The sequence below is a fragment of the Engystomops pustulosus genome, chromosome 2 (assembly GCF_040894005.1).
Source record: "Engystomops pustulosus chromosome 2, aEngPut4.maternal, whole genome shotgun sequence".
In the NCBI taxonomy this organism is placed as follows: Eukaryota; Metazoa; Chordata; class Amphibia; order Anura; family Leptodactylidae; genus Engystomops; species Engystomops pustulosus.
Window position 1 is genome coordinate 237,762 of NC_092412.1, and position 288,358 is coordinate 526,119.

Consider the following 288,358-nt stretch of genomic DNA (forward strand, 5'->3'; position numbering starts at 1 on the left):
TCCGGGATGGAGCAGGGACTAGTAGTATACGCTATAATGACTGGTCCGTACAGTACTGGGATGTATATAGATGATATATGACTCCTATAGGATCCAGTAAGTATACAGCATCATGTGTCCTCCGGGATGGAGCAGGGACTAGTAGTATACGGTATAATGACTGGTCCGTACAGTACTGGGATGTATATAGATGATATATGACTCCTATAGGGTCCAGTAAGTATACAGCATCATGTGTCCCCCGGAATGGAGCAGGGACTAGTAGTATACAGTATAATGACTGGTCCGTACAGTACTGGGAAGTATATAGATGATATATGACTCCTATAGGGTCCAGTAAGTATACAGCATCATGTGTCCTCCGGGATGGAGCAGGGACTAGTAGTATACGCTATAATGACTGGTCCGTACAGTACTGGGATGTATATAGATGATATATGACTCCTATAGGGTCCAGTCTGTATACAGCATCATGTGTCCTCCGGGATAGAGCAGGGACTAGTAGTATACGGTATAATGACTGGTCCGTACAGTACTGGGATGTATATAGATGATATATGACTCCTATAGGGTCCAGTCTGTATACAGCATCATGTGTCCTCCGGGATGGAGCAGGGACTAGTAGTATACGGTATAATGACTGGTCCGTACAGTACTGGGATGTATATAGATGATATATGACTCCTATAGGGTCCAGTAAGTATACAGCATCATGTGTCCTCCGGGATGGAGCAGGGACTAGTAGTATACGGTATAATGACTGGTCCGTACAGTACTGGGATGTATATAGATGATATATGACTCCTATAGAGTCCAGTATGTATACAGCATTATGTGTCCTCCGGGATGGAGCAGGGACTAGTAGTATACGGTATAATGACTGGTCCGTACAGTACTGGGATGTATATAGATGGTATATGACTCCTATAGGGTCCAGTAAGTATACAGCATCATGTGTCCTCCGGTATGGAGCAGGGACTAGTAGTATACGGTATAATGACTGGTCCGTACAGTACTGGGATGTATATAGATGATATATGACTCCTATAGGGTCCAGTAAGTATACAGCATCATGTGTCCTCCGGGATGGAGCAGGGACTAGTAGTATACGGTATAATGACTGGTCCGTACAGTACTGGGATGTATATAGATGATATATGACTCCTATAGGGTCCAGTCTGTATACAGCATCATGTGTCCTCCGGGATGGAGCAGGGACTAGTAGTATACGCTATAATGACTGGTCCGTACAGTACTGGGATGTATATAGATGATATATGACTCCTATAGGGTCCAGTCTGTATACAGCATCATGTGTCCTCCGGGATGGAGCAGGGACTAGTAGTATACGCTATAATGACTGGTCCGTACAGTACTGGGATGTATATAGATGATATATGACTCCTATAGGGTCCAGTAAGTATACAGCATCATGTGTCCCCCGGAATGGAGCAGGGACTAGTAGTATACAGTATAATGACTGGTCCGTACAGTACTGGGAAGTATATAGATGATATATGACTCCTATAGGGTCCAGTAAGTATACAGCATCATGTGTCCTCCGGAATGGAGCAGGGACTAGTAGTATACGCTATAATGACTGGTCCGTACAGTACTGGGATGTATATAGATGATATATGACTCCTATAGGGTCCAGTCTGTATACAGTATCATGTGTCCTCCGGGATGGAGCAGGGACTAGTAGTATACGGTATAATGACTGGTCCGTACAGTACTGGGATGTATATAGATGGTATATGACTCCTATAGGGTCCAGTCTGTATACAGCATCATGTGTCCTCCGGGATGGAGCAGGGACTAGTAGTATACAGTATAATGACTGGTCCGTACAGTACTGGGAAGTATATAGATGATATATGACTCCTATAGGGTCCAGTAAGTATACAGCATCATGTGTCCTCCGGGATGGAGCAGGGACTAGTAGTATACGGTATAATGACTGGTCCGTACAGTACTGGGATGTATATAGATGGTATATGACTCCTATAGGGTGCAGTATGTATACAGCATCATGTGTCCTCCGGGATGGAGCAGGGACTAGTAGTATACGCTATAATGACTGGTCCGTACAGTACTGGGATGTATATAGATGATATATGACTCCTATAGGGTCCAGTCTGTATACAGCATCATGTGTCCTCCGGGATGGAGCAGGGACTAGTAGTATACGGTATAATGACTGGTCCGTACAGTACTGGGATGTATATAGATGATATATGACTCCTATAGGGTCCAGTAAGTATACAGCATCATGTGTCCCCCGGAATGGAGCAGGGACTAGTAGTATACAGTATAATGACTGTTCCGTACAGTACTGGGATGTATATAGATGATATATGACTCCTATAGGGTCCAGTAAGTATACAGCATCATGTGTCCTCCGGGATGGAGCAGGGACTAGTAGTATACGGTATAATGACTGGTCCGTACAGTACTGGGATGTATATAGATGATATATGACTCCTATAGGGTCCAGTCTGTATACAGCATCATGTGTCCTCCGGGATGGAGCAGGGACTAGTAGTATACGCTATAATGACTGGTCCGTACAGTACTGGGATGTATATAGATGATATATGACTCCTATAGGGTCCAGTCTGTATACAGCATCGTGTGTTCTCCGGGATGGAGCAGGGACTAGTAGTATACGGTATAATGACTGGTCCGTACAGTACTGGGATGTATATAGATGATATATGACTCCTATAGGGTCCAGTCTGTATACAGCATCGTGTGTTCTCCGGGATGGAGCAGGGACTAGTAGTATACGCTATAATGACTGGTCCGTACAGTACTGGGATGTATATAGATGATATATGACTCCTATAGGGTCCAGTCTGTATACAGCATCGTGTGTTCTCCGGGATGGAGCAGGGACTAGTAGTATACGCTATAATGACTCGTCCGTACAGTACTGGGATGTATATAGATGATATATGACTCCTATAGGGTCCAGTAAGTATACAGCATCATGTGTCCTCCGGGATGGAGCGGGGACTAGTAGTATACGGTATAAGAACTGGTCCGTACAGTACTAGGATGTATATAGGTGACATGACTCCAATAGGGTCCAGTAAGTATACAGCATCATGTGTCCTCCGGGATGGAGCAGGGACTAGTAGTATACGGTATAATGACTGGTCCGTACAGTACTGGGATGTATATAGATGATATATGACTCCTATAGGGTCCAGTCTGTATACAGCATCATGTGTCCTCCGGGATGGAGCAGGGACTAGTAGTATACGGTATAATGACTGGTCTGTACAGTACTGGGATGTATATAGATGATATATGACTCCTATAGGGTCCAGTATGTATACAGCATCATGTGTCCTCCGGGATGGAGCAGGGACTAGTAGTATACGGTATAATGACTGGTCCGTACAGTACTGGGATGTATATAGATGATATATGACTCCTATAGGGTCCAGTCTGTATACAGCATCATGTGTCCTCCGGGATGGAGGAGGGACTAGTAGTATACGGTATAATGACTGGTCCGTACAGTACTGGGATGTATATAGATGATATATGACTCCTATAGGGTCCAGTATGTATACAGCATCATGTGTCCTCCGGGATGGAGCAGGGACTAGTAGTATACAGTATAATGACTGGTCCGTACAGTACTGGGATGTATATAGATGATATATGACTCCTATAGGGTCCAGTCTGTATACAGTATCATGTGTCCTCCGGGATGGAGCAGGGACTAGTAGTATACGGTATAATGACTGGTCCGTACAGTACTGGGATGTATATAGATGATATATGACTCCTATAGGGTCCAGTAAGTATACAGCATCATGTGTCCTCCGGGATGGAGCAGGGACTAGTAGTATACGGTATAATGACTGGTCCGTACAGTACTGGGATGTATATAGATGATATATGACTCCTATAGGGTCCAGTAAGTATACAGCATCATGTGTCCTCCGGGATGGAGCAGGGACTAGTAGTATACAGTATGACTGGTCCGTACAGTACTGGGATGTATATAGATGATATATGACTCCTATAGGGTCCAGTAAGTATACAGCATCATGTGTCCTCCGGGATGGAGCAGGGACTAGTAGTATACGGTATAAGAACTGGTCCGTACAGTACTAGGATGTATATAGGTGACATGACTCCTATAGGGTCCAGTATGTATACAGCATCATGTGTCCTCCGGGATGGAGCAGGGACTAGTAGTATACGGTATAATGACTGGTCCGTACAGTACTGGGATGTATATAGATGATATATGACTCCTATAGGGTCCAGTCTGTATACAGCATCATGTGTCCTCCGGGATGGAGCAGGGACTAGTAGTGTACGGTATAAGAACTGGTCCGTACAGTACTAGGATGTATATAGGTGACATGACTCCTATATGCAGGGGTTAGTAATTTGCATTGTGGTGCTCGGCCGTCCTCTGTAGGATCTCCTTCTCGTTGGCGTAGAGGGGGATCTTGTGGTCCAGGAGCTGCCAGCGCAGAGACACCTCAAAATCAGATTCTTTTAAGTTCTACAAAGACACAATAATCATGAATTGTAAAAAGATGCGAGAGCAGAACCATCATCGCTACAATCATGGGGCAGAGAACCTCATGTAGGCACCAGGACAATATGGCGGCTCAAGGTGAAGGAGTCAGGATGATCCATCCACAAGACCAAGGGACACGGGGGCTCCAAGGCACCGGGGACAATAATTCTATACAGTTATGTTTGGGGGTCACCTCCTCTGTCCCTCCTCTTAGTGTTCCCACATTTTCTGGATATGTTGTGTCAGTTTGATCCATGATGGTTATTTGGAAGGTTTGGGAAATATTTTCTCCATCGTTTGGAGAATTTCTGGTGCTCTTCATGGTACAGTCTCTCCTGGTCTGTTATGGTGGACAGAAGGCAAAGCTCAGCCCAAATGTCTCCTACACTTATAGATTACCTTACCCTCCACCCAGATTCCGGCAGCATCCTCCTCTGCTATAGACTTACCACTAAGTGTTATTAGGGGACGTCCTAACTCCCACAATATGCCCCCGTGTGCCCCAGAGAGGTAGGTCCTGGTGTGTGACTGTTACCTTAAGAAACAAATCATTGGATTCTTTGGTGTCAAAGTGAATATTGATAGCCAAGGTCTCAATCCAAGCGTTATCTGTGTTTCGTGGATCATCCAGGTATCCGTGGAAAACCTGAAACAAATCCATGTCACATCAATTCCCTGTCTTAGACGCCCCACAATGATAACCCCCATCATACCCACCTCTTTCCCAGCACCAAGTAGAGCCAGGAACTCGCTGAGATATCCGCGCTTCAGGAGGCTCTGGAATTTAAGTGGAAGCTGCTCCCCAGGATCCAGCGTCCCCTGTGATACAAGTCCTACGGTTACCCACAATTCTCTTTGCTTTACATTAATAGAGAAGTGGACTTACCCCTGGCAGTGCCCACAGCTCGTTCCTCCTCAGCTTCACCACCAGAACCTCCAGCATTCTCCGGGACATCTTCTTATTGGCAGCACCAGATTTGTTTGTACTCCATCTGTGGACCAAGGATGGAGACACATTACAGATCTGAAGATCTAGAAAGCACAAACCACGATGAGGAGATGCCAACCACTCATCCAGACGCTACGAGGGGACATCTAAAGCTCAAGCTTTTCGGGTGTTCAACTATGGGTATGACACATTCTTCTTATCACTGAATGGACCCTTTCTACCTAGACCACTCGTACATGTTCCTCTCACCTGGTCAGTACTGGATGAAGAGAATGATTGGGGCCAAACCAGCGCAGACTCCCGACGCCCTGCAGCCCAGTTCTTCCCATTGGGTTACTAAGGGATTGAGAAGAAGTGCATGGTCATCATGAGGTTGAGCGTTGGGAGTTGGGGATGTACAGCCATGGGCAGTGATTGAGTAGACACTTACAGCGGGAGTCCGTTCTCCACCTGATATGTTCCCAGGCAGCTGCGGAAGTCCAGCAGACCATCCAGCCCATTGTATTTCCTCTTCTTCTGCTCCATTCTGTGGAGATATCACATACGTTCATCACTCTCCACCATCTATGTACCAACAAATGCTGAAGGAAGCAGATGTCTTACTCTTGTGCTGGATCGTACATCCCCCGGTCATATCTCTCTGCGTTATAAAGTGGAGGATTGTAGTTTGGGAAGTCCACCTGTAGAGACAACATTGTGTAAGAATTCATGACATAACCCTGAGGTCTTAATACTGTCATGTGTGTATGAAGACCTGCAGGTGATCTCCATACATACAGGCAGAGAAGGCTCCATCGCCAACTACCCTACTCATGGCAATGGTGGTATGGGGGGCTTCAGGAGTTGTTCCATCATATAACTAAAGTTGGGCCTCGAGCAGCCGGTGCAGTGACCTGAATGATTGTAGGTTTATTACACGTAACAGGTTTGGTGATCCATGGAGGGGATCCTTCTAAAAGTACTCGGTAAACAGGTTGAGGTCATCTCGTTGCTGTCAATTGCTGCAGCTTAGCTAAACCATGTTAGGCCTCTGACCAGCTGGTACCATTGACCACTGACCAGCTGGTACCATTGACCACTGACCAGCTGGTACCATTGACCACTGACCAGCTGGTACCATTGACCACTGACCAGCTGGTACCATTGACCACTGACCAACAGGTGCCATTGACCACTGACCAGCTTGTGCCATTGACCACTGACCAGCTGGTACCATTGACCACTGACCAACAGGTGCCATTGACCACTGACCAGCTTCTACCATTGACCACTGACCAGCTGGTACCATTGACCACTGACCAGCTGGTACCATTGACCACTGACCAGCTGGTACCATTGACCACTGACCAGCTGGTGCCATTGACCACTGACCAACTGGTGCCATTGACCACTGACCAACTGGTGCCATTGACCACTGACCAGCTGGTGCCATTGACCACTAACCAACTGGTGCCATTGACCACTAACCAACTGGTGCCATTGACCACTGACCAGCTGGTGCCATTGACCACTGACCAGCTGGTGCCATTGACCACTGACCAGCTGGTGCCATTGACCACTGACCAGCTGGTGCCATTGACCACTGACCAGCTGCTACCATTGACCACTGACCAGCTTGTGCCATTGACCACTGACCAGCTGGTACCATTGACCACTGACCAACTGGTGCCATTGACCACTGACCAACTGGTGCCATTGACCACTGACCAGCTGGTACCATTGACCACTGACCAGGTGGTGCCATTGACCACTGACCAGCTTCTACCATTGACCACTGACCAGCTTCTACCATTGACCACTGACCAGCTTCTACCATTGACCACTGACCAGCTGGTGCCATTGACCACTGACCAGCTGGTGCCATTGACCACTGACCAGCTGGTGCCATTGACCACTGACCAGCTGGTGCCATTGACCACTGACCAGCTGGTGCCATTGACCACTAACCAACTGGTGCCATTGACCACTAACCAACTGGTGCCATTGACCACTAACCAACTGGTGCCATTTACCACTGACCAACTGGTGCCATTGACCACTGACCAGCTGGTGCCATTGACCACTGACCAGCTGGTGCCATTGACCACTGACCAGCTGCTACCATTGACCACTGACCAGCTGCTACCATTGACCACTGACCCGCTGGTGCCATTGACCACTGACCAGCTGCTGCCATTGACCACTGACCCGCTGGTGCCATTGACCACTGACCCGCTGCTGCCATTGACCACTGACCAACTGGTGCCATTGACCACTGACCAGCTGGTGCCATTGACCACTGACCAGCTGGTGCCATTGACCACTGACCAGCTGGTGCCATTGACCACTGACCAACTGGTGCCATTGACCACTGACCAACTGGTGCCATTGACCACTGACCAACTGGTGCCATTGAACACTGAACAGCTGGTGCCATTGACCACTGAACAGCTGGTGCCATTGACCACTGAACAGCTGGTGCCATTGACCACTGAACAGCTGGTGCCATTGACCACTGAACAGCTGGTGCCATTGACCACTGAACAGCTGGTGCCATTGACCACTGAACAGCTGGTGCCATTGACCACTGACCAGCTGGTGCCATTGACCACTGACCAGCTGGTTTTCTTTGGTTACAGTGATAACCAAAGGACAAACTCTTGTTCTATTGGGCCGTGTTCACACGGACAAATGCGCAGCCTGCATGTTCTGTAATAGGAAACTGGAGCCAACGACCCGGGGATCAGACTCCAACGCACAAAAAACCCAAACCAGAGACCACAGCAAAAGATGCAAGACAGAAGATTAATGTACAGAAAGTCTCTCTATACATTATTCCTATAATCTGGTCACTTATGGAGCTTTTATATGCACCGAAACTTAATAGTGAAACGTGAGCCTTTCTATAGTTCATTCCTAGAGTTCAGTGCCCGGATCCAAGACGCCTCGCGATGTTGTCATGTTCTGTAAGGATCACCCCCCGGCTGCACTTGTTCAATGATAGATGTTTCTATAGGGGATCACATGGTCAGTGTATATTCTGTAATATCATATGTGTGTATTGTCTGGCTGGTTTGGCAATGGTACATGTTTTGCATGGGTGAGAACCCTACAGTGTAGCCAGGATCGTTTGTTTTTAGTCTTAGATCCAAAATATACAATTTCCAATAGTGGGAGATTTTGTAGGCACCGCTCAGACCCTCGGACAATATTGTGCCATATTCCTGTAAGACTGGCAGATACTGGAGAATAATTGTCTTGATGTCCTGTTATAAAGGGGGCACTGGTAGGTCCTTTGTCTGTAGTAGTCATGGGGCGTTCGCGAACGAGCAGACACAAAGAGCCGGGTCTTGTTCGTGAGCGACCTGAGCCAGCTCCCGTCAGTGAGCCGGCGGCTCACTAAAACCCGCCCCTAAACGGTTCACCACGCCCCCTTTAACCCAATAAAATCAGGTTAAAAGTAGAGTGTTGCAAGGCTCCTTACTGGCCTGCAGCTCCCTATTATATATTTAATAGGGAGCTGTTCAAGAGCCGGATCGGAACCTAATGAGCCAGATCACGAAGAAGAGCCGTAATTCCCATCACTACTCTGTGGAGCCGGTGTTTCTGCATGTTATTCCGATTCCTGTGGGAAGCTCTAGTGTCGGCTCCAGTTTGGATACTTTCCATTGCACAAGCTCCTTTGTGTTATCAGAAGTGCGGCTACAACTTCTCTTCCTGTGGCTTTTCTAATGTGCTTGGGATATAAACTAGATGCATGAAGAATGGTGTGCCCCGCTGCTGCTTTGTGGAGGGTACCAGTGAGAATAACCCCATGTCCTTCAACCTTTAATTTCTGGTCAAGGAACCCCAAACACCTTTCATCACATGACTCATCACGTGACAAGTGTCCTGCAGACATCCTGAAATCCTCTTATCTAGAGACTGTAACAATGTGTCCAGCCATTGACAATGGCGCTCGTTAGGGACCCTTTGCCTGAGATTATTGGTTTCATGGGTCGGGGCAGGCAGCGAAGAAGCAATATCAGGGACAGAACTGGGGGTCACAATGGGAAATCAGACTAAACGCAGGATATATGGGAAACAGCTTTCTCAAAGGCATCGAAGCACAAAGATCCGGCAGGGGAGACAGGAAGGGGCCGGAAATATAACAGAATGGGCAGCCGGTAAGCACCAATTATTGTTTGCCCTTTAAATCTCTGGAAGCGCACAACCTAGATGGCGGGGAAGTGCGCGTCGAGCTGCCGGCGCCATCGCAGGAACGAGGCAAGGTAAGACAGACAGCTGCAGGGGTCCCGGGGAGCAGAGAGAGGCACGGGTGCGCCCTCCTATGACCTCCTGGAATCTGTCCATTGCATCATCCTCAGCCTGTGAGGGATAAGGTCAGGGTTAGGGGTTTCCAAATTCTGCATGTTGGCTGATTTCAGACAAGGTGACTTTTCTGTGATGCCTACATTATTCTCTCTAGATGGAAATGTTTTGTCACAGTCTCCTGGTGAACTTATTTATGTCTTTTAATGTATGAAAAAGATGAAAATTTGTGGCAATTGAGGAATTAAGTCCCAAAGATAATACTTTAGTGTGTGATTCAGGACATGAACTCCGCTGGATTTGTATCTTATAAAAGAGTCCCAGACTGTGAGCCTAAGGAGCCGGCCAGGCCAGAGCTCCAGACCAGCCTGCTGCCCGCGACTGGTACTGAACTACTCTCTTCCATCGTGGCAAGTTACACCTGTAAGCCTAATGTTTCCCTGTGCCTCCCTGACCGGCCTCCACCAACCGGCATAGCTCTAAGTGAATCCATAAAACCAATTGCTGAGGGAAAAAGTCATCTGGCAGGAGACGGCCACCATGGCCACCCAGCTAGACCTCACCACTGATAGCACTGGCTTCTTGGACTGTAAGTGCACATTCCCTAGTAGTCTCTGGGAGCAAGTCGCACAGGTGATGTAGAGGGTACATTTGTGTGGAGGAGCTTTCGCTGAGATGAGGCGTGTAGTTCTTCCAAAGTCACTTACGCAGGCAGAGAATAATGCTGTCTCTGCCGGCTAGGAGGATCTGACCCATTGTAGAATGGGGGAGTGGAAGGGGTCCGGTCATGTACATACCTCCCATGGTACCAGCTCATCAGGGACTGGCTGGCGGACGACCCTGGCATCTGGATATTGCAAGACCCTGGAGTTCACATGGTAGAGACAGCTCTTATCTGCTGCAGACTCTGATCCCGGAGAAGCTTTATCCTCGGACTCTGTGGAGCTGCTCTGCCCTGATAGAAATGTAATAAGAATAATACGTATACATAAAACTATAGTATAGTAAGAATTATATATATATATACTGCTCAAAACATAAAGGAAACACTAAAATATCACATCCTAGGTCTGTATGAACAAAATATTCTGATTGATTACTTTGCTCTGTACAAAGTTAAATGTTCTGCCAACAAAATCACAAAATATCATCAATGGAAATCTAATTTATTAACCAATGGTGGAAAAACACACCATGGGTGGATCCAACTTTGGTGGGGTTTCCAGCATGTAGATGGGTGGTGGCTGGGGTTTCCAGCATGTAGATGGGTGGTGGCTGGGGCTTCCAGCATGTAGATGGGTGGTGGCTGGGGCTTCCAGCATGTAGATGGGTGGTGGCTGGGGCTTCCAGCATGTAGATGGGTGGTGGCTGGGGCTTCCAGCATGTAGATGGGTGGTGGCTGGGGCTTCCAGCATGTAGATGGGTGGTGGCTGGGGCTTCCAGCATGTAGATGGGTGGTGGCTGGGGCTTCCAGCATGTAGATGGGTGGTGGCTGGGGCTTCCAGCATGTAGATGGGTGGTGGCTGGGGCTTCCAGCATGTAGATGGGTGGTGGCTGGATCTTCCAGCATGTAGATGGGTGGTGGCTGGGTCTTCCAGCATGTAGATGGGTGATGGCTGGGGCTTCCAGCATGTAGATGGGTGGTGGCTGGGTCTTCCAGCATGTAGATGGGTGATGGCTGGGTCTCCCAGCATGTAGATGGGTGGTGGCTGGGTCTTCCAGCATGTAGATGGGCGGTGGCTGGGGCTTCCAGCATGTAGATGGGTGGTGGCTGGGTCTTCCAGCATGTAGATGGGTGATGGCTGGGGCTTCCAGCATGTAGATGGGTGGTGGCTGGGTCTTCCAGCATGTAGATGGGTGATGGCTGGGTCTCCCAGCATGTAGATGGGTGGTGGCTGGGTCTTCCAGCATGTAGATGGGCGGTGGCTGGGGCTTCCAGCATGTAGATGGGTGGTGGCTGAGGCTTTCAGCATGAAGATGGGCAGTGGCTGGGTCTTCCAGCATGAGGATAGGTGGTGCCTGGGGCTTGCAGCCTGTGGATGGGCGGTGGCTGGGTCTTCCAGCATGTAGATGGGTGGTGGCTGGGTCTTCCAGCATGAAGATGGGTGGTGGCTGTTTCCTGTCCCTGTCAGCGCGCCCAGTCGACAGGCGTGTACGCTTATCGGTGATGATGCCACCAGCTGCACTGAAAACCCGCTCAGACAACACGCTAGCGGCAGGGCAAGCAAGAACCTCCAAGGTGTACAGCACCAGTTCGTGCCACATGTCCAGCTTTGAAACCCAGTAGTTGTAGGGAGCTGTGTGATCATTTAGGACGATGGTATGGTCAGCTACGTGCTCCCTCACCATCTTTCTGTAAAGATCAGCCCTACTCTGCCGAGACTGGGGACAGGTGACAGTGTCTTGCTGGGGTGACATAAAACTGGCAAAGGCCTTGTAAAGCGTACCCTTGCCAGTGCTGGACAAGCTGCCTGGTCGCCTACTCTCCCTCGCTACTTGTCCCGCAGAAGTACGCCCTCTGCCGCTTGCGCTGTCAGAAGGGAAATACTGTTTCAGCTTGTGCACCAGGGCCTGCTGGTATTCATGCATTCTCACACTCCTTTCCTCTCCAGGGATGAGAGTGGAAAGATTTTGCTTGTACCGTGGGTCCAGGAGAGTGAATACCCAGTAATCGGTGCTGGAATAAATTCTTTGAACGCAAAGGTCACGGGATAGCCAGCCTAGCATGAAATCTGCCATATGCGCCAGAGTCCCAACGCGCAAGAATTCACTCCCCTCACTGGCCTGACTCTCCATTTCCTCCTCCTCCAATTCCTCCAACTCCTCTTCTTCTGCCCATACACGCTGAACAGTGAAGAACTGAACAATGGTCCCCTCTTCTGTCTCGCCAACATTCTCCTCTTCTTCCTCCTCATCCTCCTCCACCTCCTCCGATATGCGCTGAGAAACAGACCTAAGGGTGCTTTGGCTATCAACAAGGGAATCTTCTTCCCCCGTGTCTTGTGACGAGCGCAAAGCTTCCGACTTCATGCTGATCAGAGAGTTTTTCAACAGGCCAAGCAGCGGGATGGTGAGGCTGATGATGGCGGCATCGCCACTGACCATCTGTGTTGACTCCTCAAAGTTACTCAGCACCTGACAGATATCAGACATCCACGTCCACTCCTCATTGTAGACTTGAGGAAGCTGACTGACCTGACTACCAGTTCTGGTAGAAGTTGACATCTGGCAGTCTACAATCGCTCGGCGCTGCTGGTAAACTCTGGATAACATGGTTAATGTTGAATTCCACTTCGTGGGCACGTCGCACAACAGTCGGTGAGCGGGCAGTTGGAGGCGGCGCTGCGCTGCCCTGAGAGTGGCAGCATCTGTGCTGGACTTTCTGAAATGCGCACAGATGCGGCGCACCTTCGTGAGCAAATCAGACAGATTGGGGTATGTCTTGAGGAACCAGGCATGGCATATGTGTCAGTCTGCCGAGTTGCAGAGCCGCCACCAGGTTATGGCCATGGTCACACACAACCATGCTGGCTTCAGGTTCAGCGGTGCCAGCCACAGATCGGTCTGCGACATGATGCCCTGTAATAGCTCTTGGGCGGTGTGCCATTTATCGCCTAGGCTCAGCACGGATGGTAATTTGGAGGAGGAGCTGGAGGAGGGATGGGAGGAGGAGGTGGTAGGCCCCGCGATCCTCGACGTCGGCAGTATATGAGTGGCCACAGGGTCAGACTCTGTCCCAGCCTCCACCAAGTTAACCCAATGTGCCGTCAGTGATATATAGTGGCCCTACCTGGCAGCACTTGTCCACGTGTCCGTGGTTAGGTGGACCTTGTCAGAAACGGCATTGGTCAGGGCACGGGTGATGTTGTCTGACACGTGCTGGTGCAGGGCTGGGATGGCACAACAGGAAAAGTAGTGGCGACTGGGGATCAAATACCGAGGGGCGGCCACCGCCATGAGGTTGTGTGAGGCCTCGGTCTCTACTAGCCTATAGGGCAGCATCTCCAGGCTCAGTCATTTGGAGATGTGGACGTTGAGGGCTTGGGCGTGTGGGTGGAACTGTATTTCCTCTTGCACTCCAGCGTCTGGGGTATAGACAGCTGAACGCTGCGCATGGAGACATTGGTGGACGCTGTGGAGGATTGAGTAGGTGAAGGTGTGGTTTTCGCGCAGGAGGTGTTTATGCTGGGGTCCTGGGCACAGTGGAGTCCCTAATACCTATAACGACGTGGTAAGAGCTGATACTTATCTTTCAATAAGTTACTGGTTATGCAGCCCCTACATAGGGTAGTGCTGTTACTATTTATAACGGGCACTACATAGGTTACTATTCTATGTCAGGGTCGCTCGGGAGAATGCTGGGACTTCTGGTTCTTCAGCTGGTGCCAGCAGCGTTCTCCGACCCCCGGTGCATATCCGCGCAAACTCCACCTCTCGTCCCGGGCAGCGGCTGCTAAGATCTCGCGCTGTATAGGAGTTGTGTTCGGAACTGCTGGGACTTGTGGTACCTCTGCATGATGCCTGGTTGTTCTGTACCATGAGGGGTTAATTCCCAGAAGCTGTCCAGCTCCTATCAGGTTCTGGAGGTGGGGTTCTGGCTGCATAAATTGCAGCTTCACTAGTCACCTGTGCCAGTGTTTGAAATCCCTTCTCCACTCGCTCTCAGCATTAGGTCTGACTTGCTCTGTATCTGTATCGTTGTGACCTCGGCTCGTTTTTGACATTGACTCTTTGCCTTCTGATTTTGCTCTTGACGTTCCCTCTCGTTGTGAATCCGGCTTGTTTACCATTCTTTTGTGTTTTATGTTTGTCAGTCTGTTTGTGTTTCCCTTCCCACACTTATCCAGTGTATTTCGAGTCTTCCAGTAGTCGCCCCACGGTTTAGCGTGGGGGGGGGGCTATAGGAAGGGACAGAGGTTGTGGCAAGCTCAGGGCACACTATCCCCTGTCTTTTGTGTTACCCAATCCTAACATTCTACTTGCCTGTCTCTCCTTTTTGTCTGGGTTGGTCCGCTTCTTTTTCTGTGTTCCACCACTCGAGATTTTATTGCATTTTATCGATGTTTACAGGACGGCGCCATCTCATGTTGGCACCGTGTATGTCATTTCGGTTATGTGATATTAATAAAGATCCATTTTTTTATGTGCATTTTCCTAGTTTGTCCTTCTTTCCCCTCTGATTGAGGGATATGTTTGTTTTCAATTTGGTTATTATGGAACAAGAGACTAGGTGCGTTACTGTATGGGGTGACCGAATAGTGGGCTATACATTTGGCCTTGGTTTATACTTAGGGATGATCTCACTCTTCCCAAAAACCCTTTTACCTGTATCCAGCTTTTTGTTTGAAATCTCCCAGGTCATACAGACCTCCGCGTATCCTGTAACACCAGGGCAATGATGCAGATACAACAATAGACAATCATACATAGATACAGAATATGTAACTGTGTTACCAATAACATAAATGTATAAATGTAATAGAATAACAATAATAATATAACTACAATATAAAACCTTTACCTAAAATCCGTGTTTTACTGCTGAAGCCTTTGTCCGAGAGGGCGGAGATGATCCAGGTGAGGAACCGCGAGGACTGCGCCACCTGTCACAGAAAGGGGAGTCACACATTAGTCAGTCAGTGAGCCGGGCTCATTTGCATACTATTCCCAGGGGTCATTGCCTGCATCAGATCTTCGCTTATCTTTATAACTCCAGCACTAGTCATGGGGGGAGGGGACGACTTACCTGCTCCTCCAGCATGGACAGCCTTGTCTCCAGCTGATGGCCCACACTTCCCTTCTCCACTTTAAATAGTCGCAGCATAGTAGAGACGCTTCATGATGGACACAAGATAATAACACATAAAATATAATAATGTGCAGTATATATAAACCTGCAAGCTACACAAACACCATAAATTGTATAACATATAATAGAGAATAACACTACACAAACACCATAAACTGTATAACATATAATAGAGAATAACACTACACAAACACCATAAACTGTATAACATATAATAGAGAATAACACTACACAACACCATAAACTGTATAACATGTAATAGAGAATAACACTACACAACACCATAAACTGTATAACATATAATAGAGAATAACAGTACACAACACCATACACTGTATAACATATAATAGAGAATAACACTACAAAACACCATAAACTGTATAACATATAATAGAGAATAACACTACACAAACACCATAAACTGTATAACATATAATAGAGAATAACACTACAAAACACCATAAACTGTAAAACATATAATAGAGAATAACACTACACAAACACCATAAACTGTATAACATATAATAGAGAATAACACTACACAAACACCATAAACTGTATAACATATAATAGAGAATAACACTACACAACACCATACACTGTATAACATATAATAGAGAATAACACTACACAAACACCAAAAACTGTATAACATGTAATAGAGAATAACACTACACAAACACCAAAAACTGTATAACATATAATAGAGGATAACACTACAAAACACCATAAACTGTATAACATATAATAGAGAATAACACTACACAAACACCATAAACTGTATAACACATAATAGAGAATAACACTACACAAACACCATAAACTGTATAACATATAATAGAGAATAACACTACACAAACACCATAAACTGTATAACATATAATAGAGAATAACACTACACAACACCATAAACTGTATAACATATAATAGAGAATAACACTACACAAACACCATAAACTGTATAACATATAATAGAGAATAACACTAGACAAACACCATAAACTGTATAACATGTAATAGAGAATAACACTACACAACACCATAAACTGTATAACATATAATAGAGAATAACACTACACAAACACCATAAACTGTATAACATATAATAGAGAATAACACTACACAACACCATAAACTGTATAATATAATAGAGAATAACACTACACAACACCATAAACTGTATAACATATAATAGAGAATAACACTACACAACACCATAAACTGTATAACATATAATAGAGAATAACACTACACAAACACCATAAACTGTATAACATATAATAGAGAATAACACTACACAACACCATAAACTGTATAATATAACAGAGAATAACACTACACAAACACCATAAACTGTATAACATATAATAGAGAATAACACTACACAACACCATAAACTGTATAACATATAATAGAGAATAACACTACACAACACCATAAACTGTATAACATATAATAGAGAATAACACTACACAACACCATAAACTGTATAACATATAATAGAGAATAACACTACACAAACACCATAAACTGTATAACATATAATAGAGAATAACACTACACAAACACCATAAACTGTATAACATATAATAGAGAATAACACTACACAACACCATAAACTGTATAACATATAATAGAGAATAACACTACACAACACCATAAACTGGTGCCGCACATAGTACAGACCACCCTAATTTGGCCAATATACTGTATATGGAGTATATATCCACGTCCAGTCTAGATACGCAACATCCACAGCCTCCTCCAGGTCCAGTCTAGATACACAACATCCACAGCCTCCTCCAGGTCCAGTCTAGATACACAACATCCACAGCCTCCTCCAGGTCCAGTCTAGATACACAACATCCACAGCCTCCTCCAGGTCCAGTCTAGATACACAACATCCACAGCCTCCTCCAGGTCCAGTCTAGATACACAACATCCACAGCCTCCTCCAGGTCCAGTCTAGATACACAACATCCACAGCCTCCTCCAGGTCCAGTCTAGATACACAACATCCACAGCCTCCTCCAGGTCCAGTCTAGATACACAACATCCACAGCCTCCTCCAGGTCCAGTCTAGATACACAACATCCACAGCCTCCTCCAGGTCCAGTCTAGATACACAACATCCACAGCCTCCTCCAGGTCCAGTCTAGATACACAACATCCACAGCCTCCTCCAGGTCCAGTCTAGATACACAACATCCACAGCCTCCTCCAGGTCCAGTCTAGATACACAACATCCACAGCCTCCTCCAGGTCCAGTCTAGATACACAACATCCACAGCCTCCTCCAGGTCCAGTCTAGATACACAACATCCACAGCCTCCTCCAGGTCCAGTCTAGATACACAACATCCACAGCCTCCTCCAGGTCCAGTCTAGATACACAACATCCACAGCCTCCTCCAGGTCCAGTCTAGATACACAACATCCACAGCCTCCTCCAGGTCCAATCTAGATACACAACATCCACAGCCTCCTCCAGGTCCAATCTAGATACACAACATCCACAGCCTCCTCCAGGTCCAATCTAGATACACAACATCCACAGCCTCCTCCAGGTCCAGTCTAGATAAACAACATCCACAGCCTCCTCCAGGTCCAGTCTAGATACACAACATCCACAGCCTCCTCCAGGTCCAGTCTAGATACACAACATCCAAAGCCTCCTCCAGGTCCAGTCTAGATACACAACATCCAAAGCCTCCTCCAGCTCCAGTCTAGATACACAACATCCAAAGCCTCCTCCAGCTCCAGTCTAGATACACAACATCCACAGCCTGCTCCAGGTCCAGTCTAGATACACAACATCCACAGCCTCCTCCAGGTCCAGTCTAGATACACAACATCCACAGCCTCCTCCAGGTCCAGTCTAGATACACAACATCCACAGCCTCCTCCAGGTCCAGTCTAGATACACAACATCCACAGCCTCCTCCAGGTCCAGTCTAGATACACAACATCCACAGCCTCCTCCAGGTCCAGTCTAGATACACAACATCCACAGCCTCCTCCAGGTCCAGTCTAGATACACAACATCCACAGCCTCCTCCAGGTCCAGTCTAGATACACAACATCCACAGCCTCCTCCAGGTCCAGTCTAGATACACAACATCCACAGCCTCCTCCAGGTCCAGTCTAGATACACAACATCCACAGCCTCCTCCAGGTCCAGTCTAGATACACAACATCCACAGCCTCCTCCAGGTCCAGTCTAGATACACAACATCCACAGCCTCCTCCAGGTCCATCCTAGATACACAACATCCACAGCCTCCTCCAGGTCCAGTCTAGATACACAACATCCACAGCCTCCTCCAGGTCCAGTCTAGATACACAACATCCACAGCCTCCTCCCGGTCCAGTCTAGATACACAACATCCACAGCCTCCTCCAGGTCCAGTCTAGATACACAACATCCACAGCCTCCTCCAGGTCCAGTCTAGATACACAACATCCACAGCCTCCTCCAGGTCCAGTCTAGATACACAACATCCACAGCCTCCTCCCGGTCCAGTCTAGATACACAACATCCACAGCCTCCTCCAGGTCCAGTCTAGATACACAACATCCACAGCCTCCTCCAGGTCCAGTCTAGATACACAACATCCACAGCATCCTCCAGGTCCAGTCTAGATACACAACATCCACAGCCTCCTCCAGGTCCATTCTAGATACACAACATCCACCGCCTCCTCCAGGTCCTGTCTAGATATACAACATCCACAAACAGAGTTAAAGAAGAACATTTTCCTTTAGCTTTTTGGCAGTGATGCGGTTGGTCTCCTTTTGGTCTATGCTTTGCTCCTGACCACAGTGATTGGTGCAGTTCTCGGTGTGGACAGTGTAAGAGCCTCCTTACCTCTGAGCAGTCTCCTTTACAAGATGTTCTTGACTTTGTCCATCTTGCTGTTGCTGCGTTTGCTGATAATTGTCCTTCATGTAGGTTTCCCAGGAGAGCAATGATGAATCCAGGTCTTCATCCAGCTGACGTCCTGCAATGATTCAATAATCGTTTTCTCTGATTAATACACAATGAACCTCTGCATCGTGCACTTACACCTTGCAGATCGTTTAATTCTATGTATGAGTGAAAGACATACGGTTTACAAGACATTAAACAGGCGCCAATTCTGATGATAATATATTCGGTCTGCACTCTCAAGTATCTTGGTGCGTCTGATCCAGGGATCCAACCCCATGTACAGTAAAGTAAAATTGGGAGCACGCACTCCAATGGGTTTTATCATGCATTTAATGTCTTCAAAGTGATAGATTACAGCAGTGATACTTGTGTGACGTTTCAGCCTTTCTCAAACCCTGTAAATGGAACATCTATACAACATGAATATTGACATGAAATATACAAGTGGATATAAGGTACATCAATACATAAAGGTGGAAAAATCCAAGGAACATCAATATAATCTCCGTGTAGTAGTCTAAGATTCTCAGAGCCCGGATTCATCAACAAATGTAGTTGACATCATGACATGCTACTAGTCAGACAGCAAAGCTGTGCAGACATCTACCAGTAGTATCTAAACTCAAAGAAAAGCGGTTAATGCTCAGCAAAGGCTGTGTACCAAAGAGTATCCGGGTGCTGGCGCTTAGTTTGGTGTTTGCTGCACGCAGGAGGATGCGCTAGGGGCTCTGTGTGTGAGCCAACTATTTAAACAGGAAGTCCCTCCCCCAGAGGGCGGGGTCGGATGATGCGAACAATGGGGCAGATTTTCTTACCTGGTCCATTCACGATCCATCGGTGCGCTCTCTGCACTGCATTCGGGTCCGGCCTATTCCTGGTGAAGGTAAGCACGAGTCCCGCGACCCTTTTTTTTTTAAAAATGCGGTGTTTTTTCTGGATCCGTTGGGTTTTAGTTTGGCCGCCCCCCCCCCCCCCCCCCGATTTCCGTCGCTTGCATGCCAGCGCTGATGTGGCAAAATTTGATTGCGTGCACCAAAATCCTGGGGCAATACACGGAAAATTGGCGCAAATCTGAAATATTCGGGTAACACGTCGGGAAAACGTGAATCAGGCCCTTAGTAAATGACCCCCATTGGGGCACATTTACTTACCTGGTCCAGTCGCGATCCAGCGGCGGGTTCTCTGGCGCTGATTCGGGTTCTGCTGGGATTCACTAAGCTCCGTGTGCCGATATTCACCAGGTGTCGCTGCTGCGCCGAGGTCCGCCGCAGTTCACCTGCTTTTTTTCTGGTGTATGTGAGTGCTTGATCTTGCGACACAAATGGCTTTTTAAATTCCGCGTTTTTTCCGAATCCTTAGGGTTGTCCACGCCCCCGATTTCTGTCGCATGAAAGTCGGCGCAATTGTGCCAAAAATCGCGTGCGCCACAATCCCATGAAATACAGCGCAGAGTGGAAATATTCGGGAAAAACCCGACGGATTCGTGGCTGCGGACCCTTAGTAAATGTGCCCCAGTGTGTCAGGTCTGATCCTATTGCCTCCTATGTAAGGAGAATCTACACCAAAGTGAGATTTTAACTAAACGTTTTAGAGCAGAGAAATATCCTCCTTCTCTTATCCAAACGGCCGCCAAGAAGGAAACATGTCAGCTTCCAAGAAATAAAAGCACAGACAAAAATCTCTATAGCGTTAATTTTATTACGACTTTTTCAAGTGACGGTCAAAGAATTCTTATCATTCTAAATAAACATTGGGAAATACTGATGCACGATCCCTATCTGAGAGAATCCATCCCCAAATAACCACAGCTGACCTTCAGAAGGTCTGAAACCCTAAAGAACATCTTAGCACCCAGCCGTCTCCGGCCAGAGGAAGCGACGAAAAATGATAAGTCTTCTTTCTTTCTAGGAAGTTTCAAATGTGGACACAACCGATGCAAATGTTGTGAATCGATAACACATAGACAGAGTATGCTTACGTCCACTGTCACCAGAGAAGTGTTCCCAATAAAAAGTTTCTTAAACTGTAGCTCCAAATATATCATATGTTTGATTGAATGCAAGTGCAAACTCCAGTATATAGGACGCACCATCCAACCATTGAGAGAGAGGCTCAATAAGCACAGTGTCTCACGTCATGCAGCAAGTCATCATGATTGTAATCTGAGTGCTTTTAGTATAACTCCTATCGAGCACATAAAACCCAACACACCACAGAGATTCGATTATTTAAAAAGAAGAGAAATGTATTGGATTCTTAAATTACAGTGTTTGACACCCACCGGGCTGAATGAAAGCCTCTATTCTTATGCAGCTACAGCTTTAAGTGTTTTGTGGATCCCCCCCCCCCTTTTTTTCTCTTATTCATTTATTTATATATATATATTTATAGTAAGATTTACACTCGCTAGTACATGTCCTGCAGCTGCCTGGGCAGGTCATGTGATCACCACTAGGTTTGGCTGTAGTCGGTTGACGTCTGCTGCTGTCGTGCCGGTGATCGCATTGCGCGCCTCTTTCTATCCACTTACCTTCAATTGTAAGTAAAGACTCATAATATATTTAAAGACCACTATATTGCCATGTATGTATTTACTTGTGTCCTGAATTTGATAAAGGGTCTGCGACCCGAAACGCGTTATTTGGACCATTTTATAGGTATCCTTTACTTTGAGCTTTAATAAGTTATTCTTATGACCTAAATATTTGGCTTAATAACTGGTATATTTTACATTTTGGGTAAATATTACTATTAGCGCTCCACGTTTTTTTTTCGTATTACGTTTTTATTGGAAGTTTTCATTTCTAAACAAAACAAAACATAGATAAAAATAGAACATTTTTCTCTACAAACAGCGCTCTTAAGGAGCGGTAGCGCTCCACGTTAACTGGTTTTGTGAAAACTTTTTGTCTTCTTTCCCGTGTACTTCCGGACCCCTTTGGGTCAGCTCTGAGTTGTGAGAGCTGCATATATAGTATATAAACCCTAGAAGTATACCATACAGATCTATATATATATTTATAAGCTAGAAACTGGCCATTGCAACTTGATATCTCATCGACAGGAACATGGGATTCTATCCTATTCTATATGTCTATGAACCAAGAATCTACCAGGTGAGCACCCACTATTCTCCATTGAATCGTCATCCATCACCAAACGTTATGACCCAAGGCACCGTCCTCTGTGTTTCCCATTTTTTGTGTTTCTTGGCCTGTAGTCTAGTTTGTCTTCTTCTGACCTTCCTGACCTATAGCTTCTCCGACTACGATTCCTGCCTGCTCCTCTGTACTGCTGAGCCTCTCCTGTGTACTGACCTCTAGCTTCACCGACTAAGATTCCTGCCTGCTCCTCTGTACTGCTGAGCCTCTCCTGTGTGCTGACCTCTAGCTTCTCCGACTACGATTCCTGCCTGCTCCTCTGTACTGCTGAGCCTCTCCAGTGTGCTGACCTCTAGCTTCACCGACTACGATTCCTGCGTGCTCCTCTGTACTGCTGAGCCTCTCCTGTGTGCTGACCTCTAGCTTCACCGACTACGATTCCTGCCTGCTCCTCTATACTGCTGAGCCTCTCCTGTGTGCTGACCTCTAGCTTCACCGACTACGATTCCTGCCTGCTCCTCTGTACTGCTGAGCCTCTCCTGTGTGCTGACCTCTAGCTTCTCCGACTACGATTCCTGCCTGCTCCTCTGTACTGCTGAGCCTCTCCTGTGTGCTGACCTCTAGCTTCACCGACTACGATTCCTGCCTGCTCCTCTGTACTGCTGAGCCTCTCCTGTGTGCTGACCTATAGCTTCTCCGACTACGATTCCTGCCTGCTCCTCTGTACTGCTGAGCCTCTACTGTGTGCTGACCTCTAGCTTCTCCGACTACGATTACTGCCTGCTCCTCTGTACTGCTGAGCCTCTCCTGTGTGCTGACCTGTAGCTTCTCCGACTACGATTCCTGCCTGCTCCTCTGTACTGCTGAGCCTCTCCTGTGTGCTGACCTCTAGCTTCACCGACTACGATTCCTGCAAACTCCTCTGTACTGCTGAGCCTCTCCTGTGTGCTGACCTCTGGCTTCACCGACTACGATTCCTGCCTGCTCCTCTGTACTGCTGAGCCTCTCCTGTGTGCTGACCTCTAGCTTCTCTGACTACGATTCCTGCCTGCTCCTCTGTACTGCTGAGCCTCTCCTGTGTGCTGACCTCTAGCTTCTCCGACTACGATTCCTGCCTGCTCCTCTGTACTGCTGAGCCTCTCCTGTGTGCTGACCTCTAGCTTCACCGACTACGATTCCTGCCTGTTCCTCTATACTGCTGAGCCTCTCCTGTGTGCTGACCTCTAGCTTCACCGACTACGATTCCTGCCTGTTCCTCTATACTGCTGAGCCTCTCCTGTGTGCTGACCTCTAGCTTCTCCGACTACGATTCCTGCCTGCTCCTCTGTACTGCTGAGCCTCTCCTGTGTGCTGACCTCTAGCTTCACCGACTACGATTCCTGCCTGTTCCTCTATACTGCTGAGCCTCTCCTGTGTGCTGACCTCTAGCTTCTCCGACTACGATTCCTGCCTGCTCCTCTATACTGCTGAGCCTCTCCTGTGTGCTGACCTCTAGCTTCACCGACTACGATTCCTGCCTGTTCCTCTATACTACTGAGCCTCTCCTGTGTGCTGACCTCTAGCTTCACCGACTACGATTCCTGCCTGCTCCTCTATACTGCTGAGCCTCTCCTGTGTGCTGACCTCTACCTTCTCCGACTACGATTCCTGCCTGCTCCTCTGTACTGCTGAGCCTCTCCTGTGTGCTGACCTCTAGCTTCACCGACTACGATTCCTGCCTGCTCTTCTGTACTGCTGAGCCTCTCCTGTGTGCTGACCTCTAGCTTCACCGACTACGATTCCTGCCTGCTCCTCTGTACTGCTGAGCCTCTCCTGTGTGCTGACCTCTAGCTTCACCGACTACGATTCCTGCCTGTTCCTCTGTACTGCTGAGCCTCTCCTGTGTGCTGACCTCTAGCTTCTCCGACTACGATACCTGCCTGTTCCTCTGTACTGCTGAGCCTCTCCTGTGTGCTGACCTCTAGCTTCACCGACTACGATTCCTGCCTGCTCCTCTGTACTGCTGAGCCTCTCCTGTGTGCTGACCTATAGCTTCACTGACTACGATTCCTGCATGCTCCTCTGTACTGCTGAGCCTCTCCTGTGTGCTGACCTCTAGCTTCTCCGACTACGATTCCTGCCTGCTCCTCCGTACTGCTGAGCCTCTCCTGTGTGCTGACCTATAGCTTCACCGACTACGATTCCTGCCTGCTCCTCTGTACTGCAGAGCCTCTCCTGTGTGCTGACCTCTAGCTTCTCCGACTACGATTCCTGCCTGCTCCTCTATACTGCTGAGCCTCTCCTGTGTGCTGACCTATAGCTTCACCGACTACGATTCCTGCCTGCTCCTCTGTACTGCTGAGCCTCTCCTGTGTGCTGACCTCTAGCTTCACCGACTACGATTCCTGCCTGCTCCTCTGTACTGCTGAGCCTCTCCTGTGTGCTGACCTCTAGCTTCACCGACTACGATTCCTGCCTGCTCCTCTGTACTGCTGAGCCTCTCCTGTGTGCTGACCTCTAGCTTCACCGACTACGATTCCTGCCTGCTCCTCTGTACTGCTGAGCCTCTCCTGTGTGCTGACCTCTAGCTTCACCGACTATGATTCCTGCCTGCTCCTCTGTACTGCTGAGCCTCTCCTGTGTGCTGACCTCTAGCTTCACCGACTACGATTCCTGCCTGCTCCTCTGTACTGCTGAGCCACTCCTGTGTGCTGACCTCTAGCTTCACCGACTACGATTCCTGCATGCTCCTCTATACTGCTGAGCCTCTCCTGTGTGCTGACCTCTAGCTTCACCGACTACGATTCCTGCCTGCTCCTCTGTACTGCTGAGCCTCTCCTGTGTGCTGACCTATAGCTTCACTGACTACGATTCCTGCATGCTCCTCTGTACTGCTGAGCCTCTCCTGTGTGCTGACCTCTAGCTTCTCCGACTACGATTCCTGCCTGCTCCTCCGTACTGCTGAGCCTCTCCTGTGTGCTGACCTCTAGTTTCACCGACTACGATTCCTGCCTGCTCCTCTGTACTGCTGAGCCTCTCCTGTGTGCTGACCTATAGCTTCACTGACTACGATTCCTGCATGCTCCTCTGTACTGCTGAGCCTCTCCTGTGTGCTGACCTCTAGCTTCTCCGACTACGATTCCTGCCTGCTCCTCTGTACTGCTGAGCCTCTCCTGTGTGCTGACCTCTAGCTTCACCGACTACGATTCCTGCCTGCTCCTCTGTACTGCTGAGCCTCTCCTGTGTGCTGACCTCTAGCTTCACCGACTACGATTCCTGCCTGCTCCTCTGTACTGCTGAGCCTCTCCTGTGTGCTGACCTCTAGCTTCACCGACTACGATTCCTGCCTGCTCCTCTGTACTGCTGAGCCTCTCCTGTGTGCTGACCTATAGCTTCACCGACTACGATTCCTGCCTGCTCCTCTGTACTGCTGAGCCTCTCCTGTGTGCTAACCTATAGCTTCACCGACTACGATTCCTGCCTGCTCCTCTGTACTGCTGAGCGTCTCCTGTGTGCTGACCTCTAGCTTCACCGACTACGATTCCTGCCTGCTCCTCTGTACTGCTGAGCCTCTCCAGTGTGCTGACCTCTAGCTTCACTGACTACGATTCCTGCCTGCTCCTCTGTACTACTGAGCCTCTCCTGTGTGCTGACCTCTAGCTTCTCCGACTACGATTCCTGCCTGCTCCTCCGTACTGCTGAGCCTCTCCAGTGTGCTGACCTCTAGCTTCACCGACTACGATTCCTGCCTGCTCCTCTGTACTGCTGAGCCTCTCCTGTGTGCTGACCTATAGCTTCTCCGACTACGATTCCTGCCTGCTCCTCTATACTACTGAGCCTCTCCTGTGTGCTGACCTGTAGCTTCTCCGACTACGATTCCTGCCTGCTCCTCTGTACTGCTGAGCCTCTCCTGTGTGCTGACCTCTAGCTTTACCAACTACGATTCCTGCCTGCTCCTCTGTACTGCTGAGCCTCTCCTGTGTGCTGACCTCTAGCTTCACCGACTACGATTCCTGCCTGCTCCTCTGTACTGCTGAGCCTCTCCTGTGTGCTGACCTGTAGCTTCTCCGACTACGATTCCTGCCTGCTCCTCTGTACTGCTGAGCCTCTCCTGTGTGCTGACCTCTAGCTTTACCAACTACGATTCCTGCCTGCTCCTCTGTACTGCTGAGCCTCTCCTGTGTGCTGACCTCTAGCTTCACCGACTACGATTCCTGCCTGCTCCTCTGTACTGCTGAGCCTCTCCTGTGTTCTGACCTCTAGCTTCACCGACTACGATTCCTGCCTGCTCCTCTGTACTGGTGAGCCTCTCCTGTGTGCTGACCTCTAGCTTCTCCGACTACGATTCCTGCCTGCTCCTCTATACTGCTGAGCCTCTCCTGTGTGCTGACCTCTAGCTTCTCCGACTACGATTCCTGCCTGCTCCTCTATACTGCTGAGCCTCTCCTGTGTGCTGACCTATAGCTTCACCGACTACGATTCCTGCCTGTTCCTCTATACTGCTGAGACTCTCCTGTGTGCTGACCTCTAGCTTCTCCGACTACGATTCCTGCCTGCTCCTCTGTACTGCTGAGCCTCTCCTGTGTGCTGACCTCTAGCTTCTCCGACTACGATTCCTGCCTGCTCCTCTGTACTGCTGAGCCTCTCCTGTGTGCTGACCTCTAGCTTCACCGACTACGCCACCTGCCTGCTCCTCTGTACTGCTGAGCCTCTCCTGTGTGCTGACCTCTAGCTTCACCGACTACGATTCCTGCCTGTTCCTCTATACTACTGAGCCTCGCCTGTGTGCTGACCTCTAGCTTCTCCGACTACGATTCCTGCATGCTCCTCTGTACTGCTGAGCCTCTCCTGTGTGCTGACCTCTAGCTTCACCGACTACGATTCCTGCCTGCTCCTCTGTACTGCTGAGCCTCTCCTGTGTGCTGACCTCTAGCTTCTCCGACTACGATTCCTGCCTGCTCCTCTGTACTGCTGAGCCTCTCCTGTGTGCTGACCTCTAGCTTCTCCGACTATGATTCCTGCCTGCTCCTCTATACTGCTGAGCCTCTCCAGTGTGCTGACCTCTAGCTTCACCGACTACGATTCCTGCCTGCTCCTCTGTACTGCTGAGCCTCTCCTGTGTGCTGACCTCTAGCTTCTCCGACTACGATTCCTGCCTGCTCCTCTGTACTGCTGAGCCTCTCCTGTGTGCTGACCTCTAGCTTCACCGACTACGATTCCTGCCTGCTCCTCTGTACTGCTGAGCCTCTCCTGTGTGCTAACCTCTAGCTTCACCGACTACGATTCCTGCCTGTTCCTCTGTACTGCTGAGCCTCTCCTGTGTGCTGACCTCTAGCTTCACCGACTACGATTCCTGCCTGCTCCTCTGTACTGCTGAGCCTCTCCTGTGTGCTGACCTATAGCTTCACTGACTACGATTCCTGCCTGCTCCTCTGCACTGCTGAGCCTCTCCTGTGTGCTGACCTCTAGCTTCACCGACTACGATTCCTGCCTGCTCCTCTGTACTGCTGAGCCTCTCCTGTGTGCTGACCTATAGCTTCACTGACTACGATTCCTACCTGCTCCTCTGTACTGCTGAGCCTCTCCTGTGTGCTGACCTCTAGCTTCACCGACTACGATTCCTGCCTGCTCCTCTGTACTGCTGAGTCTCTCCTGTGTGCTGACCTCTAGCTTCACCGACTACGATTCCTACCTGCTCCTCTGTACTGCTGAGCCTCTCCTGTGTGCTAACCTCTAGCTTCACCGACTACGATTCCTGCCTGTTCCTCTATACTGCTGAGCCTCTCCTGTGTGCTGACCTCTAGCTTCACCGACTACGATTCCTGCCTGCTCCTCTGTACTGCTGAGCCTCTCCTGTGTGCTGACCTCCTCCTTCTGCTACTACGATTCCTGCCTGCTCCTCTGTACTGCTGAGCCTCTCCTGTGTGCTGACCTCTAGCTTCACCGACTACGATTCCTGCCTGCTCCTCTGTACTGCTGAGCCTCTCCTGTGTGCTGACCTCTAGCTTCTCCGACTACGATTCCTGCCTGCTCCTCTGTACTGCTGAGCCTCTCCTGTGTGCTGACCTCTAGCTTCTCCGACTACGATTCCTGCCTGCTCCTCTGTACTGCTGAGCCTCTCCTGTGTGCTGACCTATAGCTTCACCGACTACGATTCCTGCCTGCTCCTCTGTACTGCTGAGCCTCTCCTGTGTGCTGACCTATAGCTTCACTGACTTTGATTCCTGCATGCTCCTCTGTACTGCTGAGCCTCTCCTGTGTGCTGACCTCTAGCTTCTCCGACTACGATTCCTGCCTGCTCCTCTGTACTGCTGAGCCTCTCCTGTGTGCTGACCTCTAGCTTCTCCGACTACGATTCCTGCCTGCTCCTCTGTACTGCTGAGCCTCTCCTGTGTGCTGACCTCTAGCTTCACCGACTACGATTCCTGTCTGCTCCTCTGTACTGCTGAGCCTCTCCTGTGTGCTGACCTCTAGCTTCACCGACTACGATTCCTGCCTGCTCCTCTGTACTGCTGAGCCTCTCCTGTGTGCTGACCTCTAGCTTTACCAACTACGATTCCTGCCTGCTCCTCTGTACTGCTGAGCCTCTCCTGTGTACTGACCTCTAGCTTCACCGACTACGATTCCTGCCTGCTCCTCTGTACTGCTGAGCCTCTCCTGTGTGCTGACCTATAGCTTCACCGACTACGATTCCTGCCTGCTCCTCTATACTGCTGAGCCTCTCCTGTGTGCTGACCTCTAGCTTCACCGACTACGATTCCTGCCTGTTCCTCTATACTGCTGAGCCTCTCCTGTGTGCTGACCTCTAGCTTCACCGACTACGATTCCTGCCTGCTCCTCTGTACTGCTGAGCCTCTCCTGTGTGCTGACCTCTAGCTTCACCGACTACGATTCCTGCCTGCTCCTCTATACTGCTGAGCCTCTCCTGTGTGCTGACCTCTAGCTTCACCGACTACGATTCCTGCCTGCTCCTCTGTACTGCTGAGCCTCTCCTGTGTGCTGACCTCTAGCTTCACCGACTACGATTCCTGCCTGCTCCTCTGTACTGCTGAGTCTCTCCTGTGTGCTGACCTCTAGCTTCTCCGACTACGATTCCTGCCTGCTCCTCTGTACTGCTGAGCCTCTCCTGTGTGCTGACCTCTAGCTTCTCCGACTACGATTCCTGCCTGCTCCTCTGTACTGCTGAGCCTCTCCTGTGTGCTGACCTCTAGCTTCACCGACTACGATTCCTGCCTGCTCCTCTGTACTGCTGAGCCTCTCCAGTGTGCTGACCTCTAGCTTCACCGACTACGATTCCTGCCTGCTCCTCTGTACTGCTGAGCCTCTCCTGTGTGCTGACCTCTAGCTTCACCGACTACAATTACTGCCTGCTCCTCTGTACTGCTGAGCCTCTCCTGTGTGCTGACCTCTAGCTTCACCGACTACGATTCCTGCCTGCTCCTCTGTACTGCTGAGCCTCTCCTGTGTGCTGACCTATAGCTTCACTGACTACGATTCCTACCTGCTCCTCTGTACTGCTGAGCCTCTCCTGTGTGCTGACCTCTAGCTTCACCGACTACGATTCCTGCCTGCTCCTCTGTACTGCTGAGTCTCTCCTGTGTGCTGACCTCTAGCTTCACCGACTACGATTCCTACCTGCTCCTCTGTACTGCTGAGCCTCTCCTGTGTGCTAACCTCTAGCTTCACCGACTACGATTCCTGCCTGTTCCTCTATACTGCTGAGCCTCTCCTGTGTGCTGACCTCTAGCTTCACCGACTACGATTCCTACCTGCTCCTCTGTACTGCCGAGCCTCTCCTGTGTGCTAACCTCTAGCTTCACCGACTACGATTCCTGCCTGTTCCTCTATACTGCTGAGCCTCTCCTGTGTGCTGACCTCTAGCTTCACCGACTACGATTCCTGCCTGCTCCTCTGTACTGCTGAGCCTCTCCTGTGTGCTGACCTCCTGCTTCTGCTACTACGATTCCTGCCTGCTCCTCTGTACTGCTGAGCCTCTCCTGTGTGCTGACCTCTAGCTTCTCCGACTACGATTCCTGCATGCTCCTCTGTACTGCTGAGCCTCTCCTGTGTGCTGACCTCTAGCTTCTCCGACTACGATTCCTGCCTGCTCCTCTGTACTGCTGAGCCTCTTCTGTGTGCTAACCTCTAACTTCACCAACTACGATTCCTGCCTGCTCTTCTGTACTGCTGAGCCTCTCCTGTGTGCTGACCTCTAACTTCTCTGACTACGATTCCTGCCTGCTCCTCTGTACTTCTGAGCCTCTCCTGTGTGCTGACCTCTAGCTTCACCGACTACGATTCCTGCCTGCTCCTCTGTACTGCTGAGCCTCTACTGTGTGCTGACCTCTAGCTTCACCGACTACGATTCCTGCCTGCTCCTCTGTACTGCTGAGCCTCTACTGTGTGCTGACCTCTAGCTTCACTGACTACGATTCCGGCCTGCTCCTCTGTACTGCTGAGTCTCTCCTGTGTGCTAACCTCTAGCTTCACCAACTACGATTCCTGCCTGCTCCTCTGTACTGCTGAGCCTCTCCTGTGTGCTGACCTCTAGCTTCTCCGACTACGATTCCTGCCTGCTCCTCTGTACTGCTGAGCCTCTCCTGTGTGCTGACCTCTAGCTTCTCCGACTACGATTCCTGCCTGCTCCTCTGTACTGCTGAGCCTCTCCTGTGTGCTGACCTCTAGCTTCACCGACTACGATTCCTGTCTGCTCCTCTGTACTGCTGAGCCTCTCCTGTGTGCTGACCTCTAGCTTCACCGACTACGATTCCTGCCTGCTCCTCTGTACTGCTGAGCCTCTCCTGTGTGCTGACCTCTAGCTTTACCAACTACGATTCCTGCCTGCTCCTCTGTACTGCTGAGCCTCTCCTGTGTACTGACCTCTAGCTTCACCGACTACGATTCCTGCCTGCTCCTCTGTACTGCTGAGCCTCTCCTGTGTGCTGACCTATAGCTTCACCGACTACGATTCCTGCCTGCTCCTCTATACTGCTGAGCCTCTCCTGTGTGCTGACCTATAGCTTCACCGACTACGATTCCTGCCTGCTCCTCTATACTGCTGAGCCTCTCCTGTGTGCTGACCTCTAGCTTCACCGACTACGATTCCTGCCTGCTCCTCTGTACTGCTGAGCCTCTCCTGTGTGCTGACCTCTAGCTTCTCCGACTACGATTCCTGCCTGCTCCTCTGTACTGCTGAGCCTCTCCTGTGTGCTGACCTATAGCTTCACCGACTACGATTCCTGCCTGCTCCTCTGTACTGCTGAGCCTCTCCAGTGTGCTGACCTCTAGCTTCACCGACTACGATTCCTGCCTGCTCCTCTGTACTGCTGAGCCTCTCCAGTGTGCTGACCTCTAGCTTCACCGACTACGATTCCTGCCTGCTCCTCTGTACTGCTGAACCTCTCCTGTGTGCTGACCTCTAGCTTCACCGACTACGATTCCTGCCTGCTCCTCTGTACTGCTGAGCCTCTCCTGTGTGCTGACCTCTAGCTTCACCGACTACGATTCCTGCCTGCTCCTCTGTACTGCTGAGCCTCTCCAGTGTGCTGACCTCTAGCTTCACCGACTACGATTCCTGCCTGCTCCTCTGTACTGCTGAACCTCTCCTGTGTGCTGACCTCTAGCTTCACCGACTACGATTCCTGCCTGCTCCTCTGTACTGCTGAGCCTCTCCTGTGTGCTGACCTCTAGCTTCACCGACTACGATTCCTGCCTGCTCCTCTGTACTGCTGAGCCTCTCCTGTGTGCTGACCTCTAGCTTCACCGACTACGATTCCTGCCTGCTCCTCTGTACTGCTGAGCCTCTCCTGTGTGCTGACCTATAGCTTCACTGACTACGATTCCTACCTGCTCCTCTGTACTGCTGAGCCTCTCCTGTGTGCTGACCTCTAGCTTCACCGACTACGATTCCTGCCTGCTCCTCTGTACTGCTGAGTCTCTCCTGTGTGCTGACCTCTAGCTTCACCGACTACGATTCCTACCTGCTCCTCTGTACTGCTGAGCCTCTCCTGTGTGCTAACCTCTAGCTTCACCGACTACGATTCCTGCCTGTTCCTCTATACTGCTGAGCCTGTCCTGTGTGCTGACCTCTAGCTTCACCGACTACGATTCCTGCCTGCTCCTCTGTACTGCTGAGCCTCTCCTGTGTGCTGACCTCCTGCTTCTGCTACTACGATTCCTGCCTGCTCCTCTGTACTGCTGAGCCTCTCCTGTGTGCTGACCTCTAGCTTCTCCGACTACGATTCCTGCCTGCTCCTCTGTACTGCTGAGCCTCTCCTGTGTGCTAACCTCTAACTTCACCAACTACGATTCCTGCCTGCTCTTCTGTACTGCTGAGCCTCTCCTGTGTGCTGACCTCTAGCTTCTCTGACTACAATTCCTGCCTGCTCCTCTGTACTTCTGAGCCTCTCCTGTGTGCTGACCTCTAGCTTCACCGACTACGATTCCTGCCTGCTCCTCTGTACTGCTGAGCCTCTACTGTGTGCTGACCTCTAGCTTCACTGACTACGATTCCTGCCTGCTCCTCTGTACTGCTGAGTCTCTCCTGTGTGCTAACCTCTAGCTTCACCAACTACGATTCCTGCCTGCTCCTCTGTACTGCTGAGCCTCTCCTGTGTGCTGACCTCTAGCTTCTCCGACTACGATTCCTGCCTGCTCCTCTGTACTGCTGAGCCTCTCCTGTGTGCTGACCTCTAGCTTCTCCGACTACGATTCCTGCCTGCTCCTCTGTACTGCTGAGCCTCTCCTGTGTGCTGACCTCTAGCTTCACCGACTACGATTCCTGTCTGCTCCTCTGTACTGCTGAGCCTCTCCTGTGTGCTGACCTCTAGCTTCTCCGACTACGATTCCTGCCTGCTCCTCTGTACTGCTGAGCCTCTCCTGTGTGCTGACCTCTAGCTTCACCAACTACGATTCCTGCCTGCTCCTCTGTACTGCTGAGCCTCTCCTGTGTGCTGAACTCTAGCTTTACCAACTACGATTCCTGCCTGCTCCTCTGTACTGCTGAGCCTCTCCTGTGTACTGACCTCTAGCTTCTCCGACTACGATTCCTGCCTGCTCCTCTGTACTGCTGAGCCTCTCCTGTGTGCTGACCTATAGCTTCACCGACTACGATTCCTGCCTGCTCCTCTGTACTGCTGAGCCTCTCCTGTGTGCTGACCTATAGCTTCACCGACTACGATTCCTGCCTGCTCCTCTGTACTGCTGAGCCTCTCCTGTGTGCTGACCTCTAGCTTCACCGACTACGATTCCTGCAAACTCCTCTGTACTGCTGAGCCTCTCCTGTGTGCTGACCTCTAGCTTCACCGACTACGATTCCTGCCTGCTCCTCTGTACTGCTGAGCCTCTCCTGTGTGCTGACCTCTAGCTTCACCGACTACGATTCCTGCATGCTCCTCTGTACTGCTGAGCCTCTCCTGTGTGCTAACTTCTAGCTTCACCAACTACGATTCCTGCCTGCTCCTCTGTACTGCTGAGCCTCTCCTGTGTGATGACCTCTAGCTTCACCGACTACGATTCCTGCCTGCTCCTCTGTACTGCTGAGCCTCTCCTGTGTGCTGACCTATAGCTTTACCGACTACGATTCCTGCCTGCTCCTCTGTACTGCTGAGCCTCTCCTGTGTGCTGACCTCTAGCTTCTCCGACTACGATTCCTGCCTGCTCCTCTGTACTGCTGAGCCTCTCCTGCGTGCTGACCTCTAGCTTCTCCGACTACGATTCCTGCCTGCTCCTCTGTACTGCTGAGCCTCTCCTGTGTGCTGACCTATAGCTTCACCGACTACGATTACTGCCTGCTCCTCTGTACTGCTGAGCCTCTCCTGTGTGCTGACCTCTAGCTTCACCGACTACGATTCCTGCCTGCTCCTCTGTACTGCTGAGTCTCTCCTGTGTGCTGACCTCTAGCTTCACCGACTACGATTCCTGCCTGCTCCTCTGTACTGCTGAGCCTCTCCTGTGTGCTGACCTGTAGCTTCACCGACTACGATTCCTGCCTGCTCCTCTGTACTGCTGAGCCTCTCCTGTGTGCTGACCTCTAGCTTCTCCGACTACGATTCCTGCCTGCTCCTCTATACTGCTGAGCCTCTCCTGTGTGCTGACCTCTAGCTTCTCCGACTACGATTCCTGCCTGCTCCTCTATACTGCTGAGCCTCTCCTGTGTGCTGACCTCTAGCTTCACCGACTTCGATTCCTGCCTGCTCCTCTGTACTGCTGAGCCTCTCCTGTGTGCTGACCTCTAGCTTCTCCGACTACGATTCCTGCCTGCTCCTCTGTACTGCTGAGCCTCTCCTGTGTGCTGACCTATAGCTTCACCGACTACGATTCCTGCCTGCTCCTCTGTACTGCTGAGCCTCTCCTGTGTGCTGACCTCTAGCTTCACCGACTACGATTCCTGCAAACTCCTCTGTACTGCTGAGCCTCTCCTGTGTGCTAACCTCTAGCTTCACCGACTACGATTCCTGCCTGCTCCTCTGTACTGCTGAGCCTCTCCTGTGTGCTGACCTCTAGCTTCACCGACTACGATTCCTGCATGCTCCTCTGTACTGCTGAGCCTCTCCTGTGTGCTAACTTCTAGCTTCACCAACTACGATTCCTGCCTGCTCCTCTGTACTGCTGAGCCTCTCCTGCGTGCTGACCTCTAGCTTCACTGACTACGATTCCTGCCTGCTCCTCTGTACTGCTGAGCCTCTCCTGTGTGCTGACCTCTAGCTTCACTGACTACGATTCCTGCCTGCTCCTCTGTACTGCTGAGCCTCTCCTGTGTGCTGACCTCTAGCTTCTCCGACTACGATTCCTGCCTGCTCCTCTGTACTGCTGAGCCTCTCCTGTGTGCTGACCTATAGCTTCACCGACTACGATTCCTGCCTGCTCCTCTGTACTGCTGAGCCTCTCCTGTGTGCTGACCTCTAGCTTCACCGACTACGATTCCTGCCTGCTCCTCTGTACTGCTGAGCCTCTCCTGTGTGCTGACCTCTAGCTTCTCCGACTACGATTCCTGCCTGCTCCTCTGTACTGCTGAGCCTCTCCTGTGTGCTGACCTATAGCTTCACCGACTACGATTCCTGCCTGCTCCTCTGTACTGCTGAGCCTCTCCTGTGTGCTGACCTCTAGCTTCACCGACTACGATTCCTGCCTGCTCCTCTGTACTGCTGAGCCTCTCCTGTGTGCTGACCTCTAGCTTCACCGACTACGATTCCTGCCTGCTCCTCTGTACTGCTGAGCCTCTCCTGTGTGCTGACCTGTAGCTTCACCGACTACGATTCCTGCCTGCTCCTCTGTACTGCTGAGCCTCTCCTGTGTGCTGACCTGTAGCTTCACCGACTACGATTCCTGCCTGCTCCTCTGTACTGCTGAGCCTCTCCTGTGTGCTGACCTCGAGCTTCTCCGACTACGATTCCTGCCTGCTCCTCTATACTGCTGAGCCTCTCCTGTGTGCTGACCTCTAGCTTCACCGACTACGATTCCTGCCTGCTCCTCTGTACTGCTGAGCCTCTCCTGTGTGCTGACCTCTAGCTTCTCCGACTACGATTCCTGCCTGCTCCTCTATACTGCTGAGCCTCTCCTGTGTGCTGACCTCTAGCTTCTCCGACTACGATTCCTGCCTGCTCCTCTATACTGCTGAGCCTCTCCTGTGTGCTGACCTCTAGCTTCACCGACTTCGATTCCTGCCTGCTTCTCTGTACTGCTGAGCCTCTCCTGTGTGCTGACCTCTAGCTTCTCCGACTACGATTCCTGCCTGCTCCTCTGTACTGCTGAGCCTCTCCTGTGTGCTGACCTCTAGCTTCACCGACTACGATTCCTGCCTGCTCCTCTGTACTGCTGAGCCTCTCCTGTGTGCTGACCTATAGCTTCACTGACTACGATTCCTACCTGCTCCTCTATACTGCTGAGCCTCTCCTGTGTGCTGACCTCTAGCTTCTCCGACTACGATTCCTGCCTGTTCCTCTATACTACTGAGCCTCTCCTGTGTGCTGACCTCTAGCTTCACCGACTACGATTCCTACCTGCTCCTCTGTACTGCTGAGCCTCTCCAGTGTGCTAACCTCTAGCTTCACCGACTACGATTCCTGCCTGTTCCTCTGTACTGCTGAGCCTCTCCTGTGTGCTGACCTCTAGCTTCACCGACTACGATTCCTGACTGCTCCTCTGTACTGCTGAGCCTCTCCTGTGTGCTGACCTATAGCTTCACTGACTACGATTCCTGCCTGCTCCTCTGTACTGCTGAGCCTCTCCTGTGTGCTGACCTCTAGCTTCACCGACTACGATTCCTGCCTGCTCCTCTGTACTGCTGAGCCTCTCCAGTGTGCTGACCTCTAGCTTCTCCGACTACGATTCCTGCCTGCTCCTCTGTACTGCTGAGCCTCTCCTGTGTGCTGACCTCTAGCTTCACCGACTACGATTCCTGCCTGCTCCTCTGTACTGCTGAGCCTCTCCTGTGTGCTGACCTCTAGCTTCACCGACTACGATTCCTGCCTGCTCCTCTGTACTGCTGAGCCTCTCCTGTGTGCTGACCTCTAGCTTCACCGACTACGATTCCTGCCTGCTCCTCTGTACTGCTGAGCCTCTCCTGTGTGCTGACCTCTAGCTTCTCCGACTACGATTCCTGCCTGCTCCTCTGTACTGCTGAGCCTCTCCTGTGTGCTGACCTCTAGCTTCACCGACTACGATTCCTGCCTGCTCCTCTGTACTGCTGAGCCTCTCCAGTGTGCTGACCTCTAGCTTCACCGACTACGATTCCTGCCTGCTCCTCTGTACTGCTGAGCCTCTCCTGTGTGCTGACCTCTAGCTTCACTGACTACGATTCCTTCCTGCTCCTCTGTACTGCTGAGCCTCTCCTGTGTGCTGACCTCTAGCTTCTCCGACTACGATTCCTGCCTGCTCCTCTGTACTGCTGAGCCTCTCCTGTGTGCTGACCTATAGCTTCACCGACTACGATCCCTGCCTGCTCCTCTATACTGCTGAGCCTCTCCTGTGTGCTGACCTATAGCTTCACCGACTACGATTCCTGCCTGCTCCTCTGTACTGCTGAGCCTCTCCTGTGTGCTGACCTCTAGCTTCACCGACTACGATTCCTGCAAACTCCTCTGTACTGCTGAGCCTCTCCTGTGTGCTAACCTCTAGCTTCACCGACTACGATTCCTGCCTGCTCCTCTGTACTGCTGAGCCTCTCCTGTGTGCTGACCTCTAGCTTCACCGACTACGATTCCTGCATGCTCCTCTGTACTGCTGAGCCTCTCCTGTGTGCTAACTTCTAGCTTCACCAACTACGATTCCTGCCTGCTCCTCTGTACTGCTGAGCCTCTCCTGCGTGCTGACCTCTAGCTTCACTGACTACGATTCCTGCCTGCTCCTCTGTACTGCTGAGCCTCTCCTGTGTGCTGACCTCTAGCTTCACCGACTACGATTCCTGCCTGCTCCTCTGTACTGCTGAGCCTCTCCTGTGTGCTGACCTCTAGCTTCTCCGACTACGATTCCTGCCTGCTCCTCTGTACTGCTGAGCCTCTCCTGTGTGCTGACCTATAGCTTCACCGACTACGATTCCTGCCTGCTCCTCTGTACTGCTGAGCCTCTCCTGTGTGCTGACCTCTAGCTTCACCGACTACGATTCCTGCCTGCTCCTCTGTACTGCTGAGCCTCTCCTGTGTGCTGACCTCTAGCTTCTCCGACTACGATTCCTGCCTGCTCCTCTGTACTGCTGAGCCTCTCCTGTGTGCTGACCTATAGCTTCACCGACTACGATTCCTGCCTGCTCCTCTGTACTGCTGAGCCTCTCCTGTGTGCTGACCTCTAGCTTCACCGACTACGATTCCTGCCTGCTCCTCTGTACTGCTGAGCCTCTCCTGTGTGCTGACCTCTAGCTTCACCGACTACGATTCCTGCCTGCTCCTCTGTACTGCTGAGCCTCTCCTGTGTGCTGACCTGTAGCTTCACCGACTACGATTCCTGCCTGCTCCTCTGTACTGCTGAGCCTCTCCTGTGTGCTGACCTCTAGCTTCACCGACTACGATTCCTGCCTGCTCCTCTGTACTGCTGAGCCTCTCCTGTGTGCTGACCTCTAGCTTCACCGACTACGATTCCTGCCTGCTCCTCTGTACTGCTGAGCCTCTCCTGTGTGCTGACCTGTAGCTTCACCGACTACGATTCCTGCCTGCTCCTCTGTACTGCTGAGCCTCTCCTGTGTGCTGACCTCGAGCTTCTCCGACTACGATTCCTGCCTGCTCCTCTATACTGCTGAGCCTCTCCTGTGTGCTGACCTCTAGCTTCACCGACTACGATTCCTGCCTGCTCCTCTGTACTGCTGAGCCTCTCCTGTGTGCTGACCTCTAGCTTCTCCGACTACGATTCCTGCCTGCTCCTCTATACTGCTGAGCCTCTCCTGTGTGCTGACCTCTAGCTTCTCCGACTACGATTCCTGCCTGCTCCTCTATACTGCTGAGCCTCTCCTGTGTGCTGACCTCTAGCTTCTCCGACTACGATTCCTGCCTGCTCCTCTATACTGCTGAGCCTCTCCTGTGTGCTGACCTCTAGCTTCACCGACTTCGATTCCTGCCTGCTTCTCTGTACTGCTGAGCCTCTCCTGTGTGCTGACCTCTAGCTTCTCCGACTACGATTCCTGCCTGCTCCTCTGTACTGCTGAGCCTCTCCTGTGTGCTGACCTGTAGCTTCACCGACTACGATTCCTGCCTGCTCCTCTGTACTGCTGAGCCTCTCCTGTGTGCTGACCTGTAGCTTCACCGACTACGATTCCTGCCTGCTCCTCTGTACTGCTGAGCCTCTCCTGTGTGCTGACCTCGAGCTTCTCCGACTACGATTCCTGCCTGCTCCTCTATACTGCTGAGCCTCTCCTGTGTGCTGACCTCTAGCTTCACCGACTACGATTCCTGCCTGCTCCTCTGTACTGCTGAGCCTCTCCTGTGTGCTGACCTCTAGCTTCTCCGACTACGATTCCTGCCTGCTCCTCTATACTGCTGAGCCTCTCCTGTGTGCTGACCTCTAGCTTCTCCGACTACGATTCCTGCCTGCTCCTCTATACTGCTGAGCCTCTCCTGTGTGCTGACCTCTAGCTTCACCGACTTCGATTCCTGCCTGCTTCTCTGTACTGCTGAGCCTCTCCTGTGTGCTGACCTCTAGCTTCTCCGACTACGATTCCTGCCTGCTCCTCTGTACTGCTGAGCCTCTCCTGTGTGCTGACCTCTAGCTTCACCGACTACGATTCCTGCCTGCTCCTCTGTACTGCTGAGCCTCTCCTGTGTGCTGACCTATAGCTTCACTGACTACGATTCCTACCTGCTCCTCTATACTGCTGAGCCTCTCCTGTGTGCTGACCTCTAGCTTCTCCGACTACGATTCCTGCCTGTTCCTCTATACTACTGAGCCTCTCCTGTGTGCTGACCTCTAGCTTCACCGACTACGATTCCTACCTGCTCCTCTGTACTGCTGAGCCTCTCCTGTGTGCTAACCTCTAGCTTCACCGACTACGATTCCTGCCTGTTCCTCTGTACTGCTGAGCCTCTCCTGTGTGCTGACCTCTAGCTTCACCGACTACGATTCCTGACTGCTCCTCTGTACTGCTGAGCCTCTCCTGTGTGCTGACCTATAGCTTCACTGACTACGATTCCTGCCTGCTCCTCTGTACTGCTGAGCCTCTCCTGTGTGCTGACCTCTAGCTTCACCGACTACGATTCCTGCCTGCTCCTCTGTACTGCTGAGCCTCTCCAGTGTGCTGACCTCTAGCTTCTCCGACTACGATTCCTGCCTGCTCCTCTGTACTGCTGAGCCTCTCCTGTGTGCTGACCTCTAGCTTCTCCGACTACGATTCCTGCCTGCTCCTCTGTACTGCTAAGCCTCTCCTGTGTGCTGACCTCTAGCTTCACCGACTACGATTCCTGCCTGCTCCTCTGTACTGCTGAGCCTCTCCAGTGTGCTGACCTCTAGCTTCACCGACTACGATTCCTGCCTGCTCCTCTGTACTGCTGAGCCTCTCCTGTGTGCTGACCTCTAGCTTCACTGACTACGATTCCTTCCTGCTCCTCTGTACTGCTGAGCCTCTCCTGTGTGCTGACCTCTAGCTTCTCCGACTACGATTCCTGCCTGCTCCTCTGTACTGCTGAGCCTCTCCTGTGTGCTGACCTATAGCTTCACCGACTACGATTCCTGCCTGCTCCTCTATACTGCTGAGCCTCTCCTGTGTGCTGACCTATAGCTTCACCGACTACGATTCCTGCCTGCTCCTCTGTACTGCTGAGCCTCTCCTGTGTGCTGACCTCTAGCTTCACCGACTACGATTCCTGCAAACTCCTCTGTACTGCTGAGCCTCTCCTGTGTGCTAACCTCTAGCTTCACCGACTACGATTCCTGCCTGCTCCTCTGTACTGCTGAGCCTCTCCTGCGTGCTGACCTCTAGCTTCACTGACTACGATTCCTGCCTGCTCCTCTGTACTGCTGAGCCTCTCCTGTGTGCTGACCTCTAGCTTCACCGACTACGATTCCTGCCTGCTCCTCTGTACTGCTGAGCCTCTCCTGTGTGCTGACCTCTAGCTTCTCCGACTACGATTCCTGCCTGCTCCTCTGTACTGCTGAGCCTCTCCTGTGTGCTGACCTATAGCTTCACCGACTACGATTCCTGCCTGCTCCTCTGTACTGCTGAGCCTCTCCTGCGTGCTGACCTCTAGCTTCACTGACTACGATTCCTGCCTGCTCCTCTGTACTGCTGAGCCTCTCCTGTGTGCTGACCTCTAGCTTCACCGACTACGATTCCTGCCTGCTCCTCTGTACTGCTGAGCCTCTCCTGTGTGCTGACCTCTAGCTTCTCCGACTACGATTCCTGCCTGCTCCTCTGTACTGCTGAGCCTCTCCTGTGTGCTGACCTATAGCTTCACCGACTACGATTCCTGCCTGCTCCTCTGTACTGCTGAGCCTCTCCTGTGTGCTGACCTCTAGCTTCACCGACTACGATTCCTGCCTGCTCCTCTGTACTGCTGAGCCTCTCCTGTGTGCTGACCTCTAGCTTCTCCGACTACGATTCCTGCCTGCTCCTCTGTACTGCTGAGCCTCTCCTGTGTGCTGACCTATAGCTTCACCGACTACGATTCCTGCCTGCTCCTCTGTACTGCTGAGCCTCTCCTGTGTGCTGACCTCTAGCTTCACCGACTACGATTCCTGCCTGCTCCTCTGTACTGCTGAGCCTCTCCTGTGTGCTGACCTCTAGCTTCACCGACTACGATTCCTGCCTGCTCCTCTGTACTGCTGAGCCTCTCCTGTGTGCTGACCTGTAGCTTCACCGACTACGATTCCTGCCTGCTCCTCTGTACTGCTGAGCCTCTCCTGTGTGCTGACCTGTAGCTTCACCGACTACGATTCCTGCCTGCTCCTCTGTACTGCTGAGCCTCTCCTGTGTGCTGACCTCGAGCTTCTCCGACTACGATTCCTGCCTGCTCCTCTATACTGCTGAGCCTCTCCTGTGTGCTGACCTCTAGCTTCACCGACTACGATTCCTGCCTGCTCCTCTGTACTGCTGAGCCTCTCCTGTGTGCTGACCTCTAGCTTCTCCGACTACGATTCCTGCCTGCTCCTCTATACTGCTGAGCCTCTCCTGTGTGCTGACCTCTAGCTTCTCCGACTACGATTCCTGCCTGCTCCTCTATACTGCTGAGCCTCTCCTGTGTGCTGACCTCTAGCTTCACCGACTTCGATTCCTGCCTGCTTCTCTGTACTGCTGAGCCTCTCCTGTGTGCTGACCTCTAGCTTCTCCGACTACGATTCCTGCCTGCTCCTCTGTACTGCTGAGCCTCTCCTGTGTGCTGACCTCTAGCTTCACCGACTACGATTCCTGCCTGCTCCTCTGTACTGCTGAGCCTCTCCTGTGTGCTGACCTATAGCTTCACTGACTACGATTCCTACCTGCTCCTCTATACTGCTGAGCCTCTCCTGTGTGCTGACCTCTAGCTTCTCCGACTACGATTCCTGCCTGTTCCTCTATACTACTGAGCCTCTCCTGTGTGCTGACCTCTAGCTTCACCGACTACGATTCCTACCTGCTCCTCTGTACTGCTGAGCCTCTCCTGTGTGCTAACCTCTAGCTTCACCGACTACGATTCCTGCCTGTTCCTCTGTACTGCTGAGCCTCTCCTGTGTGCTGACCTCTAGCTTCACCGACTACGATTCCTGACTGCTCCTCTGTACTGCTGAGCCTCTCCTGTGTGCTGACCTCTAGCTTCACCGACTACGATTCCTGCCTGCTCCTCTGTACTGCTGAGCCTCTCCTGTGTGCTGACCTGTAGCTTCACCGACTACGATTCCTGCCTGCTCCTCTGTACTGCTGAGCCTCTCCTGTGTGCTGACCTCGAGCTTCTCCGACTACGATTCCTGCCTGCTCCTCTATACTGCTGAGCCTCTCCTGTGTGCTGACCTCTAGCTTCACCGACTACGATTCCTGCCTGCTCCTCTGTACTGCTGAGCCTCTCCTGTGTGCTGACCTCTAGCTTCTCCGACTACGATTCCTGCCTGCTCCTCTATACTGCTGAGCCTCTCCTGTGTGCTGACCTCTAGCTTCTCCGACTACGATTCCTGCCTGCTCCTCTATACTGCTGAGCCTCTCCTGTGTGCTGACCTCTAGCTTCACCGACTTCGATTCCTGCCTGCTTCTCTGTACTGCTGAGCCTCTCCTGTGTGCTGACCTCTAGCTTCTCCGACTACGATTCCTGCCTGCTCCTCTATACTGCTGAGCCTCTCCTGTGTGCTGACCTCTAGCTTCACCGACTACGATTCCTGCCTGCTCCTCTGTACTGCTGAGCCTCTCCTGTGTGCTGACCTCTAGCTTCACCGACTACGATTCCTGCCTGCTCCTCTGTACTGCTGAGCCTCTCCTGTGTGCTGACCTATAGCTTCACTGACTACGATTCCTACCTGCTCCTCTATACTGCTGAGCCTCTCCTGTGTGCTGACCTCTAGCTTCTCCGACTACGATTCCTGCCTGTTCCTCTATACTACTGAGCCTCTCCTGTGTGCTGACCTCTAGCTTCACCGACTACGATTCCTACCTGCTCCTCTGTACTGCTGAGCCTCTCCTGTGTGCTAACCTCTAGCTTCACCGACTACGATTCCTGCCTGTTCCTCTGTACTGCTGAGCCTCTCCTGTGTGCTGACCTCTAGCTTCACCGACTACGATTCCTGACTGCTCCTCTGTACTGCTGAGCCTCTCCTGTGTGCTGACCTATAGCTTCACTGACTACGATTCCTGCCTGCTCCTCTGTACTGCTGAGCCTCTCCTGTGTGCTGACCTCTAGCTTCACCGACTACGATTCCTGCCTGCTCCTCTGTACTGCTGAGCCTCTCCAGTGTGCTGACCTCTAGCTTCTCCGACTACGATTCCTGCCTGCTCCTCTGTACTGCTGAGCCTCTCCTGTGTGCTGACCTCTAGCTTCTCCGACTACGATTCCTGCCTGCTCCTCTGTACTGCTAAGCCTCTCCTGTGTGCTGACCTCTAGCTTCTCCGACTACGATTCCTGCCTGCTCCTCTGTACTGCTGAGCCTCTCCTGTGTGCTGACCTCTAGCTTCACTGACTACGATTCCTTCCTGCTCCTCTGTACTGCTGAGCCTCTCCTGTGTGCTGACCTCTAGCTTCACCGACTACGATTCCTGCCTGCAGGTGCATGGAGAGGGCTGAGCCCTCTCCACAGCCGGTAAGTCTTTGCTGCATATTTCTAGCACTGATCGCGGGTGCTTTGCCGGCTGCTTCAAAAGGGGCGCCGCCATCTTGTCGAGGATCGCCGCTCCCCGTGACGTCACGGGGGAGCGGCGATCCGTCGCCATGGTAGTGTCGGGTCTCACGAAGACCCGAAGCTACTTCGACTTAACCCATGCATTACAATGTGCTATCAGCTATCAGAACATTGTAATGAATGAGGAGGAAAATCCCCATATACTGCCATAATAACGGTTCAATCGCACCCAAAGTCGAAAATGGCACTTTTTTTACCATTTAAAAAAAAATAATTTTATAAAAAGTGATCACAAGGTCAAACAGTCCTAAAATTGATAACATTGTAAACGTCATCAAAATCCGCAAAAAAGGACACCACCCACGGCTCCGTACAGCAAAGTATAAAAACGTTATTAGCGCCAGAAGATGGCAAAATCCCCCCCAAAATTTTTGTACAGGAGGTTTTAATTTTTGTAAACGTATGAAAACATTATAAAACCTATATAAATTTGTTATCCCTGTGATCGCACCGACCCTAAGAATAAAGTAGACCTGTCATTTGGGGCGCTCAGTGAAAGCCGTAAGATCCAAGCCCACAAGAATACGGCACAAATGTATTTTTATACCAATTTCACTGCATTTGGAATTTTTTTCCCGCTTCCTAGTACACGGCATGGAATATTCAATACCGTCTCTATGAAGTGCAATTTGTTCCGCAGAAAATAAGCCGTCACACAGCTCTGTACATGGAAAAATAAAAAAGTTATGGATTTTTGATCATGGGGAGTGAAAAATGAAAATGAAAAAACAAAAAAATTTTCATTTAATTGGAAATTGGTTTGTGTAATTATGTAAGACAATTAGTATGAAACCAAACCTGGAGGAAAGGCTGGAAATGACTCCAGAGAGGAGGACAGGGGATTCTGTGCCATTTCTGACATTATAAGTCATGGAGCTCCCTGACTCTCAGACAATGGTCTTCTGTGAGGTCCCTGCATCCCCGAATAAGTAGATAATGCAGGCTCCCCATCACCTCCAGAATCCCACCCTCAGCCTCCCTGAGGAGGAGAGCTTATCAAAGGTGAGGTCCTCCAGGCCCCTCTTTCAACTCGTCATCGCTCAGTAGCAAAATCAGCTGCCAAAGAAGGACCAAGGGTCACCACAGGAACCTGAGGCTTCCCCAATTCTCTGCCTCTTTGCTGTGCTCTAAAAAACCTTTTCCACACAGGACCCTTAGGTCTCCCACCGCTGCTTGTCACCTCCACAGCAGGTGAACCTCATGGCTCTCTTCCCCCTAAGGTCCTGTCCACAGGTGGTCCTGAGAAGGTCCTGTCTGAAAGTGTGACCGAGATCACTACACAGGTACCATACAATGTTAACGTTAGTTTAAGACAATGTGGCTCTGACTTACTCAGCACTTTGTGGCCCCGATTCATACGCGTGCAGAAGATGAACTTCATCAGGATGTAGACATGGGTGAAGAAGATGAATGGTGGAGGAGCCGCTGGACGCTCATTGTATTCTTTTATCAAACCAAGGCGCTGGAACTTCCAGACCTGATCCGCATGACTCTCAATTTCTGCAAAAGTGTAACTAGACAAGAGGCAAAGCCAATGAGAAGATCTGATCCACAACCAAGCCTGGAGGAAAGGCTAGAGATAACTCCAGAGAGGAGGACAGTAGGGCAGATGAATATGATGCACCTACCTAAACATGGCAATGAGAAGGTTGAGCAGAAGAATGTTTGCTAGGAGGAGATACAAGCACATCAGTATGATGGTCAGCCACTCGGGGAAGAGGGCAGTGCCATTTTCATTATTGTAGACACATTTCGGCATGGTGGGGTCCGTCCCATTCTGGGAACATTTTGTTGGGTCAAAGTTCAAACCTGAAAACAATTAAATGAAGTTTACTGCCTCTGCTAAGCCGATAGATCTATCTCCTTCTTTCCATCAGTCATGTCACTTACTGTCCACATCAGATGGAATCTGTCCAAAGAGGGTCAGGTATGGACCATAAACTACATTCCGAAAGATCCAGTACAACCGCTCCTCATTTGTCACAAGAATTGCCTGCTTAGCCACGCCATAGGATACAATCCAAATGGCGAGAAGGAACAGGAAGAAGAAGATGTCCATGACCTGTGGAAAAGAGAGCGACTCATTAAAACGTAGGACGTCATTGTCCATCGGGGATATCGGTCACCTTTGGAGATTACTCACCATTCGGCGGAGAATAATGATCTTTGGTCCAAGGACTTTGCTCACAATAAAAATATGCATGAAACGAATGCAGAATATCATGTAGTCCAGAGACAGGAAGACACGACCCAAGTAAACAGTATTTGTGCTGACCAGCCTAGAAGATGAATGAGGTTCATTTTACCATCCTGAGACCACAGGGTCCTATTTTGCCCAAAATAAGTGGAATACCCCTATTTTTCTTTACTTCAGTTACTCTCTTCCTGACACCATCACTAGTGACTCTTTTCTTAGATTATATCACTGTCGATAATTTCATTCCTATAATCCCTGATACTTGATGCTCCCATTGGCTTTAACACCCAGGAACCAGACTGAGGTGCAGAACACCAAAGATAGCATAACATTGTAAGGTAACCCAACGATGGCATGGGTCATTACAGGCAGAAAGATCTATGCTGAAAGGTCAAAATGGTGAATGAGGGACATAAGAGACTCTCCAATGAATTCTCCAGTCTCAGTATTTGAGCATCTGTCGTGGGGGAAGTGCTCCCTCACACTAGGCTTTGAGTTTGGAGCTTAGATCTTTTTATCTGCAGATGTTCCGCTTGCTTCCATGTACTAAGGGGAAACCAAGGAAACTTTTGAGCTGGACATAAACATTGACTAAGCAACTCGGGACCAGAGAAACACCAGAGACTGGACCAGAGAGACAGCAGAGACTGGACCAGAGAGACAGCAGAGACTGGACCAGAGAGACACCAGAGACTGGACCAGAGAGACAGCAGAGACTGGACCAGAGAGACACCAGAGACTGGACCAGAGAGACACCAGAGACTGAACCAGAAAGACACCAGAGACTGGACCAGAGAGACACCAGAGATTGGACCAGAGAGACACCCAAGACCGGACCAGAAAGACACCAGAGACTGGACCAGAGAGACACCAGAGACTGAACCAGAGAGACACCAGAGACTGGACAAGAGAGACACCCAAGACCGGACCAGAGAGACACCAGAGACTGGACCAGAGAGACACCAGAGACTGGACCAGAGAGACACCAGAGACTGGACCAGAGAGACACCCGAGACTGGACCAGAGAGACACCAGAGACTGGACCAGAGAGACACCAGAGACCGAACCAGAGAGACACCAGAGACTGGACCAGAGAGACACCAGAGACTGGACCAGAGAGACACCAGAGACTGGACCAGAGAGACACCCGAGACTGGACCAGAGAGACACCAGAGACTGGACCAGAGAGACACCAGAGACTGGACCAGAGAGACACCAGAGACCGGACCAGAGAGACACCAGAGACTGGACCAGAGAGACACCAGAGACTGGACCAGAGAGACACCAGGGGGCTCTAGTGCCCACACCTTGTATGTCCGATGGCATTAACTACCCGCAATCTTCATGGATCTAATGTGTCACATGGGCCTGTAGTCCTCACCTGCAGACCAGCCCCACAATGAATAGCAGCAGGGCCACAGTGTCCACCTGGTTCCAAAACTCTGTGATATATTGGACAGATTTCAAGACAAATCCACGCTGGTCTGGATCGTAAAATAACTGCAAAACAGATAGTAGAGAGAAACTACTATAAGGAGAGAAACAAGAAATTACACGTTTTGAGGAAGAAGAACCAAGATTCAGATGTGACCACATTGATGTCAAAGCTCCGTAGCAGAGGAACCATACCTGCCGCAGCTCCTCACACAAGATGGTGAAGACCCAAGCATACAAGAGATATTCTCTCCAGGACGGATATGTCTGGAAATCCATCATCAAGACATAAGCGAAGATCCAGAGGAAGCCGATATATGATACCACATTGTAATAGAACTTGACTATTGGAGCGTTATAGAAAGCCATGAATTTCCACAGGCAGCTGTAGGGTTCAGGCCTAGAGACAAGACATCAGCATCAGAAATAACCCCACACACGGTCCTACGAGAGCTCATCCACAGGCTTTGTATTGGCAGCTGAATAAAAACTTGTGAAGAAAGCTTGGGATGGCGGGTCACTAAGGGTCTGCTAGCACCAGGTATCTGCTCATTCCTAAAATAACAATACATGTCCTATCCTCTGGATATGATCCATTCAACCTTCTTAGTGTGAGGGGGCTCGGATCTATATTGTGTTTTTATGTTATTTTTTTGATTGTCTTCCTAGTTTTTAAACCCCTGTAACAATCCCCCATAGTGACAGACTTCAGGTCTACCTCTCTCTTGATCTTCAGGGCCGTAACTACAGCGGTAGCACCCATAGCGGCTGCTATGGGGCCCATAGTGTCAGGGGGCCCTGGCATCCGAGCTGACACTAAAGAATGGGGAATGAGTCGGGAACACAGATAAGAAATGGTTGGGGGGAGGGGATGGCAGGACCAGGAATCTCTTATCTCTGGCTTCCCGCCATATGTGCCTCCTGGGAAAAGAAGACTACCTGGTGAAGGGATAAGGGGGCCCCATTCAGAAGTCTGCTATGGGGCCCAGCCTCTTCTAGTTACACCCCTGATGATCTTGTACATATGGGCAACACCCATAGATTTGGCCACATTGTAATTAGAAGCTTCTCAGCCTGGGCTACCTAGATGTGATATAATCTGGGCATTAGACTCTATCATCTGTATTATCATCTGTTAGGGGATCGGTAAAGACCCCCCCATAGCCCCCACCCCAGCTCTATAGCTCTGGCTGATTAGTGTAATGGACACTATGGAAGGTAAAACAAAGGACAGGTCCTATATCTTCTGACCACCACTGATAGGATCCTGCACCCTCACCCCCGGTGCCGCAGTTTCCTGGTGTTCCTCTGTTCCGGTCGGTTTCTTATGCTCCGTCGCTCATTTGTGATTCCTTCAATCCCATCCTGGTTGGTCACATATCCTTTCCTATAATATATCAGGGCGCTCCGTTACAACGTCATCCAATTAATGGGGAGAGAAGTAATGTGGTTATGTGGGGTCAGACCTACCTGAATGTGATGAGACCACTGTAGATGAGCGGGAAAAGTAACATACACAGAATAATCTGGAAGAAACCGTTGTCCACAGACAGCCTCCCCCACCAGGTCTTCGTGAGGAACGTCTGGAGAGAAGAAGATAAAAACCTTGTATGTGCCCTTCAGAACCTAAAGACACTGCATGACCCCATCATGGCACCCGTCATGGGTATCAGCACCTAAGGCACCGCAATGGCCCACATTCATCAAAACCAGTTCAGTGACTCTGGCGCCCCCTGAACTGCTCCAGCAGAGGGCACCATCTTGTTTTGGAGGCCCTAACATAGAGCGTGCAACACAATTGAGGCGGACATTGAGGCAGTGAAGTCTTAGAAGTACTTGGGTGTCCTCTAAAACAATAAACTGGAGTGGGCAGAGAACATAAAAGCACAAAGGGTCAAAGCAGGTATACCTGCTGAGGAGGTTGAGGGCATTCGGAGTGCAGTGTAACGCTGTGAATTTCCCCCCTGTGAGACTAAGGGTACATTCACACGCGGTATGCCCATCGTGCGGGCATACCGCCGTGTGCTGGAGAGGAGAAGGAGGCAGCCCCTCCTCCCTCCATAGAGAATAGCGGCACACGGCCGCACACACGCCAAAAGATAGAGCATGCTATATCTTTTTGCGGTGTGCGGGCCGGATCGGTGCTACACAATGGTGGCACCGTATCTGCGCCGCGCCGCTATTGCCGTCTATGGGGACGTACATGCAGACGGCCATGTGAATGTGCCCTAATAAAGGATTATCTTATCTTATAACAGATTCCGCTGGATCATTATTTATAAGTAGCAGTAATTAGCAGCCAGTTGCTAACAATCAAGTGTCCTTTGTGATTGATGATCAGTCAGTGTGACCACCTATGTAACAGCAGAAGCTCTGAATATTGCTGATCTGGAGCATGAGGTGTGTAACTACAATGTGAGGAGATTCAGCAGCAATGTTCTTTGAGAGGACCCTGTTGCTGCCATCAATCTGAGAAGGTGATATGGATGTTTTTTTCATTTCGTTCATCATTCTACAGGAGATTATTCACAAGTAAAGAACATTCAGGGCAGCGGACAATCTCCTCAGAAGTGGGGGTCCCAGCAGAGTCACTCCTTGGTCTTACCATCCACTGCTCAAAACCCCAAGAGCCATATCTGGGACACAACTGGTTATTTACCGGTTTATGAGCATGCAACAAGACGGAACTGAATATGGCGGGACGGCTGAAGATCTAAGTAAACAAGTAGACTTCTGGAACAATACCCAGTGGGGTGACCATTATGCACAGCGCCACATCTGGTGGAGACCACACACAGCACACAGTGGGGGAGAGAGTGATTGGAGCCTGTACCATAGCCACAGGCCTCGGGAACCGTGCAGCCATTGACCACGACCTCCTCTCTATCCTGTATTATTGTCATCTGATGCCATCTATCCAACAGCTAAAGTCTGGCAGCCAGTTTGTCCAATCTTATAACCTCGTTATCTTGGCAATTGGTTTAGTCGCAGGATGAGCCTCAAAGATACAACCCCAAAACCATCACATCGTGTTGGGTATCAATGTGGGGTTTGGGATATTGTATAACACAAAAGAAACAGGTAATTCTAGAGGTCGCCATAGACAGGAGAGCAATGAAGGAGTCTGGCCGGTGACAGTGGAACTCCAGGGTATAGAGGCACATACAAAGGGACATCCTGGAGAAGTATACGATGCTGTTCTAAGCTCTGTAGGCAGTTTAGTATTCATAAGGGAAGTGAAAGACTCCCTTTCAGGAGTTCATCAAGTTAAGGAGGGCCAATAAGAAGGGGCTTTGTCCATAGATCCAGAAATTGGCCTTACTGAGGCTGGAGATGTTCAGGCCTCAAAGGGTCATAGAAATAAACCAAATCTTGTCACCGAAGAGTTTACTGCTAATGGTCAAGAGCAGAGGAGGAGGAGGAGCTTCATGAAGAAAATGGAGTTCTCCGGTGTGAAGGGAACTGTGGGACACATGGATGGAGTCCATTGCACAATCTCCAGAAGACCTGAGACACGTTCAGAAGTCAAAGATGGCAGCCAGCCAACCTATGGCCTGTCCACAGTAGGGACTGCTGGGATTGTCCATGGAGCTGTACAATATTGTGTCCATATGTACAGAAGAAGACAACACACAGTTGTGATTATGTGGAACCACCGCCCCTCCCCAATTCCTCCCTTGTTACTCTCTGCACACGTTATGTAAGATGTTTGGGCGGCTTGTAAAGTCACTCACCTGCACTCCTCCTTGAGACATAAAGTTTTGGGCTTGGGATTCCTGAGCGAGTTCTAGGGTGGTCGTCTTACCCCATTTAGGCGAAACTCGGATAAGGAGAATTTCTGCTCGTTTTTCATCATATCGATAACATTCAGAGAAGACTCCTGTTCAGAGACACAAAGACAAACAGTAGATAACACATGGCGGAGGAGACCTCACCAGACCAGGGGTGGTCATCAGTCTCACCCACTGCCCGATCCTCATAGACATCTGCCAGGGCCTTCATTTCACTTCTGTTCTCACTATCCTCCTCTTCTTTAGAGAGGGCCTTCAGGATTTTGGTGCAAACTAAAGCTCCTGCGATACAGTCATGACCCTGTGGAAAAGTAGAAGATAATCCAATACATTAATCTGAATCCAGATATTTCTGCAGTTTGTCCATCAGAATAAAGAGAAGAGAATATTCCTACAGGTTTGTAAACTTTGTTTTGGAGGTCATACACAATACTGAGCCTGATCAGGAGCATGCCGAGGTGTTGTAGAGAGGTCATACAGGCACATGGAGGCCACACACAATACTGAGCCTGATCAGGAGCATGCCGAGGTGTTGTAGAGAGGTCATACAGGCACATGGAGGCCAGACACAATACTGAGCCTCATCAGGAGCATGCCGAGGCATTGTAGAAGGGTCATGAAGGCACATGGAGGCCACACACACTACTGAGCCTCATCAGGAGCATGCCCAGGTGTTGTAGGGAGGTCATACAGGCACATGGAGGCCACACACAATACTGAGCCTCATCAGGAGCATGCCGAGGTGTTGTAGGGAGGTCATACAGGCACATGAAGGACAAACACAATACTGAGCTTCAGCAGGAGCATGCCGAGGTGTTGTAGCGAGGTCTTACATGCACATGGAGGTCACACACAATACTGAGCCTCATCAGGAGCATGCCGAGTTGTTGTAGGGAGGTCATACAGGCACATGGTGGCCACACACAATACTGAGCCTCATCAGGAGCATTCCGAGGTGTTGTAGGGGGGTCATAGAGGCCCATGGTGGCCACACACAATACTGAGCCTCACCAGGAGCATGCCGAGGTGTTGTAGGGAGGTCATACAGGTACATGGAGGCCACACACAATACTGAGCCTCATCAGGAGCATGCTGAGGTGTTGTAGGGAGGTCATAGAGGCACATGGAGGACAAACACAATACTGAGCCTCATCAGGAGCATTCCGAGGTGTTGTAGGGGGGTCATACATGTACATGGAGGCCACACACAATACTGAGCCTCATCAGGAGTGTGCCCAGGTGTTGTAGGGAGGTCATACAGGCACATGGAGGACAAACACAATACTGAGCCTAATCAGGAGCATGCTGAGGTGTTGTAGGGAGGTCATACAGGCACGTGGAGGCCACACACAATACTAAGACTCATCAGGAGCATGCCGAGGTGTTGTAGGGAGGTCATACACAATACTGAGCCTCATCAGGAGCATGCCCAGGCATTGTAGAAGGGTCTTACAGGCACATGGAGGCCACACACAATACTGAGCCTCATCAGGAGCATGCCGAGGTGTTGTAGGGAGGTCATACAGGCACATGGAGGCCACACACAATACTGAGCCTCATCAGGAGCATGCCGAGGTGTTGTAGGGAGGTCATACAGGCACATGGAGGCCACACACAATACTGAGCCCCATCAGGAGCATGCCGAGGTGTTGTAGGGAGGTCATACAGACACATGGTGGCCACACAAAACTATGCAAGTGGCAGCACAATCAGGACATGATAAACTCATCAACATAGGGAGAAATTACCAAAGTCCAGATTATATCTGCAAGCTCTGCCCGATTCTGGACGATGCACCATATAAGAAGATCCCTCTTAGGATGCTCCAGATGCTGAGTTGACTTTTTCATGGCCGCCACTTTGCCATTCATCTGAAACGTAAGAAAGACGCTGCATGTGACTTCAGTAATGCAGGAGCTTGATGGGTCAGTTAGAACTTCTTCTAGAGAACTGGCCAAACATAATCAACACTCATCATCTCCTGGGTACAGAATTACCATCTACTGTACATAGTATGAAGTGGTGGATGCAGTTACCAATAATAAAGGTGGGAACATCATCCTACATTCTGTCACCAAGCTCAGAGCATTTACCTTGATGTTGACTTGACTGCGGACTTTGCGAGTCTTCCCTTCTGGGTATAACTGTTCAGATAGATCTCCCAGTAGCTCTTTCAGGACACGGGACACATGATGTAGCTCAATGGTGGATTCTACTTTTGCTCTTGACCCTTCCCCAGTTACCATTCTCTCCAACTTGCTATGAATTAGACTGGTAGAGTCTGTGTTATTGTACAGGTACGTGAGCGTCTCCCAAGTGACATATTCTGACAGACTCACTCCGTGTTCCAGGAAGAGGCGGACAAACAACGGCTTATCCTCAATCAATGAGAGCGTCAGGCAAGGGTACAGATCCGAGGGCTGGAAGACAGAAAGCTCATCCTCAGGCACATAACTGAGATGGCTCTGAGATCCCCTGAGATGGCTCTGGGTGGACCTCTGAGGGTAACTAAAAGTTTTCATCTTGAAGTGTTTCCATATGGAACATAACTCTTTTTTCATTTTTGCATGTAAAGTTATTGGACCCCTGAAAGTTACGATCGTTAGGTAATCAGTCTGCTAACTCTGATTGATGAACAATGTAGCATATGAGGCAACAAGAGAAGAAGAAGTAGAAAGCCCCTGGTGCAGCAGAAGTCCCAGTGGACATTGTGGGTGGGAGATTCAGCTTGACTAAGATCTTACCTTCCAAGTCCAATCTTCAGTGAAGATCTGTGTCTCAGCAATATCCGGCCTGTTCCAGGACACGGACAGTTTTAGCTGGTGATCCCAGTTTTCTTGTCCATAATTGTCAGCGCTGTGAGATGCTGAAAGACATGGACACTTGTCATCATTACCAAGCTGGGAGTTAGATCTTTCATGGATATGACCCATGCCTCATACCCACTGGCTTCAGATATCATATTATTTGGTTTAGTGGGACGCTACTCCAGGACATAACTTGTCCAACTCCTTACTAAACGTATTTAAGATGAGGTCGGGCAGTGGGGACTTGTAGGAAGCTTCTATGTAAACTTCAGAAAAATACAAGATAGTATGTGGAGTATTTCAATGACTTTGGATATAGTGGTCTAGGACGGGGGAACCTCCATTTCTCCCATTTTAACGCATTCCATGAACAATGTCCAATATAATGACCACACATGCAATTAAGCAAAAATAGATTTCTTTACTTCAAATATTTCAACGTATACACTCTTAATTCAAAGTGTTAATCTGTCCCATAGTAAAAGACACCATAGTAAATACAATTTCTCAAGTTCAGCTTGTAAAAATAGTAACTAGGATCCGAGGAGTCTATTCCATGTTCTTGGTATCTTATAAACCATGATTTCATCCCTCCGGATATATTCAATTATACAGAATTTAGACTCACGGTTAGTTGGATCCCAGGGCAGAGACGCTAACTCCTTTAGACGCCGAGCAGCGGTCTCGTGAGCGCCATGTTTAGCTGTGACGTTTCGAGGGACACGCCCCCTTCCTCAGACATGACGCGCTCTCCACCGTTCACGTAAGTTATAGTCACCGAAACCGGAACCTCTTAAACATACACCTTGATATATATAAATAATTAAAAACATTACATCTGTTGTATCTAATACACAGCTTGGCTTACCTTACACATTAACTTTTTAGTATTTCTCTTATAAGAAGATATTAAAGATACAATCTTCATTTAACCCTTTCGGGCTCTTTGTCTCCAATTTACAGATCCAATAAACCTCTCTTTGTAAAAGGCGTTTCCTTATTTGTTCTCTATCATTTCCAAATACCTCTTCTAACACCATCCATCTCAATTCTGATAATTGATGTCTACATTCTTTAAAATGTTGCGCAACTGTAGTTTCCCCATATTTTTTCTTTTCTAATGTTCCTTTAGCTGTTTCTATTTCTTGTTTCCCATACATTCTGATAGCTGACCGATGCTCATTTACTCGAATTTTAATTTGCCTTGAAGTTTGCCCTACGTACATTTTGCCACATGGGCATTTTAGTGCATAGATTACGTTTTTGCTATTACATGAATGCCAGCCTTTAATTTCTATGTTTGTGCCATACAACGGGTGTGATAGTTTTTCACCTTTAATGATAGAGTTACAATTTTGGCATGACAAGCAAGCATGAGTTCCATTTCTCCTGGCTTGTAAGAACTGTTGTTTATTCTGTTTATTTTTACAAATATCTGCCCGTATTAAGCGGTTAGCAAGTGATTTATCTTTCTTGTAAACAAATCTAGGTTTACACTTAAACAAATGCCCATATTGTGGATCGTATTTTAACATACTCCAATGTTTTAAAATAACTTTTTTGATCAACGAAGAGTGATTATCATATGTGGATATGAATAGATGGTCTTTATCTTTTTTCTGATTGACATTAGTTTGTCTGAGTTTTTTCCAGTCTTCCTGTGCTACTTGTTCCCTTACTTTAATAAGTTCTTTCCTACTGTATCCCTTTTCCACAAATTTTTCCATCATTTTTTTACTATGTATATCATATTCTATGTCATCGTTACAGATGCGACGTGTTCTTAAAAATTGACCCTTAGGGATCCCTCTAAAGGTTCCTGGATGGTGAAAACTCGATCTGTTTAAAAGGTTATTTTTATCTGTTGGTTTAGAATACAGTGTAGTAACAAGTTTACCTTCTTTCAATATTACATTGACATCAAGATATTGTATATTGGTGGAACTATATTCAGCCGATAATTCTATCAATGGATGGCATTGATTAAGATATTGTACCCATTCCTTTAGTTCAGACTCCGTACCTCCCCACGCCACAAACACATCGTCCACATAGCGTAGCCAGAGGACGATGTGTCTGCCGAGCGGGTGTGTGAACAGGGTCCTATCCTCAAAAGTAGACATAAAAATATTAGCGAAACTAGGAGCAACAGGGGACCCCATCGAGGTCCCCTGTAATTGTAAATAATATTCTGTTCCAAATCTGAAATAGTTCTTTTTGAGTATCATTTCCAGTAATGTCATAAGGAAACCTATCATAGAATTAGACAACGCAGGATTATCACATAATTTTTCTCTGACGGCGTGTATACCCTCATCAGTTGGAATATTTGTGTACAGACTCTTGACATCCATAGTGCACAGAATTTGTACACCACTGAGGTCAAGGGTCTGTACATTCCTCAAAAATTCACTTGTGTCTTTAAGACATCTTGGTAGTTTTTGTACTATTGGTTGTAGGAAGCTGTCTACATAGATAGCCAAGGGGTATAAAAGGGACTCAATCCCCGAGACTATAGGACGTCCCGGGGGCGTTTCTAATTTTTTATGTATTTTAGGAAGTAGATACAGTATTGGTACCCTTGGATAGCTACTTGTCAGACTCCCTTTCACCGATTCAGTTATTATTGCAGAAGTGACAGCGTCATCAAGCACTTGGTCAATTTCTTTTTTAAAAATACTAGTAGGGTCTCCATTTAATTTTCTATAAACGTTAATGTCAGCTAGTTGGTTCAATGCCTCATTAGTGTAAGCTGTTTTGTCCCAGACAACTGTCGCCCCTCCTTTGTCCGCCCTTTTAAGGACTATACTATCATCGTTTGCTAAATCCCTAAGTGCTTGGTGTTCTGCTCTAGATAAATTATGTTTTTTCTTTTGTACATTATCCCATTTTTCATATATTTCCCGTATCACTATCTGTTGGAAACTATAATGTAAATTGGAGATAAAGAGCCCGAAAGGGTTAAATGAAGATTGTAACTTTAATATCTTCTTATAAGAGAAATACTAAAAAGTTAATGTGTAAGGTAAGCCAAGCTGTGTATAAGATACAACAGATGTAATGTTTTTAATTATTTGTATATATCAAGGTGTATGTTTAAGAGGTTCCGGTTTCGGTGACTATAACTTACGTGAACGGTGGAGAGCGCGTCATGTCTGAGGAAGGGGGCGTGTCCCTTGAAACGTCACAGCTAAACATGGCGCTCACGAGACCGCTGCTCGGCGTCTAAAGGAGTTAGCGTCTCTGCCCTGGGATCCAACTAACCGTGAGTCTAAATTCTGTATAATTGAATATATCCGGAGGGATGAAATCATGGTTTATAAGATACCAAGAACATGGAATAGACTCCTCGGATCCTAGTTACTATTTTTACAAGCTGAACTTGAGAAATTGTATTTACTATGGTGTCTTTTACTATGGGACAGATTAACACTTTGAATTAAGAGTGTATACGTTGAAATATTTGAAGTAAAGGAATCTATTTTTGCTTAATTGCATGTGTGGTCATTATATTGGACATTGTTCATGGAAGCTTCTATGTACCCTTCTCTGAAGAACACTGACCCTTAAGAAGAGCTTGTAGGATAGCCACATCCATTCCTTGATCCCCTACTTTCTCTTCCCGTAAGATCGTCAACAGGGATCCCATTCGCACAATGTCTTGAATCTGTTGAAGAGAAATCAGGAAAATTGGAGAAAATCTATAGGAAGTGAGCCAATGTCCAGGTATATCCCACAGTTGGTGGGCTCAGCTTGTTACTCACCTTCTTGGTCCACATGATGATCTGAGGTTCAGTGAAAGTGTCATAAGTGTCCTGAAATAGGTTCCGTAGCTTGTCCTTAATAAGAGAGATGGTTATCTTCGAAGAACTAAGATTCACCACTTGTGCGATGATGTCAGCAACACGACCAGAGCCCTCCACTATGACACACGGCGTGTTATTGCACATGGAGTTGTAGATTGTCTGGAGACAGATCAAATATTGACTTGACATGGTGGAAAGGACCAATCCAGAAATGACCATTGGTCTGTTATGTTAGGAATCTTATCTACTACCATGATGAAAAGACACAGTAGCCCAGATCTATCATTGTGTCTGCGCCAGTTTTCTGTGGATCTTGTATTTATAAAGTGTCTGCGCCAGTTATGTGTCGCGGCTGCTCTGGGTCCGACAAGACAGAAACGTGTGCGGCTGAAGGGGCGTCAGGTGCAGAGTCGGACCTGTACTCTGTATAGTAAAGGTGCATCAAGAATAAGATGGTGCACACTTCCCCAGCGATGCCGGGACGGCCAGATAATGGAAGACATTATGGAGGAACAGATTACACTACTCTTGATAAATCTGAGCCAGTAACTGAGAAACAAACCAGATTCGGATAACTGAATGCTGCTTCTAGGAGCCAAACCTAATCTACAACATATCCATGGATGTGTAAGACCTGGAGACACGTAACATGTACGTTATCGCGTTGACAGTAAAGATTCTGCACTTGTAGTCAGACAGGAAATATAACTTCAGAATACAAGGCACCAGTTAAGCCAAAGTCCTAGTTATAGCTACTGTTCATCTAGATCTAAGAGGGAATGATGCAGCCAGTAGTGGATTAATAAAGGTGGTTTGGGCGGTAACCCGGGGCCCAAACCTGCTAGGGGCCCATGGCCACCAAAACTACCCACCAAGTGTTCTTCCTCGCTAAAACCTAAGTCTTTCTTTGCAGGTCACAAGCTTCTACCTGGAAGTCAAGTGTGGACAGGACAAGAGGCCAATCATCCTTATCTGGTGTGGGGTCCTCACCTTCATTGTTAGGGTTACTTAGAGGAACACTAACTCTGTTTACAGTAGGAAAAACTAAAATAGAAACTAGTCCCGAGCTTCAGAGGGATCTGAGGTAAAGGAAATGTCAAGTAAAATTCACAACAACAAGAGATGTTTTCGCATGGAATTACTGGGATACGAGAAGATACGAGGAGATGTTCCTGGTACTTACATCCAGGGTTCCTGGGCCTCCTTCCAGCACCACACACACAATAGGAATCTTCAATGCAGTCCCTTAAAAAAGACAGAGAGACACTTTGGTGACAGAGGCTGAAGAGGAACCCTAACATAAGGGCATTTCCATATCTCATCATGTGATACGTAGGTTTCCAGGGAGGTCAGAGGTAACCATTACAGCACGAGAATCGTAATACACTGCCCTCCAGTCATTATTTCCCCACTACAATATTCATTATAATAGAACACAAGGACTTCAGATGTGGAGAAACAAACTGTCCTCGTACTTGTAAGAACATGGAGCAAGTGACCTGCTCCACCTCAGGACAAAGGACGGAAAGTTCTGATGACTTCCATTGGAAATCACCAATTCGGAGAACGGCCTCAAGGACTTGTGGACCATGGGGGTGTATAGCTCATCTATATGCTCACACAGCTATACATTAGACATATACAGTAATTCATGGCAGAAGGGGCATTATTGGAGCCCAATGTTCCCATCCAAATCAATCCCATTAGAGTCGCCATGGGGGCTCCACTGACCAGGAATGAGGGGTCTTGTATTGGTCCCATCCTCTATGTCCATATGCATGGAGGTCGAGTCATTACGTTTCTAGGCTGTGGGTCTACTCACCTCCTTTCTGCATTGTTTGTTGGGAGATGTATCTTTCTAGTCGAGTTCTCAGAGGGATTTCCACTCCATACTTCTGATTTGTTCCATCATCCACGAGAATAAAGTGTGTGTGGTTGTTATCCAGACAGCACAATGATCCTTGAGAGCCTTCATCCATTGGGTACAGTGCTGGGGCCCCACCCTGTGCAAGGAGGGTGCAGGTATACATAAGTACACGGGGACGTCTTGGATTCCTTGCCCTGTACCTCTGGATCACTACGTGAAGGAGATCCATTCTACATTCTCCCATTTTCAGCTGTATCACTGTACCCTAAGGGGTCACTAGTACTAAGATGAGGTCAAAATTGGGGGAATTACAAATACAATTAAGGAACAAAGTATTGGACTCAGAAATAAGAGCCAATGGAGCCGTGGATTATAGGCCACGCTACGGATTTATTAGTACAAAGTTACTAGTGACGAAACCCTGGGGTCAGGGATGGGAGGGTTAATATTGAAGGACATTACAGTTATTATCGGAACCCATAGTCGTCACTTCCTTCTGTTCTCCTGTTGGGTAAGTCATGGTCTGCATTGTGGCCTCACCTACCTCTGGATGACTGGTAGATTAAGGGACTCCTGAGGTCACAGAGTACTTACCGCTTCACTCAGCAGGTATTCTCTGTTGTGGACAATTCCCCAGGTGGCAATGCCAATGAGGACAATCTCTGACCCCTCCTGGTCTCCACTGAAGTCTCGTATGGCCTCTCCCACGTGCTTCATGACCCCAGCGTGGGTCCCTCCTGTGATGATCCAGGCTCCTGTATAGGGGAGCACATATTATTATAGAGCAGCAGTAATTCCCACAAGGAATCAGGGGGTCACATACATTACATTAAGACAAGAACAAATACAAGAGCAAAATACAAGATCAGGGATAAAACAAGTGGAAGGGGGACCCTGAGGGATGGAAGGTTTGGTGAGTGGGGGACAGTCTGGCACATTTAGGTAGAGAGTTCAAGAGTGTGGGGGAAGCACGGGAGACGTCCTGGAGACATGAGAAGAGCAGATGGTAATAAACAGAAGCTGAAGGTCCTGTGAGGAGATTACGTGTGGATGGTATTGGCTGATCAGATCTATGGAGGAGACATGGTGTGGGCGGCTTTTATCCTGAATTTATTATATAATGGGAGATAAGGAGGGATTGGAGGGTGTTGGAGAGTTTCCTGGGAGACCACAGAGAAGAACATTGCAGTAGTCCAAGCAAGAGATGATGAGGGCATGAACTAGTAACTAGGATGAGAGAGGTGCGAGAGATCTTATTGAGATGGAAGCGGCAGGTTGTAGTAAGGTGAAGAGGCGAGGCCTGAGGTCCGGAGAGGCGTTTGGTGTTTTAAGGATTTATATGCACATTTTTCTCTATTTTTGTAAATACTTAATAAAACTCCTTTTATCTTTATACTTGAGTGATCTGCGCAATCTATTCGTTCTATTATATGAACCATGACAGATTCCACAAAAAGAAGCGACCTCCAATGAGTGACTACAAGGATAATATACAGGGCCTTATGCACCAGGCAACACATGAATTTGTTCTTTTACTTTTTGTTGTATTTTATTGTGTCTATGGGCACAGGTGAGAACATGCCCCATCTCTTTTCCTTAATTCTGTCAGAAGCCCATGACCTGAGGCATATGGATGTGAGACACCATCTCCCCTGTACTATGTCCTGTCAGGAGCCCATGACCTGAGGCATATGAATGAGAGACACCATCTCACCTGTACTATGTCCTGTCAGAAGCCCATGACCTGAGGCATATGGATGAGAGACACCATCTCCCCTGTACTATGTCCTGTCAGGAGCCCATGACCTGAGGCATATGGATGAGAGACACCATCTCCCCTGTACTATGTCCTTCCAGGAGCCCATGACCTGAGCCATATGGATGAGAATCACAATGTCCCCTGTACTATGTCCTTCCAGGAGCCCATGACCTGAGGCATATGGATGAGAGACACCATCTCCCCTGTACTATGTCCTGTCAGGAGCCCATGACCTGAGCCATATGGATGAGAATCACCATCTCCCCTGTACTGTGTCCTGTCAGGAGCCTATGACCTGAGCCATATGGATGAGAGACACCATCTCCCCTGTACTATGTCCTGCCAGGAGCCCATGTCCTAAGCCATATGGATGAGAGACACCATCTCCCCTGTACTATGTCCTGCCAGGAGCCCATGACCTGAGCAATATGGATGAGAGACACCATCTCCCCTGTACTATGTCCTGTCAGGAGCCCATGACCTGAGGCATATGGATGAGAGACACCATCTCCCCTGTACAATGTCTTACCAGGAGCCCATGACCTGAGCCATATGGATGAGAATCACCATCTCCCCTGTATAATGTCCTTCCAGGATACCATGACCTGAGGCATATGGATGAGAGACACCATCTCCCCTGTACTATGTCCTGTCAGGAGCCCATGACCTGAGGCATATGGATGAGAGACACCATCTCCCCTGTACTATGTCCCGCCAGGAGCCCATGACCTGAGCCATATGGATGAGAGACACCATCTCCCCTGTACTATGTCCCGCCAGCAGCCCATAACCTGAGGCATATGGATGAGAATCACCATCTCCCCTGTATAATGTCCTTCCAGGATACCATGACCTGAGGCATATGGATGAGAGACACCATCTCACCTGTACTATGTCCTTCCAGGAGCCCATGACCTGAGGCATATGGATGAGAGACACCATCTCCCCTGTACTATGTCCTTCCAGGAGCCCATGACCTGAGCCATATGGATGAGAATCACAATGTCCCCTGTACTATGTCCTTCCAGGAGCCCATGACCTGAGGCATATGGATGAGAGACACCATCTCCCCTGTACTATGTCCTGTCAGGAGCCCATGACCTGAGCCATATGGATGAGAATCACCATCTCCCCTGTACTGTGTCCTGTCAGGAGCCTATGACCTGAGCCATATGGATGAGAGACACCATCTCCCCTGTACTATGTCCTGCCAGGAGCCCATGTCCTAAGCCATATGGATGAGAGACACCATCTCCCCTGTACTATGTCCTGCCAGGAGCCCATGACCTGAGCAATATGGATGAGAGACACCATCTCCCCTGTACTATGTCCTGTCAGGAGCCCATGACCTGAGGCATATGGATGAGAGACACCATCTCCCCTGTACAATGTCTTACCAGGAGCCCATGACCTGAGCCATATGGATGAGAATCACCATCTCCCCTGTATAATGTCCTTCCAGGATACCATGACCTGAGGCATATGGATGAGAGACACCATCTCCCCTGTACTATGTCCTGTCAGGAGCCCATGACCTGAGGCATATGGATGAGAGACACCATCTCCCCTGTACTATGTCCCGCCAGGAGCCCATGACCTGAGCCATATGGATGAGAGACACCATCTCCCCTGTACTATGTCCCGCCAGCAGCCCATAACCTGAGGCATATGGATGAGAATCACCATCTCCCCTGTACTATGTCCTGCCAGGAGCCCATGACCTGAGCCATATGAATGAGAGACACCATCTCACCTGTACTATGTCCTTCCAGGATACCATGACCTGAGGCAAATGGATGAGAGACACCATCTCCCCTGTACTATGTCCCGCCAAGAGCCCATAACCTGAGCCATATGGATGAGAATCACCATCTCCCCTGTACTATGTCCTTCCAGGAGCCCATGACCTGAGGCATATGGATGAGAACCACCATCTCACCTGTACTATGTCCTGCCAGGATACCATGACCTGAGGCATATGGATGAAAGACAGCATCTCCCCAGTACTATGTCCTTCCAGGATACCATGACCTGAGGCATATAGATGAGAGACACCATCTCCCCTGTACTATGTCCCGCCAGGAGCCCATGACCTGAGCCATATGGATGAGAATCACCATCTCCCCTGTACTATGTCCTTCCAGGAGCCCATGACCTGAGGCATATGGATGAGAGACACCATCTCCCCTGTACTATGTCCTGTCAGGAGCCCATGACCTGAGCCATATGGATGAGAGACACCATCTCCCCTGTACTATGTCCTGCCAGGAGCCCATGACCTGAAGCATATGGATGAGAGACACCATCTCACCTGTACTATGTCCTGTCAGGAGCCCATGACCTGAGGCATATGGATGAGAGACACCATCTCCCCTGTACTATGTCCTGTCCGGAGCCCATGACCTGAGGCATATGGATGAAAGCCACCATCTCCCCTGTACTATGTCCTGTCAGGAGCCCATGACTTGAGGCATATGAATGAGAGACACCATCTCCCCTGTACTATGTCCTGTCAGGAGCCCATGACTTGAGGCATATGAATGAGAGACACCATCTCCCCTGTACTATGTCCTGTCAGGAGCCCATGACCTGAGGCATATGGATGAGAATCACCATCTCCCCTGTACTATGTCCTGCCAGGAGCCCATGACCTGAGGCATATGGATGAGAGACACCATCTCACCTGTACTATGTCCTTCCAGGAGCCCATGACCTGAGCCATATGGATGAGAATAACCATCTCCCCTGTCCTATGTCCTTCCAGGAGCCCATGACCTGAGCCATATGGATGAGAGACAACATCTCCCCTGTACTATGTCCTTCCAGGAGCCCATGACCTGAGGCATATGGATGAGAATCACCATCTCACCTGTACTATGTCCTGTCAGGAGCCCATGTCCTGAGCCATATGGATGAGAGACACCATCTCACCTGTACTATGTCCTGCCAGGAGCCCATGACCTGAGGCATATGGATGAGAGACACCATCTCCCCTGTACTATGTCCTGTCAGGAGCCCATGACCTGAGCCATATGGATGAGAACCACTATCTCACCTGTACTATGTCCTGTCAGGAGCCCATGACCTGAGGCATATGGATGAGAGACACCATCTCCCCTGTACTATGTCCTGTCAGGAGCCCATGACCTGAGGCATATGGATGAGAACCACCATCTCACATGTACTATGTCCTTCCAGGAGCCCATGACCTGAGGCATATGGATGAGAGACACCATCTCCCCTGTACTTTGTCCTTCCAGGAGCCCATGACCTGAGGCATATGAATGAGAGACACCATCTCCCCTGTACTATGTCCTGCCCGGAGCCCATAACCTGAGGCATATGGATGAGAGACACCATCTCACCTGTACTATGACCTGCCAAAAGGCCATGACCTGAGGCATATGGATGAGAGACACCATCACCCCTGTACTATGACCTGACAAAAGGCCATGACCTGAGGCATATGGATGAGAATCACCATCTCCCCTGTACTATGTCCTTCCAGGAGCCCATGACCTGAGGCATATGGATGAGAGACACCATCTACCCTGTACTATGTCCTGCCAGGAGCCCATGACCTGAGCCATATGGATGAGAGACACCATCTCCCCTGTACTATGACCTGCCAAAAGGCCATGACCTGAGGCATATGGATGAGAGACACCATCACCCCTGTACTATGTCCTGCCAGGAGCCCATGACCTGAGCCATATGGATGAGAGACACCATCTCCCCTGTACTATGTCCTGTCAGGAGCCCATGACCTGAGGCATATAGATGAGAGACACCATCTCCCCTGCACTATGTCCTTCCAGGAGCCCATGACCTGAGGCATATGGATGAGAACCACCATCTCCCCTGTACTATGTCCTTCCAGGAGCCCATGACCTGAGCCATATGGATGAGAATAACCATCTCCCCTGTACTATGTCCTTCCCGGAGCCCATGACCTGAGCCATATGGATGAGAGACAACATCTCCCCTGTACTATGTCCTTCCACGAGCCCATGACCTGAGGCATATGGATGAGAATCACCATCTCACCTGTACTATGTCCTTCCAGGAGCCCATGACCTGAGCCATATGGATGAAAGACACCATATCCCCTGTACTGTGTCCTGACTGTGTCCTGTCAGGAGCCCATGACCTGAGTCATATGGATGAGAGACACCATCTCACCTGTACTATGTCCTATCAGGAGCCCATGACCTGAGTCATATGGATTAGAGACACCATCTCTCCTGTACTATGTCCTGTCAGGAGCCCATGACCTGAGGCATATGGATGAGAGACACCATCTCCCCTGTACTATGTCCTGTCAGGAGCCCATTACCTGAGGCATTTGGATGAGAATCACCATCTCCCCTGTACTATGTCCTGCCAAAAGGCCATAACCTTAGCCATATGGATGAGAGACACCATCTCCCCTGTACTATGTCAAGTCAGGAGCCCATGACCTGTGGAATATGGATGAGAACCACCACCTCACCTGTACTATGTCCTACCAGGAGACCATGACCTGAGGCATATGGATGAGAGACACCATCTCCCCTGTACTATGTCCTGTCAGGAGCCCATGACCTGTGCCATGTGGATGAGAACCATCATCTCCCCTGTACTATGTCCTGCCAGGAGCCCATGACCTGAGCCATATGGATGAGAGACACCATCTCCCCTGTACTATGTCCTGCCAGAAGCCCATGACCTGAGCCATATGAATGAGAGACACCATCTCACCTGTACTATGTCCTGTCAGGAGCCCATGACCTGAGGCATATGGATGAGAGACACCATCTCCCCTGTACTATGTCCTTCCAGGAGCCCATGACCTGAGGCATATGGATGAGAGACACCATCTCCCCTGTACTATGTCCTGTCAGGAGCCCATGACCTGAGGCATATGAATGAGAGACACCATCTCACCTGTACTATGTCCTGTCAGAAGCCCATGACCTGAGGCATATGGATGAGAGACACCATCTCCCCTGTACTATGTCCTGTCAGGAGCCCATGACCTGAGGCATATGGATGAGAGATACCATCTCCCCTGTACTATGTCCTGTCAGGAGCCCATGACCTGAGGCATATGGATGAGAATCACCATCTCACCTGTACTATGTCCTTCCAGGAGCCCATGACCTGAGCCATATGGATGAGAATCACAATGTCCCCTGTACTATGTCCTTCCAGGAGCCCATGACCTGAGGCATATGGATGAGAGACACCATCTCCCCTGTACTATGTCCTGTCAGGAGCCCATGACCTGAGCCATATGGATGAGAATCACCATCTCCCCTGTACTGTGTCCTGTCAGGAGCCTATGACCTGAGCCATATGGATGAGAGACACCATCTCCCCTGTACTATGTCCTGCCAGGAGCCCATGTCCTAAGCCATATGGATGAGAGACACCATCTCCCCTGTACTATGTCCTGCCAGGAGCCCATGACCTGAGCAATATGGATGAGAGACACCATCTCCCCTGTACTATGTCCTGTCAGGAGCCCATGACCTGAGGCATATGGATGAGAGACACCATCTCCCCTGTACAATGTCTTACCAGGAGCCCATGACCTGAGCCATATGGATGAGAATCACCATCTCCCCTGTATAATGTCCTTCCAGGATACCATGACCTGAGGCATATGGATGAGAGACACCATCTCCCCTGTACTATGTCCTGTCAGGAGCCCATGACCTGAGGCATATGGATGAGAGACACCATCTCCCCTGTACTATGTCCCGCCAGGAGCCCATGACCTGAGCCATATGGATGAGAGACACCATCTCCCCTGTACTATGTCCCGCCAGCAGCCCATAACCTGAGGCATATGGATGAGAATCACCATCTCCCCTGTACTATGTCCTGCCAGGAGCCCATGACCTGAGCCATATGAATGAGAGACACCATCTCACCTGTACTATGTCCTTCCAGGATACCATGACCTGAGGCAAATGGATGAGAGACACCATCTCCCCTGTACTATGTCCCGCCAAGAGCCCATGACCTGAGCCATATGGATGAGAATCACCATCTCCCCTGTACTATGTCCTTCCAGGAGCCCATGACCTGAGGCATATGGATGAGAACCACCATCTCACCTGTACTATGTCCTGTCAGAAGCCCATGACCTGAGGCATATGGATGAGAGACACCATCTCCCCTGTACTATGTCCTGTCAGGAGCCCATGACCTGAGGCATATGGATGAGAGATACCATCTCCCCTGTACTATGTCCTGTCAGGAGCCCATGACCTGAGGCATATGGATGAGAATCACCATCTCACCTGTACTATGTCCTTCCAGGAGCCCATGACCTGAGCCATATGGATGAGAATCACAATGTCCCCTGTACTATGTCCTTCCAGGAGCCCATGACCTGAGGCATATGGATGAGAGACACCATCTCCCCTGTACTATGTCCTGTCAGGAGCCCATGACCTGAGCCATATGGATGAGAATCACCATCTCCCCTGTACTGTGTCCTGTCAGGAGCCTATGACCTGAGCCATATGGATGAGAGACACCATCTCCCCTGTACTATGTCCTGCCAGGAGCCCATGTCCTAAGCCATATGGATGAGAGACACCATCTCCCCTGTACTATGTCCTGCCAGGAGCCCATGACCTGAGCAATATGGATGAGAGACACCATCTCCCCTGTACTATGTCCTGTCAGGAGCCCATGACCTGAGGCATATGGATGAGAGACACCATCTCCCCTGTACAATGTCTTACCAGGAGCCCATGACCTGAGCCATATGGATGAGAATCACCATCTCCCCTGTATAATGTCCTTCCAGGATACCATGACCTGAGGCATATGGATGAGAGACACCATCTCCCCTGTACTATGTCCTGTCAGGAGCCCATGACCTGAGGCATATGGATGAGAGACACCATCTCCCCTGTACTATGTCCCGCCAGGAGCCCATGACCTGAGCCATATGGATGAGAGACACCATCTCCCCTGTACTATGTCCCGCCAAGAGCCCATGACCTGAGCCATATGGATGAGAATCACCATCTCCCCTGTACTATGTCCTTCCAGGAGCCCATGACCTGAGGCATATGGATTAGAACCACCATCTCACCTGTACTATGTCCTGCCAGGATACCATGACCTGAGGCATATGGATGAAAGACAGCATCTCCCCAGTACTATGTCCTTCCAGGATACCATGACCTGAGGCATATAGATGAGAGACACCATCTCCCCTGTACTATGTCCCGCCAGGAGCCCATGACCTGAGCCATATGGATGAGAATCACCATCTCCCCTGTACTATGTCCTTCCAGGAGCCCATGACCTGAGGCATATGGATGAGAGACACCATCTCCCCTGTACTATGTCCTGTCAGGAGCCCATGACCTGAGCCATATGGATGAGAGACACCATCTCCCCTGTACTATGTCCTGCCAGGAGCCCATGACCTGAAGCATATGGATGAGAGACACCATCTCACCTGTACTATGTCCTGTCAGGAGCCCATGACCTGAGGCATATGGATGAGAGACACCATCTCCCCTGTACTATGTCCTGTCCGGAGCCCATGACCTGAGGCATATGGATGAAAGCCACCATCTCCCCTGTACTATGTCCTGTCAGGAGCCCATGACTTGAGGCATATGAATGAGAGACACCATCTCCCCTGTACTATGTCCTGTCAGGAGCCCATGACCTGAGGCATATGGATGAGAATCACCATCTCCCCTGTACTATGTCCTGCCAGGAGCCCATGACCTGAGGCATATGGATGAGAGACACCATCTCCCCTGTACTATGTCCTTCCAGGAGCCCATGACCTGAGCCATATGGATGAGAATAACCATCTCCCCTGTCCTATGTCCTTCCAGGAGCCCATGACCTGAGCCATATGGATGAGAGACAACATCTCCCCTGTACTATGTCCTTCCAGGAGCCCATGACCTGAGGCATATGGATGAGAATCACCATCTCACCTGTACTATGTCCTGTCAGGAGCCCATGTCCTGAGCCATATGGATGAGAGACACCATCTCACCTGTACTATGTCCTGCCAGGAGCCCATGACCTGAGGCATATGGATGAGAGACACCATCTCCCCTGTACTATGTCCTGTCAGGAGCCCATGACCTGAGCCATATGGATGAGAACCACCATCTCACCTGTACTATGTCCTGTCAGGAGCCCATGACCTGAGGCATATGGATGAGAGACACCATCTCCCCTGTACTATGTCCTGTCAGGAGCCCATGACCTGAGGCATATGGATGAGAACCACCATCTCACATGTACTATGTCCTTCCAGGAGCCCATGACCTGAGGCATATGGATGAGAGACACCATCTCCCCTGTACTTTGTCCTTCCAGGAGCCCATGACCTGAGGCATATGAATGAGAGACACCATCTCCCCTGTACTATGTCCTGCCAGGAGCCCATAACCTGAGGCATATGGATGAGAGACACCATCTCACCTGTACTATGACCTGCCAAAAGGCCATGACCTGAGGCATATGGATGAGAGACACCATCACCCCTGTACTATGACCTGACAAAAGGCCATGACCTGAGGCATATGGATGAGAGACACCATCACCCCTGTACTATGACCTGCCAAAAGGCCATGACCTGAGGCATATGGATGAGAATCACCATCTCCCCTGTACTATGTCCTTCCAGGAGCCCATGACCTGAGGCATATGGATGAGAGACACCATCACCCCTGTACTATGTCCTGCCAGGAGCCCATGACCTGAGGCATATAGATGAGAGACACCATCTCCCCTGCACTATGTCCTTCCAGGAGCCCATGACCTGAGGCATATGGATGAGAACCACCATCTCCCCTGTACTATGTCCTTCCAGGAGCCCATGACCTGAGCCATATGGATGAGAATAACCATCTCCCCTGTACTATGTCCTTCCAGGAGCCCATGACCTGAGCCATATGGATGAGAGACAACATCTCCCCTGTACTATGTCCTTCCACGAGCCCATGACCTGAGGCATATGGATGAGAATCACCATCTCACCTGTACTATGTCCTTCCAGGAGCCCATGACCTGAGCCATATGGATGAAAGACACCATATCCCCTGTACTGTGTCCTGACTGTGTCCTATCAGGAGCCCATGACCTGAGTCATATGGATTAGAGACACCATCTCTCCTGTACTATGTCCTGTCAGGAGCCCATGACCTGAGGCATATGGATGAGAGACACCATCTCCCCTGTACTATGTCCTGTCAGGAGCCCATTACCTGAGGCATTTGGATGAGAATCACCATCTCCCCTGTACTATGTCCTGCCAAAAGGCCATAACCTTAGCCATATGGATGAGAGACACCATCTCCCCTGTACTATGTCAAGTCAGGAGCCCATGACCTGTGGAATATGGATGAGAACCACCACCTCACCTGTACTATGTCCTACCAGGAGACCATGACCTGAGGCATATGGATGAGAGACACCATCTCCCCTGTACTATGTCCTGTCAGGAGCCCATGACCTGTGCCATGTGGATGAGAACCATCATCTCCCCTGTACTATGTCCTGCCAGGAGCCCATGACCTGAGCCATATGGATGAGAGACACCCTCTCCCCTGTACTATGTCCTGCCAGAAGCCCATGACCTGAGCCATATGAATGAGAGACACCATCTCACCTGTACTATGTCCTGTCAGGAGCCCATGACCTGAGGCATATGGATGAGAGACACCATCTCCCCTGTACTATGTCCTTCCAGGAGCCCATGACCTGAGGCATATGGATGAGAGACACCATCTCCCCTGTACTATGTCCTGTCAGGAGCCCATGACCTGAGGCATATGGATGAAAGCCAACATCTCCCCTGTACTATGTCCTGCCAGGAGCCCATGTCCTGAGCCATGTGGATGAGAACCACCCTCTCACCTGTACTATGTCCTGCCAGGAGCCCATGTCCTGAGCCATGTGGGTGAGAACCACCATCTTCCCTGTACTATGTCCTACCGGAAGCCCATGACCTGAGCCATATAAATAAGAACCATCATCTACCCTGTACTATGTCCTGTCAGGAGCCCATGACCTGAGACATATGGATGAGAGCGACCATCTCCCCTGTACTATGACCTGCCAGGAGCCCATGGCCTGAGGCATATGGATGAGAGACACCATCTCCCCTGTACAATGTCCTTCCAGGAGCCCATGACCTGAGCCATATGAATGAGAGACACCATCTCCCCTGTACTATGTCCTGTCAGGAGCCCATGACCTGAGGCATATGGATGAAAGCCAACATCTCCCCTGTACTATGTCCTGTCAGGAGCCCATGACCTGAGGCATATGGATGAGAACCACCATCTCACCTGTACTATGTCCTGCCAGGAGCCCATGACCTTAGGCATATGGATGAGAATCACCATCTCCCCTGTACTATGTCCTGTCAGGAGCCCATGACCTGAGGCATTTGGATGAGAACCACCATCTCACCTGTACTATGTCCTGCCAGGAGCCCATGACCTGAGCCATATGGATGAGAGACACCATCTCACCTGTACTATGTCCTGTCAGGAGCCCATGACCTTAGCCATATGGATGAGAACCACCTTCTCCCCTGTACTGCATCCTTCCAGGAGCCCATGACCTGTGGCATATGGATGAGAACCCCCATCTCCCCTGTACTATGCCCTTCCAGGAGCCCATGACCTGAGGCATATGGATGAGAACCCCCATCTCCCCTTTACTATGTCCTGTCAGGAGCCCATGTCCTAAGGCATGTGGATGAGAACCACCACCTCACCTGTACTATGTCCATCCAGAAGCCCACGACCTGAACCCTGTGGATGAGAACCACCATCTCCCCTGTACTATGTCCTGCCAGGAGCCCATGTCCTGAGCCATGTGGATGAGAACCACCCTCTCACCTGTACTATGTCCTGCCAGGAGCCCATGTCCTGAGCCATATGAATGAGAACCATCATCTCCCCTGTACTATGTCCTGCCAGGAGCCCATGTCCTGAGCAATGTGGGTGAGAACCACCATCTTCCCTGTAATATGTCCTACCGGAAGCCTATGACCTGAGCCATATGAATAAGAACCATCATCTACCCTGTACTATGTCCTGTCAGGAGCCCATGACCTGAGACATATGGATGAGAGCGACCATCTCCCCTGTACTATATCCTGCCAGGAGACCATGACCTGAGGCATATGGATGAGAGACACCATCTCCCCTGTACTATGTCCTGTCAGGAGCCCATGACCTGTGCCATGTGGATGAGAACCATCATCTCCCCTGTACTATGCCCTGTCAGGAGCCAATGACCTGAGGCATATGGATGAGAGACACCATCTCACCTGTACTGTGTCCTGCCAGGAGCCCATGACCTGAGCCATATGGATGAGAGACACCATCTCCCCTGTACTATGTCCTGCCAGGAGCACATGACCTGAGCCATATGGATGAGAGACACCATCTCCCCTGTACTATGTCCTGTCAGGAGCCCATGACCTGAGCCATATGAATGAGAGACACCATCTCACCTGTACTATGTCCTGTCAGGAGCCCATGACCTGAGGCATAAGGATGAGAGACACCATCTCACCTTTACTATGTCCATCCAGAAGCCCACGACCTGAACCATGTGGATGAGAATCACCATTTCCCATGTACTACTTCCTGCCAGGAGCCCATGTCCTGAGGCATGTGGATGAGAACCACCACCTCACCTGTACTATGTCCATCCAGAAGCCCACGACCTGAACCCTGTGGATGAGAACCACCATCTCCCCTGTACTATGTCCTGCCAGGAGCCCATGTCCTGAGCCATGTGGATGAGAACCACCCTCTCACCTGTACTATGTCCTGCCAGGAGCCCATGTCCTGAGCCATGTGGGTGAGAACCACCATCTTCCCTGTACTATGTCCTACCGGAAGCCCATGACCTGAGCCATATAAATAAGAACCATCATCTACCCTGTACTATGTCCTGTCAGGAGCCCATGACCTGAGACATATGGATGAGAGCGACCATCTCCCCTGTACTATGACCTGCCAGGAGCCCATGGCCTGAGGCATATGGATGAGAGACACCATCTCCCCTGTACAATGTCCTTCCAGGAGCCCATGACCTGAGCCATATGAATGAGAGACACCATCTCCCCTGTACTATGTCCTGTCAGGAGCCCATGACCTGAGGCATATGGATGAAAGCCAACATCTCCCCTGTACTATGTCCTGTCAGGAGCCCATGACCTGAGGCATATGGATGAGAACCACCATCTCACCTGTACTATGTCCTGCCAGGAGCCCATGACCTTAGGCATATGGATGAGAATCACCATCTCCCCTGTACTATGTCCTGTCAGGAGCCCATGACCTGAGGCATATGGATGAGAGACACCATCTCCCCTGTACTATGTCCTGTCAGGAGCCCATGACCTGAGCCATATGGATGAGAGACACCATCTCACCTGTACTATGTCCTGTCAGGAGCCCATGACCTGAAGTATATGGATGAGAGACACCATCTCACCTGTACTATGTCCTGTCAGGAGCCCATGACCTGATCCATATGGATGAGAGACACCACCTCCCCTGTACTATGTCCTTCCAGGAGCCCATGACCTGAGGCATATGGATGAGAGACACCATCTCCCCTGTACTATGTCCTGTCAGGAGCCCATGTCCTGAGCCATATGGATGAGAGACACCATCTCCCCTGTACTATGTCCTGTCAGGAGCCCATGACCTGATCCATATGGATGAGAGACACCACCTCCCCTGTACTATGTCCTTCCAGGAGCCCATGACCTGAGGCATATGGATGAGAGACACCATCTCCCCTGTACTATGTCCTGTCAGGAGCCCATGTCCTGAGCCATATGGATGAGAGACACCATCTCCCCTGTACAATGTCCTGTCAGGAGCCCATGACCTGAGGCATATGGATGAAAGACACCATCTCCCCTGTACAATGTCCTTCCTGGAGCCCATGACCTGAGCCATATGGATGAGAGACACCATCTCACCTGTACTATGTCCTGTCCGGAGCCCATGACCTGAGGCATATGGATGAGAGACACCATCTCCCCTGTACTATGTCCTTCCAGGAGCCCATGACCTGAGTCATATGGATGAGAGACACCATCTCACCTGTACTATGTCCTTCCAGGAGCCCATGACCTGAGGCATATGGATGAGAGACACCATCTCCCCTGTACTATGTCCTTCCAGGAGCCCATGACCTGAGTCATATGGATGAGAGACTCCATCTCACCTGTACTATGTCCTTCCAGGAGCCCATGACCTGAGGCATATGGATGAGAGACACCATCTCACCTGTACTATGTCCTTCCAGGAGCCCATGACCTGAGGCATATGGATGAGAGACACCATCTCCCCTGTACTATGTCCTTCCAGGAGCCCATGACCTGAGGCATATGGATGAGAGCCACCATCTCACCTGTACTATGTCCTGTCAGGAGCCCATGACCTGAGCCATATGGATGAGAACCACCATCTCCCCTGTACTATGTCCTGTCAGCAGCCCATGACCTGAGCCATATGGATGAGAGACACCATCTCCCCTGTACTATGTCCTGTCAGGAGCCCATGACCTGAGGCATATGGATGAGAACCACCATCTCCCCTGTACTATGTCCTGTCAGGAGCCCATCACCTGAGGCATATGGATGAGAGACACCATCTCCCCTTTACTATGTCCTGTCAGGAGCCCATGACCTGAGGCATATAGATGAGAGACACCATCTCCCCTGTACTATGTCCTGTCAGGAGCCCATGTCCTGAGGCATGTGGATGAGAACCCCCACCTCCCCTGTACTATGTCCATCCAGAAGCCCACGACCTGAGCCATATGGATGAGAGACACCATCTCCCCTGTACAATGTCCTTCAAGGAGCCCATGACCTGAGGCATATGGATGAGAACCACCATCTCCCCTGTACTATGTCGTGCCAGGAGCCCATGTCCTGAGCCATGTGGATGAGAACCACCATCTCACCTGTACTATGTCCTGCCAGGAGCCCATGTCCTGAGCCATATGAATGAGAACCATCATCTCCCCTGTACTATGTCCTGCCAGGGGCCCATGTCCTGTGCCATGTGGGTGAGAACCACCATCTTCCCTGTACTATGTCCTACCGGAAGCCCATGACCTGAGCCATATGGATGAGAACCATCATCTCCCCTGTACTATGTCCTGTCAGGAGCCCATGACCTGAGACATATGGATGAGAGCCACCATCTCCCCTGTACTATGACCTGCCAGGAGCCCATGACCTGAGGCATATGGATGAGAGACACCATCTCCCCTGTACAATGTCCTTCCAGGAGCCCATGACCTGAGCCATATGGATGAGAGACAACATCTCCCCTGTACTATGTCCTTCCAGGAGCCCATGACCTGAGGCATATGGATGAGAATCACCATCTCACCTGTACTATGTCCTTCCATGAGCCCATGACCTAAGCCATATGGATGAGAGACACCATCTCACCTGTACTATGTCCTGCCAAAAGGCCATGACCTGAGGCATATGGATGAGAGACACCATCTCCCCTGTACTATGTCCTGTCAGGAGCCCATGACCTGAGCCATATGGATGAGAGACACCATCTCCCCTGTACTATGTCCTTCCAGGAGCCCATGACCTGAGGCATATGGATGAGAACCACTATCTCCCCTGTACTATGTCCTGTCAGGAGCCCATGACCTGAGGCATATGGATGAGAGACACCATCTCCCTTGTACTATGTCCTGTCAGGAGCCCATGACCTGAGGCATATGGATGAGAACCACCATCTCCCCTGTACTATGTCCTGTCAGGAGCCCATGACCTGAGGCATATGGATGAGAGACACCATCTCCCCTGTACTATGTCCTGTCAGGAGCCCATGACCTGAGCCATATAGATGAGAACCACCATCTCCCCTGTACTATGTCCTGCCAGGAGCCCATGACCTGAGCCATATGGATGAGAGACACCATCTCCCCTGTACTATGTCCTTCCAGGAGCCCATGACCTGTGCCATATGGATGAGAATCACCATCTCCCCTGTACAATGTCCTTCCAGGAGCCCATGACCTGTGCCATATGGATGAGAATCACCATCTCCCCTGTACTATGCCCTTCCTGGAGCCCATGACCTGAGGCATATGGATGAGAGACACCATCTCCCCTGTACTATGTCCTGCCAGGAGCCCATGACCTGAGCCATATGGATGAGAACCACCATCTCACCTGTACTCTGTGCTGCTTTGACCAGACCACGGCTGAATTGATTTTTCAGTCTTGGACTAATGTTGAAGTTCTTGGCTCCCCCGGTGACTGATATCAGAAGACTCGGCACACTGAGCCCCCATTGCTGTGTCATCAGCTCAAACAAAACACTGGAATTTGTGTCACATGAGGCTCGCACATACTGCAAAGAGGTAAGAAATATGTCAATTCTGGAACATGAGCTGGAACATGAAATCTCTCATTAATAGGGAACACACATCCCAAAATAAATCCTACCATGGTTCAGCCACAAACCCCCAATGTATTACTTTTATATCTACTTTGGTGTCACCTTTGCCCAATTTCTTATGGTTCCTGTGAAAGTCATGTCCCCATGGGCATCGCTAGGAAACTCTCTGACATGTTTCTGAGGGTCCCACAAGATTTCCGGTGGTACGTTGGCTTCCACATCATGGGCGTGCAGTTCTCTGGTATAACCACAGCCACAGGTTTCTCTAAGGAAGAAAGAGAAGACAAAATAGATAGATGCTCAAGTGTCAACAAGTCCTGACTGCTCATATGCATCTCTGTGGGATGAAGGTTTAGGCCATCTTTGATTCTCAAACATCTTTTCATCATAAACAGAAGCTGCCCTCAGAATTGGACCCAATAAACCACCACCAGTCAAACAGCTGAACACTTTGCAGATCATGTTTCCTTCATAGCCCAGTGCGGTGGCATCATCCAGAAGATGAACATTAAAATGAGATGTAAATTGGTTGTATAAAGTCACAGAGGTGGAGAGCTCAGTCAAGTTCACCCACCTCAGTCCTCTTTGCTGTATTGATGCTTATATGTGTAGGACCATCACTAACTGGCTCTGCTGAAGCCTTGTGCATGATGTTCCTCACAGCCGAGGGGATGTTCTGAGGCAGAGAGAGTTCAGTGACTTCAGTGTTGAGCTCTCTGCCTTTATACAACTGATTTACATTTCACTTCAAAGCTGATTTTCTGGATGATGCCACCACGCTGGGCTATGAAAAAAAACCTCATCTGAAAGGTGTTTTGTTGATTGACAACATACTGGTGGTGGCTTATTAGATACATTTCCGCTGAAAGGCTTTGTGGTGGAGGACACCCCGATGTACGTTGGATGATGGCATTATCTAATGTGCATGGCCTTCCTTAAGGTCTTCTTATTGAAACAGAAGAAAAAGAGCAGCTCGTAAATTAAGCTAATGGTGATCTCTTTACTTACTCCTCCCCCGATGATCTGGAGATAAAGGCCACACATTCTTTTTTCTTAATATGGTTTGATACCCAGGAGTTGAGAAGATCGACCTGCAAATGGGAAGACAATAAAGAAGAGCACAAGAGTTGGAAGTGAAGATAAGGCCAAGGAACCAAGTCCTGGGAATCCACCATTTGTGGAAGCTCTTCCCCAATCAACCCCTGGAGAAGTTCCTGTAGACACGCAAACCATTCGGCACACCACTGTATGTTGTCTAAGGAGATCTTTCATCTTGACCAGAGATGTTACAGAAAATTGACTCAGATAAACAGAAGATGTCGGAACAGGAATTTGTGATAATCACAATGTCCCTCTACACAAGTGCTGATCACTTCTTAAAGGTGCGAGACATAACTTCCAGGCAGTGGAATTTGTCACTTCACATGACCGGTCAAAAGAACAACCTGATTCAATGAGCAATGAGAAGGTCAAGGAGGAAACCAAACATGATCAGTAGTATTTATAGAATGGTCACTGGGATGGAAATCTATCGAGCGACTGGACTGAATGAAAAGGGGCCAAAGCAACATAATCCGTCATCAAACTATGGAAGGTGTAAACATTTCTACATAAACCAAAAATATCCAACAACCTGAACACAGGTAATAGAGAGACCTGATTAAGAGTAAATGTGGCTGTAATGTGGGAACCAGATACAGGAACACAGAAGACAGTGAGCAAAGTGTGATGGAAAGAACTCAACAAGAAAACCTCATGCTCACGCTACAGGAGTTCAAGAAGACGCAGAGATAAAATCAGCGCCTCCTCAGTTACCCACCACGAACAGAGGATGATGCTGAAGCAGATGTAGAGGTGGCTCTATAGTCACATGGAGCATGATAACCTACCGGCTGAGTCCTTCCTCACCTCTCCTCTAGGCCTGTCCCCAGATCAGAGATGGAAGGTGACATCACTCTGTCTTCCACATAGATCATTGAGTAACTCAGGCCAAGAGGAATAGGAACGAAGGAACAATACGATGAAATAAGGAGAGTAAGTCAGGGGCCACCACAATGGGGTCTGAGGTCCACAAACACATTGGGGGTCATTTACTAAGGGCCCGATTCGCGTTTTCCCAACGTGTTACCCGAATATTTCCGATTTGCACCGATTTTCCCGAATTGCCCTCGGATTTTGGCGCAGGCGATCGGATTGTGGCACATCTGCGCTGGCATGCACTCGATGGAAATCGGGGGGGCGTGGCCAAACGAAAACCTGACGTATTTGGAAAAACTGCCGCATTTAAAAAAAAAAGTGTCGTGGGACACGCACTTACCTTCACTCAGCCCGGCTTGGTGAAGATCAGTGCATTCCGGGGAACTTCAGCTCAGCAGCGACACCTGGTGGACGTCGGAGGAACTACCTTAGTGAATCCTGGCCGGACCCGAATCCACCGCAGGTAAGTAAATCTGCCCCATTGTACATGTAGATGGGTCCTGGTGGTAATTTAGAGGATTGATCAATGACCTGTTTGGCCTTCATTATTATCTACTACAGATCGTCACCAAGAGTCTGGAGCAGAGGGTGGGAGATACTGAGGTCAGTAGAAACCATTGGGGCTCATTTACTAAAGGCTTTGCGCTGCACTTTTGTCGGGCTTTGCACGTTCTTCTAGGTTCTGCTGTATAAGAAGTGTCTGCACTGCTATTGTTTCGCTGGGGATCCTCTAATGGCGCAGTTGTGCCAGTGCAGGAAAGCACCAGATTCATGATTTCTGCCGCACAAACTTAAGGAATGTGTTGCACCGAGCGTTATACACGGCAAGAGCCTTATACACGGGCAGAGCCTTATACACGGGCAGAGCCTTATACACGGGTAGAGCCTTATACACGGGCGGTGTTATGCACGGACAGAGCAGTATACACGGGCGGTGTTGTACAGGGGCAGAGCCTTATACACGGGCAGTGTTATACATGGGCAGAACCATATATACGGGCAGTGTTATACACGGGCGGAGCACTATACACGGGCAGAGCGTTATACACAGGCGGAGCACTATACATAGGTGGAACGTTATATACAGGCGGAGCGTTATACACAGGCGGAGCGTTATACACGGGCAGAGCATTATACACGGGCAGAGCGTTATACATGGGCGGAGCACTATACACGGGAGGAGCGTTATACACGGGCAGAGTGTTATACATGGGCGGAGCACTATACACGGGAGGAGCGTTATACACGGGCGGCGTTATACACGGGCAGAGCAGTATACACGGGCAGAGCGTTATACACGGGCAGAGCATTATACACAGGCAGAGCATTATACACAGGCAGAGCGCTATAAACGGGCAGAGCGTTATACACGGGCAGAGCGCTATACACAGGCAAAGCTTTATACACGGGCAGAGCGCTATACACGGGCAGAGCACTATACACAGGCAGAGCTTTATACACGGGCAGAGCTTTATACACAGGCAGAGCTTTATACACGGGCAGAGCTTTATACACGGCAGAGCATTATACACGAGCAGAGCGTTATACACGGGCAGAGCACTATACACAGGCAGAGCTTTATACACGGGCAGAGCTTTATACACGGCAGAGCATTATACACGAGCAGAGCGTTATACACGGGCAGAGCGCTATACACAGGCAAAGCTTTATACACGGGCAGAGCGTTATACACAGGCAGAGCACTATACACAGGCAGAGCTTTATACACGGGCAGAGCTTTATACACGGCAGAGCATTATACACGAGCAGAGCGTTATACACGGGCACAGCGTTATACACGGGCAGAGCGTTATACACAAACAGTGGGGCAGATTTACTTACCCGGTCCATTCGCGATCCAGCGGCGCGTTCTCTGCGCTGGATTTGGGTCCGGTCGGGATTTATTAAGGCAGTTCCTCCGACGTCCACCAGGTGGCGCTGCTGCGCTGAAAAGCATCGGAACGCGCTCAAGTTTACCGGCCTATTCCTATTGAAGGTAAGTGCAAGCTCTGCGACACATTTTTTGTTTTAAATGCGGCGTTTTTTCCGATTCAGTCGGGTTTTTCCGAATCAGCCACGCCCCCCGATTTCCATCGCGTGCATGCCAGCGCCGATGCGCCACAATCCGATCGCGTGCGCCAAAATCCCGGCGCAATTCAGGGGAAATTGGCGCAAATCGGAAATATTTGGGTAACCCGTCGGGAAAGCGCGAATCAGTGCATTATACACGGGCAGAGCGTTATACACGGGCAGAGTGTTATACATGGGCAAAGCATTATAAACAGGCAGAGCGTTATACACGGGCAGAGTGTTATACACGGGCAGAGCATTATACATGGGCAGAGCCTTATACACGGGCAGAGCATTATACCCGGGCAGAGTGTTATACACGGGCAGAGCGTTATACACGGGCAGAGCATTATACACGGGCAGAGCGCTATACACGGGCAGAGTGTTATACATGGGCAGAGCATTATACACGGGCAGAGCGTTATACACGGGCAGAGTGTTATACATGGGCAGAGCATTATACACGGGCAGAGCGTTATACACGGGCAGAGCTCTATACATGGGCAGAGCATTATACACGGGTAGAGCATTATACACGGGCGGAGCATTATACACAGCCAAGAAACTTTTAGTGAAGTTTCCGTCTTTCTCAGTAAATGTTCCCCATTGGGTCTATACCTTTGATCCATCCAGGAACTGTGGTGAAGTCTTCTTCTTCTTCTTGGGATCAGCTGTGGCAGGACGGTAGGGAGACTGTAAATTATTCCGGTGGTGCAGCTCCACCCCATCCACCTGGTCACGGCCTTTGATTTTAGTCTTTGTGTTCCCCATGATAACGAAGGTCCATAGGACAATGAAACTACAGTATAAGAGGGAGACAGAATAGAAAATAAGAGACGACACGGCACAAAGAGGCGAGTGAAAGGCAGGAGGCATTGCTATAACCAAGTAAGATAAGACAACCATAAGCCTGGTGATAGGGCCATGTCCCTCATGTTCCTCATGTCCCTCATGTCCCTCATGTTCCTCATGTCCCTCATGTTCCTCATGTCCCTCATGTTCCTCATGTCCCTCATGTTCCTCATGTTCCTCATGTCCCTCATGTCCCTCATGTCCCTCATGTTCCTCATGTTCCTCATGTCCCTCATGTTCCTCATGTTCCTCATGTTCCTCATGTTCCTCATGTCCCTCATGTCCCTCATGTTCCTCATGTCCCTCTTGTCCCTCTTGTCCCTCATGTCCCTCGTGTTCCTCGTCTCCCTCATGTTCCTCATGTTCCTCATGTCCCTCATGTTCCTCATGTCCCTCTTGTCCCTCATGTCCCTCATGTTCCTCATGTTCCTCATGTCCCTCATGTTCCTCGTGTTCCTCGTGTTCCTCGTGTCCCTCATGTCCCTCATGTCCCTCATGTTCCTCGTGTTCCTCATGTCCCTCATGTCCCTCATGTTCCTCTTGTCCCTCATGTCCCTTATGTCCCTCATGTCCCTCGTGTTCCTCGTCTCCCTCATGTTCCTCATGTTCCTCATGTCCCTCATGTTCCTCATGTCCCTCTTGTCCCTCATGTCCCTCATGTTACTCATGTTCCTCATGTCCCTCATGTTCCTCGTGTTCCTCGTGTTCCTCGTGCCCCTCGTGTTCCTCATGTCCCTCATGTCCCTCATGTTCCTCTTGTCCCTCATGTCCCTCATGTTACTCATGTTCCTCATGTCCCTCATGTTCCTCGTGTTCCTCGTGTCCCTCGTGTCCCTCGTGTCCCTCGTGTTCCTCGTGTCTCTCGTGTCCCTCATGTTCCTCATGTCCCTCATGTCCCTCATGTCCCTCATGTTCCTCATGTCCCTCATGATCCTCATGTTCCTCATGTTCCTCATGTTCCTCATGTCCCTCATGTCCCTCATGTTCCTCATGTCCCTCATGTTCCTTATGTCCCTCATGTTCCTCATGTTCCTCTTGTCCCTCATGTTTCTCATGTCCCTCATGTCCCTCATGTTCCTCATGTCCCTCATGTCCCTCATGTTCCTCATGTCCCTCTTGTCCCTCTTGTCCCTCATGTCCCTCGTGTTCCTCGTCTCCCTCATGTTCCTCATGTTCCTCATGTCCCTCATGTTCCTCATGTCCCTCTTGTCCCTCATGTCCCTCATGTTACTCATGTTCCTCATGTCCCTCGTGTTCCTCGTGTTCCTCGTGTTCCTCGTGTCCCTCATGTCCCTCATGTTCCTCATGTCCCTCATGTCCCTCATGTCCCTCATGTTCCTCATGTCCCTCATGTCCCTCATGTCCCTCATGTCCCTCATGTTCCTCATGTCCCTCATGATCCTCATGTTCCTCATGTTCCTCGTGTCTCTCGTGTCTCTCGTGTCCCTCATGTCCCTCATGTCCCTCATGTCCCTCATGTCCCTCATGTTCCTCATGTCCCTCATGTTCCTCATGTCCCTCATGTCCCTCATGTCCCTCATGTCCCTCATGTTCCTCATGTCCCTCATGTTCCTCATGTCCCTCATGTCCCTCATGTTCCTCATGTTCCTCATGTTCCTCATGTCCCTCATGTCCCTCATGTCCCTCATGTCCCTCTTGTCCCTCTTGTCCCTCATGTCCCTCATGTTACTCGTGTTCCTCGTGTCCCTCGTGTTCCTCGTGTTCCTCGTGTCCCTCGTGTCCCTCGTGTCCCTCGTGTTCCTCGTGTCTCTCGTGTCCCTCATGTCCCTCATGTTCCTCATATCCCTCATGATCCTCATGTTCCTCATGTTCCTCATGTTCCTCGTGTCCCTCATGTTCCTCATGTCCCTCATGATCCTCATGTTCCTCATGTTCCTCATGTCCCTCATGTCCCTCATGTTCCTCATGTCCCTCATGTTCCTTATGTCCCTCATGTTCCTCATGTTCCTCTTGTCCCTCATGTTTCTCATGTCCCTCATGTCCCTCATGTTCCTCATGTCCCTCATGTCCCTCATGTCCCTCATGTTCCTCATGTCCCTCTTGTCCCTCTTGTCCCTCATGTCCCTCGTGTTCCTCGTCTCCCTCATGTTCCTCATGTTCCTCATGTCCCTCATGTTCCTCATGTCCCTCTTGTCCCTCATGTCCCTCATGTTACTCATGTTCCTCATGTCCCTCATGTTCCTCGTGTTCCTCGTGTTCCTCGTGTCCCTCATGTTCCTCATGTCCCTCATGTTCCTCATGTCCCTCATGTTACTCATGTTCCTCATGTTCCTCATGTCCCTCATGTTCCTCGTGTTCCTCGTGTTCCTCGTGTCCCTCATGTCCCTCATGTCCCTCGTGTTCCTCGTGTTCCTCATGTCCCTCATGTCCCTCATGTTCCTCTTGTCCCTCTTGTCCCTCTTGTCCCTCATGTCCCTCGTGTTCCTCGTCTCCCTCATGTTCCTCATGTTCCTCATGTCCCTCATGTTCCTCATGTCCCTCTTGTCCCTCATGTCCCTCATGTTACTCATGTTCCTCATGTCCCTCATGTTCCTCGTGTTCCTCGTGTTCCTCGTGTCCCTCATGTTCCTCATGTCCCTCATGTTCCTCATGTCCCTCATGTTACTCATGTTCCTCATGTTCCTCATGTCCCTCATGTTCCTCGTGTTCCTCGTGTTCCTCGTGTCCCTCATGTCCCTCATGTCCCTCATGTTCCTCGTGTTCCTCATGTCCCTCATGTCCCTCATGTTCCTCTTGTCCCTCATGTCCCTCATGTCCCTCATGTCCCTCGTGTCCCTCATGTTCCTCGTGTCCCTCGTGTCCCTCGTGTCCCTCTTGTTCCTCGTGTCTCTCGTGTCCCTCATGTTCCTCATGTCCCTCATGTCCCTCATGTCCCTCATGTTCCTCATGTCCCTCATGTCCCTCATGTCCCTCATGTTCCTCATGTCCCTCTTGTCCCTCATGTTCCTCGTGTTCCTCGTCTCCCTCATGTTCCTCATGTTCCTCATGTCCCTCATGTTCCTCATGTCCCTCTTGTCCCTCATGTCCCTCATGTTACTCATGTTCCTCATGTCCCTCATGTTCCTCGTGTTCCTCGTCTCCCTCATGTTCCTCATGTTCCTCATGTCCCTCATGTTCCTCATGTCCCTCTTGTCCCTCATGTCCCTCATGTTCCTCATGTCCCTCATGTCCCTCATGTTCCTCATGTCCCTCATGATCCTCATGTTCCTCATGTTCCTCGTGTCTCTCGTGTCTCTCGAGTCCCTCATGTTCCTCATGTCCCTCATGTCCCTCATGTCCCTCATGTTCCTCATGTCCCTCATGTCCCTCATGTTTCTCATGTCCCTCATGTCCCTCGTGTCCCTCATGTTCCTCATGTCCCTCATGTCCCTCATGTCCCTCATGTTCCTCATGTCCCTCATGTCCCTCATGTCCCTCATGTCCCTCATGTCCCTCATGTCCCTCATGTTCCTCATGTCCCTCTTGTCCCTCATGTCCCTCGTGTTCCTCGTCTCCCTCATGTTCCTCATGTTCCTCATGTCCCTCATGTTCCTCATGTCCCTCTTGTCCCTCATGTCCCTCATGTTACTCATGTTCCTCATGTCCCTCATGTTCCTCGTGTTCCTCGTGTTCCTCGTGTCCCTCATGTCCCTCATGTCCCTCATGTTCCTCGTGTTCCTCATGTCCCTCATGTCCCTCATGTTCCTCATGTCCCTCATGATCCTCATGTTCCTCATGTTCCTCGTGTCTCTCGTGTCTCTCGTGTCCCTCATGTTCCTCATGTCCCTCATGTCCCTCATGTCCCTCATGTTCCTCATGTCCCTCATGTCCCTCATGTTCCTCATGTCCCTCATGTTACTCATGTTCCTCATGTCCCTCATGTTCCTCGTGTTCCTCGTGTTCCTCGTGTTCCTCATGTCCCTCATGTCCCTCATGTCCCTCATGTCCCTCATGTTCCTCATGTCCCTCATGATCCTCATGTTCCTCATGTTCCTCGTGTCTCTCGTGTCTCTCGTGTCCCTCATGTTCCTCATGTCCCTCATGTCCCTCATGTCCCTCATGTTCCTCATGTCCCTCATGTCCCTCATGTTCCTCATGTCCCTCATGTTACTCATGTTCCTCATGTCCCTCGTGTTCCTCGTGTTCCTCGTGTCCCTCATGTCCCTCATGTCCCTCGTGTTCCTCGTGTTCCTCGTGTTCCTCATGTCCCTCATGTCCCTCATGTCCCTCATGTCCCTCATGTCCCTCATGTTCCTCATGCCCCTCATGATCCTCATGTTCCTCATGTTCCTCGTGTCTCTCGTGTCTCTCGTGTCCCTCATGTCCCTCATGTCCCTCATGTCCCTCGTGTTCCTCGTGTTCCTCGTGTCTCTCGCGTCCCTCATGTCCCTCATGTCCCTCATGTCCCTCATGTTCCTCATATCCCTCATGATCCTCATGTTCCTCATGTTCCTCATGTCCCTCTTGTCCCTTATGTTCCTCATGTCCCTCATGTTCCTCGTGTTTCTCGTGTTCCTCGTGTCCCTCGTGTCCCTCGTGTTCCTCGTGTCTCTCGTGTCCCTCATGTTCCTCATGTCCCTCATGTCCCTCATGTCCCTCATGTTCCTCATGTCCCTCATGATCCTCATGTTCCTCATGTTCCTCATGTCCCTCTTGTCCCTCCTTTTCCTCATGTCCCTCATGTTCCTCATGTTCCTCATTTCCCTCATGTCCCTCATGTCCCTCTTGTTCCTCATGTCCCTCCTGTTCCTCATGTCCCTCGTGTCCCTCCTGTTCCTCATGTCCCTCATGTCCCTCCTGTTCCTCGTGTCCCTCATAGACTGTAAGCACTTGTGTCCTCCCTTAATCCTCATAGACTGTAAGCTCTTATGTCACTCCCTCATCCTCATAGACTGTAAGCTCTTGTGTCACCCCCTCATCCTCATAGACTGTAAGCTCTTGTGTCACCCCCTCATCCTCATAGACTGTAAGCTCTTGTGTCACCCCCTCATCCTCATAGACTGTAAGCTCTTGTGTCCTCCCCCCCTCATCCTCATAGACTGTAAACTCTTGTGCCCCCCCCCCCTCATCCTCATAGACTGTAAGCTCTTGTGTCCCCCCTCATCCTCATAGACTGTAAGCTCTTGTGTCCTTACTCATCCTCATAGACTGTAAGCTTTTATGTCACTCCCTCATCCCCATAGACTGCAAGCTCTTGTGCTCCCCCCTCATCCTCATAGACTGTAAGCTCTTGTGTCTTCCCTCATCTTCATAAACTGTAAGCTCTTGTGTCTCCCCTCATCCTCATAGACTGTAAGCTCTTGAGCCCCCCCTCATCCTCATAGACTGTAAGCTCTTGTGTCCCCCCCCTCTCATCCTCATAGACTGTAAACTCTTGTGTCCCCCCCTCATCCTCATAGACTGTAAGCACTTGTGTCCTCCCTTCATCCTCATAGACTGTAAGCTCTTGCGTCCCCCCCCCCTCATCCTCATAGACTGTAAGCTCTTGTGTCCCCCCTCATCCTCATAGACTGTAAGCTCTTGTGTCACCCCCTCATCCTCATAGACTGTAAGCTCTTGTGTCACCCCCTCATTCTCATAGACTGTAAGCTCTTGTGTCACCCCCTTATTCTCATAGAATGTAAGCTGTTATGTCACCCCTCATCCTCATAGACTGTAAGCTCTTGTGTCCCCCTCATCCTCATAGACTGTAAGCTCTTGTGTCACCCCCTCATCCTCATAGACTGTAAGCTCTTGTGTCACCCCCTCATCCTCATAGACTGTAAGCTCTTGTGTCACCCCCTCATCCTCATAGACTGTAAGCTCTTGTGTCCCCCCCTCATCCTCATAGACTGTAAGCTCTTGTGTCCCCCCCTCATCCTCATAGAATGTAAGCTCTTGTGTCACCCCCTCATCCTCATAGACTGTAAGCTCTTGTGTCACCCCCTCATCCTCATAGACTGTAAGCTCTTGTGTCCCCCCCTCATCCTCATAGACTGTAAGCTCTTGTGTCACCCCCTCATCCTCATAGACTGTAAGCTCTTGTGTCCCCCCCTCATCCTCATAGACTGTAAGCTCTTGTGTCCCCCCCCTCATCCTCATAGACTGTAAGATCTTGTGTCCCCTCCTCATCCTCATAGACTGTACGTTCTTGTGTCACCCCCTCATCCTCATAGACTGTAAGTTCTTGTGTCCTCCCTCATCCTCATAGACTGTAAGCTCTTGTGTCACCCCCTCATCCTCATAGACTGTAAGCTCTTATGTCATTCCCTCATCCTCATAGACTGTTAGCTCTTGTGTCCTCCCTCATCCTCATAGACTGTAAGCTCTTGTGTCCCCCCTCATCCTCATAGTCAGTAAGCTCTTGTGTCACCCCATCATCCTCATAGACTGTAAGCTCTTGTGTGTCCTCATCCTCATAGACTGTAAGCTCTTGAGTCACCCCCTCATCCTCATAGACTGTCAGCTCTTGTGTTTAACTCCCTCATCCTCATAGACTGTAAGCTCATGGGTGTCCTTATCCGCATAGACTGTAAACTCTTGTGTCCCCCCTCATCCTCATAGACTGTAAGCTCTTGCGTCGTCCCCCTCATCCTCATAAACTGTAAGCTCTTGTGTCACCCCCTCATCCTCATAGACTGTAAGCTCTTGTGTCCCCCCTCATCCTCATAGACTGTAAGCTCTTGTGTCCTTACTCATCCTCATAGACTGTAAGCTTTTATGTCACTCCCTCATCCCCATAGACTGTAAGCTCTTGTGTCACCCCCTCATCCTCAAAGACTGTAAGATCTTGTGTCATCCCTCATCCTCATAGACTGTAAGCTCTTGTGCTCCCCCCTCATCCTCATAGACTGTAAGCTCTTGTGTCCCCCCTCATCCTCATAGACTGTAAGCTCTTGTGTCCCCCCTCATCCTCATAGACTGTAAGCTCTTGTGTCCCCCCTCATCCTCATAGACTGTAAGCTCTTGTGTCCCCCCTCATCCTCATAGACTGTAAGCTCTTGTGTCTTCCCTCATCTTCATAAACTGTAAGCTCTTGTGTCCCCCCTCATCCTCATATACTGTAAGCTCTTGTGTCTCCCCTCATCTTCATAGACTGTAAGCTCTTGAGCCCCCCTCATCCTCATAGACTGTAAGCACTTGTGTCCCCCCCTCTCATCCTCATAGACTGTAAACTCTTGTGTCCCCCCCTCATCCTCATAGACTGTAAGCACTTGTGTCCTCCCTTCATCCTCATAGACTGTAAGCTCTTGCGCCCCCCCCCCCTCATCCTCATAGACTGTAAGCTCTTGTGTCCCCCCTCATCCTCATAGACTGTATGCTCTTGTGTCACCTCCTCATCCTTATAGACTGTAAGATCTTGTGTCACCCCCTCATCCTCATAGACTGTAAGCTCTTGTGTCACCCCCTCATCCTCCTAGACTGTAAGCTCTTGTGTCACCCCCTTATCCTCATAGAATGTAAGCTGATATGTCACCCCTCATCCTCATAGACTGTAAGCTCTTGTGTCCCCCTCATCCTCATAGACTGTAAGCTCTTGTGTCACCCCCTCATCCTCATAGACTGTAAGCTCTTGTGTCACCCCCTCATCCTCATAGACTGTAAGCTCTTGTGTCACCCCCTCATCCTCATAGACTGTAAGCTCTTGTGTCCCCCCCTCATCCTCATAGACTGTAAACTCTTGTGTCCCCTCCTCATCCTCATAGACTGTACGTTCTTGTGTCACCCCCTCATCCTCATAGACTGTAAGTTCTTGTGTCCTCCCTCATCCTCATAGACTGTAAGCTCTTGTGTCACCCCCTCATCCTCATAGACTGTAAGCTCTAATGTCACTCCCTCATCCTCATAGACTGTAAGCTCTTGTGTCCCCCCTCATCCTCATAGTCAGTAAGCTCTTGTGTCACCCCATCATCCTCATAGACTGTAAGCTCTTGTGTCCCTCCTCATCCTCATAGACTGTAAGCTCTTGTGTCACCCCATCATCCTCATAGACTGTAAGCTCTTGTGTCACCTCCTCATCCTCATAGACTGTAAGCTCTTGTGGGTTTGGATGTTGCAGGGTTTGGATGTTGCAGGGTGTAGATGTTGCAGGGTGTAGATGTTGCATGGTGTAGATGTTGCAGGGTGTAGATGTTGCAGGGTGTAGATGTTGCAGGGTGTAGATGTTGCAGGGTGTAGATGTTGTAGGGTTTGGATGTTGCAGGGTGTAGATGTTGAACAGTATGGATGTTGTAGGGTTTGGATGTTGCAGGGTGTAGATGTTGCAGGGTGTAGATGTTGCAGGGTTTGGATGTTGCAGGGTGTAGATGTTGCAGGGTGTAGATGTTGCAGGATGTAGATGTTGAACAGTATGGATGTTGTAGGATTTGGATGTTGCAGGGTTTGGATGTTGCAGGGTTTGGATGTTGCAGGGTTTGGATGTTGCAGGGTGTAGGTGTTGCAGGGTGTAGATGTTGCAGGGTGTAGATGTTGCAGGGTTTGGATGTTGCAGGGTTTGGATGTTGCAGGGTTTGGATGTTGCAGGGTGTAGATGTTGCAGGGTGTAGATGTTGCAGGGTTTGGATGTTGCAGGGTTTGGATGTTGCAGGGTGTAGATGTTGCAGGGTGTAGATGTTGCAGTGTGTAGATGTTTCAGGTGTAGATGTTGCAGGGTGTAGATGTTGCAGGGTTTGAATGTTGCAGGGTTTGGATGTTGCAGGGTGTAGATGTTGCAGGGTTTGGATGTTGCAGGGTGTAGATGTTGCAGGGTTTAGATGTTGCAGGGTTTGGATGGTGCATGGTGTAGATGTTGCAGGGTTTGGATGTTGCAGGGTGTAGATGTTGCAGGGTGTAGATGTTGCAGGGTTTGGATGTTGCAGGGTTTGGATGTTGCAGGGTGTAGATGTTGCAGGGTTTGGATGTTGCAGGGTGTAGATGTTGCAGGGTTTAGATGTTGCAGGGTTTGGATGGTGCATGGTGTAGATGTTGCAGGGTTTGGATGTTACAGGGTGTAGATGTTGCAGGGTGTAGATGTTGCAGGGTTTGGATGTTGGAGGGTGTACATGTTGCAGGGTGTACATGTTGCAGGGTGTACATGTTGCAGGGTGTACATGTTGCAGGGTGTAGATGTTGCAGGGTGTGGATGTTGCAGGGTTTGGATGTTGCAGGGTTTGGATGTTGCAGGGTTTGGATGTTGCAGGGTGTAGATGTTGCAGGGTGTGGATGTTGCAGGGTGTGGATGTTGCAGGGTGTAGATGTTGCAGGGTGTAGATGTTGCAGGGTGTAGATGTTGCAGGGTTTGGATGTTGCAGGGTTTGGATCTTGCAGGGTGTAGATGTTGCAGGGTGTAGATGTTGCAGGGTGTAGATGTTGCAGGATGTAGATGTTGCAGGATGTAGATGTTGCAGGGTGTAGATGTTGCAGGGTGTAGATGTTGCAGGGTGTAGATGTTGCAGGGTTTGGATGTTGCAGGGTGTAGATGTTGCAGGGTGTAGATGTTGCAGGGTGTAGATGTTGCAGGGTTTGGATGTTGCTGGGTGTAGATGTTGCAGGGTGTAGATGTTTCAGGTGTAGATGTTTCAGGTGTAGATGTTGCAGGCTGTAGATGTTGCAGGGTTTGAATGTTGCAGGGTTTGGATGTTGCAGGGTGTAGATGTTGCAGGGTTTGGATGTTGCAGGGTGTAGATGTTGCAGGGTGTAGATGTTGCAGGGTGTAGATGTTGCAGGGTGTAGATGTTGCAGGGTGTAGATGTTGCAGGGTTTGGATGTTGCAGGGTGTAGATGTTGCAAGGTTTGGATGTTGCAGGGTTTGGATGTTGCAGCGTTTTGATGTTGCAAGGTTTGGATGTTGCAGGGTTTGGATGTTGCAGGGTGTAGATGTTGCAGGGTGTAGATGTTGCAGGGTGTAGATGTTTCAGGTGTAGATGTTGCATGCTGTAGATGTTGCAGGGTTTGAATGTTGCAGGGTTTGGATGTTGCAGGGTGTAGATGTTGCAGGGTGTAGATGTTGCAGGGTTTGGATGTTGCAGGGTGTAGATGTTGCAGGGTGTAGGTGTTGCAGGGTGTAGATGTTGGCGGGTGTAGATGTTGCAGGGTTTGCATGTTGCAGGGTTTGGATGTTGCAAGGTTTGGATGTTGCAGGGTTTGGATGTTGCAGCGTTTGTATGTTGCAGGGTTTGTATGTTGCAGGGTGTAGATGTTGCAGGGTGTAGATGTTGCAGGGTGTAGATATTGCAGGGTGTAGATGTTGCAGGGTGTAGATGTTTCAGGTGTAGATGTTGCAGGCTGTAGATGTTGCAGGGTTTGAATGTTGCAGGGTTTGGATGTTGCAGGGTTTGGATGTTGCAGGGTGTGGATGTTCCAGGGTGTAGATGTTGCATGGTGTAGATGTTGCAGGGTTTGGATGTTGCAGGGTTTGGATGTTGCAGGATGTAGATGTTGCAGGGTGTGGATGTTGCAGGGTGTAGATGTTGCAGGGTTTTGATGTTGCAGGGTGTAGATGTTGCATGGTGTAGATGTTGCAGGGTTTGAATGTTGCAGGGTTTGGATGTTGCAGGGTGTAGATGTTGCAGGGTGTAGATGTTGCAGGGTGTAGATGTTGCAGGGTGTAGATGTTGGAGGGTGTAGATGTTGCAGGGTTTGGATGTTGCAGGGTGTAGATGTTGCAAGGTTTGGATGTTGCAGGGTCTGGATGTTGCAGCGTTTGGATGTTGCAGGGTTTGGATGTTGCAGGGTTTGGATGTTGCAGGGTTTGGATGTTGCAGGGTTTGGATGTTGCAGGGTGTAGATGTTGCAGGGTGCAGATGTTTTAGGGTTTGGATGTTGCAGGGTGTAGATGTTGCAGGGTTTGAATGTTGCAGGGTGTACATGTTGCAGGGTTTAGATGTTGCAGGGTTTGGATGGTGCATGGTGTAGATGTTGCAGGGTGTAGATGTTGCAGGGTGTAGATGTTGCAGGGTGTGGATGTTGCAGGGTGTTGATGTTGCAGGGTGTGGATGTTGCAGGGTGTAGATGTTGCAGGGTGTAGATGTTGGAGGGTGTAGATGTTGCAGGGTTTGGATGTTGTAGGGTGTAGATGTTGCAGGGTGTAGATGTTGCAGGGTGTAGATGTTGTAGGGTTTGGATGTTGCAGGGTGTAGATGTTGCAGGGTGTAGATGTTGCAGGGTGTAGATGTTGCAGGGTTTGGATGTTGCGGGGTGTAGATGTTGTAGGGTTTGGATGTTGCAGGGTGTAGATGTTGCAGGGTGTAGATGTTACAGGGTTTGGATGTTGCAGGGTGTAGATGTTCCAGGGTGTAGATGTTGCAGGGTGTAGATGTTGGAGGGTGTAGATGTTGCAGGGTTTGGATGTTTCAGGGTGTAGATGTTGCAGGGTGTAGATGTTGCAGGGTGTAGATGTTGCAGGGTGTAGATGTTGTAGGGTTTGGATGTTGCAGGGTGTAGATGTTGCGGGGTGTAGATGTTGCAGGGTTTGGATGTTGCAGGGTGTGGATGTTGCAGGGTGTAGATGTTGCGGGGTGTAGATGTTGCAGGGTTTGGATGTTGCAGGGTGTAGATGTTGCAGGGTGTAGATGTTGCAGGGTTTGGATGTTGCAGGGTGTAGATGTTGCAGGGTGTAGATGTTGCAGGGTTTGGATATTGCAGGGTGTAGATGTTGCAGGGTGTGGATGTTGTAGGGTTTGAATGTTGTAGGGTTTGGATGTTGCAGGGTGTAGATGTTGCAGGGTGTAGATGTTGCGGGGTGTAGATGTTGCAGGGTTTGGATGTTGCAGGGTGTAGATGTTGCAGGGTTTGGATGTTGCAGGGTGTAGATGTTGCAGGGTGTAGATGTTGCAGGGTTTGGATGTTGCAGGGTGTAGATGTTGCAGGGTTTGGATGTTGCAGGGTGTAGATGTTGCAGGGTGTAGATGTTGCAGGGTTTGGATGTTGCAGGGTGTAGATGTTGCAGGTTGTAGATGTTGCAGGGTGTAGATGTTGTAGGGTTTGGATGTTGCAGGGTTTGGATGTTGCAGGGTGTAGATGTTGTAGGGTGTAGATGTTGCAGGGTGTAGATGTTGCAGGGTGTAGATGTTGCAGGGTGTAGATGTTGTAGGGTTTGGATGTTGCAGGGTGTAGATGTTGCAAGGTTTGGATGTTGCAGGGTCTGGATGTTGCAGCGTTTGGATGTTGCAGGGTTTGGATGTTGCAGGGTTTGGATGTTGCAGGGTTTGGATGTTGCAGGGTGTAGATGTTGCAGGGTGCAGATGTTTTAGGGTTTGGATGTTGCAGGGTGTAGATGTTGCAGGGTTTGAATGTTGCAGGGTGTACATGTTGCAGGGTTTAGATGTTGCAGGGTTTGGATGGTGCATGGTGTAGATGTTGCAGGGTGTAGATGTTGCAGGGTGTAGATGTTGCAGGGTGTGGATGTTGCAGGGTGTTGATGTTGCAGGGTGTGGATGTTGCAGGGTGTAGATGTTGCAGGGTGTAGATGTTGGAGGGTGTAGATGTTGCAGGGTTTGGATGTTGTAGGGTGTAGATGTTGCAGGGTGTAGATGTTGCAGGGTGTAGATGTTGTAGGGTTTGGATGTTGCAGGGTGTAGATGTTGCAGGGTGTAGATGTTGCAGGGTTTGGATGTTGCGGGGTGTAGATGTTGTAGGGTTTGGATGTTGCAGGGTGTAGATGTTGCAGGGTGTAGATGTTACAGGGTTTGGATGTTGCAGGGTGTAGATGTTCCAGGGTGTAGATGTTGCAGGGTGTAGATGTTGGAGGGTGTAGATGTTGCAGGGTTTGGATGTTTCAGGGTGTAGATGTTGCAGGGTGTAGATGTTGCAGGGTGTAGATGTTGCAGGGTGTAGATGTTGTAGGGTTTGGATGTTGCAGGGTGTAGATGTTGCGGGGTGTAGATGTTGCAGGGTTTGGATGTTGCAGGGTGTGGATGTTGCAGGGTGTAGATGTTGCGGGGTGTAGATGTTGCAGGGTTTGGATGTTGCAGGGTGTAGATGTTGCAGGGTGTAGATGTTGCAGGGTTTGGATGTTGCAGGGTGTAGATGTTACAGGGTGTAGATGTTGCAGGGTTTGGATATTGCAGGGTGTAGATGTTGCAGGGTGTGGATGTTGCAGGGTTTGAATGTTGTAGGGTTTGGATGTTGCAGGGTGTAGATGTTGCAGGGTGTAGATGTTGCGGGGTGTAGATGTTGCAGGGTTTGGATGTTGCAGGGTGTAGATGTTGCAGGGTTTGGATGTTGCAGGGTGTAGATGTTGCATGGTGTAGATGTTGCAGGGTTTGGATGTTGCAGGGTGTAGATGTTGCAGGGTTTGGATGTTGCAGGGTGTAGATGTTGCAGGGTGTAGATGTTGCAGGGTTTGGATGTTGCAGGGTGTAGATGTTGCAGGTTGTAGATGTTGCAGGGTGTAGATGTTGTAGGGTTTGGATGTTGCAGGGTTTGGATGTTGCAGGGTGTAGATGTTGTAGGGTGTAGATGTTGCAGGGTGTAGATGTTGCAGGGTGTAGATGTTGCAGGGTGTAGATGTTGCAGGGTTTGGATGTTGCAGGGTGTAGATGTTGTAGGGTTTGGATGTTGCAGGGTGTAGATGTTGCAAGGTTTGGATGTTGCAGGGTTTGGATGTTGCAGGGTTTGGATGTTGCAGGGTTTGGATGTTGCAGGGTTCCTGCCTTGATTGCTCCTCTCCAGACTCCATGATCTGTTATATATCTGACCCTTTAGCTTCAGGTGTGGGTGTTCAGACTACACAGCGGGAGCAGAAGCTAGAAAAGCTGGGTGAGCCTGAAAAGCTGGGTGAGAGCCATTGCTGGACTATTCCTTATGTACTGTTACCCTGAGTCTAAGGACTTTATATCTAAGTTTTATACTGAAGAAGCTTCCTGGGTTCCTGTTGGACGATGTTAGATAAATCTTTGGACAATCCTGCCCGGAAGTGAATTTGTGCCGGAGAACAAGTCCATCTGAAGGTTCCCACAATATATATATATATATATACACACCTACATATGTGCCCAGCGCTTCCCTTACACCTGATGTCAGGACATGAGGAGGAACTTATGTTCCAAGAGGATTGAAGAGGTGGATTTAGAAATTGATGGATTATTAATACTAATATTTGGATGAAAAGACCTACTAATACTACTACTTCTAATACTACAACTACTGCTTATACTACTAATACTACAACTACTGCTTATACTACATATACTACTGCTTATACTACTAATACTACAACTACTGCTTATACTACTAATACTACAACTACTGCTTATACTACATATACTACTGCTTATACTACTAATACTACAACTACTGCTTATACTACTAATACTACAACTACTGCTTATACTACATATACTACTGCTTATACTACTAATACTACAACTACTGCTTATACTACATATACTACTGCTTATACTACTAATACTACAACTACTGCTTATACTACATATACTACTGCTTATACTACTAATACTACAACTACTGCTTATACTACTAATACTATAACTACTGCTTATACTACTAATACTACAACTAATACTACTGCTTATACTACAACTACTGCTTATACTACTAATACTACAACTACTGCTTATACTACTAATACTACAACTACTGCTTATACTACTAATACTACAACTACTGCTTATACTACATATACTACTGCTTATACTACTAATACTACAACTACTGCTTATACTACATATACTACTGCTTATACTACTAATACTACAACTACTGCTTATACTACTAATACTACAACTACTGCTTATACTACATATACTACTGCTTATACTACTAATACTACAACTACTGCTTATACTACATATACTACTGCTTATACTACTAATACTACAACTACTGCTTATACTACATATACTACTGCTTATACTACTAATACTACAACTACTGCTTATACTACTAATACTATAACTACTGCTTATACTACATATACTACTGCTTATACTACAACTACTGCTTATACTACTAATACTACAACTACTGCTTATACTACTAATACTACAACTACTGCTTATACTACTAATACTACAACTACTGCTTATACTACTAATACTACAACTACTGCTTATACTACATATACTACTGCTTATACTACTAATACTACAACTACTGCTTATACTACATATACTACTGCTTATACTACTAATACTACAACTACTGCTTATACTACTAATACTACAACTACTGCTTATACTACATATACTACTGCTTATACTACTAATACTACAACTACTGCTTATACTACATATACTACTGCTTATACTACTAATACTACAACTACTGCTTATACTACATATACTACTGCTTATACTACTAATACTACAACTACTGCTTATACTACATATACTACTGCTTATACTACTAATACTACAACTACTGCTTATACTACTAATACTATAACTACTGCTTATACTACTAATACTACAACTACTGCTTATACTACTAATACTACAACTACTGCTTATACTACTAATACTACAACTACTGCTTATACTACATATACTACTGCTTATACTACTAATACTACAACTACTGCTTATACTACAACTACTGCTTATACTACTAATACTACAACTACTGCTTATACTACTAATACTACAACTACTGATTATACTACTTCTAGTAATGCTATTAATACCACTGCTTATACTACTACTACTTATACTAATAATACTACTACTAATATTGCCTATACTGCTACTACTGCTGCTTATACTACTACTTATACTACTGCTAATAATGCTACTACTTATACTACTGCTACTTCAACTGCTTATACTACTTCTAATGCTACTAATACTACTACTACTTCTGCTTATATTACTAAGGCTACTACTAATACTACTGTGTATACTACTGCTCCTAATTCTACTACTGCTTATATTACTACTAATGCTACTAATACTACTGCTTACACTACTTCTAATGCTACTAATACTACTACTGCTTATACTACTACTACTAATACTACTGCTTATACTACGGCTCCTAATACTACTGCTTATATTACTAATAATGCTACTAATACTACTGCTTATACTACTAATACTACTGCTACTAATACTACTGCTTATACTACTGCTACTACTACTGCTTATACTACTACAACTGTTTATACTGCTACTAATACTACTAATGCTACTGCTTATACTACTGCTCCTAATTCTACTACTGCTTATATTACTACTAATGCTACTAATACTACTGCTTACACTACTTCTAATGCTACTAATACTACTACTGCTTATACTAATACTACTAATACTACTGCTTATGCTACGGCTCCTAATACTACTACTGCTTATATTACTACTAATACTACTGCTTATACTACTGCTTATACTACTACAACTGTTTATACTGCTACTAATACTACTAATGCTACTAATACTACTACTAATGATACTAATAGTACTGCTTGTACTACAAGTGCTTATACTACTGCCTATACTGCTTCTACTACTGCTTATACTACTACAACTGCTTATACTGCTACTAATACTACTACTGCTTATATTACTACTGCTACTAATACTACTACTGCTGTTTTTTATACTACTACTGCTACTTGTACTACTGATACTACTGCTGCTTATACTGCTAATGCTACTTATTCTACTACTACTGCTATTACAGCTACTTGTACTACAACTACTACTAATACTATTCATACTACTGCTACTAATACTACTACCACTACTAATACTACTACCACTACTAATACTACTGCTACTAATACTACTGCTACTAATACTACTACCACTACTAATACTACTACCACTACTAATACTACTGCTACTAATACTACTACCACTACTAATACTACTACTACTAATACTACAACTGCTACTTATACTACTACTAATACTACTACTAATACTTCAAAGGCTACTAATACTACTACTATGTCACATAACAAAAATAATAAAATATTGGGGGGCATAATTGTTTACAGTCAGCCCCCAAGTAGTGTCCCAGGATCAATGAGATATCCAGTCTCCTAACACCAACTGTGCTGTGTATCTAATCCTCTCCTTTGTGATACAGTCTGCTGAGCCATGTATCTAATCCTCTCCTGTGTGATACTGTGTGCTGAGCTGTGTAACTAATCCTCTCCTTTGTGATACAGTCTGCTGAGCCATGTATCTAATCCACTCCTGTGTGATACAGTCTGCTGAGCTGTGTATCTAATCCTCTCCTTTGTGATACAGTCTGCTGAGCCATGTATCTAATCCACTCCTGTGTGATACAGTCTGCTGAGCTGTGTATCTAATCCTCTCCTGTGTGATACTGTCTGCTGAGCTGTGTATCTAATCCTATCCTGTGTGATACTGTCTGCTGAGATGTGTATCTAATCCTATCCTGTGTGGTACTGTCTGCTGAGCTGTGTATCTAATCCTCTCCTGTGTGATACTGCCTGCTGAGCTGTGTATCTAATCCTCTCCTGTGTTATACAGTCTGCTGAGCTGTGTATCTAATCCTCTCCTGTGTGATACTGTCTGCTGAGCTGTGTATCTAATCCCGTCCTGTGCAATACTGTCTGCTGAGCTGTGTATCTAATCCTCTCCTGTGTGATACTGTCTGCTGAGCTGTGTATCTAATCCTCTCCTGTGTGATACTGCCTGCTGAGCTGTGTATCTAATCCTATCCTGTGTGATACTGTCTCCTGAGCTGTGTATCTAATCCTACACTGTGTGATACAGTCTGCGGAGCTGTGTATCTAATCCTCTCCTGTGTGATACAGTCTGCTGAGTTGTGTATCTAATCCTCTCCTGTGTGATACTGTCTCCTGAGCTGTGTATCTAATCCTACACTGTGTGATACAGTCTGCGGAGCTGTGTATCTAATCCTCTCCTGTGTGATACTGTCTGCTGAGCGGTGTATCTAATCCTCTCCTGTGTGATACCCCCTGATGAGCTGTGTATCTAATCTTATCCTATGTGATACCCCCTGCTGAGCTGTGTATCTAATCCTCTCCTGTGTGATACAGTCTGCAGAGCTGTGTATCTAATCCTCTCCTGTGTGATACAGTCTGCGGAGCTGTGTATCTAATCCTATCCTGTGTGATACAGTCTGCGGAGCTGTGTATCTAATCCTGTGTGATACCCCCTGCTGAGCTGTGTATTTAATCCTCTCTGGTGTGATACAGTCTCCTGAGCTGAGTATCTAATCCTCTCCTGTGTGATACATGATCAATGAGATATCCAGTCTCCTAACACCAACTGTGCTGTGTATCTAATCCTCTCCTTTGTGATACAGTCTGCTGAGCCATGTATCTAATCCTCTCCTGTGTGATACTGTCTGCTGAGCTGTGTAACTAATCCTCTCCTTTGTGATACAGTCTGCTGAGCCATGTATCTAATCCACTCCTGTGTGATACAGTCTGCTGAGCTGTGTATCTAATCCTCTCCTTTGTGATACAGTCTGCTGAGCCATGTATCTAATCCACTCCTGTGTGATACAGTCTGCTGAGCTGTGTATCTAATCCTCTCCTGTGTGATACTGTCTGCTGAGCTGTGTATCTAATCCTATCCTGTGTGATACTGTCTGCTGAGATGTGTATCTAATCCTATCCTGTGTGGTACTGTCTGCTGAGCTGTGTATCTAATCCTCTCCTGTGTGATACTGCCTGCTGAGCTGTGTATCTAATCCTCTCCTGTGTTATACAGTCTGCTGAGCTGTGTATCTAATCCTCTCCTGTGTTATACAGTCTGCTGAGCTGTGTATCTAATCCCGTCCTGTGCAATACTGTCTGCTGAGCTGTGTATCTAATCCTCTCCTGTGTGATACTGTCTGCTGAGCTGTGTATCTAATCCTCTCCTGTGTGATACTGCCTGCTGAGCTGTGTATCTAATCCTATCCTGTGTGATACTGTCTCCTGAGCTGTGTATCTAATCCTACACTGTGTGCTCCTGTCTGCTGAGCTGTGTATCTAATCCTCTCCTGTGTGATACAGTCTGCTGAGCTGTGTATCTAATCCTCTCCTGTGTGATACAGTCTGCTGAGTTGTGTATCTAATCCTCTCCTGTGTGATACTGTCTGCTGAGCTGTGTATCTAATCCTCTCCTGTGTGATACAGTCTGCTGAGCTGTGTATCTAATCCTCTCCTGTGTGATACAGTCTGCTGAGTTGTGTATCTAATCCTCTCCTGTGTGATACTGTCTCCTGAGCTGTGTATCTAATCCTACACTGTGTGATACAGTCTGCGGAGCTGTGTATCTAATCCTCTCCTGTGTGATACTGTCTGCTGAGCGGTGTATCTAATCCTCTCCTGTGTGATACCCCCTGATGAGCTGTGTATCTAATCTTATCCTATGTGATACCCCCTGCTGAGCTGTGTATCTAATCCTCTCCTGTGTGATACAGTCTGCAGAGCTGTGTATCTAATCCTCTCCTGTGTGATACAGTCTGCGGAGCTGTGTATCTAATCCTATCCTGTGTGATACAGTCTGCGGAGCTGTGTATCTAATCCTGTGTGATACCCCCTGCTGAGCTGTGTATTTAATCCTCTCTGGTGTGATACAGTCTCCTGAGCTGAGTATCTAATCCTCTCCTGTGTGATACATGATCAATGAGATATCCAGTCTCCTAACACCAACTGTGCTGTGTATCTAATCCTCTCCTTTGTGATACAGTCTGCTGAGCCATGTATCTAATCCACTCCTGTGTGATACAGTCTGCTGAGCTGTGTATCTAATCCTCTCCTGTGTGGTACTGTCTGCTGAGCTGTGTATTTAATCCTCTCTGGTGTGATACAGTCTCCTGAGCTGAGTATCTAATCCTCTCCTGTGTGATACATGATCAATGAGATATCCAGTCTCCTAACACCAACTGTGCTGTGTATCTAATCCTCTCCTTTGTGATACAGTCTGCTGAGCCATGTATCTAATCCACTCCTGTGTGATACAGTCTGCTGAGCTGTGTATCTAATCCTCTCCTGTGTGGTACTGTCTGCTGAGCTGTGTATCTAATCCTCTCCTGTGTGATACTGCCTGCTGAGCTGAGTATCTAATCCTGTGTGATACATGTAGGGGGCAGTGCTCCCTCCTCACCTGGTGTCAGGGTCTCAGTGCGGCGCCCGGCAGCTCTGCAGGTGTCATTGTGCTGTCATGTTTCTGGATTGTTGTACTTCGTGTCAGTGTAACAGCAGAGCCGCTGCCTTCTATTCATCAGTAACTAAGGAGTCGCGTTACAGCGAGGAACAAAAGCCCCTCCAGGCGACACCTCAACGTCCCCTCATACATCACCCGCCGCCTCCACACCCTGCGCCAGACCTGTACACAGAGCTGACCAGAGGGGGAGCCGCAGTACCCAGAGCTGACCGGAGGGGGCGCCACAGTGCACAGAGCTGACCAGAGGGGGAGCCGTAGTACCCAGAGCTGACCAGAGGGGGCGCCACAGTGCACAGAGCTGACCAGAAGGGGGCCGTACCCAGAGCTGACCAGAAGGGGGAGCCGCAGTACCCAGAGCTGACCGGAGGGGGCACCGCAGTACCCAGAGCTGACCAGAAGGGGGCCATACCCAGAGCTGACCGGAGGGGGCGCCGCAGTGCACAAAGCTGACCGGAGGGGATGCCGCAGATCACAGAGCTGACCAGAGGGGGAGCCGCAGTACCCAGAGCTGACAAGAGGGGGCGCCGCAGTACACGGAGCTGACCGGAGGGGGCGCCGCTGTACCCGGAGCTGACCAGAGGGGGCACCGCAGTACACAGAGCTGACCGGAGGGGGCGCCGCAGATCAGAGCTGACAAGAGGGGGCGCCGCAGTACACGGAGCTGACCGGAGGGGGCGCCGCTGTACACGGAGCTGACCAGAGGGGGCACCGCAGTACACAGAGCTGACCGGAGGGGGCGCCGCAGATCACAGAGCTGACAAGAGGGGGCGCCGCAGTACACGGAGCTGACCAGAGGGGACACCGCAGTACACGGAGCTGACCAGAGGGGGCGCCGCAGTACACGGAGCTGACCAGAGAGGGCGCCGCCGTACACTGAGCTGACCGGAGGGGGTGCCGCCGTGCACAGTGCTGACCGAAGGGGGCGCCTCAGTGCACAGAGCTGACCAGAGGGGGCGCCGCTGTACACAGAGCTGACCGGAGGGGGCGCCGCTGTACACAGAGCTGACCGGAGGGGGCGCCGCTGTACACAGAGCTGACCAGAGGGGGCGCCGCTGTACACAGAGCTGACCGGAAGGGGGCGCCGCTGTACACGGAGCTGACCAGAGGGGGCACCGCAGTACACAGAGCTGACCGGAGGGGGCGCCGCAGTACACGGAGCTGACCAGAGGGGGCGCTGCAGTACACGGAGCTGACCAGAGGGGGCACCGCAGTACACGGAGCTGACCAGAGGGGGCGCCGCAGTACACGGAGCTGACCAGAGAGGGCGCCGCCGTACACTGAGCTGACCGGAGGGGGTGCCGCCGTGCACAGAGCTGACCGAAGGGGGCGCCTCAGTGCACAGAGCTGACCAGAGGAGGTGCCGCTGTACATAGAGCTGACCGGAGGGGGCGCCGCAGTACACGTTGCTGACCAGAGGGGGCGCCGCCGTACCCAGAGCTGACCAGAGGGACCTCCAGTGCACCTCCACTGTGACGTTGTGCCGCCATACTACATGCCAGCCTCTTAGCGCACCTCCACTGTGACGTTGTGCCGCCATACTACATGCCAGCCTCCCAGGGCACCTCCACTATGGCGTTGTGCCGCCATACTACATGCTAGCCTCATAGCGCACATCCACTGCGGTGTTGTGCCGTCATTCTACATGCCAGCCTCCCAGGGCACCTCCACTGTGACGTTGTGCCGCCATACTACATGCCAGCCTCCTAGCGCACCACCAATGTGGCGTTGTGCCACCATACTACACGCCAGCCTCCTAGCGCACCTCCACTGTGGCGTTGTGCTGCCATACTACATGTAAGCCTCCAAGCGCACCTCCACTGTGGCGTTGTGCCGCCATACTACATGCCAGCCTCCTAGCGCACCACCACTGCGGCGTTGTGCCACCATACTACATGCCAGCCTCCAAGTGGACCTCCACTGTTGTGTTGTGCCGCCATACTACATGCCTGCCTCCTAGCACACCTCCACTCCGGCGTTGTGCCACAATACTACATGCCAGCCTCACAGGACACCTCAACGGCGGCGTTGTGCCGGCATACTACATGCCAGCCTCCTAGCGCACCTCCATTGCGGCATTGTTCCGCCATACTACATGCCAGCCTCCTAACGCACATCCACTGCGGCGTTGTGCCGCCATACTACATGGCAGTCTCCCAGCGTACCTCCACTGCAGCGTTGTGCCACCATGCAACATGCCAGTCTCCTAGCGCACTTCCACTGCGGCATTGTGCCACAATACTACATGCCAGCCTCACAGGACACCTCAATGGCGGCGTTGTGCCGCCATACTACATGTCAGCCTCCCAGCGCACCACGCCGTGGCGTTGTGCCGCCATACTACATGCCAGCCTCACAGGACACCTCAACAGCGGCGTTGTGCCATCATACTACATGTCAGCCTCCTAGCGCATCTCCTCTGCGGCATTGTGCCACCATAGTACATGCCAGCCTCCTAGCTCACCTCCACTGCGGTGTTGTGACGCCATACCACATGCCAGCCTCCCATCGCACATCCTCTGCGGTGTTGTGAAGCCATACTACATGCCAGCCTCCTAGCGCACCTCCACTGTGGCGTTGTGCCACCATAGTACATGCCAGCCTCCTAGCGCACCTCCACTGCGGCGTTGTGCCGTCATACTACATGCCAGCCTCCCATCGCACATCCTCTGCGGTGTTGTGAAGCCATACTACATGCCAGCCTCCTAGCGCACCTCCACTGTGGCGTTGTGCCGTCATACTACATGCCAGCCTCCTAGCGCACCTCCACTGCGGCGTTGTGCCGTCATACTACATGCCAGCCTCCTAGCGCATCTCCTCTGCGGCATTGTGCCACCATAGTACATGCCAGCCTCCTAGCTCACCTCCACTGCGGTGTTGTGACGCCATACCACATGCCAGCCTCCCATCGCACATCCTCTGCGGTGTTGTGAAGCCATACTACATGCCAGCCTCCTAGCGCACCTCCACTGTGGCGTTGTGCCGTCATACTACATGCCAGCCTCCTAGCGCACCTCCACTGCGGCGTTGTGCCGTCATACCACATGCCAGCCTCCTAGCGCACCTCCACCGCCGCGTTGTTCTGGCATACAACATACCAGGCTCCCAGGGCACCTCCTCTGCGGCATCGTGCCGCCATAGTACCTTCCAGCCTCCTAGCGCACCTCCACTTTGGCGTTGTGCCGTCATACCGTCATACTCCATGCCAGCCTCCTAGCACATCTCCACTGCGGTGTTGTGCCGCCATAGTACATGCCAGCCTCCTAGCGCACCTCCACTGCGGCGTTGTGCCGTCATACTACATGCCAGCCTCCTAGCGCACCTCCACCGCCGCGTTGTTCTGGCATACAACATACCAGGCTCCCAGGGCACCTCCTCTGCGGCATCGTGCCGCCATAGTACCTTCCAGCCTCCTAGCGCACCTCCACTTTGGCGTTGTGCCGTCATACCGTCATACTCCATGCCAGCCTCCTAGCACATCTCCACTGCGGCGTTGTGCCGCCATAGTACCTGCCAGCCTCCTAGCGCACCTCCACTGCGGCGTTGTGCCGTCATACTACATGCCAGCCTCCTAGCGCACCTCCACCGCCGCGTTGTTCTGGCATACAACATACCAGGCTCCCAGGGCACCTCCTCTGCGGCATCGTGCCGCCATAGTACCTTCCAGCCTCCTAGCGCACCTCCACTTTGGCGTTGTGCTGTCATACCGTCATACTCCATGCCAGCCTCCTAGCACACATCCACTTCGGCGTTGTGCCGCCATAGTACCTTCCAGCCTCCTAGCACACATCCACTGCGGTGTTGTGCCGCCATAGTACATGCCAGCCTCCCAGCTTTGCTTGTGCTGCTTTGCACCTGAATTTCTTCAGTAAATAAGGAAAGGGTTCCCTTCAGCCCCTGAGTCTCTGGACTTATTGCCCATGGGGGACGCTGCGCCATATTGCACCCTCCAGAGAGCAGCAGCATGTGGTGACACAAGACAGAGCCTAGCAAAACCAACACAGCTTTAGGTCATCCAATGACTGCGGCACCCGCACACCTCTACATGGAAAGGAAGGGAACAGTAAACCATTGAGGTTGAAGATCCATCCTGTGTGTATGACCACTGCACCCACCAGTGCCCCCTATATCCATCCTGTGTGTATGACCACTGCACCCACCAGTGCCCCCTATATCCATCCTGTGTGTATGACCACTGCACCCACCAGTGCCCCCTATATCCATCCTGTGTGTATGACCACTGCACCCACCAGTGCCCCCTATATCCATCCTGTGTGTATGACCACTGCACCCACCAGTGCCCCCTATATCCATCCTGTGTGTATGACCCCTAAACCCATTAGTGCCCCCTATATCCATCCTGTGTGTATGACCACTGCACCCACCAGTGCCCCCTATATCCATCCTGTGTGTATGACCAGTGCCCCCACCAGTGCCCCCTATATCCATCCTGTGTGTATGACCACTGCACCCACCAGTGCCCCCTATATCCATCCTGTGTGTATGACCACTGCACCCACCAGTGCCCCCTATATCCATCCTGTGTGTATGACCACTGCACCCACCAGTGCCCCCTATATCCATCCTGTGTGTATGACCACTGCACCCACCAGTGCCCCCTATATCCATCCTGTGTGTATGACCACTGCACCCACCAGTGCCCCCTATATCCATCCTGTGTGTATGACCACTGCACCCACCAGTGCCCCCTATATCCATCCTGTGTGTATGACCCCTAAACCCATTAGTGCCCCCTATATCCATCCTGTGTGTATGACCACTGCACCCACCAGTGCCCCCTATATCCATCCTGTGTGTATGACCAGTGCCCCCACCAGTGCCCCCTATATCCATCCTGTGTGTATGACCACTGCACCCACCAGTGCCCCCTATATCCATCCTGTGTGTATGACCCCTAAACCCATTAGTGCCCCCTATATCCATCCTGTGTGTATGACCACTGCACCCACCAGTGCCCCCTATATCCATCCTGTGTGTATGACCACTGCACCCACCAGTGCCCCCTATATCCATCCTGTGTGTATGACCACTGCACCCACCAGTGCCCCCTATATCCATCCTGTGTGTATGACCAGTGCACCCACCAGTGCCCCCTATATCCATCCTGTGTGTATGACCACTGCACCCACCAGTGCCCCCTATATCCATCCTGTGTGTATGACCACTGCACTCACCAGTGCCCCCTATATCCATCCTGTGTGTATGACCACTGCACCCACCAGTGCCCCCTATATCCATCCTGTGTGTATGACCAGTGCACCCACCAGTGCCCCCTATATCCATCCTGTGTGTATGACCACTGCACCCACCAGTGCCCCCTATATCCATCCTGTGTGTATGACCACTGCACCCACCAGTGCCCCCTATATCCATCCTGTGTGTATGACCAGTGCACCCACCAGTGCCCCCTATATCCATCCTGTGTGTATGACCACTGCACCCACCAGTGCCCCCTATATCCATCCTGTGTGTATGACCACTGCACCCACCAGTGCCCCCTATATTCATCCTGTGTGTATGACCACTGCACCCACCAGTGCCCCCTATATCCATCCTGTGTGTATGACCACTGCACCCACCAGTGCCCCCTATATCCATCCTGTGTGTATGACCACTGCACCCACCAGTGCCCCCTATATCCATCCTGTGTGTATGACCAGTGCACCCACCAGTGCTCCTATATCCATCCTGTGTGTATGACCAGTGCACCCACCAGTGCCCCCTATATCCATCCTGTGTGTATGACCAGTGCACCCACCAGTGCCCCCTATATCCATCCTGTGTGTATGACCACTGCACCCACCAGTGCCCCCTATATCCATCCTGTGTGTATGACCACTGCACCCACCAGTGCCTGCTATATCCATCCTGTGTGTATGACCACTGCACCCACCAGTGCCCCCTATATCCATCCTGTGTGTATGACCAGTGCACCCACCAGTGCCCCCTATATCCATCCTGTGTGTATGACCACTGCACCCACCAGTGCCCCCTATATCCATCCTGTGTGTATGACCAGTGCCCCCTATATCCATCCTGTGTGTATGACCACTGCACCCTCCAGTGCCCCCTATATCCATCCTGTGTGTATGACCACTGCACCCACCAGTGCCCCCTATATCCATCCTGTGTGTATGACCACTGCACCCACCAGTGCCCCCTATATCCATCCTGTGTGTATGACCACTGCACCCACCAGTGCCCCCTATATCCATCCTGTGTGTATGACCCCTAAACCCACCAGTGCCTCCTATATCCATCCTGTGTGTATGACCACTGCACCCACCAGTGCCCCCTATATCCATCCTGTGTGTATGACCACTGCACCCACCAGTGCCCCCTATATCCATCCTGTGTGTATGACCAGTGCCCCCACCAGTGCCCCCTATATCCATCCTGTGTGTATGACCACTGCACCCACCAGTGCCCCCTATATCCATCCTGTGTGTATGACCACTGCACCCACCAGTGCCCCCTATATCCATCCTGTGTGTATGACCCCTAAACCCACCAGTGCCCCCTATATCCATCCTGTGTGTATGACCCCTAAACCCACCAGTGCCCCCTATATCCATCCTGTGTGTATGACCACTGCACCCACCAGTGCCCCCTATATCCATCCTGTGTGTATGACCACTGCACCCACCAGTGCCCCCTATATCCATCCTGTGTGTATGGCCACTGCACCCAACAGTGCCCCCTATATCCATCCTGTGTGTATGACCACTGCACCCACCAGTGCCCCCTATATCCATCCTGTGTGTATGACCAGTGCACCCACCAGTGCCCCCTATATCCATCCTGTGTGTACGACCAGTGCACTCACCAGTGTCCCCTATATCCATCCTGTGTGTATGACCCCTAAACCCACCAGTGCCCCCTATATCCATCCTGTGTGTATGACCACTGCACCCACCAGTGCCCCCTATATCCATCCTGTGTGTATGACCACTGCACCCACCAGTGCCCCCTATATCCATCCTGTGTGTATGACCACTGCACCCACCAGTGCCCCCTATATCCATCCTGTGTGTATGGCCACTGCACCCACCAGTACCCCCTATATCCATCCTGTGTGTATGGCCACTGCACCCACCAGTGCCCCCTATATCCATCCTGTGTGTATGACCACTGCACCCACCAGTGCCCCCTATATCCATCCTGTGTGTATGACCACTGCACCCACCAGTGCCCCCTATATCCATCCTGTGTGTATGACCACTGCACCCACCAGTGCCCCCTATATCCATCCTGTGTGTATGACCAGTGCACCCACCAGTGTCCCCTATATCCATCCTGTGTGTATGACCAGTGCCCCCTATATCCATCCTGTGTGTATGACCACTGCACCCACCAGTGCCCCCTATATCCATCCTGTGTGTATGACCAGTGCACCCACCAGTGCCCCCTATATACATCCTGTGTGTATGACCACTGCACCCACCAGTGCCCCCTATATCCATCCTGTGTGTATGGCCACTGCACCCAACAGTGCCCCCTATATCCATCCTGTGTGTATGGCCACTGCACCCAACAGTGCCCCCTATATCCATCCTGTGTGTACAACCACTGCACCCACCAGTGCCCCCTATATCCATCCTGTGTGTATGACCCCTAAACCCACCAGTGCCCCCTATATCCATCCTGTGTGTATGACCCCTAAACCCACCAGTGCCTGCTATATCCATCCTGTGTGTATGACCACTGCACCCACCAGTACCCCCTATATCCATCCTGTGTGTATGACCACTGCACCCACCAGTGCCCCCTATATCCATCCTGTGTGTATGACCACTGCACCCACCAGTGCCCCCTATATCCATCCTGTGTGTATGACCACTGCACCCACCAGTGCCCCCTATATCCATCCTGTGTGTATGACCACTGCACCCACCAGTGCCCCCTATATCCATCCTGTGTGTATGACCAGTGCACCCACCAGTGCCCCCTATATCCATCCTGTGTGTATGACCACTGCACCCACCAGTGCCCCCTATATCCATCCTGTGTGTATGACCACTGCACCCACCAGTGCCCCCTATATCCATCCTGTGTGTATGACCACTGCACCCACCAGTGCCCCCTATATCCATCCTGTGTGTATGACCACTGCACCCACCAGTGCCCCCTATATCCATCCTGTGTGTATGACCACTGCACCCACAAGTGTCCCCTATATCCATCCTGTGTGTATGACCAGTGCACCCACCAGTGCCCCCTATATCCATCCTGTGTGTATGACCAGTGCACCCACCAGTGCTCCTATATCCATCCTGTGTGTATGACCACTGCACCCACCAGTGCCCCCTATATCCATCCTGTGTGTATGACCACTGCACCCACCAGTGCCCCCTATATCCATCCTGTGTGTATGGCCACTGCACCCAACAGTGCCCCCTATATCCATCCTGTGTGTATGGCCACTGCACCCAACAGTGCCCCCTATATCCATCCTGTGTGTACAACCACTGCACCCACCAGTGCCCCCTATATCCATCCTGTGTGTATGACCAGTGCACCCACCAGTGCCCCCTATATCCATCCTGTGTGTATGACCACTGCACCCACCAGTGCCTGCTATATCCATCCTGTGTGTATGACCACTGCACCCACCAGTGCCCCCTATATCCATCCTGTGTGTATGACCACTGCACCCACCAGTGCCCCCTATATCCATCCTGTGTGTATCACCACTGCACCCACCAGTGCCCCCTATATCCATCCTGTGTGTATGACCACTGCACCCACCAGTACCCCCTATATCCATCCTGTGTGTATGGCCACTGCACCCACCAGTGCCCCCTATATCCATCCTGTGTGTATGACCACTGCACCCACCAGTGCCCCCTATATCCATCCTGTGTGTATGACCACTGCACCCACCAGTGCCCCCTATATCCATCCTGTGTGTATGACCACTGCACCCACCAGTGCCCCCTATATCCATCCTGTGTGTATGACCACTGCACCCACCAGTGCCTCCTATATCCATCCTGTGTGTATCACCACTGCACCCACCAGTGCCCCCTATATCCATCCTGTGTGTATGACCCCTAAACCCACCAGTGCCCCCTATATCCATCCTGTGTGTATGACCACTGCACCCACCAGTGCCCCCTATATCCATCCTGTGTGTATGACCAGTGCCCCCTATATCCATCCTGTGTGTATGACCACTGCACCCACCAGTGCCCCCTATATCCATCCTGTGTGTATGACCACTGCACCCACCAGTGCCCCCTATATCCATCCTGTGTGTATGACCACTGCACCCACCAGTGCCCCCTATATCCATCCTGTGTGTATGACCACTGCACCCACCAGTGCCCCCTATATCCATCCTGTGTGTATGACCACTGCACCCACCAGTGCCCCCTATATCCATCCTGTGTGTATGACCACTGCACTCACCAGTGCCCCCTATATCCATCCTGTGTGTATGACCACTGCACCCACCAGTGCCCCCTATATCCATCCTGTGTGTATGACCCCTAAACCCACCAGTGCCCCCTATATCCATCCTGTGTGTATGACTACTGCACCCACCAGTGCCCCCTATATCCATCCTGTGTGTATGACCACTGCACCCACCAGTACCCCCTATATCCATCCTGTGTGTATGACCACTGCACCCACCAGTGCCCCCTATATCCATCCTGTGTGTATGACCACTGCACCCACCAGTGCCCCCTATATCCATCCTGTGTGTATGACCACTGCACCCAACAGTGCCCCCTATATCCATCCTGTGTGTATGACCAGTGCACCCACCAGTGCCCCCTATATCCATCCTGTGTGTATGACCACTGCACCCACCAGTACCCCCTATATCCATCCTGTGTGTATGACCACTGCACCCACAAGTGCCCCTATATCCATCCTGTGTGTATGGCCACTGCACCCACCAGTGCCCCCTATATCCATCCTGTGTGTATGACCACTGCACCCACCAGTGCCCCCTATATCCATCCTGTGTGTATGACCACTGCACCCACCAGTGCCCCCTATATCCATCCTGTGTGTATGACCTCTGCACTCACCAGTGCCCCCTATATCCATCCTGTGTGTATGACCCCTAAACCCACCAGTGCCCCCTATATCCATCCTGTGTGTATGACCCCTAAACCCACCAGTGCCCCCTATATCCATCCTGTGTGTATGACCACTGCACCCACCAGTGCCCCCTATATCCATCCTGTGTGTATGACTACTGCACCCACCAGTGCCCCCTATATCCATCCTGTGTGTATCACCACTGCACCCACCAGTGCCCCCTATATCCATCCTGTGTGTATGACTACTGCACCCACCAGTGCCCCCTATATCCATCCTGTGTGTATCACCACTGCACCCACCAGTGCCCCCTATATCCATCCTGTGTGTATGACCACTGCACCCACCAGTACCCCCTATATCCATCCTGTGTGTATGACCACTGCACCCACCAGTGCCCCCTATATCCATCCTGTGTGTATGACCACTGCACCCACCAGTGCCCCCTATATCCATCCTGTGTGTATGACCACTGCCCCCTATATCCATCCTGTGTGTATCACCACTGCACCCACCAGTGCCCCCTATATCCATCCTGTGTGTATGACCACTGCACCCACCAGTGCCCCCTATATCCATCCTGTGTGTATGACCACTGCACCCACCAGTGCCCCCTATATCCATCCTGTGTGTATCAGCACTGCACCCACCAGTGCCCCCTATATCCATCCTGTGTGTATGACCCCTAAACCCACCAGTGCCCCCTATATCCATCCTGTGTGTATGACCACTGCACCCACCAGTGCCCCCTATATCCATCCTGTGTGTATGACCACTGCACCCACCAGTGCCCCCTATATCCATCCTGTGTGTATGACCACTGCACTCACCAGTGCCCCCTATATCCATCCTGTGTGTATCACCACTGCACCCACCAGTGCCCCCTATATCCATCCTGTGTGTATGACCCCTAAACCCACCAGTGCCCCCTATATCCATCCTGTGTGTATGACCACTGCACCCACCAGTGCCCCCTATATCCATCCTGTGTGTATGACCACTGCACCCACCAGTACCCCCTATATCCATCCTGTGTGTATGACCACTGCACCCACCAGTGCCCCCTATATCCATCCTGTGTGTATGACCAGTGCACCCACCAGTGCTCCTATATCCATCCTGTGTGTATGACCACTGCACCCACCAGTACCCCCTATATCCATCCTGTGTGTATGACCACTGCACCCACCAGTGCCCCCTATATCCATCCTGTGTGTATGACCACTGCACCCACCAGTGCCCCCTATATCCATCCTGTGTGTATGACCCCTAAACCCACCAGTGCCCCCTATATCCATCCTGTGTGTATGACCAGTGCACCCACCAGTGCCCCCTATATCCATCCTGTGTGTATGACCACTGCACCCTCCAGTGCCCCCTATATCCATCCTGTGTGTATGACCACTGCACCCACCAGTGCCCCCTATATCCATCCTGTGTGTATGACCACTGCACCCACCAGTACCCCCTATATCCATCCTGTGTGTATGACCACTGCACCCACCAGTGCCCCCTATATCCATCCTGTGTGTATGACCACTGCACCCACCAGTGCCCCCTATATCCATCCTGTGTGTATGACCAGTGCACCCACCAGTGCCCCCTATATCCATCCTTTGTGTATGACCACTGCACCCACCAGTGCCCCCTATATCCATCCTGTGTGTATGACCACTGCACCCACCAGTGCCCCCTATATCCATCCTGTGTGTATGACCACTGCACCCACCAGTGCCCCCTATATCCATCCTGTGTGTATGACCAGTGCCCCCTATATCCATCCTGTGTGTATGACCAGTGCCCTGTACATGTGTTTGTCTCCTTTCGGATCAGTCCCAGTTGGTTCTGCTCCCACTATTGGATTAACACGTGGAGAAGTCTCTTTCTGCCCCGTGTCCTCTCTGGTCCATGATGATGTTGTGTCTATAGCAACAAGACACCCGTGCAGCCAACAACCCCCCACGCACAACGCAAGCGGCCGCACCGGTCCTACTGGTTTACAGAAAACACACAATGATCATTCACGTAACGCGCCAAGTCATGCTCATACAGCACTCACACACATGGGGGCACATTTACTAAGAGTCCGCAGCCGCGAATCCGTTGGGTTTTTCCCAAATATTTTTGCTTTGCGCTGTAATTCACAGGATTGTGGCGCACGCGATCGATTTTTGGCGCAATTGCGCCGACTTTCACGCGACAGAAATCGGGGGACGTGGCCACCGGACAACCCGAAGGATTCGGAAAAACCGCGGAATTTAAAAAGCCATTTGTGTCGCAAGATCAAGCACTCACATACACCAGAAAAAAGCAGGTGAACTCCGGCGGACCTCGGCGCAGCAGCGACACCTGGTGAATATTGGCGCACGGACCTTAGTGAATCCTGGCAGAACCCGAATCAGCGTCGGAGAACCTGCCGCTGGATCGCAACTTGACCGGGTAAGTAAATGTGCCCCATGATGTCAGGCGTTCAACTAGAAATCAGTATAGTCTATAGCATAGCTCCCAACCTTCCAGGTTTTGCCGGGAAAGTCCCGTTTTTTGTACCTCTGCCCCGCGTCACGGATTTTCCCCCCAGGTCCCCATAGTAAATAGTTTCAAAGCCTGAACTCACAGTACAGAATGGCTTCTACAGACATCGGGAGGGAATCCTTTTCAGAGAAGTGTCGGGTTAGCAGAGAGAGCAGGGACCACGTCATCAGCTTCAGATCAGTATCTGTCCATATATGGTCACTGCATCTCCTAGGGTTCCCCAGAGCAGACATCGGGAGGGAATCCTTTTCAGAGAAGTGTCGGGCTTAGCGGAGAGCAGGGACCACGTCATCAGGTCAGATCAGCATCTATCCATATATGGTCACTGCATCTCCTAGGCTTCCCCAGAGCAGACATCGGGAGGGAATCCTTTTCAGAGAAGTGTCGGCTTAGCAGAGAGAGCAGGGACCACGTCATCAGGTCAGATCACCATCTGTCCATATATGGTCACTGCATCTCCTAGGGTTCCCCAGAGCAGACATCGGGCAGGGAATCCTTTTCAGAGAAGTGTCGGCTTAGCGGAGAGCAGAGACCACGTCATCAGGTCAGATCACCATCTGTCCATATATGGTCACTGCATCTCCTAGGGTTCCCCAGAGCAGACATCGGGAGGGAATCCTTTTCAGAGAAGTGTCGGCTTAGCGGAGAGCAGGGACCACGTCATCAGCTTCAGATCAGCATCTGTCCATATATGGTCACTGCATCTCCTAGGGTTCCCCAGAGCAGACATCGGGCAGGGAATCCTTTTCAGAGAAGTGTCGGCTTAGCGGAGAGCAGGGACCACGTCATCAGCTTCAGATCAGTATCTGTCCATATATGGTCACGGCATCTCCTAGGCTTCCCCAGAGCAGACATCGGGAGGGAATCCTTTTCAGAGAAGTGTCGGCTTAGCAGAGAGCAGGGACCACGTCATCAGCTTCAGATCAGTATCTGTCCATATATGGTCACTGCATCTCCTAGGGTTCCCCAGAGCAGACATCGGGCAGGGAATCCTTTTCAGAGAAGTGTAGGGCTTAGCAGAGAGCAGGGACCACGTCATCAGCTCAGATCAGCATCTGTCCATATGTGGTCACTGCATCTCCTAGGGTTCCCCAGAGCAGACATCGGGCAGGGAATCCTTTTCAGAGAAGTGTCGGCTTAGCAGAGAGAGCAGGGACCACGTCATCAGCTTCAGATCAGTATCTGTCCATATATGGTCACTACATCTCCTAGGGTTCCCCAGAGCAGACATCGGGAGGGAATCCTTTTCAGAGAAGTGTCAGCTTAGCGGAGAGCAGGGACCACGTCATCAGGCTCAGATCTCTATCCATATATGGTCACTACATCTCCTAGGGTTCCCCAGACCAGACATCGGGCAGGGAATCCTTTTCAGAGAAGTGTCGGCTTAGCAGAGAGCAGGGACCACATCATCAGGCTCAGATCAGCATCTGTCCATATATGGTCACTGCATCTCCTAGGGTTCCCCAGAGCAGACATCGGGGAGGGAATCCTTTTCAGAGAAGTGTCGGGTTAGCAGAGAGCAGGGACCACGTCATCAGGCTCAGATCAGCATCCAGGCTGAGATTCGAACCTGGGACCCTCTGCACCATAGACATCCACTGAGCTATGAGTCCAGTGATACAGATCTAAGGATTTCTGGTAACTAAGAAGTGTTATCTGACACTGTTACACTGTGACACAGACTAATGCACTGATATATAGAGAGGGATCTTCTCAGAGGTTATTATTATAATTATTGAGACTATTATTATTATAAATTTTATTATTTTTATTATTATGGAGATGATTATTAATAATAGTAAAAAATAATAATAATCATCTCCATAATAAGAAGATCCCTCTCTATATACCAAGGCATTAAGTCTGTGTCACAGTGTAACAGTAGCAGTGACAGTGTAACAGTAGCAGTGACAGTTCTTAGTTACCAAAATTCTTAAACTAGAGAATCACTGAGATCATAGCTCAGCAGATAGCGGCGCTGTGTCATTATTTTTCATGGACACTGCAGGTTCTATGTTCAAATCCTGGTTTTTTTTATTATTTTATTTTTTTATTATTGAGATGATTTTTATAATATCATTTATAATATGGTTAAAATTTGGGGCGTGGCAATGGAGTGATTGGGGGTGTGCCGTCAATTTGTCCCTCCTCCCCTTTAACAAATGTTGGGATGTATGTGTATGTAACTGATGTGTGTGTGCAGTATATGTAGCTGATGTGTGTGTAGTGTATGTAACTGATGTGTGTGTGCAGTATATGTAGCTGATGTGTGTGTAGTGTATGTAACTGATGTGTGTGTGCAGTATATGTAGCTGATGTGTGTGTAGTGTATGTAACTGATGTGTGTAGTGTATGTAACTGATGTGCGTGTAGTGTATGTAACTGATGTGTGTATGTAACTGATGTGTGTGTGGGTGCAGTGTATGTAACTGATGTGTGTGTGTGCAGTGTATGTAACTGATGTGTGTGTGTGCAGTGTATGTAACTGATGTGTGTGCGTGCGGTGTATGTAACTGATGTGTGTGCGTGCGGTGTATGTAACTGATGTGTGTGCGTGCAGTGTATGTAACTGATGTGTGCGTGTGCAGTGTATGTAACTGATGTGTGCGCCGTGTATGTAACTGATGTGTGTGTGTGTGCGCCGTGTATGTAACTGATGTGTGTGCGTGCAGTGTATGTAACTGATGTGTGCGTGTGCAGTGTATGTAACTGATGTGTGCGCCGTGTATGTAACTGATGTGTGTGTGTGTGCGCCGTGTATGTAACTGATGTGTGTGTGCGCCGTGTATGTAACTGATGTGTGTGTGTGCCGTGTATGTAACTGATGTGTGTAAATATTATTTTATTTTTTTATTATTGAGATGATTTTTATAATATCATTTATAATATGGTTAAAATTTGGGGCGTGGCAATGGAGTGATTGGGGGTGTGCCGTCAATTTGTCCCTCCTCCCCTTTAACAAATGTTGGGATGTATGTGTATGTAACTGATGTGTGTGTGCAGTATATGTAGCTGATGTGTGTGTAGTGTATGTAACTGATGTGTGTGTGCAGTATATGTAGCTGATGTGTGTGTAGTGTATGTAACTGATGTGTGTGTGCAGTATATGTAGCTGATGTGTGTGTAGTGTATGTAACTGATGTGTGTAGTGTATGTAACTGATGTGCGTGTAGTGTATGTAACTGATGCGTGTATGTAACTGATGTGTGTGTGGGTGCAGTGTATGTAACTGATGTGTGTGTGTGCAGTGTATGTAACTGATGTGTGTGTGTGCAGTGTATGTAACTGATGTGTGTGCGTGCGGTGTATGTAACTGATGTGTGTGCGTGCGGTGTATGTAACTGATGTGTGTGCGTGCAGTGTATGTAACTGATGTGTGCGTGTGCAGTGTATGTAACTGATGTGTGCGCCGTGTATGTAACTGATGTGTGTGTGTGTGCGCCGTGTATGTAACTGATGTGTGTGCGTGCAGTGTATGTAACTGATGTGTGCGTGTGCAGTGTATGTAACTGATGTGTGCGCCGTGTATGTAACTGATGTGTGTGTGTGTGCGCCGTGTATGTAACTGATGTGTGTGTGCGCCGTGTATGTAACTGATGTGTGTGTGTGCCGTGTATGTAACTGATGTGTGTGCGTGTGAAGTGTATGTAACTGATGTGTGTGTGTGTGCAGTGTATGTTACTGATGTGTGTGCGTGCAGTGTATGTAACTGGTGTGTGTGCGTGTGAAGTGTATGTAACTGATGTGTGTGCGTGCAGTGTATGTAACTGGTGTGTGTGCGTGTGAAGTGTATGTAACTGATGTGTGTGCGTGCAGTGTATGTAACTGATGTGTGTGCGTGCAGTGTATGTAACTGGTGTGTGAAGTGTATGTAACTGATGTGTGCGTGTGCAGTGTATGTAACTGATGTGTGTGCGTGTGCAGTGTATGTAACTGATGTGTGTGCGTGTGCAATATATGTAACTGATGTGTGTGTGTGTGCCGTGTATGTAACTGGTGTGTGTGTGCCGTGTATGTAACTGGTGTGTGTGTGCCGTGTATGTAACTGGTGTGTGTGTGCCGTGTATGTAACTGGTGTGTGTGCGTGTGAAGTGTATGTAACTGATGTGTGTGTGTGCCGTGTATGTAACTGGTGTGTGTGCGTGTGCAGTGTATGTAACTGATGTGTGCGTGTGCAGTGTATGTAACTGATGTGTGTGTGTGCCGTGTATGTAACTGGTGTGTGTGTGCCGTGTATGTAACTGATGTGTGTGTGTGCAGTGTATGTAACTGGTGTGTGTGCGTGTGAAGTGTATGTAACTGATGTGTGTGTGTGCCGTGTATGTAACTGGTGTGTGTGCGTGTGCAGTGTATGTAACTGATGTGTGCGTGTGCAGTGTATGTAACTGATGTGTGTGTGTGCCGTGTATGTAACTGATGTGTGTGTGTGCCGTGTATGTAACTGGTGTGTGTGTGCCGTGTATGTAACTGATGTGTGTGTGTGCAGTGTATGTAGCTGATGTGTGTGTGTGCAGTGTATGTAGCTGATGTGTGTGTGTGCAGTGTATGTAACTGATGTGTGTGTGTGCAGTGTATGTAACTGATGTGTGTGTTTGCAGTGTATGTAACTGGTGTGTGTGTGTGCCGTGTATGTAACTGGTGTGTGTGCGTTTGCAGTGTATGTAACTGGTGTGTGTGTGCGTGTGAAGTGTATGGAACTGATGTGTGTGTGTGCAGTGTATGTAACTGATGTGTGTGTGTGTGCAGTGTATGTTACGGATCCTCGTCTCTTCAGTTTGGTTCTTCTATCCACACGCTCTGGAGTTTGGGGCTGGATTGTCCGGTGACTTTTTCTTTTGTACATTTTGAAGAAATTTCAGTAAAATAAAGAAATGCCACTGGTTTGTGAGAACCTCGTGTGACCCTCTGCACAGAAGTCACCCATCCCTGGTGCTGTCCCCCGTGTGTAATGGCGTCTTATGACCCTGACATGTCCAGCCTGGCCTATCACAGCCGTGATAAATGAGGACATGTGACCCTGACATGTCCATCCTGACCAATCACAGCCCTGATAAATGAGGACATGTGACCCTGACATCTTCAGCCTGGCCAATCACAGCCGTGATAAATGAGGACATGTGACCCTGACATCTCCAGCCTGGCCAATCACAGCCCTGATAAATGAGGACATGTGACCCTGACATCTTCAGCCTGGCCAATCACAGCCGTGATAAATGAGGACATGTGACCCTGACATCTCCAGCCTGGCCTATCACAGCCGTGATAAATGAGGACATTTGACCCTGACATCTCCAGCCTGGCCAATCACAGCCCTGATAAATGAGGACATGTGACCCTGACATCTCCAGCCTGGCCAATCACAGCCCTGATAAATGAGGACATGTGACCCTGACATCTTCAGCCTGGCCAATCACAGCCGTGATAAATGAGGACATGTGACCCTGACATCTCCAGCCCGGCCAATCACAGCCATGATAAATGAGGACATGTGACCCTGACATCTCCAGCCTGGCCAATCACAGCCATGATAAATGAGGACATGTGACCCTGACATCTCCAGTCTGGCCTATCACAGCCGTGATAAATGAGGACATGTGACCCTGACATCTCCAGCCTGGCCAATCACAGCCGTGATAAATGAGGACATGTGACCCTGACATCTCCAGCCTGGCCAATCACAGCCGTGATAAATGAGGACATGTGACCCTGACATTTCCAGCCTGGCCTATCACAGCCGTGATAAATGAGGACATGTGACCCTGACATCTCCAGCCTGGCCAATCACAGCCGTGATAAATGAGGACATGTGACCCTGACATCTCCAGCCTGGCCAATCACAGCCATGATAAATGAGGACATGTGACCCTGACATCTCCAGCCTGGCCAATCACAGCCGTGATAAATGAGGACATGTGACCCTGACATCTCCAGCCTGGCCTATCACAGCCGTGATAAATGAGGACATGTGACCCTGACATGTCCAGCCTGGCCAATCACAGCCGTGATAAATGAGGACATGTGACCCTGACATCTCCAGCCTGGCCAATCACAGCCGTGATAAATGAGGACATGTGACCCTGACATGTCCAGCCTGGCCAATCACAGCTGTGATAAATGAGGACATGTGACCCTGACATGTCCAGCCTGGCCAATCACAGCCGTGATAAATGAGGACATGTGACCCTGACATCTCCAGCCTGGCCAATCACAGCCATGATAAATGAGGACATGTGACCCTGACATCTCCAGCCTGGCCAATCACAGCCGTGATAAATGAGGACATGTGACCCTGACATCTCCAGCCTGACCAATCACAGCCATGATAAATGAGGACATGGGGGCTCATCATGTTTTCCCAAACAGGAAACTGAACCCCAAACGATCGGCTGTCGGCTTCAAAATAGTGGACTAAACTAAGCAGCTAGTTTCACTCATCACTAACCACAACTATGAGAGATTCCAAAGCCGTGGGATCCCTGGTGTGGATCCTGCGGGATCCGCTCTCCTCTGACCTCCGCTGTCTGTGAAGATTCTCTGCTATTTCATGGGTCTCCATAGAAGTATCGGGCAGGAGAACACATGCTTAGAGACCCCGTAACGAGGACTGGACACTGTTTCCCAGGATGAGGGACAATCACCAATGTTCACCAAGTCTAAACAAATCACTGGAGCAGAGTCACCACTAGAGGGCGATGTCTCATCAAACTCAGTAGATGTCGATACAAAGACTTGTTATAACCAGAATAATATGATAACTATATACAGACTGTCTATATCAGGGGTAGGGAACCTATGGCTCGGGATGTGGCTCTTTTGATGGCTGCATCTGGCTCTCAGACAAATCATTGTTAAATAGCGATTGGCAGTGTGTACATCTAAGACACAAAGTGCAGATCTCTGGATGCAGGCAGGGATGTTACCACTCCATGCGTCCTTTCAGTGACCAAGGTGCCATTGCCGCACCATTGCTTAGGTGACAGCACCTGTGTCATAGAGTAGAGCCGCATCCACTCTTCTCTATGACCCAGGTGCCATTGCCTAAGCAAAAATGGCAGTGGCGTCTGGGTCATAGAGAAGAGCGTGGAGTTATGAGAAGATGCTGAAGGGAAAGCAGGTAGGTGAGTATTCCCTTTTTTTTTTTTTTGATCCTCTGTACAGTCTGCCATGATCTCTGCCCTCTGCCCCCTCCCTGCACACATGATCCCCTGTACTGCCTGCCCTGATCTCAGCACTCTGCCCTGTCCCTGCACACATGATCCCCTGTACTACCTGTCCTGATCTCTGCCCTCTGCCCTGTCCCTGCACACATGATCCCCTGTACTGCCTGCCCTGATCTCAGCAGTCTGCCCCCTCCCCGCACACATGATCCCATGTACTGCCTACCCTGATCTCTGCCCTCTGCCCTGTCCCTGCACACATGACCCCATGTACTGCCTGTCCTGATCTCTGCTCTCTGCCCCCTCCCTGCACATATGATCCCCTGTACTGCCTGCCCTGACCTCTGCCCTCTGCCCCCTCCCTGCACACATGATCCCCTGTACTGCCTGCCCTGATCTCTGCTCTCTGCCCCCTCCCTGCACACATGATCCCCTGCACTGCCTCTCCTGATCTCAGCACTCTGCCCCCTCCCTGCACACATGATCCCCTGTACTGCCTGCCCTGATCTCAGCACTCTGCCCCCTCCCTGCACACATAATCCCATGTACAGTCTGCCATGATCTCTGCCCTCTGCCCTGTCCCTGCACACATGATCCCCTGTCCTGCCTGCCCTGATCTCAGCACTCTGCCCCCTCCCCGCACACATGATCCCATGTACTGCCTGCCCTGATCTCTGCCCTCTGCCCTGTCCCTGCACACATGATCCCCTGTACTGCCTGCCCTGATCTCGGCAGTCTGGCCCCTCCCCGCACACATGATCCCATGTACTGCCTGCCCTGATCTCTGCCCTCTGCCCTGTCCCTGCACACATGATCCCATGTACTGCCTGTCCTGATCTCTGCTCTCTGCCCCCTCCCTGCACACATGATCCCCTGCACTGCCTCTCCTGATCTCAGCACTCTGCCCCCTCCCTGCACACATGATCCCCTGTACTGCCTGCCCTGATCTCTGCCCTCTGCCCCCTCCCTGCACACATGATCCCCTGTACTGCCTGCCCTGATCTCAGCACTCTGCCCTGTCCCTGCTCACATGATCCCCTGTACTACCTGTCCTGATCTCAGCACTCTGCCCTGTCCCTGCACACATGATCCCCTGTACTGCCTGCCCTGATCTCAGCAGTCTGCCCCCTCCCCGCACACATGATCCCATGTACTGCCTGCCCTGATCTCTGCCCTCTGCCCTGTCCCTGCACACATGATCCCCTGTACTGCCTGCCCTGATCTCAGCAGTCTGCCCCCTCCCCGCACACATGATCCCATGTACTGCCTGCCCTGATCTCTGCCCTCTGCCCCCTCCCTGCACACATGATCCCCTGTACTGCCTGCTATGATCTCAGCACTCTGCCCTGTCCCTGCACACATGATCCCCTGTACTGCCTGCCCTGATCTCAGCACTCTGCCCTGTCCCTGCTCACATGATCCCCTGTACTACCTGTCCTGATCTCAGCACTCTGCCCTGTCCCTGCACACATGATCCCCTGTACTGCCTGCCCTGATCTCAGCAGTCTGCCCCCTCCCCGCACACATGATCCCATGTACTGCCTGCCCTGATCTCTGCCCTCTGCCCTGTCCCTGCACACATGATCCCCTGTACTGCCTGCAATGATCTCTGCTCTCTGCCCCCTCCCTGCACACATGATCCCCTGCACTGCCTGTCCTTATCTCAGCACTCTGCCCCCTTCCTGCACACATGATCCCCTGTACTGCCTGCCCTGATCTCTGCCCTCTGCCCCCTCCCTGCACACATGATCCCCTGTACTAACTGCCCTGATCTCTGCCCTCTGCCCCCTCCCTGCACACATGATCCCCTGTACTGCCTGCCCTGATCTCAGCACTCTGCCCTGTCCCTGCTCACATGATCCCCTGTACTACCTGCCCTGATCTCAGCACTCTGCCCTGTCCCTGCACACATGATCCCCTGTACTGCCTGCCCTGATCTCAGCAGTTTGCCCCTTCTCCGCACACATGATCCCATGTACTGCCTGCCCTGATCTCTGCCCTCTGCCCTGTCCCTGCACACATGATCCCCTGTACTGCCTGCCCTGATCTCAGCAGTCTGCCCCCTCCCCGCACACATGATCCCCTGTACAGCCTGCCCTGATCTCGGCAGTCTGCCCCCTCCCTGCACACATGATCCCATGTACTGCCTGCCCTGATCTCTGCCCTCTGCCCTGTCCCTGCACACATGATCCCCTGTACTGCCTGCCCTGATCTCAGCAGTCTGCCCCCTCCCCGCACACATGATCCCATGTACTGCCTGCCCTGATCTCTGCCCTCTGCCCTGTCCCTGCACACATGATCCCATGTACTGACTGTCCTGATCTCTGCCCTCTGCCCCCTCCATGCACATATGATCCCCTGTACTGCCTGCCCTGACCTCTGCCCTCTGCCCCCTCCCTGCACACATGATCCCCTGCACTGCCTGTCCTGATCTCAGCACTCTGCCCCCTCCCTGCACACATGTTCCCCTGTACTGCCTGCCCTGATCTCTGCTCTCTGCCCCCTCCCTTCACACATGATCCCCTGTACTGCCTGCCCTGATCTTAGCACTCTGCCCCCTCCCTGCACACATGATCCCCTGTACTGCCTGCCCTGATCTCAGCAGTCTGCCCCCACCCTGCACACATGATCTCCTGTACTGCCTGCCCTGATCTCTGCTCTCTGCCCCCTCCCTTCACACATGATCCCCTGTACTGCCTGCCCTGATCTCAGCACTCTACCCCTCCCTGCACACATGATCCCCTGTACTGCCTGTCCTGATCTCTGCCCTTTGCCCCCTCCCTGCACATATGATCCCCTGTACTGCCTGCCCTGACCTCTGCCCCCTCCTTACGCACATGTTCCCCTGTATTGCCTGCCCTGACCTCTGCCCCCTCCTTGCACCCATGATCCCCTGTACTGCCTGCACTGACCTCTGCCCCCTCCCTGCACACATGATCCCCTGTACTGCCTGCCCTGATATCTGACTTCTGTCTCCTCCCTGCACAATTGCTACCCTGTACTGCCTGCCCTGATCTCAGCACTCTGCCCTGTCCCTGCACACATGATCCTCTGTACTGCCTGCCCTGATCTCAGCACTCTGCCCTGTCCCTGCTCACATGATCCCCTGTACTGCCTGCCCTGATCTCAGCACTCTGCCCTGTCCCTGCACACATGATCCTCTGTACTGCCTGCCCTGATCTCAGCACTCTGCCCCCTCCCTGCACACATGATCCTCTGTACAGCCTGCCCTGATCTCAGCACTCTGCCCCCTCCCCGCACACATGATCCTCTGTACTGCCTGCCCTGATCTCTGCCCTCTGCCCCCTCCCTGCACACATGATCCCCTGTACTGCCTGCCCTGATCTCTGCTCTCTGCCCCCTCCCTGCACACATGATCCCCTGCACTGCCTCTCCTGATCTCTGCCCTCTGCCCTGTCCCTGCACACATGATGCCCTGTACTGCCTGCCCTGATCTCAGCACTCTGCCCCCTCCCTGCACACATAATCCCATGTACAGTCTGCCATGATCTCTGCCCTCTGCCCCCTCCCTGCACACATGATCCCCTGTACTGCCTGCCCTGATCTCTGCTCCCTGCCCCCTCCCTGCACACATGATCCCCTGTACTGCCTGCCCTGATCTCTGCCCTCTGCCCCCTCCCTGCACACATGATCCCCTGTACTGCCTGCCCTGATCTCAGCACTCTGCCCTGTCCCTGCACACATGATCCCCTGTACTGCCTGCCCTGATCTCGGCAGTCTGCCCCCTCCCGCACACATGATCCCATGTACTGCCTGCCCTGATCTCTGCCCTCTGCCCTGTCCCTGCACACATGATCCCATGTACTGCCTGTCCTGATCTCTGCTCTCTGCCCCCTCCCTGCACACATGATCCCCTGCACTGCCTCTCCTGATCTCAGCACTCTGCCCCCTCCCTGCACACATGATCCCCTGTACTGCCTGCCCTGATCTCTGCCCTCTGCCCCCTCCCTGCACACATGATCCCCTGTACTGCCTGCCCTGATCTCAGCACTCTGCCCTGTCCCTGCTCACATGATCCCCTGTACTACCTGTCCTGATCTCAGCACTCTGCCCTGTCCCTGCACACATGATCCCCTGTACTGCCTGCCCTGATCTCAGCAGTCTGCCCCCTCCCCGCACACATGATCCCATGTACTGCCTGCCCTGATCTCTGCCCTCTGCCCTGTCCCTGCACACATGATCCCCTGTACTGCCTGCCCTGATCTCAGCAGTCTGCCCCCTCCCCGCACACATGATCCCATGTACTGCCTGCCCTGATCTCTGCCCTCTGCCCCCTCCCTGCACACATGATCCCCTGTACTGCCTGCTATGATCTCAGCACTCTGCCCTGTCCCTGCACACATGATCCCCTGTACTGCCTGCCCTGATCTCAGCACTCTGCCCTGTCCCTGCTCACATGATCCCCTGTACTACCTGTCCTGATCTCAGCACTCTGCCCTGTCCCTGCACACATGATCCCCTGTACTGCCTGCCCTGATCTCAGCAGTCTGCCCCCTCCCCGCACACATGATCCCATGTACTGCCTGCCCTGATCTCTGCCCTCTGCCCTGTCCCTGCACACATGATCCCCTGTACTGCCTGCAATGATCTCTGCTCTCTGCCCCCTCCCTGCACACATGATCCCCTGCACTGCCTGTCCTTATCTCAGCACTCTGCCCCCTTCCTGCACACATGATCCCCTGTACTGCCTGCCCTGATCTCTGCCCTCTGCCCCCTCCCTGCACACATGATCCCCTGTACTAACTGCCCTGATCTCTGCCCTCTGCCCCCTCCCTGCACACATGATCCCCTGTACTGCCTGCCCTGATCTCAGCACTCTGCCCTGTCCCTGCTCACATGATCCCCTGTACTACCTGCCCTGATCTCAGCACTCTGCCCTGTCCCTGCACACATGATCCCCTGTACTGCCTGCCCTGATCTCAGCAGTTTGCCCCTTCTCCGCACACATGATCCCATGTACTGCCTGCCCTGATCTCTGCCCTCTGCCCTGTCCCTGCACACATGATCCCCTGTACTGCCTGCCCTGATCTCAGCAGTCTGCCCCCTCCCCGCACACATGATCCCCTGTACAGCCTGCCCTGATCTCGGCAGTCTGCCCCCTCCCTGCACACATGATCCCATGTACTGCCTGCCCTGATCTCTGCCCTCTGCCCTGTCCCTGCACACATGATCCCCTGTACTGCCTGCCCTGATCTCAGCAGTCTGCCCCCTCCCCGCACACATGATCCCATGTACTGCCTGCCCTGATCTCTGCCCTCTGCCCTGTCCCTGCACACATGATCCCATGTACTGACTGTCCTGATCTCTGCCCTCTGCCCCCTCCATGCACATATGATCCCCTGTACTGCCTGCCCTGACCTCTGCCCTCTGCCCCCTCCCTGCACACATGATCCCCTGCACTGCCTGTCCTGATCTCAGCACTCTGCCCCCTCCCTGCACACATGTTCCCCTGTACTGCCTGCCCTGATCTCTGCTCTCTGCCCCCTCCCTTCACACATGATCCCCTGTACTGCCTGCCCTGATCTTAGCACTCTGCCCCCTCCCTGCACACATGATCCCCTGTACTGCCTGCCCTGATCTCAGCAGTCTGCCCCCACCCTGCACACATGATCTCCTGTACTGCCTGCCCTGATCTCTGCTCTCTGCCCCCTCCCTTCACACATGATCCCCTGTACTGCCTGCCCTGATCTCAGCACTCTACCCCTCCCTGCACACATGATCCCCTGTACTGCCTGTCCTGATCTCTGCCCTTTGCCCCCTCCCTGCACATATGATCCCCTGTACTGCCTGCCCTGACCTCTGCCCCCTCCTTACGCACATGTTCCCCTGTATTGCCTGCCCTGACCTCTGCCCCCTCCTTGCACCCATGATCCCCTGTACTGCCTGCACTGACCTCTGCCCCCTCCCTGCACACATGATCCCCTGTACTGCCTGCCCTGATATCTGACTTCTGTCTCCTCCCTGCACAATTGCTACCCTGTACTGCCTGCCCTGATCTCAGCACTCTGCCCTGTCCCTGCACACATGATCCTCTGTACTGCCTGCCCTGATCTCAGCACTCTGCCCTGTCCCTGCTCACATGATCCCCTGTACTGCCTGCCCTGATCTCAGCACTCTGCCCTGTCCCTGCACACATGATCCTCTGTACTGCCTGCCCTGATCTCAGCACTCTGCCCCCTCCCTGCACACATGATCCTCTGTACAGCCTGCCCTGATCTCAGCACTCTGCCCCCTCCCCGCACACATGATCCTCTGTACTGCCTGCCCTGATCTCTGCCCTCTGCCCCCTCCCTGCACACATGATCCCCTGTACTGCCTGCCCTGATCTCTGCTCTCTGCCCCCTCCCTGCACACATGATCCCCTGCACTGCCTCTCCTGATCTCTGCCCTCTGCCCTGTCCCTGCACACATGATGCCCTGTACTGCCTGCCCTGATCTCAGCACTCTGCCCCCTCCCTGCACACATAATCCCATGTACAGTCTGCCATGATCTCTGCCCTCTGCCCCCTCCCTGCACACATGATCCCCTGTACTGCCTGCCCTGATCTCTGCTCCCTGCCCCCTCCCTGCACACATGATCCCCTGTACTGCCTGCCCTGATCTCTGCCCTCTGCCCCCTCCCTGCACACATGATCCCCTGTACTGCCTGCCCTGATCTCAGCACTCTGCCCTGTCCCTGCACACATGATCCCCTGTACTGCCTGCCCTGATCTCGGCAGTCTGCCCCCTCCCGCACACATGATCCCATGTACTGCCTGCCCTGATCTCTGCCCTCTGCCCTGTCCCTGCACACATGATCCCATGTACTGCCTGTCCTGATCTCTGCTCTCTGCCCCCTCCCTGCACACATGATCCCCTGCACTGCCTCTCCTGATCTCAGCACTCTGCCCCCTCCCTGCACACATGATCCCCTGTACTGCCTGCCCTGATCTCTGCCCTCTGCCCTGATCTCAGCACTCTGCCCTGTCCCTGCTCACATGATCCCCTGTACTACCTGTCCTGATCTCAGCACTCTGCCCTGTCCCTGCACACATGATCCCCTGTACTGCCTGCCCTGATCTCAGCAGTCTGCCCCCACCCTGCACACATGATCTCCTGTACTGCCTGCCCTGATCTCGGCCCTCTGCCCCCTCCCTGCACACATGATCCCCTGTACAGCCCGTCCTGATCTCAGCACTCTACCCCTCCCTGCACACATGATCCCCTGTACTGCCTGTCCTGATCTCTGCCCTTTGCCCCCTCCCTGCACATATGATCCCCTGTACTGCCTGCCCTGACCTCTGCCCCCTCCTTACGCACATGTTCCCCTGTATTGCCTGCCCTGACCTCTGCCCCCTCCTTGCACCCATGATCCCCTGTACTGCCTGCCCTGACCTCTGCCCCCTCCCTGCACACATGATCCCCTGTACTGCCTGCCCTGATATCTGACTTCTGTCTCCTCCCTGCACAATTGCTACCCTGTACTGCCTGCCCTGATCTCAGCACTCTGCCCTGTCCCTGCACACATGATCCTCTGTACTGCCTGCCCTGATCTCAGCACTCTGCCCTGTCCCTGCTCACATGATCCCCTGTACTGCCTGCCCTGATCTCAGCACTCTGCCCTGTCCCTGCACACATGATCCTCTGTACTGCCTGCCCTGATCTCAGCACTCTGCCCCCTCCCTGCACACATGATCCTCTGTACAGCCTGCCCTGATCTCAGCACTCTGCCCCCTCCCCGCACACATGATCCTCTGTACTGCCTGCCCTGATCTCTGCCCTCTGCCCCCTCCCTGCACACATGATCCCCTGTACTGCCTGCCCTGATCTCTGCTCTCTGCCCCCTCCCTGCACACATGATCCCCTGCACTGCCTCTCCTGATCTCAGCACTCTGCCCCCTCCCTGCACACATGATGCCCTGTACTGCCTGCCCTGATCTCAGCACTCTGCCCCCTCCCTGCACACATAATCCCATGTACAGTCTGCCATGATCTCTGCCCTCTGCCCCCTCCCTGCACACATGATCCCCTGTACTGCCTGCCCTGATCTCTGCTCCCTGCCCCCTCCCTGCACACATGATCCCCTGTACTGCCTGCCCTGATCTCTGCCCTCTGCCCCCTCCCTGCACACATGATCCCCTGTACTGCCTGCCCTGATCTCAGCACTCTGCCCTGTCCCTGCACACATGATCCCCTGTACTGCCTGCCCTGATCTCGGCAGTCTGCCCCCTCCCGCACACATGATCCCATGTACTGCCTGCCCTGATCTCTGCCCTCTGCCCTGTCCCTGCACACATGATCCCATGTACTGCCTGTCCTGATCTCTGCTCTCTGCCCCCTCCCTGCACACATGATCCCCTGCACTGCCTCTCCTGATCTCAGCACTCTGCCCCCTCCCTGCACACATGATCCCCTGTACTGCCTGCCCTGATCTCTGCCCTCTGCCCTGATCTGAGCACTCTGCCCTGTCCCTGCTCACATGATCCCCTGTACTACCTGTCCTGATCTCAGCACTCTGCCCTGTCCCTGCACACATGATCCCCTGTACTGCCTGCCCTGATCTCAGCAGTCTGCCCCCTCCCCGCACACATGATCCCATGTACTGCCTGCCCTGATCTCTGCCCTCTGCCCTGTCCCTGCACACATGATCCCCTGTACTGCCTGCCCTGATCTCAGCAGTCTGCCCCCTCCCCGCACACATGATCCCATGTACTGCCTGCCCTGATCTCTGCCCTGTCCCTGCACACATGATCCCCTGTACTGCCTGCCCTGATCTCAGCAGTCTGCCCCCTCCCCGCACACATGATCCCATGTACTGCCTGCGCTGATCTCTGCCCTCTGCCCTGTCCCTGCACACATGATCCCATGTACTGCCTGTCCTGATCTCTGCTCTCTGCCCCCTCCCTGCACATATGATCCCCTGTACTGCCTGCCCTGACCTCCGCCCTCTGCCCCCTCCCTGCACACATGATCCCCTGTACTGCCTGCCCTGATCTCTGCTCTCTGCCCCCTCCCTGCACACATGATCCCCTGTACTGCCTGCCCTGATCTCTGCCCTCTGCCCCCTCCCTGCACACATGATCCCCTGTACTGCCTGCCCTGATCTCAGCACTCTGCCCTGTCCCTGCACACATGATCCCCTGTACTGCCTGCCCTGATCTCAGCACTCTGCCCTGTCCCTGCTCACATGATCCCCTGTACTACCTGTCCTGATCTCAGCACTCTGCCCTGTCCCTGCACACATGATCCCCTGTACTGCCTGCCCTGATCTCTGCCCTCTGCCCTGTCCCTGCACACATGATCCCCTGTACTGCCTGCCCTGACCTCAGCAGTCTGCCCCCTCCCCGCACACATGATCCCATGTACTGCCTGCCCTGATCTCTGCCCTCTGCCCTGTCCCTGCACACATGATCCCCTGTACTGCCTGCCCTGATCTCAGCAGTCTGCCCCCTCCCCGCACACATGATCCCATGTACTGCCTGCGCTGATCTCTGCCCTCTGCCCTTTCCCTGCACACATGACCCCATGTACTGCCTGTCCTGATCTCTGCTCTCTGCCCCCTCCCTGCACATATGATCCCCTGTACTGCCTGCCCTGACCTCCGCCCTCTGCCCCCTCCCTGCACACATGATCCCCTGTACTGCCTGCCCTGATCTCTGCTCTCTGCCCCCTCCCTGCACACATGATCTCCTGTACTGCCTGTCCTGATCTCAGCACTCTGCCCCCTCCCTGCACACATGATCCCCTGTACTGCCTGCCCTGATCTCTGCTCTCTGCCCCCTCCCTGCACACATGATCCCCTGTACTGCCTGCCCTGATCTCTGCCCTCTGCCCCCTCCCTGCACACATGATCCCCTGTACTGCCTGCCCTGATCTCAGCACTCTGCCCTGTCCCTGCACACATGATCCCCTGTACTGCCTGCCCTGATCTCAGCACTCTGCCCTGTCCCTGCTCACATGATTCCCTGTACTACCTGTCCTGATCTCAGCACTCTGCCCTGTCCCTGCACACATGATCCCCTGTACTGCCTGCCCTGATCTCAGCAGTCTGCCCCCTCCCCGCACACATGATCCCATGTACTGCCTGCCCTGATCTCTGCCCTCTGCCCTGTCCCTGCACACATGATCCCCTGTACTGCCTGCCCTGACCTCTGCCGTCTGCCCCCTCCCTGCACACATGATCCCCTGTACTGCCTGCCCTGATCTCTGCCCTCTGCCCTGTCCCTGCACACATAATCCCCTGTACTGCCTGCCCTGATCTCTGCTCTCTGCCCCCTCCCTGCACACATGATCCTCTGTACTGCCTGTCCTGATCTCAGCACTCTGCCCCCTCCCTGCACACATGATCCCCTGTACTGCCTGCCCTGATCTCTGCCCTCTGCCCCCTCCCTGCACACATGATCCCCTGTACTAACTGCCCTGATCTCTGCCCTCTGCCCCCTCCCTGCACACATGATCCCCTGTACTGCCTGCCCTGATCTCAGCACTCTGCCCTGTCCCTGCTCACATGATCCCCTGTACTACCTGCCCTTATCTCAGCACCCTGCCCTGTCCCTGCACACATGATCCCCTGTACTGCCTGCCCTGATCTCAGCAGTTTGCCCCCTCTCCGCACACATGATCCCATGTACTGCCTGCCCTGATCTCTGCCCTCTGCCCTGTCCCTGCACACATGATCCCCTGTACTGCCTGCCCTGATCTCTGCTCTCTGCCCCCTCCCTGCACACATGATCCCCTGTACTGCCTGCCCTGATCTCAGCAGTCTGCCCCCTCCCCGCACGCATGATCCCATGTACTGCCTGCCCTGATCTCTGCCCTGTCCCTGCACACATGATCCCCTGTACTGCCTGCCCTGATCTCAGCAGTCTGCCCCCTCCCCGCACACATGATCCCATGTACTGCCTGCCCTGATCTCTGCCCTCTGCCCTGTCCCTGCACACATGATCCCATGTACTGACTGTCCTGATCTCTGCCCTCTGCCCCCTCCATGCACACATGATCCCATGTACTGCCTGCCCTGATCTTCACCCTTTACCCCCTCCCTGCACACATGATCCCCTGTACTGCCTGCCCTGAACTTCACCCTTTACCCCCTCCCTGCACACATGATCCCATGTACTGCCTGCCCTGATCTTCACCCTTTGCCCCCTCCCTGCACACATGATCCCATGTACTGCCTGCCCTGATCATCACCCTTTGCTCCCTCTCTGCACACATGATCCCCTTTACTGCCTGCCCTGATCTCAGAACTCTGCCCCCTCCCTGCACACATAATCTCCAGTACTGCCTGCCCTGATCTTCACCCTTTGCCCCCTCCCTGCACACATAATCTCCTGTACTGCCTGCCCTGATCTTCACCCTTTGCCCCCTCCCTGCACACATAATCCCCTGTACTGCCTGCCCTGATCTCAGAACTCTGCCCCCTCCCTGCCCACATAATCCCCAGTACTGCCTGCCTTGATCTCTGCCCTCTGCCCCCTCCCTGCACACATGATCCCCTGTACTGCCTGCCCTGATCTTCACCCTTTGCCCCCTCCCTGCACACATGATCCCCTGTACTGCCTGCCCTGATCTCAGCACTCTGCCCCCTCCCTGTACACATGATCCCCTGTACTGCCTGCCCTGATCTCAGCACTCTGCCCCCTCCCTGCACACATGATCCCCTGTACTGCCTGCCCTGATCTCTGCTCTCTGCCCCCTCCCTGCACACATGATCCCCTGTACTGCCTGCCCTGATCTCAGCAGTCTGCCCCCTCCCCGCACACATGATCCCATGTACTGCCTGCCCTGATCTCTGCCCTCTGCCCTGTCCCTGCACACATGATCCCCTGTACTGCCTGCCCTGATCTCAGCAGTTTGCCCCCTCTCCGCACACATGATCCCATGTACTGCCTGCCCTGATCTCTGCCCTCTGCCCTGTCCCTGCACACATGATCCCCTGTACTGCCTGCCCTGATCTCTGCTCTCTGCCCCCCTGCACACATGATCCCCTGTACTGCCTGCCCTGATCTCAGCAGTCTGCCCCCTCCCCGCACACATGATCCCATGTACTGCCTGCCCTGATCTCTGCCCTCTGCCCTGTCCCTGCACACATGATCCCCTGTACTGCCTGCCCTGATCTCAGCAGTCTGCCCCCTCCCCGCACACATGATCCCATGTACTGCCTGCCCTGATCTCTGCCCTGTCCCTGCACACATGATCCCATGTACTGACTGTCCTGATCTCTGCCCTCTGCCCTGTCCCTGCACACATGATCCCATGTACTGCCTGCCCTGATCTTCACCCTTTACCCCCTCCCTGCACACATGATCCCCTGTACTGCCTGCCCTGAACTTCACCCTTTACCCCCTCCCTGCACACATGATCCCATGTACTGCCTGCCCTGATCTTCACCCTTTGCCCCCTCCCTGCACACATGATCCCATGTACTGCCTGCCCTGATCATCACCCTTTGCTCCCTCTCTGCACACATGATCCCCTTTACTGCCTGCCCTGATCTCAGAACTCTGCCCCCTCCCTGCACACATAATCTCCAGTACTGCCTGCCCTGATCTTCACCCTTTGCCCCCTCCCTGCACACATAATCTCCTGTACTGCCTGCCCTGATCTTCACCCTTTGCCCCCTCCCTGCACACATAATCCCCTGTACTGCCTGCCCTGATCTCAGAACTCTGCCCCCTCCCTGCCCACATAATCCCCAGTACTGCCTGCCTTGATCTCTGCCCTCTGCCCCCTCCCTGCACACATGATCCCCTGTACTGCCTGCCCTGATCTTCACCCTTTGCCCCCTCCCTGCACACATGATCCCCTGTACTGCCTGCCCTGATCTCAGCACTCTGCCCCCTCCCTGTACACATGATCCCCTGTACTGCCTGCCCTGATCTCAGCACTCTGCCCCCTCCCTGCACACATGATCCCCTGTACTGCCTGCCCTGATCGCTGCCCTCTGCCCCCTCCCTGCACACATGATCCCCTGTACTGCCTGCCCTGATCTCAGCACTCTGCCCCCTCCCTGCACACATGATCCCCTGTACTGCCTGCCCTGATCTCAGCACTCTGCCCCCTCCCTGCACACATGATCCCCTGTACTGCCTGCCCTGATCTCAGCACTCTGCCCCCTCCCTGCACACATGATCCCCTGTACTGCCTGCCCTGACCTCTGCCCTCTGCCCCCTCCCTGCACACATGATCCCCTGTACTGCCTGCCCTGATCTCAGCACTCTGCCCCCTCCCTGCACACATGATCCCCTGTACTGCCTGCCCTGATCGCTGACCTCTGCCCCCTCCCTGCACACATGATCCCCTGTACTGCCTGCCCTGATCTCAGCACTCTGCCCCCTCCCTGCACACATGATCACCTGTACTGCCTGCCCTGATCTCAGCACTCTGCCCCCTCCCTGCACACATGATCCCCTGTACTGCCTGCCCTGACCTCTGCCCTCTGCCCCCTCCCTGCACACATGATCCCCTGTACTGCCTGCCCTGACCTCTGCCCTCTGCCCCCTCCCTGCACACATGATCCCAGGTACTGCATGCCCTGATCGCTGCCCTCTGCCCCCTCCCCGCACACATGATCCCCTGTACTGCCTGCCCTGATCTCAGCACTCTGCCCCCTCCCTGCACACATGATCCCCTGTACAGCCTGCCCTGATCTCAGCACTCTGCCCCCTCCCCGCACACATGATCCCCCGCAGACGGCTATATTCCCCTAAGCCAGCACTGCCATAGAATTGAAGTCACTTAGTTCCTGGTAAGTGGACACTGCAAGGTCCTGTTTTTGTGATCACTAGTCGTTCCATCAGTTGGACGCCCACAAATCGTTAGTCCCTTTTTATGAGGGATAAACATCCAACCTTCCAGCACCTCTACACGAAGTTTACCACAATGTCCTTCGTATGTGGAAGTGTTCTGCTTCCTCTGTCTCTACAAACGATTGGACGCATATTCGTCCCCTGGTTACGGCAGCGCTGATGGAGTCACTCAGCTTCCTGAATTCTTTAGGTTTTAAACTAAACCAAAGTTGGACTTTGTGTGATGTCATGTGCGCTGGTTCCCCCACAAACATCTACAGAACTGAACCCTATGATAAGTTCCCGCAGAGGAGGGGGAGCTGGGGGAGCGGCGTTTACCTCCGGTACCAGGAGATGTGAAGATGACCTCGGCCTCGGGGCTCTCGGAGGCTCTGCACCGCTGAGTGTTTCATCACAACTTCCCCTTACACTTTCAATTCTGTTTGTAGTGTTGTGTTTCCCAGGATTTGTGGCTGATCAGATGTGTGACAAGTCAGTGACTGCTGTCACATGCTCCACCACCAGCATGGACATCTCCCCTTTGACCTTCTAGCTGTGATGGTTCCTTTTGGTCTCCCACCTTCTTCCTGACCTTTAATTATAAATTCATTACATACATTACAATGTGCTTATAGCTTATAGCACATTGTAATGCATGGGTTAAGTCGAAGTAGCTTCGGGTCTTCGTGAGACCCGACGCTACCATGGCGATGGATCACTGCTCCCCGATGATGTCACAGGGAGCGACGATCCTCAGAAAGGAAACGCGCATGGGCGCCGCCATCTTTTTAAAGCCACCGGCAGCTTTGCCCGCGGCGATCAGCAGGAAAACACCCGTGATCGGGTGAAGGGATAGATGAAGGGAGGTAGGGAGAGCAGGAGGGAGGGGGAGATGAAGAGAGGTAGGGAGAGCAGGAGGGAGGGGGAGATGAAGAGAGGTAGGGAGAGCAGGAGGGAGGGGGAGATGAAGAGAGGTAGGGAGAGCAGGAGGGAGGGGGAGATGAAGAGAGGTAGGGAGAGCAGGAGGGAGGGGGAGATGAAAAGAGGTAGGGAGAGCAGGAGGGAGGGGGAGATGAAGAGAGGTAGGGAGAGCAGGAGGGAGGGGGAGATGAAGACAGGTAGGGAGAGCAGGAGGGAGGGGGAGATGAAGAGAGGTAGGGAGAGCAGGAGGGAGGGAGAGATGAAGGGAGGTAGGGAGAGTAGGAGGGAGGGGGAGATGAAGAGAGGTAGGGAAGCAGGAGAGAGGGGGAGATGAAGAGAGGTAGGGAGAGCAGGAGAGAGGGGTAGATGAAGAGAGGTAGGGAGAGCAGGAGGGAGGGAGAGATGAAGAGAGGTAGGCAGAGCAGGAGGGAGGGGGAGATGAAGAGAGGTAGGGAGAGCAGGAGGGAGGGGGAGATGAAGAGAGGTAGGGAGAGCAGGAGGGAGGGGGAGATGAAGAGAGGTAGGGAGAGAAGGAGGGAGGGAGAGATGAAGAGAGGTAGGGAGAGCAGGAGGGAGGGAGAGATGAAGGGAGGTAGGGAGAGCAGAGGTGAGGAAGAGACAAAGAGAGGTAGAGAGAGCAGGAGGGAGGGGGAGATGAAGAGAGGTAGGGAGAGCAGGAGGGAGGGGGAGATGAAGAGAGGTAGGGAGAGCAGGAGGGAGGGGGAGATGAAGAGAGGTAGGGAGAGAAGGAGGGAGGGAGAGATGAAGAGAGGTAGGGAGAGCAGGAGGGAGGGAGAGATGAAGGGAGGTAGGGAGAGCAGAGGTGAGGAAGAGACAAAGAGAGGTAGAGAGAGCAGGAGGGAGGGGGAGATGAAGAGAGGTAGGGAGAGCAGGAGGGAGGGGGAGATGAAGAGAGGTAGGGAGAGCAGGAGGGAGGGGAAGATGAAGAGAGGTAGGGAGAGCAGGAGGGAGGGAGAGATGAAGGGAGGTAGGGAGAGCAGAGGTGAGGAAGAGACAAAGAGAGCTAGGGAGAGCAGGAGGGAGGGGGAGATGAAGAGAGGTAGGGAGAGCAGGAGGGAGGGGGAGATGAAGAGAGGTAGGGAGAGCAGGAAGGAGGGGGAGATGAAGAGAGGTAGGGAGAGCAGGAGGGAGGGGGAGATGAAGAGAGGTAGGGAGAGCAGGAGGGAGGAGGAGATGAAGAAAGGTAGGGAGAGCAGGAGGGAGGGGGAGATGAAGAGAGGTAGGGAGAGCAGGAGGGAGGGGGAGATGAAGAGAGGTAGGGAGAGCAGGAGGGAGGGAGAGATGAAGGTAGGTAGGGAGAGCAGAGGCGAGGAAGAGACAAAGAGAGCTAGGGAGAGCAGGAGGGAGGGTGAGATGAAGAGAGGTAGGGAGAGCAGGAGGGAGGGGGAGATGAAGAGAGGTAGAGAGAGCAGGAAGGAGGGGGAGATGAAGAGAGGTAGGGAGAGCAGGAGGGAGGGGGAGATGAAGAGAGGTAGGGAGAGCAGGAGGGAGGAGGAGATGAAGAAAGGTAGGGAGAGCAGGAGGGAGGGGGAGATCAAGAGAGGTAGGGAGAGCAGGAGGGAGGGGGAGATGAAGAGAGGTAGGGAGAGCAGGAGGGAGGGGGAGATGAAGAGAGGGAGGGGGGGATGAAGAGAGGTAGGGAGAGCAGGAGGGAGGGGGAGATGAAGAGAGGTATGGAGTGCAGGAGGGAGGGAGAGATGAAGAGAGGGAGGGGGAGATGAAGAGAGGTAGGGAGAGCAGGAGGGAGGGGGAGATGAAGAGAGGTAGGGAGAGCAGGAGGGAGGGGGAGATGAAGAGAGGTAGGGAGAGCAGGAGGGGGGGAGAGATGAAGAGAGGTAGGGAGAGCAGGAGGGAGGGGGAGATGAAAAGAGGTAGGGAGAGCAGGAGGGAGGGGGAGATGAAGAGAGGTAGGGAGAGCAGGAGGGAGGGAGAGATGAAAAGAGGTAGGGAGAGCAGGAGGGAGGGGGAGATGAAGAGAGGTAGGGAGAGCAGGAGGGAGGGGGAGATGAAGAGAGGTAGGGAGAGCAGGTAGAAGGGGAAGTAGGAAGAAGGGAGGGAGAGCAGACGAAAGGGGGAGAAGAAGGGAGGGAGAGCAGGGGAAAGGGAGAGATTGTTAAATATTTATATATCACAAATTCATCAGTTTTAGACCATGAAGAGGTAAAGTAATAGCCATACACTTACACAATCTATATGCGCATTAGGGATGAGCTCCTGTACATTACATCAAGCCTAAATATATATGAAGACCATATATAGGGACACTACAAGACACACCTCTACTAGGACTATATATGGCAGACAGACAGTGTCATGGCACCTGATGCCGAGAGGCTGTGACATCGGGCCTGATACCAACAGGCTGTGACATCGGGCCTGATACCGAGAGGCTGTGACATCGGGGCTGATACCGAGAGGCTGTGACATCGGGGCTGATACCGAGAGGCTGTGACATCGGGGCTGATACCGAGAGGTTGTGACATCGGGGCTGATATCAAGAGAGGCTGTGACATCGGGCCTGATACCGAGAAGCTGTGACATCGGGCCTGATACCGAGAGGCTGTGACATCGGGCCTGATACCGAGAGGCTGTGACATCGGGCCTGATACCGAGAGGCTGTGACATCGGGGCTGAGACCGAGAGGCTGTGACATCGGGGCTGATACCGAGAGGCTGTGACATCGGGCCTGACACCGAGAGGCTGTGACATCGGGCCTGATACCGAGAGGCTGTGACATCGGGGCTGAGACCGAGAGGCTGTGACATTGGGGCTGATACCGAGAGGCTGTGACATCGGGGCTGAGACCGAGACGCTGTGACATCGGGCCTGACACCGAGAGGCTGTGACATCGGGGTTGATACCGAGACGCTGTGACATCGGGCCTGACACCGAGAGGCTGTGACATCGGGCCTGATACCGAGAGGCTGTGACATCGGGCCTGATACCCAGAGGCTGTGACATCGGGCCTGATACCCAGAGGCTGTGACATCGGGCCTGATACCGAGAGGCTGTGACATCGGGCCTGATACCCAGAGGCTGTGACATCGGGCCTGACACCGAGAGGCTGTGACATCGGGCCTGATACCGAGAGGCTGTGACATCGGGGCTGAGACCGAGAGGCTGTGACATCGGGGCTGATACCGAGAGGCTGTGACATCGGGGCTGATACCGAGAGGCTGTGACATCGGGCCTAATACCGAGAGGCTGTGACATCGGGCCTAATACCGAGAGGCTGTGACATCGGGCCTAATACCGAGACGCTGTGACATCGGGCCTGACACCGAGAGGCTCTGACATCGGGCCTGATACCGAGAGGCTGTGACATCGGGCCTGATACCGAGAGGCTGTGACATCGGGGCTGAGACCGAGAGGCTGTGACATCGGGGCTGATACCGAGAGGCTGTGACATCGGGCCTGACACCGAGAGGCTGTGACATCGGGCCTGATACCGAGAAGCTGTGACATCGGGGCTGATACCGAGAGGCTGTGACATCGGGCCTGATACCGAGAGGCTGTGACATCGGGCCTGATACCGAGAGGCTGTGACATCGGGCCTGATACCCAGAGGCTGTGACATCGGGCCTGATACCCAGAGGCTGTGACATCGGGCCTGATACCGAGAGGCTGTGACACCGGGCCTGATACCGAGAGGCTGTGACATCGGGGCTGATACCGAGAGGCTGTGACATCGGGGCTGATACCGACAGGCTGTGACATCGGCCCTAATACCGAGAGGCTGTGACATCGGGCCTGATACGGAGAGGCTGTGACATCGGGGCTGATACCCCGAGGCTGTGACATCGGGGCTGATACCCCGAGGCTGTGACATCGGGCCTGATACCGAGAGGCTGTGACATCGGGCCTGATACCGAGAGGCTGTGACATCGGGCCTAATACCGAGAGGCTGTGACATCGGGGCTGATACCGAGAGGCTGTGACATCGGGCCTGATACCGAGAGGCTGTGACATCGGGCCTGATACCGAGAGGCTGTGACATCGGGCCTGATACCGAGAGGCTGTGACACCGGGCCTGATACCGAGAGGCTGTGACATCGGGGCTGATACCGAGAGGCTGTGACATCGGGCCTGATACCGAGAGGCTGTGACATCGGGGCTTATACCGAGAGGCTGTGACATCGGGCCTGATACCGAGAGGCTGTGACATGGGGGCTGATACCGAGAGACTGTGACATCGGGGCTGATACCGAGAGGCTGTGACATCGGGCCTGATACCGAGAGGCTGTGACATGGGGGCTGATACCGAGAGGCTGTGACATCGGAGCTGATACCGAGAGGCTGTGACATCGGGCCTGATACCGAGAGGCTGTGACATCGGGGCTGATACCGAGAGGCTGTGACATCCGGCCTGATACCGAGAGGCTGTGACATCGGGCCTGATACGGAGAGGCTGTGACATCGGGGCTGATACCCCGAGGCTGTGACATCGGGGCTGATACCCCGAGGCTGTGACATCGGGCCTGATACCGAGAGGCTGTGACATCGGGCCTGATACCGAGAGGCTGTGACATCGGGCCTAATACCGAGAGGCTGTGACATCGGGGCTGATACCGAGAGGCTGTGACATCGGGCCTGATACCGAGAGGCTGTGACATCGGGCCTGATACCGAGAGGCTGTGACATCGGGCCTGATACCGAGAGGCTGTGACACCGGGCCTGATACCGAGAGGCTGTGACATCGGGGCTGATACCGAGAGGCTGTGACATCGGGCCTGATACCGAGAGGCTGTGACATCGGGGCTTATACCGAGAGGCTGTGACATCGGGCCTGATACCGAGAGGCTGTGACATGGGGGCTGATACCGAGAGACTGTGACATCGGGGCTGATACCGAGAGGCTGTGACATCGGGCCTGATACCGAGAGGCTGTGACATGGGGGCTGATACCGAGAGGCTGTGACATCGGGGCTGATACCGAGAGGCTGTGACATCGGGCCTGATACCGAGAGGCTGTGACATCGGGGCTGATACCGAGAGGCTGTGACATCCGGCCTGATACCGAGAGGCTGTGACATCGGGCCTGATACCGAGAGGCTGTGACATCGGGCCTGATACCGAGAGGCTGTGACATTGGGCTGATACCGAGAGGCTGTGACATCGGGCCTGATACATCTCGGACGACACATGGAGGAGACACAACAGGTGTAATGTATAACGACATATGAAGAGCTACGGGAAGAGATGGAAACCTCCCGGCCATTACAGAACATATCCTCACTGATACAATGACTGACATGGACACGTGACTGATAACCTGTGCAAGAATCTTGTATCCTGGATGACGCCAATAAAGGAGACATTTTATAAGTGTCATCGAGTTCTTCTGGTGTCACCGAGTGACGTATTTTGGGAATACTCACTTTGACACCAAGTATAGTTATATGTATCAAGATACATTTATCAATGCACAGAACAATAGAGACAATTTAATAATATTTAACAGAGATGAAGGGAGGTCGGGAGAGCAGGGGAAGGAGGAGACAAAGGTAGGGAGAGCAGGGGAAGGAGGAGACAAAGGTAGGGAGAGCGGGGAAGGAGGAGGAAGCAGGTGATAACATATTTGTACATTCTCTACACCTCCAGTTGGTCTCACATGACTAGAGGCAGCCATGACCGGTGATTGCTACCATCTGGGTGATATAAATGACGCGTTATGTATCCGGGGTTTACAATTAATCAGAGACGACTTTAGCAGAAATGTGACAGGTGCGATGGGGATGGAGCAGATGATGTCCACGTTCTGTGCTACTGCCCAAAAATAAGACTCACTGAGAAAATTGGGAAGTTTTGTTTTGTTGACGTCCTGCACCTTGGGTCATGATGAAGATATTGCAGAGAGACTTTGCTTGGATCCGAGGTCCGCCGTAGTTCACCTTATTCTTCCGGGTGCATGTAAGTGCTTGATCTTGCGACACAATTCCATTTTTAAATTCTGTGGTTTGTCCAAATCCATCAGGTTGTCCGGCAACTCGTCCCCCGATTTCTGTTGCACGCAAGCCAGCGCCGGTGCGCCAAAATCTTGGGGCAAAACGGAAATCGTTGGGAAACTCGACAAAAATTCGTCCGACGGACCCTTAGTAAATGGCTCTGCTGTGCACTATTCATGAAAACTGATAAAGTTTGATAAAACTTGTGGACACCAGAGAAGTTTTATGTAGATGAGATGATGTTACCTCTCAGGTAAGAAGCAAACGACGGGGGGAGGGGAAGGGACCAAGTCACAAGGAGAGATTGATTTTTTGTTTGATTTTAGGGTGTGTTGGGTAGTAAAGGGCGTAAATCATAATCCATCCATCTGCTGCATTGGAATCTGTGTAAGTGTAATCGGTTTTTTTTTCTTCTTTTCTGCTTGGACCCCGTGGGGGTCATTTATCATCAGACTCCTTGGGCACTTCTATGTCTATTCTGGGAGCTCCGCTGCTTTGGTCTTTGGCTCTTTAATAAATGTTCTTATGGTTTATTTTCTGTCTGGGATTTTTTTTCCCAAAAAGTCCCAAAAAAGTCTAAAAATGCATAAAAAGTCCCAGCACATAGACCAGCAGGGACTGGAAGGAGTGTGAGACTTTTCTGAGACTTTGCATGTTTTTGGCTTAGCTCGGTGTTACACCGGATTAATGAAGAGGTGAATCGTCCTGTGAGACTTTTCTGAGACTTTTTGCATGCTTTTGGCCCGGTGTTACACCGGATTAATGAAGAGGTGAATCGTCCTGTGAGACTTTTCTGAGACTTTTGCATGCTTTTGGCTCGGTGTTACACCGGATTAATGAAGAGGTGAATCGTCCTGTGAGACTTTTTCTCAGACTTTTTGCATGTTTTTGGCTTGGCTCGGTGTTGCACTCGCAGTTGTTCTAGGTTTACACCGGATTAATGAAGAGGTGAATCGTCCTGTGAGACTTTTTGCATGTTTTTGGCTTGGCTCGCTGTTGCACTCGCAGTAGTTCTAGGTTTACACCGGATTAATGAAGAGGTGAATCGTCCTGTGGGACTTTTTGCATGTTTTTGGCTTGGCTCGCTGTTGCACTCGCAGTAGTTCTAGGTTTACACCAGATTAATGAAGAGGTGAATCGTCCTGTGAGACTTTTCTGAGACTTTTTGCATGTTTTTGGCTTGGCTCGGTGTTGCACTCGCAGCGGTTCTAGGTTTACACCGGATTAATGAAGAGGTGAATCGTCCTGTGAGACTTTTCTGAGACTATTTGCATGTTTTTGGCTTGGCTCGGTGTTACACCGGATTAATGAAGAGGTGAATCGTCCTGTGACATCGGGGCTGATACCGAGAGGCTGTGACATCGGGGCTGATACCGAGAGGCTGTGACATCGGGGCTGATACCGAGAGGTTGTGACATCGGGGCTGATACCGAGAGGCTGTGACATCGGGCCTGATACCGAGAAGCTGTGACATCGGGCCTGATACCGAGAGGCTGTGACATCGGGCCTGATACCGAGAGGCTGTGACATCGGGCCTGATACCGAGAGGCTGTGACATCGGGGCTGAGACCGAGAGGCTGTGACATCGGGGCTGATACCGAGAGGCTGTGACATCGGGCCTAACACCGAGAGTCTGTGACATCGGGCCTGATACCGAGAGGCTGTGACATCGGGGCTGAGACCGAGAGGCTGTGACATCGGGGCTGATACCGAGAGGCTGTGACATCGGGCCTGACACCGAGAGGCTGTGACATCGGGGTTGATACCGAGACGCTGTGACATCGGGCCTGACACCGAGAGGCTGTGACATCGGGCCTGACACCGAGAGGCTGTGACATCGGGCCTGATACCGAGAGGCTGTGACATCGGGGCTGAGACCGAGAGGCTGTGACATCGGGGCTGATACCGAGAGGCTGTGACATCGGGGCTGAGACCGAGACGCTGTGACATCGGGCCTGACACCGAGAGGCTGTGACATCGGGGTTGATACCGAGACGCTGTGACATCGGGCCTGACACCGAGAGGCTGTGACATCGGGCCTGATACCGAGAGGCTGTGACATCGGGCCTGATACCCAGAGGCTGTGACATCGGGCCTGATACCCAGAGGCTGTGACATCGGGCCTGATACCGAGAGGCTGTGACATCGGGCCTGATACCCAGAGGCTGTGACATCGGGCCTGACACCGAGAGGCTGTGACATCGGGCCTGATACCGAGAGGCTGTGACATCGGGGCTGAGACCGAGAGGCTGTGACATCGGGGCTGATACCGAGAGGCTGTGACATCGGGGCTGATACCGAGAGGCTGTGACATCGGGCCTAATACCGAGAGGCTGTGACATCGGGCCTAATACCGAGAGGCTGTGACATCGGGCCTAATACCGAGACGCTGTGACATCGGGCCTGACACCGAGAGGCTGTGACATCGGGCCTGATACCGAGAGGCTGTGACATCGGGGCTGAGACCGAGAGGCTGTGACATCGGGGCTGATACCGAGAGGCTGTGACATCGGGGCTGAGACCGAGACGCTGTGACATCGGGCCTGACACCGAGAGGCTGTGACATCGGGGTTGATACCGAGACGCTGTGACATCGGGCCTGACACCGAGAGGCTGTGACATCGGGCCTGATACCGAGAGGCTGTGACATCGGGCCTGATACCCAGAGGCTGTGACATCGGGCCTGATACCCAGAGGCTGTGACATCGGGCCTGATACCGAGAGGCTGTGACATCGGGCCTGATACCGAGAGGCTGTGACATCGGGGCTGAGACCGAGAGGCTGTGACATCGGGGCTGATACCGAGAGGCTGTGACATCGGGGCTGATACCGAGAGGCTGTGACATCGGGCCTAATACCGAGAGGCTGTGACATCGGGCCTAATACCGAGAGGCTGTGACATCGGGCCTAATACCGAGACGCTGTGACATCGGGCCTGACACCGAGAGGCTCTGACATCGGGCCTGATACCGAGAGGCTGTGACATCGGGCCTGATACCGAGAGGCTGTGACATCGGGGCTGAGACCGAGAGGCTGTGACATCGGGGCTGATACCGAGAGGCTGTGACATCGGGCCTGACACCGAGAGGCTGTGACATCGGGCCTGATACCGAGAAGCTGTGACATCGGGGCTGATACCGAGAGGCTGTGACATCGGGCCTGATACCGAGAGGCTGTGACATCGGGCCTGATACCGAGAGGCTGTGACATCGGGCCTGATACCCAGAGGCTGTGACATCGGGCCTGATACCGAGAGGCTGTGACATCGGGCCTGATACCGAGAGGCTGTGACACCGGGCCTGATACCGAGAGGCTGTGACATCGGGGCTGATACCGAGAGGCTGTGACATCGGGGCTGATACCGACAGGCTGTGACATGGGCCTAATACCGAGAGGCTGTGACATCGGGCCTGATACGGAGAGGCTGTGACATCGGGGCTGATACCCCGAGGCTGTGACATCGGGGCTGATACCCCGAGGCTGTGACATCGGGCCTGATACCGAGAGGCTGTGACATCGGGCCTGATACCGATAGGCTGTGACATCGGGCCTAATACCGAGAGGCTGTGACATCGGGGCTGATACCGAGAGGCTGTGACATCGGGCCTGATACCGAGAGGCTGTGACATCGGGCCTGATACCGAGAGGCTGTGACATCGGGCCTGATACCGAGAGGCTGTGACACCGGGCCTGATACCGAGAGGCTGTGACATCGGGGCTGAGACCGAGAGGCTGTGACATCGGGCCTGATACCGAGAGGCTGTGACATCGGGGCTGAGACCGAGAGGCTGTGACATCGGGGCTGATACCGAGAGGCTGTGACATCGGGGCTGAGACCGAGACGCTGTGACATCGGGCCTGACACCGAGAGGCTGTGACATCGGGGTTGATACCGAGACGCTGTGACATCGGGCCTGACACCGAGAGGCTGTGACATCGGGCCTGATACCGAGAGGCTGTGACATCGGGCCTGATACCCAGAGGCTGTGACATCGGGCCTGATACCCAGAGGCTGTGACATCGGGCCTGATACCGAGAGGCTGTGACATCGGGCCTGATACCCAGAGGCTGTGACATCGGGCCTGACACCGAGAGGCTGTGACATCGGGCCTGATACCGACAGGCTGTGACATGGGCCTAATACCGAGAGGCTGTGACATCGGGCCTGATACGGAGAGGCTGTGACATCGGGGCTGATACCCCGAGGCTGTGACATCGGGCCTGATACCGAGAGGCTGTGACATCGGGCCTGATACCGAGAGGCTGTGACATCGGGCCTGATACCCAGAGGCTGTGACATCGGGCCTGACACCGAGAGGCTGTGACATCGGGCCTGATACCGAGAGGCTGTGACATCGGGGCTGAGACCGAGAGGCTGTGACATCGGGGCTGATACCGAGAGGCTGTGACATCGGGGCTGATACCGAGAGGCTGTGACATCGGGCCTAATACCGAGAGGCTGTGACATCGGGCCTAATACCGAGAGGCTGTGACATCGGGCCTAATACCGAGACGCTGTGACATCGGGCCTGACACCGAGAGGCTCTGACATCGGGCCTGATACCGAGAGGCTGTGACATCGGGCCTGATACCGAGAGGCTGTGACATCGGGGCTGAGACCGAGAGGCTGTGACATCGGGGCTGATACCGAGAGGCTGTGACATCGGGCCTGACACCGAGAGGCTGTGACATCGGGCCTGATACCGAGAAGCTGTGACATCGGGGCTGATACCGAGAGGCTGTGACATCGGGCCTGATACCGAGAGGCTGTGACATCGGGCCTGATACCGAGAGGCTGTGACATCGGGCCTGATACCCAGAGGCTGTGACATCGGGCCTGATACCGAGAGGCTGTGACATCGGGCCTGATACCGAGAGGCTGTGACACCGGGCCTGATACCGAGAGGCTGTGACATCGGGGCTGATACCGAGAGGCTGTGACATCGGGGCTGATACCGACAGGCTGTGACATGGGCCTAATACCGAGAGGCTGTGACATCGGGCCTGATACGGAGAGGCTGTGACATCGGGGCTGATACCCCGAGGCTGTGACATCGGGGCTGATACCCCGAGGCTGTGACATCGGGCCTGATACCGAGAGGCTGTGACATCGGGCCTGATACCGAGAGGCTGTGACATCGGGCCTAATACCGAGAGGCTGTGACATCGGGGCTGATACCGAGAGGCTGTGACATCGGGCCTGATACCGAGAGGCTGTGACATCGGGCCTGATACCGAGAGGCTGTGACATCGGGCCTGATACCGAGAGGCTGTGACACCGGGCCTGATACCGAGAGGCTGTGACATCGGGGCTGATACCGAGAGGCTGTGACATCGGGCCTGATACCGAGAGGCTGTGACATCGGGGCTTATACCGAGAGGCTGTGACATCGGGCCTGATACCGAGAGGCTGTGACATGGGGGCTGATACCGAGAGACTGTGACATCGGGGCTGATACCGAGAGGCTGTGACATCGGGCCTGATACCGAGAGGCTGTGACATGGGGGCTGATACCGAGAGGCTGTGACATCGGGGCTGATACCGAGAGGCTGTGACATCGGGCCTGATACCGAGAGGCTGTGACATCGGGGCTGATACCGAGAGGCTGTGACATCCGGCCTGATACCGAGAGGCTGTGACATCGGGCCTGATACCGAGAGGCTGTGACATCGGGCCTGATACCGAGAGGCTGTGACATTGGGCTGATACCGAGAGGCTGTGACATCGGGCCTGATACATCTCGGACGACACATGGAGGAGACACAACAGGTGTAATGTATAACGACATATGAAGAGCTACGGGAAGAGATGGAAACCTCCCGGCCATTACAGAACATATCCTCACTGATACAATGACTGACATGGACACGTGACTGATAACCTGTGCAAGAATCTTGTATCCTGGATGACGCCAATAAAGGAGACATTTTATAAGTGTCATCGAGTTCTTCTGGTGTCACCGAGTGACGTATTTTGGGAATACTCACTTTGACACCAAGTATAGTTATATGTATCAAGATACATTTATCAATGCACAGAACAATAGAGACAATTTAATAATATTTAACAGAGATGAAGGGAGGTCGGGAGAGCAGGGGAAGGAGGAGACAAAGGTAGGGAGAGCAGGGGAAGGAGGAGACAAAGGTAGGGAGAGCGGGGAAGGAGGAGGAAGCAGGTGATAACATATTTGTACATTCTCTACACCTCCAGTTGGTCTCACATGACTAGAGGCAGCCATGACCGGTGATTGCTACCATCTGGGTGATATAAATGACGCGTTATGTATCCGGGGTTTACAATTAATCAGAGACGACTTTAGCAGAAATGTGACAGGTGCGATGGGGATGGAGCAGATGATGTCCACGTTCTGTGCTACTGCCCAAAAATAAGACTCACTGAGAAAATTGGGAAGTTTTGTTTTGTTGACGTCCTGCACCTTGGGTCATGATGAAGATATTGCAGAGAGACTTTGCTTGGATCCGAGGTCCGCCGTAGTTCACCTTATTCTTCCGGGTGCATGTAAGTGCTTGATCTTGCGACACAATTCCATTTTTAAATTCTGTGGTTTGTCCAAATCCATCAGGTTGTCCGGCAACTCGTCCCCCGATTTCTGTTGCACGCAAGCCAGCGCCGGTGCGCCAAAATCTTGGGGCAAAACGGAAATCGTTGGGAAACTCGACAAAAATTCGTCCGACGGACCCTTAGTAAATGGCTCTGCTGTGCACTATTCATGAAAACTGATAAAGTTTGATAAAACTTGTGGACACCAGAGAAGTTTTATGTAGATGAGATGATGTTACCTCTCAGGTAAGAAGCAAACGACGGGGGGAGGGGAAGGGACCAAGTCACAAGGAGAGATTGATTTTTTGTTTGATTTTAGGGTGTGTTGGGTAGTAAAGGGCGTAAATCATAATCCATCCATCTGCTGCATTGGAATCTGTGTAAGTGTAATCGTTTTTTTTTTCTTCTTTTCTGCTTGGACCCCGTGGGGGTCATTTATCATCAGACTCCTTGGGCACTTCTATGTCTATTCTGGGAGCTCCGCTGCTTTGGTCTTTGGCTCTTTAATAAATGTTCTTATGGTTTATTTTCTGTCTGGGATTTTTTTTCCCAAAAAGTCCCAAAAAAGTCTAAAAATGCATAAAAAGTCCCAGCACATAGACCAGCAGGGACTGGAAGGAGTGTGAGACTTTTCTGAGACTTTGCATGTTTTTGGCTTAGCTCGGTGTTACACCGGATTAATGAAGAGGTGAATCGTCCTGTGAGACTTTTTCTCAGACTTTTTGCATGTTTTTGGCTTGGCTCGGTGTTGCCCTCGCAGTGGTTCTAGGTTTACACCGGATTAATGAAGAGGTGAATCGTCCTGTGAGACTTTTCTGAGACTTTTTGCATGCTTTTGGCTCGGTGTTACACCGGATTAATGAAGAGGTGAATCGTCCTGTGAGACTTTTCTGAGACTTTTTGCATGCTTTTGGCTCGGTGTTACACCGGATTAATGAAGAGGTGAATCGTCCTGTGAGACTTTTTCTCAGACTTTTTGCATGTTTTTGGCTTGGCTTGGTGTTGCACTCGCAGTTGTTCTAGGTTTACACCGGATTAATGAAGAGGTGAATCGTCCTGTGAGACTTTTTGCATGTTTTTGGCTTGGCTCGCTGTTGCACTCGCAGTAGTTCTAGGTTTACACCGGATTAATGAAGAGGTGAATCGTCCTGTGGGACTTTTTGCATGTTTTTGGCTTGGCTCGCTGTTGCACTCGCAGTAGTTCTAGGTTTACACCAGATTAATGAAGAGGTGAATCGTCCTGTGAGACTTTTCTGAGACTTTTTGCATGTTTTTGGCTTGGCTCGGTGTTGCACTCGCAGCGGTTCTAGGTTTACACCGGATTAATGAAGAGGTGAATCGTCCTGTGAGACTTTTCTGAGACTATTTGCATGTTTTTGGCTTGGCTCGGTGTTACACCAGATTAATGAAGAGGTGAATCGTCCTGTGAGACTTTTTCTGAGACTTTTTGCATGTTTTTGGCTTGGCTCGGTGTTGCACTCGCAGTAGTTCTAGGTTCACACCGGATTAATGAAGAGGTGAATCGTCCTGTGAGACTTTTCTGAGACTATTTGCATGTTTTTGGCTTGGCTCGGTGTTACACCGGATTAATGAAGAGGTGAATCGTCCTTTGGGACTTTTCTGAGACTTTTTGCATGTTTTTGGCTTGGCTCGGTGTTGCACTCGCAGCGGTTCTAGGTTTACACCGGATTAATGAAGAGGTGAATCGTCTTGTGGGACTTTTCTGAGACTTTTTGCATGTTTTTGGCTTGGCTCGCTGTTGCACTCGCAGTAGTTCTAGGTTTACACCAGATTAATGAAGAGGTGAATCGTCCTGTGAGACTTTTTAGCAGTGAAACGTCTCAGAAACCCTCAATGTGACGACTTTGAGACATTTTTGTGCCAATGGTAAATAACCCCCCATGACTTTTCACCTTTCCCCGCGGTGACCTGTGTGCGTCTTGTCATTTGCAGGAGGAGCTGCAGTTTTTATTGTTTGTTACATTTCTTACATTTTCTGTTTTTCGTAGATGATTTTCACTTGTATTGTAATAAATCAGACATTTCCAGTGAGACCAATTATTTTACTATGTTCTTTTTCATAAGACTTTCATTGTCCTGTATTTCCCCTGCAGTCCTGCTGTTTGTTACTAGTGAGCTGTGCGCAGCTGCCTGACACAGTGTAACGACACACCCCGGGACCTGATGACATCACGCAATCAGATCCGTCCATGTACCTCCTCATGTGATGAGCACGAGGCGCGGGCTGTGCCTCTCCTTCTCCCGTGACCTGAGACACCTGCGCTGTGCGCCCCGCCCGCCTCTCGTGCCAAAGTCTCTGCAGTCACAAGACCTGGATAATAACAGTGACACTCGTGAGCACTCGCCCTGATACCGTGTCATGTGATTGTCCTCAGGTACAGGACATTGCCCCACAGATACCACCAGGAGACACAAAGTGCCCCCATATCCTACAGGACCCCCTATAGAGAAGTCATTGGGGTCATTTATCATTATTTTTCTGGGGTTTTTTTGAGACATTTTTTGGCCCATTGCAATTTTTTTGCTTTCTAAGGGACATTTTGAAATGTTTGTTTCCCGTCAGTCAGGCGCATTTATCTTCTATTCCGGATGTGCTAAATGTGTGAAAATCACTTTTATCTTCTATTTCAGGCACAAATCACTTTTATCATTTCAAATTTATCTAAAATTAGCAACATTTTTGGCGCAAAAAACTCCAGACTAAACCATAGTTAAGGAAAACATAGAAAATGGAAAGAAGCGACTCGTGACATTTCTGCGACATTTGTTAAAAATGTGAAATCTTTAACACAAGGAAAAAGTGAGATTGATAAATTACCAAAGAAGCAGACGGAAAAAAGACGGCAAAAACGGAGATAAGATGAATGACCCCCATGGCTGCACCATCGGACTGGGACGTTGCAATATCCCTTAGGTATCTCTGAGCTTTGGTCACACCTCGAGGTGCCGCTGCTCGGTCCCCCGGCTCATGGAGAGATTGTCCACTGTCCTGGATGTTCCTCACTGGTAGAAGTTTTCTGGCTCTCCAAAACGAGTTCGAAAAAGGGGAGTGGTCTGTTTAAATGGGTGTGGCTAGTGCCAAAAAAACCTGCACCAAAAATACTACTGACCCAACAGAATTGTGTCCTAACTTTCTGGGGTAAAGTAAGACAACCCATACAAGGTGCAGAGTAGGAGTGCACAGTCTTATACTGCACCAGACTCTTCTATGAGCCTGGATGTCATGATACTTACCTACCATTTATTACAGTCCTGGGCCCTTCACTGGTAAAGAACTAAGACAAATAGAAGACACAGAGCACTTCTCTTGCTGGGTGTAATATGGTCACACCAACAATTCAAAACGCTTAAGGCACTTGATTGATTCTGACACATCCGGCTCGGCCGCTCTATGCCAGCTGGACTCCCATCTGGCAAGTCGGCCAGCCAAGCGTTCTCCTTCACATCTTTCTCTTTCCGCCAGCTGCGACTTAGCGCATGTAATAAGAAAAACAAACATAAATTAACATTAGAACAAAATCTCTGATATATTCATCTCTGCCTCCGAGGCTGAGTGCTGTAACTTAGGGCTCAGCGTCCGATATAACAGACACATAGCTGATGCCGGATCAGCCCGAGATCAGAGCGGTGACAGCATCGGAATACACTGGGTATCTGCTGTATCTAAACGTTAAACCCATCAGTGTGACTGCGGCATTTAACTTGGCTGACGGGGGTCTCTCCTCCACGTCTTCGGGGGCACTGATTGCTGTTATGGCAGCGCTGAGGTCTGATCAGGACCCCAGGGCTGTCCGCAGGCAGTGCCTGTAACATCCTGTCTGTGTATGTGCATAGGCTGACACAGCTACTACCCTGCAATACATCCGGACATATTATCATGAACACATAAGATGACTGCTTCATATCTCCTGGTGCAACTAATAAAAAAAGTTTAAAAAAAAATAAAAATTAATACATTTATAAACATATAAAGAGACATATAACACAAAAATCATAACACAAAACCCACATTTATAGTATCACCGCATCCGTAACAACCCGTCGATTTAACCCCTTCACACTCTGTGACGGATTTATCCACCAAGGAGCTATGAAGGCTGCATATCGCAGCAAAGACCCATCGCTGTCACCCGCGGTAGGTGCCGCCATCTTACCTCCGAACGTCACTCCCCTGAACGTCATCGGGGGGGCGGCGATCGGTTGACATGATCTTCGTCAGACCTGAGGCTACGTGGCTTCTGAGGAATCGTTACAATGAGCCAGCTGCTCATTGTAATGAATGACCTGAAAAAAATACAGTTGTATTGCTGTATATGGTAGGAACGATCAGACCATGTAGGGTTAATATAACCTAGATGGCCTAAGAAATAGTGAAAAAAAAGAAAAAAAAAGTTTAAAAAATGAATAATAAATTAAAAGTTCAAATCCCCCCCCTTTCCCTAGAACTGATATAAAACATAATAAACTGTAGAAATCACAGACACATCAGGTATCGCTGCGTCCGAAATGCCCGATCTATCACAATACAAAAATGGTTACGGCCGGCGGTGACCTCCGAGGCGGGAAATGGCGCCCAAATGTCCGAAACACGATTTTTACACCTTTTTACATGACATAAAAAAATGTAATAAAAAATGATCAAAATGTCGCACAGACCTCAGAATGGTAGCAATGCAAATGTCAGCTTATTTCACGCCTCCCAATACACGGCGCGGAATAATAAATAACATTACGGGAAAGTAAAATTTGTTACGCGCAAAATAAGCCTCACACAGGTCTGTACACGGAACAATGAAAAAGTGATGGATTCTTGAAGATGGAGAGCGAGAAATGAGCGAAAATACCCTGCGTCCTCAAGGGGTTAAGAAAGATCAGTATTGAACGGCTTCGATGAACCAAACTTTTTCGTTATACCTTCCTCTAGTCCTAAAATTTACACTTTTCCAAAAGATAAAAAGAGAAAACTCATCTTACAATTTGTTTCAATAGAAAACGGAAAAAGTGGAAGGCGCTCGCCACCGGCTACTCACAAAACCAGCGGGATGAAGCGCGAGTGTTCCCTCCCACGAGGACACGTAAAGCCCGAGCCGCTGGTCAGCGCCGTTACACTGGTTTCTTTTTCTATTGAAACAAATTGTGTAAATTTTAGGACTAAATGAACGTATAACCCACCGAATTTGTCCCATCCAAATTTCACCTCCATTTTGATGTAATTACTATGAAGATCTCAAGGGGTTAACAATCTTCCTGATAGTTTGGGGGGGGGGGGCAGATTTGAAAATGGGGGATTATATGGGGGGGGGGGGTTAATGTTAAATTTTTAAAATTGCTTTAAAAACAGAAATTATCCCCAAAATAGTCAATTCTGAAAATATGGAAAATCAATATTCGATTTGTAGCCGCGAGACATCAAAATAAATGATCCAGACATTTAAAAAAATGATGAAAATGTAAAGTAATAACCTGGGAAACTTATTTAGGTGGTAAATCTATCTGCCTGAAAACGCAGGCGTTCTTCTTGGTCAGCGCCACAATGGGAGATACCAGGGAGGAGAACACCAGGGAGGAGAACACCAGGATGTTGTCTTGATAGACCACCACACAGGTATAAACTAAGTCTCTGAATATGTCGTTGACGCACCGCTGGTGCGTTACAGAGTCCAAAGGGCATAACAAGGTACTCGAAGTGGCCATCTCAAGTATTGAATGTGGCTTTCCATTCATCACCTTCACATACGCGGAAGAGGTTATATTCCCCCCACAGGTCCAACTTGGTGAAAACCTTGGCACCACTTAGACGATCAAACAGTTCCGTGATCAGGGGTAGTGGGCAGCAGTTTTTCACCATTACAGAGGTAATCAATGGACGGACGGAGATAACCTTCCTTCTTCACCATGAAGAAGAATCCCGCACCAGCAGGGACGAATACCTGTGTAAAAAGCCCTTCTGCAGGTTCTCCTTCACATAGGCCAACATGGCCGTGGTTTCGGGAACAGATAGGAGATACACTCGACCAGTTGGAGGAAATGCGCCCGGTATCAAGTCTATTGGACAGTCATAGGGTCAGTGTGGCTGAAAAGACATCAGCAAAGTCCACACATGGAGCAGGGAGACCGACCAGAAACTTGAAGGACTTCAGAAGCAAGACGGTGGAGAAGGGACAAGGCAGTTCCAGACATTGTGACTGGCATTCCAGTCCCCAGCAGAGAACCTCACCCGTCTTCCAGTTGAGCACCGGTGCGTGGCGCTGCAACCATGGAAGGCCCAGAAGAATAACAAGCCCCAAAGCAAATAGCGAAGGGGCTGAGGACTGTAGGGGGTGGTTTCAAGCCTTCTGGTAGGCTGGTGGGGCTTGCCCCTTTACTCCTCCCGTGTGAGGTCACAGGAGGTGGTGTTTGGGGGCGGGTAAGGACCCGCCCGGTGGTTTTATAAAGTCCGAGAGCACGTGGGGGGGCCTCTTTCCTTCTGCCCCCTGGACCGAAGAGGCGAGAAGTCAGAGACACCTCTGCAAATACCCAGCATGGCTTCCCTAGAAGATCTAGTACTCTGGCAAGTGGCCCTGGATGGTTCAGCCATGCTGGATACCCTCCTGCAGCGCCCTGCTGCGGGGTCGGTTCAAGAAGCGGACGTCCCTGAAGGGGACACCCATCTCCTAGGACCGAATCCTTCTGCAGTGGCTTCCACCCTGGAGGGTACAGCCACCACCCCCTGCCCGGCGGCCCGCCACCCTGTCACCAACACCCACCCAGTGCTCCTCACCTCCTCCACGTGTGCAGCGTCTCCAGTGCAGTGTCTGAGGAGCAGCTGGCAGAAGATAGAGGAAGGCCCATCCGGAAGATCAGGCCTCCTGTCAGTTTGAGCCCTGGATCGCCTGCACCAACCAGGTAGCGCGGCCCGGGCCAGAAAAAGATGGCGTCGTCCAGACCACGTGGGACCCGTGCTGCAGCCAGTGCAGCGGATCGTCGGGGGACGGATCGGAAGGAGGCCTTAAGGATAAGTGTTTGCCTCCCGCGCGCTCCCCCACCCGGCATCCAAGCGCTGCGCCCCGCACCCACCCTGTGTTCACCCAGCAGGCCGCGTCCCCCTGCCTGTCACCGCCTCCACTCCCCACCGCTTCTGCGTATCACCCAGCCGGTGCCAGCGCTGCGGCCGTGCCTCCCTGCGCTCCCCAAGCAGGCCGCGATCCCCAGCCAGCCAGCCCGCACCTCCCCCGATCACCCCCCCCGCGCTCACCTCCGCTCCGGCGGGTCCCCCAGCCGGTGCCTGCTCCCAGCCCTGCGGCCGTGCCTCCCAGCGCCATCCAAGCAGGCCGCGATCCCCAGCCAGCCAGCCCGCACCTCCCCCTATCACCCCCCCGCGCTCACCTCCGCTCCGGCGGGTCCCCCAGCCGGTGCCTGCTCCCAGCCCTGCGGCCATGCCTCCCAGCGCCATCCAAGCAGGCCGCGATCCCCAGCCAGCCAGCCCGCGCTCCCTCCCGCGCCCCCCCCCCCCCGCGCTCACCTCCCGCGACCCCCCCCCCCACCCCGCGCTCACCTCCGCGCTCACCTCCGCGCTCACCTCCGCTCCGGCGTGTCCCCCAGCCGGTGCCTGCTCCCAGCCCTGCGGCCATGCCTCCCAGCGCCATCCAGCAGGCCGCGATCCCCTGCCAGCCAGCCCGCGCTCCCTCCCCCGCCCCCCCCCCCCCCCCCGCGCGCTCACCTGAACTCCGGCGTGGTTTTCAGCCGGGAGCAGCATCCAGCGCTGCGGCCCGGCCCACCCGGTAGCCAGCAGGGGACACAAGGCCTTCCCCTCCGCGGCGTTCTCCTCATGGCTCCCCCTCATACCGTCGTGCGGTGCCTCCGCATCCCACCGGCAGCCCCAGGCTCTCCTCCTCTCAATGCCACCCCCTCCCCCAGCACTCTCCTTGGCGCAGCAGGATCTCCAGGCAGCCCCAGGCCCAACACCAGGCCTCTGGCCTACCCCCCTATGCAGCCCCAGGCCCAACACTAGGCCTCTGGCCTACCCCCCTATGCAGCCCCAGGCCCAACACTAGGCCTCGGGCCTACCCCCCTATGCAGCCCCAGGCCCAACACTAGGCCTCTGGCCTACCCCCCTATGCAGCCCCAGGCCCAATACTAGGCCTCTGGCCTACCCCCCTATGCAGCCCCAGGCCCAATACTAGGCCTCTGGCCTACCCCCCTATGCAGCCCCAGGCCCCATACAAGGCCTCAGGCCTGCTCCTCACCCAGGCCCTACATCAGGCCCGGGCCTACTCCCCAGCCAGCCCCAGGCCCTCCCTGTCACATACCCCCCCCCCCCACCACCAACACAGCCGCCAGCAGCGCTATCACCAGCCTGCGTCCTGGCCCTCTCCTCCCCCCCCCCCCCACCACCACCATGCCCCCCGGATCCCTGGGCAGCTCCTTTTCCCTTCTCCTATTCCCCTGAGTCCTCTCTGCATACCCTTGATGCGGTAGAGACCTCTATGCCCACGGTGCACCACAGAGACAGGAGCCACAGATCCCCGTCCAACGAGCAGCAACGGCACAGCAGAATGGACTCCCAGACATCACGGAGGACGCATCATCAGGACGTCGCAGACACTACAACGTCACCGGGTTCCAGTGGCCGCGAGGTGGCGCACTCACACGCCCGCACCCGGCACCGAGACTCCCGACAACGCCGCAGAGACTTCCCTCACCGCCTGACCAAGCTCTCCAGGCGGTCATCAGAGCATCCAACAACTCGCCAGGAATCCGAAAACAGATCCTCAGCTCATCTACAGCCACCGCAGTCCCAGAGGTCATCCCGCCATGGCAGCCAAGGCTCTCAAGCTCCACCTCGCAGCTCAGTCATCATCAAGAAACCACCTCAACGCATCACTTCAGCTTCCGAACATCACCAACCATCTGAACAGGACAAAGCACAGTCTTCTCATCAGGACACGTCAGCTCCACCAGCGAAGACTTCATCCGGTGAGTTCAGTGGCCTCCCCTCGTGGTCGGCCATTACCTCCTCACACAAGAGCACAGAGGTCATCACACAAGAGCACAGAGGTCATCACACAAGAGCACAGAGGTCATCACACAAGAACACAGAGGTCATCACACAAGAGCACAGAGGTCATCACACAAGAACACAGAGGTCATCACACAAGAGCACAGAGGTCATCACACAAGAACACAGAGGTCATCACACAAGAACACAGAGGTCATCACGTCCATTATCTCATCACACAAGAACACGGAGGTCATCACACAAGAACACAGAGGTCATCACGTCCATTATCTCATCACACAAGAACACAGAGGTCATCACGTCCATTATCTCATCACACAAGAACACAGAGGTCATCACGTCCATTAGATCACTACTCACACAATTACAAGCCAGTCAGGATACACCTGTGGGATTAGGGAATTTAGCTAACGCAGGACAGGGTAACACATTTAGGGATCGCAGCCCAGGGACTGCCAGTGCCTGGGGCTGCGCGATCATCCTTCCGGGAGCCGGGTCCGTGCCTTCTGGCAGGACCTGACTGTAACAATGAGCATGCGTAACACGCTGAGCATTACACAGTGAATACATCTGTATTACACTGTGTAAGGTGTAGAATATCTTGAACAGGCAATAACTTAGAAACATTATTGGACCCGCTTGCTGACTGCCGTAAAAACAAACCCGAAAAACTCGATAAAAATGTAAATTGTTCATATAATCTCTTCACAAAAATGTTCTAATACGTGATCAAAAAAAAAAAAAAAAAAAAAAAAAAAAAGAGCGCCGCAATGGTATCAATGGAAAAGACAACTCAACATGTAAAAAATAAGCCCTAAACTCGCTCTGTCAACCAAAAAATATTATATTATGTCTCAGAAAAGATGGCGATGCAAAAACAAATGAGATTTCCTCTATATTAGTTTTTTCCAGTAAAATTGTAAATATAAAAAACTATATAAATGAGGTATCAACGTAATCATAGTGATCTGTACGTTATAGATATATGGTATTGTTAGGTTCGGTGTACGACCCCCTCAAAAAAAAAAAAAAAAAAAAACACACAAGAAAGGAACCAAAATTGACAATTTTCCTTTCCCCCATACATTCAAGAGTTAATAAAATCCCATCAATAAGCCAATAACCCACTAAAATGTAGCACGGAAGTTATAGCTCAGTTGGTTGAGATGCTGTGTCATTATTGTTCATGGACACTGCGGGTTCTAGCTTCAAATCCCAGTCAGAATAATTTTTTATTTTTGAAGTGCATCGCATGTCGCAATAAATAAGCCCTTATATGTCCAAATGGCCTAAAAACTAAAAAATAAAAATAAATGAAAATAAAGATTGTATAGCCAATAAAAAGGGACAATGCATAATCTGCTCCACTGAGAATTTGTTCATTTTTTGAAAAACACATTAATTTAGCCAAAAATATGTACTTTCATAATTGCATCCGATTTTGTTTCAACCCCCGTAAAACAATTAAAGGGTTAACAAACTTCATACAAGTTGTTTCACATACATTGAGGGGTGTAGTTTCTATAATGGGGTAATTTATGGGGTTTTCCTTTATTTAGTGATTTGAAACCGGAGCAGGTCCCTCAGGTTTTTGCGGTTTTTATGAAAATGTGAAAAATCGCACCCTACGTTCTAAGGCCCAGAACATCCTACAAAATAAGAGTATGCATAAAAAACCACGGAGTCATAAAGTAGACATTCGGTTATGCTAGTTACTAAGTTTGTTTTTCGGTTATACTATGTGTGGTAAAAGTAGAACATTTTGAAGTTCGAAAATCGAGAATTTTTCCAAATTCCCTCGGTCAATGTCACTATATGGTAGGAGGTTGTGGCGGTTACGTACGTCTCCTTCGATAGGGCGGGTGTCTTAGTGCAGAGAAAGATGGAAGTGTCCAAAAACTTTCCATAACTAGTTGTGAGCTTTTGCGGTTTCGATCCCTGGTTTTGGGTAAATGCAGTAACTTAAGGTTGGTAAAGGATAATCCTGGGTAGCACAAAAGGCACATCTCACCCCGGATAACTAGTCCCTTGAAGGAAGTCTTGTGGGTTTTGCAGGCATGTCTTCGTGCAGTTAATGGGTCAGGTATCCTATTCACGAGAGCAAGGAAAGTCCTGATTATCAAAAATACATGGTGTCCCTGGGAGGATTGGCGTATAGGATAACCACCTCTTATAATGCGACGGGGTCCATCTCAATTCCATTGAGGTGAATATTTTAGAATATTTTCCTTCTTGGCCTGCAGGAGCAGGCTGAGATGTCCATGGCCTTGGTCCGTGTGGGGGGTCGCAGCCGGTGTTAGGAGGGAGGAGGCTGCTCCGTGGCGGAAGTTACACAGGCCCTAAGGCGCTGGAAGATGCCCACATGCCGGCTGCAGGGCCGCAGCCGCCATTTCGGGCGAAGTTGGTTCTCAAGATTTTGAAGATGCCAAGCGGGCCTAGCAAGTTGGGAAATGTTTTAATTTATAACGTTATTTAATAATTTATATTAGTTGTTGGTATCAATCAAGCTTTATTGAAAAAAAAGGGTAACAATAACAAAAAAGCGTTACAGTTGAATATATTTCTTGGTAAAGATATGATTAATCTTAAAGGTAAGTATAGTTTGGACAAGATAACAGTAAAACATTAAGATTCATCACAATTATCAATCTTGTAAGATAAACCTGAATGGGATGGGGGAGAGGAGAGAATGTGCAGGTGGGGGAGAGGGGTGGGGAATTTGTGTTCTAGTTTGTTGCGTAGGTCTATTTTTCGGTGTGTAGGTTAATTACTTTGTATTAATCAGATATGGTAAGGTATCTTGGGGAACTCATGAATGTAATCCATGGGGACCAGATATTTGAGTATTTGTCTTGGGTTTCTTTGTTTTCTATTCTGAGCTCTTCCATTTTCTGAAGATATAATATCTCCTTAAACCAGTCAGTGATGGTCGGTCTTCTGTTTGTTTTCCAAAGTCTGGGTATCAGAGTACGTGCAGCTATTAAGAGAAAGTTCGTTAATGTATATTTGTTGTCCTTTCCTGACAAGTTGGATAAGGAGAGCAGTAGTCTGGATGGGTCATTGGGTATGATGTGTCCTGTCAGGTCAGAGATTATTTTGCAGATCGAATCCCAAAAGGGTTGGATTATAGGACATTCCCACCAAATGTGCAGCATTGTTCCTGGAGCTCCTCTGCATCTCCAGCATTCGTTTGAGCATGTCGGGTAGATTTTAGCTAGTTTAGTTGGGACCCAGTACCACCTTGACATAATTTTATAATTTGTTTCTTGTGCCTTGGTGGAAATCGGCGTCTTATGCGTCTGATAGAAGGCCTTGTCCCAATTTACCGAGGTGAAGCTTTGGCCTAGTTCTTCCTCCCAAGCTTTGATAAAGTGGGGGGGTTCGTCCGCCCATTTGTCTAGGATAAGGCTATATATTTTTGAAATTGTGTGTGTGATGGGAGTTGGAGAGATACAAAGGTCTTCGAATGGTGTTAGTTTTCTATGTAGGTTTAGTTTGATTTTGGATTTGTGGTAGAAATTGGAGAGCTGCCTATAATCCCATTGGGTCTTTTGGTTACCTGGAGTATTTTTGGTAAGTTCATCCATGGTCTTAAGTGAGGTTGAGTCTAGGAAGCTCTTGAATCTCAGGGGGTTATTATCCTCTCTGAAGGGAAGAAGGAACTCCTTGTTGTTCCCCGGTGGAAAGTCTAAATTATCTGATATAGGGGTAAGTGGGCCGTTGCTTTCGAAGAGCTTTGATGTGTCCGGGGGTTTATTCAGTGTTTTCAGAGTCTGGGCTGTTATGAATGGGAGAGCATTTAAACGATGTGGTAGTGAGATTGCACTTGGTGATCATGGGAGGCCCTGCAGAGGCCATTGATATATTTGTTCCTCCAATTGAATCCAAGGCTTTGATTTGTGATGATGTAAGTCGAGTATTCTCGCCAGGTTTGCTGCGTAGAAATAGCCTTTTAAGTCTGGTAGTCCCAGGCCACCCTGCGATTTCCTACGTATTAAAACATTTTTGGCTACTCTAGAGGAGGAGGGAGACCATATGAAGTGGTTTATTGCTGAAGTTAGTTTATTGAAAAAGGTCTTTGGAAGTGAGAGAGGAATCGTTTGAAATAAATATAGTATCTTTGGTAGTAATGACATTTTGATACAGTTTACTCTTCCTAGCCATGAGATTTTTTTTTTCCCCCATTTTGTAAGGTCTGCTTGTGTTGCTGCAAGTAAGTTTTTGTAATTGTGTTGGAATATTGTCTCAGTGTTTGCGGTGATTTGTACCCCTAGATATGTAAAAGATTCTTTTTTCCAGATGAATTGGAACTTATTTTGGAGTGTTTTGAGAGTCTGATCACTCAAGTTGATGCCCATTGCTGTGCATTTGGATAAGTTGATTTTGTGGTTGCTGTAGAACCCGAATGTTTGAAGTGTCTCCATTAATTTTGGTAGTGTTTTCTCTGGGTTGGATAGGTATATCAATACATCGTCTGCATAGGCTGAGCAAACGTATGAGGTGTTTCCAATTTTAATCCCTGTTATTTCGGGGTTACTTCTTATTGCGATAAGGAGGTGTTCGATGACCAGAGCGTAGAGTAGGGGTGATAAGGGGCATCCCTGTCTGGTCCCGTTATTTATTGTGAAGGGGGCCGAGTATGAGCCGTTAATTTTGATTTGGGCTTTAGGGGTATTGTATAACGCTGAAATTTTATTGATCATGTTGTGTCCTAGTCCTATTTGTTTTAGTGTCTCCCTGAGAAATCCCCAATCCACCCGATCAAATGCCTTTTCAGCGTCTAGTGCGAGGGTGAGAAAAGGCATAGCAGATTTGTTAGCATGGTGGATGAGTGAAAAAGTTTTCAGAGTATTGTCTCTCGCTTCCCTATTAGGGATAAAGCCCACCTGGTCTGGGTGGACAAGAGACTCCATTAGTGGGGAGAGGCGTTTTGCAATTAATTTGGCGAATATTTTGGCGTCCGAGTTTATTAATGAAATGGGTCTGTAGCTTTGACAGAGTAACGGGTCTTTTCCTTCTTTTGGGATTACGGTGATGTGGGCATGTAGGAAAGCTTGTGGGAATTGGGTTGAGTCTGATACTGAATTAAATGTTTTGAGTAAAGGTGGAGTGAGTTCTTCCATTAGTGTTTTATAAAATATTGCAGTGTATCCATCTGGTCCCGGGCTCTTACCGTTCGGGAGGGATTTTATGACTAGGTTTAGTTCCTCTGTGGTGAAAGGGGCTTCTAATTGTTCCTCGATTGCTTTAGTTATGGTAGGTAGGGGTGTATCTTTTATGTATTGTGTCAGAGTTTTAGGAATTGACGGGGGTGTGAATGTTGTTGCGGGATTTGGTAAATTATAGAGGTTTTTATAATATTCGACGAAAGAACAAGCTATCTCTTCAGATTTATGGACTGTTTGTCCTGCCTTTGTTTTTATGGCGGAGATATAAGAGGCAGCTTTTTTGTCCCGGAGGGCTCTTGCTAGGAATTTACCTGGTTTATTGCTCCAGAGATAACATGTCTTTGCGCAGATTTGTTGAATTCTTTTTTGTTTGGTTTCTAGAATTGTGCTAATTTCGTGCCTAATTAATGTGAGTTCCCTTTGGGTAGATAATAGTTGAGACTGCTTGTGTTTATTTTCGAGGGACTGGAGTTTGTTTAATAATGTCTGTAATTTGAGTTCTGCTTTTCTTTTTATGCGTGATCCATGTTTGATCAAGATTCCTCTAAGGGATCCTTTCAATGTCTCCCAATGAATCGTGGGCGAAGATTTATCCTGTTTGTGATCTTTATTGAATTTGTCTACCTCTTGTTTGAGTTCAGTGAGGCAGTCAGGGTTTTTTAGAAGACTTTCATTTAGTCTCCAGTTGTATGAAGATCGTTTTTGTTGTGGTAAGCTGAGGGAGCAAAAAACTGGTGCATGGTCCGAGAGATAGATTGATCCTATTTTGGAGGTTTGAGTTATGGATAATAAGTTGTGGTGTATGAAAATGTAGTCCAATCTACTGTAGGAGTTATGTGGGTTTGAAAAGAAAGTGTAGTCTTTGGTATCTGGGTTTAGTATTCTCCATATATCGCATAGTTGCATTTTTTGCAACTCTTTTCTTATTTTGTTTAGTTTATTATAGGAGATAGCGGATTTCCCGGTGGAGGTATCGATAATTGGATTGATTGCTGTGTTAAAATCTCCTGTCAGGATTAGGGAGCCCCTCGAGAACGCACATAGGTCGTCTAATACATTGGTTAGGAAGTTTGCTTGGTCGGAGTTTGGGGAATATATGTTTGCCAAAGTGAATAGGGAGCCCTGCACTTCGAATTTTAAGAACATGTATCTTGCTTTGTCATCCCTTTTAATCTCAATTATTTTACTATGGATATTTTTGTGAATAAAGATCGAAACTCCTTTTGATTTTCCTTCAGGATTTGTGCAGTGGAGGGCTGTTGGAAAATACCTATTTTTGAAGTTTGGGACATGGTTTGTTTTAAAATGTGTTTCTTGAATGCACAAGATGTGCACTTTTTGCCTGTGCATTGAGTAAAGGATTTGAGACCTTTTTTCTGGCTGGTTAAGACCTTTAGCATTTAGGGTTGCTATTTTTAACGTGAAAGACATTGTTGAACTTGTCTATTTGTTATGCTAAGTTTGACTATAGAAAGATTTGGTGTTGCGTCTAGGATCGGAGGAAGGGTAGGTGGGGGTAAAAGTTTTAGGGTACCGGTCTGTTGTCAACAGTAAAACCGGGCTGTATCTGTATGTTTGTGCACTTAAGCAAGTATGATACCGTAATATCTTATTACGGTACGTCCTATTGGGGGTGTTGAGTTTTGAGTATGGTAATAGTTAGTCTATTTTTACTTTCTACTGTGTTTCTGTGTGTACGGAGATGGAAAGTCCGTTTGGGCCTGTGTGTGATAAATGACTTATGTTGTTTGTATTGTGGGGTAATGTCTTAGTATGTTTATGTGACTAGTTCAGGTGCAGGGGAGTGCTTAAAATCATGGCGGCCTAGCAGATCCTGTTTTTATTTTGTAACTGGGTCTATGGCCCGGAGGCCTGAATTCTGTGGGGTGTTCTGTGTGGGGAACTGCGAGGTCGCCCAGGGCAGTTGTGTAGCTTAATTCTTTTGCACAATCTGCTGGTATATAGATCTTTTATACATTTTTAACATTAACAGTTAACATAACTTTTTGTCTTGAGACTGTCCAAATGTCTGGGTAAGGTTTTGGAACAGTTCTTGCTCATGACGACCCGGCAGATCCTGTTTATATTTTGTAACTGGGTCTATGGCCATAAGCCTGAATTCTGTGGGGTGTTCTGTGTGGGATACTGCGAGGTCGCCTTAGGCAGTTGTGTAGTTTAATTCTTCTGTGCAATCTATTAATATACAGTTCTTGCATACATTTTAACATTAATAGGTAACATAACCTTTTGTCTTGATATTAATCAGCTGTCTGGGTAAGGTTTTAGGGCAAATCTTTCCCCTGACAACCTAGCAGATCTTGGTTATATTTTGTATCTGAATCTATGGCCATGAGGCCTGAGTTCTGTAGGGTGCTCTGTGTGGGGTACTGCGAGGTCGCCCAGGGGAGTTGTGTAGCTTAATTCTTTTAGACAACCTGCTGATGTGTAAATCTTGCATACATTTTTGACATTAACAGTTAACTTAACCTTTTGTCTTGAGACTGTCCAAATGTCTGAGTAAAGTTTTAGAACAGTTCTTGCTCATGGTGACCTGGCAGATCCTGTTTGTGTTTTGTGGATCTGTCCAGAGTTGGAAGCTCTGGATTCTGTGGAATGTTGCGTGTGGGATACTGCCAAGTCACCCTAAGCATCTATGCAGCAAAACAGTTTTAATCAAATTATTAAAATGTAATATTTTCAAACATTTTTAACGGAGGTGATTAAGGTAATTAAAGAAGAGAAGAGAAGAGTAAGAAATAAGAAACCATGACCTGAGAGCATCGTGTTTCCTGTACAAAGTAGAAGAAAGTCTCAGGGTTCTTGTGATCTTTCGTCATGAGACTGTCTCCTCAGTGTTCTTTGTCTTTGCGGTCGGGGTGTGTTGATCCTGGAGTTGGGATTTTCATTCCAGGAGGTTGTTCTAGTTGCTTGTCTCGGACCTTGATCATGGAAAGGATCGTCCCAGTCAGGCAGTGTGATTGGGGGGAGGTTGAGTTCCTCTAAGAACGTTGTTAGCTCTTCTGGGTGAGTTAGTGTCATTTGCTTATTACCACTTTTCACATGGAGGGCGAAGGGGAATCCCCATCTATAGATGATGTTTCTGCTTTGCAGTATTGAAAGAAGCGGTCGTAATATTGCTCTTTGTCTTAATGTTCTTCTTGAAAGGTCTGGAAATAGTGAAATTCTGGCTCCATCAAAGTCTATTTCTCCTTTAATGCGTGCTTTGGACATTATTTGCTCTTTAAGATTGTAGTGATGAATCCGGCATATTATGTCACGTGGTTTCGTCGGGTCTGTGCTTTTTGCTCTCAGTGCTCTGTGAGCCCTGTCAATTTCTATGGTAGTATCAATTGGGCGTTCCAGAAGCGTATTGAATATTCCTGTGAGGGTAGGTATTATATCTGGAGCATGCGTTGCTTCTGGAAGGCCTCTGATTCTTATGTTATTTCTTCTATTCCTGTTTTCTAAATCATCTATTTGGGCCGCTCGGTGGCGCTGTTGGCTCTCTTGAGAATTGGCTGTAGCTTGTAAGTTTAGTAATGTTGATGAGACTTCAGATTTGAAGGTTTCTAGTTCTTCAACTCTGTCTTGAAGAAGAGAGATATCAGTTTGTACTTTTTGTAAATCCTGTCTCCATGCACCTTTTAACTCAGTTGCCATACTTTCCATGTCTTTTTTAGATGGTAGTAACGCCAGAAGAGCTTGGAGTTCAGGGTGATCCCTTAAGGCTAAAGCTGCTTCTTCTGGTGGAGGTAAATTTGAGAGGTTGTTAGGTTGTGAGTTATGCGAGGTAGAAGGACCCTGTACTTTTTGAGAGGCGCATGGAGCACTCTGTGGGCTAGCGCCTTTGTTTTCTCTTGCAACGGTATGGGGCAGTAGTTGCTTATCAGAGCCCTCAGGGTGCATAGGCTCTGGAGACCCAAACAGCGTGCGCTTGGATGGAGGGCTGTTGTTTGCCCCAGGTTTGGAGCTCATATCTTTTTTAATGTTGCTGCCACGCTCCTGGTGTTTCTGTGGAGGAGCCATTTCGTTTTGACTCCTCTCAATCGGAGTATTATTTATGCTGGGGGGGTTTTTGTTCTTGCGTTGCCCTCTTCTGGTGGTGGAGGGTTCCTGCCCCGGTTTCTGTGTGGCTAGTGGGGTGGTCGGGGTATTTTCTTTACCCAGGGGCGAACCGGAGGTTCGGGACTCACCCTTTGGCTGGTTCTCTCTGCCTCTTCTCAAACAGGGCTCCGGAGGAGAGGAGTCCGTTGTAGCGCGCGCCCTGCTGCCGGCGCGCCTCCGACCGCGTGCTGCGATCTGGCGCGAGAGACTCCCGGAGGACGGGGAGCGATCCTGAAGCGGCCGGAAGAAATTGTAGATCGGCGTTCCTTCGGTGGGGCGATCCTGGACTCTCTTGGAGCTTCTTCTGGTGCCGGATTTCCCCATGCAGCGAGCGGTAAGTACCCCTTCTTGTTCGGCCCGGTTCACTCACACGCGTCTGCTCAGCATGGCGGTTGGACACGCCCCCCAATTTATATTAGTTGTTAATAAACGCTGTGGCCTTCCCACATTACCCAAACATTTAGTTTCCCGGTCTGTTGATGGGTGGTTAGTCTAGGTACACGGTCAAGTACCAGGCGGTTGGGTGGTTAGTCTAGGTACACGGTCAAGTACCAGGCGGTTGGGTGGTTAGTCTAGGTACACGGTCAAGTACCAGGCGGTTGGGTGGTTAGTCTAGGTACACGGTCAAGTACCAGGCGGTTGGGTGGTTAGTCTAGGTACACGGTCAAGTACCAAACGGTTGGGTGGTTAGTCTAGGTACACGGTCAAGTACCAGACGGATGGATGATTTATCAAAGTACAAGGTCAAGTTCCAAACGGTTGGATGGTTTATCAAGGTACAAGGTCAAGTACCAAACGGTTGGATGGTTTATCAAAGTACAAGGTCAAGTTCCAAACGGTTGGATGGTTTATCAAAGTACAGGGGCAAGTACCAAATTTAAGGTTTGGGTTTGTTAATCCCTGCAGTCCTGAAGATGTGCACAAGGTTAGCATGTAAAAGGAAAGTCTGTTTTTGTGCAAGACCCCCACTTGTAGGCATAGGGGTTCAGTGCGGTACCGGATCGGGTCTTGGAGAATCTGCCCGCTGACTGACGAGATGACTAGCGGCTTCTCGAGACGGACCACAGGAAGACGGTACTGAGAGACCAAGGCAGCATCCACAAAGTTTCTTGCCGAAAAGGAATCCAAGAAGGCAGAAACCTGGAACTGGCTACCAGTGCCTGTGCTGAGCAGAATGGGAATGTTCAGACGTGGAGAAGCCTTGTTGTCACCTAGGGACGCTTCTCCCGAGAAGCCTAGGTACGTGCGTCTCCCGGACGCTGAGGACGGAGGACTGAAGGAAGTGCTCTGGGCTGGCACAGTAGAGGCAGAGGTTCTCCTGGAACGCTCCTGGGGAGACAGCCAAGCTCTATCCACTTGCATTGGTTCCGCTGAAGCTGTCACAGCAGGAGGCTGAAGCGGTTTTTAGAAGACAGGCGCCAGGTGGGACAAACGTCTTGTCCTGACTTGCAACTGTTCCATACGCTGTTCCTCTATGCATCTTTAACTTGTCCCAAAAGTCCCTTTTTAAAGGTCGATATCAGGGCTACTTTGTACCAGGCCAGCTTAGAAGGAAAGGTACGGAACCAAACTGCATAATCAGTGACAGATGAGTCCCCTTGACGCAGGTTCAGCAGTGCGGTCTAAGCTGAAGACGCCTGCGCAGGTTCCTCAACGACGGACCAGAAATCCGTTCAACAGGTGATGTCAGCTGTAACCAGGTGTTTACTGTCCCAGTAGGAGTAGCTCATGGCAGGAGGCTGATGATGAATGCCACCTTAGACCGTTCCGTGATGAACTGAGTCAGCATAAGTTCCATGTGCAGGGAGCACTGATAAAGCCCCTGCAAAACTTTGGGTCCCCACAACAGTGGCAAGATCAGCCAGTATAGGTGGCAGAACCTTGGTGAGGTCCATGGCCCGGATCTTACTGTCAGGCTCCAGGGGTAGTGGACCCTCTGGACCACCGCAGACGATGACTTAAGCCGACACCTGGGACCGGAATCTAAGTGGCACCCGGTCTTCACCAGAGCTCGCCGCAAAGTGGGTTAGACTTGTTGCGGTGTGGTACCACCAGGTCGTTCCACAGGTGCAACTATGTCCGTGGTGGCAGCCATGGTGAGGTACAGAGACGTTAGGCAGGATCATAGTCGGGGACAGGAAGGAGGTCAGGACAAGCAGCACGGGATCGGAGTCGGGACGTAGCAATAGATCAAGGCAGGCAGGGGATGAGCAAGGTCAGGAACAGAATTGGGGACACAACAGGAAAGCACAATAACAGCACAGGGCATAAGACAAAGCTTTCTCTAAGGCACAATGCATGAAGATCCGGCATGGAACACAGGTAGCGGCTACTTAGACTCCGGACCCAGGTTACGTCATCCGGTCCCATCGGTTACGTCATCATCTAAGGTGGTCCAGTGGGTCCACTACAAGCGGTTATTGATTGGCCAACCCCCAAGACGGTAAAGGAAGTACAAAGCTTCTCTGATTTTTACAGACATATTATTAAAGATTTTGTAGCTCCTATTACTGAGCTGACAAGGAAGAAGAGCCACTCTTACTGGACACCACAAGCGTTTAAAGATTAAATTTACCACAGCTCCGGTGCTACGTCATCCCGATCCTGAACTTGCATTTGTAGTGAAGGTTAATGCATCAGATTGTGTGGTTGGGGCTTTCCTGTCTCAGAGATCAGGCTGTTACATCCATGTGCATTCTTCTCCCAAAGGATGTCTACAGCGGAGAAGAATTATGATGTAGGGAACAAAGAATTACTCGCTATTGTTTAAAGAGTGGAGACGCCATCTTCAAGGAGCTTCACAACAGATACTTGTTCTAACTGATCACCGCAACTTAGAGTTCATTAGATCAGCTAAATGCCTCTCTCCTCGTCAACCCCGATGGAGTCTATTCCTGAATCACTTTAATTTCAGGTCCCTGGAGTTCACCTTCTTCTTCCTGGTGCATGTAAGTGCATTGTCCGTGTATAATGTGCTGTGCAGGGAGTCACTAAGATCCTGCACCCGATATCCTGCATGTGTCACTTCCCCGCTCAGGTCCCCGGAGTTCACCTTCTTCCTCCTGGTGCATGTAAGTGCATTGTCCGTGTATAATGTGCTGTGCAGGGAGTCACTAAGATCCTGCACCCGATATCCTGCATGTGTCGCTTCCCCGCTCAGGTCCCTGGAGTTCACCTTCTTCTTCCTGGTGCATGTAAGTGCATTGTCCGTGTATAATGCGCTGTGCGGGGAGTCACTAAGATCCTGCACCCGATATCCTGCATGTGTCTCTTCCCCGCTCAGGTCCCCGGAGTTCACCTTCTTCTCCCTGGTGCATGTAAGTGCACTGTCCGTGTATAATGTGCTGTGCGGGGAGTCACTAAGATCCTGCACCCGATATCCTGCATGTGTCTCTTCCCCGCTCAGGTCCCCAGAGTTCACCTTCTTCTTCCTGGTGCATGTAAGTGCATTGTCCGTGCATAATGTGCTGTGCGGGGAGTCACTAAGATCCTGCGCCCGATATCCTGCATGTGTCTCTTCCCCGCTCAGGTCCCCGGAGTTCACCTTCTTCTTCCTGGTGCATGTAAGTGCATTGTCCGTGTATAATGTGCTGTGCAGGGAGTCACTAAGATCCTGCACCCGATATCCTGCATGTGTTGCTTCCCTGCTCAGGTCCCTGGAGTTCACCTTCTTCTTCCTGGTGCATGTAAGTGCATTGTCCATGTATAATGTGCTGTGCGGGGAGTCACTAAGATCCAGCGCCCGATATCCTGCATGTGTCTCTTCCCCGCTCAGGTCCCTGGAGTTCACCTTCTTCTTCCTGGTGCATGTAAGTGCATTGTCCGTGTATAATGTGCTGTGCAGGAAGTCACTAAGATCCTGCACCCGATATCCTGCATGTGTCTCTTCCCCGCTCAGGTCCCTGGAGTTCACCTTCTTCTTCCTGGTGCATGTAAGTGCATTGTCCGTGTATAATGTGCTGTGCAGGGAGTCACTAAGATCCTGCACCCGATATCCTGCATGTGTCTCTTCCCCGCTCAGGTCCCTGGAGTTCACCTTCTTCTTCCTGGTGCATGTAAGTGCATTGTCCATGTATAATGTGCTGTGCAGGGAGTCACTAAGATCCAGCGCCCGATATCCTGCATGTGTCGCTTCCCTGCTCAGGTCCCTGGAGTTCACCCTCTTCTTCCTGGTGCATGTAAGTGCATTGTCCGTGTATAATGCACTGTGCGGGGAGTCACTAAGATCCTGCCCCCGATATCCTGCATGTGTCGCTTCCCCGCTCAGGTCCCTGGAGTTCACCTTCTTCTTCCTGGTGCATGTAAGTGCATTGTCCGTGTATAATGCGCTGTGCGGGGAGTCACTAAGATTGTGCACCCAATATCCTGCATGTGTCACTTCCCCGCTCAGGTCCCCGGAGTTCACCTTCTTCTTGCTGGTGCATGTAAGTGCATTGTCCGTGTATAATGCGCTGTGCGGGGAGTCACTAAGATCCTGCGCCCGATATCCTGCATGTGTCGCTTCCCCGCTCAGGTCCCTGGAGTTCACCTTCTTCCTGGTGCATGTAAGTGCATTGTCCGTGTATAATGCGCTGTGCAAGGAGTCACTAAGATCCTGCGCCCGATATCCTGCATGTGTCGCTTCCCCGCTCAGGTCCCTGGAGTTCACCTTCTTCCTGGTGCATGTAAGTGCATTGTCCGTGTATAATGCGCTGTGCGGGGAGTCACTAAGATCCCGCGCCCGATATCCTGCATGTGTCGCTTCCCCGCTCAGGTCCCTGGAGTTCACCTTCTTCCTGGTGCATGTAAGTGCATTGTCCGTGTATAATGCGCTGTGCGAGGAGTCACTAAGATCCTACACCCGATATCCTGCATGTGTCACTTCCCCGCTCAGGTCCCCGGGGTTCACCTTCTTCTTCCTGGTGCATGTAAGTGCATTGTCCATGTATAATGCGCTGTGCGGGGAGTCACTAAGATCCTGCACCCGATATCCTGCATGTGTCACTTAACCGCTCAGGTCCCTGGAGTTCATCTTCTTCTTCCTGGTGCATGTAAGTGCATTGTCCGTGTATAATGCGCTGTGCGGGGAGTCACTAAGATCCTGCACCCGATATCCTGCATGTGTCGCTTCCCCGCTCAGGTCCCCGGAGTTCACCTTCTTCTTCCTGGTGCATGTAAGTGCATTGTCCGTGTATAATGTGCTGTGCAGGGAGTCACTAAGATCCTGCACCCGATATCCTGCATGTGTCGCTTCCCCGCTCAGGTCCCTGGAGTTCACCTTCTTCTTCCTGGTGCATGTAAGTGCATTGTCTGTGTATAATGTGCTGTGCGGGGAGTCACTAAGATCCTGCACCCGATATCCTGCATGTGTCGCTTCCCCGCTCAGGTCCCTGGAGTTCACCTTCTTCTTCCTGGTGCATGTAAGTGCATTGTCCGTGTATAATGTGCTGTGCGGGGAGTCACTAAGATCCTGCGCCCGATATCCTGCATGTGTCGCTTCCCCGCTCAGGTCCCTGGAGTTCACCTTCTTCTTCCTGGTGCATGTAAGTGCATTGTTTGTGTATAATGCGCTGTGCGGGGAGTCACTGAGATCCTGCGCCCGATATCCTGCATGTGTCGCTTCCCCGCTCAGGTCCCTGGAGTTCACCTTCTTCTTCCTGGTGCATGTAAGTGCATTGTCCGTGTATAATGTGCTGTGCGGGGAGTCACTAAGATCCAGCGCCCGATATCCTGCATGTGTCGCTTCCCCGCTCAGGTCCCTGGAGTTCACCTTCTTCTTCCTGGTGCATGTAAGTGCATTGTTCGTGTATAATGCGCTGTGCGGGGAGTCACTGAGATCCTGCGCCCGATATCCTGCATGTGTCGCTTCCCCGTTCAGGTCCCTGGAGTTCACCTTCTTCTTCCTGCTGCATGTAAGTGCATTGTCTGTGTATAATGTGCTGTGCGGGGAGTCACTAAGATCCAGCGCCCGATATCCTGCATGTGTCTCTTCCCCGCTCAGGTCCCCGGAGTTCACCTTCTTCTTCCTGGTGGATGTAAGTGCATTGTCCGTGTATAATGCGCTGTGCGGGGAGTCACTAAGATCCTGCACCCGATATCCTGCATGTGTTGCTTCCCCGCTCAGGTCCCCGGAGTTCACCTTCTTCTTCCTGGTGCATGTAAGTGCATTGTCTGTGTATAATGCGCTGTGCAGGGAGTCACTAAGATCCTGCGCCCGATATCCTGCATGTGTCACTTCCCCGCTCAGGTCCCAGGAGTTCACCTTCTTCTTCCTGGTGCATGTAAGTGCATTGTCCGTGTATAATGCGCTGTGCGGGGTGTCACTAAGATCCTCCCCCCGATATCCTGCATGTGTCACTTCCCCGCTCAGGTCCCCGGAGTTCACCTTCTTCTTCCTGGTGCATGTAAGTGCATTGTCTGTGTATAATGCGCTGTGCGGGGAGTCACTAAGATCCTGCGCCCGATATCCTGCATGTGTCTCTTCCCCGCTCAGGTCCCTGGAGTTCACCTTCTTCTTCCTGGTGCATGTAAGTGCATTGTCTGTGTATAATGTGCTGTGCGGGGAGTCACTAATATCCTGCGCCCGATATCCTGCATGTGTCGCTTCCCCGCTCAGGTCCCTGGAGTTCACCTTCTTCTTCCTGGTGCATGTAAGTGCATTGTCCGTGTATAATGCGCTGTGCGGGGAGTCACTAAGATCCTGCGCCCGATATCCTGCATGTGTCGCTTCCCCGCTCAGGTCCCTGGAGCTCACCTTCTTCTTCCTGGTGCATGTAAGTGCATTGTCTGTGTATAATGTGCTGTGTGGGGAGTCACTAAGATCCTGCGCCCGATATCCTGCATGTGTCACTTCCCCGCTCAGGTCCCTGGAGTTCACCTTCTTCTTCCTGGTGGATGTAAGTGCATTGTCCGTGTATAATGCGCTGTGCGGGGAGTCACTAAGATCCTGCGCCCGATATCCTGCATGTGTCGCTTCCCCGCTCAGGTCCCCGGAGTTCACCTTCTTCTTCCTGGTGCATGTAAGTGCATTGTCTGTGTATAATGCGCTGTGCGGGGAGTCACTAAGATCGTGCGCCTGATATCCTGCATGTGTCGCTTCCCCCGCTCAGGTCCCCAGAGTTCACCTTCTTCTTCCTGGTGCATGTAAGTGCATTGTCCGTGTATAATGCGCTGTGCAGGGAGTCACTAAGATCCTGCGCCCGATATCCTGCATGTGTCGCTTCCCCGCTCAGGTCCCTGGAGTTCACCTTCTTCTTCCTGGTGCATGTAAGTGCATTGTCCGTGTATAATGCGCTGTGCGGGGAGTCACTGAGATCGTACGCCCAATATCCTGCATGTGTCGCTTCCCCGCTCAGGTCCCTGGATTTCACCTTCTTCTTCCTGGTGCATGTAAGTGCATTGTCCGTGTATAATGTGCTGTGCGGGGAGTCACTAAGATCCTGCGCCCGATATCCTGCATGTGTCACTTCCCCGCTCAGGTCCCCGGAGCTCACCTTCTTCTTCCTGGTGCATGTAAGTGCATTGTCCGTGTATAATGCGCTGTGCGGGGAGTCACTAAGATCATGCACCCAATATCCTGCATGTGTCGCTTCCCCGCTCAGGTCCCTGGAGTTCACCTTCTTCTTCCTGGTGCATGTAAGTGCATTGTCCATGTATAATGCGCTGTGCGGGGAGTCACTAAGAACCTGCACCCGATATCCTGCATGTGTCACTTCCCCGCTTAGGTCCCTGGAGTTCACCTTCTTCTTCCTGGTGCATGTAAGTGCATTGTCCGTGTATAATGCGCTGTGCGGGGAGTCACTAAGATCGTGCATCTGATATCCTGCATGTGTCACTTCCCCGCTCAGGTCCCTGGAGTTCACCTTCTTCTTCCTGGTGCATGTAAGTGCATTGTCCGTGTATAATGCGCTGTGCGGGGAGTCACTAAGATCGTGCATCTGATATCCTGCATGTGTCGCTTCCCCGCTCAGGTCCCCGGAGTTCACCTTCTTCTTCCTGGTGCATGTAAGTGCATTGTCTGTGTATAATGCGCTGTGCGGGGAGTCACTAAGATCCTGCGCCTGATATCCTGCATGTGTCGCTTCCCTGCTCAGGTCCCCGGAGTTCACCTTCTTCTTCCTGGTGCATGTAAGTGCATTGTCCATGTATAATGCGCTGTGAGGGGAGTCACTAAGATCCTGCGCCCGATATCCTGCATGTGTCTCTTCCCCGCTCAGGTCCCCGGAGTTCACCTTCTTCTTCCTGGTGCATGTAAGTGCATTGTCTGTGTATAATGCGCTGTGCGGGGGGTCACTAAGATCCTGCACCTGATATCCTGCATGTGTCTCTTCCCCGCTCAGGTCCCCGGAGTTCACCTTCTTCTTCCTGGTGCATGTAAGTGCATTGTCTGTGTATAATGTGCTGTGTGGGGAGTCACTAAGATCCTGCGCCCGATATCCTGCATGTGTCACTTCCCCGCTCAGGTCCCTGGAGTTCACCTTCTTCTTCCTGGTGGATGTAAGTGCATTGTCCGTGTATAATGCGCTGTGCGGGGAGTCACTAAGATCATGCACCCGATATCCTGCATGTGTCACTTCCCCGCTCAGGTCCCTGGAGTTCACCTTCTTCTTCCTGGTGCATGTAAGTGCATTGTCCGTGTATAATGCGCTGTGCGGGGAGTCACTAAGATCCTGCACCCGATATCCTGCATGTGTCGCTTCCCCGCTCAGGTCCCTGGAGTTCACCTTCTTCTTCCTGGTGCATGTAAGTGCATTGTCCGTGTATAATGTGCTGTGCGGGGAGTCACTAAGATCGTGCGCCTGATATCCTGCATGTGTCGCTTCCCCGCTCAGGTCCCCAGAGTTCACCTTCTTCTTCCTGGTGCATGTAAGTGCATTGTCCGTGTATAATGCGCTGTGCGGGGAGTCACTAAGATCCTGCGCCCGATATCCTGCATGTGTCGCTTCCCCGCTCAGGTCCCTGGAGTTCACCTTCTTCTCCCTGGTGCATGTAAGTGCATTGTCCGTGTATAATGCGCTGTGCGGGGAGTCACTAAGATCCTGCGCCCGATATCCTGCATGTGTCTCTTCCCCGCTCAGGTCCCTGGAGTTCACCTTCTTCTTCCTGGTGCATGTAAGTGCATTGTCTGTGTATAATGCGCTGTGCGGGGAGTCACTAAGATCCTGCGCCCGATATCCTGCATGTGTCGCTTCCCCGCTCAGGTCCCTGGAGTTCACCTTCTTCTCCCTGGTGCATGTAAGTGCATTGTCCGTGTATAATGCGCTGTGCAAGGAGTCACTAAGATCCTGCGCCCGATATCCTGCATGTGTCGCTTCCCCGCTCAGGTCCCTGGAGTTCACCTTCTTCTTCCTGGTGCATGTAAGTGCATTGTCTGTGTATAATGCGCTGTGCAGGGAGTCACTAAGATCCTGCACCCGATATCCTGCATGTGTCGCTTCCCCGCTCAGGTCCCTGGAGTTCACCTTCTTCTTCCTGGTGCATGTAAGTGCATTGTCCGTGTATAATGCGCTGTGCGGGGAGTCACTGAGATCGTGCGCCCGATATCCTGCATGTGTCGCTTCCCCGCTCAGGTCCCTGGAGTTCACCTTCTTCTTCCTGGTGCATGTAAGTGCATTGTCCGTGTATAATGCGCTGTGCGGGGAGTCACTAAGATCATGCACCCAATATCCTGCATGTGTCGCTTCCCCGCTCAGGTCCCTGGAGCTCACCTTCTTCTTCCTGGTGCATGTAAGTGCATTGTCCATGTATAATGCGCTGTGCGGGGAGTCACTAAGAACCTGCACCCGATATCCTGCATGTGTCACTTCCCCGCTTAGGTCCCTGGAGTTCACCTTCTTCCTGGTGCATGTAAGTGCATTGTCCGTGTATAATGCGCTGTGCGGGGAGTCACTAAGATCCTGCCCCCGATATTCTGCATGTGTCTCTTCCCTGCTCAGGTCCCAGGAGTTCACCTTCTTCTTCCTGGTGCATGTAAGTGCATTGTCCGTGTATAATGCGCTGTGCGGGGAGTCACTAAGATCATGCACCCGATATCCTGCATGTGTCGCTTCCCCGCTCAGGTCCCTGGAGCTCACCTTCTTCTTCCTGGTGCATATAAGTGCATTGTCCATGTATAATGCGCTGTGCGGGGAGTCACTAAGAACCTGCACCCGATATCCTGCATGTGTCACTTCCCCGCTTAGGTCCCTGGAGTTCACCTTCTTCCTGGTGCATGTAAGTGCATTGTCCGCGTATAATGCGCTGTGCGGGGAGTCACTAAGATCCTGCACCCGATATCCTGCATGTGTCACTTCCCTGCTCAGGTCCCAGGAGTTCACCTTCTTCTTCCTGGTGCATGTAAGTGCATTGTCTGTGTATAATGCGCTGTGCGGGGAGTCACTAAGATCCTGCGCCCGATATCCTGCATGTGTCACTTCCCCGCTCAGGTCCCTGGAGTTCACCTTCTTCTTCCTGGTGCATGTAAGTACATTGTCCGTGTTTAATGCGCTGTGCGGGGAGTCACTAAGATCGTGCATCTGATATCCTGCATGTGTCGCTTCCCCGCTCAGGTCCCTGGAGTTCACCTTCTTCTTCCTGGTGCATGTAAGGGCATTGTCCGTGTATAATGCGCTGTGCAGGGAGTCACTAAGATCCTGCACCCGATATCCTGCATGTGTCGCTTCCCCGCTCAGGTCCCTGGAGTTCACCTTCTTCTTCCTGGTGCATGTAAGTGCATTGTCCGTGTATAATGCGCTGTGCGGGGAGTCACTAAGATCCTGCACCTGATATCCTGCATGTGTCTCTTCCCCGCTCAGGTCCCCGGAGTTCACCTTCTTCTTCCTGGTGCATGTAAGTACATTGTCCGTGTATAATGCGCTGTGTGGGGAGTCACTAATATCCTGCACCCGATATCCTGCATGTGTCACTTCCCCGCTCAGGTCCCCGGAGTTCACCTTCTTCTTCCTGGTGCATGTAAGTGCATTGTCCGTGTATAATGTGCTGTGCGAGGAGTCACTAAGATCGTGCGCCCGATATCCTGCATGTATCGCTTCTCCGCTCAGGTCCCCGGAGTTCACCTTCTTCTTCCTGGTGCATGTAAGTACATTGTCCGTGTTTAATGCGCTGTGCGAGGAGTCACTAAGATCCTGCGCCCGATATCCTGCATGTGTCGCTTCCCCGCTCAGGTCCCAGGAGTTCACCTTCTTCTTCCTGGTGCATGTAAGTGCATTGTCCGTGTATAATGCGCTGTGCGGGGAGTCACTAAGATCCTGCGCCCGATATCCTGCATGTGTCGCTTCCTCGCTCAGGTCCCTGGAGTTCACCTTCTTCTTCCTGGTGCATGTAAGTGCATTGTCCGTGTATAATGCGCTGTGCGGGGAGTCACTAAGATCCTGCACCAGATATCCTGCATGTGTGGCTTCCCCGCTCAGGTCCCCGGAGTTCACCTTCTTCTTCCTGGTGCATGTAAGTGCATTGTCCGTGTATAATGCGCTGTGCGGGGAGTCACTAAGATCCTGCGCCCGATATCCTGCATGTGTCGCTTCCTCGCTCAGGTCCCTGGAGTTCACCTTCTTCTTCCTGGTGCATGTAAGTGCATTGTCCGTGTATAATGTGCTGTGTGGGGAGTCACTAATATCCTGCCCCGATATCCTGTATGTGTCACTTCCCCGCTCAGGTCCCCGGAGTTCACCTTCTTCTTCCTGGTGCATGTAAGTGCATTGTCCGTGTATAATGTGCTGTGTGGGGAGTCACTAAGATCCTGCACCCGATATCCTGCATGTGTCACTTCCCCGCTCCCCGGTTTTTTAAAGGAAACCTACCATTTAGAATGGCAGGGGTAAGCTGTAAGTACCGAGCACCAGCTCAGGGTGAGATCAGGGTGAGCTGGTGCCGGTACTTACTTTCGTTAGTGTTATAAACCGCGGTATCGCGGTTTTAACACTTTTTAAACTTTTGATCAGGAGAGGCTTCGGCGCTGTGTGTGCCACCTACATAGGAAATGACGGAGACGTCGCGCGCAGCACCGAAGCCTCTCCTGATCAAAAGTTTAAAAAGTGTTAAAACCGCGATACCGCGGTTTATAACACTAACGAAAGTAAGTACCGGCACCAGCTCACCCTGATCTCACCCTGAGCTGGTGCTCGGTACTTACAGCTTACCCTTGCCATTCTAGATGGTAGGTTTCCTTTAAGCCAGCGCGATTGCGACAAAATTCCATCGTGTGCACCAAAAACCCCTTTTAAATCCCTGTCCCAGCGGCGCAAAATGGAAATCGATGGGATGTACGATGAAAGTGCGGTCCCCGGGGCCCTTAGTAAATGAGCCCCAATATCTGCGCTGTTACATTCGCCATCTGCAGGATGATGGGGAGACTTATCACCTTCTCTTACAACAACTCTCAGGATTCTTCTCAGAATATCATCCAAGCTTTCTCCCCAAAAATGCGGGTGTTCCGCTGATTCCAGCAGTTACGGAAAGAATCACATCACTAAAGCAACAAAATCTGAGGATGTTATAAGAAACATTACAAAAGGATCCAGCACGGAAAAATCCAGACATCGCAACACGAACATTGGATTATTTATATTCATGAAATAAACTCCAAGTTTTAAATGGATTTCGGTGGAGGTTCTGGACTGTCCCTTTGTATTGCCTGCGGAGACGACAGATTTCTCCGAGCACCTGGAGCCCTGAAGCTTAGTGGCTGAGCTGGACGCTATTGTCTTCTATTAAAGGACACATTGGGAGCGGCTCAGGAGCGATGGAAGAACGCGGCAGATAAACATCGGAGACCCGCGCCCGGATTCAGAGTAGGGGATCGAGTCCGGCTTTCTACCCAGAATATTAAGATCTCTAGAATAATCAGTCCCCTGGCAGTACGTCGGTCTACAACTTCTGGAAACAATGAGAATTCACCGTTTTCCATGTGTCTCTACTGAGAAATGCTGCGTCCAATCCATTTCCTGAACGATCTTCTCCACCTCCAGATGCAGTTGACGTTGATGGACAGGAAGAAATTCTGGACTTCCGTAAATGCAGAAATCAACTACAGTGGGGGTCAAATCGCTATTTTTCGTCGGGTTTCCCGAATATTACCGATTTGCGCCATCTTTCCCTGAATTGACCCGGGTTTTTGGCGCACACGATCGGATTGTGGCGCTTCGGCATGCATGCGACGGAAATTTGGGGGCGTGGCTGTCGGAAAACCCGACGGATTCGGAAAAAACGCAGAATTTTTTTTTTTTATGTGTCGCTTGACACACACTTACCTGCACCCATGATAGGATAGTGAACTCTAGCGGACCTCGGCGCAGCAGCGACACCTGGTGGACATCGGGCGCATGACCTTAGTGAATCGACAGAAGATCCGAATCCTCGATAGAGAACACGCCGCTGGATCACGACAAGACCGGTAAGTGCCCCAGTATCTCAAAGGGCAGGGCCATGGTGTAGAAGAAAACGCATGTGCAACATCCCCCACCGGGGCCTAGCCCTTGAGGTGAAGCCTGGAGACAGCCGGGGCCCGCGGTACCGGAGTGGCTGGCGGTTGCGGCCTAAGCACGCTATGGTCACGGTGCTTGGTACGGGGGAACCGGAGGGCTGTCCTACAGCCTGGCAGGTCTCCAGCAGGGTGGTGTTGGCAAGAAAAGATGAGGGAGAGGCTGCTATAGCGGATCTCCCTGGGGCAACCCCTTAATGTCCCGAGGGTGAGTCTCTGGGTGATGGACAGGGTGCCGGTGATGAAGACAGGGGTAGTAGCAGGGACCAGACGGAGGCAGAGGTTGAACAGAAACACTTACAGTTCTTTATTGGAACCGCAGGAACATCAGCAACGTGCCTTTAACAAGATGGTGGAGTACTGGAGAGGTATTTGGAGGGAGCCACAGGATGTAGTTCACCAGCCTGCATGTATAGGGCAGGCTGGGAGGCAGCTGGGTCCTTAGAGGAGGCTTCAGCTCGGTCCTGGATCTCTTCAGGTATCACCCTTGAAGGTAGGAATGATACCCCTTTCCTCACTACACTAACTCTAGTCTTATTCTCCTCTTCAGGCAGGGGCTAGGCTCTTCCTGCACTGGTCTGGTATGCTAGAGACTCTGAGCTGCTGCTCAGCTAACTACTCTCTGCATGTGTCCTGCAGACCCAGAGGGCCTGACTAGGACCGGTCTCTCTCCTGAGAGAGATTTCTCTCTAAGAACTCTAGAACATTCCTGGCCAGAGGTTTTATTACCTCCCTTTGGTCAGGTGGTGGCTGCTCCTCCAATTACCTCTCAGTTCACAGAAACAGGATGCAACACATATCATTGGATGACAGCATCTTGCATCATACAAAATACTTAACCTCTGCCTTACCAGGCAGGATTCACCACTGCAATATCCCTATGTCCTATCAGAACCATGTTGTGTAATGGGATTACATGCAGGTGGGACGTATTCGCAAACCCTACCTCGCCATTGCATCGGCGAGGGTGTTGCACATGGATCCAGTATCTAACTTCAATGCTCCTCGTCTGATTAAATGTTTTCATCAGCAGTATCCAACAGAACCAGAGGTCGCCATAAGGAGCAGAGTGATGTCAGGATTCGAACCTATGTCCTGGTGCCTGGTTCTCTGTCTCCTTGTTTGCTGAGCCGCTCAGCTAGCTGAAGACTTGTCTGCTGGACTATGGTGCTGAACCTACTTGTAAAACCCGCCACCTGTGTCTCCTGTTAGGCACCGCCCTGATTGCTCTGCCTATATATATACGGGTCTCTGACACTTCCTGCTTGTGCTAGTATTTCCTGTACACCCAGGAGCCTCCTCGCTGGAGATCTTCTTTCAGGTCCTTGGAACTTCAACTTTGCTGACCGCAAGTGTCTATTACTGCACCTTCAGCTCCTGAGATACAACAGATTATTCCTCTGGTCTCTACACTCCTGTTCCAGACTGCGACTGCAGCTCCCTGCGGGCTCCCCGTGTGCTGCCTCCAGCCTCCTCTGCCTTACCTGAATACTAGACTCCTGCTCCCGACCCACTAGTATCGTGACATGAGACTCAGCATTGTGTGCGACCTCCATGTCCTCCCTACAACACCCCGGCATGCTCCTGATGGGGCTCAGTATTGTGAGTGGCCTCCACCTGCCTGTATGACCTCCCTACAACACCTCGGCATGCTCCTGATGAGGCTCAGTATTGTGTGTGGCCTCCATGTACCTGTATGTCCTCCCTACAACACCTCGGCATGCTCCTGATGGGGCTCAGTATTGTGAGTGGCCTCCACCTGCCTGTATGACCTCCCTACAACACCTCGGCATGCTCCTGATGAGGCTCAGTATTGTGTGTGGCCTCCATGTGCCTGTATGACCTCCCTACAACACCTCTGCATGCTCCTGATGAGGCTCAGTATTGTGTGTGACCTCCATGTGCCTGTATGACCTCCCTACAACACCTCGGCATGCTCCTGATGAGGCTCAGTAGTGTGTGTGGCCTCCATGTGCCTGTATGACCTCCCTACAACACCTCGGAATGCTTCTGATGAGGATCAGTATTGTGTGCTGCCTCCACATGCCTGTAGGACTTCCCTACACCTCGGCATGCTCCTGATGAGGCTCAGTATTGTGTGTGGCCTCCATGTGACTGTATGACCTCCCTACAACACTTCGGCATGGTCCTGATGAGGCTCAGTATTGTGTGTGACCTCCATGTGCCTGTATGACCTCCCTACAACACCTCGGCATGCTCCTGATGAGGCTCAGTATTGTGTGTGGCCTCCACGTGCCCGTATGACATCCCTACAACACCTTGGCATGCTCCTGATGAGGCTCAGTATTGTGTGGCTTCCACGTGCCTGTATGACCTCCCTACAACACCTCGGCATGCTCCTGATGAGGCTCAGTATTGTGTGTGGCCTCCACGTGCCTGTATGACCTCCCTACAACACCTGGGCATGCTCCTGATGAGGCTCAGTACTGTGTTTGGCCTCCACGTGCCCGTATGACCTCCCTACAACACCTGGGCATGCTCCTGATGAGGCTCAGTACTGTGTTTGGCCTCCACGTGCCCGTATGACATCCCTACAACACCTCGGCATGCTCCTGATGAACAAGCCAGTCCATAGCATCAATACTCTCTCATGAAGGAACTGCTGACGTACTACAGCCACATAAGGCCCAGTGTCCTGTATCAGAAGGAACCCGGGGCTCCTTTGTACCTGCATAGTTTCTCACATGGGTCTGAGAATTTCATCTGGGGACCTAATGGCAGTCGAGGAACATCTGGCAAGCACTGTACTGGGCTGTAAGTATGGTGTCTCCTCCTCAACGTCTCCTGGTTTCTCCTCCTTCGCGTCTCCTGGTGTACTGGCCTGCACCCCCGGTATCTGCTCCCTCTCCACGTCTCCCGGTGTACTGGCCTACACCCCCTCCAGGTCTCCCATATATATGGAGGGGGGGCAGGTGACGGGGAATATGCTGTATACATGAAGGAGGGGGGTGTATAGACTGTGTATACATGGAGGAGGGGGGTGTATATACTGTGTATACATGGAGGAGGGGGGGTGTATAGACTGTGTATACATGGAGGAGGGGGGTGTATAGACTGTGTATACATGGAGGAGGGGGGTGTATAGACTGTGTATACATGGAGGAGGGGGGTGTATAGACTGTGTATACATGGAGGAGGGGGGGTGTATAGACTGTGTATACATGGAGGAGGGGGGTGTATAGACTGTGTATACATGGAGGAGGGGGGTGTATATACTGTGTATACATGGAGGAGGGGGGTGTATAGACTGTGTATACATGGAGGAGGGGGGTGTATATACTGTGTATACATGGAGGGGGGTGTATAGACTGTGTATACTTGGAGGAGGGGGGGTGTATAGACTGTGTATACATGGAGGAGGGGGTGTATATACCGTGTATACATGGAGGAGGGGGTGTATATACCGTGTATACATGGAGGAGGGGGTGTATATACCGTGTATACATGGAGGAGGGGGGTGTATATACTGTGTATACATGGAGGAGGGGGGGTGTATAGACTGTGTATACATGGAGGAGGGGGGGTGTATAGACTGTGTATACATGGAGGAGGGGGGGTGTATAGACTGTGTATACATGGAGGAGGGGGGGTGTATAGACTGTGTATACATGGAGGAGGGGGGTGTATAGACTGTGTATACATGGAGGAGGGGGGGTGTATATACTGTGTATACATGGAGGAGGGGGTGTATATACTGTGTATACATGGAGGAGGGGGGTGTATAGACTGTGTATACATGGAGGAGGGGGGTGTATAGACTGTGTATACATGGAGGGGGGGTGTATAGACTGTGTATACATGGAGGGGGGTGTATATACTGTGTATACATGGAGGAGGGGGGTGTATATACTGTGTATACATGGAGGAGGGGGGTGTATATACCGTGTATACATGGAGGAGGGGGGTGTATATACCGTGTATACATGGAGGAGGGGGGTGTATATACTGTGTATACATGGAGGAGGGGGGTGTATAGACTGTGTATACATGGAGGAGGGGGGTGTATAGACTGTGTATACATGGAGGAGGGGGGTGTATATACTGTGTATACATGGAGGGGGGGGTGTATATACTGTGTATACATGGAGGAGGGGGGTGTATAGACTGTGTATACATGGAGGAGGGGGTGTATAGACTGTGTATACATGGAGGAGGGGGGTGCATATACTGTATACATGGAGGGGGGTGTATATACTGTGTATACATGGAGGAGGGGGGTGAATATACTGTGTATACATGGAGGAGGGGGTGTATATACTGTGTATACATGGAGGAGGGGGGGTGTATAGACTGTGTATACATGGAGGGGGGTGTATAGACTGTGTATACATGGAGGAGGGGGGTGTATAGACTGTGTATACATGGAGGAGGGGGTGTATAGACTGTGTATACATGGAGGAAGGGGGTGTATATACTGTGTATACATGGAGGAGGGGGGTGTATATACTGTGTATACATGGAGGGGGGGTGTATAGACTGTGTATACATGGAGGAGGGGGGTGTATAGACTGTGTATACATGGAGGGGGGGTGTATAGACTGTGTATACATGGAGGAGGGGGGTGTATATACTGTATAAATAAAGGGGGGTGTATATACTGTGTATACATGGAGGAGGGGGGTGTATAGACTGTGTATACATGGAGGGGGGGTGTATAGACTGTGTATACATGGAGGAGGGGGTGTATAGACTGTGTATACATGGAGGAGGGGGGTGTATAGACTGTGTATACATGGAGGAGGGGGGGTGTATAGACTGTGTATACATGGAGGAGGGGGGTGTATATACTGTGTATACATGGAGGAGGGGGGGTGTATAGACTGTGTATACATGGAGGGGGGGTGTATAGACTGTGTATACATGGAGGAGGGGGTGTATAGACTGTGTATACATGGAGGAGGGGGGTGTATAGACTGTGTATACATGGAGGAGGGGGGGTGTATAGACTGTGTATACATGGAGGAGGGGGGTGTATAGACTGTGTATACATGGAGGAAGGGGGGTATAGACTGTGTATACATGGAGGAGGGGGGTGTATAGACTGTGTATACATGGAGGGGGGGTGTATATACTGTGTATACATGGAGGAGGGGGGTGTATAGACTGTGTATACATGGAGGAGGGGGGTGTATAGACTGTGTATACATGGAGGAGGGGGGTGTATAGACTGTGTATACATGGAGGAGGGGGGGTGTATAGACTGTGTATACATGGAGGGGGGGGTGTATAGACTGTGTATACATGGAGGGGGGGGTGTATATACTGTGTATACATGGAGGAGGGGGGTGTATAGACTGTGTATACATGGAGGGGGGTGTATAGACTGTGTATACATGGAGGAGGGGGGGTGTATAGACTGTGTATACATGGAGGAGGGGGGGTGTATAGACTGTGTATACTTGGAGGAGGGGGGGTGTATAGACTGTGTATACATGGAGGAGGGGGGTGTATAGACTGTGTATACATGGAGGAGGGGGGTGTATAGACTGTGTATACATGGAGGGGGGTGTATAGACTGTGTATACTTGGAGGAGGGGGGGTGTATAGACTGTGTATACATGGAGGAGGGGGGTGTATATACTGTGTATACATGGAGGAGGGGGGGTGTATAGACTGTGTATACTTGGAGGAGGGGGGTGTATATACTGTGTATACATGGAGGAGGGGGGTGTATATACTGTGTATACATGGAGGAGGGGGGTGTATAGACTGTGTATACATGGAGGGGGGGTGTATATACTGTGTATACATGGAGGAGGGGGTGTATATACTGTGTATACATGGAGGAGGGGGTGTATAGACTGTGTATACATGGAGGAGGGGGTGTATATACCGTGTATACATGGAGGAGGGGGTGTATATACCGTGTATACATGGAGGAGGGGGTGTATATACCGTGTATACATGGAGGAGGGGGGTGTATAGACTGTGTATACTTGGAGGAGGGGGGGTGTATAGACTGTGTATACATGGAGGAGGGGGTGTATATACCGTGTATACATGGAGGAGGGGGTGTATATACCGTGTATACATGGAGGAGGGGGGTGTATATACTGTGTATACATGGAGGGGGGGTGTATATACTGTGTATACATGGAGGGGGGGTGTATATACTGTGTATACATGGAGGGGGGGTGTATAGACTGTGTATACATGGAGGAGGGGGGGTGTATAGACTGTGTATACATGGAGGAGGGGGGGTGTATAGACTGTGTATACATGGAGGAGGGGGGTGTATATACTGTGTATACATGGAGGAGGGGGGGTGTATAGACTGTGTATACATGGAGGAGGGGGGGTGTATAGACTGTGTATACATGGAGGAGGGGGTGTATAGACTGTGTATACATGGAGGAGGGGGGGTGTATAGACTGTGTATACATGGAGGGGGGTGTATATACTGTGTATACATGGAGGAGGGGGGGTGTATAGACTGTGTATACATGGAGGAGGGGGGGTGTATAGACTGTGTATACATGGAGGGGGGGGTGTATAGACTGTGTATACATGGAGGAGGGGGGGTGTATATACTGTGTATACATGGAGGAGGGGGTGTATATACCGTGTATACATGGAGGGGGGTGTATAGACTGTGTATACATGGAGGAGGGGGGGTGTATAGACTGTGTATACATGGAGGAGGGGGGGTGTATAGACTGTGTATACATGGAGGAGGGGGGGTGTATAGACTGTGTATACATGGAGGAGGGGGGGTGTATAGACTGTGTATACATGGAGGAGGGGGGGTGTATATACTGTGTATACATGGAGGGGGGGTGTATAGACTGTGTATACATGGAGGAGGGGGGTGTATAGACTGTGTATACATGGAGGGGGGTGTATAGACTGTGTATACATGGAGGAGGGGGGGTGTATAGACTGTGTATACATGGAGGAGGGGGGGTGTATAGACTGTGTATACTTGGAGGAGGGGGGGTGTATAGACTGTGTATACATGGAGGAGGGGGGTGTATAGACTGTGTATACATGGAGGAGGGGGGTGTATAGACTGTGTATACTTGGAGGAGGGGGGGTGTATAGACTGTGTATACATGGAGGAGGGGGGTGTATATACTGTGTATACATGGAGGAGGGGGGGTGTATAGACTGTGTATACTTGGAGGAGGGGGGGTGTATAGACAGTGTATACTTGGAGGAGGGGGGGTATATAGACTGTGTATACATGGAGGAGGGGGTGTATATACCGTGTATACATGGAGGAGGGGGTGTATATACCGTGTATACATGGAGGAGGGGGGTGTATATACTGTGTATACATGGAGGGGGGGTGTATATACTGTGTATACATGGAGGGGGGGTGTATATACTGTGTATACATGGAGGGGGGGTGTATAGACTGTGTATACATGGAGGGGGGGTGTATAGACTGTGTATACATGGAGGAGGGGGGGTGTATAGACTGTGTATACATGGAGGAGGGGGGGTGTATAGACTGTGTATACATGGAGGAGGGGGGGTGTATAGACTGTGTATACATGGAGGAGGGGGGGTGTATAGACTGTGTATACATGGAGGAGGGGGGGTGTATAGACTGTGTATACATGGAGGAGGGGGGGTGTATAGACTGTGTATACATGGAGGAGGGGGTGTATATACTGTGTATACATGGAGGAGGGGGGTGTATAGACTGTGTATACATGGAGGAGGGGGGTGTATAGACTGTGTATACATGGAGGGGGGGTGTATAGACTGTGTATACATGGAGGGGGGTGTATAGACTGTGTATACATGGAGGGGGGTGTATATACTGTGTATACATGGAGGAGGGGGGTGTATATACTGTGTATACATGGAGGAGGGGGGTGTATATACCGTGTATACATGGAGGAGGGGGGTGTATATACTGTGTATACATGGAGGAGGGGGGTGTATATACTGTGTATACATGGAGGAGGGGGGTGTATAGACTGTGTATACATGGAGGGGGGTGTATAGACTGTGTATACATGGAGGGGGGTGTATAGACTGTGTATACATGGAGGAGGGGGGTGTATATACTGTGTATACATGGAGGGGGGGGGGTGTATATACTGTGTATACATGGAGGAGGGGGGTGTATAGACTGTGTATACATGGAGGAGGGGGTGTATAGACTGTGTATACATGGAGGAGGGGGGTGCATATACTGTATACATGGAGGGGGGATGTATATACTGTGTATACATGGAGGAGGGGGGTGTATATACTGTGTATACATGGAGGAGGGGGTGTATATACTGTGTATACATGGAGGAGGGGGGGTGTATAGACTGTGTATACATGGAGGGGGGTGTATAGACTGTGTATACATGGAGGAGGGGGGTGTATAGACTGTGTATACATGGAGGAGGGGGTGTATAGACTGTGTATACATGGAGGAGGGGGGTGTATAGACTGTGTATACATGGAGGGGGGGTGTATAGACTGTGTATACATGGAGGAGGGGGGTGTATATACTGTATAAATGGAGGGGGGTGTATATACTGTGTATACATGGAGGAGGGGGGGTGTATAGACTGTGTATACATGGAGGAGGGGGTGTATAGACTGTGTATACATGGAGGAGGGGGGTGTATATACTGTGTATACATGGAGGAGGGGGGTGTATATACTGTGTATACATGGAGGGGGGTGTATAGACTGTGTATACATGGAGGGGGGTGTATAGACTGTGTATACATGGAGGAGGGGTGTATATACTGTGTATACATGGAGGGGGGGTGTATAGACTGTGTATACATGGAGGAGGGGGGGTGTATAGACTGTGTATACATGGAGGGGGGGTGTATAGACTGTGTATACATGGAGGAGGGGGGTGTATAGACTGTGTATACATGGAGGAGGGGGGGTGTATAGACTGTGTATACATGGAGGGGGGTGTATAGACTGTGTATACATGGAGGACGGGGTGTATAGACTGTGTATACATGGAGGAGGGGGGTGTATAGACTGTGTATACATGGAGGAGGGGGGTGTATAGACTGTGTATACATGGAGGAGGGGGGTGTATAGACTGTGTATACATGGTGGAGGGGGTGTATAGACTGTGTATACATGGAGGAGGGGGGTGTATAGACTGTGTATACATGGAGGAGGGGGGTGTATAGACTGTGTATACATGGAGGGGGGGTGTATAGACTGTGTATACATGGAGGGGGTGTATATACTGTGTATACATGGAGGGGGGGTGTATATACTGTGTATACATGGAGGAGGGGGGTGTATATACTGTGTATACATGGAGGAGGGGGGTGTATAGACTGTGTATACATGGAGGAGGGGGGTGTATAGACTGTGTATACATGGAGGAGGGGGGTGTATATACTGTGTATACATGGAGGAGGGGGTGTATAGACTGTGTATACATGGAGGAGGGGGGTGTATATACTGTGTATACATGGAGGAGGGGGGTGTATAGACTGTGTATACATGGAGGGGGGGTGTATAGACTGTGTATACATGGAGGAGGGGGGTGTATAGACTGTGTATACATGGAGGAGGGGGGTGTATAGACTGTGTATACATGGAGGGGGGGTGTATAGACTGTGTATACATGGAGGAGGGGGGTGTATAGACTGTGTATACATGGAGGAGGGGGGTGTATAGACTGTGTATACATGGAGGGGGGGTGTATAGACTGTGTATACATGGAGGGGGGGTGTATAGACTGTGTATACATGGAGGAGGGGGTGTATAGACTGTGTATACATGGAGGAGGGGGGTGTATAGACTGTGTATACATGGAGGAGGGGGGGTGTATAGACTGTGTATACATGGAGGGGGGGTGTATAGACTGTGTATACATGGAGGAGGGGGGGTGTATAGACTGTGTATACATGGAGGGGGGTGTATAGACTGTGTATACATGGAGGAGGGGGTGTATAGACTGTGTATACATGGTGGAGGGGGTGTATAGACTGTGTATACATGGAGGAGGGGGGTGTATAGACTGTGTATACATGGAGGAGGTGTATAGACTGTGTATACATGGAGGAGGGGGGTGTATATACTGTGTATACATGGAGGAGGGGGGTGTATATACTGTGTATACATGGAGGAGGGGGTGTATATACTGTGTATACATGGAGGAGGGGGGTGTATAGACTGTGTATACATGGAGGAGGGGGTGTATATACTGTGTATACATGGAGGAGGGGGGTGTATAGACTGTGTATACATGGAGGAGGGGGGTGTATAGACTGTGTATACATGGAGGAGGGGGTGTATAGACTGTGTATACATGGAGGAGGGGGGTGTATAGACTGTGTATACATGGAGGAGGGGGTGTATATACTGTGTATACATGGAGGAGGGGGGTGTATAGACTGTGTATACATGGAGGAGGGGGGTGTATAGACTGTGTATACATGGAGGAGGGGGTGTATATACTGTGTATACATGGAGGAGGGGGGTGTATATACTGTGTATACATGGAGGAGGGGGGTGTATAGACTGTGTATACATGGAGGAGGGGGTGTGTATATACTGTATATACATGGAAGAGGTGTATAGACTGTGTATACATGGAGGAGGGGGGTGTATATACTGTATATACATGGAAGAGGTGTATATACTGTGTATACATGGAGGAGGGGGGTGTATAGACTGTGTATACATGGAGGAGGGGGGTGTATATACTGTGTATACATGGAGGAGGGGGGTGTATATACTGTGTATACATGGAGGGGGGTGTATATACTGTGTATACATGGAGGAGGGGGGTGTATAGACTGTGTCTACATGGAGGAGGGGGGTGTAAAGACTGTGTATACATGGAGGGGGGGGTGTATAGACTGTGTATACATGGAGGGGGGGTGTATATACTGTGTATACATGGAGGAGGGGGGTGTATAGACTGTGTATACATGGAGGAGGGGGGTGTATATACTGTGTATACATGGAGGAGGGGGGTGTATAGACTGTGTATACATGGAGGAGGGGGGGTGTATAGACTGTGTATACATGGAGGAGGGGGGTGTATATACTGTGTATACATGGAGGGGGGTGTATAGACTGTGTATACATGGAGGAGGGGGGTGTATAGACTGTGTATACATGGAGGAGGGGGGGTGTATAGACTGTGTATACATGGAGGAGGGGGGTGTATAGACTGTGTATACATGGAGGGGGGTGTATATACTGTGTATACATGGAGGAGGGGGGTGTATAGATTGTGTATACATGGAGGGGGGGTGTATAGACTGTGTATACATGGAGGGGGGTGTATAGACTGTGTATACATGGAGGAGGGGGGGTGTATAGACTGTGTATACATGGAGGAGGGGGGGTGTATAGACTGTGTATACATGGAGGGGGGGTGTATAGACTGTGTATACATGGAGGAGGGGGGTGTATATACTGTGTATACATGGAGGGGGGTGTATAGACTGTGTATACATGGAGGAGGGGGGGTGTATAGACTGTGTATACATGGAGGAGGGGGGGTGTATAGACTGTGTATACATGGAGGGGGGGTGTATAGACTGTGTATACATGGAGGAGGGGGGTGTATAGACTGTGTATACATGGAGGAGGGGGGGTGTATAGACTGTGTATACATGGAGGAGGGGGGGTGTATAGACTGTGTATACATGGAGGGGGGGGTGTATAGACTGTGTATACATGGAGGAGGGGGGTGTATATACTGTGTATACATGGAGGAGGGGGGTGTATATACTGTGTATACATGGAGGAGGGGGGTGTATATACTGTGTATACATGGAGGAGGGGGGTGTATAGATTGTGTATACATGGAGGGGGGGTGTATAGACTGTGTATACATGGAGGAGGGGGGGTGTATAGACTGTGTATACATGGAGGAGGGGGTGTATATACTGTGTATACATGGAGGAGGGGGGTGTATAGACTGTGTATACATGGAGGAGGGGGGTGTATAGACTGTGTATACATGGAGGGGGGGTGTATAGACTGTGTATACATGGAGGGGGGTGTATAGACTGTGTATACATGGAGGGGGGTGTATATACTGTGTATACATGGAGGAGGGGGGTGTATATACCGTGTATACATGGAGGAGGGGGGTGTATATACCGTGTATACATGGAGGAGGGGGGTGTATATACTGTGTATACATGGAGGAGGGGGGTGTATATACTGTGTATACATGGAGGAGGGGGGTGTATAGACTGTGTATACATGGAGGGGGGTGTATAGACTGTGTATACATGGAGGGGGGTGTATAGACTGTGTATACATGGAGGAGGGGGGTGTATATACTGTGTATACATGGAGGGGGGGGTGTATATACTGTGTATACATGGAGGAGGGGGGTGTATAGACTGTGTATACATGGAGGAGGGGGTGTATAGACTGTGTATACATGGAGGAGGGGGGTGCATATACTGTATACATGGAGGGGGGATGTATATACTGTGTATACATGGAGGAGGGGGGTGTATATACTGTGTATACATGGAGGAGGGGGTGTATATACTGTGTATACATGGAGGAGGGGGGGTGTATAGACTGTGTATACATGGAGGGGGGTGTATAGACTGTGTATACATGGAGGAGGGGGGTGTATAGACTGTGTATACATGGAGGAGGGGGTGTATAGACTGTGTATACATGGAGGAGGGGGTGTATAGACTGTGTATACATGGAGGGGGGGTGTATAGACTGTGTATACATGGAGGAGGGGGGTGTATATACTGTATAAATGGAGGGGGGTGTATATACTGTGTATACATGGAGGAGGGGGGGTGTATAGACTGTGTATACATGGAGGAGGGGGTGTATAGACTGTGTATACATGGAGGAGGGGGGTGTATATACTGTGTATACATGGAGGAGGGGGTGTATATACTGTGTATACATGGAGGGGGGTGTATAGACTGTGTATACATGGAGGGGGGGTGTATAGACTGTGTATACATGGAGGAGGGGTGTATATACTGTGTATACATGGAGGGGGGGTGTATAGACTGTGTATACATGGAGGAGGGGGGGTGTATAGACTGTGTATACATGGAGGGGGGGTGTATAGACTGTGTATACATGGAGGAGGGGGGTGTATAGACTGTGTATACATGGAGGAGGGGGGGTGTATAGACTGTGTATACATGGAGGGGGGTGTATAGACTGTGTATACATGGAGGACGGGGTGTATAGACTGTGTATACATGGAGGAGGGGGGTGTATAGACTGTGTATACATGGAGGAGGGGGGTGTATAGACTGTGTATACATGGAGGAGGGGGGTGTATAGACTGTGTATACATGGTGGAGGGGGTGTATAGACTGTGTATACATGGAGGAGGGGGTGTATAGACTGTGTATACATGGAGGAGGGGGGTGTATAGACTGTGTATACATGGAGGGGGGGTGTATAGACTGTGTATACATGGAGGGGGTGTATATACTGTGTATACATGGAGGGGGGGTGTATATACTGTGTATACATGGAGGAGGGGGGTGTATATACTGTGTATACATGGAGGAGGGGGGTGTATAGACTGTGTATACATGGAGGAGGGGGGTGTATAGACTGTGTATACATGGAGGAGGGGGGTGTATATACTGTGTATACATGGAGGAGGGGGTGTATAGACTGTGTATACATGGAGGAGGGGGGTGTATATACTGTGTATACATGGAGGAGGGGGGTGTATAGACTGTGTATACATGGAGGGGGGGTGTATAGACTGTGTATACATGGAGGAGGGGGGTGTATAGACTGTGTATACATGGAGGAGGGGGGTGTATAGACTGTGTATACATGGAGGGGGGGTGTATAGACTGTGTATACATGGAGGAGGGGGGTGTATAGACTGTGTATACATGGAGGAGGGGGGGTGTATAGACTGTGTATACATGGAGGGGGGGTGTATAGACTGTGTATACATGGAGGGGGGGTGTATAGACTGTGTATACATGGAGGAGGGGGTGTATAGACTGTGTATACATGGAGGAGGGGGGTGTATAGACTGTGTATACATGGAGGAGGGGGGTGTATAGACTGTGTATACATGGAGGGGGGGTGTATAGACTGTGTATACATGGAGGAGGGGGGGTGTATAGACTGTGTATACATGGAGGGGGGTGTATAGACTGTGTATACATGGAGGAGGGGGTGTATAGACTGTGTATACATGGTGGAGGGGGTGTATAGACTGTGTATACATGGAGGAGGGGGGTGTATAGACTGTGTTTACATGGAGGAGGTGTATAGACTGTGTATACATGGAGGAGGGGGGTGTATATACTGTGTATACATGGAGGAGGGGGGTGTATATACTGTGTATACATGGAGGAGGGGGTGTATATACTGTGTATACATGGAGGAGGGGGGTGTATAGACTGTGTATACATGGAGGAGGGGGTGTATATACTGTGTATACATGGAGGAGGGGGGTGTATAGACTGTGTATACATGGAGGAGGGGGGTGTATAGACTGTGTATACATGGAGGAGGGGGTGTATAGACTGTGTATACATGGAGGAGGGGGGTGTATAGACTGTGTATACATGGAGGAGGGGGTGTATATACTGTGTATACATGGAGGAGGGGGGTGTATAGACTGTGTATACATGGAGGAGGGGGGTGTATAGACTGTGTATACATGGAGGAGGGGGGTGTATATACTGTGTATACATGGAGGAGGGGGGTGTATATACTGTGTATACATGGAGGAGGGGGGTGTATAGACTGTGTATACATGGAGGAGGGGGGGTGTATATACTGTATATACATGGAAGAGGTGTATAGACTGTGTATACATGGAGGAGGGGGGTGTATATACTGTATATACATGGAAGAGGTGTATATACTGTGTATACATGGAGGAGGGGGGTGTATAGACTGTGTATACATGGAGGAGGGGGGTGTATATACTGTGTATACATGGAGGAGGGGGGTGTATATACTGTGTATACATGGAGGGGGGTGTATATACTGTGTATACATGGAGGAGGGGGGTGTATAGACTGTGTCTACATGGAGGAGGGGGGTGTAAAGACTGTGTATACATGGAGGGGGGGGTGTATAGACTGTGTATACATGGAGGGGGGGTGTATATACTGTGTATACATGGAGGAGGGGGGTGTATAGACTGTGTATACATGGAGGAGGGGGGTGTATATACTGTGTATACATGGAGGAGGGGGGTGTATAGACTGTGTATACATGGAGGAGGGGGGGTGTATAGACTGTGTATACATGGAGGAGGGGGGTGTATATACTGTGTATACATGGAGGGGGGTGTATAGACTGTGTATACATGGAGGAGGGGGGTGTATAGACTGTGTATACATGGAGGAGGGGGGGTGTATAGACTGTGTATACATGGAGGAGGGGGGTGTATAGACTGTGTATACATGGAGGGGGGTGTATATACTGTGTATACATGGAGGAGGGGGGTGTATAGATTGTGTATACATGGAGGGGGGGTGTATAGACTGTGTATACATGGAGGGGGGTGTATAGACTGTGTATACATGGAGGAGGGGGGGTGTATAGACTGTGTATACATGGAGGAGGGGGGGTGTATAGACTGTGTATACATGGAGGGGGGGTGTATAGACTGTGTATACATGGAGGAGGGGGGTGTATATACTGTGTATACATGGAGGGGGGTGTATAGACTGTGTATACATGGAGGAGGGGGGGTGTATAGACTGTGTATACATGGAGGAGGGGGGGTGTATAGACTGTGTATACATGGAGGGGGGGTGTATAGACTGTGTATACATGGAGGAGGGGGGTGTATAGACTGTGTATACATGGAGGAGGGGGGGTGTATAGACTGTGTATACATGGAGGAGGGGGGGTGTATAGACTGTGTATACATGGAGGGGGGGGTGTATAGACTGTGTATACATGGAGGAGGGGGGTGTATATACTGTGTATACATGGAGGAGGGGGGTGTATATACTGTGTATACATGGAGGAGGGGGGTGTATATACTGTGTATACATGGAGGAGGGGGGGTGTATAGACTGTGTATACATGGAGGAGGGGGGGTGTATAGACTGTGTATACATGGAGGAGGGGGTGTATATACTGTGTATACATGGAGGAGGGGGGTGTATAGACTGTGTATACATGGAGGAGGGGGGTGTATAGACTGTGTATACATGGAGGGGGGTGTATAGACTGTGTATACATGGAGGAGGGGGGTGTATATACTGTGTATACATGGAGGAGGGGGGTGTATATACTGTGTATACATGGAGGAGGGGGGTGTATAGACTGTGTATACATGGAGGAGGGGGGGTGTATAGACTGTGTATACATGGAGGAGGGGGGGTGTATAGACTGTGTATACATGGAGGAGGGGGGGTGTATAGACTGTGTATACATGGAGGAGGGGGGTGTATAGACTGTGTATACATGGAGGAGGGGGGTGTATAGACTGTGTATACATGGAGGGGGGTGTATAGACTGTGTATACATGGAGGAGGGGGGTGTATATACTGTGTATACATTTAGGAGGGGGGTGTATATACTGTGTATACATGGAGGAGGGGGGTATATATACTGTGTATACATGGAGGAGGGGGGTGAATAGACTGTGTATACATGGAGGAGGGGGGTGTATAGACTGTGTATACATGGAGGAGGGGGGTGTATAGACTGTGTATACATGGAGGAGGGGGGGTGTATAGACTGTGTATACATGGAGGAGGGGGGTGTATAGACTGTGTATACATGGAGGAGGGGGGTGTATATACTGTGTATACATGGAGGAGGGGGGGTGTATAGACTGTGTATACATGGAGGAGGGGGGGTGTATAGACTGTGTATACATGGAGGAGGGGGTGTATATACCGTGTATACATGGAGGAGGGGGGTGTATAGACTGTGTATACATGGAGGAGGGGGTGTATAGACTGTGTATACATGGAGGAGGGGGGTGTATATACTGTGTATACATGGAGGAGGGGGGTGTATAGACTGTGTATACATGGAGGAGGGGGGGTGTATAGACTGTGTATACATGGAGGAGGGGGGGTGTATAGACTGTGTATACATGGAGGAGGGGGGTGTATAGACTGTGTATACATGGAGGAGGGGGTGTATAGACTGTGTATACATGGAGGGGGGTGTATAGACTGTGTATACATGGAGGGGGGTGTATAGACTGTGTATACATGGAGGGGGGGGTGTATAGACTGTGTATACATGGAGGGGGGTGTATAGACTGTGTATACATGGAGGGGGGGGTGTATATACTGTGTATACATGGAGGGGGGGTGTATAGACTGTGTATACATGGAGAGGGGGGTGTATATACTGTGTATACATGGAGGGGGGGTGTATATACTGTGTATACATGGAGGGGGGGTGTATAGACTGTGTATACATGGAGGGGGGGTGTATATACTGTGTATACATGGAGGAGGGGGGTGTATATACTGTGTATACATGGAGGGGGGGGGTGTATAGACTGTGTATACATGGAGGGGGGGGTGTATATACCGTGTATACATGGAGGGGGGTGTATATACTGTGTATACATGGAGGAGGGGGGTGTATAGACTGTGTATACATGGAGGGGGGGGTGTATATACCGTGTATACATGGAGGGGGGTGTATAGACTGTGTATACATGGAGGAGGGGGGGTGTATAGACTGTGTATACATGGAGGGGGGGGTGTATATACCGTGTATACATGGAGGGGGGTGTATAGACTGTGTATACATGGAGGAGGGGGGTGTATAGACTGTGTATACATGGAGGAGGGGGGTGTATAGACTGTGTATACATGGAGGAGGGGGGGTGTATATACTGTGTATACATGGAGGAGGGGGGTGTATAGACTGTGTATACATGGAGGAGGGGGGTGTATAGACTGTGTATACATGGAGGGGGTGTATAGACTGTGTATACATGGAGGAGGGGTGTATATACTGTGTATACATGGAGGAGGGGGGTGTATATACTGTGTATACATGGAGGAGGGGGTGTATATACTGTGTATACATGGAGGAGGGGGGTGTATAGACTGTGTATACATGGAGGAGGGGGTGTATAGACTGTATACATGGAGGAGGGGGTGTATAGACTGTGTATACATGGAGGAGGGGGGTGTATAGACTGTGTATACATGGAGGAGGGGGGTGTATAGACTGTGTATACATGGAGGAGGGGGGTGTATATACTGTGTATACATGGAGGAGGGGGGTGTATAGACTGTGTATACATGGAGGAGGGGGTGTATATACTGTGTATACATGGAGGAGGGGGGGTGTATATACTGTGTATACATGGAGGGGGGTGTATATACTGTGTATACATGGAGGGGGGTGTATATACTGTGTATACATGGAGGAGGGGGGTGTATAGACTGTGTATACATGGAGGAGGGGGTGTATAGACTGTGTATACATGGAGGAGGGGGGTGTATATACTGTGTATACATGGAGGAGGGGGTGTATAGACTGTGTATACATGGAGGAGGGGGGGTGTATAGACTGTGTATACATGGAGGAGGGGGGTGTATAGACTGTGTATACATGGAGGGGGGGGTGTATAGATTGTGTATACATGGAGGGGGGTGTATATACTGTGTATACATGGAGGAGGGGGGTGTATAGACTGTGTATACATGGAGGGGGGGGTGTATATACTGTGTATACATGGAGGAGGGGGGTGTATAGACTGTGTATACATGGAGGAGGGGGTGTATAGACTGTGTATACACGGAGGGGGGGTGTATAGACTGTGTATACACGGAGGGGGGTGTATAGACTGTGTATACATGGAGGAGGGGGGTGTATAGACTGTGTATACATGGAGGGGGGGTGTATATACTGTATACATGGAGGGGGGGTGTATAGACTGTGTATACATGGAGGAGGGGGTGTATAGACTGTGTATACATGGAGGAGGGGGGTGTATAGACTGTGTATACATGGAGGAGGGGGGTGTATAGACTGTGTATACATGGAGGAGGGGGGTGTATAGACTGTGTATACATGGAGGGGGGGTGTATAGACTGTGTATACATGGAGGAGGGGGTGTATAGACTGTGTATACATGGAGGAGGGGGGTGTATAGACTGTGTATACATGGAGGAGGGGGGTGTATAGACTGTGTATACATGGAGGGGGGTGTATAGACTGTGTATACACGGAGGGGACATGTGACATTCTCTGTGGTTGCTGTGTCAGGGGGCGGGGTCTGGTCAGCTGACAGTCACATGACAGTATTCCATCTGGGAGGGGACGGAGAGAGGACACGACCCTGATACAATGTAACAGAAGATCAGAAACAGCAACAACATGAAGCACAGGTAAGAAAGTATCAGGTGTGTGGCCCCCAGTATCAGGTGTGTGGCCCCCAGTATCAGGTGTGTGGCCCCCAGTATCACTCTGTCTGGAGGAGGAGGGGGAGATGTGTGGCCCCCAGTATCAGGTGTGTGGCCCCCAGTATCAGGTGTGTGGCCCCCAGTATCACTCTGTCTGGAGGAGGAGGGGGAGATGTGTGGCCCCCAGTATCAGGTGTGTGGCCCCCAGTATCAGGTGTGTGGCCCCCAGTATCACTCTGTTTGGAGGAGGAGGAGGAGATGTGTGGCCCCCAGTATCACTCTGTCTGGAGGAGGAGGAGGAGGGGGAGATGTGTGGCCCCCAGTATCACTCTGTCTGGAGGAGGAGGAGATGTGTGGCCCCCAGTATCACTCTGTCTGGAGGAGGAGGAGGAGGAGATGTGTGGCCCCCAGTATCACTCTGTCTGGAGGAGGAGGAGGAGGAGATGTGTGGCCCCCAGTATCACTCCGTCTGGAGGAGGAGGAGGAGATGTGTGGCCCCCAGTATCACTCTGTCTGGAGGAGGAGGAGGGGGAGATGTGTGGCCCCCAGTATCACTCTGTCTGGAGGAGGAGGAGGAGATGTGTGGCCCCCAGTATCACTCTGTCTGGAGGAGGAGGAGATGTGTGGCCCCCAGTATCACTCTGTCTGGAGGAGGAGGAGGAGGAGGAGGAGATGTGTGGCCCCCAGTATCACTCTGTCTGGAGGAGGAGGAGGAGGAGGGGGAGATGTGTGGCCCCCAGTATCACTCTGTCTGGAGGAGGAGGAGGAGGAGATGTGTGGCCCCCAGTATCACTCTGTCTGGAGGAGGAGGAGGGGGAGATGTGTGGCCCCCAGTATCACTCTGTCTGGAGGAGGAGGAGGGGGAGATGTGTGGCCCCCAGTATCACTCTGTCTGGAGGAGGAGGAGGAGGAGCTGTGTGGCCCCCAGTATCACTCTGTCTGGAGGAGGAGGAGGAGGAGGAGGGGGAGATGTGTGGCCCCCAGTATCACTCTGTCTGGAGGAGGAGGAGGGGGAGATGTGTGGCCCCCAGTATCACTCTGTCTGGAGGAGGAGGAGGAGATGTGTGGCCCCCAGTATCACTCTGTCTGGAGGAGGAGGGGGAGATGTGTGGCCCCCAGTATCACTCTGTCTGGAGGAGGAGGGGGAGGAGGAGGAGGAGATGTGTGGCCCCCAGTATCACTCTGTCTGGAGGAGGAGGGGGAGATGTGTGGCCCCCAGTATCACTCTGTCTGGAGGAGGAGGAGGAGATGTGTGGCCCCCAGTATCACTCTGTCTGGAGGAGGAGGAGGAGGAGATGTGTGGCCCCCAGTATCACTCTGTCTGGAGGAGGAGGAGGGGGAGGAGGAGGAGGAGATGTGTGGCCCCCAGTATCACTCTGTCTGGAGGAGGAGGAGGAGATGTGTGGCCCCCAGTATCACTCTGTCTGGAGGAGGAGGAGGAGGAGATGTGTGGCCCCCAGTATCACTCTGTCTGGAGGAGGAGGAGGAGGAGGAGGAGGAGGAGATGTGTGGCACCCAGTATCACTCTGTCTGGAGGAGGAGGAGGAGGAGGAGATGTGTGGCCCCCAGTATCACTCTGTCTGGAGGAGGGGGAGATGTGTGGCCCCCAGTATCACTCTGTCTGGAGGAGGAGATGTGTGGCCCCCAGTATCACTCTGTCTGGAGGAGGAGATGTGTGGCCCCCAGTATCACTCTGTCTGGAGGAGGAGATGTGTGGCCCCCAGTATCACTCTGTCTGGAGGAGGAGGAGGAGGAGATGTGTGGCCCCCAGTATCACTCCGTCTGGAGGAGGAGGAGGAGCTGTGTGGCCCCCAGTATCACTCTGTCTGGAGGAGGAGGAGGAGGAGGAGATGTGTGGCCCCCAGTATCACTCTGTCTGGAGGAGGAGGAGGAGATGTGTGGCCCCCAGTATCACTCTGTCTGGAGGAGGAGATGTGTGGCCCCCAGTATCACTCTGTCTGGAGGAGGAGGAGGAGGAGATGTGTGGCCCCCAGTATCACTCCGTCTGGAGGAGGAGGAGGAGCTGTGTGGCCCCCAGTATCACTCTGTCTGGAGGAGGAGGAGGAGGAGGAGGAGGAGGAGGAGATGTGTGGCCCCCAGTATCACTCTGTCTGGAGGAGGAGGAGGAGATGTGTGGCCCCCAGTATCACTCTGTCTGGAGGAGGAGGAGGAGGAGGAGGGGGAGATGTGTGGCCCCCAGTATCACTCTGTCTGGAGGAGGAGGAGGAGGAGGAGGGGGAGATGTGTGGCCCCCAGTATCACTCTGTCTGGAGGAGGAGGAGGGGGAGATGTGTGGCCCCCAGTATCACTCTGTCTGGAGGAGGAGGAGGAGATGTGTGGCCCCCAGTATCACTCTGTCTGGAGGAGGAGGAGGAGATGTGTGGCCCCCAGTATCACTCTGTCTGGAGGAGGAGGAGGAGGAGGAGATGTGTGGCCCCCAGTATCACTCTGTCTGGAGGAGGAGGAGGAGGAGGAGGAGATGTGTGGCCCCCAGTATCACTCTGTCTGGAGGAGGAGGGGGAGATGTGTGGCCCCTGCTGTCTCTGTGCTGTGGCCCCTGGGTTGTTAGATATCACATGATAATATTCTGCTTCTTCCTCCCTCAGCGTCTCTGTCCTTGTCGTCTTCTGTTTCCTGATAAACATCATAGATTCCAGAATCTTCCCAGAACCGGAGCAGAATCTCAAGTAAGTGACATTATCGACATCTACATCTACCCGGCTATCCTCCACATCCCTGTATAGTGTATTATACACACAGCCAGGACTATCCTGCAGGAGGTCCCTGTCCTCTACACCCGGCTATCCTCCACATCCCTGTATAGTGTATTATACACACAGCCAGGACTATCCTGCAGGAGGTCCCTGTCCTCTACACCCGGCTATCCTCCACATCCCTGTATAGTGTATTATACATACAGCCAGGACTATCCTGCAGGAGGTCCCTGTCCTCTACACCCGGCTATCCTCCACATCCCTGTATAGTGTATTATACATACAGCCAGGACTATCCTGCAGGAGATCCCTGTCCTCTACACCCGGCTATCCTCCACATCCCTGTATAGTGTATTATACACACAGCCAGGACTATCCTGCAGGAGGTCCCTGTCCTCTACACCCGGCTATCCTCCACATCCCTGTATAGTGTATTATACATACAGCCAGGACTATCCTGCAGGAGGTCCCTGTCCTCTACACCAGGCTATCCTCCACATCCCTGTATAGTGTATTATACACACAGCCAGGACTATCCTGCAGGAGATCCCTGTCCTCTACACCCGGCTATCCTCCACATCCCTGTATAGTGTATTATACACACAGCCAGGACTATCCTGCAGGAGGTACCTGTCCTCTACACCCGGCTATCCCCCACATCCCTGTATAGTGTATTATACATACAGCCAGGACTATCCTGCAGGAGGGACCTGTCCTCTACACCCGGCTATCCTCCACATCCCTGTATAGTGTATTATACATACAGCCAGGACTATCCTGCAGGAGGTCCCTGTCCTCTACACCCGGCTATCCTCCACATCCCTGTATAGTGTATTATACACACAGCCAGGACTATCCTGCAGGAGGTCCCTGTCCTCTACACCCGGCTATCCTCCTCATCCCTGTATAGTGTATTATACACACAGCCAGGACTATCCTGCAGGAGGTACCTGTCCTCTACACCCGGCTATCCTCCACATCCCTGTATAGTGTATTATACACACAGCCAGGACTATCCTGCAGGAGGTCCCTGTCCTCTACACCCGGCTATCCTCCACATCCCTGTATAGTGTATTATACACACAGCCAGGACTATCCTGCAGGAGGTACCTGTCCTCTACACCCGGCTATCCTCCACATCCCTGTATAGTGTATTATACATACAGCCAGGACTATCCTGCAGGAGGTCCCTGTCCTCTACACCCGGCTATCCCCCACATCCCTGTATAGTGTATTATACATACAGCCAGGACTATCCTGCAGGAGTTCCCTGTCCTCTACACCCGGCTATCCTCCACATCCCTGTATAGTGTATTATACATACAGCCAGGACTATCCTGCAGGAGTTCCCTGTCCTCTACACCCGGCTATCCTCCACATCCCTGTATAGTGTATTATACATACAGCCAGGACTATCCTGCAGGAGGTCCCTGTCCTCTACACCCGGCTATCCTCCACATCCCTGAATAGTGTATTATACACACAGCCAGGACTATCCTGCAGGAGGTACCTGTCCTCTACACCCGGCTATCCTCCACATCTCTGTATAGTGTATTATACACACAGCCAGGACTATCCTGCAGGAGGTACCTGTCCTCTACACCCGGCTATCCCCCACATCCCTGTATAGTGTATTATACATACAGCCAGGACTATCCTGCAGGAGGTACCTGTCCTCTACACCCGGCTATCCTCCACATCCCTGTATAGTGTATTATACATACAGCCAGGACTATCCTGCAGGAGTTCCCTGTCCTCTACACCCGGCTATCCCCCACATCCCTGTATAGTGTATTATACACACAGCCAGGACTATCCTGCAGGAGGTCCCTGTCCTCTACACCCGGTTATCCTCCTATCCTCCACATCCCTGTATAGTGTATTATACATACAGCCAGGACTATCCTGCAGGAGGTCCCTGTCCTCTACACCCGGCTATCCTCCACATCCCTGTATAGTGTATTATACACACAGCCAGGACTATCCTGCAGGAGATACCTGTCCTCTACACCTGGCTATCCCCCACATCCCTGTATAGTGTATTATACACACAGCCAGGACTATCCTGCAGGAGGTCCCTGTCCTCTACACCCGGCTATCCTCCACATCCCTGTATAGTGTATTATACATACAGCCAGGATTATCCTGCAGGAGGTCCCTGTCCTCTACACCCGGCTATCCTCCACATCCCTGTATAGTGTATTATACACACAGCCAGGACTATCCTGCAGGAGGTACCTGTCCTCTACACCCGGCTATCCTCCACATCCCTGTATAGTGTATTATACACACAGCCAGGACTATCCTGCAGGAGGTCCCTGTCCTCTACACCCGGCTATCCTCCACATCCCTGTACAGTGTATTATACACACATCCAGGACTATCCTGCAGGAGGTCCCTGTCCTCTACACCCGGCTATCCTCCACATCCCTGTATAGTGTATTATACACACAGCCAGGACTATCCTGCAGGAGATCCCTGTCCTCTACACCCGGCTATCCTCCACATCCCTGTATAGTGTATTATACATACAGCCAGGACTATCCTGCAGGAGGTCCCTGTCCTCTACACCCGGCTATCCTCCACATCCCTGTATAGTGTATTATACACACAGCCAGGACTATCCTGCAGGAGGTACCTGTCCTCTCCACCCGGCTATCCCCCACATCCCTGTATAGTGTATTATACATACAGCCAGGACTATCCTGCAGGAGGGACCTGTCCTCTACACCCGGCTATCCTCCACATCCCTGTATAGTGTATTATACATACAGCCAGGATTATCCTGCAGGAGGTCCCTGTCCTCTACACCCGGCTATCCTCCACATCCCTGTATAGTGTATTATACACACAGCCAGGACTATCCTGCAGGAGGTACCTGTCCTCTACACCCGGCTATCCTCCACATCCCTGTATAGTGTATTATACACACAGCCAGGACTATCCTGCAGGAGGTCCCTGTCCTCTACACCCGGCTATCCTCCACATCCCTGTACAGTGTATTATACACACATCCAGGACTATCCTGCAGGAGGTCCCTGTCCTCTACACCCGGCTATCCTCCACATCCCTGTATAGTGTATTATACACACAGCCAGGACTATCCTGCAGGAGGTACCTGTCCTCTCCACCCGGCTATCCCCCACATCCCTGTATAGTGTATTATACATACAGCCAGGACTATCCTGCAGGAGGGACCTGTCCTCTACACCCGGCTATCCTCCACATCCCTGTATAGTGTATTATACATACAGCCAGGACTATCCTGCAGGAGGTCCCTGTCCTCTACACCCGGCTATCCTCCTCATCCCTGTATAGTGTATTATACACACAGCCAGGACTATCCTGCAGGAGGTACCTGTCCTCTACACCCGGCTATCCTCCACATCCTTGTATAGTTTATTATACACACAGCCAGGACTATCCTGCAGGAGGTCCCTGTCCTCTACACCCGGCTATCCTCCACATCCCTGTATAGTGTATTATACACACAGCCAGGACTATCCTGCAGGAGGTCCCTGTCCTCTACACCCGGCTATCCTCCACATCCCTGTATAGTGTATTATACACACAGCCAGGACTATCCTGCAGGAGGTACCTGTCCTCTACACCCGGCTATCCTCCACATCCCCGTATAGTGTATTATACACACAGCCAGGACTATCCTGCAGGAGGTCCCTGTCCTCTACACCCGGCTATCCTCCACATCCCTGTATAGTGTATTATACATACAGCCAGGATTATCCTGCAGGAGGTCCCTGTCCTCTACACCCGGCTATCCTCCACATCCCTGTATAGTGTATTATACATACAGCCAGGACTATCCTGCAGGAGGTCCCTGTCCTCTACACCCGGCTATCCTCCACATCCCTGTATAGTGTATTATACACACAGCCAGGACTATCCTGCAGGAGGTCCCTGTCCTCTACACCCGGCTATCCTCCACATCCCTGTATAGTGTATTATACACACAGCCAGGACTATCCTGCAGGAGATCCCTGTCCTCTACACCCGGCTATCCTCCACATCCCTGTATAGTGTATTATACACACAGCCAGGACTATCCTGCAGGAGATCCCTGTTCTCTACACCCGGCTATCCTCCACATCCCTGTATAGTGTATTATACACACAGCCAGGACTATCCTGCAGGAGGTACCTGTCCTCTACACCCGGCTATCCTCCACATCCCTGTATAGTGTATTATACACACAGCCAGGACTATCCTGCAGGAGATCCCTGTCCTCTACACCCGGCTATCCTCCACATCCCTGTATAGTGTATTATACACACAGCCAGGACTATCCTGCAGGAGGTACCTGTCCTCTACACCCGGCTATCCCCCACATCCCTGTATAGTGTATTATACATACAGCCAGGACTATCCTGCAGGAGGGACCTGTCCTCTACACCCGGCTATCCTCCACATCCCTGTATAGTGTATTATACATACAGCCAGGACTATCCTGCAGGAGGTCCCTGTCCTCTACACCCGGCTATCCTCCTCATCCCTGTATAGTGTATTATACACACAGCCAGGACTATCCTGCAGGAGGTACCTGTCCTCTACACCCGGCTATCCTCCACATCCCTGTATAGTGTATTATACACACAGCCAGGACTATCCTGCAGGAGGTACCTGTCCTCTACACCCGGCTATCCTCCACATCCCTGTATAGTGTATTATACATACAGCCAGGACTATCCTGCAGGAGTTCCCTGTCCTCTACACCCGGCTATCCTCCACATCCCTGTATAGTGTATTATACATACAGCCAGGACTATCCTGCAGGAGGTCCCTGTCCTCTACACCCGGCTATCCTCCACATCCCTGAATAGTGTATTATACACACAGCCAGGACTATCCTGCAGGAGGTGCCTGTCCTCTACACCCGGCTATCCTCCACATCCCTGTATAGTGTATTATACACACAGCCAGGACTATCCTGCAGGAGGTACCTGTCCTCTACACCCGGCTATCCCCCACATCCCTGTATAGTGTATTATACATACAGCCAGGACTATCCTGCAGGAGGGACCTGTCCTCTACACCCGGCTATCCTCCACATCCCTGTATAGTGTATTATACACACAGCCAGGACTATCCTGCAGGAGGGACCTGTCCTCTACACCCGGCTATCCTCCACATCCCTGTATAGTGTATTATACACACAGCCAGGACTATCCTGCAGGAGGTCCCTGTCCTCTACACCCGGCTATCCTCCACATCCCTGTATAGTGTATTATACATACAGCCAGGACTATCCTGCAGGAGTTCCCTGTCCTCTACACCCGGCTATCCTCCACATCCCTGTATAGTGTATTATACACACAGCCAGGACTATCCTGCAGGAGGTCCCTGTCCTCTACACCCGGCTATCCTCCACATCCCTGTATAGTGTATTATACACACAGCCAGGACTATCCTGCAGGAGGTACCTGTCCTCTACACCCGGCTATCCTCCACATCCCTGTATAGTGTATTATACACACAGCCAGGACTATCCTGCAGGAGGTACCTGTCCTCTACACCCGGCTATCCCCCACATCCCTGTATAGTGTATTATACATACAGCCAGGACTATCCTGCAGGAGGGACCTGTCCTCTACACCCGGCTATCCTCCACATCCCTGTATAGTGTATTATACACACAGCCAGGACTATCCTGCAGGAGGTCCCTGTCCTCTACACCCGGCTATCCTCCACATCCCTGTATAGTGTATTATACACACAGCCAGGACTATCCTGCAGGAGATCCCTGTCCTCTACACCCGGCTATCCTCCACATCCCTGTATAGTGTATTATACACACAGCCAGGACTATCCTGCAGGAGATCCCTGTCCTCTACACCCGGCTATCCCCCACATCCCTGTATAGTGTATTATACACACAGCCAGGACTATCCTGCAGGAGATCCCTGTCCTCTACACCCGGCTATCCTCCACATCCCTGTATAGTGTATTATACACACAGCCAGGACTATCCTGCAGGAGGTACCTGTCCTCTACACCCGGCTATCCTCCACATCCCTGTATAGTGTATTATACATACAGCCAGGACTATCCTGCAGGAGATCCCTGTCCTCTACACCCGGCTATCCTCCTCATCCCTGTATAGTGTATTATACACACAGCCAGGACTATCCTGCAGGAGGGACCTGTCCTCTACACCCGGCTATCCTCCACATCCCTGTATAGTGTATTATACACACAGCCAGGACTATCCTGCAGGAGGTACCTGTCCTCTACACCCGGCTATCCTCCACATCCCTGTATAGTGTATTATACACACAGCCAGGACTATCCTGCAGGAGGTACCTGTCCTCTACACCCGGCTATCCCCCACATCCCTGTATAGTGTATTATACACACAGCCAGGACTATCCTGCAGGAGATCCCTGTCCTCTACACCCGGCTATCCTCCACATCCCCGTATAGTGTATTATACACACAGCCAGGACTATCCTGCAGGAGGTCCCTGTCCTCTACACCCGGCTATCCTCCACATCCTTGTATAGTGTATTATACACACAGCCAGGACTATCCTGCAGGAGGTACCTGTCCTCTCCACCCGGCTATCCCCCACATCCCTGTATAGTGTATTATACATACAGCCAGGACTATCCTGCAGGAGGGACCTGTCCTCTACACCCGGCTATCCTCCACATCCCTGTATAGTGTATTATACACACAGCCAGGACTATCCTGCAGGAGGTACCTGTCCTCTCCACCCGGCTATCCCCCACATCCCTGTATAGTGTATTATACATACAGCCAGGACTATCCTGCAGGAGGGACCTGTCCTCTACACCCGGCTATCCTCCACATCCCTGTATAGTGTATTATACATACAGCCAGGATTATCCTGCAGGAGGTCCCTGTCCTCTACACCCGGCTATCCTCCACATCCCTGTATAGTGTATTATACACACAGCCAGGACTATCCTGCAGGAGGTACCTGTCCTCTACACCCGGCTATCCTCCACATCCCTGTATAGTGTATTATACACACAGCCAGGACTATCCTGCAGGAGGTCCCTGTCCTCTACACCCGGCTATCCTCCACATCCCTGTACAGTGTATTATACACACATCCAGGACTATCCTGCAGGAGGTCCCTGTCCTCTACACCCGGCTATCCTCCACATCCCTGTATAGTGTATTATACACACAGCCAGGACTATCCTGCAGGAGGTACCTGTCCTCTCCACCCGGCTATCCCCCACATCCCTGTATAGTGTATTATACATACAGCCAGGACTATCCTGCAGGAGGGACCTGTCCTCTACACCCGGCTATCCTCCACATCCCTGTATAGTGTATTATACATACAGCCAGGACTATCCTGCAGGAGGTCCCTGTCCTCTACACCCGGCTATCCTCCTCATCCCTGTATAGTGTATTATACACACAGCCAGGACTATCCTGCAGGAGGTACCTGTCCTCTACACCCGGCTATCCTCCACATCCTTGTATAGTTTATTATACACACAGCCAGGACTATCCTGCAGGAGGTCCCTGTCCTCTACACCCGGCTATCCTCCACATCCCTGTATAGTGTATTATACACACAGCCAGGACTATCCTGCAGGAGGTCCCTGTCCTCTACACCCGGCTATCCTCCACATCCCTGTATAGTGTATTATACACACAGCCAGGACTATCCTGCAGGAGGTACCTGTCCTCTACACCCGGCTATCCTCCACATCCCCGTATAGTGTATTATACACACAGCCAGGACTATCCTGCAGGAGGTCCCTGTCCTCTACACCCGGCTATCCTCCACATCCCTGTATAGTGTATTATACATACAGCCAGGATTATCCTGCAGGAGGTCCCTGTCCTCTACACCCGGCTATCCTCCACATCCCTGTATAGTGTATTATACATACAGCCAGGACTATCCTGCAGGAGGTCCCTGTCCTCTACACCCGGCTATCCTCCACATCCCTGTATAGTGTATTATACACACAGCCAGGACTATCCTGCAGGAGGTCCCTGTCCTCTACACCCGGCTATCCTCCACATCCCTGTATAGTGTATTATACACACAGCCAGGACTATCCTGCAGGAGATCCCTGTCCTCTACACCCGGCTATCCTCCACATCCCTGTATAGTGTATTATACACACAGCCAGGACTATCCTGCAGGAGATCCCTGTCCTCTACACCCGGCTATCCTCCACATCCCTGTATAGTGTATTATACACACAGCCAGGACTATCCTGCAGGAGGTACCTGTCCTCTACACCCGGCTATCCTCCACATCCCTGTATAGTGTATTATACACACAGCCAGGACTATCCTGCAGGAGATCCCTGTCCTCTACACCCGGCTATCCTCCACATCCCTGTATAGTGTATTATACACACAGCCAGGACTATCCTGCAGGAGGTACCTGTCCTCTACACCCGGCTATCCCCCACATCCCTGTATAGTGTATTATACATACAGCCAGGACTATCCTGCAGGAGGGACCTGTCCTCTACACCCGGCTATCCTCCACATCCCTGTATAGTGTATTATACATACAGCCAGGACTATCCTGCAGGAGGTCCCTGTCCTCTACACCCGGCTATCCTCCTCATCCCTGTATAGTGTATTATACACACAGCCAGGACTATCCTGCAGGAGGTACCTGTCCTCTACACCCGGCTATCCTCCACATCCCTGTATAGTGTATTATACACACAGCCAGGACTATCCTGCAGGAGGTACCTGTCCTCTACACCCGGCTATCCTCCACATCCCTGTATAGTGTATTATACATACAGCCAGGACTATCCTGCAGGAGTTCCCTGTCCTCTACACCCGGCTATCCTCCACATCCCTGTATAGTGTATTATACATACAGCCAGGACTATCCTGCAGGAGGTCCCTGTCCTCTACACCCGGCTATCCTCCACATCCCTGAATAGTGTATTATACACACAGCCAGGACTATCCTGCAGGAGGTGCCTGTCCTCTACACCCGGCTATCCTCCACATCCCTGTATAGTGTATTATACACACAGCCAGGACTATCCTGCAGGAGGTACCTGTCCTCTACACCCGGCTATCCCCCACATCCCTGTATAGTGTATTATACATACAGCCAGGACTATCCTGCAGGAGGGACCTGTCCTCTACACCCGGCTATCCTCCACATCCCTGTATAGTGTATTATACACACAGCCAGGACTATCCTGCAGGAGGGACCTGTCCTCTACACCCGGCTATCCTCCACATCCCTGTATAGTGTATTATACACACAGCCAGGACTATCCTGCAGGAGGTCCCTGTCCTCTACACCCGGCTATCCTCCACATCCCTGTATAGTGTATTATACATACAGCCAGGACTATCCTGCAGGAGTTCCCTGTCCTCTACACCCGGCTATCCTCCACATCCCTGTATAGTGTATTATACACACAGCCAGGACTATCCTGCAGGAGGTCCCTGTCCTCTACACCCGGCTATCCTCCACATCCCTGTATAGTGTATTATACACACAGCCAGGACTATCCTGCAGGAGGTACCTGTCCTCTACACCCGGCTATCCTCCACATCCCTGTATAGTGTATTATACACACAGCCAGGACTATCCTGCAGGAGGTACCTGTCCTCTACACCCGGCTATCCCCCACATCCCTGTATAGTGTATTATACATACAGCCAGGACTATCCTGCAGGAGGGACCTGTCCTCTACACCCGGCTATCCTCCACATCCCTGTATAGTGTATTATACACACAGCCAGGACTATCCTGCAGGAGGTCCCTGTCCTCTACACCCGGCTATCCTCCACATCCCTGTATAGTGTATTATACATACAGCCAGGACTATCCTGCAGGAGATCCCTGTCCTCTACACCCGGCTATCCTCCACATCCCTGTATAGTGTATTATACACACAGCCAGGACTATCCTGCAGGAGATCCCTGTCCTCTACACCCGGCTATCCTCCACATCCCTGTATAGTGTATTATACACACAGCCAGGACTATCCTGCAGGAGATCCCTGTCCTCTACACCCGGCTATCCCCCACATCCCTGTATAGTGTATTATACACACAGCCAGGACTATCCTGCAGGAGATCCCTGTCCTCTACACCCGGCTATCCTCCACATCCCTGTATAGTGTATTATACACACAGCCAGGACTATCCTGCAGGAGGTACCTGTCCTCTACACCCGGCTATCCTCCACATCCCTGTATAGTGTATTATACATACAGCCAGGACTATCCTGCAGGAGATCCCTGTCCTCTACACCCGGCTATCCTCCTCATCCCTGTATAGTGTATTATACACACAGCCAGGACTATCCTGCAGGAGGGACCTGTCCTCTACACCCGGCTATCCTCCACATCCCTGTATAGTGTATTATACACACAGCCAGGACTATCCTGCAGGAGGTACCTGTCCTCTACACCCGGCTATCCTCCACATCCCTGTATAGTGTATTATACACACAGCCAGGACTATCCTGCAGGAGGTACCTGTCCTCTACACCCGGCTATCCCCCACATCCCTGTATAGTGTATTATACACACAGCCAGGACTATCCTGCAGGAGATCCCTGTCCTCTACACCCGACTATCCTCCACATCCCTGTATAGTGTATTATACACACAGCCAGGACTATCCTGCAGGAGATCCCTGTCCTCTACACCCGGCTATCCTCCACATCCCTGTATAGTGTATTATACACACAGCCAGGACTATCCTGCAGGAGGTCCCTGTCCTCTACACCCGGCTATCCTCCACATCCCTGTATAGTGTATTATACATACAGCCAGGACTATCCTGCAGGAGATCCCTGTCCTCTACACCCGGCTATCCCCCACATCCCTGTATAATGTATTATACACACAGCCAGGACTATCCTGCAGGAGATCCCTGTCCTCTACACCCGGCTATCCTCCACATCCCTGTATAGTGTATTATACACACAGCCAGGACTATCCTGCAGGAGGTACCTGTCCTCTACACCCGGCTATCCTCCACATCCCTGTATAGTGTATTATACACACAGCCAGGACTATCCTGCAGGAGGTACCTGTCCTCTACACCCGGCTATCCCCCACATCCCTGTATAGTGTATTATACATACAGCCAGGACTATCCTGCAGGAGGGACCTGTCCTCTACACCCGGCTATCCTCCACATCCCTGTATAGTGTATTATACACACAGCCAGGACTATCCTGCAGGAGGTACCTGTCCTCTACACCCGGCTATCCTCCACATCCCTGTATAGTGTATTATACACACAGCCAGGACTATCCTGCAGGAGGTACCTGTCCTCTACACCCGGCTATCCCCCACATCCCTGTATAGTGTATTATACACACAGCCAGGACTATCCTGCAGGAGATCCCTGTCCTCTACACCCGGCTATCCTCCACATCCCTGTATAGTGTATTATACATACAGCCAGGACTATCCTGCAGGAGGTCCCTGTCCTCTACACCCGGCTATCCCCCACATCCCTGTATTGTGTATTATACACACAGCCAGGACTATCCTGCAGGAGATCCCTGTCCTCTACACCCGGCTATCCTCCACATCCCTGTATAGTGTATTATACACACAGCCAGGACTATCCTGCAGGAGATCCCTGTCCTCTACACCCGGCTATCCTCCACATCCCTGTATAGTGTATTATACATACAGCCAGGACTATCCTGCAGGAGGTCCCTGTCCTCTACACCCGGCTATCCTCCACATCCCTGTATAGTGTATTATACATACAGCCAGGACTATCCTGCAGGAGATCCCTGTCCTCTACACCCGGCTATCCCCCACATCCCTGTATAATGTATTATACACACAGCCAGGACTATCCTGCAGGAGATCCCTGTCCTCTACACCCGGCTATCCTCCACATCCCTGTATAGTGTATTATACACACAGCCAGGACTATCCTGCAGGAGGGACCTGTCCTCTACACCCGGCTATCCTCCACATCCCTGTATAGTGTATTATACACACAGCCAGGACTATCCTGCAGGAGGTACCTGTCCTCTACACCCGGCTATCCCCCACATCCCTGTATAGTGTATTATACATACAGCCAGGACTATCCTGCAGGAGGGACCTGTCCTCTACACCCGGCTATCCTCCACATCCCTGTATAGTGTATTATACACACAGCCAGGACTATCCTGCAGGAGGTACCTGTCCTCTACACCCGGCTATCCCCCACATCCCTGTATAGTGTATTATACACACAGCCAGGACTATCCTGCAGGAGGTACCTGTCCTCTACACCCGGCTATCCTCCACATCCCTGTATAGTGTATTATACATACAGCCAGGACTATCCTGCAGGAGATCCCTGTCCTCTACACCCGGCTATCCCCCACATCCCTGTATAATGTATTATACACACAGCCAGGACTATCCTGCAGGAGATCCCTGTCCTCTACACCCGGCTATCCTCCACATCCCTGTATAGTGTATTATACACACAGCCAGGACTATCCTGCAGGAGGTACCTGTCCTCTACACCCGGCTATCCTCCACATCCCTGTATAGTGTATTATACACACAGCCAGGACTATCCTGCAGGAGGTACCTGTCCTCTACACCCGGCTATCCCCCACATCCCTGTATAGTGTATTATACATACAGCCAGGACTATCCTGCAGGAGGGACCTGTCCTCTACACCCGGCTATCCTCCACATCCCTGTATAGTGTATTATACACACAGCCAGGACTATCCTGCAGGAGGTCCCTGTCCTCTACACCCGGCTATCCTCCACATCCCTGTATAGTGTATTATACATACAGCCAGGACTATCCTGCAGGAGGTCCCTGTCCTCTACACCCGGCTATCCTCCACATCCCTGTATAGTGTATTATACACACAGCCAGGACTATCCTGCAGGAGGTACCTGTCCTCTACACCCGGCTATCCTCCACATCCCTGTATAGTGTATTATACACACAGCCAGGACTATCCTGCAGGAGGTCCCTGTCCTCTACACCCGGCTATCCCCCACATCCCTGTATAGTGTATTATACACACAGCCAGGACTATCCTGCAGGAGATCCCTGTCCTCTACACCCGGCTATCCTCCACATCCCTGTATAGTGTATTATACATAAAGCCAGGACTATCCTGCAGGAGGTCCCTGTCCTCTACACCCGGCTATCCCCCACATCCCTGTATTGTGTATTATACACACAGCCAGGACTATCCTGCAGGAGATCCCTGTCCTCTACACCCGGCTATCCTCCACATCCCTGTATAGTGTATTATACACACAGCCAGGACTATCCTGCAGGAGGTCCCTGTCCTCTACACCCGGCTATCCTCCACATCCCTGTATAGTGTATTATACATACAGCCAGGACTATCCTGCAGGAGGTCCCTGTCCTCTACACCCGGCTATCCTCCACATCCCTGTATAGTGTATTATACACACAGCCAGGACTATCCTGCAGGAGGTACCTGTCCTCTACACCCGGCTATCCTCCACATCCCTGTATAGTGTATTATACATACAGCCAGGACTATCCTGCAGGAGGTCCCTGTCCTCTACACCCGGCTATCCTCCACATCCCTGTATAGTGTATTATACACACAGCCAGGACTATCCTGCAGGAGGTCCCTGTCCTCTACACCCGGCTATCCTCCACATCCCTGTATAGTGTATTATACATACAGCCAGGACTATCCTGCAGGAGATCCCTGTCCTCTACACCCGGCTATCCCCCACATCCCTGTATAATGTATTATACACACAGCCAGGACTATCCTGCAGGAGATCCCTGTCCTCTACACCCGGCTATCCTCCACATCCCTGTATAGTGTATTATACACACAGCCAGGACTATCCTGCAGGAGGTCCCTGTCCTCTACACCCGGCTATCCTCCACATCCCTGTATAGTGTATTATACACACAGCCAGGACTATCCTGCAGGAGGTACCTGTCCTCTACACCCGGCTATCCTCCACATCCCTGTATAGTGTATTATACACACAGCCAGGACTATCCTGCAGGAGGTCCCTGTCCTCTACACCCGGCTATCCTCCACATCCCTGTATAGTGTATTATACACACAGCCAGGACTATCCTGCAGGAGGTACCTGTCCTCTACACCCGGCTATCCTCCACATCCCTGTATAGTGTATTATACACACAGCCAGGACTATCCTGCAGGAGGTACCTGTCCTCTACACCCGGCTATCCTCCACATCCCTGTATAGTGTATTATACACACAGCCAGGACTATCCTGCAGGAGGTCCCTGTCCTCTACACCCGGCTATCCTCCACATCCCTGTATAGTGTATTATACACACAGCCAGGACTATCCTGCAGGAGGTACCTGTCCTCTACACCCGGCTATCCTCCACATCCCTGTATAGTGTATTATACACACAGCCAGGACTATCCTGCAGGAGGTACCTGTCCTCTACACCCGGCTATCCTCCACATCCCTGTATAGTGTATTATACACACAGCCAGGACTATCCTGCAGGAGATCCCTGTCCTCTACACCCGGCTATCCCCCACATCCCTGTATAGTGTATTATACACACAGCCAGGACTATCCTGCAGGAGATCCCTGTCCTCTACACCCGGCTATCCTCCACATCCCTGTATAGTGTATTATACACACAGCCAGGACTATCCTGCAGGAGGTCCCTGTCCTCTACACCCGGCTATCCTCCACATCCCTGTATAGTGTATTATACACACAGCCAGGACTATCCTGCAGGAGGTCCCTGTCCTCTACACCCGGCTATCCTCCACATCCCTGTATAGTGTATTATACACACAGCCAGGACTATCCTGCAGGAGGGACCTGTCCTCTACACCCGGCTATCCTCCACATCCCTGTATAGTGTATTATACACACAGCCAGGACTATCCTGCAGGAGGTCCCTGTCCTCTACACCCGGCTATCCTCCACATCCCTGTATAGTGTATTATACACACAGCCAGGACTATCCTGCAGGAGGGATCTGTCCTCTACACCCGGCTATCCTCCACATCCCTGTATAGTGTATTATACACACAGCCAGGACTATCCTGCAGGAGATACCTGTCCTCTACACCCGGCTATCCTCCACATCCCTGTATAGTGTATTATACATACAGCCAGGACTATCCTGCAGGAGGTCCCTGTCCTCTACACCCGGCTATCCTCCACATCCCTGTATAGTGTATTATACACACAGCCAGGACTATCCTGCAGGAGGTACCTGTCCTCTACACCCGGCTATCCCCCACATCCCTGTATAATGTATTATACACACAGCCAGGACTATCCTGCAGGAGATCCCTGTCCTCTACACCCGGCTATCCTCCACATCCCTGTATAGTGTATTATACATACAGCCAGGACTATCCTGCAGGAGGTACCTGTCCTCTACACCCGGCTATCCTCCACATCCCTGTATAGTATATTATACACACAGCCAGGACTATCCTGCAGGAGATCCCTGTCCTCTACACCCGGCTATCCTCCACATCCCTGTATAGTGTATTATACATACAGCCAGGACTATCCTGCAGGAGGTCCCTGTCCTCTACACCCGGCTATCCTCCTCATCCCTGTATAGTGTATTATACACACAGCCAGGACTATCCTGCAGGAGATCCCTGTCCTCTACACCCGGCTATCCTCCACATCCCTGTATAGTGTATTATACACACAGCCAGGACTATCCTGCAGGAGGTCCCTGTCCTCTACACCCGGCTATCCTCCACATCCCTGTATAGTGTATTATACACACAGCCAGGACTATCCTGCAGGAGGTCCCTGTCCTCTACACCCGGCTATCCTCCACATCCCCGTATAGTGTATTATACACACAGCCAGGACTATCCTGCAGGAGGTCCCTGTCCTCTACACCCGGCTATCCTCCACATCCCTGTATAGTGTATTATACACACAGCCAGGACTATCCTGCAGGAGGTCCCTGTCCTCTACACCCGGCTATCCTCCACATCCCTGTATAGTGTATTATACACACAGCCAGGACTATCCTGCAGGAGGTCCCTGTCCTCTACACCCGGCTATCCTCCACATCCCTGTATAGTGTATTATACACACAGCCAGGACTATCCTGCAGGAGGTCCCTGTCCTCTACACCCGGCTATCCTCCACATCCCTGTATAGTGTATTATACACACAGCCAGGACTATCCTGCAGGAGATCCCTGTCCTCTACACCCGGCTATCCCCCACATCCCTGTATAGTGTATTATACACACAGCCAGGACTATCCTGCAGGAGGTACCTGTCCTCTACACCCGGCTATCCTCCACATCCCTGTATAGTGTATTATACACACAGCCAGGACTATCCTGCAGGAGGTCCCTGTCCTCTACACCCGGCTATCCTCCACATCCCTGTATAGTGTATTATACATACAGCCAGGACTATCCTGCAGGAGGTCCCTGTCCTCTACACCCGGCTATCCTCCACATCCCTGTATAGTGTATTATACACACAGCCAGGACTATCCTGCAGGAGATCCCTGTCCTCTACACCCGGCTATCCCCCACATCCCTGTATAGTGTATTATACACACAGCCAGGACTATCCTGCAGGAGGTACCTGTCCTCTACACCCGGCTATCCTCCACATCCCTGTATAGTGTATTATACACACAGCCAGGACTATCCTGCAGGAGATCCCTGTCCTCTACACCCGGCTATCCCCCACATCCCTGTATAGTGTATTATACACACAGCCAGGACTATCCTGCAGGAGGTACCTGTCCTCTACACCCGGCTATCCCCCACATCCCTGTATAGTGTATTATACACACAGCCAGGACTATCCTGCAGGAGGGACCTGTCCTCTACACCCGGCTATCCCCCACATCCCTGTATAGTGTATTATACACACAGCCAGGACTATCCTGCAGGAGGTACCTGTCCTCTACACCCGGCTATCCTCCACATCCCTGTATAGTGTATTATACACACAGCCAGGACTATCCTGCAGGAGGTCCCTGTCCTCTACACCCGGCTATCCTCCACATCCCTGTATAGTGTATTATACATACAGCCAGGACTATCCTGCAGGAGGTCCCTGTCCTCTACACCCGGCTATCCTCCACATCCCTGTATAGTGTATTATACACACAGCCAGGACTATCCTGCAGGAGATCCCTGTCCTCTACACCCGGCTATCCCCCACATCCCTGTATAGTGTATTATACACACAGCCAGGACTATCCTGCAGGAGGTACCTGTCCTCTACACCCGGCTATCCTCCACATCCCTGTATAGTGTATTATACACACAGCCAGGACTATCCTGCAGGAGATCCCTGTCCTCTACACCCGGCTATCCCCCACATCCCTGTATAGTGTATTATACACACAGCCAGGACTATCCTGCAGGAGGTACCTGTCCTCTACACCCGGCTATCCCCCACATCCCTGTATAGTGTATTATACACACAGCCAGGACTATCCTGCAGGAGATCCCTGTCCTCTACACCCGGCTATCCTCCACATCCCTGTATAGTATATTATACACACAGCCAGGACTATCCTGCAGGAGATCCCTGTCCTCTACACCCGGCTATCCCCCACATCCCTGTATAGTGTATTATACACACAGCCAGGACTATCCTGCAGGAGGGACCTGTCCTCTACACCCGGCTATCCTCCACATCCCTGTATAGTGTATTATACACACAGCCAGGACTATCCTGCAGGAGGTCCCTGTCCTCTACACCCGGCTATCCTCCACATCCCTGTATAGTGTATTATACACACAGCCAGGACTATCCTGCAGGAGGTCCCTGTCCTCTACACCCGGCTATCCCCCACATCCCTGTATAGTGTATTATACACACAGCCAGGACTATCCTGCTGGAGATACACAGGGGCGCACCTGCCTTGAGGCGAGTTGAGAATCTCTTCTCAGCCGTCACGCCTCCTGCTGAACATGTGGGCGGCACCGTGCTCCTGCTGTATGTTTTTAATACTACATGTATAGGAGGATTGTCCTCCTGACAGATCCTGAGCACCACCACCGCCCGGGATATTAACCCTTGTGTCTTCCTGTCCCCCTCTCCAGAGCCCCTGAGGGATGGCTTCCAGCAGAGCGTCTCGCCAGCAATGACACCGTGGTTCTGACATTTGCCCTGAAGCAGCAGAATGTGGAGAAATTGGAGTCTCTGGTGAGGGCGGTGTCTGACCCAGACTCCCCCCATTATGGTAAGTGAGTAGGTCGCTCTGGTCACCACACATGGTCCAGTTCCTGGTTTGCTCTTCTGCGTGACCTATAATTACTTTTGTTACATCTTGCGGTGTCCGGCAGGTCACTATCTGTCCCTGGAGGAGCTCCGGAGCCTTGTGCAGCCTTCAGGTGAAACCCTTGGAGCAGTCAGGTCCTGGCTGAAGAAACACGGGATCCTGCAGTGTGACAGCATCATGACTGGAGACTTCTTACAGTGCCAAACAGATGGCAGGTCAGCCCCACCCCATCAGCACCCTATGGGAGCAGGCCTGGGGGAGGACACCCAAGTTAGGAAGACCAATGAGGTAGAATAATGAGAAGACTGTCATAGGGACAGACTATACTGGGTGGTGCTGAGGTTTGGGTGGCTATGCCAACCTCTCCCTGTGCCCCATTTATAAGCAACACCGGTCATAAACTCCCAACCGAAGCCCAGGTAGTACACCTGGCGTCCTGCATGTGGCGCTCTATACCTCAGTCACATGGTCTCCATCTCTTGTTGCAGAACTGCAGAGCTCCTGCTTCCCGGGGCCCACTTCATACGTTATCGGAAGGGAGACAAGAGTGTGGTCAGATCTAATTCCCCGTACTCCCTGGATCCAACTGTGGCCGAACACATCGACTTTGGTGAGTCGCCAACATCCGACAAAGGAGGAGGGTCGACGGTGGCCTGCGGATGGGAGGGGAGGATGGTTGACGGTGGCCTGCGGGAGGGAGGGGAGGATGGGCGACTGTGGCCTGCGGGCGGGACGGAGAGGAGGAGGGGCGACTGTGGCCTGCGGGCGGGGTGGAGGGGTGGAGGGGCGACTGTGGCCTGCGGGCGGGAGGAAGGGGTGGAGGGGCCACAGTGGCCTGCGGGCGGGAGGGAGGGGTGGAGGGGCGACTGTGGCCTGCGGGCGGGAGGGGAGGAGGGGCGACTGTGGCCTGCGGGCGGGCGGGCGGGAGGGAGGGGAGGAGGGGCGACTGTGGCCTGCGGGCGGGCGGGAGGGAGGGGAGGAGGGGCGACTGTGGCCTGCGGGCAGGAGGGAGGGCCGGAGGGGCGACTGTGGCCTGCGGGAGGGCTGGAGGGGCGACTGTAGCCTGCGGGCGGGAGGGAGGGGAGGCGGGGCGACTGTGGCCTGCGGGCGGGCGGGAGGGAGGGGTGGAGGGGCGACTGTGGCCTGCGGGAGGGAGGGGAGGAGGGGCGACTGTGGCCTGCGGGCGGGAGGGAGGGGAGGAGGGGCGACTATGGCCTGCTCTTGGAGGGGCGACTGTGGCCTGCGGGCGGGCGCTAGGGTGGGGAGGAGGGGCGACTGTGGCCTGCGGGCGGGCGGAAGGGACGGGAGGAGGGGCGACTGTGGCATGCGGGCGGGCGGGAGGGAGGGGAGGAGGGGCGACTGTGGCCTGCAGGGGAGGAGGGGCGATTGTGGCCTGCAGGCGGGCGGGAGGGAGGGGAGGAGGGGCGACTGTGGCCTGCGGGCGGGAGGGAGGGGAGGAGGGGCGACTGTGGCCTGCGGGCGGGAGGGAGGGGAGGAGGGGCGACTGTGGCCTGCGGGCGGGAGGGAGGGGAGGAGGGGCGACTGTGGCCTGCGGGCGGGAGGGAGGGGAGGAGGGGCGACTGTGGCCTGCGGGCGGGAGGGAGGGGAGGATCGGCGACTGTGGCCTGCGGGAGGGAGGGGAGGAGGGGCGACTGTGGCCTGCGGGCTGGCGGGCGGGAGGGGAGTCGGGGCGACTGTGGCCTGCAGGGGAGGAGGGGCGACTGTGGCCTGCGGGCGGGAGGGAGGGGTGGAGGGGCGACTGTGGCCTGCGGGCGGGAGGGGTGGAGGGGCGACTGTGGCCTGCGGGCGGGCGGGAGGTGAGGAGGGGCGACTGTGGCCTGCGGGCGGGAGGGAGGGGCTACTGTGGCCTGTGGGCAGGCGGGCGGGAGGGGAGGAGGGGCGACTGTGGCCTGCGGGCGGGCGGGAGGGAGGGGAGGAGGGGCGACTGTGGCCTGCGGGCGGGCGGGAGGGAGGGGAGGAGGGGCGACTGTGGCCTGCGGGCGGGAGGGAGGGAGGGGAGGAGGGGCGACTGTGGCCTGCGGGCGGGAGGGAGGGGAGGAGGGGCGACTGTGGCCTGCAGGCGGGCGGGCGGGAGGCTTAGGGGAGGGGAGGAGGGGCGACTGTGGCCGGCGGGCGGGCGGGAGGGGAGGAGGGGCGACTGTGGCCTGCGGTAGGGGAGGAGGGCGGTAGGGGAGACTGTGGCCTGCGGTAGGGGAGGAGGGCAGACGGTGGCCTGCGGGCGGGAGGTCACAGTATATTTTGGTGGACAGAGCACTTGGTGGTTGCGCTTCTGGATAGCCGCCTATCTTTCTCTCTCCAGTTGGAGGACTTCACCGGTTTCCAAATGAGAAGAAAGTTTTAAGGCGAAAAAAAGGCAAATCGGATGAAGTTGCTACAAAATTTCACCTGGGTGTTACACCATCTGTGCTGCGGCAGCGATACAACCTGTCCATCAGTGATGTGGGAACCCATCCTAACAACAGCCAAGCGTGTGCTCAGGTAACGTCCTCCGAGGCCTCAGATCTACAACATGTAGGCGGCAGCCACGGGGTGTCCCCAGCATGAGAAGCTCATGTCACCTGGTATGTCCTGCCACCTTCCTGCTAGAGAAGATCAGAAATATCCATTGGAAGAAGACGTGTACAGGGGGCTCTCCACGCTGTACGTCCTTCTGACTGTTCTGGTTGATGCCGTACTGTGAGGGACAATGTAGTCACTGGCTTCATACTGCGGCAACCTGCAAAGGGCGTATAGAACAAACTGGGTGTAAACATATAGAAGCCATGACACAAGAGTCTTCCCTAAATCCCTCCTAGGTACAATGCATCATGGGAACCTTATCCCACCGAGGGACATCATAAACTGTGGGGCGTCTGCCCTGCAGCCTGAGGACGTGGGCACATGGTGACATAGGATCATATATTCAGATCAGGATATTAAACCGCCCCTGGTTCTCCTCATCCCAGGAGAAGGAGGACCGGCCAGATGATGGATGATAGGACCTATCCATAGGGGATGACACTATTCCACCCTCAATCTATACTCCTCTCTTTCTTTCAGTTTTTAGAGCAGTTTTTCCACCCCGCCGACCTCTCGGAGTTCATGAGCCTCTTTGGAGGAGGATTTGAGCACCGCTATGAGGTGGATCATGTGGTCGGGCAGCAGGGAGGAGGACGGGCTGGTCTGGAGGCCAGCTTGGATGTTGAGTACATCATGAGTATGGGGGCCAATATCTCCACCTGGGTGTTCAGCAATCCGGGTAAGTTAAGTCTCTTTTGGGCCCTACATTATCTGAGGAAGCTCTTTTCTTGGGCATCACATGTTGGACGCTCAATAAGCAGTTGTGATGCTGGAGACCACCATTAATGTGGTTGATCTTCTCAGGTCGCCACGAGTCTCAGGAGCCGTTCCTCCAGTGGATGTTGCTGCTGAGTAACATGTCCTCCATCCCCTGGGTTCACACCATCAGTTATGGTGATGATGAGGACAGTCTGTCTGCGGCTTTCATGCAGAGAATCAACGTGGAGTTCATGAAGGCAGCGGCTCGGGGTCTCACCATCCTCTTTGCATCAGGTAAGGATAATCCTCCATCAATGGCGCCTGGGACCATGGGCAGCAGCGGCCCAGATAGGGAAACCGCCTGGAGGTCCCGGCAGCAGCGGCTGAGGCTCGGCATGGTCGCTTCTCTGCAATGCTCTGCATAGTACCTGGCGTCTCTGCAGACTATTACAAGGTGCCCTCTGTCCCCACAGACACTTTGGCCACATTTGGACCTTGCACACATTATAGACTGGCTGCTCGTGTGTTTATGGAGTGTTTGCGCCAGTTTTATGTCGGTGCTGCCTGGTGCACCTAAAGGGGCATCCGATGCAGATTCGTATTGGGCTTCACATTCATGTCGGACGCTGTTACTGGTATTCAATAAACTGCTGCACTTTCACATTAATATCTGCGCAAACTGCTCATAGTGCACCCCACACGAGAGAGGATGCTGCACTAGAGCACCCCCTGCATCACTACTGGATCACAGCCACAGGAGATGACACGAAGGGTCTGGGCAGCCGTCTGATAAATAAATAAAAATAAAAGGTAAAATAAATAAATAAATGTCGCTTCATTAACAAGAGACAAACTGCTGATTCTTCTCCAGGTGACGATGGTGCCGGGTGCAGACAAGTCTCCAAAGAGAGAAATGTCTTCCGTCCAAGTTTCCCGGCCTCCAGGTGAGAGACCACAACCCAGGCCTTCTATACAGGGGTGTCCTCCATACTGGGGTCCTAGGACCTCCCGGAGCCTGTGGATCACTTCCGTGTTTGTCATGTCTGTTCTCAGCCCGTATGTGACTACTGTTGGGGGAACATCTTTCAAGAATCCGTTCCAGGTGACGTATGAAGTGACAGATTACATCAGTGGGGGAGGATTTAGCAATGTGTTTCCTATGCCGGATTACCAGGTAAGTGGCCGTGATGTCCTGGGGGCCTCATGTCCTCTGCTGATGAGATGGTTTGTGTCTCACCCTCCTCCTGTATCCTGAAGGTTTCTGCAGTTCTGGAATATTTAAAGTCCTCTGTGAAGATGCCACCAGAGAGTTACTACAACCGCAGTGGACGAGCCTACCCTGACGTGGCAGCTCTGTCTGACAACTACTGGGTGGTGACAAATCGTGTCCCAATCCCATGGGTGTCTGGAACCTCTGTAAGTATCTGTGCACATCATAGACTTACTATTGTCCTAGGAGACACCAGAATCAGTTCTTCAGCAGTCATTGAAAGCTTCCAGGAGCCCAAGTGTCCGGCTGAGGTGTATGGGCGGCACCTAGAGTACAAAGGACCCTGCTCAGAGCACCTGATATTGGGAATGGTTGCAGCAACATTTATTCCTTTCTGAAGATGGCACCTAAGGGATCCTCGATGTTCAGAGATATCTCCAATGTTAGGACTTGAAAATAAGGTTTCCATGGTCTGTGACCATGAATGGTGGTGATATTATACTCTAGTGTCTGGGGTGATGGGGTGGCAGTGGTGTAGTCCAGTGTCCGTGGTGGTGTCCCTAGTTTTGGGGTGGCAGCGGTGTTACTCCAGTGTCTGGGGTGTAGTCTGCTGTCCCCCATGGTGACAAAGTAGTCCAGTGTCTTTAGGGGGTGGTAGTGCTTCTCCATCGGTCTTCTGGACGTACAGTAACGTGATTTTCCCTTCCCCCCACTACAGGCCTCCACTCCCGTGTTTGGAGGGATTCTCTCTCTTATTAATGATCAGCGGATAAAGAGAGGTCTCTCACCTTTGGGTTTCCTAAATCCAGCCTTGTATCGTCTGCGAGGGAACAGCACCAACGCCTTTTATGATGTAAGTTTTGGGGTTTCTTCGTGGATGTAGGGGGGGGGGGGGGGCTTCAGAACCCAAAATGGTTGTGGGGCTCATTCTATAAATTTTAGCGTCATCCGTTCTGTCTGTGTATTGGGAGGACTTGATTAAAAAACAAATCCAAACCCCTCCTTGCCCTATTTCTGTATTTTGTTACTTCTCCCCCACCTACAAAAAATGTGTTAAATAATCAAAAAGTCTCTGCTGTTAGACAATGCATGTTGTTCCACAAAAGACAAGCTCCCATGAATGACAGCTCTGGCTCTTGAGTTGGGGGAGAAGATCCTGTTCCTGAGCGCTTTCTCCTCTCCCGCAGGTCACACACGGATGTCACATCTCATGTTTGGATGACCAGGTCCTGGCTCAAGGATTTTGTGCTGCTCCAAGCTGGGACCCAGTGACGGGCTGGGGGACACCAAACTACCCGGAGTTATTGAAGGCCTTGCTGTGAACATCCATCTTCACAATCCAAAAACTATAAAAAAAAACAAAACAAAAACATTGGGCGGGAATGATAACGGTGTGTTACGGGTTTGTGTCTTCTGTAGCTTTTCTGGTGGAGCGAGTGCAGGAGATCCCTATATGAAGGATCAATAGATGTCACCAAGTTCCGTTCTATTACCAGGTTTGGGGGTTCAGTAGGGGTTACACGGCCTCCACTCTGTACTTGGCCATGGGACCCCCAGACGTCACATGTTCCAGTACGTGGATAGGTTCCCCGTGTCTCCTTTGTCACACGATGCTTTAGCTTGATCTCAGGGAGTGCAGTTTTGCACATTTTTGTGGCCCTATAACTGTCTAGGTCACTAGAGGCACGTAGTGCTAACTTGCTGAATGTGAGCCTGTGGTCCAATGACTTGCAGGGGTCGTCTGGGCGGGGGGTTGGTTAATGCCAGTAGATGGTGGAGACTATCCGCAACTGGTCTAGCAGGAGAGATTCTTGCTGCCACCTTGTTCACTAAAGTAGGAGTAGGAATCGTGGCCTCTAAATTCTTTCGACTTGTTCAGATTTTAATAAAATTTTGCTTTGTTACGTTATTCTTCTTTAATGAGGCAGTAGCAGAGTCATGTCTTCCTCCCCTTTAAAGGTAAAGGCACATTCAGTCCAACACTTATTCTGTTATTAAACTGGCCGGAGGAGAGAACCGCCCGCAGAGCTCCGACATGCACGGAGGAGGAGAAGAGAACCGCCCGCAGAGCTCCGACGTGCACGGAGGAGGAGGAGAGAACCGCCCGCAGAGCTCCGACGTGCACGGAGGAGGAGAAGAGAACCGCCCGCAGAGCCCCGACGTGCACGGAGGAGGAGAAGAGAACCGCCCGCAGAGCCCCGACATGCACGGAGGAGGAGAAGAGAACCGCCCGCAGAGCTCCGACGTGCACGGAGGAGGAGGAGAGAACCGCCCGCAGAGCTCCGACGTGCACGGAGGAGGAGAAGAGAACCGCCCGCAGAGCCCCGACATGCACGGAGGAGGAGAAGAGAACCGCCCGCAGAGCTCCGACGTGCACGGAGGAGGAGGAGAGAACCGCCCGCAGAGCTCCGACGTGCACGGAGGAGGAGAAGAGAACCGCCCGCAGAGCTCCGACGTGCACGGAAGAGGAGGAGAAGGCAGAGAAGAGAACCGCCCGCAGAGCTCCGACGTGCACGGAAGAGGAGGAGAAGGCAGAGAAGAGAACCGCCCGCAGAGCTCCGACGTGCACGGAAGAGGAGGAGAAGGCGGAGAAGAGAACCGCCCGCAGAGCTCCGACGTGCACGGAAGAGGAGGAGAAGGCGGAGAAGAGAACCGCCCGCAGAGCTCCGACGTGCACGGAAGAGGAGGAGAAGGCGGAGAAGAGAACCGCCCGCAGAGCTCCGACGTGCACGGAAGAGGAGGAGAAGGCGGAGAAGAGAACCGCCCGCAGAGCTCCGACGTGAACGGAAGAGGAGAAGAAGAGAACCGCCCGCAGAGCTCCGACATGCACGGAGGAGGAGGAGAGAACCGCCCGCAGAGCTCCGACGTGCACGGAGGAGGAGAAGAGAACCGCCCGCAGAGCCCCGACGTGCACGGAGGAGGAGAAGAGAACCGCCCGCAGAGCCCCGACATGCAAGGAGGAGGAGAAGAGAACCGCCCGCAGAGCTCCGACGTGCACGGAAGAGGAGGAGAAGAGAACCGCCCGCAGAGCTCCGATGTGCATGGAAGAGGAGTAGGAGGAGAAGAGAACCGCCCACAGAGCTCCGACGTGCACGGAGGAGGAGAAGAGAACCGCCCGCAGAGCCCCGACGTGCACGGAGGAGGAGAGAACTGTGTGTAGGACCTGAAGGCCTTTAGGGAAGCCTAGAGGGGAGCTTAGGGGTATTTGGCTTTCAGGTAAAATGTATAGAAACATGTAATATCCCTGCCCCAGGAACATTTTATCATGAATGTAGGGCAGCGGAGATTCTCTGTGTCTCTTCCAGTCTCTGTATCTCTGGTACAACCTGCTGATGTCTCTCTGTGACTCTTCCAGTCTCTCTGTATCTGATACAACCTGCTGAGGTCTCTCTGTGACTCTTCCAGTCTCTGTACCTGCTGATGTCTCTTAGCTCTGGGGTTACTTCTGGCTGAGAACATCGTGCTTAATGACTGACAGAAATGCTGATAAATTATTAGAGGTCATCTTGATCCCATGATGTCAGGATACAGAGAAAATGACGCGGACTTTCTAAATACCAATTCTAATTGAACCAGGAAATTTTTAGCTCAAACGCCTGTAGTGAATGCTGATGTTGAGCTCATTGTTAAAGGTTCAACTTTCTGTTCTGTAACTTCACTTGTAAAGATTAGAGACCATTGGAAGCCACATATCTGGTGAGCAGCAAACTAAAGCTTTAGAGAATGAAAGGTCCACGTAGTCTTGGGCCACGCCTGTGCATATAGTGAGAAGATGTCCCTTCTGTGATGGTCGGACACGTCCTGAGGACTTCACTTCATCCTTCCTTGTGATCAGGGAAAGTCATCATCAAAATGATCTTCTCAATGTAGGACAGAGCCGGGTTGGGGAATGAAGCCGCATGAGAACCTACTCTCGCTCCTCACACAGGTTCTGCTGTTTCCAGGCCCAGGGAAGTCTAGATGTTACCACAAAAACCAAGGAACCGCCCCTACTACTAGAAAGAACGGGCTGGAGCTCCTGGAGCTTAGATACATCAAGTTCTACAAGAGGGTCAGATGAGTGGGAGGTGACACGAATGAAGACGTAGGAGGCCTCGAGCTGTTGTAGAATATTTATTAAGCTATCACAAGGTGCACATGGTTAATTTATATATAAAAATACATTTCTCTACTCCTGACGGAGAGCAGGAGGGAAGCAGAGACGAGGAGATGCTCCGAGCACCAGTTCTCCTGCGCCCACAGGGTATAATACATGTTATAGTGATACACAGTGAGATATATATATTATATACACTTATACATGACGTTATACAGATGTGTAAAGAAACAGCTTGTTAATACACTGCCCAAGGCACACGGTAAAGCTCCCGCTGGAGGGGGCAGGACATGCAGAGCAGTGGCAGAGCGTCATGCTGCTGGTAACAGTAAGTAAAGCCGGTGTGCAGCCGTCCCCCCTCGCTCTCCCGAGCACAGTGAAATATCAGGGACCATCACCACCAACGTCCTGAGAGAGGCGCCATCCACAAGCCTGGAAGCCTAGCGCCAGCACAGAGCAACCCCCAAGACGGAAATACACCTGAAATGTCGTGGGATGAACATCATACTACGGGCCCTCGGTGGTGGCCTCCTATTCCAAAGATAAAATAAATGAGACTGAACGTAGAGAAGAGGCTACGAGACTGATGTATCGTACCATGATGACAGAGACCCCGAGGCCCGAGCTGATCACTATACTGAGGTCTTGTACGTGTTCTCATTCCCTTCATGGCCGAATACTGATATAATTACCAAGACCTCGTGTCGGGACAAGTGGGAAGGAGAGAACATGTGATATTCTCCTGTAACAGATCAGCACATCCCATGTGACTGCGATATAGAGCACAGGGTCCTGTGAAGGCACTTGGTTTGGGGTGAGGGGTCTGCGGATGTCTGCTTTAGGCTTCGGTAGCTGTAAGTTGGGTCCTCTTGGTGCATGTGGTGGTCTTGCATAGTTAGGATGGGACAAGGCACAGATGAAGCAGATTACTTGTCTTGCATCTTCTCGAGGATGGGCACAATCATGTCAAACTTGGGTCTTTTGGCAGGATCCTCGTTCATACAGATCTTCATGAGTTTGCAGATGTGTGGAGAGATCCCTGGAGGAATAGTAGGCCTCAACCCCTCCAGAGACACCTACAACACAAAGACAGAGCAGACAAGGTGATCTTTATCCAGAAAAGCAGAATCAGACAGATGACCCGGAGGATGAGCTGGGACCTACCTTCATACCAATCTCCATATTTGAAAGGTCTGCAAAAGGAACTTCTCGAGTCACCAACTCCCACAGCAGAATGGCAAAACTCCACATGTCGGCTGAGCGACGGTTAATGTCCTCGGGGCGTTTCTGTAGAGCTGAAATCATCAGAGAGAATATATGTGATGAAGACTGGAGAAGAACGAGGTGGACGCTACAGACAAGAGGAAGGAGAACATTCAGGGTCACCACACAATATGGAGACATGGGGAGAGTGGTCACCACACAATATGGACACATGGGGAGAGTGGTCACCACACAATATGGACACATGGGGAGAGTGGTCACCACACAATATGGACACATGGGGAGAGCGGTCACCACACAATATGGGGACATGGAGAGAGTGGTCACCACACAATATGGAGACATGGAGAGAGCGGTCACCACACAATATGGAGACATGGAGAGAGCGGTCACCACACAATATGGAGACATGGAGAGAGTGGTCATCACACAATATGGAGACATGGAGAGAGCGGTCACCACACAATATGGAGACATGGAGAGAGCGGTCACCACACAATATGGAGACATGGAGAGAGCGGTCACCACACAATATGGACACATGGAGAGAGCGGTCACCACACAATATGGACACATGGAGAGAGCGGTCACCACACAATATGGACACATGGAGAGAGTGGTCACCACACAATATGGACACATGGAGAGAGTGGGCATAGAGCGGTCACCACACAATATGGAGACATGGAGAGAGCGGTCACCACACAATATGGAGACATGGGGAGAGTGGGCATAGAGCGGTCACCACACAATATGGAGACATGGGGAGAGTGGGCGCTCCGTGCTCCGATCATACAGCAAACTCTGCAGTATTCCCACCACGTGTACAGGATGGAAGTGTACACAGTACTGGGAATACTGCAGAGTTTGCTGTATGTTCTGTGTACACTGCCTTGAGGCATAGGGACAAAGGGGGAAACACTACATTCGGGTTAGGGGTGTCCAGGGCGAATATTACCTTCTGGAGCCACCCAGGCAGGGCAGTACATGCGTCCTGGACACTGGAAGGAGAGCTTGACATCTGCCATGCTTATCCGAGCCGTCATGTCTTCATCAATCTGGAGAGGACAAAAAGAAGTGAGGAAAGTCCAGAACTAACGAGATCCTGCTGCATGAGCCGCCTTCACGTCACGTATAACAGAAACATCCGTGTGTAGATGTGACCCACTGGTTCTGGGTCCCTCCCGTTATGGAGACCTTGGACTGATCCAATGCTTAAAAGATTTGTCAGGTCCCATCAGCTCTGTGGACAGTGACAATGGCAGCAGCTCGTGGCCGGGACCCGACGTACTCACCATGACGCTGCGACTGTTCAAGTAATGGCGAGGAATGAGCGGCTCCAATGTGTGCAGGAAGGCCATGCCCCGGGCAATGTCCAGAGCAAACTTCACCGCCTGGCACTGATCAACTACCAGATCTGTGGGAGAGGGAAAGATCATAAGGAAGAACTGCAAACATCACAGCGGGTGTCCCGCTCCGGCACAGCCCCCTAACACAGCGGGTGTCCCGCTCCGGCACAGCCCCCTAACACAGCGGGTGTCCCGCTCCGGCACAGCCCCCTAACACAGCGGGTGTCCCGCTCCGGCACAGCCCCCTAACACAGCGGGTGTCCCGCTCCGGCACAGCCCCCTAACACAGCGGGTGTCCCGCTCCGGCACAGCCCCCTAACACAGCGGGTGTCCCGCTCCGGCACAGCCCCCTAACACAGCGGGTGTCCCGCTCCGGCACAGCCCCCTAACACAGCGGGTGTCCCGCTCCGGCACAGCCACAGCACATCCGCAGAGCCCAACCACAGGAGGAAGCGACACCCCCTCCCCTCCTGACTACTGCACAGAGACAGAACAGGTCACCCCAGTTACACCATCGTCACCAGTCCCCCCAGCACCATCGTCACCAGTCCCCCCAGCACCATCGTCACCAGTCCCCCCAGCACCATCGTCACCAGTCCCCCCAGCACCAGTCACCCCAGTAACCCCATCACCATCGTCACCAGTCACCCCAGTAACCCCATCACCATCGTCACCAGTCACCCCAGTAACCCCATCACCATCGTCACCAGTCCCCCCATCACCATCGTCATCAGTCCCCCCATCACCATCGTCATCAGTCCCCCCATCACCATCGTCATCAGTCCCCCCATCACCATCGTCATCAGTCCCCCCATCACCATCGTCATCAGTCCCCCCAGCACCATCGTCATCAGTCCCCCCAGCACCATCGTCATCAGTCCCCCCAGCACCATCGTCATCAGTCCCCCCAGCACCATCGTCACCAGTCCCCCCAGCACCATCGTCACCCCAGTAACCCCAGCACCATCGTCATCAGTCCCCCCAGTAACCCCAGCACCATCGTCATCAGTCCCCCCAGCACCATAGTCATCAGTCCCCCCAGCACCATCGTCACCAGTCACCCCAGCACCAGTCACCCCAGTAACCCCATCACCATCGTCACCAGTCACCCCAGTAACCCCATCACCATCGTCACCAGTCACCCCAGTAACCCCATCACCATCGTCATCAGTCCCCCCAGCACCATCGTCATCAGTCCCCCCAGCACCATCGTCATCAGTCCCCCCAGCACCATCGTCACCAGTCCCCCCAGCACCATCGTCACCCCAGTAACCCCAGCACCATCGTCACCCCAGTAACCCCAGCACCATCGTCATCAGTCCCCCCAGTAACCCCAGCACCATCGTCATCAGTCCCCCCAGCACCATAGTCATCAGTCCCCCCAGCACCATCGTCACCAGTCACCCCAGTAACCCCAGCACCATCGTCAACAGTCACCCCAGTAACCCCAGCACCATCGTCACCAGTCACCCCAGCACCAGTCACCCCAGTAACCCCATCACCATCGTCACCAGTCACCCCAGCACCATCGTCATCAGTCACCCCATCACCATCGTCATCAGTCACCAAAGTAACCCCATCACCAGTCACCCCAGTAACCCCATCACCATCAGTCACCCCAGTAACCCCATCACCATCAGTCACCCCAGTAACCCCATCACCATCAGTCACCCCAGTAACTCCATAGTCATCAGTCACCCCAGTAACCCCATCACCATTGTCACCAGTCACCCCACTACACAGACGATGCCCCTCTTTTCCCAGATACTCACTGGTACCCTCATGCAGGACGTTGTAAAGGGATCCATACGGCATCCAGTGTGTGATGAGAACCGGGTGCGGCGCCGGAGGCGACTGACAGGCCCCTAACACCGGGAGGACATTCGGATGGGAAAATATCCTGCACAGGAGGCAAAGACGTGGCATTAGTAAGTACCCCTCGCAGGAAACGACAGCAGATAGGTGCAGCACCTCCGCAGAGTTGTGTAATACAGCCTGCCTGCCGGGTACTTCTCTCTTATATGAGGGGTGTACTGCAGCCTCCCTGCCTGGTACTTATTTGTTATACGTGGTGTGTACTGCAGCCTCCCTGCCTGATACTTATTTCTTATATGTGTTGTGTACTGCAGTCTCCCTGCCTGGTACTTCTCTATTATCTGTGTTGTGTACTACAGCCTCCCTGCTTTATACGTCTCTTATATGAGGGGTGTACTGCAGCCTCCCTGTCTGGTACTTATTTCTTAGCAGAGTCTTGTACTGCAGTCTCCCTGTCTGGTACTTATTTCTTAGCAGAGTCATGTACTGCAGCCTCCCTGCCTGGTACTTCTCTATTATCTGTGTTGTGTACTGCAGTCTCACTGCCTGGTACTTCTCTATTATCTGTGTTGTGTACTGCAGTCTCACTGCCTGGTACTTCTCTATTATCTGAGGGGTGTACTGCAGCCTCCCTGCCTGGTACTTATTTCTTAGCAGAGTCTTGTACTGCAGCCTCCCTGCCTGGTACTTCTCTATTATCTGTGTTGTGTACTGCAGTCTCACTGCCTGGTACTTCTCTATTATCTGAGGGGTGTACTGCAGCCTCCCTGCCTGGTACTTATTTCTTAGCAGAGTCTTGTACTGCAGCCTCCCTGCCTGGTACTTCTCTATTACCTGAGTTGTGTACTGCAGCCTTCCTGCTTTGTACGTCTCTTATATGAGGGGTGTACTGCAGCCTCGCTGTCTGGTACTTATTTCTTAGCAGAGTCGTGTACTGCAGTCTCCCTGCCTGGTACTTCTCTATTACCTGAGTTGTGTACTTCAGCCTCCCTGCCTGGTACTTCTCTATTATCTGTGTTGTGTACTGCAGCCTCCCTGCTTTGTACGTCTCTTATATGAGGGGTGTACTGCAGCCTCCCTGCCTGGTACTTATTTCTTAGCACAGTTGTGTACTGCAGCCTCCCTGTCTGGTACTTATTTCTTAGCAGAGTCGTGTACTGCAGTCTCCCTGCCTGGTACTTCTCTATTATCTGTGTTGTGTACTGCAGCCTCCCTGCTTTGTACGTCTCTTATATGAGGGGTGTACTGCAGTCTCCCTGCCTGGTACTTCTCTATTATCTGTGTTGTGTACTGCAGCCTCCCTGCTTTGTACGTCTCTTATATGAGGGGTGTACTGCAGCCTCCCTGCCTGGTACTTATTTCTTAGCACAGTTGTGTACTGCAGCCTCCCTGTCTGGTACTTCTCTATTACCTGAGTTGTGTACTTCAGCCTCCCTGCCTGGTACTTCTCTATTAACTGTGTTGTGTACTGCAGCATCCCTGTTTTGTACGTCTCTTATATGAGGGGTGTACTGCAGCCTCCCTGCCTGGTACTTATTTCTTAGCAGACCAGTTGTGTACTGCAGCCTCCCTGCTTTGTACGTCTCTTATATGAGGGGTGTACTGCAGTCTCCCTGCCTGGTACTTCTCTATTATCTGTGTTGTGTACTGCAGCCTCCCTGCTTTGTACGTCTCTTATATGAGGGGTGTACTGCAGCCTCCCTGCCTGGTACTTATTTCTTAGCACAGTTGTGTACTGCAGCCTCCCTGTCTGGTACTTCTCTATTACCTGAGTTGTGTACTTCAGCCTCCCTGCCTGGTACTTCTCTATTAACTGTGTTGTGTACTGCAGCATCCCTGTTTTGTACGTCTCTTATATGAGGGGTGTACTGCAGCCTCCCTGCCTGGTACTTATTTCTTAGCAGACCAGTTGTGTACTGCAGCCTCCCTGCCTGGTACTTATTTCTTAGCAGAGTCTTGTACTGCAGCCTCCCTGCCTGGTACTTATTTCTTAGCACAGTTGTGTACTGCAGCCTCCCTGTCTGGTACTTATTTCTTAGCAGAGTCGTGTACTGCAGTCTCCCTGCCTGGTACTTCTCTATTATCTGTGTTGTGTACTGCAGCCTCCCTGCTTTGTACGTCTCTTATATGAGGGGTGTACTGCAGCCTCCCTGCCTGGTACTTATTTCTTAGCACAGTTGTGTACTGCAGCCTCCCTGCCTGGTACTTATTTCTTAGCAGAGTCTTGTACTGCAGCCTCCCTGCCTGGTACTTATTTCTTAGCACAGTTGTGTACTGCAGCCTCCCTGTCTGGTACTTATTTCTTAGCAGAGTCGTGTACTGCAGTCTCCCTGCCTGGTACTTCTCTATTATCTGTGTTGTGTACTGCAGCCTCCCTGCTTTGTACGTCTCTTATATGAGGGGTGTACTGCAGCCTCCCTGCCTGGTACTTATTTCTTAGCACAGTTGTGTACTGCAGCCTCCCTGTCTGGTACTTCTCTATTACCTGAGTTGTGTACTTCAGCCTCCCTGCCTGGTACTTCTCTATTAACTGTGTTGTGTACTGCAGCATCCCTGTTTTGTACGTCTCTTATATGAGGGGTGTACTGCAGCCTCCCTGCCTGGTACTTATTTCTTAGCACAGTTGTGTACTGCAGCCTCCCTGCCTGGTACTTATTTCTTAGCAGAGTCTTGTACTGCAGCCTCCCTGCCTGGTACTTATTTCTTAGCACAGTTGTGTACTGCAGCCTCCCTGTCTGGTACTTATTTCTTAGCAGAGTCGTGTACTGCAGTCTCCCTGCCTGGTACTTCTCTATTATCTGTGTTGTGTACTGCAGCCTCCCTGCTTTGTACGTCTCTATTACCCGAATTGTGTACTGCAGTCTCCCTGCCTGGTACTTCTCTATTACCTGAGTTGTGTACTGAAGCCTCCCTGCCTGGTACTTCTCTATTATCTGAGTCGTGTACTGCAGCCTCCCTGCCTGGTACTTCTCTATTATCTGAGTCGTGTACTGCAGCCTCCCTGCCTGGTACTTCTCTATTATCTGAGTTGTGTACTGCAGCCTTCCTGCCTGGTACTTCTCTCTTATATGAGGTGTGTACTGCAGTCTACCTACCTGGTATTTCTCTATTATCCGAGTTGTGTACGGCAGTCTCCCTGCCTGGTACTTCTCTATTATCTGAGCGGTGTACTGCAGCCTCCCTGCCTGGTACTTATTTCTTAGCAGAGTTGTGTACTGCAGCCTCCCTGCCTGGTACTGATTTCTTAGCAGAGTTGTGTACTGCAGTCTCCCTGCCTGGTACTTATTTCTTAGCAGAGTTGAGCAATGCAGCCTCCCTGCTTGGTACTTCTCTTTTATCTGAGCTGTGTACTTGCCTCAGTTTGGGATACTCTTCATTAAAGTCTCTGCTCTTCCTTGTGCTCCAGTCGCGGATCTTGAGGACTTTGATGATGATGTCGTTTCCCTGCCAACGGCCTTTCCACAACTGCAGAGATAGGAGGGTTGTCAGCACCATAATCTCCTTGGCAGGCGAGAAGGGGCGATGATTATCACTTACCTCTCCAGAGTGGTTGTCATTGAGCTTGTGGCTAAGTGTCAGCTGCTTGTAGTCGATTCCCGCCTGCTTGTTCAGAGTACCATTCCCTGCAGAGAAGATGGTGTCATGTTAGACAGGTCAGGATGGAGAGCAGCGGGTGCAGGTGCCGGGGGCACACAGGAGGAGGTTGACAGGGGGCAGGATGGACACTATAGAGAGCAGTGGGTGCAGGCTGGACACTCTAGAGAGCATTGGGTGCAGGCACTGGGCGCACACAGGAGGAGGTTGAGAGGGGGCAGGATAGACACTATGGAGAGCATTGGGTGCAGGCACTGGGGGCACACAGGAGGAGGGTGACGGGGGGCAGGATGGACACTAGAGAGAGCATTGGGTGCAGGCACTGGGGGCACACAGGAGGAGGCTGAGAGGGGGCAGGATAGACACTATAGAGAGCATTGGGTGCAGGCACTGGGGGCACACAGGAGGAGAGTGACGGGGGCAGGATTCTTATATGAATCGTGTACTGCAGCCTCCCTGCCTGGTACTTCTCTCTTATAGGAGTTGTGTACTGCAGCCTCCCTGCCTGGTACTTTTCTATTATCAGAGTTGTGTACTGCAGCCTCCCTGCCTGGTACTTTTCTATTATCAGAGTTGTGTACTGCAGCCTCCCTGCCTGGTACTTCTCTCTTATAGGAGTTGTGTACTGCAGCCTCCCTGCCTGGTACTTCTCTCTTATAGGAGTTGTGTACTGCAGCCTCCCTGCCTGGTACTTCTCTCTTATAGGAGTTGTGTACTGCAGCCTCCCTGCCTGGTACTTCTCTATTACCTGAGTTGTGTAGAGAGCAGTGGGTGCAGGCTGGACACTATAGAGAGCAGTGGGTACAGGAGGAGGGTGACGGGGGGCAGGATGGACAGTAGAGAGAGCAGGGGGTGTGGGGAGAGGGCACCAGTGATAGGCAGGTACTACTATGGGCACAGCGGGTACATGAAGGGCGAGGATTGTATGTGGAGCGATGGAACTCGAAGAACAGCAGAAAGTTCTGTCACAGTCACAGGGAAACTTACTTGGTCGGGTTCTGGTGGTTCCTTTCCAAAACGTGTCCTTGTAGGGGATCCTGCTCATACTCTGCCCCATCTTCTCAGCCCGATCTGTGGAAACAAACAGCTGAGCACTACATACACCCTACACGTCACATGCATGATATATATACTGCCCCTAAACCCTACATGCATGATATATATACTGCCCCTACAACCTACATGCATGATATATATACTGCCCCTACAACCTACATGCATGATATATATACTCACCCTACATGCATGATATATATACTGCCCCTACACGTCACATGCATGATATATATACAGCCCCTACACCCTACATGCATGATATATAAACAGCCCCTAAACCCTACATGCATGATATATATACTGCCCCTACATGCATGATATATATACTGCCCCTATACCCTACATGCATGATATATATACTGCCCCTACACCCTACATGCATGATATATATACTGCCCCTACACCCTACATGCATGATATATATACTGCCCCTACACGTCACAAGCATGATATATATACAGCCCCTACACGTCACATGCATGATATATATACAGCCCCTACACCCTACATGCATGATATATATACTGCCCCTATACCCTACATGCATGATATATATACTGCCCCTACACGTCACAAGCATGATATATATACAGCCCCTACACCCTACATGCATGATATATATACAGCCCCTACACCCTACATGCATGATATATATACTGCCCCTATACCCTACATGCATGATATATATACTGCCCCTATACCCTACATGCATGATATATATACTGCCCCTAAACCCTACATGCATGATATATATACTGCCCCTAAACCCTACATGCATGATATATATACAGCCCCTACATGCATGATATATATACTGCCCCTAAACCCTACATGCATGATATATATACTGCCCCTACACCCTACATGCATGATATATATACTGCCCCTACACCCTACATGCATGATATATATACTGCCCCTACACCCTACATGCATGATATATATACTGCCCCTACATGCATGATATATATACTGCCCCTACACCCTACATGCATGATATATATACTGCCCCTACATGCATGATATATATACTGCCCCTACATGCATGATATATATACTGCCCCTACATGCATGATATATATACTGCCCCTACATGCATGATATATATACTGCCCCTACACCCTACATGCATGATATATATACTGCCCCTACACCCTACATGCATGATATATATACTGCCCCTACACCCTACATGCATGATATATATACTGCCCCTACATGCATGATATATATACTGCCCCTACATGCATGATATATACTGCCCCTACATGCATGATATATATACTGCCCCTACATGCATGATATATATACTGCCCCTACACCCTACATGCATGATATATATACTGCCCCTACATGCATGATATATACTGCCCCTACACCCTACATGCATGATATATATACTGCCCCTACACCCTACATGCATGATATATATACAGCCCCTACACCCTACATGCATGATATATATACTGCCCCTACACCCTACATGCATGATATATATACTGCCCCTACACCCTACATGCATGATATATACTGCCCCTACACCCTACATGCATTATATATATACAGCCCCTACACCCTACATGCATGATATATATACAGCCCCTACACCCTACATGCATGATATATATACTGCCCCTACACCCTACATGCATGATATATATACTGCCCCTACATGCATGATATATATACTGCCCCTACATGCATGATATATATACTGCCCCTACACCCTACATGCATTATATATATACAGCCCCTACACCCTACATGCATGATATATATACTGCCCCTACACCCTACATGCATGATATATATACTGCCCCTACACCCTACATGCATGATATATATACAGCCCCTACATGCATGATATATATACAGCCCCTACATGCATGATATATATACTGCCCCTACACCCTACATGCATGATATATATACTGCCCCTACACCCTACATGCATGATATATATACTGCCCCTACACCCTACATGCATGATATATATACAGCCCCTACACGTCACATGCATGATATATATACAGCCCCTACACGTCACATGCATGATATATATACAGCCCCTACACGTCACATGCATGATATATATACAGCCCCTACACGTCACATGCATGATATATACAGCCCCTACACGTCACATGCATGATATATATACAGCCCCTACACGTCACATGCATGATATATATACAGCCCCTACACGTCACATGCATGATATATATACAGCCCCATCACATACATGATATATACAGCCCCATCACATACATGATATATACAGCCCCATCACATACATGTCATGTACAGCATGGCACCTACTACATACACAGGGTGACATATAAGCCACGTACCCCGCAGCAGCTCACGGAGATGGGGTTTTCCCTTATCCAGCGGTGTCTCTCCATACTTATTACAGATGTAAATCAGCGCAGAATTATTCACCAAGTCCTAAACACAAAGGGCATTAGTCAGTGACCCCGACACGCGGGGGGGGGGGGCGAGTAGCCGGGGTTCATACCTCCGCCACGTCGTCCTGTCCCCAGAAGCAGGCGTAGTGCAGCGGGGAGTTCCCATGTTCATTTACCGCATTAGCGTCTGCCTTATACTGAATGAGCTGCGGGAGAGAAGAGCCGGGGTCAGGGGGCAAACATACATGCACCCTACAGTGGGGGGCGCTAAACACACACATCTGGGGTCATCATACCCCTCCTTACCTTCTGCACGATGTCGCGGTGCCCGTGGCTGGCAGCGAGGTGCAGTACATGACCCTGCCAGTAGGGGGCAGCACATTATACATATCTCCTTACCTTCTGCATGATGTCGCGGTGCCCGTGGCTGGCAGCGAGGTGCAGTACATGACCCTGCCAGTAGGGGGCAGCACATTATACATAACTCCTTACCTTCTGCACGATGTCGCGGTGCCCGTGGCTGGCAGCGAGGTGCAGTACATGACCCTGCCTGTAGGGGGCGGCACATTATACATATCTCCTTACCTTCTGCACGATGTCGCGGTGCCCGTGGCTGGCAGCGAGGTGCAGTACATGACCCTGCCTGTAGGGGGCAGCACATTATACATATCTCCTTACCTTCTGCACGATGTCGCGGTGCCCGTGGCTGGCAGCGAGGTGCAGTACATGACCCTGCCTGTAGGGGGCAGCACATTATACATATCTCCTTACCTTCTGCACGATGTCGCGGTGCCCGTGGCTGGCAGCGAGGTGCAGTACATGACCCTGCCTGTAGGGGGCAGCACATTATACATATCTCCTTACCTTCTGCACGATGTCGCGGTGCCCGTGGCTGGCAGCGAGGTGCAGTACATGACCCTGCCTGTAGGAGGCAGCACATTATACATATCTCCTTACCTTCTGCACGATGTCGCGGTGCCCGTGGCTGGCAGCGAGGTGCAGTACATGACCCTGCCTGTAGGGGGCGGCACATTATACATATCTCCTTACCTTCTGCACAATGTCGCGGTGCCCGTGGCTGGCAGCGAGGTGCAGTACATGACCCTGCCTGTAGGGGGCAGCACATTATACATATCTCCTTACCTTCTGCACGATGTCGCGGTGCCCGTGGCTGGCAGCGAGGTGCAGTACATGACCCTGCCTGTAGGGGGCGGCACATTATACATATCTCCTTACCTTCTGCACAATGTCGCGGTGCCCGTGGCTGGCAGCGAGGTGCAGTACATGACCCTGCCTGTAGGGGGCGGCACATTATACAGATCTCCTTACCTTCTGCACGATGTCGCGGTGCCCGTGGCTGGCAGCGAGGTGCAGTACATGACCCTGCCTGTAGGGGGCGGCACATTATACAGATCTCCTTACCTTCTGCACGATGTCGCGGTGCCCGTGGCTGGCAGCGAGGTGCAGTACATGACCCTACCTGTAGGGGGCAGCACATTATACATATCTCCTTACCTTCTGCACGATGTCGCGGTGCCCGTGGCTGGCAGCGAGGTGCAGTACATGACCCTGCCTGTAGGGGGCGGCACATTATACATATCTCCTTACCTTCTGCACGATGTCGCGGTGCCCGTGGCTGGCAGCGAGGTGCAGTACATGACCCTGCCTGTAGGGGGCGGCACATTATACATATCTCCTTACCTTCTGCACGATGTCGCGGTGCCCGTGGCTGGCAGCGAGGTGCAGTACATGACCCTACCTGTAGGGGGCAGCACATTATACATATCTCCTTACCTTCTGCACGATGTCGCGGTGCCCGTGGCTGGCAGCGAGGTGCAGGGGGGTGTCGTCCCCGCGGTTCATGACGTTGATTCGGGCTCCTCTCATTATCAGCATGTCCACGATGTTACTGCGTCCTTCCCGACACGCCCAGTGCAGGGGGCTGAAGCCGTGGTCATCACTGGAAGAGAGGGGCCACATTGAGCACCAACCCCACATACAGGGAAGATGCAGGCAGGTAGGTGGCACTTACCCCTGGTTGAGGTCATTCTCGGTGTTATCCAGCCACAGCCGCACCGCCACCGCGTTCCCCTCCCGGCACTGGGTGAATATGTCGTCCATGATGAGCAGTCACGTGTCCTGCAAGAGCAGAGAAGTAGATGAGACGCATGGGGGGGGGTGGAGCACTGCACCGGGGGCAAAACAACAACCGCTACATGTCACACAGGTCAACGTCCGCACTTCTGTCACCTCACACACTGATACACATCCGCACTTCCGTCACCTCACACACTGATACACATCCGCACTTCCATAACCTCACACACTGATACACATCCGCACTTCCATAACCTCACACACTGATACACATCCGCACTTCCATCACCTCACACACTGATACACGTCCGCACTTCCATCACCTCACACACTGATACACGTCCGCACTTCCATCACCTCACACTCTGATACACGTCCGCACTTCCGTCACATCACACACTGATACACGTCCGCACTTCCGTCACCTCACACACTGATACACGTCCGCACTTCCGTCACCTCACACACTGATACACGTCCGCACTTCCATCACCTCACACACTGATACACGTCCGCACTTCCATCACCTCACACTCTGATACACGTCCGCACTTCCATCACCTCACACTCTGATACACGTCCGCACTTCCATCACCTCACACTCTGATACACGTCCGCACTTCCATCACATCACACTCTGATACACGTCCGCACTTCCATCACATCACACTCTGATACACATCCGCACTTCCATCACATCACACACTGATACACATCCGCACTTCCGTCACATCACACACTGATACACATCCGCACTTCCGTCACCTCACACACTGATACACATCCGCACTTCCGTCACCTCACACACTGATACACATCCGCACTTCCGTCACCTCACACACTGATACACATCCGCACTTCCGTCACCTCACACACTGATACACGTCCGCACTTCCGTCACCTCACACACTGATACACGTCCGCACTTCCGTCACCTCACACACTGATACACGTCCGCACTTCCATCACCTCACACTCTGATACACGTCCGCACTTCCATCACCTCACACTCTGATACACGTCCGCACTTCCATCACATCACACACTGATACGCATCCGCACTTCCCTCACCTCACACACTGATACGGAGCCGCACTTCCCTCACCTCACACACTGATACGCATCCGCACTTCCCTCACCTCACACACTGATACACATCCACACTTCCCTCACCTCACACTCTGATACACATCCACACTTCCCTCACCTCACACTCTGATACACATCCGCACTTCCATCACCTCACACACTGATACACATCCGCACTTCCCTCACCTCACACACTGATGCACTTCCCTCACCTCACACACTGATACACATCCGCACTTCCCTCACCTCACACAGTGATACACATCCGCACTTCCCTCACCTCACACACTGATACACATCCGCACTTCCATCACCTCACACACTGATACACATCCGCACTTCCCTCACCTCACACACTGATACACATCCGCACTTCCATCACCTCACACACTGATACACATCCGCACTTCCCTCACCTCACACACTGATACACATCCGCACTTCCCTCACCTCACACACTGATACACATCCGCACTTCCATCACCTCACACACTGATACACATCCGCACTTCCATCACCTCACACACTGATACACATCCGCACTTCCCTCACCTCACACTCTGATACATGTCCGCACTTCCCTCACCTCACACTCTGATACACGTCCGCACTTCCATCACCTCACACTCTGATACACATCCGCACTTCCGTCACCTCACACACTGATACACATCCGCACTTCCGTCACCTCACACACTGATACACACGTCTAGGGTGGAGGATGTAGCACAATCATGCCCGGTGTCCAGCGAGTTTTTGCAGTCAGGAAGAATAACTTCCCCTTACATCAGATATCAGTGATCTACATCTGACATCTCCACCCACCAGCGACTATAAGTCAGGGTCACTGACACCCACCCGCCCGCAAGAGGCAACGCACAAAAAAGACAGACAACAATGCTCCACTAACACCATACACATGCTGTATACACACACTCTATACATTACACACATACAGACAAACACTGTATACATTATACACTATTTATTACACCCCATACACTGTATATAACACTGTATACATTATACACCACACACTATATATTATACCCCATACACTGTATATGACACTATATACCTTATACACCACACACTATACACTATATATTACACCCCATACACTGTATATGACACTATATACATTATACACCACACACTATATACTATATATTACACCCCATACACTGTATAGGACACTATATACCTTATACACCACACACTATACACTATATATTACACCCCATACACTGTATATGACACTAAATACTATATATTACACCTCATACACTGTATATGACACTATATACATTATACACCACACACACTATATACTATATATTACACCCCATACACTGTATATGACACTATATACATTATACACCACACATTATATACTATATATTACACCCCATACACTGTATATGACACTATATACATTATACACCACACACTATATACTATATATTACACCCCATACACTGTATATGACACTATATACATTATACACCACACACTATATACTATATATTACACTCCATACACTGTATATGACACTATATACATTATACACCACACACTATATACTATATATTACACCCCATACACTGTATATGACACTATATACATTATACACCACACACTATATACTATATATTACACCCCATACACTGTATATGACACTATATACATTATACACCACACACTATATACTATATATTACACCCCATACACTGTATATGACACTGTATACCTTATACACCACACACTATATACTATATATTACACCCCATACACTGTATATGACACTATATACATTATACACCACACACTATATACTATATATTATACCCCATACACTGTATATGACACTATATACATTATACACCACACACTATATACTATATATTACACCCCCATACACTGTATATGACACTATATACATTATACACCACACACTATATACTATATATTACACCCCATACACTGTATATGACACTATATACATTATACACCACACTATATACTATATATTACACCCCATACACTGTATATGACACTATATACATTATACACCACACACTATATACTATATATTACACCCCATACACTGTATATGACACTATATACATTATACACCACACACTATATACTATATATTATACCCCATACACTGTATATGACACTATATACATTATACACCACACACTATATACTATATATTACACCCCCATACACTGTATATGACACTATATACATTATACACCACACACTATATACTATATATTACACCCCATACACTGTATATGACACTATATACATTATACACCACACTATATACTATATATTACACCCCATACACTGTATATGACACTATATACATTATACACCACACACTATATACTATATATTACACCCCATACACTGTATATGACACTATATACATTATACACCACACACTATATACTATATATTACACCCCATACACTGTATAGGACACTATATACTATATATTACACCCCATACACTGTATATGACACTATATACTATATATTACACCCAATACACTGTATATGACACTATATATTACACCCAATACACTGTATATGACACTATATACATTATACACCACACTGTATACAATATATTACACCCCATACACTGTATATGACACTGTATACATTATACACCACACTATACACTATATATTGCACTCCATACACTGTATATGACACTATATACATTATACACCACACACTATATACTATATATTACACCCCATACACTGTATATGACACTATATACTATATATTACACCCCATACACTGTATATGACACTATATACATTATACACCACACACTATATATACAGTGTATGGGGTGTAATATATAGTGTGTGGTGTATAATGTATATAGTGTCATATACAGTGTATGGGGTGTAATATATAGTATATAGTGTCATATACAGTGTATGGGGTGTAATATATAGTATATAGTGTGTGGTGTATAATGTATATAGTGTCATATACAGTGTATGGAGTGTAATATATAGTGTATAGTGTGGTGTATAATGTATATAGTGTCATATACAGTGTATGGGGTGTAATATATTGTATACAGTGTGGTGTATAATGTATATAGTGTCATATATAGTGTATTGGGTGTAATATATAGTATACAGTGTGTGGTGTATAATGTATATAGTGTCATATACAGTGTATGGGGTGTAATATATAGTATATAGTGTGTGGTGTATAATGTATATAGTGTCATATACAGTGTATGGGGTGTAATATATAGTGTGTGGTGTATAATGTATATAGTGTCATATACAGTGTATGGGGTGTAATATATAGTATATAGTGTGTGGTGTATAATGTATATAGTGTCATATACAGTGTATGGGGTGTAATATGACACTATATACATTATACACCACACACTATATACTATATATTACACCCCATACACTGTATATGACACTATATACATTATACACCACACACTATATACTATATATTACACCCCATACACTGTATATGACACTATATACATTATACACCACACACTATATATTACACCCCATACACTGTATATGACACTATATACATTATACACCACACACTATATACTATATATTACACCCCATACACTGTATATGACACTATATACACATTATACACCACACACTATATACTATATATTACACCCCATACACTGTATATGACACTATATACACATTATACACCACACACTAAATACTATATATTACACCCCATACACTGTATATGTCACTATATACATTATACACCACACTGTATATAATATATTACACCCCATACACTGTATATGACACTATATACATTATACACCACACACTATATACTATATATTACACCCCATACACTGTATATGACACTATATACATTATACACCACACACTATATACTATATATTACACCCCATACACTGTATATGACACTATATACATTATACACCACACACTATATACTATATATTACACCCCATACACTGTATATGACACTATATACACATTATACACCACACACTAAATACTATATATTACACCCCATACACTGTATATGTCACTATATACATTATACACCACACTGTATATAATATATTACACCCCATACACTGTATATGACACTATATACATTATACACCACACACTATATACTATATATTACACCCCATACACTGTATATGACACTATATACATTATACACCACACACTATATACTATATATTACACTCCATACACTGTATATGACACTATATACATTATATACCACACACTATATACTATATATTACACCCCATACACTGTATATGACACTATATACATTATACACCACACACTATATACTATATATTACACCCCATACACTGTATATGACACTATATACATTATACACCACACACTATATACTATATATTACACCACATACACTGTATATGACACTATATATTATACCCCATACACTGTATATGACACTATATACATTATACACCACACACTATACACTATATATTACACCCCATACACTGTATATGACACTATATACATTATACACCACACACTAAATACTATATATTACACCCCATACACTGTATATGACACTATATACATTATACACCACACTGTATACAATATATTACACCCCATACACTGTATATGACACTATATACATTATATACCACACACTATTTACTATATATTACACCCCATACACTGTATATGACACTATATACATTATACACCACACACTATATGCTATATATTACACCCCATACACTGTATATGACACTATATACATTATACACCACACACTATATACTATATATTACACCCCATACACTGTATATGACACTATATACATTATACACCACACACTATATACTATATATTACACCCCATACACTGTATATGACACTATATACATTATACACCACACACTATATGCTATATATTACACCCCATACACTGTATATGACACTATATACATTATACACCACACACTATATACTATATATTACACCCCATACACTGTATATGACACTATATACATTATACACCACACACTATATACTATATATTACACCCCATACACTGTATATGACACTATATACATTATACACCACACACTATATACTATATATTACACCCCATACACTGTATATGACACTATATACATTATACACCACACACTATATACTATATATTATACCCCATACACTGTATATGACACTATATACATTATACACCACACACTATATACTATATATTACACCCCATACACTGTATATGACACTGTATACATTATACACCACACTATACACTATATATTACACTCCATACACTGTATATGACACTATATACATTATACACCACACACTATATACTATATATTACACCCCATACACTGTATATGACACTATATACTATATATTACACCCCATACACTGTATATGACACTATATACATTATACACCACACACTATATATTACACCCCATACACTGTATATGCCACTATATACATTATACACCACACACTATATACTATATATTACACCCCATACACTGTATATGACACTATATACATTATACACCACACACTATATACTATATATTACACTCCATACACTGTATATGACACTATATACATTATACACCACACACTATATACTATATATTACACCCCATACACTGTATATGACACTATATACATTATACACCACACACTATATACTATATATTACACTCCATACACTGTATATGACACTATATACATTATACACCACACACTATATACTATATATTACACTCCATACACTGTATATGACACTATATACATTATACACCACACACTATACACTATATATTACACCCCATACACTGTATATGACACTATATACATTATACACCACACACTATATACTATATATTACACCCCATACACTGTATATGACACTATATACACCACACACTAAATACTATATATTACACCCCATACACTCTATATGACACTATATACATTATACACCACACACTATATACTATATATTACACCCCATACACTGTATAGGACACTATATACATTATATTACACCCCATACACTGTATATGACACTATATACATTATACACCACACACTATATACTATATATTACACCCCATACACTGTATACATTATACACCACACTGTATACTACATATTACACCCCATACACTGTATACATTATACACCACACACTATATATTACGCCCCATATACTGTATATGACACTATATACATTATACACCACACACTAAATACTATATATTACACCCCATACACTGTATATGACACTATATACATTATACACCACACACTATATACTATATATTACACCCCATACACTGTATATGACACTATATACATTATATACCACACACTATATACTATATATTACACCCCATACACTGTATATGACACTATATACATTATACACCACACACTATATACTATATATTACACCCCATACACTGTATATGACACTATATACATTATACACCACACACTATATACTATATATTACACCCCATACACTGTATATGACACTATATACTATATATTACACCCCATACACTGTATATGACACTATATACATTATACACCACACACTATATACTATATATTACACCCCATACACTGTATATGACACTGTATACATTATACACCACACACTATATACTATATATTACACCCCATACACTGTATATGACACTATATACATTAACCACACACTATATACTGTATATTACACCACATACACTGTATATGACACTGTATACATTATACACCACACACTATACACTATATATTACACCCCATACACTGTATATAACACTGTGTACATTATACACCACACACTATATACTATATATTACACCCCATACACTGTATATGACACTATATACATTATACACCACACACACACTATATACTATACATTACACCCCATACACTGTATATGACACTATATACATTATACACCACACACACTATATACTATATATTACACCCCATACACTGTATATGACACTATATACATTATACACCACACACTATATACTATATATTACACCCCATACACTGTATAGGACACTATATACATTATATTACACCCCATACACTGTATATGACACTATATACATTATACACCACACACTATATACTATATATTACACCCCATACACTGTATACATTATACACCACACACTAAATACTATATATTACACCCCATACACTGTATATGACACTATATACATTATACACCACACACTATATACTATATATTACACCCCATACACTGTATATGACACTATATACATTATATACCACACACTATATACTATATATTACACCCCATACACTGTATATGACACTATATACATTATACACCACACACTATATACTATATATTACACCCCATACACTGTATATGACACTATATACATTATACAACACACACTATATACTATATATTACACCCCATACACTGTATATGACACTATATACATTATACACCACACACTATATACTATATATTACACCCCATACACTGTATATGACACTATATACATTATACACCACACACTATATACTATATATTACACCCCATACACTGTATATGACACTATATACATTATACACCACACACTATATACTACACCCCATACACTGTATATGACACTATATACATTATACACCACACACTATATACTATATATTACACCCCCATACACTGTATATGACACTATATACATTATACACCACACACTATATACTATATATTACACCCCATACACTGTATATGACACTATATACATTATACACCACACACTATATACTATATATTACACCCCATACACTGTATATGACACTATATACATTATACACCACACACTATATACTATATATTACACCCCATACACTGTATATGACACTATATACATTATACACCACACACTATATACTATATATTACACCACATACACTGTATATGACACTATATACATTATACACCACACACTATACACTATATATTACACCCCATACACTGTATATGACACTATATACATTATACACCACACACTATATACTATATATTACACCCCATACACTGTATATGACACTATATACTATATATTACACCCCATACACTGTATAGGACACTATATACATTATACACCACACACTGTATACTATATATTACACCCCATACACTGTATATGACACTATATACATTATACACCACACACTATATACTATATATTACACCCCATACACTGTATATGACACTATATACATTATACACCACACACTATATACTATATATTACACCCCATACACTGTATAGGACACTATATGCATTATACACCACACACTGTATACTATATATTACACCCCATACACTGTATATGACACTATATACATTATACACCACACACTATATACTATATATTACACCCCATACACTGTATAGGACACTATATGCATTATACACCACACACTGTATACTATATATTACACCCCATACACTGTATATGACACTATATACATTATACACCACACACTATATATTACACCCCATACACTGTATATGACACTATATACATTATACACCACACACTATATACTATATATTACACCCCATACACTGTATATGACACTATATACATAATACACCACACACTATATACTATATATTACACCCCATACACTGTATATGACACTATATACATTATATACCACACACTATATACTATATATTACACCCCATACACTGTATATGACACTATATACATTATACACCACACACTATATATTACACCCCATACACTGTATATGACACTATATACATTATACACCACACACTATACACTATATATTACACCCCATACACTGTATATGACACTATATACATTATACACCACACACTAAATACTATATATTACACCCCATACACTGTATATGACACTATATACATTATACACCACACACTATATACTATATATTACACCCCATACACTGTATATGACACTATATACATTATACACCACACACTATATACTATATATTACACCCCATACACTGTATATGACACTATATACATTATACACCACACACTATATATTACACCCCATACACTGTATATGACACTATATACATTATACACCACACACTATACACTATATATTACACCCCATACACTGTATATGACACTATATACATTATACACCACACACTATATACTATATATTACACCCCATACACTGTATATGACACTATATACATTATACACCACACACTATATATTACACCCCATACACTGTATATGACACTATATACATAATACACCACACACTATACACTATATATTACACCCCATACACTGTATATGACACTATATACATTATACACCACACACTATACACTATATATTACACCCCATACACTGTATATGAAACTATATACATTATACACCACACACTATATACTATATATTACACCACATACACTGTATATGACACTATATACCTTATACACCACACACTATATACTATATATTACACCCCATACACTGTATATGACACTATATACATTATACACCACACACTATATACTATATATTACACCCCATACACTGTATATGACACTATATACCTTATACACCACACACTATACACTATATATTACACCCCATACACTGTATATGACACTATATACATTATACACCACACACTATACACTATATATTACACCCCATACACTGTATATGAAACTATATACATTATACACCACACACTATACACTATGTATTACACCCCATACACTGTATATGACACTATATACATTATACACCACACTATATACTATATATTACACCCCATACACTGTATATGAAACTATATACTATATATTACACCCCATACACTGTATATGACACTGTATACATTATACACCACACACTATATGCTATATATTACACCCCATACACTGTATATGACACTATATACATTATACACCACACACTATATACTATATATTACACCCCATACACTGTATATGACACTAAATACATTATACACCACACACTATATACTATATATTACACCCCATACACTGTATATAACACTATATGCTATATATTACACCCCATACACTGTATATGACACTATATACATTATACACCACACACTATATGCTATATATTACACCCCATACACTGTATATGACACTATATACTATATATTACACCCCATACACTGTATATGACACTATATACTATATATTACACCCCATACACTGTATATGACACTATATACTATATATTACACCCCATACACTGTATATGAAACTATATACTATATATTACACCCCATACACTGTATATGACACTGTATACATTATACACCACACACTATATACTATATATTACACCCCATACACTGTATATAACACTATATGCTATATATTACACCCCATACACTGTATATGACACTATATACATTATACACCACACACTATATGCTATATATTACACCCCATACACTGTATATGACACTATATACTATATATTACACCCCATACACTGTATATGACACTATATACTATATATTACACCCCATACACTGTATATGACACTATATACTATATATTACACCCCATACACTGTATAGGACACTATATACATTATACACCACACACTATATACTATATATTACACCCCATACACTGTATATGACACTATATACATAATACACCACACACTATATACTATATATTACACACCATACACTGTATATGACACTGTATACATTATACACCACACACTATATACTATATATTACACCCCATACACTGTATATGACACTATATACATTATACACCACACACTATATACTATATATTACACCCCATACACTGTATATGACACTATATACATTATACACCACACACTATATATTACACCCCATACACTGTATAGGACACTATATACATTATACACCACACACGATATACTATATATTACACCCCATACACTGTATATGACACTATATACATTATACACCACACACTATATACTATATATTACACCCCATACACTGTATATGACACTATATACATTATACACCACACACTATACACTATATATTACACCCCATACACTGTATATGACACTATATACATTATACACCACACACTATATACTATATATTACACCCCATACACTGTATTATACACCACACAGTATACACTATATATTACACCCCATACACTGTATTATACACCACACACTATATACAATATATTATACCCCATACACTGTATATGACACTGTATACATTATACACCACACACTATATACTATATATTACACCCCATACACTGTATATGACACTATATACATTATACACCACACACTATATACTATATATTACACCCCATACACTGTATATGACACTATATACATTATACACCACACACTATATATTACACCCCATACACTGTATATGACACTATATACATTATACACCACACACTATATACTACACCCCATACACTGTATATGACACTATATACATTATACACCACACACTATATACTATATATTACACCCCATACACTGTATATGACACTATATACTATATATTATACCCCATACACTGTATATGACACTATATACATTATACACCACACACTATATACTATATATTACACCCCATACACTGTATAGGACACTATATACATTATACACCACACACTATATACTATATATTACACCCCATACACTGTATATGACACTATATACATAATACACCACACACTATATACTATATATTACACCCCATACACTGTATATGACACTATATACATTATACACCACACACTATATACTATATATTACACCCCATACACTGTATAGGACACTATATACATTATACACCACACACTATATATTACACCCCATACACTGTATATGACACTATATACATTATACACCACACACTATATACTATATATTACACCCCATACACTGTATATGACACTATATACATTATACACCACACACTATATACTATATATTACACTCCATACACTGTATATGACACTATATACATTATACACCACACACTATATACTATATATTACACCCCATACACTGTATAGGACACTATATACATTATACACCACACACTATATATTACACCCCATACACTGTATATGACACTATATACATTATACACCACACACTATACACTATATATTACACCCCATACACTGTATATGACACTATATACATTATACACCACACACTATATACTATATATTACACCCCATACACTCTATATGACACTATATACATTATACACCACACACTATATACTATATATTACACCCCATACACTGTATATGACACTATATACATTATACACCACACACTATACACTATATATTACACCCCATACACTGTATATGACACTATATACATTATACACCACACACTATATACTATATATTACACCCCATACACTGTATATGACACTATATACATTATACACCACACACTATATACTATATATTACACCCCATACACTGTATATGACACTGTATACATTATACACCACACACTATATACTATATATTACACCCCATACACTGTATATGACACTATATACATTATACACCACACACTATATACTATATATTACACCCCATACACTGTATATGACACTGTATACATTATACACCACACACTATATACTATATATTACACCCCATACACTGTATATGACACTATATACATTAACCACACACTATATACTGTATATTACACCACATACACTGTATATGACACTGTATACATTATACACCACACACTATACACTATATATTACACCCCATACACTGTATATAACACTGTGTACATTATACACCACACACTATATACTATATATTACACCCCATACACTGTATATGACACTATATACATTATACACCACACACACTATATACTATATATTACACCCCATACACTGTATATGACACTATATACATTATACACCACACACTATATACTATATATTACACCCCATACACTGTATATGACACTGTATACATTATATACCACACACTATATATTACACCCCATACACTGTATATGACACTATATACATTATACACCACACACTATATACTATATATTACACCCCATACACTGTATAGGACACTATATACATTATACACTACACACTATATGCTATATATTACACCCCATACACTGTATAGGACACTATATACATTATACACCACACTATATACTATATATTATACCCCATACACTGTATATGACACTATATACATTATACACCACACACTATATACTATATATTACACCCCATACACTGTATATGACACTGTATACATTATACACCACACACTATATACTATATATTACACCCCATACACTGTATGACACTATATACATTATACACCACACACTATATACTATATATTACACCCCATACACTGTATATGACACTATATACTATATATTACACCCCATACACTGTATATGACACTATATACATTATACACCACACACTATATGCTATATATTACACCCCATACACTGTATGACACTATATACATATACTATATTACACCCCATACACTGTATATGACACTATATACTATATATTACACCCCATACACTGTATATGACACTATATACTATATATTACACACCATACACTGTATATAACACTATATACTATATATTACACCCCATACACTGTATATGACACTATATACATTATACACCACACACTATATGCTATATATTACACCCCATACACTGTATATGACACTATATACTATATATTACACCCCATACACTGTATATGACACTATATACTATATATTACACACCATACACTGTATATAACACTATATACTATATATTACACCCCATACACTGTTTATGACACTATATACTATATATTACACCCCATACACTGTATATGACACTATATACTATATATTACACTCCATACACTGTATATGACACTATATACATTATACACCACACACTATATACTATATATTACACCCCATACACTGTATATGACACTATATACATTATACACCACACACTATATACTGTATATGACACTATATACATTATACAACACACACTATATACTATATATTACACCCCATACACTGTATATGACACTATATACATTATACACCACACACTATACACTATATATTATACCCATACACTGTATATGACACTGTATACATTATACACCACACACTATATACTATATATTATACCCATACACTGTATATGACACTGTATACATTATACACCACACACTATATACTATATATTACACCCCATACACTGTATATGACACTATATACTATATATTACACCCCATACACTGTATATGACACTGTATACATTATACACCACACACTATATACTATATATTACACCCCATACACTGTATATGATACTATATACTATATATTACACCCTATACACTGTATGACACTATATACATTATACACCACACACTATATACTATATATTATACCCATACACTGTATATGACACTGTATACATTATACACCACACACTATATACTATATATTACACCCCATACACTGTATATGACACTATATACTATATATTACACCCTATACACTGTATGACACTATATACATTATACACCACACACTATATACTATATATTACACCCCATACACTGTATATGACACTATATGGGGTGTAATATATAGTATATAGTGTGTGGTGTATAATGTATATAGTGTCATATACAGTGTATGGGGTGTAATATATAGTATATAGTGTGTGGTGTATAATGTATATAGTGTCATACAGTGTATAGGGTGTAATATATAGTATATAGTGTGTGGTGTATAATGTATATAGTGTCATATACAGTGTATGGGGTGTAATATATAGTATATAGTGTGTGGTGTATAATGTATACACTGTATATGACACTATATACTATATATTACACCCCATACACTGTATATGACACTATATACATTATACACCACACACTATATACTATATATTACACCCCATACACTGTATATGACACTATATACTATATATTACCCCCATACACTGTATATGACACTATATACATTATACACCACACACTATATACTATATATTACACCCCCATACACTGTATATGACACTATATACATTATACACCACACACTATATACTATATATTATACCCCATACACTGTATATGACACTATATACATTATACACCACACACTATATACTATATATTACACACCATACACTGTATATGACACTGTATACATTATACACCACACACTATATACTATATATTACACACCATACACTGTATATGACACTATATACATTATACACCACACACTATATACTATATATTATACCCCATACACTGTATATGACACTATATACTATATATTACACCCCATACACTGTATATGACACTATATACATTATACACCACACACTATATACTATATATTATACCCCATACACTGTATATGACACTATATACTATATATTACACCCCATACACTGTATATGACACTATATACATTATACACCACACACTGTATACTATATATTACACCCCATACACTGTATATGACACTATATACATTATACACCACACACTATATACTATATATTACACCCCATACACTGTATATGACACTATATACATTATACACCACACACTATATACTACACCCCATACACTGTATATGACACTATATACATTATACACCACACACTATATACTATATATTACACCCCATACACTGTATATGACACTATATACATTATACACCACACACTATATACTATATATTACACCCCATACACTGTATATGACATTGTATACATTATACACCACACACTATATACTATATATTACACCCCATACACTGTATATGACACTATATACATTATACACCACACACTATACACTATATATTACACCCCATACACTGTATATGACACTATATACATTATACACCACACACTATATACTACACACCATACACTGTATATGACACTATATACATTATACACCACACACACTATATACTATATATTACACACCATACACTGTATATGACACTATATACTATATATTACACCCCATACACTGTATATGACACTATATACATTATACACCACACACTATATACTATATATTATACCCCATACACTGTATATGACACTATATACATTATACACCACACACTATATACTATATATTACACCCCATACACTGTATATGACACTATATACATTATACACCACACACTATATACTACACCCCATACACTGTATATGACACTATATACATTATACACCACACACTATATACTATATATTACACACCATACACTGTATATGACACTGTATACATTATACACCACACACTATATACTATATATTACACCCCATACACTGTATATGACACTATATACATTATACACCACACACTATATACTACACACCATACACTGTATATGACACTATATACATTATACACCACACACACTATATACTATATATTACACACCATACACTGTATATGACACTATATACATTATACACCACACACTATACACTATATATTACACCCCATACACTGTATATGACACTATATACATTATACACCACACACTATATACTACACCCCATACACTGTATATGACACTATATACATTATACACCACACTATATACTATATATTACACCCCCATACACTGTATATGACACTATATACATTATACACCACACACTATATATTACACCCCATACACTGTATATGACACTGTATACATTATACACCACACACTATATACTATATATTACCCCCCATACACTGTATATGACACTATATACATTATACACCACACACTATATACTATATATTATACCCCATACACTGTATATGACACTATATACATTATACACCACACACTATATACTATATATTATACCCCATACACTGTATATGACACTGTATACATTATACACCACACACTATATACTATATATTACACCCCATACACTGTATATGACACTATATACTATATATTACCCCCATACACTGTATATGACACTATATACATTATATACCACACACTATATGCTATATATTACACCCCATACACTGTATATGACACTATATACATTATACACCACACACTATATACTATATATTACACCCCATACACTGTATATGACACTATATACATTATACACCACACACTATATACTATATATTACACCCCATACACTGTATATGGCACTGTATACATTATACACCACACACTATATACTATATATTACACCCCATACACTGTATATGACACTATATACATTATACACCACACACTATATACTATATATTACACCCCATACACTGTATAGGACACTATATACTATATATTACACCCCATACACTGTATATGACACTATATACTATATATTACACACCATACACTGTATATAACACTATATACTATATATTACACCCCATACACTGTTTATGACACTATATACTATATATTACACCCCATACACTGTATATGACACTATATACTATATATTACACTCCATACACTGTATATGACACTATATACATTATACACCACACACTATATACTATATATTATACCCCATACACTGTATATGACACTATATACATTATACACCACACACTATATACTATATATTACACCCCATACACTGTATATGACACTATATACATTATACACCACACACTATATACTACACCCCATACACTGTATATGACACTATATACATTATACACCACACACTATATACTATATATTACACACCATACACTGTATATGACACTGTATACATTATACACCACACACTATATACTATATATTACACCCCATACACTGTATATGACACCATATACATTATACACCACACACTATATACTATATATTACACCCCATACACTGTATATGACACTATATACATTATACACCACACACTATATACTATATATTACACCCCATACACTGTATATGACATTGTATACATTATACACCACACACTATATACTATATATTACACCCCATACACTGTATATGACACTATATACATTATACACCACACACTATATACTATATATTACACCCCATACACTGTATATGACACTGTATACCTTATACACCACACACTATATACTATATATTACACCCCATACACTGTATATGACACTATATACATTATACACCACACACTATATACTATATATTACACCCCATACACTGTATATGACACTATATACATTATACACCACACACTATATACTATATATTACACCCCATACACTGTATATGACACTATATACATTATACACCACACACTATACACTATATATTACACCCCATACACTGTATATGACACTATATACATTATACACCACACACTATATACTACACACCATACACTGTATATGACACTATATACATTATACACCACACACACTATATACTATATATTACACACCATACACTGTATATGACACTATATACTATATATTACACCCCATACACTGTATATGACACTATATACATTATACACCACACACTATATACTATATATTATACCCCATACACTGTATATGACACTATATACATTATACACCACACACTATATACTATATATTACACCCCATACACTGTATATGACACTATATACATTATACACCACACACTATATACTACACCCCATACACTGTATATGACACTATATACATTATACACCACACACTATATACTATATATTACACACCATACACTGTATATGACACTGTATACATTATACACCACACACTATATACTATATATTACACCCCATACACTGTATATGACACTATATACATTATACACCACACACTATATACTACACACCATACACTGTATATGACACTATATACATTATACACCACACACACTATATACTATATATTACACACCATACACTGTATATGACACTATATACATTATACACCACACACTATACACTATATATTACACCCCATACACTGTATATGACACTATATACATTATACACCACACACTATATACTACACCCCATACACTGTATATGACACTATATACATTATACACCACACTATATACTATATATTACACCCCCATACACTGTATATGACACTATATACATTATACACCACACACTATATATTACACCCCATACACTGTATATGACACTGTATACATTATACACCACACACTATATACTATATATTACCCCCCATACACTGTATATGACACTATATACATTATACACCACACACTATATACTATATATTATACCCCATACACTGTATATGACACTATATACATTATACACCACACACTATATACTATATATTATACCCCATACACTGTATATGACACTGTATACATTATACACCACACACTATATACTATATATTACACCCCATACACTGTATATGACACTATATACTATATATTACCCCCATACACTGTATATGACACTATATACATTATATACCACACACTATATGCTATATATTACACCCCATACACTGTATATGACACTATATACATTATACACCACACACTATATACTATATATTACACCCCATACACTGTATATGACACTATATACATTATACACCACACACTATATACTATATATTACACCCCATACACTGTATATGGCACTGTATACATTATACACCACACACTATATACTATATATTACACCCCATACACTGTATATGACACTATATACATTATACACCACACACTGTATACTATATATTACACCCCATACACTGTATAGGACACTATATACATTATACACCACACACTATATACTATATATTACACCCCATACACTGTATATGACACTATATACATTATACACCACACACTATATACTATATATTACACCCCATACACTGTATATGACACTATATACATTATACACCACACACTATATACTATATATTACACCCCATACACTGTATATAACACTGTGTACATTATACACCACACACTATATACTATATATTACACTCCATACACTGTATATGACACTATATACATTATACACCACACACTATATACTATATATTACACCCCATACACTGTATATGACACTATATACATTATACACCACACACTATATACTATATATTACACCCCATACACTGTATATGACACTATATACATTATACACCACACACTATATACTATATATTACACCCCATACACTGTATAGGACACTATATACATTATACACCACACACTATACACTATATATTACACCCCATACACTGTATATAACACTGTGTACATTATACACCACACACTATATACTATATATTACACCCCATACACTGTATATGACACTATATACATTATACACCACACACTATATACTATATATTATACCCCATACACTGTATATGACACTATATACATTATACACCACACACTATATACTATATATTACACCCCATACACTGTATATGACACTATATACATTATACACCACACACTATATACTATATATTACACCCCATACACTGTATATGACACTATATACATTATACACCACACACTATATGCTATATATTACACCCCATACACTGTATATGACACTGTATACATTATACACCACACACTATATACTATATATTACACCCCATACACTGTATATGACACTATATACATTATACACCACACACTATATACTATATATTATACCCCATACACTGTATATGACACTATATACATTATACACCACACACTATATACTATATATTACACCCCATACACTGTATATGACACTATATACATTATACACCACACACTATATACTATATATTACACCCCATACACTGTATATGACACTGTATACATTATACACCACACACTATATACTATATATTACACCCCATACACTGTATATGACACTATATACATTATACACCACACACTATATACTATATATTACACCCCATACACTGTATAGGACACTATATACATTATACACCACACACTATACACTATATATTACACCCCATACACTGTATATAACACTGTGTACATTATACACCACACACTATATACTATATATTATACCCCATACACTGTATATAACACTATATACATTATACACCACACACTATATACTATATATTACACCCCATACACCAGTGATGGCGAACCTATTAGCGGCCGAGTGCCCAAACTGCAACCCAAAACCCCCCTTATTTATCGCGAGGTGCCAACCTAAAATTAATGCAGTAGCTTATTGCTCCTTGTACAACAACTTTCAATCAGATTGGCCTCCTGAGGACACCAACACAGTAGAAAGATGGAAAATGTTCATCATTTTAGCTTCTTTCCAGTTTTCCTCTGTACAGAGAAAATTGTGGTGCCAGCAGAAGATTCTCCAAAGATAATTCGGCCCTGTCTACTTATTCTCCCTCTTCCTACAGTCCCAAGTAGCGAAGTCAGTATCAAAATATGACTGAACGCAGCATCTTTTAAGTTGCTTGGAACTGCAGGAAGATTCTTTGCGTCCTGTCTGGTGTGCTGGGGTGATGGCCCGGGTGCCCACAGAAAGGGCTCTGAGTGCCGCCTCTGGCACCCGTGCCATAGGTTCGCCACCACTGCCATACACTGTATATAACACTATATACTATATATTACACCCCATACACTGTATATGACACTATATACATTATATACCACACACTATATATTACACCCCATACACTGTATATGACACTATATACTATATATTACACCCCATACACTGTATATGACACTATATACATTATATACCACACACTATATACTATATATTACACTCCATACACTGTATATGACACTATATACATTATATACCACACACTATATATTATACCCCATACACTGTATATGACACTATATACATTATACACCACACACTATATACTATATATTACACACCATACACTGTATATGACACTATATACATTATACACCACACACTATATACTATATATTACACCCCATACACTGTATATGACACTATATACATTATATACCACACACTATATATTATACCCCATACACTGTATATGACACTATATACATTATACACCACACACTATATACTATATATTACACTCCATACACTGTATATGACACTATATACATTATACACCACACACTATATACTATATATTACACCACATACACTGTATATGACACTGTATACATTATACACCACACACTATATACTATATATTACACCCCATACACTGTATATGACACTATATACTATATATTACACCCCATACACTGTATAGGACACTATATACATTATACACCACACACTGTATACTATATATTACACCCCATACACTGTATATGACACTATATACATTATACACCACACACTATATACTATATATTACACCCCATACACTGTATAGGACACTATATACATTATACACCACACACTGTATACTATATATTACACCCCATACACTGTATATGACACTATATACATTATACACCACACACTATACACTATATATTACACCCCATACACTGTATATGACACTATATACATTATACACCACACACTATACACTATATATTACACCCCATACACTGTATATGACACTATATACATTATACACCACACACTATACACTATATATTACACCCCATACACTGTATATGACACTATATACATTATACACCACACACTATATACTATATATTACACCCCATACACTGTATATGACACTATATACATTATACACCACACACTATATACTATATATTACACCCCATACACTGTATATGACACTATATACATTATACACCACACACTATATACTATATATTACACCCCATACACTGTATATGACACTATATACATTATACACCACACACTATATACTATATATTACACCCCATACACTGTATATGACACTATATACATTATACACCACACACTATATACTATATATTACACCCCATACACTGTATATGACACTATATACATTATACACCACACACTATATACTATATATTACACCCCATACACTGTATATAACACTATATACATTATACACCACACACTATATACTATATATTACACCCCATACACTGTATATGACACTATATACTATATATTACACCCCATACACTGTATATGACACTATATACATTATACACCACACACTATATACTATATATTACACCACATACACTGTATATGACACTATATACATTATACACCACACACTATATACTATATATTACACCACATACACTGTATATGACACTATATACATTATACACCACACACTATATACTATATATTACACCCCATACACTGTATATGACACTATATACATTATACACCACACACTATATACTATATATTACACCACATACACTGTATATGACACTATATACATTATACACCACACACTATATATTACACCCCATACACTGTATATGACACTATATACATTATACACCACACTATATACTATATATTACACCCCATACACTGTATATGACACTATATACATTATACACCACACACTATATACTATATATTATACCCCATACACTGTATATGACACTATATACATTATACACCACACACTATATACTATATATTATACCCCATACACTGTATATGACACTGTATACATTATACACCACACACTATATACTATATATTACACCCCATACACTGTATATGACACTATATACTATATATTACCCCCATACACTGTATATGACACTATATACATTATATACCACACACTATATGCTATATATTACACCCCATACACTGTATATGACACTATATACATTATACACCACACACTATATACTATATATTACACCCCATACACTGTATATGACACTATATACATTATACACCACACACTATATACTATATATTACACCCCATACACTGTATATGGCACTGTATACATTATACACCACACACTATATACTATATATTACACCCCATACACTGTATATGACACTATATACATTATACACCACACACTGTATACTATATATTACACCCCATACACTGTATAGGACACTATATACATTATACACCACACACTATATACTATATATTACACCCCATACACTGTATATGACACTATATACATTATACACCACACACTATATACTATATATTACACCCCATACACTGTATATGACACTATATACATTATACACCACACACTATATACTATATATTACACCCCATACACTGTATATAACACTGTGTACATTATACACCACACACTATATACTATATATTACACTCCATACACTGTATATGACACTATATACATTATACACCACACACTATATACTATATATTACACCCCATACACTGTATATGACACTATATACATTATACACCACACACTATATACTATATATTACACCCCATACACTGTATATGACACTATATACATTATACACCACACACTATATACTATATATTACACCCCATACACTGTATAGGACACTATATACATTATACACCACACACTATACACTATATATTACACCCCATACACTGTATATAACACTGTGTACATTATACACCACACACTATATACTATATATTACACCCCATACACTGTATATGACACTATATACATTATACACCACACACTATATACTATATATTATACCCCATACACTGTATATGACACTATATACATTATACACCACACACTATATACTATATATTACACCCCATACACTGTATATGACACTATATACATTATACACCACACACTATATACTATATATTACACCCCATACACTGTATATGACACTATATACATTATACACCACACACTATATGCTATATATTACACCCCATACACTGTATATGACACTGTATACATTATACACCACACACTATATACTATATATTACACCCCATACACTGTATATGACACTATATACATTATACACCACACACTATATACTATATATTATACCCCATACACTGTATATGACACTATATACATTATACACCACACACTATATACTATATATTACACCCCATACACTGTATATGACACTATATACATTATACACCACACACTATATACTATATATTACACCCCATACACTGTATATGACACTGTATACATTATACACCACACACTATATACTATATATTACACCCCATACACTGTATATGACACTATATACATTATACACCACACACTATATACTATATATTACACCCCATACACTGTATAGGACACTATATACATTATACACCACACACTATACACTATATATTACACCCCATACACTGTATATAACACTGTGTACATTATACACCACACACTATATACTATATATTATACCCCATACACTGTATATAACACTATATACATTATACACCACACACTATATACTATATATTACACCCCATACACCAGTGATGGCGAACCTATTAGCGGCCGAGTGCCCAAACTGCAACCCAAAACCCCCCTTATTTATCGCGAGGTGCCAACCTAAAATTAATGCAGTAGCTTATTGCTCCTTGTACAACAACTTTCAATCAGATTGGCCTCCTGAGGACACCAACACAGTAGAAAGATGGAAAATGTTCATCATTTTAGCTTCTTTCCAGTTTTCCTCTGTACAGAGAAAATTGTGGTGCCAGCAGAAGATTCTCCAAAGATAATTCGGCCCTGTCTACTTATTCTCCCTCTTCCTACAGTCCCAAGTAGCGAAGTCAGTATCAAAATATGACTGAACGCAGCATCTTTTAAGTTGCTTGGAACTGCAGGAAGATTCTTTGCGTCCTGTCTGGTGTGCTGGGGTGATGGCCCGGGTGCCCACAGAAAGGGCTCTGAGTGCCGCCTCTGGCACCCGTGCCATAGGTTCGCCACCACTGCCATACACTGTATATAACACTATATACTATATATTACACCCCATACACTGTATATGACACTATATACATTATATACCACACACTATATATTACACCCCATACACTGTATATGACACTATATACTATATATTACACCCCATACACTGTATATGACACTATATACATTATATACCACACACTATATACTATATATTACACTCCATACACTGTATATGACACTATATACATTATATACCACACACTATATATTATACCCCATACACTGTATATGACACTATATACATTATACACCACACACTATATACTATATATTACACACCATACACTGTATATGACACTATATACATTATACACCACACACTATATACTATATATTACACCCCATACACTGTATATGACACTATATACATTATATACCACACACTATATATTATACCCCATACACTGTATATGACACTATATACATTATACACCACACACTATATACTATATATTACACTCCATACACTGTATATGACACTATATACATTATACACCACACACTATATACTATATATTACACCACATACACTGTATATGACACTGTATACATTATACACCACACACTATATACTATATATTACACCCCATACACTGTATATGACACTATATACTATATATTACACCCCATACACTGTATAGGACACTATATACATTATACACCACACACTGTATACTATATATTACACCCCATACACTGTATATGACACTATATACATTATACACCACACACTATATACTATATATTACACCCCATACACTGTATAGGACACTATATACATTATACACCACACACTGTATACTATATATTACACCCCATACACTGTATATGACACTATATACATTATACACCACACACTATACACTATATATTACACCCCATACACTGTATATGACACTATATACATTATACACCACACACTATACACTATATATTACACCCCATACACTGTATATGACACTATATACATTATACACCACACACTATACACTATATATTACACCCCATACACTGTATATGACACTATATACATTATACACCACACACTATATACTATATATTACACCCCATACACTGTATATGACACTATATACATTATACACCACACACTATATACTATATATTACACCCCATACACTGTATATGACACTATATACATTATACACCACACACTATATACTATATATTACACCCCATACACTGTATATGACACTATATACATTATACACCACACACTATATACTATATATTACACCCCATACACTGTATATGACACTATATACATTATACACCACACACTATATACTATATATTACACCCCATACACTGTATATGACACTATATACATTATACACCACACACTATATACTATATATTACACCCCATACACTGTATATAACACTATATACATTATACACCACACACTATATACTATATATTACACCCCATACACTGTATATGACACTATATACTATATATTACACCCCATACACTGTATATGACACTATATACATTATACACCACACACTATATACTATATATTACACCACATACACTGTATATGACACTATATACATTATACACCACACACTATATACTATATATTACACCACATACACTGTATATGACACTATATACATTATACACCACACACTATATACTATATATTACACCCCATACACTGTATATGACACTATATACATTATACACCACACACTATATACTATATATTACACCACATACACTGTATATGACACTATATACATTATACACCACACACTATATATTACACCCCATACACTGTATATGACACTATATACATTATACACCACACTATATACTATATATTACACCCCATACACTGTATATGACACTATATACATTATACACCACACACTATATACTATATATTACACCCCATACACTGTATATAACACTATATACATTATACACCACACACTATATACTATATATTACACCCCATACACTGTATATGACACTATATACATTATACACCACACACTATATACTATATATTACACCACATACACTGTATATGACACTATATACATTATACACCACACACTATATACTATATATTACACCACATACACTGTATATGACACTATATACATTATACACCACACACTATATACTATATATTACACCACATACACTGTATATGACACTATATACATTATACACCACACACTATATACTATATATTACACCCCATACACTGTATATGACACTATATACATTATACACCACACACTATATACTATATATTACACCCCATACACTGTATATGACACTATATACATTATACACCACACACTATACGCTATATATTACACCCCATACACTGTATATGACACTATATACATTATACACCACACACTATATACTATATATTACACCCCATACACTGTATATGACACTATATACATTATACACCACACACTATATACTATATATTACACCCCATACACTGTATATGACACTATATACATTATACACCACACACTATACACTATATATTACACCCCATACACTGTATATGACACTATATACATTATACACCACACACTATATACTATATATTACACCACATACACTGTATATGACACTATATACATTATACACCACACACTATATACTATATATTACACCCCATACACTGTATATGACACTATATACTATATATTACACCCCATACACTGTATATGACACTATATACATTATACACCACACACTATATACTATATATTACACTGTATATGACACTATATATTACACCACATACACTGTATATGACACTATATACATTATACACCACACACTATACACTATATATTACACCCCATACACTGTATATGACACTATATACATTATACACCACACACTATATACTATATATTACACCACATACACTGTATATGACACTATATACATTATACACCACACACTATATACTATATATTACACCCCATACACTGTATATGACACTGTATACATTATACACCACACACTATATGCTATATATTACACCCCATACACTGTATATGACACTATATACATTATACACCACACACTATATACTATATATTACACTCCATACACTGTATATGACACTATATACTATATATTACACCCCATACACTGTATATGACACTATATACTATATATTACACCCCATACACTGTATATGACACTATATACATTATACACCACACACTATATACTATATATTACACCCCATACACTGTATATGACACTATATACTATATATTACACCCCATACACTGTATATGACACTATATACATTATACACCACACACTATATACTATATATTACACTGTATATGACACTATATATTACACCACATACACTGTATATGACACTATATACATTATATACATCCTCTATACGTGACGCTGCCGGGTTGGGTCTCACCTCTCCGCTGCGCTCGTCCCCGCCGCTCCGCTACGTGCGCGCCCACCAGACACGTCACATTCCGCAGCTGGGCGTCGCTACTGGGTGGAGCCCGAAACAATTCTACCAATGACAAGCGTCCATCGGCGGGATTTCACCTTCCGCAACCAATAAACTAAAGGGATGGGCGGGACAATAAACGGAGAAGATGAATGACAGGGCGTGTGCAGGCGAGCAGCCAGCCAATAGCAGCGAGCGGAAATTTAACCCCCTCTCACTACTAGAACTGAGATCAATGACCATATATAGGGAGGTGGAGAGAGACGGCGAGACCACGTGGTACAGGGCTGTGCCATGCCAAAAAGAGGGGGAGTGGGCGGTACCACGTGCGATCGCATGCGGAGAGAGAGGAGACCACAGCTGTACATAGAGGAGGAGGAGAGAGAGGAGACCACAGCTGTACATAGAGGAGGAGGAGAGAGAGGAGACCACAGCTGTACATAGAGGAGGAGGAGAGAGAGGAGACCACAGCTGTACATGGAGGAGGAGAGAGGAGACCACAGCTGTAAATAGAGGAGGAGGAGGAGAGAGGAGACCACAGCTGTACATAGAGGAGGAGGAGAGAGAGGAGACCACAGCTGTACATAGAGGAGGAGGAGAGAGGAGACCACAGCTGTACATAGAGGAGGAGGAGAGAGGAGACCACAGCTGTACATAGAGGAGGAGGAGAGAGGAGACCACAGCTGTACATAGAGGAGGAGGAGAGAGGAGACCACAGCTGTACATAGAGGAGGAGGAGAGAGGAGACCACAGCTGTACATAGAGGAGGAGGAGAGAGGAGACCACAGCTGTACATAGAGGAGGAGAGAGGAGACCACAGCTGTACATAGAGGAGGAGGAGAGAGAGGAGACCACAGCTGTACATAGAGGAGGAGGAGAGAGAGGAGACCACAGCTGTACATAGAGGAGGAGGAGAGAGAGGAGACCACAGCTGTACATAGAGGAGGAGGAGAGAGAGGAGACCACAGCTGTACATGGAGGAGGAGAGAGGAGACCACAGCTGTAAATAGAGGAGGAGGAGGAGAGAGGAGACCACAGCTGTACATAGAGGAGGAGGAGAGAGAGGAGACCACAGCTGTACATAGAGGAGGAGGAGAGAGGAGACCACAGCTGTACATAGAGGAGGAGGAGAGAGGAGACCACAGCTGTACATAGAGGAGGAGGAGAGAGGAGACCACAGCTGTACATAGAGGAGGAGGAGAGAGGAGACCACAGCTGTACATAGAGGAGGAGGAGAGAGGAGACCACAGCTGTACATAGAGGAGGAGGAGAGAGGAGACCACAGCTGTACATAGAGGAGGAGAGAGGAGACCACAGCTGTACATAGAGGAGGAGGAGAGAGAGGAGACCACAGCTGTACATAGAGGAGGAGGAGAGAGAGGAGACCACAGCTGTACATAGAGGAGGAGAGAGAGGAGACCACAGCTGTACATAGAGGAGGAGGAGAGAGAGGAGACCACAGCTGTACATAGAGGAGGAGGAGGAGAGAGGAGACCACAGCTGTACATAGAGGAGGAGAGAGGAGACCACAGCTGTACATAGAGGAGGAGAGAGAGAGGAGACCACAGCTGTACATAGAGGAGGAGGAGGAGAGAGGAGACCACAGCTGTACATAGAGGAGGAGAGAGAGAGGAGAGCACAGCTGTACATAGAGGAGGAGGAGAGAGAGAGGAGACCACAGCTGTACATAGAGGAGGAGGAGAGAGAGGAGACCACAGCTGTACATAGAGGAGGAGGAGGAGAGAGGAGACCACAGCTGTACATAGAGGAGGAGAGAGAGAGAGGAGACCACAGCTGTACATAGAGGAGGAGGAGAGAGGAGACCACAGCTGTACATAGAGGAGGAGAGAGAGAGAGGAGACCACAGCTGTACATAGAGGAGGAGGAGAGAGAGGAGACCACAGCTGTACATGGAGGAGGAGAGAGGAGACCACAGCTGTACATAGAGGAGGAGGAGGAGAGAGGAGACCACAGCTGTACATAGAGGAGGAGGAGAGAGAGGAGACCACAGCTGTACATAGAGGAGGAGAGAGAGAGAGGAGACCACAGCTGTACATAGAGGAGGAGGAGAGAGGAGACCACAGCTGTACATAGAGGAGGAGGAGAGAGAGGAGACCACAGCTGTACATAGAGGAGGAGGAGAGAGGAGACCACAGCTGTACATAGAGGAGGAGGAGAGAGAGGAGACCACAGCTGTACATAGAGGAGGAGAGAGGAGACCACAGCTGTACATAGAGGAGGAGAGAGAGAGAGGAGACCACAGCTGTACATAGAGGAGGAGGAGAGAGGAGACCACAGCTGTACATAGAGGAGGAGAGAGAGAGAGGAGACCACAGCTGTACATAGAGGAGGAGGAGAGAGGAGACCACAGCTGTACATAGAGGAGGAGAGAGAGGAGACCACAGCTGTACATAGAGGAGGAGGAGAGAGAGGAGACCACAGCTGTACATAGAGGAGGAGGAGAGAGAGAGGAGACCACAGCTGTACATAGAGGAGGAGAGAGGAGACCACAGCTGTACATAGAGGAGGAGGAGAGAGAGGAGACCACAGCTGTACATAGAGGAGGAGAGAGGAGACCACAGCTGTACATAGAGGAGGAGGAGAGAGGAGACCACAGCTGTACATAGAGGAGGAGGAGAGAGGAGACCACAGCTGTACATAGAGGAGGAGAGAGGAGACCACAGCTGTACATAGAGGAGGAGAGAGGAGACCACAGCTGTACATAGAGGAGGAGGAGAGAGGAGACCACAGCTGTACATAGAGGAGGAGGAGAGAGGAGACCACAGCTGTACATAGAGGAGGAGGAGAGAGAGGAGACCACAGCTGTACATAGAGGAGGAGGAGAGAGAGAGGAGACCACAGCTGTACATAGAGGAGGAGGAGAGAGAGGAGACCACAGCTGTACATAGAGGAGGAGGAGAGAGAGGAGACCACAGCTGTACATAGAGGAGGAGGAGAGAGGAGACCACAGCTGTACATAGAGGAGGAGAGAGGAGACCACAGCTGTACATAGAGGAGGAGGAGGAGAGAGGAGACCACAGCTGTACATAGAGGAGGAGGAGGAGAGAGGAGACCACAGCTGTACATAGAGGAGGAGGAGGAGAGAGGAGACCACAGCTGTACATAGAGGAGGAGGAGGAGAGAGGAGACCACAGCTGTACATAGAGGAGGAGGAGGAGAGAGGAGACCACAGCTGTACATAGAGGAGGAGGAGAGAGAGAGGAGACCACAGCTGTACATAGAGGAGGAGGAGAGAGGAGACCACAGCTGTACATAGAGGAGGAGGAGAGAGGAGACCACAGCTGTACATAGAGGAGGAGGAGAGAGGAGACCACAGCTGTACATAGAGGAGGAGGAGAGAGGAGACCACAGCTGTACATAGAGGAGGAGGAGAGAGGAGACCACAGCTGTACATAGAGGAGGAGGAGAGAGGAGACCACAGCTGTACATAGAGGAGGAGGAGAGAGGAGACCACAGCTGTACATAGAGGAGGAGGAGAGAGAGGAGACCACAGCTGTACATAGAGGAGGAGAGAGAGAGGAGACCACAGCTGTACATAGAGGAGGAGAGAGAGAGGAGACCACAGCTGTACATAGAGGAGGAGGAGAGAGAGAGGAGACCACAGCTGTACATAGAGGAGGAGGAGAGAGAGGAGACCACAGCTGTACATAGAGGAGGAGGAGAGAGAGGAGACCACAGCTGTACATAGAGGAGGAGGAGAGAGAGAGGAGACCACAGCTGTACATAGAGGAGGAGGAGGAGAGAGGAGACCACAGCTGTACATAGAGGAGGAGGAGGAGAGAGGAGACCACAGCTGTACATAGAGGAGGAGGAGGAGAGAGGAGACCACAGCTGTACATAGAGGAGGAGGAGGAGAGAGGAGACCACAGCTGTACATAGAGGAGGAGGAGGAGAGAGGAGACCACAGCTGTACATAGAGGAGGAGGAGGAGAGAGGAGACCACAGCTGTACATAGAGGAGGAGGAGAGAGAGAGGAGACCACAGCTGTACATAGAGGAGGAGGAGAGAGGAGACCACAGCTGTACATAGAGGAGGAGGAGAGAGGAGACCACAGCTGTACATAGAGGAGGAGGAGGAGAGAGGAGACCACAGCTGTACATAGAGGAGGAGAGAGAGAGAGGAGACCACAGCTGTACATAGAGGAGGAGGAGAGAGGAGACCACAGCTGTACATAGAGGAGGAGGAGAGAGAGGAGACCACAGCTGTACATAGAGGAGGAGAGAGAGAGGAGACCACAGCTGTACATAGAGGAGGAGGAGAGAGGAGACCACAGCTGTACATAGAGGAGGAGGAGAGAGGAGACCACAGCTGTACATAGAGGAGGAGGAGAGAGGAGACCACAGCTGTACATAGAGGAGGAGGAGAGAGGAGACCACAGCTGTACATAGAGGAGGAGGAGAGAGGAGACCACAGCTGTACATAGAGGAGGAGGAGAGAGGAGACCACAGCTGTACATAGAGGAGGAGGAGAGAGGAGACCACAGCTGTACATAGAGGAGGAGGAGAGAGAGGAGACCACAGCTGTACATAGAGGAGGAGAGAGAGAGGAGACCACAGCTGTACATAGAGGAGGAGAGAGAGAGGAGACCACAGCTGTACATAGAGGAGGAGGAGAGAGAGAGGAGACCACAGCTGTACATAGAGGAGGAGGAGAGAGAGGAGACCACAGCTGTACATAGAGGAGGAGGAGAGAGAGGAGACCACAGCTGTACATAGAGGAGGAGGAGAGAGAGAGGAGACCACAGCTGTACATAGAGGAGGAGGAGGAGAGAGGAGACCACAGCTGTACATAGAGGAGGAGGAGGAGAGAGGAGACCACAGCTGTACATAGAGGAGGAGGAGGAGAGAGGAGACCACAGCTGTACATAGAGGAGGAGGAGGAGAGAGGAGACCACAGCTGTACATAGAGGAGGAGGAGGAGAGAGGAGACCACAGCTGTACATAGAGGAGGAGGAGGAGAGAGGAGACCACAGCTGTACATAGAGGAGGAGGAGAGAGAGAGGAGACCACAGCTGTACATAGAGGAGGAGGAGAGAGGAGACCACAGCTGTACATAGAGGAGGAGGAGAGAGGAGACCACAGCTGTACATAGAGGAGGAGGAGGAGAGAGGAGACCACAGCTGTACATAGAGGAGGAGAGAGAGAGAGGAGACCACAGCTGTACATAGAGGAGGAGGAGAGAGGAGACCACAGCTGTACATAGAGGAGGAGGAGAGAGAGGAGACCACAGCTGTACATAGAGGAGGAGAGAGAGAGGAGACCACAGCTGTACATAGAGGAGGAGGAGAGAGAGGAGACCACAGCTGTACATAGAGGAGGAGGAGAGAGGAGACCACAGCTGTACATAGAGGAGGAGGAGGAGAGAGGAGACCACAGCTGTACATAGAGGAGGAGGAGAGAGAGGAGACCACAGCTGTACATAGAGGAGGAGAGAGAGAGAGGAGACCACAGCTGTACATAGAGGAGGAGGAGAGAGGAGACCACAGCTGTACATAGAGGAGGAGAGAGAGAGAGGAGACCACAGCTGTACATGGAGGAGGAGAGAGGAGACCACAGCTGTACATAGAGGAGGAGGAGAGAGAGGAGACCACAGCTGTACATAGAGGAGGAGGAGAGAGGAGACCACAGCTGTACATAGAGGAGGAGGAGAGAGGAGACCACAGCTGTACATAGAGGAGGAGGAGAGAGGAGACCACAGCTGTACATAGAGGAGGAGAGAGAGAGGAGACCACAGCTGTACATAGAGGAGGAGAGAGAGAGGAGACCACAGCTGTACATAGAGGAGGAGGAGAGAGGAGACCACAGCTGTACATAGAGGAGGAGGAGAGAGGAGACCACAGCTGTACATAGAGGAGGAGAGAGAGAGGAGACCACAGCTGTACATAGAGGAGGAGAGAGGAGACCACAGCTGTACATAGAGGAGGAGGAGAGAGAGGAGACCACAGCTGTACATAGAGGAGGAGAGAGAGAGAGGAGACCACAGCTGTACATAGAGGAGGAGGAGAGAGGAGACCACAGCTGTACATAGAGGAGGAGGAGAGAGAGGAGACCACAGCTGTACATAGAGGAGGAGGAGAGAGGAGACCACAGCTGTACATAGAGGAGGAGGAGAGAGAGGAGACCACAGCTGTACATAGAGGAGGAGAGAGAGAGACCACAGCTGTACATAGAGGAGGAGAGAGAGAGAGGAGACCACAGCTGTACATAGAGGAGGAGGAGAGAGGAGACCACAGCTGTACATAGAGGAGGAGAGAGAGAGAGGAGACCACAGCTGTACATAGAGGAGGAGGAGAGAGGAGACCACAGCTGTACATAGAGGAGGAGAGAGAGGAGACCACAGCTGTACATAGAGGAGGAGGAGAGAGAGGAGACCACAGCTGTACATAGAGGAGGAGGAGAGAGAGAGGAGACCACAGCTGTACATAGAGGAGGAGAGAGGAGACCACAGCTGTACATAGAGGAGGAGGAGAGAGAGGAGACCACAGCTGTACATAGAGGAGGAGAGAGGAGACCACAGCTGTACATAGAGGAGGAGGAGAGAGGAGACCACAGCTGTACATAGAGGAGGAGGAGAGAGGAGACCACAGCTGTACATAGAGGAGGAGAGAGGAGACCACAGCTGTACATAGAGGAGGAGAGAGGAGACCACAGCTGTACATAGAGGAGGAGGAGAGAGGAGACCACAGCTGTACATAGAGGAGGAGGAGAGAGAGGAGACCACAGCTGTACATAGAGGAGGAGAGAGAGAGGAGACCACAGCTGTACATAGAGGAGGAGAGAGAGAGGAGACCACAGCTGTACATAGAGGAGGAGGAGAGAGAGAGGAGACCACAGCTGTACATAGAGGAGGAGGAGAGAGAGGAGACCACAGCTGTACATAGAGGAGGAGGAGAGAGAGAGGAGACCACAGCTGTACATAGAGGAGGAGGAGAGAGGAGACCACAGCTGTACATAGAGGAGGAGAGAGGAGACCACAGCTGTACATAGAGGAGGAGGAGGAGAGAGGAGACCACAGCTGTACATAGAGGAGGAGGAGGAGAGAGGAGACCACAGCTGTACATAGAGGAGGAGGAGGAGAGAGGAGACCACAGCTGTACATAGAGGAGGAGGAGGAGAGAGGAGACCACAGCTGTACATAGAGGAGGAGGAGGAGAGAGGAGACCACAGCTGTACATAGAGGAGGAGGAGAGAGAGAGGAGACCACAGCTGTACATAGAGGAGGAGGAGAGAGGAGACCACAGCTGTACATAGAGGAGGAGGAGAGAGGAGACCACAGCTGTACATAGAGGAGGAGGAGAGAGGAGACCACAGCTGTACATAGAGGAGGAGGAGAGAGGAGACCACAGCTGTACATAGAGGAGGAGAGAGGAGACCACAGCTGTACATAGAGGAGGAGGAGAGAGGAGACCACAGCTGTACATAGAGGAGGAGGAGAGAGGAGACCACAGCTGTACATAGAGGAGGAGGAGAGAGAGGAGACCACAGCTGTACATAGAGGAGGAGAGAGAGAGGAGACCACAGCTGTACATAGAGGAGGAGAGAGAGAGGAGACCACAGCTGTACATAGAGGAGGAGGAGAGAGAGAGGAGACCACAGCTGTACATAGAGGAGGAGGAGAGAGAGGAGACCACAGCTGTACATAGAGGAGGAGGAGAGAGAGGAGACCACAGCTGTACATAGAGGAGGAGGAGAGAGAGAGGAGACCACAGCTGTACATAGAGGAGGAGGAGGAGAGAGGAGACCACAGCTGTACATAGAGGAGGAGGAGGAGAGAGGAGACCACAGCTGTACATAGAGGAGGAGGAGGAGAGAGGAGACCACAGCTGTACATAGAGGAGGAGGAGGAGAGAGGAGACCACAGCTGTACATAGAGGAGGAGGAGGAGAGAGGAGACCACAGCTGTACATAGAGGAGGAGGAGAGAGAGAGGAGACCACAGCTGTACATAGAGGAGGAGGAGAGAGGAGACCACAGCTGTACATAGAGGAGGAGGAGAGAGGAGACCACAGCTGTACATAGAGGAGGAGGAGGAGAGAGGAGACCACAGCTGTACATAGAGGAGGAGAGAGAGAGAGGAGACCACAGCTGTACATAGAGGAGGAGGAGAGAGGAGACCACAGCTGTACATAGAGGAGGAGGAGAGAGAGGAGACCACAGCTGTACATAGAGGAGGAGAGAGAGAGGAGACCACAGCTGTACATAGAGGAGGAGAGAGAGAGGAGACCACAGCTGTACATAGAGGAGGAGGAGAGAGAGAGGAGACCACAGCTGTACATAGAGGAGGAGGAGAGAGAGGAGACCACAGCTGTACATAGAGGAGGAGGAGAGAGAGGAGACCACAGCTGTACATAGAGGAGGAGGAGAGAGAGAGGAGACCACAGCTGTACATAGAGGAGGAGAGAGAGAGGAGACCACAGCTGTACATAGAGGAGGAGAGAGAGAGGAGACCACAGCTGTACATAGAGGAGGAGGAGAGAGAGAGGAGACCACAGCTGTACATAGAGGAGGAGGAGAGAGAGGAGACCACAGCTGTACATAGAGGAGGAGGAGGAGAGAGAGAGGAGACCACAGCTGTACATAGAGGAGGAGAGAGGAGACCACAGCTGTACATAGAGGAGGAGGAGGAGAGAGGAGACCACAGCTGTACATAGAGGAGGAGAGAGAGAGAGAGAGGAGACCACAGCTGTACATAGAGGAGGAGGAGAGAGGAGACCACAGCTGTACATAGAGGAGGAGGAGAGAGGAGACCACAGCTGTACATAGAGGAGGAGGAGAGAGGAGACCACAGCTGTACATAGAGGATGAGGAGAGAGAGGAGACCACAGCTGTACATAGAGGAGGAGGAGAGAGAGAGAGAGGAGACCACAGCTGTACATAGAGAAAGCAGGTCACACCTATAGCAGAGAGCAGGTCACACCTATAGCAGAGAGCAGGTCACACCTATAGCAGAGAGCAGGTCACACCTATAGCAGGGAGCAGGTCACACCTATAGCAAGGAGCAGGTCACACCTATAGCAAGGAGCAGGTCACACCTATAGCAGGGAGCAGGTCACACCTATAGCAGGGAGCAGGTCTCACCTATAGCAAGGAGCAGGTCACACCTATAGCAAGGAGCAGGTCACACCTATAGCAAGGAGCAGGTCACACCTATAGCAGGGAGCAGGTCACACCTATAGCAAGGAGCAGGTCACACCTATAGCAAGGAGCAGGTCACACCTATAGCAAGGAGCAGGTCACACCTATAGCAGGGAGCAGGTCACACCTATAGCAGGGAGCAGGTCACACCTATAGCAGGGAGCAGGTCACACCTATAGCAGGGAGCAGGTCACATCTATAGCGAGGAGCAGGTCACACCTATAGCAGGGAACAGGTCACACCTATATCAGGGAGCAGGTCACACCTATAGCAAGGATTAGGTCACACCTATAGCAAGGAGCAGGTCACACCTATAGCAAGGAGCAGGTCACACCTATAGCAGGGAGCAGGTCACACCTATAGCAGGGAACAGGTCAAACCTGTAGCAGAGAGCAGGTCACACCTATAGCAAGGAGCAGGCACACCTATAGCAGGGAGCAGGTCACACCTATAGCGAGGAGCAGGTCACACCTATAGCGAGGAGCAGGTCACACCTATAGCGAGGAGCAGGTCACACCTATAGCGAGGAGCAGGCACACCTATAGCAGGGAGCAGGTCATACCTATAGCAGGGAGCAGGTCACACCTATAGCAGGGAGCAGGCACACCTATAGCGAGGAGCAGGTCACACCTATAGCGAGGAGCAGGTCACACCTATAGCAAGGAGCAGGCACACCTATAGCAGGGAGCAGGTCATACCTATAGCAGGGAGCAGGTCACACCTATAGCAGGGAGCAGGTCACACCTATAGCAGGGAGCAGGTCACACCTATAGCAGGGAGCAGGTCACACCTATAGCAAGGAGCAGGTCACACCTATAGCAAGGAGCAGGTCACACCTATAGCAAGGAGCAGGTCACACCTATAGCAGGGAACAGGTCAAACCTATAGCAGGGAGCAGGTCATACCTATAGCAGGGAGCAGGTCACACCTATAGCAGGGAGCAGGCACACCTATAGCAGGGAGCAGGTCACACCTATAGCAAGGAGCAGGTCACACCTATAGCAAGGAGCAGGTCACACCTATAGCAGGGAACAGGTCAAACCTGTAGCAGAGAGCAGGTCACACCTATAGCAAGGAGCAGGCACACCTATAGCAGGGAGCAGGTCACACCTATAGCAGGGAGCAGGTCACACCTATAGCAGGGAGCAGGCACACCTATAGCGAGGAGCAGGTCACACCTATAGCAAGGAGCGGGTCACACCTATAGCAAGGAGCGGGTCACACCTATAGCAAGGAGCGGGTCACACCTATAGCAAGGAGCGGGTCACACCTATAGCAAGGAGCAGGCACACCTATAGCAAGGAGCAGGCACACCTATAGCAAGGAGCAGGTCACACCTATAGCAAGGAGCAGGTCACACCTATAGCAAGGAGCGGGTCACACCTATAGCAAGGAGCAGGTCACACCTATAGCAAGGAGCAGGTCACACCTATAGCAAGGAGCAGGTCACACCTATAGCAGGGAACAGGTCACACCTATAGCAGGGAACACCTATAGCAAGGAGCAGGTCACTCCTATAGCGAGGAGCAGGTCACACCTATAGCGAGGAGCAGGTCACACCTATAGCGAGGAGCAGGTCACACCTATAGCAAGGAGCAGGCACACCTATAGCAGGGAGCAGGTCATACCTATAGCAGGGAGCAGGTCACACCTATAGCAGGGAGCAGGTCACACCTATAGCAGGGAGCAGGTCACACCTATAGCAGGGAGCAGGTCACACCTATAGCAAGGAGCAGGTCACACCTATAGCAAGGAGCAGGTCACACCTATAGCAAGGAGCAGGTCACACCTATAGCAGGGAACAGGTCAAACCTATAGCAGGGAGCAGGTCATACCTATAGCAGGGAGCAGGTCACACCTATAGCAGGGAGCAGGCACACCTATAGCAGGGAGCAGGTCACACCTATAGCAAGGAGCAGGTCACACCTATAGCAAGGAGCAGGTCACACCTATAGCAGGGAACAGGTCAAACCTGTAGCAGAGAGCAGGTCACACCTATAGCAAGGAGCAGGCACACCTATAGCAGGGAGCAGGTCACACCTATAGCAGGGAGCAGGTCACACCTATAGCAGGGAGCAGGCACACCTATAGCGAGGAGCAGGTCACACCTATAGCAAGGAGCGGGTCACACCTATAGCAAGGAGCGGGTCACACCTATAGCAAGGAGCGGGTCACACCTATAGCAAGGAGCGGGTCACACCTATAGCAAGGAGCAGGCACACCTATAGCAAGGAGCAGGCACACCTATAGCAAGGAGCAGGTCACACCTATAGCAAGGAGCAGGTCACACCTATAGCAAGGAGCGGGTCACACCTATAGCAAGGAGCAGGTCACACCTATAGCAAGGAGCAGGTCACACCTATAGCAAGGAGCAGGTCACACCTATAGCAGGGAACAGGTCACACCTATAGCAGGGAACACCTATAGCAAGGAGCAGGTCACTCCTATAGCGAGGAGCAGGTCACACCTATAGCGAGGAGCAGGTCACACCTATAGCGAGGAGCAGGTCACACCTATAGCAAGGAGCAGGCACACCTATAGCAGGGAGCAGGTCATACCTATAGCAGGGAGCAGGTCACACCTATAGCAGGGAGCAGGTCACACCTATAGCAGGGAGCAGGTCACACCTATAGCAGGGAGCAGGTCACACCTATAGCAAGGAGCAGGTCACACCTATAGCAAGGAGCAGGTCACACCTATAGCAAGGAGCAGGTCACACCTATAGCAGGGAACAGGTCAAACCTATAGCAGGGAGCAGGTCATACCTATAGCAGGGAGCAGGTCACACCTATAGCAGGGAGCAGGCACACCTATAGCAGGGAGCAGGTCACACCTATAGCAAGGAGCAGGTCACACCTATAGCAAGGAGCAGGTCACACCTATAGCAGGGAACAGGTCAAACCTGTAGCAGAGAGCAGGTCACACCTATAGCAAGGAGCAGGCACACCTATAGCAGGGAGCAGGTCACACCTATAGCAGGGAGCAGGCACACCTATAGCAAGGAGCAGGTCACACCTATAGCAAGGAGCGGGTCACACCTATAGCAAGGAGCGGGTCACACCTATAGCAAGGAGCAGGCACACCTATAGCAAGGAGCAGGCACACCTATAGCAAGGAGCAGGTCACACCTATAGCAAGGAGCAGGTCACACCTATAGCAAGGAGCGGGTCACACCTATAGCAAGGAGCAGGTCACACCTATAGCAAGGAGCAGGTCACACCTATAGCAAGGAGCAGGTCACACCTATAGCAGGGAACAGGTCACACCTATAGCAGGGAACACCTATAGCAAGGAGCAGGTCACTCCTATAGCGAGGAGCAGGTCACACCTATAGCAAGGAGCGGGTCACACCTATAGCAAGGAGCAGGCACACCTATAGCAAGGAGCAGGTCACACCTATAGCAGGGAACAGGTCACACCTATAGCAGGGAACACCTATAGCAAGGAGCAGGTCACACCTATAGCGAGGAGCAGGCCACTCCTATAGCAAGGAGCGGGTCACACCTATAGCAAGGAGCAGGCACACCTATAGCAAGGAGCAGGGCACACCTATAGCAAGGAGCAGGTCACACCTATAGCAGGGAACAGGTCACACCTATAGCAGGGAACACCTATAGCAAGGAGCAGGTCACACCTATAGCAGGGAACAGGTCACACCTATAGCAGGGAACACCTATAGCAAGGAGCAGGTCACACCTATAGCGAGGAGCAGGTCACACCTATAGCAAGGAGCGGGTCACACCTATAGCAGGGAGCAGGTCACGCCTATAGCAGAGAACAAGCGATGGAGGGATCTCAAACACTGACACAGGTGATTAGTGAAGCTGCAATTTATGCAGCCAGAACCTCCAGAACCTGATTGGAGCTGGACAACTTCTGGGAATTAACCCCTCATGGTAACCAAGCACAATAGCAGGCACCATGCAGAGGTAGCACAACTCCCAGCAATCCAGAGTACAACCCCTAAACAGCGCAAGTGCTGCCCTGAGTGCACGCCAGAGACCACTGGTAGCGGACGGGAGGTGGAGTCTGCGCAGAGACACGCAAGAGGTCGGAGAACGCTGCTAGCACCACCAGAAGAACCAGAAGTCCCAGCGTTCCCTGCGAACCTGACAGGCCCATTCTGGACTGCCAGCTTTCTTCCCTCTGTCAGGTATCTGCCTGTGGCTGAGAAGCAGTGGCCTAGGAAGACCACCTTCTCCTGGCAGTACTGGCGAGTTTGTCTCCGCAACCCTTCTGGCACAAGAAACACATAGGGGCTCATTTAGAAAGGGTCCGAACGCCACACTTTCGTCACGTTTCCCGAATGTTTCCGTTTTGTGCCGAATTGCCCTGGGTTTTGGCGCAAGTGATCGGATTTTGGCGCATCGGCCCCGGCTTGCATAGAGGAGGCACACCCGAATCCACATCGGACAACGCACCGCGGGATCGCGACGGGACCGGGTAAGTAAATCTGCCACATAAGGTCAATCGATGCATTCTGGCAGACCTGGAAAATAGAGGCACAGAAACAGTAGGTCCTCCGCATACTGTAAAAGGACATCATCCAGTAAGGGGCTAGTCTGCCAGTCTACTCCCGGTAGGGCCGTGGGAATCTGCACCAGGTGCACTGGAATACTGAACTGGTAAAGGCAAATAAAGGCATTCTTCACCATTGGCTGCCAGTGACTCAGTTCTACAACAAAAGGAACTAACTGTCTTGGGGGGGTTGTGCTTGCCAGCGTCCCCCAGTTAACACCCCCCCTCCCCGTCCCGCTTTGTTGGGGGTGTCTCCGTTTCCTAGAATGTGGCCACTCACTTCAGTCACTTTGGTAATGTCTCCCCTCCGCAGTTGTAACACACTTGA

At 49.4% G+C, this 288,358-nt stretch overlaps 3 protein-coding genes across 5 annotated transcripts; 1 reads left to right on the forward strand and 2 right to left on the reverse strand.

The window, feature by feature from the left end:
* Positions 1–4,242: 4,242 nt before the first annotated feature.
* On the reverse strand, positions 4,243–136,411 carry LOC140117120 (transient receptor potential cation channel subfamily M member 2-like). Of its 2 annotated transcripts, none has more exons than XM_072133557.1 (34): positions 136,370–136,411; positions 82,172–82,352; positions 78,515–78,597; positions 77,609–77,771; positions 77,278–77,458; positions 60,884–61,044; positions 60,245–60,425; positions 59,606–59,667; positions 58,381–58,581; positions 58,181–58,283; positions 54,554–54,675; positions 53,903–54,229; positions 53,558–53,680; positions 51,981–52,110; positions 51,753–51,898; positions 49,489–49,601; positions 49,298–49,405; positions 48,214–48,418; positions 47,966–48,084; positions 46,531–46,666; positions 46,278–46,449; positions 46,016–46,196; positions 45,720–45,901; positions 19,468–19,600; positions 15,538–15,625; positions 15,313–15,394; positions 10,589–10,746; positions 6,105–6,181; positions 5,932–6,027; positions 5,751–5,837; positions 5,439–5,544; positions 5,270–5,371; positions 5,088–5,198; positions 4,243–4,534 (listed from the first exon to the last, which is right to left on the reverse strand). In XM_072133557.1, the coding sequence occupies exons 2-34, from the start codon at positions 82,322–82,324 to the stop codon at positions 4,409–4,411; spliced, it is 4,518 nt and encodes a 1,505-aa protein (XP_071989658.1). In that variant the 5' UTR covers positions 82,325–82,352; positions 136,370–136,411; the 3' UTR covers positions 4,243–4,408. The 2 variants fall into 2 exon arrangements, with proteins under 2 accessions (XP_071989658.1, XP_071989657.1); XM_072133556.1 differs by lacking the exon at positions 136,370–136,411 and adding an exon at positions 102,421–102,494.
* Positions 136,412–200,341: 63,930 nt separating this feature from the next.
* On the forward strand, positions 200,342–227,840 carry TPP1 (tripeptidyl peptidase 1). The gene is made up of 13 exons (XM_072133558.1): positions 200,342–200,503; positions 203,125–203,205; positions 221,269–221,408; positions 221,512–221,662; positions 221,936–222,057; positions 223,768–223,946; positions 224,508–224,706; positions 224,832–225,020; positions 225,598–225,670; positions 225,780–225,900; positions 225,984–226,142; positions 226,655–226,789; positions 227,124–227,840. The coding sequence occupies exons 1-13, from the start codon at positions 200,493–200,495 to the stop codon at positions 227,256–227,258; spliced, it is 1,695 nt and encodes a 564-aa protein (XP_071989659.1). The 5' UTR covers positions 200,342–200,492; the 3' UTR covers positions 227,259–227,840.
* Positions 227,841–230,034: 2,194 nt separating this feature from the next.
* On the reverse strand, positions 230,035–287,281 carry ILK (integrin linked kinase). 2 transcript variants are annotated; one of them, XM_072133560.1, is made up of 14 exons: positions 287,255–287,281; positions 274,320–274,473; positions 243,511–243,617; positions 243,273–243,438; positions 241,589–241,684; positions 241,422–241,518; positions 239,002–239,085; positions 237,958–238,043; positions 237,776–237,885; positions 234,378–234,505; positions 232,552–232,673; positions 232,215–232,314; positions 231,197–231,327; positions 230,035–231,108 (listed from the first exon to the last, which is right to left on the reverse strand). In XM_072133560.1, the coding sequence occupies exons 3-14, from the start codon at positions 243,597–243,599 to the stop codon at positions 230,959–230,961; spliced, it is 1,359 nt and encodes a 452-aa protein (XP_071989661.1). In that variant the 5' UTR covers positions 243,600–243,617; positions 274,320–274,473; positions 287,255–287,281; the 3' UTR covers positions 230,035–230,958. The 2 variants fall into 2 exon arrangements, with proteins under 2 accessions (XP_071989661.1, XP_071989662.1); XM_072133561.1 differs by lacking the exons at positions 274,320–274,473; positions 287,255–287,281 and adding an exon at positions 274,254–274,273.
* Positions 287,282–288,358: the final 1,077 nt, after the last annotated feature.

Coding starts and splice junctions, on each gene's coding strand:
- LOC140117120 (XM_072133557.1), bottom strand. CDS start 82,324: ATGGGGAACACAAAGACTAAAATCAAAGGCCGTGACCAGGTGGATGGG. Junction 77,459..77,608: donor CCATAAGAAATTGGGCAAAG/GTGACACCAAAG, acceptor ACCTCTTTGCAG/TATGTGCGAGCCTCATGTGA. Junction 54,676..58,180: donor CCTACAAGCTCTTCTTAAGG/GTCAGTGTTCTT, acceptor CATGTCTTTCAG/CATCTCACAGCGCTGACAAT.
- TPP1 (XM_072133558.1), top strand. Junction 225,021..225,597: donor CACCATCCTCTTTGCATCAG/GTAAGGATAATC, acceptor ATTCTTCTCCAG/GTGACGATGGTGCCGGGTGC. Junction 225,671..225,779: donor CCAAGTTTCCCGGCCTCCAG/GTGAGAGACCAC, acceptor GTCTGTTCTCAG/CCCGTATGTGACTACTGTTG.
- ILK (XM_072133560.1), bottom strand. CDS start 243,599: ATGGACGACATATTCACCCAGTGCCGGGAGGGGAACGCGGTGGCGGTG. Junction 234,506..237,775: donor GAAGAGTATCCCAAACTGAG/GCAAGTACACAG, acceptor CCTCCTGTGCAG/GATATTTTCCCATCCGAATG. Junction 231,109..231,196: donor ATATGGAGATTGGTATGAAG/GTAGGTCCCAGC, acceptor TTTGTGTTGTAG/GTGTCTCTGGAGGGGTTGAG.